The sequence below is a fragment of the Aplidium turbinatum genome, chromosome 6, assembly GCF_918807975.1.
Source record: "Aplidium turbinatum chromosome 6, kaAplTurb1.1, whole genome shotgun sequence".
Classification (NCBI taxonomy): domain Eukaryota; kingdom Metazoa; phylum Chordata; class Ascidiacea; order Aplousobranchia; family Polyclinidae; genus Aplidium; species Aplidium turbinatum.
The window spans coordinates 952,589-1,240,946 of record NC_137477.1 but is presented as its reverse complement, the minus strand read 5'-3'; the positions used below and the strand labels follow the sequence as shown (position 1 = coordinate 1,240,946).

Genomic DNA, 288,358 nt, shown 5'->3' with positions numbered 1-288,358 from the left:
GATAAAAAAACGCATTTCATTTTCACATGCTTTTTCTTGAAGGGCGGCAAAATCTGAATCCACCCCGGACGACACATTCCCTAGCTACGCCACTGCTTCAGACGCTAAAAGGTTAGATTTAAAAGGCCAAAAGCGTTAAGGTCAAAGCTATAATCTATAAAATTTAATTTACAATTACATGAATACAGCACGACAACCTGTGCCATATCATCCACAGTGAAATGAAACGTTTCAGCATCTAGGGTTAGGCCTACATTCAACTCAGAAAAAAAAGAAGCTAAAATGCATTAACTTTTACAAGAACTGAAAATAAGGAGACATGTTGATCGATGCTACAGGAAGGCCTACCATCTGCGCCGTATAAGAAATAACACTAAACAAAAAATGCCATAACACCCAGGTAATACCTTGTGCCAAAATCTCACAAAAGCTACAAAGAAATAACATTATAAACGAACACCTCAACTCAAACAAAATACTGTGATGTGCACTCTGCTTCTATTCTAAGCACAACAGCCAGAAGTCGCCAAAGACTTTAAATCTTTGTGTATTGTTGAAAAAAAATTCTTTTGCAGATTTCATCTACACTTAGTTCATCCAAATACACTTAATGGGCATGGCACATGGCAATGAAATTGAGTCTTGAAGCAGTCATTGTGCTTCGGAGCCATGTTTTTAAGCGGCGTAGCGAACTAAACGATCTTTCAGCTTCTGCAGAAGAATCGCCATTGACCAATAGCAATTTTACAAGTTTTTCCACACTGGCATAAAAATCTTTACAAGAATAGGCCTAAGTCCTATTAACTTGTTACGAACATCGCACACATACTTGACCGGCCCAAATTTCTGGTGGAAGTGGCTTAAATCTTGGTCCAAAATTTTCAAGTCGAAGCCATATCGTTCCAACGCTGTAACAGCACTGTCTTTGACTGTGCCAGATACTAAAACTTCAAGCATTTGGTGAGTTTTAATTTCTTCACCATTGAAGCGGTGGGTGAGGCCGTGCACTATGCTCTCAATAGATGCATAGAACTGCCTTCTGTAATGAGAAGCGAGGTCATGGGAAGCACTTTGCTCAAAGCGCTTTCTTGAAATTTGGAATTTAGCTAAGCCTAAGCTATCTACTTGCTGCTGAAATTCCTTGTATAACTGCATAAATTGTTCTTCATTTCTAAGACTCTGGAAATTAACTTTTAAGTTTTCAGCCAGCTCCATCATGTCGCTGATCGTATAAGACTTGATCTGCAACAGGCCAGTTATCTTTTCAAGTGGTTTGAATAAAACTTGGCAAAACTGCAATGCAAAGTATGTTTTGCCTTGCAATAATTGGGAATAAAGGCCTAATGATTTCGCATTGTTGAAATTTTGAAGTGTGTTTAGCAAGGCTTCGTAGTTGGACAACACTGAAGAAATGGCCGGTACACGTGTCAGCTACCTTGTTTGGCACAAAGTGTGCAAGCCATGGTGGGATTCCTCCTACAGGGAGATTTTGAACTTGCCAGACTGATTTTGCAAACTACTTCTCCTGAACAATTCCCATAGCATTATGCAGGTCTCTATTGCATATTTGCGTTGTCTTGCGAGTCGGAGTTTCCAAGCTAACAACTAAAAAATTGTGCAACAAAATAAAAAATGAAAATAAAACACAAAAGTAGAAAAAATATTAGAAATTAAATTTTTATCTCTACATTAGTGGGGGGTAATTTTGCATTAGTTACCCCCCACTCCAATTGGTGGGGAGGTAATCAGTAATCACCCCCGCGGCCCTCCCCTCTAACGGAGCCCATGCTGTCTATGATAACTTGTCCTCTTTTACAGCGATTGTTTGGTCGTTTTACTACAGGAAGAACATCAGATGCACTTGATTCGTCTGAATCTCTGCCATAAACGATCTATTTCCCATCTCCCGTGCTTGTTTCACACAATGTCGTCACAATGACATCGTGACGTCATTCCAGGCCACATACGAGCTTTATAGCATTTACCTGAAAGTATTTGAATAAATTAATTTCTTTAGAAGCTTGTAGATTTTGCAATGATACAAAATATTTTACAATTTGGGCAGAGAGGTAACTTTTTTAAACCATAAACAGACGTAAACATTTTTTTTTGTTTTTATAATGTTAAAAGTTACATACGAATATTTTCTCCGCAAATATTATTAGGATAAAAAGCCCACAATGCTTTCTATTGCCTTCCCACCAGGGACGTGCATTCAGGGGAGGCACTGCCTCACCTGCCAACATCTGGCAAAGCAAAAGTTATATCAATAAGATGGTTATCACAGAATAAACATTATTTGCTAAAAGGTAGTAAAAATTGTACGTTTTTAGGTGCTTTAATTTGTGTGAATTGCTGTAGTCGTGCCTCCTCTCCCCAAGTTTCACATTTCTATGCCCGAACTGTGCTTTAACTTTTCCTATTTCTGTGGCACTTAAACCAAGTCCTTCTGCGTTCTTAAGTAGTTGTTGTGCGGCAGGCACAAAGGGGCGTCTTGATTTCAGCCGCTGCTTTATAGGTGGTGGTCTCTTGAATGTTGCATGGAGGAGATGGTCGGGGTCCATAGCGCGGCGAGTGAGAGAAATCGTGGCTCCCTTACGGCGTAGCTCAGCGGGTTGGATGCCTGCTAGGATGGGTAGGCAGTCCGTTGGAGTGGGACGCAGGCATCCAGTCACAGTACGCAGTGCGTCGTTGATGGCGGTATCAATCTGGTGGGTGTGAGAACTACGACACCAGACCGGCGCGCAGTACTCAGCGGTGGAATGAACAAGGGCTAGGGTAGCTGTACGAAGAGTTTTAGCACCAGCTTCCCAGCCGGAACCTGACAATCGCCTCAAAAGTGCGACGCGTGTAGATAGTTTTTTGCGAAATGACTTCAAGTGCCGGCGGTACGTGAGTGACCTGTCCAGGGTTTTGCTGAGGTATGTAGGTTCGGCACAGTAGGGCAGGCGTTCCCCATCAATGTTGATGTTTATCTCACGCTGTGCCTCCCGATTGTTAAGGTGGAAGGCCGCCGACACTGTCTTTGACTTGCTGAGCTGTAGCTTCCATTTCTGGAGGTATGCTGATAGTGTTTGCATGTCTTGGCTGAGGTTCCTCTCCACTGACTGCCAGTTTCCTGCTGAGTGCAGGAGTGCCAGGTCGTCTGCGTAAACATATTTCATGGAGATGGTGGGGGGTAAGTCGTATGTGCATATGTTGAACAGGAGAGGAGCCAAGACTGAGCCCTGTGGGACGCCGTTTTTAAGTCGGCGTAGTCTGCTTTGAAGGAAAGTTGTTGAAGACGCACAAATCAAATTTTAGGTAAAACGTCTTTTATGCTAGAAAATTAAATGCATTTTGTACGCAGTATCTAGCGCTACGCGTTGTATTTACCTTAGAATATTTATCTTGGGCCGAGGTACAATGTTTGCTGGGACAGCAATGAAAATATCGAGCAATGCTGCCAGACCAAGCTTCTGTAACAACATTCTTGACTTTCTACATTTCTTGACTTTTTATATAACTCTTGACTTTTTTAACAATGCCTCATAGCCGCAAGTAATGAAATAATCGAACAACGCTGTTGCCAGGCCAAGCTTCTTTTACAATACTTTTAACTTTTACAAGTACTCACAGAAACTTTAATTCTTCTTATCTCCTGATCGGCTGCTTTGAAAAAGTAATCAATTCATGATTTTATGATGCAATAAAGTAACAACTCTAAAGTGAACAGGACATGTAGCAAGAATGACGGGCAACAGATGAGCCAAGAAACAAAGATTGGACATCAAGAAATGCAAAAATAAGAAGAGAGGAAGCAAGAAGATGGCGAGTTGATGTTGAAGAAAAATTTGCATCACTTAGATGAGATCAGCAAAAGATAGAATAATGTGGAAACACATATAGAAGTAGTGGGAGAGATTCTAATTTCAACTTTAACGCTGGTTTTAGGATACAACAATACATTCTAAAACCTCTGGAAAAATTTGAAATTTTTGTCCAAAACCCCCTTACCCTGAAAATTAATTTTCGCATAAAATTGCCATGTATTGCATTGACATCTCTTGTTATTTATAACTTTTAAAGTTCAAATATTATTTGCTACTGCACCAAAACACGTTAATAATGTTGCAAGATTGGCGCAGACAGTTTTTCTGGTCTTAGTTCGTCGTAAAATACTTGAAAGTGATCACTTTGAATACTTTGAGCATACAGAAAATACTAACATTCTGTATTGAAGAAATAGAGAATAGGCTTCTACCTTAAATTGATCCAAGGGTATTGTACAGCTTTTGCCACACAAGTATGCCTTCTTAAGTAGCCTACACGTATCATTCTTACAAACGTAGAACTTTGAACCTTCTTTGATGATAGATATTAGTGATTCATTATGAAACAAGTCAAATGTGCATTTATGGATGTAGGGTCAAGGTAGTCAATATCAGTGGTGTACGTTGACGCTGAGGCTAGCACCGTCAGTTTATTTTTTAGTTGACGGAAGTGATAGCGCCGTCAACTATTTTGCCGATTTTAAGCGTCACACGCTATGCGTCATTTTTCGTTTTCATGGAAAATTTCGTTTCACAATGAGAGTTAAATTCTGTTTGACGTTTTGACTTTCAGACTGATAGCTATGAACAATCTTTTTCTGTGGCAGCTGTTCGTCTATCCAATTATGCAGTTTCAAGTTTGTTTTATCGTATCCTGGGTTAATCTGAGTCGAGAAAAGTTGAAATCGAGAAAAGACGAAATCGTAAATCGCTAAAACAGCTCTAGAAATTAGCGCTGACGCCGTCAATTTCTTTAAGAGCTGACGCAGTACTTTACGCCGTAAAATTTTTAGGCAATTAGTGCTGACGCTGACGCCTTCAATTTATTTCATTGACGCGTAGGGGAAGGTATGGACCCATGACCATACCTGACCCATGAGCCACCCCCTTCCAAATTCGAATAAAACCTTATAGTAGATTTTTTATCAACTAAATAAGTTGCATTTAGTTCAATAGTATTTCTTGGAAAGTTCTGGATTGAATCTTTTAAAATTTTGCAAGTTAGAGGGTGGGGTGTGATTTTGAGGTGCTTTAGTAAAATTTCTCATTTGCGTTTGGAGCTTTACAGAAACTTAAATACAGCTAGCATCGAGATATAAAATTCAGAAATTGTAATGGGCTATATAGTGCAGGATTTAGTACAGTTCATTTAGACTTTACTTCATTCTAATTAAGTAAAGCTAAGATGGAACTTTGTCACCAACAGTTCTGACCCATGATCCGCCAAAAGTGTTGTCCCTTGAACTATATAGTTCATGGGTTAGCACAATGCCTAAGTGAGGGACAATAAACAAGTTTCATTTATTTTTTATTTTAGAAATTATTGTGTATTGTAAGTGGAGTGTAAAGTATTATAAAATGACTAGCGAAGCTGGTGATGCCTTATCAATTGTTTTTGTCCTCCCCCCACCACTTGCAGGAACGACAAAACAAACAGTTGACATTAAAAAGTTTTGAACCACTTTTACGCAGTTTAATATTGCTCAATCTATTTCTGCAAACTGTTAGCAGTGTGCACATTTGACAGTGTATTCATTGTATCATAAAAGTTTGCTTTAAACATTTTTAAGGTCAAACTTATCAGAGTGGTTCAAGGGTCCATACCAGGTGGTTCAAGGGTCCAAACGCGTTTGCACCCTTGAACCACTCTGATCACCGTCAATGTTGTCAAATATTTTTATTGATCCTATAATTATATGTGGTTGAATTTTTTACACAATATACTGAAGTGATCACACTATGTTGTGTGGAAGTTTCGTCATCATAGAGTGATTAGTTAACCAATTATAGCTTTTAATGTGAAAAAGTGGCTCATCAGTCCATACCTTCCCCTACAACACTGGTTAATATCCATGATTGGCTGAGCTATAGCTTTAGGGTCAAGCTAGCTGGGCTTCCTTGGTGTACAGATTAACCAAAAATCGTGGTGCTACATCTTACCATATTTGGCTTGTGGGTCAAAAAACGATCAAAGTAACACGCAAGGTTTGAAGAAAAATACAAATGATTTATTATTATAATGTTGCTTTTTCTTGCCTGGAGTGCGATGCCGTGAATTATAAGGGAAAGAACCCTTTGAAAGTTTACGTCAGAACATTAGCGTAATGTGTAGTGTCCTTTTGATAGAGCTTTTCCAACAGCCACCTTGCGTCGACAACCATCCATTACAACAACTGCTGTCGAGAAGCATCTTGAGCAGCAGTTGTCAGCCTGAAGTTCTCAATTGGTTGTTGCATAGGGCTACCATGTCCTCCTTTAGGAGAATTTGTCCTCTTTTTTCATAAAAAATGAATTGTTGAAAATGCTCAAATGTCCTCTTTTTTGCAGTGTTTTACGACGAAAGCAGAGCAGAAAAATGCTTGCGGAAATCTTGCAACATCTTTTATGTGTTTTAGTACAGTAGCAAACAATTTTTGAACTGTAAATACCATAAACAAAAAGTGACGTCCATGCAATATCGGCAATTAATCACCAAAAGCAATTTTTAGGGTAAGAAAGGGGGTGGAGTTTAAGCGGAAATTTATAAAAAAAAAACAGAAGTCTTAGAATGTCCTGTTGTATTCTAAAACCAGGAATAAAGTTGGATTTGAAAAAAAAGCCGATTCACCCTCCCCCTACATATACAAGCCATCTGCCAGCAGTGGCATCACTGAATGATTCGTTTATAGCTTGTGACGCCAGTGTCGGAGCCAGATAAGAGCATTGTTTGTGATGATTTTTAGATCATTGTCATCACAGGAAGGACTAAGGGGGGAAGTTGGTGCTATAAGGAGTGGAGGTGATTGACAGCTAACATCAATTCATCCAAAACCCTTCGCGCTCGCTTCAGTCGTCCGGTGCACCATCACATTTTCAGAGGTTGGCAGGTGCGCCCTGAGATAAAACAAGTTAAAAACACTACTTAGATATTCATTCATTCATTCATAGCTTGTGACGTCAGTATCGGAGCCAGATAAGAGCATTGTTTGTGATGATTTTTTTAGATCATTGTCATCACAGGAAGGACTAAAGAGGCGGATAGTAAAGATGCGCTTCATTGTCTCATTGTCTAAGCCACAATCACACATCCGTTCGTGAGTCATCTTTTACTTCTCTCAAATCTCCCAAAAGCTCTATTTAAGCAACACCACTCTCCTCTCAAGAGTGCAAACTTGTTTAAGGCTTTTGGAAGGTGCTGGATGAAATGTTACCTGTACATTATTTGGAGGTCCAACTACAAGCAAGGAGTTACTGAAAATGAAGCACACAAGCTAGAATAGAATAAAGCATCCGACTGGGAACTGTACAGTGTACACCTCTAAAATACAAAATACTGTTATGATTTTATTTATAGTCGCTGGACAACTGCTAATGTCTTTGAGCGACAGGGCTCATTTTTAATTTCATATCAGGCTTACGATGTCATTACATTATTACCCGACTTATGTTCACTGAGTTATGTAAAAAAAAAAGAATTTAATTTGTACCTTTCTTAAAGTCTTCGGTTTGACCCGACCTGGAATCGGTCTTAGATCTATACTAGCACCAGAGTCGAAGACGAAACCACTCGGCCATTGAGCTGGTCTACATCTCTACAACTGATCGGGTTTGTAACGTACTGATTAGGTCAACGCAAAATTAACACAGGCACAATGCAAGAGCGAGTGAAGCAAACACAACAATCAAGGAATACAAAATGAACACAGGCAAGCTTAAGGCAATCCAAACAGTCATCTCTGCTCAATGAAAAACTGAATCACCGTAACTGGCAGGAGAGACCCGCTCGGTGGCCGAGTGGTTTTCGCCTTCAGCTCTGGAGCTGGTAGTCTACATCTAAGATCGATTTCAGTTCGGGTCAAACTAAAGACTTAGAAAAAAAAACGGTACCGATTGTATTCTTTCTTGCATATCGCAATGAGAATAAGTCGGATAATAATGTGATGACATCGTAAAACCAGATTTAAAATTAAAAATTCTTGTTGTATAGTGACAATAAATACAATCATAACATTATTATTATGATTAACTGGCAGGAGAGACCCCACGAGTAGATCTATAGTCAGGGCTGTTGATTAGATTATTTGGGCATCAATGCAGTCAAGGCACTTCTAAGAAAAAAACTACATCCAAAAGATACGAGCTGTTTTTTTTGAGTTTTCAGACCCCTTGAAAAGTTTCCAGACCTCCTTGAAAAGTTTCCAGACCCCCTTGAAAAGGTTCCAGGCTTCCTTGAAAAGTTTCCAGGCTCTTAAAATCATCCTGGGACCAAATCTAAAAGTACATCTTGGACACCCCTTGGACACCCCTGTCAATGCAGCTGCCTACAGTAGCTGACCTGCGTAAGGCTGGTTCGATATTCTCTTCGGAAGAAGTAAAACGATATTGTAATATTCTCTCCGCCAAACGATGGTAAGAGACGCGGAATCGAATCAATTTTGTTGAGCTGTTCCGAATTCGAAATTTCTGTTGTGAATTTCCGGTCAGGTGATACGGCTTTTGGTTTGCTGGAAGCAAATCCCCGCTTCAGCAGATAATTTTTACGCTTCCAGATGTAAACCATTTAGCGTTGTCGGAATGAACATAGTTGAGTGCACCACAACGCGCAAATAAATTATTTAAACTACTAATAACAATTGAAGGGTTTTGTATACAAGCCACGGACTTACGAAGGGCTATAAATCTCTAATAGAAGCAAATAATCATTAAATTTTAAAAGCCATAAACATAAAGTGACGTCAATAGAATATGAGGTAAGTTTTACACGATTTTGATATATTCCCTCTAAAAACAATTTTTAGAGAAGATGGTTGATTTTAATTTAAAGAAAGTATCACAAGTTATACAATATTTTACTGTATCCCAAAATCAGGGATAAAGTTGAAATTAAATTAATCCCTGTCTTTTTACTGTGTGTGATTTATGAACAATCATAATATAGCAATCCAATATCATGCCAAACACGTTTTCCTTCCTAACAAGTGAACCATTTTTACCCATACGTCATTACCTAAAGATTTTGTATTTTTCCATCTGAGCTGCTCCAAATTGGAAAAAGGTAACAAAAAATAAAACTGTCCACACAGCGACACGGCACGAAAGAGAATAAAAATTAGAACGTACACAATTTATATGACTGTTAAAATGTGATAATTCGTAATCTCTTATTGTTTCGTTATTCTGTGATGTTTAAATTCATTTTGTTGTAGACCTACAATATTGTATGAACAGTTGAACACATTCTGTTAACTAAAAATTATAATTCGAGTAATAATTGTGTGGAAATAGTTTAATGGAGTAAAATAGTCAAATTAGTTATTCATTAGACAGGCAATTGATGTTTGCAGTCTCAATGAAACCATCCTTTTACATAAAATAAATATTATCACACTGGTGACCCCGCTCGTAAGAAAGTTTTACAAAAAAAAATGTCAGAACCTTGATAAGTACTTGTTTTCCATGTTTCTGTCTTACTTTGCCGCAATATATCTTGTTATGTTTCTCGTAACTTAATTATACTTTTTAGCCCAGCAAGGCAGTGGCGCATCCTAGTTGATTTTCTTAGGCATAAAATTGGAGGGAAGGTCATAGCCAATGTAGTGAGGTCTGGAGGCATGCTCCTTCACGAAAATACTGTGATTAGGTTTTAAAGTGCAATGGCACAGATTGCAGGCTTCATCAAGTCCCAGTGGGTGCTTTTTGTAACCATGGAAACTTTTTTCCCACTTAGTGTAATATTTTGCTTACTGTCGTGCTGGCTTCTTTGAAGATGCCATGTTAAACATTCAAAACCAGTTAGGCTGAAGCTTCTCTAATGCAATACAACGAATACAAGTTTAAAGTTTAAACCTGACCAGCTGAAATAGGATTAGATTACCGACCATCCAACCGAAAGATCCATGGTGCTCTGTAACATCGCCAATGCCGAAATCTGACTTTACTTTGATACAGTACAGAGTTGCAGTAGCTACAGTAGAAAGCCACAAGGACTTAAACTGTGGTATTTTTAGACATTCACAATAAAATAAACAATAATAATAATAGTAGTAGCCAACCAAGTGAGTAAACCACTTACCTCCTGTACTTACTGACTTATGTGCACAAAAACAACTCAATATATTGTAAGAAAGAAACGTAAAACAATCAACTGAGGAACGTGGTACAGAACGCTTAATTGATTACACGCGTTGTGCGGTGGTAATCAATTCCAGCGTCTGTACCAGAAAACGCTGAATGTAATTATGTAGTGAGGCAGGTCACACGTTACATAATATCAACGTAAATAAAATGACGACTATAACACCTCCCCGATAATTTTTATACACAAACATAAAAATGAACAAGACACCGAATTAAATAATAAAACTCAATGTCGGAAACGAGACGAAGGTCTGCGGCGAAGGCCGTTGTGTGGCCCGAATTCCGGTACTATAGGTGTCTCGTCCGAATCCGGTCGAGCTGAGGAGGAGACAGCGGAAGATTCAACCGTTGGTATAGGAGTTTCTCCCGGCTCCTGGTCCTCCGATGATGTATAGCAAGGTTGAAGTTGATCCATATGGCGCCTCCACGTCGGATCGTGTGGTAGTAGACGTACCAGGAAGATTCGGCTGCCCTGTCGCTTGATTACCTCGGCTGGAACCCAACGAGAGTCCTGGCTCCGTCGTGGAGCGAAGGATAGCGCGTAGCAGGAGTCTCCTGGTTTAAAATGTCGTTTCGTACCTTCGGAGGCGTCCATGTTGAGTATGTTTTGTCTTGGTACCACTTGAGACGATGTGGGGAGAAGCGTGTCGATCTTGGTTCGAACCTGACGATTGTTGAGTAATTAGCTTGGAGAGTAGCCACTCGGAGTGGGTGTGCGTCAATACTGCTGTAGGAACTCCAAGACGGCTTGTTTCGGGGGCAGGGAAGATTTGCGAAGTGCTTGCTTGAACGTACGTACGAGGCGCTTCGCCGCTCCATTGGTTTCCGGATGGTAAGGGGCACCCGTGATGTGTACCATACCCTTCTCCTTACAGAAAGTTTGAAATTCTGTGGATTTAAAAGTAGTAGCATTATCGGTAACTATAGTATGGGGATAGCCGAAATGAGCAAAATCTTCTTCTAGCAGGTTGATAGTAGTTGTTGACGATAAGAAAGTAGTAGCATGAATACATGGGTATTTAGAAACAGCATTAATGCTGAGTAACCAATGGTAACCCATGAATTCTACCGCATGATCTATGTGTAGGCGACTTCACGGTGCTTCTGGAACCGTCCACGATTGGACCTGGGTTTTAGATTGCGGTTGGTGATCGCCACAGGTATTACACTTGTGTCAAAGTCCCGCTATGTCTCGATCGATGTTTGGCCATTAGACGTACGTTCTTGCCAACTGCTTCATTCTCTCAATGCCGAAATGTCCTTCATGAAGCAACTGAAGGACGGAAGGACGAAGTTTGGACGGGATGACCACTCTGGTACCGTAAAGTAGATATCCAAAACAAGTAGAAAGACAGTCTGCGTACTTACGAAACGGTTCGACCGGGTCTTGTGGAGAAGACTTGGCCGGCCATCCTTCATGAATGAAGCGCATTACCCGGTCGAAATGATCGGTGAAATGATCATTTCCATTACCGTGGAAATGATCGGATCTTTAAAAGATTCTTTACGTGGTGAGGCAGCATTTGGGGTCTGGACCTGCCAATCCAAAACATCGATAGCCCAGATGCTGTCAATATCATCCGCACTTTCCTCTTCATTGAAGACATTGTTCCCTCCTGCTGGTAAGCGACTCAAAGCGTCAGCGTTTTGATGATCCTTCGTCTTCCTGTACTCAATAGTGTATGTAAATTTCGACAAAAAGAGTGCCCAACGAGCCAAACGATTTGCTGCCAAAAAAGGTGTCGATTTGGTCGGGCCAAAAAGACTAAGCAATGGTTTATGATCTGTGACCAAAATGAATGATCTACCAAAAAGATATTGATAGAATTTCTTTAGCGCAAAAATTATCGACAAAGCCTCGTTTTGAATTTGACTATAGTTTCTCTGAGAGACTGTTAATATCTTTGAAACGTTTGCTATAGGCCGTTCTGTGCTACCTGGGTAACGGTGAAACAAAGTAGCACCGATGCCCACACTAAAAGCATCACATGCGATACCTACCGGAAGTGACGCATTGAAATGTGTAAGAACCTCATCAGTAGAAAGACAATGCTTAAGCTTAACAAAAGCGCTTTCCTCTTGTTTTCCCCATCTCCAAGGAATGTCCTTCTTCGTGAGATGGTATAGTGCAGTGGTTCTCAAACTGTAGTACGCGTACCACTAGTGGTACGCGGGAGCTTTCCAAGTGGTACTTTGCTATGCCACACTTTTGTTGAAAATGCTCTCAGAAGGCACCAAATTCAAAGTAATTTTTCAAAATTTTCTGGGGGAGGTCCCCCAGACCCCCCGCCGCTGTGTGTTGCCTTCGGAAAAGCCAAACCTCTCCTTTCAAAATTCCTGGCTATGCTACTGGGTGGTACGCAGCGCTAGTGAAAGTTGCTAAGTGGTACGAAATCACTAAAAGTTTGAGAACCACTGGTATAGTGGTTCTGCTACCGTGGAAGCGTTCAACGGTAGAAACTTCGAATAAAATTGTAAGGAACCTAAAAACGAACGAAGAGAAGATACGTCAGTGGGGGCAGACATCTCCAGTATGGCGTTTACCTTATGACCTTTGGAGATGCCCTGCCTGGGCAAAATGTGTCCGAGGTACTCTACCTGAGGTTGTGTAAACTTACACGTCTTTTCTACACCTCAGGCTTTTTGAGTGAAGTCGATCGAGGAGCCGTCTAAGATTCTGGAGATGCTCCTCAGCAGTAGTGCCACTGACAAGAATGTCGTCTAGGTAGACTGCGATCCCTGGAAGGTCGTCCATGATCTTCTGAAAATAACCTGGAGCGGTAGATATGCCAAAAGGTAAAACATTTTGTAAAAGTACGCCACGGTGAGTGATTAATGCGAGTCGTTTTCAACTGTCAGGACCAAATCGAATCTGATTGTAGGCATCAGCCAAGTCTACCTTGCTGAAACCATACCCACCATCCAACTTTTGCATTAAGTCTTCTGGTAAGGATAACGGGTGACGATGGGTCTCCAGGGAAGGGTTCACTGTGACTGAATAATCGCCACATATGCGAAACTTGGCCTTCGCTTCTGAAGAGTTTGAAGGCTTACGGACTGGAACAACCGGTGTTCCCCAATCGCAAAACTGAACTTGTGTCCATACACCACGTGCAATGCCCAAGTCATAGGCTTGTGCTAAGTCCTCCGTTAGCGCGAAAGGACAGGCCTAGGTTTGAGAAGAACAGGTTTAGCATCAGACTTAAAATCTATGTCTAGTTCATAAGCTCGTAAGAACCAGAGTTCAGTCTTAACCCTATCTTGATACAAGCTGTTTTCGCACGCGGAAAGCACGTCACGGGCTATCTTAGCCCCGTGCTAATGAATCGCTAATAGCGGGAGCTATAAAAATCACAGAACCAAAATATTTTGCAAGCTAATAGCCATGTGCATTGTGCGTATCGAAATTAAATTTTTACCTAACAAATTTATTGAAATAAAGTGTTTGAGATGAAAAGACGTCAGAAAGTCGGTTTTTATTCTAATTTCCCGAAAATAGCTTCAAAATTGAAATTTTTGAATTATAACTAAACTAAACAAAAAATTACTTTTGCTCATTAATATAAGGGATTTTTGAACGTTTCTACATTTCAAAGTAATTGCACTACCATTTATATTGCACTAACATTAACTTTTATATAACTACCATTGCACGAAAATGTCTAGTCACCTGAGACGAAATGCTTATTGTGAAGGGCAGGAAGGTAGAAAAATGACCAGTTTAGGTTTAGAAAATTCGCAAATAATAAAAACTAAAAGTCAAAAAATTTCACATTTCTAGCATATTTCCTTCTGAGAAATATTTCACTAATAGAGTGGGGCGTCCTCATATAACCCCGTGTCGTATTAAGATAGGGTTAAAAACATCTTTGAACTCGTCCCATAAGAGGGAGCAAGCCTTCACCAGACTCTTATTAGGCTTGTCGAATGACTGGATACTCTGTAAAGTAGAATAGTTAGACAGAAGGAACTTATCGATAGAAATTCCTAAAGACGAAATTGGATCACGACCTAGCAAGTTTAGTCCTTTGACTGTCGTGACTACAAAAGGAATATTATCTGACCTTCCCGTGGAAGGACAAGTTACTTGGGTCGTGAACGAACCCGTGATTGGTACTAGATGCTTGGTAGCAGATTGGAACTGCGACGCTGGTGCTTGCAGTTGAGGTGCGCCTACCCGAGTCCAGGCATCGCTGGAAAGGAAATTTCCATTTGTAGCAGTGTCCAGTTCTAAGTGTGTGGTTACCGAATTAATGGAGATCGGTACTTCCAACTTTGAATTTCGAGGTTTTCTGCAAGAAGTAGAGAGCATGTTAATTTCCTCGATACAAGTTATCTTAGGTTTGAACTGTCTAGCTTTCTTTCGGCAAACACTCTGTAAGTGTCCCGTAATATTGCAGAAATGGCAGGTTGCTTTCTTAAACCTATAGTCATTGGCGTTGCGGTTTGAATTACCACAACGATAGCATTCTTTATTTTTAGAAGTAAAGAAAGTACCTGTAAGTTGCCTAGTTTTTGGAGGTTTGCTGATGGTCCTTACTTTCGCAACTGGTGCTGGTGGAGTGCCGTAAACAGTTTCTTTGGCCACCTTGGCTGCCTCTTCGGTTTCCGATGCAACCTCCACCGCACGTTTGAAAGTAAGTTCATCAGCTCTGATTTTGAATAACGCCTTAAGCACCGCCTCGTTACCTATTGAACAAATAAAACGAGTACGTAAAGCTTCGTCCAATGGATTTGAAATGGACGAGAAGTCACAGGTGGCAGCTGCCTGTCGTATGCGGACGGCTAGTTCTTGAGCTGTTTCACCGGGCTTGCGCTTCATTTCGCTCCAGAAACGAAATCGCTCTATCACGATGAAGCGTTTTGGGTCGAATTGTTGAGCCACGTAATCTGTAATTTCCGTCATGGTGAGATCGTTGACTTCCTTGGGGTTTGTTTCCTGCGCAGCCAAATTTGTTAACATTTTGTAGATTCTGATATAATTTGCTAATCTTTAAATTTTCATTCACAAGTTTCCTCGCTTTTCTTGACACGTCCTTGCCATATTCTTTTCTGATAATACTGAAAATTGAATGAGGCTGTTCACCAGGCAGGTGAACAGCTTCATTCAATTTTCATTTTGTAGATTGTAGGTGATTGATTGATGAGAAAAACCTGCCGCATTTTGTCTTGTGCGACTGAATGTGCCGCTACAAACGTGTTAAACCTCTTCCAATAGTCTGCCCACAATTCAGTTGTGGCATCGAACGTTACGAACTTAGGTAAAGATACCTGCTGTTGTATTGTTGTTGGTTGCGGTCTTGAAGTTTGGGCTCGCATCTCTCGTAGTTGTTTTTGGTGGCGCTTTTCTCGTTCTTGTTGATGTTGTTCTTGTTTGGCAAGTTGTTGGTTGGCAATTTGAATTTGATTTTGATGACGTTGTTCTTGGTTGGCAATTTGTTGTTGCAGGACTTCTATCAGTTTCTCCATGTTTCTAAAATCCTGTAAAAAGTCTGTAAAGATCCTGCCGACGACGCCAGTTAAATGTCTGTTGTATTTTTAGACATTCACAATAAAATAAACAATAATAACAGTAGTAGCCAACCAAGTGAGTAAACCATTTACCTCTTGTACTAACTGACTTATGTGCACAAAAACAACTCAATATATTGTAAGAAAGAAACGCAAAACAATCAACTGAGGAACGTGGTACAGAACGCTTAATTGATTACACGCGCAGTGCGGCGGTAATCAATTCCAGCGTCTGTACCAGCTGAATGTAATTATGTAATGAGGCAGGTCACAAGTTACATAATATCAACGGAAATAAAATGATGACTATAACATAAACTATGAAGAACAAAAGAAAAAAGACCAAACAAATGCCAATCGGCAAACTAAAAATGGCCTAGCGGCCAAACAAAAATTGTCCGGCCAAACAATTTTTTAAAAGGCCAAATTTCTTAAATTTGGTCGTAAGAAGGCCAATCTGGCAACCCTGTTTCCAGATAGTGATTTTTGTTTTGCATGCAATTTCAAATCAGCATACCTTGGTGGTAGGCACTTTAACAAGCAGATTTCTAATAATCCACGAACCAATCAGAAGCTACGCTGTTCATGACGTCATCAAGGTTGCGTTTAGGAAGAATAAAGGAAAAACGCAAATTCTAGCTAAATTAAATCATCGTTTTGCCATCGGTTGATTTGGCGCATTGGGTTAGGGCGGTGGTAGTCATTACATTGACGTGGGTTTGATTCCCACCTCTACTATAGCTCTTTTTTCTTCTGTAATTACCAAACAAAGTTCAAAGTAATAATTAATTCTCTGGCTGAATGCTGGAATAGTCACAATTGGACAGATAACGTAGCATCTCATTGGTTCGTGGTTGGATTGGATACGTTCGTGGATTATTAGAAATCTGCTTGTTATAGTGCCTACCTACCTTGGTCGCATTTGCGCCACAGAGTGGTAAAAGAGCGGTGAATAGCCAAATCGTCTTATCAACCCATGCTGAGCAACTCTCTTAAGCATGCAAGGTTGTCAGGGTCAGCAAAGTTGCCAAAATTTGAAAACGAACAGTTGTTTCGAATATTGAAATTAAGAGAGCGAGGAGGTATTGCTATTAACATTTTCTATTTCTACGCCTAAATTCGTTGTTCCTGAAAGATTTTTGATTTCATCAGAATTGTAAGGCATGCATAGAGAATAGCCACTGCTACAAGGTCTATATTATGGCTCCAAGAAAATCTCGACTTGAAAGCAATTTCAAATCAAAATTTACATAATGATTATCAGAATAAAATGTGTCTTTAAACTTCAAATATGACAATTGGAGCTTGATTGTTACAAACGTGAGGTCACAATTTGTATTTGTGATGCATGAATGCCTTTTCACGAGGTGTTTTTGGAAATAAATTGAGATTATATTAAAGTGCTCAAAAAGAAATATAAAGGACTTGTATATACTTGCGAAAATTTTCTTTTGTAAGCATTTAAACTAATTTTTTTGTTTTAACCATTTTAAAATATAAAAAATTTAAGTTTTGTAAAAAAAATATTCAATAGCCTATAAACACAACCGTTACTATTGCAGTACATATTTTTATACATATAGTCTGGTAAATCTGTAAACTCAACATTGTTTTGGAAAACTATACACGAGATAATTTCGTCATGACTTTGTGCAAGCTACAATGCATTTAGTGAGGTGCTTGGTCAAGTCACGTCAACTTGTGTTTATTCGTTAGAGCGATTATGATCAGAATAACCATGTTTGAATTATTAACTAGTTGTTTGGTGTTTGTTAACTTGATGGTAACCACTGGTGGGTTTGAATGCCTCACTGGAAAAATCATTCCAGACAACTTTAAATGTTCAGGAACTTACGAGTGTGATGATGGACGTGATGAATTCTTGTGCCGTCCTCACAATGGAAGTCAGTTCAACAATTCATGTCATGATCATTTCTTTTCCTATTTCACAGAAGAACAGAGATGTGATGGTTTCCGAAACTGCTTCAACTGCTTCGATGAAAACAATTGCACTGACCCGGTGAGGCGCAACTATTTTCGCTGCGATGACGGTTCCTATTGCTGGCCTTTGATTTATTTATGTGATGGAAATGCTGATTGTGATGAAGGATCAGATGAAAAACAAATCGGATTTGGTTTCAAGTGCAATGGTGTTCCTACCGTCGTAGGATATCGATATCAATATTCTACAGCTGTTTCGTATCGATGCATTGTTCCACAACAATTTATTCTGCCAACGTCAAGCAAATTTGATAAAAGACTCTCCGTCTGTTTCAACAATGAAGACGATTGTTATACGTTCAATGAAGATGGAAAGCCAATCTTAAACATTTCCAAATGCTGGCTTTGTCTTGATGGAACAATTATACAACGTCAGCAAGTGTGCGATACTGTGTTTGATTGCGCTGACTTATCGGACGAATGTTTATGCGAGAGACAATTTACCAGCGAAATTTGTGATTCTTTGCTTCGTGATAACAATTGCTCTCAAAATGAAGTCCCATGTGCGTTAGGTACCAAATGCATTAATGTTCATCAAATATGTGATGGCTCTAACGACTGTCCTAATGGAACTGATGAAATGCGATGCAAAGATACTTCTGATTGTCCAACTGCCACAATGGAATGTGAAGGGTAAAAACGCAATTTCAAGCTTTTGTTGTTACATTTGATTAAGTACAAGAATGAAATTATCAAATGCACATTGACATAGAAGTTACTTTTACAGATTCTTTTGTATTAATCACGTAGAAATGCATTTTCTTATCATTGGATTTCAAGTTGCCTAGAACGACCAGACGATCGAGTCACTTGACACAGACAGGAAATAAGCCGATAGCGACTCCGCAAAAGCAGCAATGGAGACAGTGCCGAATTTACCACTAGCCTGGAAAGGCTGAAGCCTAGTGCCTCGAAATTTAAGACGTATCACGTACATTTAAAAACGTTTAATCATTAAATATTATTAATACTACAAAAAATGCTCAATACCAAGCAAAAAGCCAAGCAGAGCAAATTACATCAATATAGCTTTATTTTCTAAAACCTTTACAGCCTGTTTCACCCTAAAAGCGAGATCATCGGAAGGTGCTTATTCAAACAGAGTCGAAAAACGTTTATATTTGTAGAAACTTTTAATACCGTTACATTTTCTGGGAACCAGTTCTAATAAAGTAGATATTGATAAACAGGTCGTGATGAAAATTATGTTTCAGATGCGTTTATTTTTATGGAAAGGAAATATAACAGAGCTTGAAGATGACGTATTATTTTATTAATTTGCAAATGGCTTTAATTTCTAACAAACTGTTATTTTTTGCACACCTCTAGTCTCCTATTAGTTTTGAAAAAATTCGCACGCTGTAGCCTACATGAGACGAAATTGTAGGACGACAAAAGAGTACGTTTTGTCTCATAGACTACGGATCTTTATCAAATTATGTGCAAGCCAAACAATTCTAATGGCCTTCCTAAATGTAGAATCAACCATTCGGCTATTTCTTAGCTTAATGGTTATCAACTGGTCAGGAAAGAGGCTCTTTTCAAGACTTCAAAGAATATAAAATGAATTAGAAATCACCTTCATTTCTTCATTTAAACGTTTTGTTTCCTTTGCCACTCCAAGTATCAATGGGCTCTGTCTTTTATCACCCTTGAGCGGTGGCGGCGACGCGGTCTTGATGTTTGGGAAGGTGTCGAGCAGCCATTGTTTCGTCATCCAGTTCACGGAGACCACGCACACCATTTGGCGCATGATAGATAAGACAGTTGCAGAAGGTGTGGTATGCGGTATCTTTCTTCTTGTTGCACTCACAGACCGTGGATAGTACCATGCTTCGTTTATGCATAGCCTATTGAAGCGAAACAAATTGACGCCAGTGTGCAGGCGATTGAGCTGCGCCCAGGCTTTTCTTGGCCAAAGCATTTCTGTTTAGCAAGGGCCAGTGTAGAAGATGAAGCTTTGAAGTTTTGTGGAGTCCACAGTGTCTCAAGGTTAAGATGCACCAAGTATTCTCTGTATTGACAAACTGATGAATGATTTTCTACGAGGAAAGTTAGAGAAAAAGTTTTAGTCAGTCTAAGTATTTTTGATGACAATAATTTATTTCTTATTTTGTTTAAACCAATAAGAAAATATATGGCAGGTTCTGTGCATAGATGGTCACTGCTGTTCTCAAGTAGCTTAGTAACTTACATGTAGGCTATAATGCAGTTGTAATTAAGATAACTTGTTATTACCATGTCTCATACAAATGTTCAATACTTTTTTAAAGAACACAACATTAGCAATAAAGTGCAATTATTTTGTTTGACTAACATTACAATTTTATTGTTGGCAACAGTAATATTTCACAAAATATTTACAATTAAATATTGCAAACTTTGGTAACCTTCAAATGGTTAATTTCAACACTTGCGTGTATATTTCTCTATCACCAATACTTCACTATGGTTATCAGTGGCTGTATGAAATACTCGTTTCTGTGGCGGTTAGGATGGAGGTTGGAGGCCGCAAAAGGGGAATAGCCTAGAGCCGCTCTTTCTCTAAATCCGGCTCTGAGTCTATGTATTGTGTTTGAATGGCTGCTTGTATGTTCATGATGGCGTGTTCTAATTTGCGTTTGGCAGTTCACGCTTTTGATAGGAACAAATCAGGTTTGTGATCATGGGTGTGAGTCTGTTGGCGAGGATTTCGCTGAGTATTATAATCTGAGTTGAGGAAGGAAATCCGTCGCCAGCTTTTTTCACTCATTTTTGAAAGTTAATTTTACTTTTGTTTCTCTCATTGATAAAGTCATTTTCTTTATCAGGTAGCAGTTGGCGAACAATTTCAAGATGACGTATTTCAGGAAGTTTTAGCATTTGGTAAAACAATGTGCAAAGACCGTCTGATTTGTGTGCAAAGTTTTTGTTTAGGGAGTCAGTGACTTTTCATTTCTTTTAAGTTTATGAGTTGGTCCTAATTTTTATCTGTAGGTTATATTCATCGATTGCAGCATCTTTCAGGATGTTTAAATAAATGATTTGGTCTTGTAGGTTGATGTCATCTTCCACATCCCATTGGAAATGACAGAAGGTACTTTGTTTGTTTCCATGAGAATGGTATTCTTGATGGCATGTTCAATTTTTATATCAGTAATGAAGCTACTGCTATCGTTCTTTTGCTTTAAAGACTTTTTGTCAGTTACTCATCGTGTATTGAAATAGTTTTTGATCTGATTTGAGATCCAAAGAGTTAGTAGTTATAAAATCGGTCAACTTTCTCCACAAAATCTGGTCAACGTTCCTCCAGGATGTGGAGCATGTTTGTTGCCTGACTGTACTCATCTCTTCGCTTACGTGCGATATCTTGCAAAATTTCAATGAGTCAATTTTCGATCATTTCGCTTGTGAGCTTGCGACGTATTTTACGACGTCACAAAATCCTTACTCGATTTGTTGCCACTGCTTTACAAAAGAACACAATCTGTATCGATTTTAACTCCACTGATATGACTCTACCTGGAATTGAACCCAAACCTACCAGCGCTACAGACCATGATAGATTCCTTCGCTGAGGTGTTGGCAGCTTATAGGTGATGTTCAAGCAGTGGCATAGCCAAGGGGGGGTTGGGGGTTTTCAACCCCCCCTCTTTGGCACGCGTTTGACGTCATGATATTGAGAATGATACTTTCAGTCTCTTTATGTCTCTGAAACAAAGTTTGCCTAATTTTAAACGAAACTGCATTAAAAGAGCGAGTTTTGCTCTCTACTTATTTTCTTTCCAACATTGTTACCTCACAGTGAAAATTCTAAAACACGCTTCCAGTTTTCTATCTATAATAAGACAGTTTCCGTGACAGCATTTTCAATTCATGGCTATTAGGCTACATAAATTTTACCATCCTTGTCTGTAACCATGTTGTGGCTGAATTCTTTTCGTCGTTTGATTCGTTACCTCTTTTAATTTCAGTTGGTATGGTGGTCACATCAACGCCACAAAATGCGATAAACGTTTCGAATGCGAGTTTGGTGAGGATGAATGTGGAACTGGCTGCCCTGGTGAGTTGCAGACATTGACAATTTCAATAGAAGATCAAACATTTATTTATCATATTCTTACTTCTTCTTCTCTCGTGTTGTCGCTATATGTCAGGCCATCCGTTGGTTAGCCACTGCCTGGTGTTGTCATCGATGGAAATTAGGCCTTCCATACCATGGGGTGGTCTGTATAGCCGGCAATCCTTGATAATGTGGGCTGCCGTCTGCATTTCGCCACACTCACAAGCAGCACTCTCTGCCAAGCCCCAGCGCAACATGTCTGCACCATAGCGTCCAACACCAGTGAGCAAACGGTTACGCCTTGATCGTAAAATCATAGAAAAATTTCCCAAATCTCAGCACAGACCCTCTATAATCTTTCCTGCATCCATTGTGCAACCGCCACCAACCAACCCAGTCAGACGCTGGAACTTTAGGAAGGCTAGATGGAAGCAATTATCTGAAATCACGAGTAAACTAGTTCATACCCTACCCCCACCCAATAATGCAGATGTCAATACCTCCTACACAGCCTTCACAGATCTGCTTCGTCATGCAGCTAAACAGGCAATTCCCCGTGGCCAACGCAAGGAATACATACCATGCTGGGACAAAATGTGTCAAAGTATGTACAAAGACCTGAATGACTCCGAAACACCTGAAGACTTCCAAGAAACGTCTGAAAGCCTGATGCAGCACCTCAACACCAAACGTCAGGAGCGATGGATTGAGACAGTCGAAGGTATAGACTTTACCCACTCCAGCCGTAAGGCATGGAACACGGTCAATCGCCTGACTGGAAGAAGTTCCAGAACTTGTTCGAAATGTCCTGTAACACCTAATGCCATTGCATCGCAGGTTGTGGAAAATGGACGACACCAACAAATAGACCGCAAATTTCAACGCAGACTCTCAAGCCTCACATCAGAAATGTGGAAGGATGACACGCGCAACAATGAACTAACTGAAGACTTTTCGACTGAAGAAATGAATGAAGCCATAAAGTTACTGAAAGCAGGGAAGGCCCCAGGACCAGACCTGATTTACCCCGAATTCATACAAAACTTAGGAAAGGAAATGATTAATTGGCTACGAAATTTTTATTCTCATTGCATGCGAACCCTAAAGATCCCTAAACTCTGGCGGAAAGCATTGATTGTTGCAGTCCCAAAACCAAACAAACCGGTAACTGACCCAAAGAGCTATCGCCCCATCTCCCTATTGTGCGTGCCATTCAAACTACTGGAGCGCGTCTTACACCGACGAATGGAACCCGTTATTGACCCCAAACTCCCACAAGAACAGGCGGGGTTTAGGAGAGGAAGATCAACAGTCGACCAAGTAACCTTGCTGACACAAAACATCGAAGATGGGTTTGAGGCCAACTTGAAGTCGGGAGCGGTCTTCCTTGACCTTACTGCGGCATATGATACTGTTTGGCACAGAGGTCTTACTTACAAACTGCTGCAGATAATCCCAGATATTCTTACTGAAAGACGATGTTACCATTCAAATGAATATGTTTTATGTATAATACATGAAATCATTCACTTGGCAAACGTTGTTCTATGTACAGTATGGGATGTGTGATATGTAGGTTATGCTTTTCCTTGTTGATTTTTTGTAATATTCTGTTATCACATTTGAGCACTATATCTTGTTGCATACAATAAATCTCAAACAGGTTAATCTTCGTGACGTTTTTAAGGCACATTTCACATTATAGCCTATTTCCATTAACACTATAATTAATCAAATTACTTGTTAATTAATTAGACTATTTGGGTGAGCAGTGTTTACTTCAGAATATTACATTATTTTGCTAGTATTTGTGGAACAAAAAAAAAACTTTTTAATCCACTTATGAAACTGTGCATGCTCAACGTCGCTAGGTAGGGAAATAAAATGACAACGTGTAAAGCTTTCCACCGGTGATGAGGGAAGTTTCCGACGGTTTTGTCTATTGAGACGCTTTTCCTTTTGTTTGGTGATACGTGCTTTCTCATAGTTGGAGACGATCTCATGCACAGTGAGCCTCTACGCATCTCTACCTTCTGCAAGGTTAATCCAATGTCGAGTGTCTAAGTTGCATAATTTCAGGGATTTTTTTTAAGTGTCTTTGAAGCGCTTCCTGGATCGTCTCAAATCAGATTTTGGCATTACAGGAACGGCACTTAACTGGTTCTCTTCTTATCTTTATGACCGAACTCAGTCTGTAGCAATTGAAAACTCAACGTCTTCTGCAACATTATTTTCTTCTGGAGTTGCTCAGGGTTCTGTTCACGGCCCTATCTTGTTTTGCCTCTATAGGCTACATAAAATCTTTGTTTGACATCATAAAGCAACATGGGCTTTCATATCACTCATATGCTGATAATATACAATTGTACTTGCATGCTACTGATGAAGATTCATTGTGTTGTACTAAATTACAATTCCAAAAATGTATGGTTGATATCTCAAATTGGATGTACTATAATATGTTGAAACTGAATCAAGAAAAATGTGAGTCTATTGTATTTTCTTCAAAACGGTGTATTTCAAGGCTTAACGACATGACCCTTATCCTGAGTAATATAAGTCTTCCTTCTTCTAATTCAATTAAATTGCTTGGTGTAACATTAAATCAACATTTGTGTTTGGAAAACTTTGTCAGTGACATTGTTAAATCTTGCTTTTTTCATCTTAGAAATATTGGTTCTATCAGACAGTTCATAAATGTTGATACTTGTAAAACTTTAACTCATACACTTCAACATCCAGGTTTGATTATTCAAATTCATTGTTAAATAACATTCCACATTGTACTATTTTGCGTCTTCAAAGAGTTCAGAATGCTGCTGCTCAGCTAATTACTTTGAGCATATCACTCCTATACTAAAATCCCTGCATTGGCTTCCAGTATTGTATCGTATTCGCTTCAAAATATGTCTATTAATTTATAAAGTTTTCCATGGTTTTGCTCCGAACTATCTGGACAGTTTGCTTGTTCATTATAAACCTGCCAAGAACTTTGCGTTCTCAACATCAATTGCTCTTGTGCAACCCTTCATATAAGACACAATATGGAAATCGCACCTTCCCAGTTGCTGGAATTGTTTGCCTATTTGTGTAAAAAAAAGCTGAAAATTTAAATAAATTCAAAACTCGCTTGAAAACGTTTTATACCACTAAACATTATGACTGAAAGTACCGTATTAATTATTATCACCATTGTCATGTACAGCGCACAGGAGCATAGTTTGCACTGTGGATGCGGCGCTATATAAATGTTGTTATTATTATAATTATTATTATTAAAATACATCTTTAAGGTTATCTGGAGAAAAAACCTTAGTTTACTTTTTTATCATTGATTTTAAAATACAGCAAATTAACTTCACTGTATGTTTCTATTTCAGAGGAATCTCTTTACTGCAGTTGGTTCGATTGCATTTGGAATGATGGCCCAGCAGACCCACAACTACAAGACCGATGTGGTGATGAGGAGGGTTTGATTGATTGGTGCGGGCCGCACCCCTCGGTTACTTGTGATAAAAATGTAGACTGCTATGAAGAAGAAAGTGAAATGTTTTGTCCTTTTATGAATCATTGTGATGAAAACGATCCTTTATCACCAGTTTATTATGATCATTGTGCAAGAGACAAGTGAGTGGAATATTAATTGTATGGTTGTGTAAAAACTTGGGTTCCGTACAAATAATATAAATAATAGCACTTGTTGCGCCACATACACGGTAATATGACTAACAATCAGGGCCGTGTTAACTGCCCCCGTGCTCCATGTCGGGGAAGGCACGGCTGTTTAGGGGCCCAATTATTTTGGTGTGTTTAATTTGTTTTTACTTTAAAACCTCATGGCTGAAGCCCACCTTTAACTCCTGATTGGAGACCACCTTTAACCACTGGCTGGGGCCCACCTTTAACCCCTAGCTGGGGCCCACCTTTAATTTTTGGCAGGAGCCAACATTTAACCTCTGGCTGGGGCCCACCTTTAACTCCGGCTTGAGCCCACCTTCAATCGCTGGCTGGAGTCTACCTTCAATCGCACCTTTTACCCTATCTGTAGCGACGCGGGGTTTTATGAGGACGCCCCACCCCACTTTAGTGGTAAATAATTCACAGAAGGAAATATGCTAGAAATGTGAAATTTCTTGACTTTTAGTTTTTATTCTTTGCAAATTTTCTAAACCTAAACTGGTCATTTTTCTACCTTCCTGCCCTTCACAATAAGCATTCCGTCTCAGGTGGCTAGACATTTTCGTGCAATGCTAGTTAATGTTAATATATGTTATATGTTAATGTTAGTGTAATATAGATGATAGTGCAATTACACTAGCGCAAAATTTTTTACTTTAAAATGTAAAAATGCCTATAAATGGCATATATTTATGAGCAAAAGTAATTTTTTGTTTAGTTTAACATTACTTTATGTCAGGGGTCACCAACTGGCTGCCCGCTGGCCGCATGCGGCCGGCCACGCTGATTATGTGCGGCCGGCGGAAGGTATCAGCGCACAAGTATAACCAAAAATACTTTTCTTGAGGAGTTAAACACCATGAAGGCAAAAATTACCTTCGGGAAAGCATATTTTCGCTTTGCATACGATTCCACCGACCGACCAATCAAATTGTAGTTCTAGGTAGGGGTCGTTTAAAGTTATTCCAATGCGATGTCCAGCCACACTGTTCCAGTGGTTGCTTTAAACGTCTGTTTTCGAATTTCGAAAATGTCTGTGAGCATAGGGTTGCTTATTTTAAGTTTGTAAACGTCCTGTAAACACTAGTGTGCGTTTCACTGTTATTGTGTTTCACGAGCAGTGTTCCCTATAGGGAAGTTTTTGTTGGCAAAATAGGTCGGTGTGCCAACTTAATTTATAATAAATTGGAAAAATATTATATATAAATTTAAAGACTTTTCTGGTATTGTGAAAATATTTAGCTTAGAACTGCAAAATGTTGTTAATCAACAATTCTTGCCATGCTGATAAGCACAGCAAGTGACATTTGTTTAATAATCAAGAAAAGACGGTTTTATAGACTCTCACAAAAAGGATGAAAAACCAACTCATCGCTTTTTTTAGAGGGAAGACTGTTCATGAGTTACGATAGAAACGTTTTTTCGGTGATTTCCACAAGCGTTTGTTTCATGGTGCTTGGTTTCTTTCTCCCTGTTATTGGAGCCTACTTTTTACTGATATGTTTGCAGGTCACTATTGTTGCCTGTATTGCAATGTGTCAAACATTTCTATGTTTACTGAAACTGTTAATTGCAAGATATCTTTTGTGAAGCGAAGTGACAACACCACTCTTGCTTGGCGATGAATATTCTGATGAAACCGCTCTCTTGGCTATTAGTGCGCAAAACAAGTGACCTCGTTTATTAGGCAATGTTAAAGAAGTCAAAAGTGTTGTTAAAGGAGCTTGGCCTGACAGTAGCGTTGTTCGACTAATTGTGTTGCTGCGGTATTCTAAGATAAATATTAACAATATGTAACGCTAGATACTGGGTACGAAATGCGTTCTTTTCTAGCATAAGAGTCAACCTACCTAAAATTTTATGAGTGCGGCCCGCCACAGCTCTCCTAAGTGCCAAAGTGGCCCGCATGCAAAAAAATTTGGTGACCCCTGCTTTATGTTATAATTCAAAATTTTCAATTTTAAAGCTATATTCGGAAAATTAGAATAAAAACCGACTTTCTGGCGTTTTTTTATCTCAAACAATTTATTTCAATAAATTTGTTTGGGTAAAAATTTAATTTCTATACGCACATACACATGGCTATAATCTTGTAAAATATTTTAGCTCTGTGATTTTCATAGCCAGGAGCGCACCCAAGAAAAAAGTTAAGGGGGGGGGCTAATTCAGCAATGTCGACCGAGTGATTTGCGACAATAGTGACAGGGACAATAGGCCAACGCCCATCCCTTTGATTAATATTTAAAGGCACTCATAACCCACTGGTTGCTGATACATCAGGATTCGTTCTCTCAATCAGATTAGAAGTTGGCCTAGTGAACCTACCATCAGCATCCTCATCCAGTGGCGTAGCCAGGAATTTTGAAAGTCTTTTTTCCGGGCAAAGCTCGACGGCGTGTTCACCTAAGACGACACCCAGCGGCGGGGGTCTGGAGGGCCTCCTCCAGAAAATTTTGAAAAATTACTTTAAATTTGGTGCATTCGGAGAGCATGTTCAACAACAATGTGGGTATGAATATTCCTGTAAAATGATGCTGTTCGGTGGCATAGCAAAACGATAAGATCATGTTTTCTTCGGCATTTTTCGGAAATAAAGCTAAGAGTCTGTATGTTTTCTTGTTGCTAATTCCTGGCTGAGATACCTGTATTTGAATGTTTGGTATTTGCAAAACTCGCTTTTTTGAGGCAGTTTCGTTTAAAATTAGGAAAACTTTGTTTTAGAGACATAAAGAGTCTGAAAAATCATTCTCAATATGGTGACGTTACACGCGTGCCAAAGGGGGGGGGGGGGGTTGAAATTCCCCCCCCCCCCCCCTTGGCTACGCCACTGTCCTCATCCCTACGTCCACTCTTGCAATCTTCTATAGATTTCAACTTTTTCGTCATGTATGACAAAATAGAACTAGTTTTTCGTTTGTCAACACAAATAAGTGCGAAAACAACAACTAGCACGAAAACAGTTTGAAACAAAGCACTGATTTTGTAAGCAATAAATGTGATGTGGACGTTTTTCCTACTTACAAAACATTCAAATTTAGTTCGTATTTTCAACTGAAGCCCCAGACGCCTTCGTCTCTCTGCTCAAATGTCGTAGGCCTATAGGCCTGCAGTTTTACATGTCCGTGTAGGTGTGATTCGGCATTGACGTACGTCGGTATGTCCACCAGACATTTGACCACGAGAGTAGGCTACAGGAGCATCTGAACTTTAGGGAGTTAAAAAAAAGTGCCATCAAAGAATATCGTGGAATGTTCTTTTTGCTCTGACCGAAAATTCTCTGCCGATACATTTAAAATTTTGCGCAAAGGCAAATCTCAATTTGACACCAAAATTTAGAAAGCGCTTTTAATCAAACGCTACAACCCAAATTTAAACAAACAATTATTTGCTGGAGGCTCGTCCCCGTCCATGCTCTTCAACATTTACTGCAATTTTTTTAGTTATTTATGTAGTTGCCTTTTTCACATGTAGTTTTACCTTCAAGAAGTTGAAATTTATTGCATTTTTATAAATATTTTCAGATTTCTGATGAGGGCTTAAGTTAAACCGAAAACGTTAAAACTATTTGTAAATAAGTAGGCTAAAATATATTGTTATAATGCTATAATGCTCAGTCTTTGCTCGCTCAACCACATTTTATTCATCTAATCAGCGATTTTGTGCTTGTATAGTTTCAGAAATATTAAACTTTTATTATTGGATTTTTAGAAAAATATTGAACTGTGCATATAAGAAAGAACACTGCACTCTAAAAGAAAAACTATTGCTGCAATATCGATACTACCGTGTTTCAAAACTAACAGAATTTCCTGTATGAAAATAAAGCTTAGCAAATACACTACAGGTGTGCATTACTACAATGCACACACAAAACAACGTTTTAATCTACAATGCAGGCCATTAACTAAGTACATGTTTTTTAACTAGTTCAAAAACTTTTGTATTGGCATTTCTAAAAGCAATATTACAGAAACATTTGCCTCACAGCTGATCGTCGTTCGATGTGAGACAACCAAACCACTGCCATAATCAATCAAGCTTAATTTTTTGGCATAGCTCCACATTCATTTCAATTTACAATAGCAGATAATATAACATATTAGGCTACTTTTGTTCATATGAAAGTTACACCATGGAGGCATCGAAAATCAATGCGGGTACCGTATCTACGTCAAGGAGCCCCACATCGGAAATTTTTCTTTGTACAATAGCTAATTGAATTAGTAGTATGAGCAAAACAAATTAAAAAAAAGGAAAGAAAAACAATACTAATTAAAAATAGCGCTTCAAAGTATCAGTTAGTAAGACCGAGCGTAGCCTACTGGTTTAATTGTTTAATTCTTATACTATATTTTATTATCGGTTAACTATCCTATAGTGACCTCTGATTGCGAAATCTTTATTATGTAACGTATTTCTAGAAGGTTCTACGTAAAAGTCTGGAAGCTTCTCCAGCTTGCTTCTCACAATTTAACAGGTGTAGGGTTTTATGACGTCGCAAACATGTTTAAGTGTAGTAACTTGACCAGAACAATGAGTTCTTATGATGTACCATTATCGTACCTTCTCAAAGTTACTAGACCAAGCAAACCTGCTATAAATAGTGGTGTAATTAGCGTGAGTTATGGTAGTTAGTAATATAGATGTAAATATTATAGTGAGATTATTGTTGATTGAGAGTTGAAGTTATTGAATACGAGTAGATGAGATTTGGCGCTATTATTGTGATCGAGATTAGGGTTATATGAGAAGCTTTGAGTGAATTACAAAAGCAGAGATGTACGTATACGCCGCAAATTCTACGCCGCAGACTTGCGGCGTAGACTTTTTGTTTACGCTAACGCTTGCGGCCACATTTTTTTGGATAGTTTGCGCTTGAGGCTACGCCGTAAATTTTTCGAGGTTTTTTAGCGCATAGCGTCAACGCATACTTTTTAATGTATTTTTTTCGCTACAACACGCCAATACCTTCCAGCGCTGCAGTTGAAAGAATGTTTTCAATGGGCAAAGACATATTGGAACCAAAACACAGCAAAATTTCAGATAAACGCTTTCAGATGCTTGTGTTTCTTCGTGGAAATTCAAAATAAAACTTGTTTGTTTCGAGTGGTTTATACCGTGTGAATGTTTGGCACCTAGCAAACAAAATTAGTTTGCGCTAGTGTATGCGCTGACGCTGACGCCGCCAACTTTTTTTAAAAGTTACGTTGACACATACGGCGTATGGTTTTTCGAACTTTTGCGTTTACGCTGACGTTGCGCGTACATCACTGTACAAAAGTCGATAAGAGTTACCAGCGTTAGAATCTATTGCTGTTCACTGTTCCTTTGACTATTTGTTGGAAGTGTTGAGCCGTTCGTTAAAGTCCTTCAAGAATTTTTATTTATCATCTCAATAATAGAACTATTCGACCATTTAATTGACTGCTTTTTGTTCATACCCTATTAACCACGTTATTAACCCTTTCCAGGTCTCTTTTCTGGTAAGACATAAAAAACTTGGTTAGCGTGATTTGATGCAATTTTTTTCAATTACTCCATACCACCTTATGCTTACAGATGCAACTTAGTAGCTGATTGTGACAATTTGATTGATGAGTTAAATTGTTCATCTTTGAGCCATTTTTATTGCGACGACAACAAAACATTTCTTCCAACTCATAAAGTATTGGATGGGGTTTTTGATTGTGACGACTACGCAGACGAATGCCTTGTCACAAGCTCAAGTATTTCATCACAAACCGAACTTATTGGAAACGAATTCTTTTATGCTGCTTTGTGGATTATCATGATATCAGCTGTGGTGGGAAACTTGATTGTAATCATCAAAACATCTGTAGACATTAGCGAAGCCAATCGAAACGCAAACGCTTCTTTAAGTACATCTGGACTCTGTTTCAACATCATGCTCCTCAACTTAGCAGTGTCAGATTTTGTGATGGGTTTCTATCTTTTATTTATTGCCATAAAGTCAGTTGAATTCTCCGGAAGGTATTGTGAGCAAAAACGAGATTGGTTACTCAGCAATCAATGTGTGTTCGCTGGTGTCCTTGCTGTAGTTTCAAGTCAAATGTCGGTTTGCATGTTGATTGTGATGTCATCTTATCGATTGTATATAGTTTGGAAACCTTTCAAAGCAAAGTTCATGAGTTGGAGGCGTCTCAGCTCCATTATCGCATGCTTGTGGTTTTTGTCAATACTTCTTGCTGTTATTCCAACTTACCCATCAATCTCCAACAACCTGGCAACTGAAATTGTCATAGATCAACCATACATACCACAGTCCGTCAGTACAAAGCAACTAATGGATTTGATTGAAACTGCAAACAAGCTTCCTGGTGAAAGACAAACCATTCCAGAAGTCACATCTCTGTCCATTTCAAGCTTTTGCAATATATTCAACAAATCTTCAGTTGTTCCATATTATTGTAAGGAGTCTTTCCAAACCACATTTGGATCATTTGGATATTACAGCACAGATGCAGTTTGCTTGCCAAGGTAAGTGGCGAACTTTAAACACCCTTCCTGAGTAGCTGAAGATGTTTAAAACAAAAATAACCGACCTTGAATGTTTATTTGGATCTTTCAAATGTCCGTAGATTTGAGTGATTATGTTTCAAATTGTGTTTCTTGATGCAAAATGTTGTCTTCTTTGGTCTATAACCTACATCCAAGTACTTTTTTTCTTGGATGTAGGCTAGTACTTTTGCTTTTGGATGTACTTTTGCTCTTGGATGTTGCGTGTGTTTGCTGGAAACAAATGAAACGAACAACAATCTCAAATGGAACAAATGAAAGGACATGATCTAGCACCGTCCATGGCCAGTAGTGCAATAATCAGGTAGCTAGTGGGATTGGTTGGCGTTTTCAAGATAACCCACAATCAATCCATTTCCATGTTTGTCACTGTCGCACTAAAACTTCATAACCGATTCATATTGTTAAGTTTCTATAATTATCACAAATTTATTTCCCTCACACAAATGAAGAGCTCATTTCCAAAACCACTTACATCCACTTTCGGTGATTTCGAGAAAACCACGAAAAACGTTTATGACAGTTTCGCTTGGTAAATGTAATGCGCTTTTGATTTCTGACGATGTATAACCATAGATATCTTACATATAGATATGCAACTCAGCAATCGTGGAATTATCGTCACGCTCGACTGACTTTATGGACACAATAATAATAATAATTTATTTGCATCAGACAAAGCTGTCCATATCCAAAACAAAACAACAAAATAATACACAAACTGCAAATGCACAAATAACGAACAACAACAACGAAATAACATCAAAAAATAACAAAATAATACACAAACTGCAAATGCACAAAATCTCAATAAATAGGCTAGGCCTATCTACTGTTACAAGTTTACAGACAATGGTACGGTAGCGTTACAAGTTAGAAGAACTGAAAGTATTGAGAACGATAAAAACAATCAGATGACATGGCAGCCATCAAAACTAGATAATAGCATACATAGATATAATAGCATACAATCAACAATCAAGGTTGCCAGCTTGGCTAGTGTACCTATGGTAGGCTATTATTGTACGGTTTGGGCTTGGCGAGGTCTTTGTAGGCTAATGCTCGTTTTGCCGCATCTTCCCTTTTCCGTTCTCGTGTTACGCTGCTTGAGTTAAAGTGAAAATTATCTTTTGCTTATGACTTGAATGTAGCCAAATTGTGGACTTAAATTAATTTTTGTTATTTATTGTATAACCAGCATGTCGTACTCGATAACGGGAATAACACAAGCAACAACAAATATGAAACAAGTGTTAGTGCAAACTTAAGTAACAAACGAAATTTATTGCGACAACAAATTGATCGTAGTTTCCCGTCTTACTATGATGACTGGGTAGATGCAAGGCTACAGTTACGTCATGGTAGCTACAACATCGCCAGTTTATGGGTCAACATGTGTACACTATGGTATTCAAAACATGTGTTGTGCGGAAACTGACTCCACAACTTTAACCTGTAAGCTGTGTCAACCTCCCTACTGTACACTTAGTTAATTACAAGCACTTTTGCAACTTTATGAGAATTCTGTAACTTTATGAGATGTTTTTCTTATTTTTGTATCACTCTGCGTTCCAACCTTCTAAAAACAAACATGTTTTGACAACTACAATGCATATCTGAATCATATTTTAAGTTATTCTTTCGCCCACGCATAACCAAGCGCTGTACAACGCATCGTCTACAGCATATGCTGCGCAAGGCTAGTTCTCGTCTAGAAGGACCCAGTTGTACCGCCACTAGTGGTTTCGTGGTATCCTGTCGCACAACCCCATTGAGACATGACGTTTGTCCAGATCTAAGAAATATTGGAGGACTTAGAATCGCCTTTTTATAAAATTATAAATGTGGATATAAGTGGTTTTGGAAATAAACTGGAGAATAAAAATTGCCAGAATGAAAGAAACCAATTTTTGAAACCAATTTTTGAAACCATTTTTCCAAGCTGACCACCACTAATTCATCACCACAATCCAAATCCATTTTAAACAAAGCAAAAACACAGCTATGAAGCTCAAGTAGGCTACTAAGCATCGTTAGTAACTGCAACCAGTGCTTCCACTTTCACAAAGCTAGATTACCACTTGTATTACCACATTTGTCCTCAGATTACCACATTTTTTACTTTGATTTTCTTTCCGATTGTAACCGTATTTCGACTTACTTTTACATTAACAAAGTGGCTATTTTTACCCTTGTTGCCATGGTTGCCATGGTTACAATCAGGTGTTGCCAGAGTTAGGATTAAAGTTAGGAAGGGTTAAGGTAATGGTTAGACTTAGGAATAGGGTTAGGGTTTTGATCTTTACCCAGAACTAAAAAAAAATTCCAAAATGAAAGTTTTTGTTTTCAACAGCTTTAAACTTTTCTCAAAATAGGAGAAAATTCTTTATCTGGCAACGCTATTATTTGGCTATATTTACACTAGGTATATAGTGTAAAATACAGTAAAGTCTAAAACAACTACTCAGTTTATTAACAGTAGCTAGGGACAGTGGCATAACGGGACAACTCGCTTTATTGATTTTTCTTGCGATATGGACAGCTGGAGGGTCACTGCAAAATTTAAAAATTGGCAGAACTGCAAAAAGTTTTGTTTGCTTTTACGCAAATTCATTTTTAACAAATGAAATGCTATATTTTACGCGAGGTTTAGGATGCTAGAACATCGACAGAACTTTGCTACAGCAGTGTGAGGTTAACTACTGTTACCACTGTAGCGTGAAATCTATTGCTGCATTATTATGACTAGTATAGCATAACATAAGCATGATATCACATATTTTCATACATTTATTTTGGCAATACACACTTTGTACACTCGTAGACAGGTCAAACACGCTGCACCTGGGTATGCGACATATGGCAATAGACCTCAAGCTGCAGTTGCACCAAATTTTGTCATAACACTATGACCCTCCAGTTGTCCACCTTCTTTTTGAGTGAGCAATCCCCTACTTCTACGATCCCTAACAGTAGCTTACCGGTTGTTAACAGTTATTAAAACGTCCGAAATAAGTAAGCAAAGTACTGTACTTGACACCGCAGCTAGAATCTGAAAGACATCTTGACTATGAATATGGTCACCCTATACGTTCAAAGTCAAAAGTCAGGATGCATTCCAAAATCAAACCGAAAACAGCAGAACATGCTATTATAAGTAGTTTTTTGCATATCTGTTCGATTTCGGACGACAACAGTTTAAATGCTCTTACTTATTGATAGTAGGCTATTTTATGCCAAATTTTCAAAATTTATAATTTCCACATTTTGGCAACATTTCCACACAAAATTTCCATATTACCACAAAATTACCACAAATTTTTCATTACCACATTTTTACCACAAGCATGATGAAAATTCCACAATTGTGATAATTGCCACAAAAGTGGAAGCGCTGACTGCAACAGTAGGCTGCAAGCTTACAACACTGCTTATCAGTGTTGCCAAATAGTGGTTGCTTCAAACTGCCAAACACATTCCAAATTTTGCCAAATTGACTGCCAACTCACCAAAAACATTTGCCAAAATTCTGTCAACTCAAAATTTTACTGCCAAACAACGTAAAATTTTGCCAAATTTCTCAAATTTGGCAGTGAAATTTGCCAAATGGTAACACTGCTGCTTATCACGAAATGATGACAAAAACGGTTTAACAATCAGCGATATGTCACGTGACAGTGACACAATGGCTTAATATGATTGGTTTAATGTGGATACAAATGGTTTTGGAAGCAAAGTGTGATGTCGCGTACCGTAGGCCTAAGTGGTTTTGGAAACAAACGCAACTTTTAGTGTCGAATTTGAAGCAGATAGAAAAGATTTTGGAAATAAAAAATTTGATAGTAGGTACCTATGGTAATACTCTACCTAATGACACTCTAAACTCAATTTTGGAAAAAGTGGCGCCCAAGTGGATTTGGAATTAGGCTCTTCAAATACAATCTCATCTTCTAACTTCGCTTTCATCTTGGTCCGTAGTTACAGATAGGCCTACTTATAATTGACAACTCGATACGTGTGAATGAAGAACCTGTTTCGATTTAAGGGTCACGTGACAAAGTTTCTACCCCTACTAACCCAGTGTGGGGTTATAAACTTTTACACTTTCCCTCCGAGATCTTCTTTTCTGAACTTACTGTTGCATTTTACGTAAAATTATATCTAATTAGGCCTATTGTTTATACTTCCAATATGTTTTTTTGAATCTGTTCTTGTATTTCCATATTTATCAGATATTTCGGCGCTTCAAACGAACCGGCATTTATCTACTCGTTTGCGATCTTATTGATGGATTTTACAGCATTCTTCTACATGTTCATTGTTTATGCGCTACTTTACTACGCTGCAAGTTACCAAAAGGACCAAGGTAATGTGTTTGCGCCAGGGGCGGATCTACCGGGTGGGCCTGCTTGGTACAGGCCCACCCAGATTGACAGTGGGCCCACCCAAAATCAGATTCATGAAAAAAAACGTATTAATAAGTAGGCCTATAAAGACTTAGCTAAACGTGAGCTGTGCGGTTCCTTCACGGAGGTGTCATCACAGAGCGGGCAGTGGGCTTTGTTGCAACCGCAGACTTGTCCGCAAAAGGAATACCGGTATCAGAAAAATTCTGGAGGTGCTTCAACCAATAGAATTGGGTCCTGCTTTCTTTGTCGGGTTCTGTTTCAATGGAGCATCGCTCATGTCGGGGTACACGGGAGGGGTTCAGGTTATTTTAAAAGAAACATTTCCAAAAGCCATCTATGTACACTGCAACTCGCATTGGCTTAACTTAGTGGTTTGCACCGCTGCTAAAGCGTCCGGACATGTGAGCACATCTTAATCAAATACACAGCTTTTTTACCCGGCCCACCGGCCCACCGGCACTCTCGCTTGATGGAGATAGAAAAGGTAATGCATCCCAACCGGCAGACTATGGAGCTGGAGCGCTCATGTGACACCAGGTGGAGTTCAAAATCAGGGTCAGTGCATAAGATATTGCAGTTGCTTGATGTATTACTGGAGGCTCTGGTTGGCTTTTCCGAAACCAGTGGACAAACGAAAATAGAAGCAGAGCAGCTCCTGCAGCAGATGCAAACGAAAAAGTTCGTTTTCATGCTTGTGACTTTTTGCAAACTGTTTGAAAACAACGATTTTGCCACCAAGGGCCTGCAGAGCTCAACACTTTGTGTGACAGACTGTATATCACTGATTGAAACACTGAAAGCTACATATGCAACTTTCCGCGAGGATTCGAAGGATGACTTTGGTGACGTGCTCAAACTGACAGAAGAACTGATGGTAAAACATGAGATAACTAACTGGGACGTGGTTACTTTTCGTGAACGCAAGCTGCCTTCGAAGTTTCACAAGTCTGTTGTCACTACAACGCTGGAAAAATGTCGGTTGTCAAGAGCAATGAGGATTTAAGGGCGCTGTGGAACTGTATTCTTGACAGGCAGATAACGGAGTTAAACTGCCGTTTTATGGACGACACGTATGGATTAATGAGAGCAGCGGCCTCTTTCGCACGTGGATCTGCCACCAAAAAACATTCTAAATGATCCGTGTGCACTGTATGGCATTGAGATAGCAGATGCTGAACATGAACAGTGTTAGGACCATCATAACACTGTCTTCCACGTCTTGCAGCGTTGAGGGACTTTTCTCCGCAACAAACAGGATCCAAACGCGCTTGAAATCATCCATGCTGACTGAACGCCTAACAACTTGACACTTTTGTCCTTTGAAAGACAACTTATTGACAGTTCGGATTATGATGACATAATCAACTTTTTTAACTCGAAACCTAGGAGACTCCGCCTTGTATGCTGGCCCGCCGTGGCATTATTTATGAAGGCCCACCAAGATATTTTCTAGGCCCACCCATAAATTACGTTCTGAATCCGCCACTGGTTTGCGCTGAAGATAATGTTTACTTATTGTCGCTGGGTTTTCATAACTATACAGGGCAGGGTTGCCATATTGGCGTTTTTCCTGCCAAATTCCACAAATTTGGCGTTTTTTGAAAGCGTTTGGCAGGAGAAAATTACGTTTGGCAGTTTGGCATTTTTTTGGCATTTTTTATTTTTGTGTCTGGCATTTTTTTGTAATTATTACGGTACTGGTACAACTCACCTCTACAGTTTTTTCAAAAACTTTTATTAATGAAAGTCCATCAAAAAACTTTAATTTATGGACTGGAAACTCCGAATTCCTGATTTATTGAAATGGAAGCTCCAGACCAGAGGCCACTGGCCAGTCTTACCAGTCACCAACCAAAGTTGGAGTTGGACTGGGCAGCTGGAGGGATGCGGTTTTGACATTTATTTTCTTGCCAATAGTAAGTGTTAACAGGGTATGGTTAATGATGCGCAATCGCACCGTTTGAGTTGAAAGCATAGCTTAGGCCAGAGATCTTGTAGAAATTTGAACCGGATCGTATTTGGCCTACCGGTATGCTGTACTGTGTATGAATGGCTGGCTGGGCAGAAGACGTTGACATACAGGTAGGCTATAAACCTATAGCCTACGGGAGGCTACTGTCTCGAAGAACACACGGTCACTGTGCAGCCTACCAGGAATTTCGTTGACTTGAGCTGCTGAATTGGTACCGGAAGTTCCTCACCAGTAGGCTACCGTAGCCTACATGCAGTCAATTATATATGGCATGTAAAAAAGCATGTGAAAATGACATGCGTTTTTTTATCAGATTATAATCAAAATCTAAAATTGTAGTCTGCAAGTGCCGCCCCCAGACGTGCCGCCTGGGGTGGTCCCCCTTCCTTATATACGCCACTGTAGATCACCTTCAGTTAAGCTTATTCAAACAGAATATTTGCAATGCAAAAGTTTTAGACAGCTGTTTGATATTATAACTGCATGTGAAAACCCATCGGATGCCAGAATAGCTCCACATCCACTTGTAAAAACATGCACTACAAGGCCAATTGGTTTTTATCACCTTCGTCTGGTTGCGCTTGGTTGATGCTTGATAGCTCCAACTATGTGGCTGCATACAACCTTTGAAAGTTTGTTTTAATTTAGCTTGATACATGCAGTTTGTGTATTATTATTCATACTAAGTGGTCTATCAAGTTAAATTAAGACAATATACCATCAGACAGAGCTATATGTAGCACCAAATAGTATGGTGTATGACCTTTCTGATTAACAGGACAAGTAACTACTAACACTAACAGTTTGGCAGTTTTTTTGGCAGTTTTTTTTGAAGCCCTGAAAAAATTGGCAGTTTTTTGGCGGTTTTTATAAAACATTTGGCAGGCAAAGCTACTTCGGATCTGGCAACCCTGATACAGGGTTTCATACATGGGTATTTCATACACTTTTGAAATATTTGAATTCGGTTTCTATGCCTCAAAACTAAATTTTTGTCTAATCAAAGTGTACACTAGTATTTAAAACGTTTCCACTGAATCCTTTTACAGTCCTCATCATACAACAAGTTTCCATGCATCAATAACAGTAATAACTTCAATCGCTTGTGGATTATTGTTAGTTACAAAACCTCACAATTGTCACAGTCACAGATATCCAAACTCGCTGAAAAGGTGTAAAAACGTGTCAGCAATATTGCATTTATGTTATCCGGTTAACCGAAAAAATTATATCGGAATAACCAGTGGCAGCTCGTGGTATTTATAACAGGGGTGCTGCAACCGGAGGTATACGTGAAAGAGCAAAAGCTAAGGGCGCGATGCCAAGCTAGGGGGTCTGGGGGCATTCCCCTTAATTTTACCTTATTTTAGCGGTATTTCGTGCATTCTGAGGCTATTTGAGCACTTAGATTCCTGATGTTCAGCAAATAGGCTGTTTTAGAATGAGGTAACACCGAAAACACGGCTTTTCTGATGAAAACACAAACGGGGTGGTCATCAATAGCATGAATGAGTTTATTTCGCTTTTGATGAGCAAACATGTGCAGAAAGCAAAGCGTATTAGTCCAACCATGTAGCAGCATTCGCAGCCGCCTAATATTGTGCTTGAAAACGATGAAGTATACTTGCAACAGTAGCTAGCCTGACCAGCAACTGCAGAATTTGCAGCTTGCATTTGTGGGATTTTAAACTTAAAGCAACCTCAGCCAAAATATGACGTCACAATTCTTCTTTGTTTTTTTCTAAAATCGCAACTGCAGAGCTTGCAGTTTAGGGCTTCTAAATATAAAACTCATAACACGTTTTAAAATGCAGAAATTATGAAACTTCTAGTCCAGCGGTTCTCAACCAGTGGGCCATGGCTCACTGGTGGGCCGTAGAGGCATTTTGAGGTGGGCTACAGACTTATTCAAAAAACTGAGAGATTTATTGAAACATCATGTTTCATTTTTGACAGTATAGTTAATTTTACACTTGTGTATTTGTTTAGTAACAATCAATGATGCTGCTGTTTTCAACTATAAAGTGGCAATCATCATTTTTTTATTGCAACAAAGTTTTACATCAATTCAGTTTTTACAACACTTTTTAAGGTAATAAACTAGTTACAAGGATAAAGATGTGTGATAATGATAAAGACCAAAAAAAGATAGTGTGAAGCGTCAGCGCTTGGATTCAACAGGGAGATTCCAACAACATTCCAGCTTGAAGTGGAAGGTGATATGCGTTGTGCGCTATCTTCAACCCCGGCTTCAACCTTTCCAAAAATTGACATGTTGGCTAATAATGTTCAGGAGCAAGCATCTCACTACTGGTCGGTTGAATAAATAATCTTTTTAGAAGTAGCCTATGTTCTGCTGCTTTTTGTTTATAAACCTATTTTTTATAGTTTTTACTTAGATAAAAACTTAATGGGCCATAGAATTTTATGCAGAGAAAAATGGGCCACGAAAGAAAAAAGGTTGAGAACCACTGTTCTAGTCGGTAGGATCGAAAGAGAAAATGAGAAAAAACATAAAATTAATCAAATAATAAAATGTTGAAATGTGCAAGAGGTGCTGCAGTTCTGCACTTTCTACGGACAAGCCCCCACTGCGAATAACAGACGGCAAAAATGTTGCCGGTTAAGCGGTTATCCGGTTAATTTCTATCCGGATAGTTGAACCTTAAATGTAAGACAATGACCGACTTGTGACCCACTAGTAGCCTATAATAATATTGATCATAATTTAGTTATTTATCATTGCTTTAGTTTGACAAGCAATTTCCCTATCAATAAAGGCTGTGCTGTGTGTCGTTGTTTTACTTGGCTTTATTTACTTGTTGTTTAATCTACACTAATGCACGAAGTAAAATATTCAACCTTCTCTTATTGTTAGCTAAAACCTCAATTGCTAAGGTGACAGGGATCAGTAGTCAGTTGATGTAACAGAAAATATATTTCGCCTATTCTCTTATTGTTATTACAGCCGCAGCTGGACAAGGCAATATTAACAACGTCAGACAAGCACAAGCCAAAAGAAGCAAAGATTTATCGGGAACAATCATGTGCATTATGATCACCGACTTCTTGTGTTGGATTCCTATTTGCATTATGTCCTTTCTGTCCTTTGGTGGAGTTGAAATACCAGGCATGGCTTACCCGATAACTGCCATCTTTCTCATCCCGATCAACAGCGCAGTGAATCCGTGGATATACTCGTCCTTTCTAGCAAGAAAGATAAAAGAGATTCCGTCATTGATTCGCATCCAAATGCAGCAAAGGTTATGAGCAAAAAATCACATTAACATGTTGATCACCTCCGGTTAAAGTTTAAAGTTTTCTTCATGATCAGTGGAAACACATAAGTGAATAACAACGTCTTCTGACGCTATACTGATGGTTTGCATGCACATCTAAAAAAAACTTTGGGATTACTTATGTGATCAGCAAATCACATGAACATGTTAATCATGAGTCATCAAAATTAAGGATTTTGTTCACTCTTTTGACAAAATATACGTGATACCTAACATTTTACGACGCAGTATTGATGCTTTGTACGCATGTTTTAATATTGTTTCAAAATTGCGTGTTCTGTGTTAATTCGCTTTTCATTGTTGTGATATATATACAATTTATACATCGAGGATTATTTATCACCAAAACCTTCCTTGAAGTAAATAAGTAACGCATTGTCTTTGCCTTTATTTGTTTATGTAAGCATAAACAACAGTTCTGCCACGAGCAGTGAGTTTCCAATGCAGCGAAACTTGGCTCATATTGAACGCAATTATGTTTCAATGAGATTCCTGATGTAATTCATTTTTACTTTGGTTTGAATATTTTTGCTCATCTTACGTTGCACAAGAATTGAAGAAACATTTTTATCAACGTCACCAGGAATCGAACCTGCGCGGACAAAGTTTTATCGATTGCGTATTTATAATATGCAGTTTGCTTCAGTAGATGAGGTTTATTGACCAATCAAAAAGTAAGATTTAATATACAGTAGTTGTGAAAAACTTTGCGGAAAAATGTTTAAAATAAGTTTTGCATACAAATAGTGGAATGTTAACCTTCCAGGTAGGCTACTTGTCAAATTTATCAAAGTGTGTTGCTGGCATGCTTACGGAAATATTGACATCATAGGAAAATGGTGCGGGTTGTGAGAAACCTGAGTTACTACAATTTTTTGGCAAAATTTCTTTCATCTGAGTTACACCCTGCCTTCTGATTGGTCAAAACATCCTATGCATTGCAGCAACTCAAATATTAAATAAACGCTTACGGTAAACCATCACACATCACCATAGAATTACCAAGGAAGAAAGAGAAGCACGAGCTGTGAGGGAAAGTGTGGATTTCGAAAGCGAGTAATTTAAATTTCTTTTTTGTTAATTCTGGGGTCACGTGTAATGGTTTAGCCAGATTAACAGGGTGGAGTGTTTCCGCCTGTTGAGGTGTTGTTGTTTGTGAATTATTGTATCCACTAGGTGCCATTAAAGAGGTGCTTCTACACTAGAAAGTATTCTTGCTAAAGCTGGTTTTAAGCTCGTTTCGTCTACACTTGCAACCTCGAAAAAAATCCACTGTAGATCAGGTCACACTGTTGACCCAAGACATCGAGGACTGCTTTGAGGCAAAAAAGAAGGCCGGCGCTGTCTTTCTAGATCTCACAGCTGCCTACGATACCGTATGGCATCGCGGCCTTACTTACAAGCTGCTTCGCCTGCTTCCTGACCGACATATGGTCCATATGATTATGGAACTTGTCAGGAATCGAAGCTTCACCCTCACCACCGGCAACCCACGGCGAAGCAGACTGAGACGCCTGAAAAACGGCGTCCCACAGGGATCGGTCCTGGCTCCACTTCTTTTCAACATCTACACCCACGACCTGCCAACCACGGTCTCCGCAAAATACGCTTATGCGGACGATCTGGCAATTCTCCACTCCACAAAGTCGTGGGAAAATCTAGAAGACACCTTGAGCCAGGACATGCAAACCATCTCAGCTTATCTCCAGAACTGGCGACTGAAACTCAGCGAACCCAAAACTGTGGCGGCAGCTTTCCACCTACACAATCGGGAAGCTGATCGTGAGCTACATGTCCACAACAACGGAAAACCTCTGTCCTTCTGCCCCGAGCCAAGGTACCTTGGGGTGACACTAGACAGATCGCTCACATACCGCCACCATTTGGTGTCACTGCGCAAGAAACTGACATCCCGCGCTGCATTACTGAAGCGCCTGGCAGGCTCTAGCTGGGGGGCGAGGGCTGACACTTTGCGAATAGCAGCCTTAGCCCTTGTCTACTCTTCAGCAGAGAACTGTGCACCTGTCTGGTGCCGCAGTGCTCACTGCCACAACATCGACACTGCCATAAACAGCGCCCTGCGCACAGTGACCGGATGCCTGCGTCCCACACCATTGAACAATCTCCCCATTCTCGCTGGCATCCAACCTGCTGAGCTTCGTCGCGAAGAAGCCACTCTGTCCCTCGGTCGACGGGCACTGCAGCCTAATCATCTTCTCCACCACAAGATCTCTGCCTTCCCAAACGGGCACCCCCGCCGACTGAAATCAAGACACCCATTCGTGCCAGCCGCTCGGCTTCTGATCAACGAAGCTGATGAACAAGACATCTCTGCGGCTACTTGGGCGGACCATAAATGGAATTCTGAATGGAGGTCAAGCACCACTAGACTCCATTCATTCATCCCCGACGCCGACACACGCCCAATCGGCCTGACACTACAGAGACAGGCATGGGTGCGCCTCAACCGTCTCCGTACGGGCGTCGGCCTTTTCCGCTCAACCATGCACCAATGGGGAATGGCTTCTTCCTCCTCTTGTGAATGTGGTGCCGAGGAACAGACCGCAGACCACATCATCAATGACTGCTCCATCTTCAAGCCACCTAACGGAGTGGAAGGTCTGCGCGTCATGGATGATGAAACTAAAGACTGGCTGCTCTCTAGCAGCCTTCCAGTGTAGTCCGGGAACATCGTGAATCTGGGGTGGTAAAAGGATAGACCCTCGGCCCCAGAAGCTCAGACGACGACGACGACGACCTCGAAAAAGATTTCACTCGCTTGAATCGCGGTCCCGTGGGTATCTCAACCGTATGAAGTCACGTTTCAAAAAGTTTGTGCCATGGCAAGAAGTAGACCAACTAACTAGTCGGAGTGAGCTGGCACTTTAAAGTGTTGCAGTCAAATGTTAACGGGTATTATTTTCGTTGTGATGGTCATGGTCAGAAATAAAAACAACTGAACTGAAAAAATGCAGCAAAAAGCTAAGGTTGGGGTGGCAATCCCAATTTTTGGTGCTGTTTGACGTCAGGGATTTATAGAATTACGAGGTGCGAACTTGTAAACTGCAGATAGGTAGACACAGTAGGAGAAAATTTGAGCAAAATTTTTTTTTAAAGAGCAAAATTTTCTTTAAGAAACTTCTCTCGATTTAGTGGCAAATTTACTGGAGCTAATCTATTTAAGTGAGGGTTGCATAATACGCCGATATGTGTCTGCGGAGCGGTAGAACAAACAATGCAACACATACTCCACGAATGTTCCATCTTACGGCCCCCAAGTGGAATCATTGGTATTCGCAAACTGGACCCAACTACCGTATCATGGCTGCACGATGAGGCATTGCCAATCTAAGCTACTACAAGTCAAACGAGAGAAGAAGTGGCAAAACCAGGGATATCTTGACATTACGGAATTCGAAATCTGCACATCCAACTAAAGGGCTAATTATGCTGTTTACATTGTATTGCATAATGCCGTGTTACTGCATGAGAATGTTTTTTTGCACTGGCTATTTTCACTTGATCGTTTCATTAAAGTGGTATTTGTTATGTTTTTGACAAAAGTATTAATATTTCATGAGTTTAGTGCTTATTACATAATAAAGTTACACGGAGAACGGAAAAAATAAGAAAAACAACGGCTATTGCCGTATTGTGCATTATCTTGGCGAGCATGTACACAAAACAAAGATAATGCGCATCAATATCATTGGACAATTAGATATTATAACTACAAACTGTAACCACAATCAACTGATGACATAAATTCTAATATTCACAGGCTTGTGTGGATCGTAAGCTTGCGAACTGTTCGAGTTATCTTCGCCGGTTCGTCGCGCCTGGTAGCGTTCAAACGTTTATTTCATGAAAATGTTCACCTTACCAAACCCATGCTCTGCGTTTGTTCGAGCTGTTAAAAATGCCGCAGAGACGTCATTTGGCTTGCAGGCTGATGAAGCTTGTCCCATAGGCCACTATAACTTTGAATTGATTGTCAAAACTTTGCTTAATTGTTTCGCCAAAAGTGAACTAAAACGTTTAAACGCTACCAGGTGCGAGGAACTTGCGAAGATGGCTCGAACAGTTCGCAAGCTTACGAGTGGTGGTTCACGCAAGATTGCGAATATTTGAATTTATGTCATCACTTGATTGTAGTTAGTTTGTAGTTATATACCTAATATATAATTGTCCAATGATTTTGATGTGCATTATCTTTGTTTTGTGTATGGGAGACTGGGGATAGCTAGGACAATTTTTCGAAAACAGCCCATACTTTTTTTAAATTACACAGCAAGTTCGTAAATGTTATTTTGTTGTAAACGATAAAGCTTTGCCGAAAAAGGGTAGGAGTATCGTTTGTTTCAGCTGTCCGTTTGTTTCAGCTCAAATGTCCGAAGTCACCCCGGTGCCGGGGCAATTTCGGACATGCCTGGGGTCACCTAGGACAGCATTTTTAAGCAGACGTTTTGAGTTTATTTGACAGTTATTACCGAATGAAAACCCAACAAATTTATCAACAGAATCAGTTAACATTAGAATATTAGCGCATGTTATAGCATGAAACGTTGATAGGAAATCTTTGGGCGGCCATTTGACGTTTACATCCTCCGATTCGCACAGGGTTTGGCAACACCATGACAACCCTTGCGCTTTCCACAGCGTGGATATCTTCGACTTGTGGTTCAACAAATGAATTGCGACTTTTGGAGTTCTTTCTATTAAACTTAATGTCAAGTTCTTGTTTCTCTTCGTCATTGTTAGATTCTTCGAAATCGACCACTTCACCAACATAAAAAAAACTGTTTATTCCCCTTTGAATCATATTTGATCCACTTCTGGTTCCTTCTTTTGAAATAGGTGGTAGACACTCTTCTTCTCTAGACATGTCATCACTTAAATGCATTATTTCAGAGGTCAACGATTCATCACTAGAAGAACTCTCAATCAAAAGTTTTCCTTTTGGCTGCCTTTATTTTTTGGGGGGGGGTCGGTAATTTTTTTGTTTGTTTTTGTTTTTCCTGCTCTTCCAATTTATTTTTCTCAGGAGTGTCGGTAGCAATAAAAGATCGGCCTCTTTTTCTTCCCTTTCTTGAAGTTTACTTTCGTGCCCCAGATTTAGGATATGGTTTTATGTATTCAGGCGAAACTTGAATTGAACAAGAGGTATTGGACGGTTGTGGGAGATCCTCACTACTCGATGGTTGTGGAAGATCTTTGTTGCTTGGGTTTATATCAAACTCCTGTTCTTCTTGACTGGGCCCGGTGAAAGCCTCTATTTGAACTGCAACAGGTTCATCAAGCATCAAATTGCCAGCTGCTTCTGAAGGTCGATTTTCAGATTCAGGTTCAGGAAGGTCGGAGACAAAAGAACACAAAAAGTCGTCGTTTGAAAATATGTTCTGGTCAGAAGGACAAATTCCGGTAGATAGAAAGCCAGATTTAATATTCACTGGTGTCGCGCCTCCATCCATGATTGCAAGGCTATTTTTGGAAGATCATATGTTGAAAGGACTTGACCTGGGTAGGCAATAGTCATCAATCCCTTGACTGACAAAGGATTTAAACGGTCCAAATATTGTTTTTTCCAGTGGTTGTAGTTTGTTGGATGTGTGGGGTGGCAGTGTTAGTAAAACAATCCCATTATGTTTAGCATATTCAACTCCTTTGAAGCTTAAATGCGACTTATGGTTGTCCATGATGAGCAATACCTTGTCTTCTTTGGAGCACTTGGTAAATTTACAAAAGCTCCAGGACGTGAATAAAATTTTCGGATGTCATCCAGCCCGATTTATAAACTTAAGCCATAGGTCCACTTAAAAGTCCACAAAAGCATCCGTTCTAGGTTTTGCCTTACTCTTGGAAATACCCAAATTGGCGGCAGTGCTACTCCGCTGGCACCGATGATGCCAACTTGGGTCACGAGCTCTCCTCTTTCTCTAGATGTTACTTGGCCAACTTGGCTTGCTCAACGTTGACCAGCAATTTAGAAAGCATTGTTACAGTGGTAATTCCAGTCTAAACAAATGGGGTTTGTTTAATTGCATATTATTGCAGGCAACTACATTTTACATAAAACAATCAACAATTACCTCGTCTAGATTGTAAATTTCCGATGACTTAGAGTGATATCTCCAAAACGATTGTTAATAACATAGCATAACTACAGGCATGCCTGTAGTCTACACCTCATGTGATCTGTTTCCCACCGCATAATTTACTCGCAATCATTCTCGTATCATTTGTTCAGTTTGTGCTTTCAGTCCAGAGTGTCGTTACAGTTGTAGTGCACTGATGAGGACACACGTACGTGTCGAAAACGTTTGAGTTTATTTTATTTAATTATGTTATATTTTGTGTGAAATAAAGTATGCTAAACCCGCTAAAGTTACTATGTTTTATTTCTCAATGTTACATATATTTTTGTCCAAAAGGATAGGCTCATGGATTTTATTTTAAAATTAATGTGAAAGCATGCTGCTAATTTTTTCAAAAAAAAAACATTATTCTAAACTTGACTTCAAAAAATTAGTGCTTCACCATCTAGGAACCTCGCCGCAAGTCACTGCTACCTACAGATGACCGAAGAGTTCATTATAGAAATCTTGTTTGATTTACTTGATGCAAAATTCTGACTTGTTATTCACTCAAGCCATGAAACATGTCGCCTTCTTTGAAAGCCTCATTTTAAGGCAATAACTTTTCAGTCGTTTTTGTTGAGATGTTTCAGGTTTCGGAGTTGTGTTGAAAAACAGAAAGAATGTAACAATTCAAAACTTGTTTGAAGAGATCTTCATTGTTTACTGCTGGTAAACATTAATGATGCTACGTTCATGATGATGATTGCCAACCTGGAGTGATGAAGTAGGCTAATAGACTCTCCGCACAAACGTCCAAACGACAACGATCAAGCATTTTTAGGATTTATTTTTTCATTATCAATATCTAGTGCAATGTACATGATAAACAGTAGAAGCACGTTTCAATTTTTGCAATAGCGGTTTAGAACAGTGTTGTTTTAAAAAACAAATTTATTTGACGAGATCTTGCTTTGGTAAAAAGAGATTTAAAAAACATTATTGAACGGTTAACCAGTAGGAATTATGTTCAACATATACAACTAAAGCAATGCAGAATTGTAGCAGAACTTCATCAAATCAATTGACTTATCAAATCGAATGGAGTTGCTCGACAGGTGCAGACAGTTTTGAGTCATACCCTTCACCACTTCGTGGCCTATGTGATAGATCGAAACAAACTTCTAAATATTTAATACTTTTTATTTATTAATTAATAATATATTTAAGCACAGCAGTGAGTTGCGACTGAAGTTGCTGCTGTGTTTTTTTGTATCCTAGTAGACAGACTAATCGTTTTATTTTGTATGTTCGCTCAACATGTAATTGCAAGTAACACGGTTATAATAACGCAAGGACAGATGAAATAAGCTACAAGAGCATAGTCAATTCAAAAGGTGGGACGTAGCATTGATGGCATGAATTATTTCAAATATTATCCAGAAGTTCAATCGCGTAGAGACATACAAGGTTGACGGAAATAACGGATGGAGTTTTAGTGTCGTTTGTGTGTCGTGATTAAATGCATCGCTTGGAGCATTCCAACCACACTGTTTGTTTTTTAAACCAATGCGTCTAGTGTTGAATTTCATTATTATGATTTTTTCAGCCATTGAATCTTGGCATCTTTCAGTCAGTTCACCACGATTTGTTTGCAGTTATTGTAACAGTTTAGTTGAGGTGTCAGTTAAATTTATGTTACGATTACGATCATGGGCGCCGATCCCTATAGGACAGCGGGGACATGTCCCCACCATCTTTTTACATGTCCCCGCCATCTTTTTACATTATTTTTATAACGTACCATAAAAAGGAAAATATTAACAAAATGTCACAATTTTAATAGTCAGATGTTTAAAATCTATTGAAAGGAGGGGACAACATTTTTATTTTATGCGAAGAAACCCCGACCGTAATAGAAATGTTTTATTATGTGGGGAAAGTTCCCCACATAGTCGTTTCCCACCTCAACTTCAAACACCAGAGACGAAATATCGGTCAGAGTATTTTGCAGTTATTGACAGCGCGCAGCGAAATCTTACTGGCTATTTCAGGTCGACCGACCATGAGCACTACAAAATTCTGGAAGAATTACTCTTTAGTGGAAAGCTGCAATGACATGTGGTAGACGATTATCCTGAGTTCTCTGACACGAGTCTCTTGTACAAGAACTATGCTTCTTTCGAAAGCAGGACAACGGAAAGTTGGTGGAAAATCTTCGAATGATATTCAAGAAGATGCCATCTCATATCACCAGCCAGCTCGTGTTCAGCTGAACGGTCATTTTCAATTTTGCGACATTTTAAAACTTGGTTACGATCTATAGGCCTACCATGAGTCCATGCCACAGAAACGGCTAAATCATGGTATGGCCTGCCATGTGCGCACCAATGTTTGGAATTCGATCAACTTCCATGACCTCTCCAAGGACTTCATTTTTAATTCGCCCGAGACTCGTTGCCGAGTGTTTGGACGTCTGCTGTCCAATGCTGACACTGACAATTAAAATATAGGCTATATACATCGCATTAGACTTGTAGGCTATACTGTAGGGTGTAGGCTATTAGTTTGTTTGTTAGAACAGACCCCCGATCTTTCGAGCTCGCTTTGCTCGTCGCCCCTTCCTATTTTTCTAGTAAATGTCCCCACCAATTTTAGAGAGCGATCGGCGCCCATGATTACGATTACTTTTAAGTTAATGCGCCGGATGGTTTGAAGATTTGTTTTCTGCAATAGACACATACATGTAGATATCCAGACATCATTCTCGGATTATCCCCACTACTGATGTGCTCGGGATGTTGCTGCAATAATTTACAGCTAGGTATGAGGCTTTGGATTACTCGACGTCCGCTACACATACCAAAAGCAAGTCAATCTGCGTGATTAAACTGAAACCAGCAGATAAAATAGACAAGTAGATGGACAGGAATTGAGCGAAAAATCTCAAAATGAGGGCTCGAATCGAAAACAAAAAGTAAAATTTTGCAGACAGAAGCCAAAGATATTTTATAAATTTAATTAGTTATAATATGAAACCAAGGAACTTTTAGAAATAATTAATTAAACTACCATTCAACGTTTTATAGGCATAGAAAACTTTTTCTTGAACCGTAGAAAATTTCATTGTCAGATCACCGCTTCAATGCTTCAAATCTATTTCCATCACGCATTGAAGCGGTGATCTGACAATGAAATTTTCTACGGTTCGAGAAAAAGTTTTCTCTGCCTATAAAACGTTGAATGGTAGTTTAATTAATTATTAATTAGTTATCATAACAAAACAAGCTAAAAGCGTCTTTATTTTTTGAAAATTAGTTTTTGGAAATAGTTTTTGTTCAATTTACAGTTTCTCAAATACAACCAGCTTCATACAAGCTGTTTCCATTAATGTGACGTTGTTGCGCATGCGCGTAGTCATGCCCGCAAATGGAAATGACCACTTTCCTGCGTTTTACGATGAAAGCAAGACCTGAAAAATGTTTGCGGCAGCCTTGCAACATATTGACGTCCATGCATGGACGTCCACCATTGACGTCCATGCAATATTAGGCAATTAAACGCCTTTTCAGGGTAAGGAGGGGGGCTTTAAACGGAGATTTAAAAAAACAGAAGTCTTAGAATTTCCTGTTGTCTACTAAAACCAGGAATACAGTTGGATTTGAAAAAAAGCCGATTAATCCTCCCACTACATATACAGGATATCTGCAAGCAGTGGCATCACTGAATTATTCGTTATAGCTTGTGACGTCAATGTCGGAGCCAGATAAGAGCATTGTTTGTGACGATCTTTAGATCGTTGTTGTCACAGGAAGGGCTACGGGGGCAGTTGGTAAAGATGTGCTTCATTGTTTGATTGTCTAAGCAACAACCACACATTGGATCGTGAGTCATACTTTTACTTCTCTCAAATCTCCCAATAGCTCTGTTTAAGCAACATCACTCTCTTCTCTCAAGAGTGCGAACTTGTTTGGCTTTTGGAAGGTGCCGAGTAAAATGTTACCTTTACATTATTTGGAGCTCCAACTACAAGCAAGGAGTTATTGAAAATAAAGCATTCAAGTGAAAATAGAATACGGTAAAGCATCCGACTGGAAACTGTACTCCTCTACAAAATAATGTTATGGTTTTATTTATTGTCGCTCTACAACATCTACGGTATTTTACCGGCTCATTTTTAATTTTTTATCAGGTTTAAGATGTCATCACATTATTACCCGACTTATTTTTATTGCGTTATGCAAAAAAGGACATAATCGAAATTTATTTTAAAGTGTTCGGTTTAACCCGACCTGAAACCGATCTAAGATCTATCAGCACCAGAGTCGAAAGCGAAACGACTCGGCCACTGAGCTGGTCTCTCTACAACTGATCGGGTTTGTAACGTACCGGTACTGATTAGGTCAACGCAAAAAGACACAAGTACAATGCAAGAGCGAGCGAAACCAACATAACAATCAACGAATATAAAATGAACACAGGCAAGCTCAAGGCAATCCAACATTCACCTCTGCTCAATTAGAAACTGAATCACCGTAACTGGCAGGAAAGACCAGCTCAGTAGCCGAGTGATTTCGTCTTCAGCTTTGGAGCTGGTAGGTCTGAGGTCGATCTCAGTTCGGGTCAAACCAAAGAATTAGACAAAAAACGGCATAAAACGGTACCGCTTGTGTTCTTTCTTGTATATCGCAGTGAGTATAAGTCGGATAATAATGTGATGACATCGTAAAACCAGATATAAAATTAAAAATTCTTGTAGAGTGACAATAAATAAAACCATAACATTATTATTATTATTAACTGGCAGGAGAGACCCCACGAGTAAGATCTACAGTCAGGGCCGTTGATAAGAAAGTTTGGACCCGGTACCACTGAGATCTTCAAGCCCCAAATCAAGGCACTTCAATAAAAAAGAGCTACATCCAAAGGATACGAGCTGGTTTCTTTAAGTTTCCAGACCCCTTGGAAAGCGTCCGGCCCCTAAAATCATCCCGGGCCCGGGTCATAAAGTACCCCTTTGGACACCCCTGTCAATGCTACTGTCTACAGTGGTTGACCTGCGTAAGGCTGGTTCGATGTTTTCTTCGGCAGAAGTACTGCGAGCGGGATTATCGCTTGCAACGTCGTCATGGTGCCGCACGAGTTGTTGAGTTTCTCCTCCTAACGATGGTAAGAGACGCGGAATCGAATCGATTTTGTTAAGCTGTTCCGAATTCGAAATTTCTGTTGTGAATTTCCGGTCAGGTGACACGGCGGTCGTTTGCTGGAAGCAAATCCCCGCTTCAACAGATAATTTTTACGCTTGCAGATGTAAAGCATTTAAAGCTTGTCGGAATGAACATATTTGGATATACCACAATGCGCAAATAAATTATTTAAACTACTAACAACAATAGAAGAGTTTTAGTATTCATAAACAAATTAAAGGCAAAGACAATGCGTTATTTATTTACTTCAATGAAGGTTTTGGTGATAAATAATCCCCGATATATATATATATATATCACAACAATGAAAAGTGAATTAATACAGAACACGCAATTACGAAGCAATATTTAAAAATGCGTACAAAGCATCAATATTGCGTCATAAAATGTTAGGTATCACCAGGGGCGTTGACAGGGGGGCTAGGTGGTACTTTTGGACCCGAGCCCAGATTTAAAAGATTCACCGCGACTTCAAACATCAAGATCTTAATATAAAACAGCCACTTCAGCCGTCAGATGGTCAAGTACTGGGCCCAGTGGCCCACTTCAGCTCTCTGGTGGTAAAATAGTCACTTCAGACACCAAACAGTAAAGTAAAAATTTAGTTGAGTCTAGTATAGTGATTTCCCTAACCACAAATATTTAGTGAAATATAACGCGAAACACAAATTTCAAAATAAACAAGCTTATGTTTGTTTGAACTCAAAAACTAAAATGGCACAGGTAAGAAGATTGCTATCTCTATTTCTGGACTAAAAATTAGACCAAAACCGCTTTTCAGATTTCATCAAATGTTTAACCTAGGGCCAAAAACCTTTCTCAAATCAAATGGAAAACTTTCTGACCGTCTGCACTAACTTTGCTGTAAATTCTCTTCTGGTGAGCCTAGAATGACCAGTAAAGCATCAATGGAATTGGGAAGTAATACTCTAGCGCCATGTGACCAATAAAAGTTCAAAAAAGTAACTACTAGATAGAGATAGTAAGTTTTGCGGTTCGGGAAATTTTAAGATTGCACAAGATTTGTTAAACAACCATGCTTTTGGCATATCGGATTTGATCTATTCCTCTTAATTTTCTACTTTGAACGGCATGTGTCATCCTCAGTTTAACAGCAACCTTTATATTCATAACATTTTCGATGAAAGGGGCCTGAAAATAAGTTGGTAACGGGCCCGAGAAATTCTGTCAACGGCCCTGGGTATCACCGTATATGTTGTCAATAAGAGTGAACAAAATCCTTAGCTTTGATGACTCATGATTAACATGTTCATGATGTGATTTTCTGATCACATAAATCACAAGTAATTCCAAAGTTTTTTTTAGATGTGCATGCAAAACATCAGTATAGCGTCAGAAGACGTTGTTATTCACGCTTGTTTTCCAATATTGATGAAGAAAACTTTAAACTTTGACTGGAGGTGATCAACATGTTCGAATGTGATTTGTTGGTCATAACCTTTGCTGCAATTGGATGCGAATCAATGACGGAATCTCCTTTATCTTTCTTGCTAGAAACGACGAGTATATCCACGGATTCACTGCGCTATTGATCGGGATGAGAAAGATGGCGGTTATCGGGTAAGCCATGCCTGGTATTTCAAATCCACCAAACGACAAGAAGGACATAATGCAAATAGGAATCCAGCACAAGAAGTCGGTGATCATAATGAGCATGATTGTTCCCGATAAGTCTTTGCTTCTTTTGGCTTTTGCTTGTCTGACGTTGTCAATATTGCCTTGTATAGTTGCAGCTATAATTACAACAATAGGAGGAGACTGAATATTTTACTTTGTGCATGAGTGTAGATTAAACAACAAGCAAACAAAGCCAAGTAAAACAATTACACACAACATAGCCTTTATTAATAGGAAAATTGCGTGTAAAACTAAAGCAATGATGATTGATGAATAACTAAATTATGATCAATAACAATACTAGTGGGTCAGGGTTCGATTCCATGTCGGCTGCCAATATTATTGTGCACTTTCTTAACAGAAGCAATGCAACCAAGTCGTTAACATTGTCTTACATTTAGGGTTGAACTATCCGAATATAAACCGGATAACCGCTTAACCGGCAACATTTTTGGAGTCTGTTATTCGCAGTAGCGGCATGTCCATAGAAAGTGCAGAACTGTAGCACCTCTTTGCACATTTCAGCATTTTATTTTTTTATTAATTTCAAGTTCTTTTCTCATTTTCTCTATAGATCCTACCGACTGGAAGTTTCATAATTTCTGGATTTTAAAAAGTATTATGATTTTTCAAGTTTTATGTTTGGAAGCCCTAATCTGCAAGCTCTGCAGTTGCGATCTTATAAAAGAACAAAAAGGAATTTTGACGTCATATTTTGGCTGAGGTTGCTTTAAAGTCCCACAAATGCGAAGTGCCAATTCTGCAGATGCTGGTCAGGCTAGCTACTGTTGCAAGTACAGTTACAAGTACAGTACAGTACAAGATCGTGATCTTGATCTTGATAGATCACCTATTCTTGGTGATCTTGATCTTCAAGATCACCAATACTGGTGATCTTGCCCATCTCTGACTGTTGCAAGCATACTTCATCGTTTTCAAGCACGATATTAGGTGGCTGCTAATGCTGTTACATGGTTAGACTAATGCGCTTTGCTTGTTTGCTCATCAAAAATGAAATACTCTCATTCATGCTATTGATGACCACCCCGTTTGTGCTTTCATCAAAAAAGCTGTGTTTGCGGTGTTTTCACATGCTAACAATTTAAGTGCTCAAATAGCCACAGACTGCACAACATAAGCCTACCACTAAAAAACGGTAAAATTAAAGGGCATGCCCCCAGACCTCCCTAGCTTGACATCGTGCCCTTGGCTCTCGCTCTTTCACGTATACCTCCGGTTGCAGCACCCCTGTTATAAATACCACGACCCGCCACTGGTTATTCCGATATAACTTTTTCGGTCAACCGGATAACATAAAAGTAATAATGTTAACACGTTTTTACAACTTTTTAGCGAGGTTGGATATCTGTGACTGTGACAATTGTGAGTTTTTGTAACTAACAATGAACCGCAAACGACTGAAGTTATTACAATTATTGATGCATGGAAACTTGTTGTATGATGAGGACTGTAAAAGGATTCAGTCGAAACGTTTTGAATACAAGTGTACACTTTGATTTGACAACAATTTAGTTTAGAGACATAGAAACGGAATTCAAATATTTTAAAAGTGAAAACCATGTATGAAACCCTGTATAGTTATGAAAACATAGCGACAATAACTAAACAACACCTTAAGCGCAAACACATTACCTTGGTCCTTTTGGTAACTTGCAAAATAGTAAAGTAGCGCATAAACAATGAACATGTAGAAGAATGCTGCAAAATCCATCAATAAGATCACAAACGAGTAGATGAATGCCGGTTCGTTTGAAGCGCCGAAATATCTGATAAATATGGAAATAAAAGAACAAATTCAAAAAAACATCGGAAGTATACATAGGCCTATGTCACAATCAATGTGCAAAGCCTCGCGTCGGGCTGCTTTGCGTCTTGACAGAATGTGCTGTTTTCATTATGGAATTCTGGTGCGGTGTGTTATTATCGGTTATGACCTGAAGTAACCTCTGATTGAGAAATTTGTATTATGTAACGTATTTCTAGAATCATCTGTAAGCATGCAAATCTAGAAGGTTCTGTTGTTTTTCATGATTTCTGAGCGTCGTTTGTCATGACGTCATAAGGTTGTTTATCTGTAAATGTCCGATTGCGAAATCGTTATTATGTAAGAATCTTCTTGCGAACGTGACATTCTTTAGACTTCTATAAGCTTCTGCTTGTTGACATTTAAATGCTACGTGACCGAACGATGGTTCTTTATGATGTAACCTTCTCGAAGTTACTGGACTGAACAGCCAACTATAAATAGTGGTGTAGTTTGTGTAATGTTTATTCTGAGATTATTATTATGGTGATTATTATGATGATTATTATTGAGTTGGTTATGAGAGTTGTGCTATGAGTTGTGGATTGGTAGTTGATGCAGAAATTAGAGTTATTTGAGAAGCCGTTCGTTAAAGTTCTTCAAGAAGTCAGATTATCATTTCGCTAGTAGAATTATTCGACATTTAATTGACTGCTTTTCGGTTGACCCATCAAACTACGTCATTGAATCTTTCCAAGTCTTTTTCCTGGTAAGAGATAGAAAGAAATCGTGACATTCTGGGGGCTCGTCCGGGATAAACCGAAAAAGAATATAACCGAAGAATACCGAAGATTTATTGAAAGAATAATAAATTATTGTCAAGATGGCGGATACTGTCAAACATGAGATGATTGAAGACTTAGGGAGCATGGCTGAACGAATGGGGCTGACTGGTAATGAGAAGTCTCAGTTTGTGATGGAAGAGTATCACAAGATAATGGACCAAAAAGCTCAGCGAGAAGCTGACGAAAGAGAAGATAGAAGAGCTGCTCGTGAAATAAGGAAAGCAGAACTTGAAGCTGAAGAAAAACGAGCACAGCGTGAGGCTGAAGCTGCACAACTTGAAGCTGAGGAAAAGCGAGCACAACTTGAAGCTGAAGCAGAGGAGAAGCGGGCGCAGCGCGAAGCTGAAGAAAAACAAGCTCAACGAGAAGCTGAAGAGAAACAAGCGCAGCGCGAAGCTGAAGAAAAACAAGCTCAACGAGAAGCTGAAGAGAAACAAGCGCAGCGCGAAGCAGAAGCTGAAGAAAGAAGAGCGCAATATGAATTGGAAAAGTTAAAACTTGAATTAGAAAGACAAAAGCTGGACATTGGTGAGCGATCTAATTCTACTAATGATAATGCTCGAGATGTTATTGTGGCGCAAGTTAGACGTCCAGATTTGCCATCATTTGTTGAAGAAAAAGATGAGTTGGATAGTTATTTGTTAAGATTTGAAAGATGTGCTACAATAGCCAAATTGGAGAAGTCGACGTGGGCTACCCAGCTAAGCATGTTATTATCGGGACAAGCTCTTGATGTATATTCAAGACTTTCGCAAGAAGAAGCCATGAACTACGATAGATTGAAGTTAGCTCTGTTAAAGCGATACAATTTTACCGAGCATGGATACCGTCAAAGATTCCGTGAGGCAAAGCCTGAAAAACACGAAAGCCCAGGTCAATTTATTGAACGTTTAAGAAACCTTTTGTTAAAATGGTTTGAACTTTCGGGGGCCGAACAATCATTGGACGGATTGGCAAACCTTATAGTTAAAGAACAATTCACAGATTCATGTTCAAAAGATCTGTCTGTTTATTTAATGGAGAGAAGTCCAAAGAATCTAGAAGAAATAGCCAGTGTGGCAGAACAGTACTTAGTTGCTCATGATGAGAAGTTGTCGACTGAAGAAACGTTGTCATGCGATAATGACGAGGAGCAAACAAATAATTTTAAAGGAGGTGCGGTTCCAAGAGAAGTACGTTGTTTTAATTGTAATGGCTTAGGTCATAAGTCTGTTAACTGCCGGAAGAAGACTAACAGAAATCATCAGGAATCGAGGAAGTGGTGCAATCGTTGCAATAGGCAAGGACACGAAGCGAAGGAATGCAAGGACAAGTCGTTTTCCTTACCTAATCAGTCTGGAAAAGATAAAGACAAGGACGTTTATCGATGCGGTTGTGCGTTAATGATTCCTGAACCCACGCTTGACAAGGAGAATCCGGATGAAGATATTTGCGGAAAAATAATACCTGAAGATCACCTGCCAGTAGTGGATGGAAAAGTTGGAGAAAAAAAGGTAAAAGTTTTACGTGATTCTGGTTCTACTGGTATAATAGTGAGGAGAGATTTAGTAAATGACAATCAGTTAACGGGAAAAACTGGCCATGTGACAAAGATAGATACCACTTCAATCCAAGGACCGTTAGCGATGATATATATCGAAACTCCGTATTGTAGTGGGACTGTGAAAGCGTTATGTTTACAAAACTCTTTAGTTGATCTTATAATCGGAAATGTTATTGAGAGAAATTCTGAAGTTACTTGTTATTCTTGTGGCAAGAATGGTCACTTTGCTCGAGATTGTTCTGCAGATAATCAGCAACGATCTCACGATGACGGATATTACGAGCGCGAAGAACCGAGGAGAAGAGGCAGGCGACGACCATTTGGAGTTTGCTATAGATGCGGTAGACGTGGACACTTCGCCAGGGAGTGCGTTGCTGACGGCGGACATTCGGAAAATAGACGTTGCCGTGACAACCACTGCTACCGATGTGGGGAGATTGGACACATAGCCAGGAGCTGCCCTTTTGATGAAAAGGCTTGCTATAATTGTCATAAAGAAGGTCATCTCGCCAAGGACTGTCCGGAGAGGAGATGTTTCCGATGTAGGAAGATGGGTCATCTCGCTCGCCGATGCACTGAAGATGTTGAGGACGTTGGAGACTTTCGCAGAAAACGTGACTATTGTTTTGAGAAAAGCTATCGTTGGTAGATCATGCAACGATAGACTTATGAGAACTGATTATTGAGTAATTAATTGTTTTGTAATGTGTTTTGTATTGATTGTGTTGTTATATTGTTTGCAACAATATTCTAAGGGGGGGCGTATGTCACAATCAATGTGCAAAGCCTCGCGTCGGGCTGCTTTGCGTCTTGACAGAATGTGCTGTTTTCATTATGGAATTCTGGTGCGGTGTGTTATTATCGGTTATGACCTGAAGTAACCTCTGATTGAGAAATTTGTATTATGTAACGTATTTCTAGAATCATCTGTAAGCATGCAAATCTAGAAGGTTCTGTTGTTTTTCATGATTTCTGAGCGTCGTTTGTCATGACGTCATAAGGTTGTTTATCTGTAAATGTCCGATTGCGAAATCGTTATTATGTAAGAATCTTCTTGCGAACGTGACATTCTTTAGACTTCTATAAGCTTCTGCTTGTTGACATTTAAATGCTACGTGACCGAACGATGGTTCTTTATGATGTAACCTTCTCGAAGTTACTGGACTGAACAGCCAACTATAAATAGTGGTGTAGTTTGTGTAATGTTTATTCTGAGATTATTATTATGGTGATTATTATGATGATTATAATTGAGTTGGTTATGAGAGTTGTGCTATGAGTTGTGGATTGGTAGTTGATGCAGAAATTAGAGTTATTTGAGAAGCCGTTCGTTAAAGTTCTTCAAGAAGTCAGATTATCATTTCGCTAGTAGAATTATTCGACATTTAATTGACTGCTTTTCGGTTGACCCATCAAACTACGTCATTGAATCTTTCCAAGTCTTTTTCCTGGTAAGAGATAGAAAGAAATCGTGATTAGATATAGATATATTAGATATAATTTTACGTAAAATGCAACAGTTAGTTTCAGAAAAGATGGCAAAGGGAAAGTCTAAAAGTTTATAACCCTACACTGGGTCCGTAGAGGATGAAACTTTGTCACGTGGCCTTTAAATCGAAACAGGTTCTTCATTCACACGCATCGAGTTGTCAATTATAAATATCTGTAACTATGGACGAAGATGAAAACGAAGTTGAACATGAAGATGATGGAGATGAGATTGTATTTGTGTGAGTTTGTAACAATTACTGAAACGTAATCGGTTATGAAGTTCTGGTGCGATAATGGCAAACATAGAAACGGATTGATTGTTGGTTATCTTGAAAACACCAACTAATCCCACTATAGTTACCTGATTACTGCACTACTGGTTATGGTGCTAGATCAGGGGCGGGCAACATACGGCCCGCGGGTCGGACCCGGCCAGCGACGGGATTTTGAGCGACCCGTAGACAGTTTCCAGTCTTTACATGATAATGTGACCCGCGGCCACACTCTGCCGCAATCCCCCACTACTTGCTTACTTCGTCAAATAATAGTGACTGTTAGTTATTCTTTAGTTCTTTGTGTTCTTTGTTTCTTTGTTTTCGGTTTTTAGCCAAGTGACAAGCAGTTTATGTTCCGTCATAAACGGGACCTTCCATCCTTATTTTTTGTCTCTTGTAAGCATCTCCTTCAGTCTCAAGGGAAGGGCACTTTTGCTCACGAAATGTACTCAACAGTGAAGGCATTCAAGGTGAAGCTAAAACTGTTTTCTCACCAGCTCAATCAGAATATCACAACACACTTTTCACACTCGAAACTATGGCACCTCAGATGATGACAATGGACAAGTACACCAATATGATATCTGCACTAGACAATGAATTTAGTCGGCGATTTGCGGACTTCCAGAAACTTTCTGCTGAGTTTGACATCTTGTCATCACCCTTTACAACTGACTTTGAAAAGGTGCCGGATGCTTTAAAGCGGGAATTGATTGATTTGCAACGTGACTCTACCCTGAAAGAGATATTCCTATCTAAAGGCATTGACAAATTTTATGCGTCACTGAAGGAGTCCAAGTTTGCCAACATGAAAAAGATAGCCATGAAATTAGTTGTTCTGTTCAGGTCTGCATACATTTGCGAGCAAACATTTTCGAACATGAACATTAACAAGACAAAGCTGTGATCCAATCTCACTGATGTTCACGTGCAGTCTTTACGGAGGGTTTCTACGTCTGACATGCAGCCAGAGTTCAAAGAACTGGTTGACAACTTTGATTGACCACAGATGTCTCAGTGACTTTAGCAGCTATTGAAGTACATTATGTTAAATAAATTCATTAAATACTGTTTTTGGTCTCTATGCTTTAAACTTAAAGTTTACATTACATTAAATACGATTTATTCCTTGTCAAGGTAGATGAATACGCGATTAATGTAGCGATTCATGAATCCGGCGCCAAGTACTTCATTTTCCCATATCAGGCCCGCCGACTGGAGAAGTTGCCCGCCCTGTGCTAGATCATGTTCTTTCATTTATTCCATTTGAGATTGTTATTCGTTTCATTTGTTTCCAGCAAACACACGCCAAGAACAAAAGTACTTGGATGTATAAACCAAAGATAACAGTTTGTAGCAAGAAACACAATTTGAAACATAATCAATCAAATCTACGGACATTTGAAAGATCCAAATAAACATTCCAGGTCAGTTGTTTTTGTTTTAAACATTTTCAGCTGCTCAGAAAGAGTGTTTAAAGTTTGCCACTTACCTTGGCAAGCAAACTCCATCTGTGCTGTAATATCCAAATGATCCAAATGTGGTTTGGGAAGACTTCTCGCAATAATATGGAACAACTAAAGACTTGTTGAATATATTGCAAAAGCTTGAAATGGACAGAGATGTGACTTCTGGAATAGTTTGTCTTTCACCAGGAAGCTTGTTTGCAGTTTCAATCAAATTCTTTAGTTGCTTTGTGCTAACGGACTGTGGTATGTAAGGTTGATCAATGACAATTTCAGTTGCCAGGTTGTTGGAGATTGATGGGAAAGTTGGAATGACAGCAAGAAGTATTGACAAGACCCACAAGCATGCGATTATGGAACTGAGACGCCTCCAACACATGAACTTTGCTTTGAAAGGTTTCCTAACTACATACAATCGATAAGATGACATCACAATCAACATGCAAACCGACATTTGACTTGAAACTACAGCAAGGACACCAGCGAACACACATTGATTGCTGAGTAACCAATTTCGTTTTTGCTCACAATATCTTCCAGAGAATTCAACTGACTTTGAGGCAATAAACAAAAGATAAAAACCCATCAGGAAATCTGACACTGCCAAGTTGAGAAGCATGATGTTGAAACAGAGCCCACCTGTACTGGAAGAAGCGTTTGCGTTTCCATTGGCTTCACCAATGTCCACAGATGTTTTGATGATTACAATCAAGTTTCCTAAAACCGCTGATATCATTATGATCCACAAAGCAACATAAAAGAATTTGTTTCCAATAAGTTCGGTTTGTGATGAAATACTAGAGCTTGTGACAAGACATTCATCAGTGTAATCGTCACAATCAAAAGCTCCATCGAACACTTTATGAGTTGGAAGAAATCTTTTGTTGTTGTCGCAATAAAAATGGGTCAAAGACGAACAGTTCAACTCATCAATCAAATTGTCGCAATCCTTCACGAAGTTGCATCTGTAAGCATAAGGTGGTATGGAGTGATTGAAAAAGATTGTATGAAGCCACGCTAACCAAGTTTTACTCTACATAAGAAACAAATTGGGCTTATCAAAGGTTACATAGGTTTTTGTAATTCTGCTCATGCTCAGAGGGGCAAGAATGTTTGGTAAATCTAATCGACGTTATGTTTTTTGGTTGAAAAATTCTTAAACGTTTTTGATTTAGTGGAGAATGTAGGCTATAAATTCAATTCATTATCCACAAAAGATTTATCACACGCGGTGTATGGTCACTTGGTCAGTCTTTCCCGTGAAGTACAAATATAATTTTCCTGAAAGTTACGTTAAGATTGGGTCATAATAGACCAAGTTGTTGTAGTGAATTACTTTTATTTTACACTAGAAAAAAAGTAGGCCAGTAGTTATAGGCTAAAAAATTTTACAAATTCTGCAAATATCTATCAGTCTTACACCCATGTTGATGCAGCTCTTTGAAGATACGTGTTGTATTAACTAACATTATGAAATAATTGTGTAATTATGGCTTTAGCATCGGTAATGTGAGTCAGATATTTATATCCCTGATCGTGTCATTCCATCATCACAGCGCCAAAACAACTTACGTCATAATATAACTTGCATATATCCCTGATCGTATGCCTATACTATCAAACAATGATATTCAAGTATTCATTCGAATAATTTCTTTCTGAAAAGAAGTGGTACGCGGTGAATGTATGTGAAACTCCCAAGTATTACGCAATCAGAAAAAGGTTGAGAAGCACTGCTGTAGATCATGCTTTACTGTTAAAGAATATTAAAAACTGTTATGGTATCAGGGGGATTCCTCTAAGCTTATTAAATAGTTATCTAAACCACCGTTTGCAATGTGCATGCATCAACAATACTATATCTGACTCTGAACATATATTATGTGGAGTCCCACAAGGCTCAATACTTGGACCATCATTGTTTTTATTGTATGTCAACGATATGTCATTGGTTTCTTCCTTTCAAACCACTCTTTTTGCTGATGACACTATGTCAGACTTGGACAACTAGATAATTCTAGTTGTCGAACTTGATAGACTAAATTAGAGCAAAATGGCGGTAATTCTAATCTAATTCGGTAAAAACTTGTTTGCTCTAATTGTACTTCTTATCCAATCTCCAGTTTTGCTAAAAAAATTAGTTTATCCAACAATATTTTTTTTTAAATAGAAGGATACTGCGCTCTTATTAACGTTATACAAAGAAAATGCAATAAAACGATCAAGATCAAAATGTCATTTCATCCCTTGAGCAGCAGAGTCATGAAAAATTCGATTAATTCATCAATTCACTAACGTTAGAATGTAATTTATATTATGACGTAAGTGGTTTTGGCGCTGTGATGGTGGAATGACACTTTGATCCCGAGTTGCCACATTGGCGTTTTTATACAACCAAAAAAGATATGTGACAACTGCGTCCAACTAGTTCTAATCTAGTTTAAATTCTATTCTTTATTGTGACAACTTGAGTAGCTCTAATTGTAATCCTAGTCTAATTTATAAAATCTTAAATTACTCTAATTATAATTCTAATCAAATTTCGAAAGACTACAAAAATTCTGGTTGTCCAAGTCTTCACACTGTTATCTATGTTCGCAAATATATCAAGTGATCTTCAAATTAATGTTAACAAAGAACTACTACAAGTTGATAATTGGCTTCGATACCGCTATAGAAATTTTAGCTTCCTCTAATTTGTTGTAAAACTATGTATGTGCTAATTAAGAAAAGAGAGAATAATAGAAATGAACAGTTTACAATATCAATGGAACCAAATTTGATCGCGCTCATTATGTAAAGTACTTGGGTGTTATAATTGATGACAAAATGAAATGAACATATCACATAGAAAAACTGACAAAACAATTTCGAAAATCTATTAGTCTTATGAACAAGATTGAACATTATGCAGATGAAATAAACACTAATGATGTTGTTCTATGTTCTTATATGCAGTCATCTCCAACATGGTACCACAAGCTGGGGCACTGCTGACTCTTCCAAGCTTAAAATTTTGAACAACATGCAAAACAATGCACTGAGATGTATGGCTAACTGTGAATACAAAACAAAACTTTCTACAAATATAAACTGCTTGACATACTTACGATAGAGGATATTCATAGACTAGAACTAGGAAAAGTAATGTGTAAAGTAATGAATTTTAATTCATCATAATATATTACCAAAACATTTTGAAAACACATTAAAAAAATCTAAAGACATTCACAAATACTCAACCAGAAGTGCTAAGAATGAGTTTATAAAGTTTTATGCTGTATCTGTACGTACAGTTAAAATTTGGAGATTGTATAAACGATATAATTGGCAAAGTTACAAGACTGTACAATGATGTCAACTTTTTGAAACAATTGTATATATTTTTTGTGCCACAAGAAAGTTTCAATTCGATGGCTTATTCAAATGGGACACAGACATGTCTATGAATGCAGATTAAAGTTAACTCACCCTCGTTTTGCTGTTTTATGTATTGTTGTCTGTGTTTTCGCACACGACCAAGTTGATGCCTATGGAGTTATTAAACTACACTAGCCTACTTCAGAAATTGTGAGTAATGTTGCGTTTCTGAAAACATCCTTGTTTCCCCAAAATGTTTTGCTCTCCTACAGCCAGGGATGGAGGAACCACGAATTTTGTATACAAGCCACGGACATATAAAGGTCTATAAATTCTAATAGAAGCAAATAATCATTAAATTTTAAATGCCATAAACATAAAGTGACGTTAATAGAATATGAGGTAAGTTTTACAAGATTTTGATGTATTCCTTCTAAAAACAATTTTTAAGAGAGGAGGGTTGATTGTATTGTAAAGAAATTACCAGAGGTTATGCAATATCTTATTGTATCCCAAAATCAGGGATAAAAATGAAAATAAATTACCCCTCCCCCTATTTTTACAGTGGGTGATTTATGTTATGAACAATTATAAACATGACTAATATTTTGTTGTATGCGGTTTTTAGAAAAGTGTTTCAATTCAAAATTTACATATTGATCATTACAATAAAATGCGTCATTGAACTTCAAATATGACAGTGGAGCTTGATTGTTACAAAAGTGAGGTCACAATTTATCATTGTGATGCACGAATGCCTTTTCACGAGGTGTTTTTGCAAATAACTTGAGATTTTATCATAATGCTCATAAAGAAATATAAATGACTTCTATGAACTTAGAAAACTTCTCTTTTGTAAGCAACCAAGTTTTTGTTTTAACCATTTTAAAATTTAAAATGTTTAAGTTATGTAAAAAAAATATTCAATAGCCGATCAACACAACGGTTAATTATTGCAGTACGTATTTTTATACATATGGTCTGATAAATCTGTAAACTCAACATTGTTTTGGGAAACTACACACGAGATAATTTAGTCATGACGTTGTGCAAGCTACAATGTATTTAGTGAGGTGCTTGGTCAGGTGAGGTCAACTTGTGTTTATTCGTTAGAGCGATTATGGTTAGAATAACCATGTTTCAGTTATTGACTGGTTGTTTGGTGTTTGTTAACTTGATGGTAACTACTGGTGGGTTTGACTGCTTCACTGGACAAGTCATTGCGGACAACTTGAAATGTTCAGGAACTTACGAGTGTGATGATGGACGTGATGAGTACTGGTGCGATCCTTCCCATGGAAGTCAGTTCAACAATTCATGTCATTATTTCGATTACCATTTCACAGAAGAACAGAGATGTGATGGTTTCCAAAACTGCATCAACTCTTTCGATGAACATAATTGCACTGACCCAGTGAGGCGCAACTATTTTCCATGTGATGACGGATCCACTTACTGGCCTTTGATTTATTTATGTGATGGAACTGCTGAGTGTGATGATGGATCAGATGAAACACAAATCGGATTTGGTTTCAAGTGCAATGGTATTCCTACCGACATGAGGTACCAAAATCAAAATTCTACAGCTGTTTCGTATAGATGCATTGTTCCACAACAATCTATGCTGCCAAGGCCCAGCAACTTTGATAAAAGTGTTCCAGTCTGTTTCAACAATGAAGACGATTGTTATACGTTCAATGGAGATGGGAAACCAATCTTAAACATTTCCAAATGCTGGCCCTGCCTTGATGGAACAATTATACAACGTCAGCAAGTGTGCGATACTGTGTTTGATTGCGCTGACTTATCGGACGAATGTTTATGCGAGAGACAATTTACCAGCAAGATTTGTGATTCTTTGCTTCGTGATAACAATTGCTCTCAAAATGAAGTCCCATGTGCGTTAGGTACCAAATGCATCGATGTTCATCAAATATGTGATGGCTTTAACGACTGTCCTAATGGAACTGATGAAATACAATGCAAAGATACTTCTGATTGTCCAACTGCAACAATTGAATGTGAAAGGTAAGAACGTGATTTTAAACCTTTATTGTTATATTTGATTAACCGTATCTGTTACTGCTTCCTTTTGGCGGCAAGAGTTACTGGCCGAGACCACCAGGTCTACGTCTCTCTTATTGCTAATTACTCCGTCGGCTTATATCAAATAACAACAGGAAAAAGTATGCCGTTGGTCAAAAGCCTTATCTATCACTTCAATCAATTTATTTCTCAAAATATATTCGTGATTGTGTATTTTAGGTAGAAAAGGTGATAAAGACTCGGTTTTTGACCTATTTTCGCCATTTCTTAGTCAAATTTCTCAGCTCACATTTTATTTTGAAAGTTTGCTTGCGTTGAACAAAGAATTTCATCAATTTTTTTTCCCGTTACTGTGCAAACAGTATTCCATGCACTTTTTGCACTACAAAGCAATTTGCGCAAATAACAAATTACCTTCTTAATTATTGTCTGCCAGCAAAGAATGACTCATATCGCGTCAGATTGCGACTCCCTACCCAGACAGCAAAATCGACATTGAATCAATGCAAAAATATGACGGATTTTGCTGCCTGGGTACAAAATGGAATTTTAGCGCCGCCGACAAACACAAAATGAAACCGCACGCTAATAGTAAACTGTCAATCAAGCTATTGAATATCAGCAAATTTCTTGCATTTCATAACTGGATGTGACAAAAGGTTTATTGTGAACTCATGGCCACCTGGAGATCCGGCCTGATTTGTCACATTTTGCAGATTTTGATTACGGCTACTGCTTGTGCTTGACTGATATTTTTTGAGATGTTTTTACTTTTTGCGGTTTCCTAATGACATAAAACTTTTTTGTTGCCTTGGGGAAGCAGTAGCAAATGAAAAAAAGTGAGTTGAAAAACGCTAAATCAGACTGTTATTGAAAAATTAACAGTCTGACAAAAATCTTCGAAATCAAATTTTCTGTGTTTTTCAACATGTGAGGATGTTAAAACCTATTGTGTCATCTGGGAAAAAGAGAAAAGAAAGCGTAAAAATCTAATTTTTAGAAAATTTTATTTAAACGTTCGCCCAAAGTTAGAAAAACCGGGAAATTTCTGCAAAATGTAACAAATCAGGCCGTATCTTTAGGTGGCCATGGTGAACTTTATAATTATCCGATACCAACATAATCAGGATTAAAGTTGGGGCAAGAAAAAAAAGTAAAAGTCAAGAAATCTCAGGTTTCTAGCGCCAATGCTTCTATGTGAAATTGCTGAATTAGCAGAGGGCAAGACCATAGGGTCTACGCCGGTAACAGGTACGGTTAAAGTGCCCCTGACAGGTTGGATCCAAGTATAATAACTTTTCTAAGCATTTCCTAGCGCAGAATTATGCTTAGCGAACTTTTTAATCTTAACCTCAAAGCTCGACTGGTTAGGGCGAAATTTATACAAAATGACTGCTCCGCAACGCCACCACAGGCGAAACACCATATTTCACTGCTCTGGGACGACTTTGGTGGTGTTACGTCATCCTGGGTGGGCGTCGTTAGCGACGGATGAAACAAATGCTTCGTAGATGTAATTGGTGGATCACAGTTTGGTCGGAGTTGGTGAAAGCGGTTACTTTTTTCAAAGATTTATTGTTTTTTGCAGTTTAATAAAACTGCACTGGATACGTTCCTACAAAACCTAAAATGTACTTGAGTGAAAAATGAAGAAATCGTACGAATCATCATTCATATTCACTATTCATAAATAAATAAAAGTTCTCCCTCTCTCTCATAATGTGCCTTCAGTTGGCCATTGAAATCTGGTGTAACGGCCATTTGGACTTGGAAAATTGTTTCGGATTCGCCAAACAATGCATGACGGCAGCACAATCCGATTGTTGCTCCGAGAGCATCACCTTGTAGTATCCACTCCAATACATGCCTGCAGCCTGTAGGCGACTAATTACGATACTGCCTGCAAGGAAATAAAATCACTTCTTTTAGTGTGCATTCTTTAGCGCTTAGGGTATTTTTAGCCTACTGTAGCATCCTTACTCTTTTGAAAGGTCTCCGTTTTTCCCTTTTGATTCATTGCTTTTTTTCCAGTTCTTTCTGCTCCTCATGAAAAAAGTTCTCAGAACTGCAGGATGTAACTTAACCCTCTGTCTACCGTGGGGTCCAATGGACCCCAAAACAAATTTCGCTCTGCGATTTCTCAGGACATATAGCAGATGCGATATTGATATGCCTTGACTTTTCTCAGCTTTGCTTGATCTTTAAGACAATATAATAATTATTGATCTCAAACAAAATTTGGTATCATAGAAAAAAATAATAGCATCTTGTACCGTGGGGTCCAATGGACCCCAAGCCTGTTGCATTAGCAGTAACCTTGTATCACAACAGCACTAAAGGAGTAGTCGACACTATTGACAGAATTTTTAGGAAATACACTTCCGAACGAATAACGAGAAGATGGCCGATAGCTTTATTTTACAATATGATTGATGATACTGCTGTCAATCTTTTGTGATATGGCATCAATTGCTCGCACTTGTGGCAAACGCACCACCTAGAGTTCCCAGCACGCCACTCATTGCTGGGAAAATCCAAATCGGGTTGGTGGTGTTAACAAAGTCATCTCCAGTGAAGTGAACACATACGACTAGTTTTGTATGGCCCATCCCACTTTCGAACACTTGAAGAAAACTTTGACCATTTCTTCTGGGAAAGCGTGAAAAGATAGAACACGGTCTTTGTCACTGACACATAAACAGCAATTTGCAGGCATTACCTCAACCATAAATTAAGGGTACTGTTTGTGAGATACTGTTGTTACACTACAAATGGCTATAGCCAGATTAGGACAAATAAAAAAATTATCAAAGTTGTAGCCTTACAGGAGTTTAGAAAAACTGCAATTTCAATTGAATTGAAATGCTGTTTGATAAAAATAAACTCAACCTATTTGATCTAAACCATATAGTAATAATAAGTTGACGTTTTTATTTCGGTAATTCTCATTTTGCACATGCTTTAGACCAACAGAGCCCCACACATTCACGTTTTGCAGTAGTCGTACCACAGCCTACCTTACCAAGTCATCACAGAGAAAAAATGTATCCTTCCCACCCATGGTGACGTCACAGCGGAGTTGCCGTTTTTATTTTCGCAATTGAATGAGTGCCAGATTCGCCGAAAGTGAGCGAAAGTTTGCAAGCGTGTAACTTAGTAGCCTGTTGATATTTTTTACGATGTGCTGGTCAGGGAAGTGTGTTAGTGTCATCTCTTTGGTATCTTAGCAAATTTATTTTCCTGCCAGAGGCACTTTAAGTACAAGAATGAAATTATCAAATGCACATTGACATAGAAGTTACTTTTGAAGATTCTTTCGTATTAATTACGTAAAAATGTATTTTCATATTATTGGATTTCAAACTGCCCAGAACGACTAGACGATCGAGTCACTTGACACAAACTGGAAATAAGCCGATAGCGACTCCACAAAAGCAGCAATGAAGACAGTGCCGAATTTACCACTAGCCTGGAAAAGCTGAAGCTTAACGCCTCGAAATTTAAGACGTATCACGTACATTTAAAAACGTTTAAACATTAAATATAATTAATACTGCAAAAGTGCTCAATGCCTAGAAAAAAAGCTAAGCAGAGCAAATTACATCAAATATAGCTTTATTTTGAAAAACCTTTACAGCCTGTTTCACCCTAAAAGCGAGATTATCGGAGGTGCTTATTGAAATAGAATCTAAAAACGTTTATATTTGTAGAAACTGTCACCTGGTAATAACGGTAAATTTTCTAGGAACCAGTTCTATTAAAGTAAATATTGATAAACAGGTCGTGATGCAAATTACGTTTCAGATGCGTTTATTTTTTATGGAAAGGAAATATAGCACAACTTGAAGGTGACGTATTAATCTATTAATTTGAAAATGGCTTTCATTTTTAACAAACCTTTATTTTTTTGCACACCTTTAGTCCCCTATCAGTTTTGGACAAATTCTCAAGCTGTAGCCTACATGAAACGAAGCTGTAAGACGACAAAAGAGTACGTTTTGTCTCATGCATAGACTACGGACCTTAATCAAAATGAGTGAAGCAAAACAATTCTAATGGCCTTCCTAAATGTACAATCAACCATTTGGCTATTTATTAGCTTGATAGCAGCTCTCGCTTCGGCCTCAGCTCTCGCGGCAGCCTCAGCTCTCGCGATGGCCTCAGCAGCTCTTGCTTCGGCCTCAGCTTGTATCTGGAGCTCCTCTCTTCTTAGCTGCAGGTTAATTTGTGCAACTATCCGTGACGAGCTCCTAGACATGCTAGTGCTTACATTTGAGGCGCTATCCTCAGAATGTATGTCAGGATCCAACATATCTGAGTACTCACATTCTTTTTGTTCAAAGTTATTTTTTAACAAGTTAAATTCAGGATCTACCCTATCACGAAGTTCTGCCAAATTTTCAGAGTTAAAAATTTTACCCAAAAGTGCATGGAAATGCAGTAAATCCTCTTCCAAAGTAGAGAACTTAGATCTAAAAATTAACAATTCCCGCTTATCACCCAAAGAACCTAGCGCTACAGAAAGTTCTCCAATTTGAGTCAAAATATCCCTTCTAAGTTACAGGGCCTCCTTAACTAACTTAGCCTCATCGTTACTGGGTCCCTCCCCAGAACGGCCTGCCCGACCGCAAAGAACATCATCGGGTTTAAACCCAATCGAGTCGACGGCGGTCGAGTCCTTGTCGACACCGAGTGTAGACATATTAAATACTGGGCTTAACAATTAAAATTAAATTACACACACACAAACAATTACAGTAGTTATAAAAACTTAACTGCAATGACCGTAAAAAATAGAAAAAATAATTTAAATGCACAGTACCGTAGTTGTAAGGGTATATCAAGTCCAACCCCTTCTGGAGTTTTCCAATCTCGGCTATTGAAAGTTCCACACAACTTGTTTGGATTCGTCCAGTTGAATCTTCAAGCACAGATCGATAGTCTTTAATTTCTTTCTTGTCAAGAACCAACAAAGAGACGTCTTTAATTTTTAACTTGAAGTTCTTCGGTACCAACTGACAAGAACACGTCTTTGATTTTCTTTCTTGATGTGCTTCTGTCCCAACTGACAACAAAACGTTTTTTACTTTTTCTTCTTGTGCTTCCGCACAAACACTAGCTAAAAGACCGTCTTTTATTTTTCTTCTTGTGCTTCCATACAAACACTAGCCGGAGGACCGTCTTTTATTTTTTATGGTCACAGCGGTAAACCATAATATTTTCGTGGAAAAGTTGTAACATAAAATTCCCGGATCCTTTCGTCTGTATGCAATGACACCGAAAAAATACTTTTCTGGAAACGTCTTTCACGAATTGTATTTCAGCAAAAAATAGCCAACAGGCTGTCGAAAATGTGGCACAACACGGTACGCCACTAAAACTTGTCACCACAATACAAATTACTACGATAAAAGACGGAAATTTCGTCTAGTTGGTAAGCACAAGCAAAACAGTTTTAATATTCGACCAACTTTTTCAACAATGATTCTAAAATGACGAAATTGACTTGAGATATTTCAAATGCACGTAACCAGCTTCTGTAACGTAATAGTCCATATGAATTGTTATGCAATTTCACAGGTGTTGAAACGGTTTGTGCAATGTTTTGCAGGTCTTTACGAAGTGTGTTGCAATCTCTGCTCATTTTTTAAAATATTCCATGACGTAAGTTATGTGACGTTTGATTTGGGAAACGATTGTCCGTAACACCATTTGACGCATGATAGATAAGACAGTTGCAGAAGGTGTGGTCTGCGGTGTCTTTCTTCTTGTCGCATTCACAGATTGCGGATAGTGCCATCCTTCGTTTATGCATAGCCTATGAAAACGAAACAACTTGACACCTGTGTGCAGGCTCTTCTTGGCCAAAGCATTCCGGTTTAGCAAGGGCCAGTGTCGAAGATGAAGCTTTGAAGTCTTGTGGAGTCCACAATGTCTCAAGGTTAAGATGCACCAAGTATTCTCTGTATTAAAAAAGTAAACTGATGCAAATAAATTGTATGAGATTTTGAATGATTTTGCTACGAGGAAGGTAAGAGAAAAAGTTTTAGTCAGTCTAAGTATTTTTGATGACAATAATTTATTTCTTATGTTGTTTAAACCAATAAGAAAATATATGGCAGGTTCTATATGCATAGATGGTCACTGCTGTTCTCAAGTAGCTTAGTAACTTACATGTAGGCTATAATGTAGTTGTTATTACGATACCTTGTTATTACTATTTCTCATACACAATGTTCAATATTTCTGTAAAGAACACAACATTAGCAATAAAGTACCATTATTTTGTTTGACTAACATTTCCAATTTTATTGTAGGCAACTGTTAATATTTCACAAAATGTTTCAATTAAATTCCAAACTTTGATTATCTTCAAATGGTTAATTTCAACACTCGCATGCATATTTCTCCATCACTAATAATTCACTATAGAATAGTGGTTGTTCGAAATACTTGTCCCTATAGATGCTAGGATGGAGGTTGGAGGCCGCAAAAGGGAATAGCCTAGAACCGCTCGTTCTCTAAACCCGGATCTGAGTCCATGTGTTGTGTTTAAATAGCTTCCAGAGCTGCTTGTATGTTCATGATGGCGTGTGCTAATTTACAGGTTTGTGATCAAAAGTGTGAGTCTGCTGCCGAGAATTTTGTTGAGTATCTTGTAGTTGACATTAAGAAGAGAGATCTATCTCCAGTTTTTCTACTTTTCAAAGATCAGTTTTACTTTTCCTTCACTCATGGAGGGAGTCATTTTTTTTTTCAGGTAAACGTGTGACTCTGTTGGCGAAAAATGTTGCAAAGATGCCTCTCATTGGTAATACTAAAAACATGGTGCTGTATCATCATGCTTCTTATGCTCTTACATGTGCAGGAAATTAATTTAAAAAGAAAAGCCTTATTAAATATTTTATCTTGGTAATGAGCTTCCATATTGTGCATTTATTCCACAATCTATAGGCTACTTAATATCGTTACTGCGACCACTTTATTTCTGTATAAAATCTGTAAACAGTCCTTGTTTTGATAGTCCGTTACCTATCTTCATAGTTCTCATTGCTCCGACAATTGACGCTCCAGTTGTGTCAGGAACGAGAAGACCACTGATTCTTAACTTATTCATTTACTTGTTTAAAGTATCGAGTTTGGTGGCCGTATTTAACTATAGCCTATTTATCGATGCATATACTGTAGAATTAGATCTTTTTATGCACGTCTTAAACCATTATGGTTTTGCCATCTTTTCATTTTGTTGGTTTGTATTTTTTACTCTATTTTTTCACAATATCATTTCTTCTGCATTCTGATAAAGAAAAATAAATTGAATTGAATTGAATTGAACAGTGACTTTTTATCTCTTGTAAGTTTATGAGCTGGTCCAAATTTTTATCTGTAGGTTGTATATTCAGTGATTGCAGCGTCTCTCCGGGATGTTTAAATAAATGCTTTGGTCTTGTAGGTTGATGTCATCTTCCACATCCCATGGGAAGTGACAGAAGGTACTTTGTTTGCTTCCATGAGAATTGTATTGTTGGTGGCGTACATATCAGTAGCTACATACTTTTGTTCAGTTACTCATCGTGTATTGAAATAATGTTGGATCTGAGTTGAGATCCAAATGGTTAGTAGTTATAAAATCGATCAACTTTCTCGACAAAATCTGGTCGACGCTCCTCCAGGATGTGGTTCGGATGAGCGTCGAGGATGTGGAGCATGTTTGTTGCCTGATTGTACTCATCTCTTCGCTTACGTGCGATATCCTGCAAAATTTCAATACGTCAATTTTCGATCTTTTCGCTTGTGACGTATTTGACGACGTCACGACTTGTTCTCCCTGCTTCAAAAAAAAGCACAATCGGTTTCGTTTTTAACTTCATTGATATGACTCTACCTAGAATTGAACCCAAACCTACCAGTGCTACAACAGACCATGACACATTCTGTCGCTGAGGTGTAACTTATAAGTGATGTTCAAGTAGGCTACAAAGCAAAAGATTGAGAAGTAAAATTTAAGAAAAAACTCTCTACTTATTTTTTTCAACATTGTTTGGGCCTACCTTACAGTAAAAATTCTAAAACACGTTTCCAGTTTCCTACAGTATCTAAAATATAAGGCAGTTTCCGTGACAGCATTTTAGTTTTATAGCCGTTACATGAATTTAACCATCCTTGTCTGAAACCATATTGTGGTTCAATTCTTTTGATCGTTTGATTCGTGTTCCGGCGGGTCAATTGCCCTCTTGTTTAGAATTGAAATGGTGATGAAATCTTGTTTAGAATTGAAATTGTGATGAAAACTTGTTTAGAATTGAAATTGTGATGAAAATTTGTTGACATTGAATTTGCGTTGTTTCTGTGTTCTGCGTGACGTGGCTTGCCTGGTGGCAAAGAGATTTCACAACTGATTATCGCCTTTTGCTGCGTGCCGGGAGCCGTTGTTTCTGGACACAATTTTGCCTGCCTTTGTGTTGAGTTTCATTTCATTATCGAAAAAAGCAAGCTAGAGAAATGAATGTGTACCACGGATTTAAGTTGTCGTGTTAAAGCCAATGTAAGTTTATACAAAATCAAGTTTTTATCCCAACTCACTAACTCAATAAATAAATCAAGAAACAATTGCAATTATGATTGAGGCAGACCGAGGAGGGATTGTAGGTAGGCAGTGAGCACCTACTCTTGTAACCAAAAATAAAAACTTGATTATTGGACAACTGAAGTAAAGAACTATAAAGTATCTAAATAACGAAATAAAAGAATTAAAAGAACTAACAAAATTGGCAGAATTGAAAGAACAAGAACTAAAGGACTAACTTAAGAATAACAAATTTAAATTTCAACCAAGGAAGACTTGCAACGAAAGGCTCAGTGCAACGAAGACTCCCTGCATAGACCGAGAGCCTACGACAGAAGATTTCACCCCATAAGGTACAAAAGGTTTGACCCCTTGAAGTTACTGGGGTCAACCATGTCACTCACAGAAAGTATGGAAGATTGACCGCACCGGGTGGATCTGGACCCTAGAGCCCCCTAAAAAGCCCAAAAAGGGGGTTAATTTCACCCCATAAGGTACATGGACCAAACTTGGTGAAAACGAAGTTCTATGTCAGGACATCACAAAAATATCAAATCTAACAATATTTTCGGGTGGAAAGGTGATGTAAGACCCCCCCAAAGTGGCCCCCCAGGGAGTTAATTTCACCCCATAAAGTACATGGACCAAAGTTGGTCAAAACGAAGTCTTATGTCAGGACATCACAAAAATATCAAATCTAACAATATTTTCGGGTGGAAAGGTGATGTAAGATGCCTTCAAAGTGACTTCCCTTAATGTGACCCCCTCGGAAGGTTTATTCCACCCCATTAAGTACATGGACCAAACTTGGTCAAAATGAAGTCTTATGTCAGGACATCACAAAAATATCAAATCTAACAATATTTTCGAGTGGAAAGGTGGTGTAAGATGACTTCAAAGTGACTTCCCTTAATGTGACCCCCTCGGAAGGTGTATTTCACGCCATAAAGTACATGAACCAAAGTTGGTCAAAATGAAGTCTTATGTCAGGACATCACAAAAATATCAAATCTAACAATATTTTCGGGTGGAAAGGTGATGTAAGATGTCATCAAAGTGACCCCCAGAGGGTTTATTTCACCATAGAGTACATGGACCAAACGTGGTCAAAACGAAGTCTTCTAGGGCATCACAAAATATCAAATCTAACAATACTCTCAGTTGGAAAGGTGATAAAAGACCTACCCAAAAGTGAATCTCCTCCTATAGTTTAATTTACTTCATCCCTTTCTCGAACCAACCTTGGTGTAACGGAAGTGCTATGCCAGGACAGTACGAATGGATTAAATTTAAAAATATTTTTATATAGGTTTTGGTGAAATACATTCACAAGCTGTCCCATGATGCATGAAATGGAATTATAGCCTACTTTACAAAATTTTTTTGTATAAATCATATTCAGTCAATCGAAAAAAGGCAACAGGACATGACAATACATGGCTTTGTAACACCAAAAACAGAAAGTACATAAGAAGCATATAGGCTACAGTAGCCAGAAAATTGATCCAAGATCTTAATACGACCACTAAATGTGGACTTAAACGAACAACTGACTATCCAAATCAAAACGTTTCGAAATGAATCATTTGGAACGTTAATTCAGGCAGTAATGAACATTTTCCAGCTGCTACAATAAATAACCCAATAAACCCAATGTAGTAAATTTTTGTTTAATGCCATTTGCTTCATGTCCCCAATCAGTTATTGTAACTGTTCATTCATAAACAGAGATTGTTTGTGTAAATGTAAACGGTCGTTTCTTTATTCTTCATTGTCACTGCTGTCGCTTTCACTTTCTTCATCTTATTCTTCAAGTTCATACATTTCTCCTGTTCTATACAGAGAAATAAAGACTGTACGAAACATTTGCTATTATGCACTACAGATATGCGTAACATACAATAGTAATTTTATTATCTTTTACAGACGTCTATTTTTCTTCGAATAATGCAACATTGCAACTTACTATTAACTGGAAAAAGTTCAACATTTATTTGTTATTTAGTGCACCCAGGCATTTTTCTCAAGATTGCAGAAACTATTGGTTATAGGTTCCTAAAACAAAACTTTACAGCCAGTTATTGGCTAATGTTTACAGTAAGAAAGTAAATGACGGATAGACCAGGAGAAAGTTTTATATTTATAAAGGGTAACCCAAGCGACTTCCAATGCTGTTTACCTTCTTCTTGACTTTCCTGGATGAGATCAGATTCCACGCAGAGACATCTAAAGATGCTTTATACTTTTACCTTCAAAGTTCAAACCACACCACTTTATAACAACCTCCTTCTTCTTTCCAGCCATACTCTAGCAGCGACGTTGCTGCTTGTTCACTTCTAGTTGAAGATAACCACCATCTTGTGATGAGATGTGTGCGCCTTGTCTTCTGGAGAAGTACTCGTAAACAAAGTGGTAGAGTACTACTATCTACAGTAGCTTCTGGTATGCATGATATCCTTTCATTTTTTTTTTTGTGTTTGTAGACGTCTAAAAACATTTGTAAACGGACTTCGTTGACATAATTAATTTTCTTGTTTTTGTACATGTTACACACAAAGTTCTCTATTGCGATGATAGTGTCTTCACTAATTTCTTTGTCTTGTCCGAGTTGACTAAAAGCTGCCTGCGCTTCGTGGTTTCCTTGGAGTAATTTCAGCGGCCGCACTTTCCCATTCCTGCTAAATGACGAGGTGTAATCAGAATCTGTAAAGGCATGATATGCAGGTAAACACTTGCAAATCGCCACTCCAAGTGCGGTATGCAGCTGGTTGATGTTGATGTACCACTGCGTGTTATTGTTTTGCAAGCCAGCTTCTATCCATATCTTTAATGAAGGATCAAAAGTTCCATAGCAACCTAGGCCAATTACAAGACAGTCAGTGTCAGACGTGCGGATAACCACATTGCTTGGAGCTGGTACATCGCAGACAGCTTGCTTTATCTCTGTATATAACAGGAGAATTGTATGAATCTGAAGAATAAGATGAAGAAAGTGAAAGCGACAGCAGTGACAATGAAGAATAAAGAAACGACCGTTTACATTTACACAAACAATCTCTGTTTATGAATGAACAGTTACAATAACTGATTGGGGACATGAAGCAAATGGCATTAAACAAAAATTAATACATTGGGTTTATTGGGTTATTTATTGTAGCAGCTGGAAAATGTTTATTACTGCCTGAATTAACGTTCCAAATGATTTATTTCGAAACGTTTTGATTTGGATAGTCAGTTGTTCGATTAAGTCCACATTTAGTGGTCGTATCAAGATCTTGGATCAATTTTCTGGTTACTGTAGCCATGGCCACCTGAAGATGCGGCCTGATTTGTCACATTTTGCAGATTTTGATTACAGCTACTGCTAGTGTTTGACTGACATTTTTTTAGATGTTTTTACTCTTTGCGGTTTCCTAATAACAAAAATCTTTTTTGTTGCCTTGGGGAAGCAGTAGCAAATGAGAAAAAGTAAGTTGAAAAACGCAAAATCAGACTGTTATTTAAAATTAACAGTCTGACTAAAATTTACAAAATCAAATTTTCTTTGTTTTTCAACATGTGAGGATGTTAAAACCTATTGTGTCACCTGGGGAAAAAAATAAAGAAAGCGTAAAAGTCTAATTTTTAGAAAATTTTATTTAAACGTTCGCCCAAAGTTAGAAAAACCTGAAAATTTCTGCAAAATGTGACAAATCAGGTCGTATCTTTAGGTGGCCATGCTGTAGCCTATATGCTTCTTATGTACTTTCTGTTTTTGGTGTTACAAAGCCATGTATTGTCATGTCCTGTTGCCTTTTTTCGATTGACTGAATATGATTTATACAAAAAAATTTTGTAAAGTAGGCTATAATTCCATTTCATGCATCATGGGACAGCTTGTGAATGTATTTCACCAAAACCTATATAAAAATATTTTTAAATTTAATCCATTCGTACTGTCCTGGCATAGCACTTCCGTTACACCAAGGTTGGTTCGAGAAAGGGATGAAGTAAATTAAACTATAGGAGGAGATTCACTTTTGGGTAGGTTTGTATCACCTTCCCAATTGAGAGTATTATTAGATTTGATACTTTGTGATGTCCTAGAAGACTTCGTTTTGACCACGTTTAGTCCATGTACTCTATGGTGAAATAAACCCTTTGGGGGTTACTTTGATGACATCTTACATCACCTTTCCACCCGAAAATATTGTTAGATTTGATATTTTTATTATGCCGTGAAATAAGACTTCGATTTAATCTACTTTAGTCCATGTAGCCTACCTCATGGGGTGCCATTAATCCTCTGGGGTCACTTTGGGGGAGTCTTACATCATCTTTCCAGCCAAAACTATTGTTAGATTTGATATTTTTGTGATGTCCTGACATAAGACTTCATTTTGACCAACTTTGGTCCATGTACTTTATGGGGTGAAATACACCTTCCGAGGGGGTCACATTAAGGGAAGTCACTTTGAAGGCATCTTACATCACCTTTCCACCCGAAAATATTGTTAGATTTGATATTTTTGTGATGTCCTGACATAAGACTTCGTTTTGACCAACTTTGGTTCATGTACTTTATGGGGTGAAATTAACCCCCTGGGGGGCCACTTTGGGGGGGTCTTACATCACCTTTCCACCCGAAAATATTGTTAGATTTGATATTTTTGTGATGTCCTGACATAGAACTTCGTTTTCACCAAGTTTGGTCCATGTACCTTATGGGGTGAAATTAACCCCCTTTTTGGGCTTTTTAGGGGGCTCTAGGGTCCAGATCCACCCGGTGCGGTCAATCTTCCATACTTTTTGTGAGTGACATGGTTGACCCCAGTAACTTCAAGGGGTCAAACCTTTTGTACCTTATGGGGTGAAATCTTCTGTCGTAGGCTCCCAGACTAGCAACGAAAGGACTTTAATATACTTTAATTGTGTTGTAAACTGGAACTCTACTGTAGCCTAATTGTGTACAATAACTGTTTTTTAAATACTGTATTGTTTGTCAAGAGGCTTGCGTCACCGTAACTCAGCGAGCGGTAAGTCCCTAATTAATGTTGGTTACGCTGTCCATTACGTTACGTGTGTCGCTTTTAGTGTGTGTAGGCTATAGTATACAGTAGTGTAATTTTTTTTTAAATTGATAAATGGAAGGTGACGGTGGCCATCCGGTGTCTCGTGCGTTTCCCGTTGGCAGTGGGACAGGGGGCGCTGCGTCTGGGGGTGGTGCGGCGGAACACCCGGGCGTTGGGCAGGTGTATCCTCAGGGGGTTCATGGCAGCCTTACCCATGCTGATTTCACTGCAGAAGCTGTGCTCAGGGACGTCAGACATAAAAAAAGAGAGGTGCTGCAGGGGGTTGGAGAATTAAGGAGAGGGTTCCCCATGGTACATGATGAAGCGTCGCTAGAGCGGGCCTTGGTTGATATGGCGGAGTTAGAGGGCAACTTTGGAGAACTGTTAGAACTTGCGAATAAACTAAAGGATAGCACTATGATATCTGAAGCTACAGAACAGGTCAGGTCAGAGATTGAGGAATTGAGACGTACTATAAAACAGAAGCAAATCTCCAAGGTAGATACAAAATTAGGTACAATAAAAGGAAATTCAACCACCAGTGCCTCGAGTAGTCGCTCGCGCCGTTCAAAAGAAGAAGAGATTGAAATCCGGCTCGAAATGGAGAAGTTGCGGTGGGAAAAACAGATGCGGGTGACCAAAGCCAAAGCAGAGGAAGCCAGAGCCAAAGCAGATGAAGCCAGAGCCAAAGCCAAAGCAGATGAAGCCAGAGCCGAAGCCAAAGCAGAGGAAGCCAGAGCCGAAGCAGAGGAAGCCGAAGCCAGAGCCGAAATTGAAATGCAGATCAAGGCAGCCGAACTGAGAGCAAGGCAAAGTAAGCTTGACTTGTTTTCACAATGTGGATCGGACCAAGGGTCGGAGCGCGGGCAACGACGGCCTACGGCCAGTAGTCTCGGAGTCACCGACTACATCCCTACAGCGATAGAAAAGGTCCAGAGGTGGGACGCTGACATTATCAATCCGCCTGGGAGATCCCATGACATTCATGGGGCCGCTAGCATAGATGCCCAACCTAAACAGAGCCAGGCTAAACAGGAGAATTTAATGGAACCGCCACATAGAGAAACTCCCCTAAGAAAGCTCTTTCCAGGAAACGCCCTCACAAACAAGTATAGAACGTGGACTAAAGATAATTTTTTGGCAAAACCGCCCGGGGGGACCCATGGGGCCGCGGAAAGAGAACCTCATTATGATTATCAACGTGATTTTCATAGAAAGAAGGTTGTGAAACCGTCACAAACATGCCCCTTAACTGTAAGGAAAGATCTTAAAGATGAGAGATGTAATTTACCACTAGTTAAAGATGATGGCCGTGAAACTCGACATGCCATGACACCCCCGCCAGGGCTTAATGCAAACAGAGGCACTGAGGATCAACAAAACTGGTTCTATAAATATCATAATTGTCGCACTTTCTATGACAGGGCCGCATTAATCAACTATGACGGCAACAACATGCCATTTATATTTTTTAAAAACCGTATCGAATCACTAATGGAGAGTTGCCCATTTGAGGGAAATCGGCTGACTTTGCTACAGGCAGCCTGCGTACGTAGCGCCGCGCAAACCATTTCAAACTTAGCATCGGATACTTCTGGTTGGAGCGAAAAGGAAAGGATCGATATGTCGTTGGATCGCTTGTCGCAGCGCTTTGGCGTTAGAGGTGGATTTCTCGCGGAACCGGAGATTCGGCGGATACGGCATGGCAATAAATTATCTGGGATGTCATCATCCTCAATAAAGGAATTCAAAGACGAGCTGGCTCAGTGTACCCTCTTCGCTAGGGCGTATAACCAGCGTCATCAGCTAGAAGGACGTTTTGTACTAGACTTGGCAGGTCGATTACCTGGATTTGCGAAGAAAGACTTTTTGTACTATCTGAAAGAGCAATATGATAGCACCGAGGAACCAAGCTTCCAAAGCCTAATGGATTTCGTAAATTGCGAAGAGACGTGTCGCTCTACGGACTTCGCCATACGCTTAATGGAGGAAGTCGTTGCTAGAAAAGATACAAAACGGTCGGCGAGTGATAATCACATTATGCGTATTCGTCAAACCTCAGCACAGCCTGTCAGAAATGTCACCCAAGGTAGCAGTCGCGGGTCTGGCTCTAGTTCTGGGAGCCGAGAAGAAACGTTTGGTAGCCGCTCTTTTGAGGGTACGAGGAAGGACATACTTTGTATCTATTGTGAGAGTAGGAATAAGCAAGAGCGTCACAGACTACCCAATTGTCCCGAGTTCCTAAACTTGACGCCGTCGCGACGCCGGGATGTCATCGCCACGACTGGTCGTTGTCTAAACTGCCTACGTCTAGGACACCAAGCAAAAAACTGCACCCAATCATGTAATTGTAGGCGCTGCGGCGAAGATTTCCGATTTAAGCACTATTATCTACATGCACGACGCTTATGTGAGTCCTCAAGGAACATCGGGCAATGGCAATGGTCTTAGAACGGCACCTGCCGTCACTAATCGTAGTGTAAGCATCGCTCATAAGAGGGCAGTGTTTAATCGTGTCACGGCTGTGCGAGTCATAAACCCATCTAATGGAGAGACCACTCTGGTTTACTGTCAACACGACCCAGGCTCGCAGCTCACACTTGTTTCAAGCCGATTGGCTAAAGAATTGTATCTAAAAGCCACGGATAATGTATCCTTCCGCATGGACACTCTAGCAGGCAAACAAGAAATACACTCTGATCTGGTTAAATTTAATATCCAATCCTTAGTTACTGACGAACTGTATGGTGATGTGGAAGCAGTGGTAAATGCACCTTGGAGTGACCATGTCGAAACATTGCCGCAGCATCAAGACTTAAATAGGTTTTCACATTTCGATAATGTTGAATTGATTTCGTTACCTAACAAAATGTCGGTCGATATTCTAATCGGGAATGACCATGCTTACTTGATGCGAGTATTAGAAGAACGTGTTGGCATGACTCGGGAAGAGCCCCATGCTATTTTAACCCCACTGGGCTGGCTGGCTAGTGGAGGTCGAGGTTCTATGATCTCTGGTAATTCTAAAGTACGTCGTGTTGCCATTAATGGTAACGTCGCTGAGGAGTCACTTAGTCTTCTATGATCTCTGGTAATTCTAAAGTACGTCGTGTTGCCATTAATGGTAACGTCGCTGAGGAGTCACTTAGTCTTGACAGTTTTGATGCGCAGGAGATTGAAATCAGTCGCTTAAAACATGTAATAAAGGATTTAACCCTAACAGATGAAACGATAGAACTGTCCCGCAATGATGTCATAGCACAAAAATTTGTTGAGACGCAAATGAAAGTTGAAGATGGGAGATTTGAAATGCCCGTACCGTTAAAAACCGACTTTGAATTACCGGATAACCACTCTTTGGCTCTTGACCGTGTTCTGAGCTTACGACGAAAGGCTTTAAAGCAATCTGATGTTCGATTATTCTTAGTAGACACGATGACTGAAATGCAGTCCAGTGAGTACATCGAGCCAGTAAAAGACGACGACTCATCGGCATGTGTGTGGTACTTACCATATTTTGTGACATTTCAAGCAAAAAAGCGAGTGGTATATGACGGCAAATCTGAGTTTAAGGGTAGGTGTGTTAATGATGTGATTTTGTCGGGCCCAGACATATTAAACCCTTTAACACAAGTTCTGGCTCGCTTTAGATTGGGAAAGTTTGGCCTAATGGCAGACCTAACCAAGTGCTTCTTCCAGATTCAATTACCAATGGAACAACGCGACTTGTTCCGTTTGCTATGGTTTGAGAATAATGATATCGAAAAGGGCAAAGTAATTCCGTTTAGATTCTGTGTACACCCTTGGGGAATTAAAAGCAGTCCATACATCGCCTGCTTAGCTATTCAAAAAATGATTGAACAAAACCCCACTGGAGCCAGTGACCTGACCTTGAGTACCATTCGAAAAAATATGTATATGGACGATCTGATATTCTCTGGAAATAGCCTTGATGAGGTCAGTGAGATTGCAAAAGAAGCCATTGACTTGTTCGATAGCCGAGGCTTTGGTTTGGTGAAATGGAGTGCCAACAAAGGGGCGTTGGATGTTTTGTCCAACTTCAAAAAGGAGATGTTAGCTTCTTCCTTTCGCGATGTCGACCTGGAAAAAGACGATACAGACTTACCAGTAGCAAAAACTCTAGGTTGCGTGTGGCAAACTGAGTCAGATTCATTATACATTAAGTGCTCTCTCCGACCTTTGGAGAAGTACACACGTCGCTCAATGTTAAGCCAACTTGGCCAAAATTTCGATCCATTAGGGTTCGGCGCGCCATTCTTCCTGAAAGCTAGGTTAATTCTGCAGCGTTTAACTATTGAAGGTCTTGATTGGGACACCGAAGTGCCACCCGACTACATGAAAGAATGGAAGTCGTGGCTTCATTCTTTAGATTTGCTGAAAGAATTTTCTATACCTAGATGGTATTTTGTAAACACCGAGCCGTGTTGTGCAGACGTTGATGTCGTATATCAGTTACATGGATTCAGTGATGCCTCCAATCACTCCTTTTCCTCCGTCGTGTATATACGTAGGCTGTGGCGCCTCCATGAGATCATCCCCCAAATTAGGAAAGGAAAACCGATTGTCCGGCGCGTCAGGGTGGCAGTCTCAGTGGTGGATGAGGCATCGGGTGAGGTCAAAGTGGATCTGGTCCTAAGGGATATATCGTGCGTTGCTCCTGTGGAGAGTGCTTGACTGCGTTCTGGACCCGGCCCCGCCCTGGTCGGTTGTTAGCGGGTGTCGTGGAGACATCTGTACCACCCTTGCCTTTCATTTAAATTTGTAGTGTATTGTAGATATGTACTGCGCAAATCTGTTTTTAACCTGCGTATCTCTATGTGTCATCCGCAGGGCCCCAATATGCGTAACTCAACAACATGTCCTAGTAATGTATGCTCTACAGCGATCTCAGTGATCGGCCTCATTATAAGTAGCTAGTTAGTTACTGTGTAATGCATTTGATTTGTTTGCTATTGTGTGTTTCATGAAAATGATGTAAATAGTAATCGTGTAAGTATTCGCCAGCGATCTCAGTGATTTGCGTCATCATAAGTAGCTAGTTAGTTACTGTGTAGTGCCTTTGATTTGTTTGCTACTGTGTGTGTCTCATGAAACTAACGTAGATATTAATCGTTAATCGTGTAAGTATTCGCCAGGCCATTGTGGCCAGGGTATCCCAGTGCCTTGCACTGCTATAAAAGGATAGTCACCGTTTCTGTGTAGCTTTGATGTACGTACTTTTTGTGTATTGCATTTCGGGAATCGACCCTTCTACTTCAACTTTGTTTGTAATTATGTGCCATAATTAGGGGCCGCAATGTTCCGGCGGGTCAATTGCCCTCTTGTTTAGAATTGAAATTGTGATGAAATCTTGTTTAGAATTGAAATTGTGATGAAAACTTGTTTAGAATTGAAATTGTGATGAAAATTTGTTGACATTGAATTTGCGTTGTTTCTGTGTTCTGCGTGACGTGGCTTGCCTGGTGGCAAAGAGATTTCACAACTGATTATCGCCTTTTGCTGCGTGCCGGGAGCCGTTGTTTCTGGACACAATTTTGCCTGCCTTTGTGTTGAGTTTCATTTCATTATCGAAAAAAGCAAGCTAGAGAAATGAATGTGTACCACGGATTTAAGTTGTCGTGTTAAAGCCAATGTAAGTTTATACAAAATCAAGTTTTTATCCCAACTCACTAACTCAATAAATAAATCAAGAAACAATTGCAATTATGATTGAGGCAGACCGAGGAGGGATTGTAGGTAGGCAGTGAGCACCTACTCTTGTAACCAATTCGTTTCCTCTCTTAATTTTAGTTGGAGAGCTGATGGTAGTCATATCAAGGCCACAACATGCGATCAGCGTTTCGAATGCCTGTATGGTGAAGATGAATGTGGAGCGGACTGCCCTGGTAAGTTGCAGATATTGACAATTTTAATAGAAGATCAAACTCCCATTTATTTATTACATTCTTACTGAAAGAAGACGCTATCCTTCAAATAAAGATGTTTCAAGTCAACATGAAATCATTCACCAGACAAACGTTGTTCTATAGAAAAACGTTGTTCTATGCTTTTCCTTGTTGATATTTGGTAATATTCTGTTATCAATTTTGAGCACTATATTTTGTTGCATGCAATAAATCTCAAACAGGTTGGTTTTCGTCGCGTTTTAAGGGACATTTCACTTTACAGCCTATTTTCACTAACACTAAAATTAATCAAATTAATTGTTAATTAACTAGGCTATTTGGGTGAGCAGTGTTTACTTCAGAATATTACATTATTTTGCCAGTATTTGTGGGACAAAAAAATTTTTTAATCCACTTTAAAACTGTGAATGCTCAAGGTCGCTAGTTAGGTGAAAAAAATGTGATTGAATGAGCAAAGCAAGCAAAAACAATTGCGAAAATGTACAAGCAATTACGTATTAAATACTTGTAAAGCTACAAGCTGAAAAACGCTGCACAAACTAATAATGCGTGGGCCTCCAGCAGGGGGTTGGGAAGCAATAGGCCTAAATGCAATCTTAGTTGGGAAGCAATAAATGCAATCTTGCATGATTTAAGCTATTGATTACTGAGCTTTTGTAGGGGCTTGTTTTAAAACAGTTAAAAAACAGTACACAGACTAAAATGAGTGGGCCCTTAAACATTAGCGTCTCTCCCCTCACGGCTGTAAGGCACAGAAGGCGGTTAACTCGGCCCTGGCTATGAACTTTGTATTCATATTGACTTTGTACATAGATTGTCGTCTTTACAGTTTTTCGTTTGATCTTGGTTTCTGTTTAAGTAGAAAACTTTTATGATAACATGAGCTGTATTGCATCGCAGTCCCTAAGGATGGCGTTTTCTTATTGTGACGTAAGACATTGCCCAGCAATGTCTTGAAACTTTCTAGTTGGTTGGGTGCAAGTCCAACAGAATTACTACCGAAGTCCAACAGAATAGAAGCTACCGTCCGCGGGCTTACGACTGAACACCTCTGTTGGAATTTCTATTTCGCAGACATCATTGCTTCGGTCATAATTGAAGAACGAATGCATTTAACTGTAGTTCATTATATTAATTAATTATCATGGTAGTTGAAATGTAACTTTTACTAAACAATTTCATGAAATTACGATATTTGAGTGAACGTCTTTTAAAAAAATTTCAGTTGAATGCTATTTTATAATGTTGACAATGTGAAACATCGGTTATTCTGTTTACAATAAACTTTAGAGTAATCTGCAGAGAAAACTTTAGTTTGTTTTTGATCATTTATTTTAAAATATAGCGAATTCACTTCACTGTGTGTTGTTATTTCAGTGGAATCGCCTTACTGCGGTTGGTTTGATTGCTTTTGGAATGATGGTCCAGCAAACCCACAACTAGAAGGTCTATGTAGTAGTTCGGACTCTTTTGATGATAGGTGCGGGCCACACCCCGTGGAGACATGCGACGAAAGTGTAAATTGCTTTAAAGACGAAAGTGATGAAATGTTTTGTCCTTTTCTGAATCATTGTGATGAAAACGATCCTTTATCACCAATTTATTATGATCATTGTGCAAGAGACAAGTGAGTGGAATATTAATTATATGGTTGTGTAAAAACTTGGGTTCCGTACAAATAATATAAATAATAGCACTTGTTGCGCCACATACACGGTAATATGACTAACAATCAGTTGTTTACCCTTTGCTGAAAGGATAAATGTGAATGTGTTCCTTACGTTGAAAGAGTTTGCGTCTATAACCTGACGCTTTCTTGTCCTATTTTTAAGAGCTATTACTAAACATAGGGGCCCACTAGTGGATTTCTGGGGGGGGGGGGCAAGATCATGCTCACACGGAACTGGTAACAATCACGCTCCTAAGTGATGTACAAATCAATTATATGTGGAAAACAAAAGCCATGAGAGCTAGTTACAATGGCAAGTGGAATAATAGGCTTTTCATGTGAACTTTTGGTTCATATAATTTTTCTATTTTTATGATAGATATAAGCGAGCAATTTCAGCAGCTGAGAAACAAAAATCAAAATTGTCAAATTTTTAAACCTGTTCAAAATTTTTCAAATCTTGTAACTTCTCGCATTGGTGCCCATGGTTTTGACCATAAGAAATCCGAAAAAGACCATTTTGCTCTCAGATGGTAGAATCTGTCAAATTGTTGTATTCACGTCTAGGCATAATTTCTTGTATTCACTTCTCGCTTATTCTTTGCTTGCCTCTTTACTTGTAGGAAAGGCGCCTTCCTAAAGGAAAATCTCTTTAGTTTTCTTTCAGTTCAGTGGTATGTTGTCCGGTTATGTTGTCCGGATGGCTGCGATTTGATATCAGTTTAATAATTTGGTGTTCTATGTAAAACTCTAATTTTAATCTTAGTCTGGTGTCAAAAATAGAAATGAACAGAGATATATAAGCTTCCATAAGCTATATATAGTTTATACAAGGCACCAGAGATGTACGTATACGCCGCAAATTCTATGCCGTAGACTTGCGGCGTAGACTCTTTTTTTACGTTAACGCTTAAGGCCACATTTTTTTGGATAGTTGTCGCTTGAGGGTACGCAGTAAAGTCTTCGCGGTTTTTCAGCGTATAGCGTCAACGTATACTTTTTAATGTATTTTTTTTCCTGCAACACGCCAATACCTTCCAGCGCTGTAGTTGAAAGAACGTTTTCAATGGGCAAAGACATATTGAAACCAAAACGCAGTAAAATGTCAGATGAACACTTTCAGGTGCTTGTGTTTCTTTGTGGAAATTCAAAATAAAACTTGTTTGTTTCGAGTGGTTTATTTCGTGTGAATGTTTGGCACCTAGCAAACAAAATTAGTTTACGCTAGTGTATGCGCTGACGCTGACGCCGCCAACTTTTTTTACAAGTTACGTTGACGCATACAGCGTATGGTTTTTCGAACGTTTGCGTTTACGCTGACGGCGTCAATATGTTTTGTAGGGGGAGGGTGGGGCTAGTTTGAACACTTTTCACGTTATTTAGTCTCACAGTCATGTTTGTTTATGAAATAAAGTTGTTTTAACTTTGTTGCATACCTATAACATTTGTAGATACCTCGCAAAAAAAAATTGAAAACTTTTGTACAGTGTAGATTTTATACTGAAATAAAAATATTTTTCAAGTGTTTAAACTTACCCCGTGTGCGGGGTAAGTTTAAATGCGCAAGGGGTAAGTTTAAAAATCATAAGAATAGCCATTACCAACTGGATAACTTCGTGTTATAATGCAGTTTTGCAGTTTAGATCAGAACAAACAGAAAAAAGAACAAGGTGTATCGAAAAAACAACACAAATATTAACAGAAAATCTAGAAAGTTCGGCCACAAGTCGAATTACAGTCTCATATCAATCAAGTGTCTCATCGCATGTTTTCACTCAGAATCTGAGCCACAGTTATGGCATACGTAGTCTGGGAGGTCTTCTGTGCAGTCTTGGTGTGCCCATTGACGACATCCATTATTACACCTTACACACTCTTCACCAGGACGCCTGTTCGTATACGGCTCGCTGTACACCAGGCAGAACCACATCTTTTTACGTTTGGTTGTTTCCTTTGTTAGATGTCTCAGCCTTCTTTTCGAGGGTTTTGTTGGTTTTCTTTGTCTTCCTTTTAGCTCTTCTTCAAGTTTTTTTTCCGGGGAATCTGTCAAGATTGCTGCTCTTCTTTTTCCTGCATTTTGCCTTGTTGGAGCTTTTGGCATAGGCTTTATCCTTAAGGGAGAAAAATCATCAGTCTCCAGAGAACTCTCGGCCACACAAACACTAGTGGATATGCCCCTATCTGTCTTTCTCTTATAGGTTCTCATAATTATTTCAACTAAAACAACCTGAATGAAAATTTAAGTTAAGAAAAACAATTCAATAAACAATTAATAACACAAAAACTGTTTAGCAAATTTGATGGGGCAAGTTTAAACACCACGCTTAAACTTTCCCCCACAGTATCCTGTGGACATTTATTTAAATTTCACTACCAAGCTAACTAGCTATCAGTTCAAGTGACACGCCATCTGAAATTCAGTGAGTAGGTATTTTAAAACTGCAAAGAAACTTTTATTAACGTTACTGCAGACTGCGTTACAACACTACAAGCAAAAAATAAAAAGTTTACTTTTACCTCCCCAAAACAGTCTTTACTTTCTGGAAAGTTGCATGATCAATCTATTTCGACTAAAATCGTTGCTGGTACTCGGTAACTATGCAAGCATAGATGGCACAACAGAGCTTCGATATATTTACTTTCGGAGAGGAGCTATTAGCAGCGTTTAAACTTGCCCCTGTTCAAACTAGCCCAACTCTCGCCTATACCCGTGCATCACTGAAAATGAATAATAAACAAGTTGGTGATGGTTTAAAGTCTGCCAGACAGGATAGGGACACTTATTTGATAAGCTCCCTGAACTCAGCAAGCGCCTTTCAACGACCTTGAGGGACGCTCCACCATTCCTCAAGAGCCCTATATATTTCTTGTCTATTTGTTTTTACCAAAATCAACCATGCTTGAACTGTTAAGCCATGATCATGACCATTGAACTCTTTATTTTAACAAAAAACACTTTTAATCAATGTCTTTCTGATACCTTACAAGTGAAAATCAATTTCTGGTTGTTTAGCATAATTTTGGAAAGTGTGGTGAGACTAAGATGATTAAAAAACAGCACCATTGGTGAAAAAGCATTTTGCTTATTTTGAGATACATGTTTTTGGAAATTTCTCACTGAGTCTAGTCTGGCTAAACGATACCTTAGATTTAGATCTGTCGATGATGTCAAGATAACGTCATATACGTCTTATATCATATACGTATTGGTGTCCAATTGCAAGAGTGACAGAAGTTAAACTGCACAAACAAGAAAAAACACTACACTCTGAAAAAAAAAAACTATTGCTGCAATATCGGCACTGCTGTTTTCGAAAACTAACTGTTACGGCCAATCTCTGTACAAATCAAACGTCATATAAAACCGTTCAAGTCTACTGAATATTACGTCATGGAAGTTGCTAGAAAATGTGCCAAAATTGCACCATCGTTCATAGACTTGTGTCAAACTTGTTTGGACTTGTTTGGGCCTGTTTAAACAGGAAATATTACATCAGCTTGAACACCTGTTGGAATGACTTCATAATTGTCTTTCATTTATTGCGTCACAGTTACTTTCTACGTGAATTTGAGATATTGATATCTATTCTGGTCATTCGTAAAATGATTGTTTGAAAGTTGGCCGCACATTTAACTGTTGGCTTAGTGCTTGCTAGCTGGACAAAGGTTCCGTCTTTTATCCAAGTAATCTGTTGTGTAGTGACAGTTTAAGTGGTGTACGCGTTGCACCCCCTCGTTTTTGGTAGCCGTGGGCTAATTTTTACAGAAATACACTGTTTGAAAAGAAGTTCAAGTGTGTGTTTCTTCGGTCATTATATGCAGACGAAAGGATCCGGGAACTTTAAGTTACAATTTTCCCACGAAGAAATTATGGTTTACCGCTGTGACCATAAAAAATAAAAGACGGATTCTTGTTAGTTGGAAGGCACAGAAGCACTTAGAAGCATAAAAAAATAAAAGACGATTCTCTGTCTAGTGTTTGGCACAGAAGCACTTAGAAGCAAAAAAAAATAAAAGACGATTCTCTGTCTAGTGTTTGGCACAGAAGCACTTAGAAGCAAAAAAATAATAAAAGAAGATCTTATTGGTTGGTAGTCTAAAGAAGTAAAGAAAAGTAAAGACATTTCTTCTCGGTTTGGTACAGAAGAAAAATAACTTTGACATTCATTGGCAAGAAAGAAGATTAAAGGCAATCCATCTGTGCTTGAAGATTCAAGTGGAAGAATCCAAGCAAGTTTTGTGGACGTTTGGACTTCACATACTCGTACAGCTACGGTATCGTGCATTTAAATTCTTTTTTGTATTTTTACGGTCTTTGCAGTTAAGTTTTTTATAACTACTGTAATTTTGTGTGTTTGTGTAACTTAATTTTTTTAATTGTTAAATTTAGCCCTAACATTTAATATGTCTACACTCGGTGGCGACAGGGACTCGACCGCCGTCGACTCGACTGAGTTTAAGCCTGATGATGTTCTTTGCGGTCGGGCAGGCCATTCTGGGGAGGGACCCATTAACGATGAGGCTAAGTCAGTTCGAGAGGCCCGGCATCTTAGACGGGATATTTTGACTCAAATTGGGAAACTTTCTGTAGCCCTAGGTTCTTTGAGTGATAAGCAGGAACTGTTAATTTTTAGATCTAAGTTATCTACTTTAGAAGAGGAATTACGGCATTTCCATGCTCTTTTGAGTAAAATTGTTAACTCTGCAATCTTGGCAGAACTTCGTGATAGGGTAGATCCCGAATTTAACTCGTTAAAAAATAACTTCGAACAAAAAGAAAGTGAGTTGTCAGATAGGTTGGATGCTGACATACATCCTGAGGATAGCGCCTCAAATGTAAGCACTAGGATGTCTGAGAGCTCGTCACGGATAGTTGCACAAATTAACCTACAGTTAAGACGAGAGGAGCTCCAGATCCAAGCTGAGGCCGAAGCAAGAGCTGCTGAGGCCATCGCAAGAGCTGAAGCCACACGAGCAGAGGCTGCTGCAAGAGCTGAGGCCATACGAGCAGAGGCTGCCGCGAGAGCTGAGGCCGAACGAGCAGAGGCTGCCGCGAGAGCTGCTGAGGCCGCCGCGAAAGCTGAAGCTAGAGCTGCTGAGTTCGCACTCAAAGACGCTCAGTTGAGGGCCGAACAACGTAAAGAGGTAGTTTTAGCTGAATATCGTTCTGAGTTGGGCTCCCGGCGTAGCTCTAGGAAGGGCTCTTCTAGGCATTCCAGAAGTGAACATCAATCGCAGTTTAATTTACCTAACCTTTTCCAGACGCCTGTTCAATCTGTAAGTGGACCTGTACAATCCACATGTTTTCCAGCTGTTTCAGGAGGTCTCGGGGCCGCGGCTAAGGGTCTTCCGAAGGCTGTAGAGCCAAGGTCTGCAAATTACAACCGAACTCCTCCCCCAGAGCGTACAGGTCACGGGGCCGCCATTAGCAGTAATGCTTTGCCCCCTTCAAAGTTTTCTGCGCCGCTAGTTGCTGATCGCCCAGCTACACGTAATTTGGGTGGTTGTGAGAGGCGTATCGTGTCTCCTGATTTTAACGTGTTTGAGGATCGTGATCGGGCTGTGCATGTGACTGAGCCCACTCAGCCCCTTAAGGGATATAGCTTGTCTTCTCCCGCTAAATCGAGTTCTCAACAGCAGGATTGCTTTTTTGAATACCAAAATAGTAGGACGTTCTTCGATAAGGCGGCCTTGATTGGTTACGATGGTAATAATATGCCATTTGTCTTCTTTAAAAATCGTGTTATGGCCTTGATGGCAGCTTCGCCCTTTAAGGGAACTCGTTTGACTTTGTTGCAAGCAGCTTGTGTTAGAACAGCTGCACAAACGATTGCTAATTTGGTTTCTGACACTCCTGGCTTGTCAGAGGAAGACAGGATAGAAATGTCGTTAGCTCGCTTGTCCCAACGTTTTGGGGTTCGTGGAGGTCTTTTCGCAGAACCAGAAATTAGAAAGTATCGCTATGGTAGCAAATTGACTTCTATCTCTTCCAGTGATTTGAAAGAGTTTAAAGATGAATTGTCGCAGTGTTTGCTTTACGCGAAAGCTTATGGTCAGCGTGATAAATTAGAAGGACGTTTTGTTTTGGATTTGGCTAAGCGACTCCCGTTTGACGCTAAGCAGCGTTATCTTGACTTTTTAGGTGATCAGTATGGTAGCACTGAGGAACCTACTTTTCAGAGTTTGTTTGATTTTGTAGTACGGGAGGAAACGCGCAAGTCGACTGATTTTAGCATTATGCTAATGGGCGATTCTGGTGAGTCGCAGCATTTTAAAAAGTTTGGCAAAGGAAAATTGCCTTCATGTCCGGTTAGGCAGACGTCGGTAAAACCCCATGATAATGTGATTTCAGGGAGTTCGCAGTACTCGACTGCTGTTGGCGCACCGCGCGGCGGTGTGGCCAGACGTAGTGACATACCGGCGTGTTTTTGTTGTTCGTCACGTGGTCAAGTTGAATATCATTTTTTGTCTAATTGTAAAGAATTTTTGCGCTTGACACCTAAAGATCGGAGAGATGTCATTGTGAAAGCTGGCAAATGCTTGAATTGTTTGCGCCAGCATATGGTTAGAGACTGTAATCATGCAAATAACTGTCGTAAGTGTGGACCTACCAACGATAGGAAACACTATTTTCTTCTGCATGATTTTTATGTGACGTCACGTGATTCTCTGGATTCGGTCGGTAAAGATGATGCTGGTGCCAGAGTTCCTGTGCGTAATGTTAAGATTGGAAATGTTAAAGCAGCCTTTAACCGCGTTACTGCTGCTCGTGTTTTGAATCCAATGACCGGCAAATCGAAGTTGGTGTATTGTCAGCATGATCCTGGTTCGCAGTTGACCTTTGTTTCGAGTGACTTGGTGTGCGAACTTGGTCTTAAACCGTATGATAAAGCGTCGTTTAAAATGGATACTCTGGCTGGTCAGAAACCTACTTGTGCTGACCTTGTTAAACTCAACATCCAGTCGTTAGAGACTGATGAACTGTTTTGTGATATAACCTCGGTGGTTAACCCAGCTTGGGCTGACGATGTTAAAACTTTACCCCATAAACAAGATTTAAGTGGTTTCCGTCATTTTCATGACGTGAATATGTTTCATTTGAATGATTGTAGTACTGTAGATGTACTGATTGGCAACGACAACGCTTATTTGATGTGTGCAAAAGAAGAGCGTGTTGGTGACAATCGTAGTGAACCGCATGCTTTGCTCACTCCTCTCGGTTGGTTGGCTTGTGGTGGTAAGTCACCCTTAGTTGAAAGCGTTGCTAAAGTGTGCAGAGTGCAGACGTCTTCAGAGTCGGATGTCATCTCTGGCTTTCAGCGTAAAATTGAGTCTCGCGATATGGAAATAGCAGACCTGAATAAAATCATTCAGGATTTGACTTTGCAAAATGAAACCTGTGAATTGTCTCGCAATGATATTTTGGCTAGAGAACTTGTCGAACCGAATATTGAGTTGAAAGATGGTCGATTTGAGATACCTGTTCCGTTGAAGGAAGTTATTGATTTACCTAACAATTTTGTGTTGGCGTCAGATAGAGCTGCTGATTTAAAGAAGAAGGCTTTAAAACAATCTGAATTCCGAGGAACTTGTGTAAATGATGTAATGTCTTCTTGTCCTGAATTGTCTGACTTGTTAAACCCTCTGGCAGATGTCTTGGCTAGATTTCGGCTTGAAAGATTTGGTTTCATGGCTGATGTGACCAAATACTTTTTTCACATTTTGGACTCTTCAATTCGTAAGCCCAATTTTATTGAACTGCTTATGTACACCAGCAGTGCCGTTCGGATCGTGAACGAACGCCCTTTGGTTCCCTTGAGTGACGACCCTAGGGATTTTACTGTCATCACCCCTGCCTCACTTTTGACCCCATACTTAGACCCATACTGTGCTGATGGGCAACCACATGATCGTGACCAACTAAGAAGGGATTATCGGTTCAATTTGTCACTTTCTCAGCAGTTTTGGAGTAAATGGATCGATTTTTACTTGCCAGGTCTTCAGGGCCGGAAAAAATGGCTAAAAATGGCCGAGAATTTGGAGCCTGGTCAACTTGTAGTGGTAGGTTCTCTCCAAGACATTGGTAAACGTGGGAAGTATCAATTTGGGAGGGTGCATGAGGTAGTTCCACAAATTAGGAAAGGGAAGCCTGTGGTTCGTAGAGCCAAAGTTGCCGTCTGCAACTATGATGAGAGTACGGGGAAAGTGAAAGTAGACTACGTGTTGAGGGATATTTCGTGCCTCGCCCCCGTAAAGAACACCTAAGTGTTAGGGTTTGAGCCTGGTTTTGTCTGCGGTGGCCGACCCTTGTCTGAGCCCGGAACAGTCGGTTATTATCGCAACTATTGTATATAGCGTCATTTTAGCGTGTACCTATGGTACCAATTTCATGTATCGTCGTGTTTATTCTTATTGCTGTTCATTCTTTGCATGCCCTTTGTATTTGCGTATTAACTTAAACGTGAGTGATTCAAAAAATTTGTGTATCGTGTGTTTTATTCATTGGCTCACGATTGTCCTTCAATTCTTTTTTAGTTATGCCATGTTAGACTGTCATAACTAGGGGCCGCTATGTTACGGCCAATCTCTGTACAAATCAAACGTCATATAAAACCGTTCAAGTCTACTGAATATTACGTCATGGAAGTTGCTAGAAAATGTGCCAAAATTGCACCATCGTTCATAGACTTGTGTCAAACTTGTTTGGACTTGTTTGGGCCTGTTTAAACAGGAAATATTACATCAGCTTGAACACCTGTTGGAATGACTTCATAATTGTCTTTCATTTATTGCGTCACAGTTACTTTCTACGTGAATTTGAGATATTGATATCTATTCTGGTCATTCGTAAAATGATTGTTTGAAAGTTGGCCGCACATTTAACTGTTGGCTTAGTGCTTGCTAGCTGGACAAAGGTTCCGTCTTTTATCCAAGTAATCTGTTGTGTAGTGACAGTTTAAGTGGTGTACGCGTTGCACCCCCTCGTTTTTGGTAGCCGTGGGCTAATTTTTACAGAAATACACTGTTTGAAAAGAAGTTCAAGTGTGTGTTTCTTCGGTCATTATATGCAGACGAAAGGATCCGGGAACTTTAAGTTACAATTTTCCCACGAAGAAATTATGGTTTACCGCTGTGACCACTAACAAACTTTCCTGTATGAAAATAAAGCTTAGCAAATACACTACAGGTGTGCATTACTACAATGCACACACAAAACAACGTTCTAGAACCGTAGTTTTCTACCTTTTTGTCTTGGCGGACCACTTTTGATGCTCTCGAAGTGCTCACGGACACCAAAAAAAAATTATCTGCAATTTTAGTATGTTGCATCCTCTGACGAAAGCAAACGTTTCCTAAGTTTCGAAGCGACACATTTGGAAGAATTTGCTGTACTCGCGACGCACTTATGACAATTGATGACATTTACAAAGTTATGTTATGAGCTATATATAGCCTATGTTAGCACACAAGATCAAAAGTCAGTAATCTATGTACTGCTTTAATGTTATTGTAAAAAAATTTATGGAAAATTATTACAGTTTTGTGACCTTTATAAACAATTTCTCTTTTTTTTCATTTGTAATCACCATGTGCTGTAGGCAGGGATGGAGGAACCATTTTAAAAGTGGGTGGGCCCAGAGGCGCAGCAGTTAAAGTCAAACCAACTTCTGGGGGGCGAAGACCCCCAGACCCCCTTTAGCATTGCTGCATTCCAAATACTTTATATCATTTATACATTGAGTTTTCATGATTGCCTTTCGTACCAACAAGCAAAAAGTTTCTATTTTTGGGCCCAATTTGGCCAAAACATTTACAAAATTGTTAAATTGCTTTATAGTGATAAAGCTTTGGTAGAGAGTTTGCTTTGCTGAACCATAGAGAAATAAAACATAGTGACCTTAGCATGTTTAACATACTTTACTACACACAAAAAACATAGCATAATTAAAATAAACTCAAACGTTTTCGACACGTACGTGTGTCCTCATCACAAAACAACCAGACATTTTTTGACAAGGGCCGGGGAGCACTTAAACCCAAACCTAACAACTAAAAGTGCAATTAAAAAGCACATCGCCTCTTGTGAAACGTGCACTGACAATGTCTCAATCGGCCAATTTAAAATCATCTCTCGAGGCAGATCTGATTTTCAGACTGAGATCATGGAAGCCTTAAGAATCATACGTAACAATCCATCTCGCAACTGGCAGTTATTCACCTGTGATTATTCGTTCCTTTTGTGTGTGCTCTAATTGTTTGTCCAATGCCTGTAATGTACACCTCATGTGATCTGTTTCCCACCGCATAATTTACTCGTAATCATTCTCGTATTATTTGTTCAGTTTGTGCTTTTCAGTCCAGAGTGTCGTTACAGTTACAGTGCAAAGTCAAATTTATCTTCCGATTTTTCATTTTATGTATAGGTATTGCAGATTTAATTCCTGATGAGAACAGGGATGGAGGAATCATTTTAACAGTAGGTGGGCCCAAATGCGCAGCAGTCAAAGTCAATCCAACTTCTGGGGGGCTTCGCCCCCCAGACCCCCCTTAGCATTACTGCATTCCAAATACTTTATATCATTTATACATTTTAAAGAACACACCTACGTGTAGAATACGTTTGGGTTCATTATATTTTTTGTGTGTAATAAAGTATGTTAAGGTTACTACCGCTAAGGTTACTACGTTTTATTTCTCTATGCTTTATAGTGCTGTACAAAATATGGCGATGAACACACAAATAAAAAAGAAACAATGCACACACAGTTATAATACAACCTGGGATAAATAATCTGCAGCATTATAGGCCTACAGTAAGGCTGTGCGCATATGCAACAGCCGCAGCACCAATATGGAAATATAATACTGGCATCAACAATGCACAGCTAATTACCACAAAGTTTCAATACCAGGAGTACCGGTACTGGTATATACTCATATTTAACAGTTAGCAAAGTTATCAGGGAGTAACAGCCTGCAGTATTATGTGCATACACAACAGCTGCACCACCAATATACAAATATAATAGGCCTACTAGTATCAAACAACAACAAGGTTCCTTCAACTGTCACTATATAGGTGACTGCTACTGTATTACACTTGAAATTTTTTCCTAAAAAAATTAATAATACGATCATTGAAAGCAATAAATTCTTGGAAAATTGAGGTGAGATTAACCTGATCGATCAAGTTTTTGTTAATGTGTTCAACTGTTCATCCTATGGTTCAAGTGCTTTTCGGTTAATTTGCTTTTTAAGTAATTTTTCACCAGTCTATGGACTGTGGTATGAAAAAGACCTTTTTACAGTAGCATTAAACATATGGACTTCCAGATAAAGCTGTGTCAGTTTTGATAGATTTATGTAAATGTTTTATCTATTTTAACAGCTTGAGTTCATTTTCGAGAGAATTAACATCAGTATCCCCATCTCTCTTGGTTTAAGTGCCTTCTTTTAGAGACAAAGTTGCAGCTAAAATTACTTTCTCTATAGGCCTATCACAATAAAAGTGCAGGTTATCTTGGTCAAATCTTTCGCTACTTTTTTAAAAATATTTGGCTTTCAAAAGTGAGTGGGCCAGGCCCACCCTGAAGATAAAGTAGGTGGGCCCAGGCCCACGAGGCCCACGTGGTTCCTCCATCCCTGGATGAGAACACACGTAGCCGACGTGTCGAAAACGTTTGATTTTTATTTTAGTTATGTTATATTTTTTGTGTGTAATAAAGTATGTTAAACCCGCTAAGGTTACTATGTTTTATTTCGCTATGCTTTATAGTGCTGTACAAAACATGGCGATGAACAGTACACAAATAAAAAAGAAACAATACACACACAGTTATAATACAACCTGGGATAAATAATCTGCAGCATTATACAGTAGGCTGTGCTCATATATGACAGTAACAGCCGCAGCACCAATATGCAAATATAATACTGGCATCAACAATGCACAGCTAATTACCACAAAGTTTCAATACCAGGAGTACCGGTACTGGTATACACATATTTAACAGTTACCAAAGTTATCCGGGAGTAACAGCCTGCAGTATTATGTGCATACACAACAGCTGCACCAACAATATACAAATATAATAGGCCTACTGCCTACTGGTATCAAACAACAACAAGGTTCCTTCAACTGTCACTACTGTAGTGTATATAGGTGACTGCTACTGTATTACACTTGAATTTTTTTTCCCAAAAAAGTTAATAATACGATCATTGAAAACAATAAATTCTTGGCAAATTGAGGTGAGATCAACCTGATCGATCAAGTTTTTGTGACTGTGTTCAACTGTTCATCCTATGGTTCTAGTGCTCTTGGGTTAATCTGCTTTTTAATTAATTTTTCACTAGTCTGTGGCACGAAAAATACCTTTTTGCAGTAGCATTAAACATAGGGATTTCCAGAGAAAACTGTATCAGTTTTGATAGATTTATGTAGCCTAAATGTTTTATCTATTTTAACAGCTTGAGTTCGTTTTCGAGAGAATTAACATTAATATCCCCATCTTGCCTGGTTTAAGTGCCTTCGTTTAGAGACAAAGTTGCTGCATCCTCTACCCTTGCGCAGCTAAAATTACTTTCTCTATATCGTAAAAAACTGCAGGTTATCTTGGTCAAATATTTCGTTACCTTTTCAAAAATATTTGGCTTTCAAAAGTGGTTGGGCCAGGCCCACCCAGAAAATAAAGTAGGTGAGTCCAGGCCCACGAGGCCCACGTGGTTCCTCCATCCCTGGCTCTAGGAGAGCAAAACATTTTGGGAAACAAGGATGTTTTCAGAAACGCAACATTACTCACAATTTCTGAAGTAGGCTAGTGTAGTTTAATAACTCCATAGGCATCAACTTGGTCGTGTGCGAAAACACAGACAACAATACATAAAACAGCAAAACGAGGGTGAGTTAACTTTAATCTGCATTCATAGACATGTCTGTGTCCCATTTGAATAAGCCATCGAATTGAAACTTTCTTGTGGCACAAAAAATATATACAATTGTTTCAAAAAGTTGACATCATTGTACAGTCTTGTAACTTTGCCAATTATATCGTTTATACAATCTCCAAATTTTAACTGTACGTACAGATACAGCATAAAACTTTATAAACTCATTCTTAGCACTTCTGGTTGAGTATTTGTGAATGTCTTTAGATTTTTTTAATGTGTTTTCAAAATGTTTTGGTAATATATTATGATGAATTAAAATTCATTACTTTACACATTACTTTTCCTAGTTCTAGTCTATGAATATCCTCTATCGTAAGTATGTCAAGCAGTTTATATTTGTAGAAAGTTTTGTTTTGTATTTACAGTTAGCCATACATCTCAGTGCATTGTTTTGCATGTTGTTCAAAATTTTAAGCTTGGAAGAGTCAGCAGTGCCCCAGCTTGTGGTACCATGTTGGAGATGACTGCATATAAGAACATAGAACAACATCATTAGTGTTTATTTCATCTGCATAATGTTCAATCTTGTTCATAAGACTAATAGATTTTCGAAATTGTTTTGTCAGTTTTTCTATGTGATATGTTCATTTCATTTTGTCATCAATTATAACACCCAAGTACTTTACATAATGAGCGCGATCAAATTTGGTTCCATTGATATTGTAAACTGTTCATTTCTATTATTCTCTCTTTTCTTAATTAGCACATACATAGTTTTACAACAAATTAGAGGAAGCTAAAATTTCTATAGCGGTATCGAAGCCAATTATCAACTTGTAGTAGTTCTTTGTTAACATTAATTTGAAGATCACTTGATGTATTTGCGAACATAGATAACAGTGTGAAGACTTGGACAACCAGAATTTTTGTAGTCTTTCGAAATTTGATTAGAATTATAATTAGAGTAATTTAAGATTTTATAAATTAGACTAGGATTACAATTAGAGCTACTCAAGTTGTCACAATAAAGAATAGAATTTAAACTAGATTAGAACTAGTTGGACGCAGTTGTCACATATCTTTTTTGGTTGTATAAAAACGCCAATGTGGCAACTCGGGATCAAAGTGTCATTCCACCATCACAGCGCCAAAACCACTTACGTCATAATATAAATTACATTCTAACGTTAGTGAATTGATGAATTAATCGAATTTTTCATGACTCTGCTGCTCAAGGGATGAAATGACATTTTGATCTTGATCGTTTTATTGCATTTTCTTTGTATAACGTTAATAAGAGCGCAGTATCCTTCTATTTAAAAAAAAATATTGTTGGATAAACTAATTTTTTTAGCAAAACTGGAGATTGGATAAGAAGTACAATTAGAGCAAACAAGTTTTTACCGAATTAGATTAGAATTACCGCCATTTTGCTCTAATTTAGTCTATCAAGTTCGACAACTAGAATTATCTAGTTGTCCAAGTCTGACATAGTGTCATCAGCAAAAAGAGTGGTTTGAAAGGAAGAAACCAATGACATATCGTTGACATACAATAAAAACAATGATGGTCCAAGTATTGAGCCTTGTGGGACTCCACATAATATATGTTCAGAGTCAGATATAGTATTGTTGATGCATGCACATTGCAAACGGTGGTTTAGATAACTATTTAATAAGCTTAGAGGAATCCCCCTGATACCATAACAGTTTTTAATATTCTTTAACAGTAAAGCATGATCTACAGCAGTGCTTCTCAACCTTTTTCTGATTGCGTAATACTTGGGAGTTTCACATACAATCACCGCGTACCACTTCTTTTCAGAAAGAAATTATTCGAATGAATACTTGAATATCATTGTTTGATAGTATAGGCATACGATCAGGGATATATGCAAGTTATATTATGACGTAAGTTGTTTTGGCGCTGTGATGATGGAATGACACGATCAGGGATATAAATATCTGACTCACATTACCGATGCTAAAGCCATAATTACACAATTATTTCATAATGTTAGTTAATACAACACGTATCTTCAAAGAGCTGCATCAACATGGGTGTAAGACTGATAGATATTTGCAGAATTTGTAAAATTTTTTAGCCTATAACTACTGGCCTACTTTTTTTCTAGTGTAAAATAAAAGTAATTCACTACAACAACTTGGTCTATTATGACCCAATCTTAACGTAACTTTCAGGAAAATTATATTTGTACTTCACGGGAAAGACTGACCAAGTGACCATACACCGCGTGTGATAAATCTTTTGTGGATAATGAATTGAATTTATAGCCTACATTCTCCACTAAATCAAAAACGTTTAAGAATTTTTCAACCAAAAAACATAACGTCGATTACATTCTTGCCCCTCTGAGCATGAGCAGAATTACAAAAACCTATGTAACCTTTGATAAGCCCAATTTGTTTCTTATGTAGAGTAAAACTTGGTTAGCGTGGCTTCATACAATCTTTTTCAATCACTCCATACCACCTTATGCTTACAGATGCAACTTCGTGAAGGATTGCGACAATTTGATTGATGAGTTGAACTGTTCGTCTTTGACCCATTTTTATTGCGACAACAACAAAAGATTTCTTCCAACTCATAAAGTGTTCGATGGAGCTTTTGATTGTGACGATTACACTGATGAATGTCTTGTCACAAGCTCTAGTATTTCATCACAAACCGAACTTATTGGAAACAAATTCTTTTATGTTGCTTTGTGGATCATAATGATATCAGCGGTTTTAGGAAACTTGATTGTAATCATCAAAACATCTGTGGACATTGGTGAAGCCAATGGAAACGCAAACGCTTCTTCCAGTACAGGTGGGCTCTGTTTCAACATCATGCTTCTCAACTTGGCAGTGTCAGATTTCCTGATGGGTTTTTATCTTTTGTTTATTGCATCAAAGTCAGTTGAATTCTCTGGAAGATATTGTGAGCAAAAACGAAATTGGTTACTCAGCAATCAATGTGTGTTCGCTGGTGTCCTTGCTGTAGTTTCAAGTCAAATGTCGGTTTGCATGTTGATTGTGATGTCATCTTATCGATTGTATGTAGTTAGGAAACCTTTCAAAGCAAAGTTCATGTGTTGGAGGCGTCTCAGTTCCATAATCGCATGCTTGTGGGTCTTGTCAATACTTCTTGCTGTCATTCCAACTTTCCCATCAATCTCCAACAACCTGGCAACTGAAATTGTCATTGATCAACCTTACATACCACAGTCCGTTAGCACAAAGCAACTAAAGAATTTGATTGAAACTGCAAACAAGCTTCCTGGTGAAAGACAAACTATTCCAGAAGTCACATCTCTGTCCATTTCAAGCTTTTGCAATATATTCAACAAGTCTTTAGTTGTTCCATATTATTGCGAGAAGTCTTCCCAAACCACATTTGGATCATTTGGATATTACAGCACAGATGGAGTTTGCTTGCCAAGGTAAGTGGCAAACTTTAAACACTCTTTCTGAGCAGCTGAAAATGTTTAAAACAAAAACAACTGACCTGGAATGTTTATTTGGATCTTTCAAATGTCCGTAGATTTGATTGATTATGTTTCAAATTGTGTTTCTTGCTACAAACTGTTATCTTTGGTTTATACATCAAAGTACTTTTGTTCTTGGCGTGTGTTTGCTGGAAACAAATGAAACGAATAACAATCTCAAATGGAATAAATGAAAGAACATGATCTAGCACAGGGCGGGCAACTTCTCCAGTCGGCGGGCCTGATATGGGAAAATGAAGTACTTGGCGCCGGATTCATGAATCGCTACATTAATCGCGTATTCATCTACCTTGACAAGGAATAAATCGTATTTAATGTAATGTAAACTTTAAGTTTAAAGCATAGAGACCAAAAACAGTATTTAATGAATTTATTTAACGTAATGTACTTCAATAGCTGCTAAAGTCACTGAGACATCTGTGGTCAATCAAAGTTGTCAATCAGTTCTTTGAACTCTGGCTGCATGTCAGACGTAGAAACCCTCCGTAAAGACTGCACGTGAACATCAGTGAGATTGGATCGCAGCTTTGTCTTGTTAATGTTCATGTTCGAAAATGTTTGCTCGCAAATGTATGCAGACCTGAACAGAACAACTAATTTCATGGCTATCTTTTTCATGTTGGCAAACTTGGACTCCTTCAGTGACGCATAAAATTTGTCAATGCCTTTAGATAGGAATATCTCTTTCAGGGTAGAGTCACGTTGCAAATCAATCAATTCCCGCTTTAAAGCATCCGGCACCTTTTCAAAGTCAGTTGTAAAGGGTGATGACAAGATGTCAAACTCAGCAGAAAGTTTCTGGAAGTCCGCAAATCGCCGACTAAATTCATTGTCTAGTGCAGATATCATATTGGTGTACTTGTCCATTGTCATCATCTGAGGTGCCATAGTTTCGAGTGTGAAAAGTGTGTTGTGATATTCTGATTGAGCTGGTGAGAAAACAGTTTTAGCTTCACCTTGAATGCCTTCACTGTTGAGTACATTTCGTGAGCAAAAGTGCCCTTCCCTTGAGACTGAAGGAGATGCTTACAAGAGACAAAAAATAAGGATGGAAGGTCCCGTTTATGACGGAACATAACCTGCTTGTCACTTGGCTAAAAACCGAAAACAAAGAAACAAAGAACACAAAGAACTAAAGAATAACTAACAGTCACTATTATTTGACGAAGTAAGCAAGTAGTGGGGGATTGCGGCAGAGTGTGGCCGCGGGTCACATTATCATGTAAAGACTGGAAACTGTCTACGGGTCGCTCAAAATCCCGTCGCTGGCCGGGTCCGGCCCGCGGGCCGTATGTTGCCCGCCCCTGATCTAGCACCATAACCAGTAGTGCAGTAATCAGGTAACTATAGTGGGATTGGTTGGTGTTTTCAAGATAACCAACAATCGATCCGTTTCTATGTTTGCCATTATCGCACCAGAACTTCATAACCGATTACGTTTCAGTAATTGTTACAAACTCACACAAATACAATCTCATCTCCATCATCTTCATGTTCAACTTCGCTTTCATCTTCGTCTATAGTTACAGATATTTATAATTGACAACTCGATGCGTGTGAATGAAGAACCTGTTTCGATTTAAAGGCCACGTGACAAAGTTTCATCCTCTACGGACCCAGTGTAGGGTTATAAACTTTTAGACTTTCCCTTTGCCATCTTTTCTGAAACTAACTGTTGCATTTTACGTAAAATTATATCTAATTAGGCCTATTTATACTTCCGATGTTTTTTTGAATTTGTTCTTTTATTTCCATATTTATCAGATATTTCGGCGCTTCAAACGAACCGGCATTCATCTACTCGTTTGTGATCTTATTGATGGATTTTGCAGCATTCTTCTACATGTTCATTGTTTATGCGCTACTTTACTATTTTGCAAGTTACCAAAAGGACCAAGGTAATGTGTTTGCGCTTAATGTGTTGTTTAGTTATTGTCGCTATGGTTTCATAACTATACAGGGTTTCATACATTGTTTTCACTTTTAAAATATTTGAATTCCGTTTCGATGTCTCTAAACTAAATTGTTGTCAAATCAAAGTGTACACTTGTATTCAAAACGTTTCTACTGAATGCTTTTACAGTCCTCATCATACAACAAGTTTCCATGCATCAATAATTGTAATAACTTCAGTCGTTTGCGGTTCATTGTTAGTTACAAAAACTCACAATTGTCACAGTCACAGATATCCAACCTCGCTAAAAAGTTGTAAAAACGTGTTAACATTATTACTTTTATGTTATCCGGTTGACCGAAAAAGTTATATCGGAATAACCAGTGGCGGGTCGTGGTATTTATAACAGGGGTGCTGCAACCGGAGGTATACGTGAAAGAGCGAGAGCGAAGGGCACGATGTCAAGCTAGGGAGGTCTGGGGGCATGCCCCTTTAATTTTACCGTTTTTTAGTGGTAGGCTTATGTTGTGCAGTCTGTGGCTATTTGAGCACTTAAATTGTTAGCATGTGAAAACACCGCAAACACAGCTTTTTTGATGAAAGCACAAACGGGGTGGTCATCAATAGCATGAATGAGAGTATTTCATTTTTGATGAGCAAACAAGCAAAGCGCATTAGTCTAACCATGTAACAGCATTAGCAGCCACCTAATATCGTGCTTGAAAACGATGAAGTATGCTTGCAACAGTCAGAGATGGGCAAGATCACCAGTATTGGTGATCTTGAAGATCAAGATCACCAAGAATAGGTGATCTATCAAGATCAAGATCACGATCTTGTACTGTACTGTACTTGTAACTGTACTTGCAACAGTAGCTAGCCTGACCAGCATCTGCAGAATTGGCACTTCGCATTTGTGGGACTTTAAAGCAACCTCAGCCAAAATATGACGTCAAAATTCCTTTTTGTTCTTTTATAAGATCGCAACTGCAGAGCTTGCAGATTAGGGCTTCCAAACATAAAACTTGAAAAATCATAATACTTTTTAAAATCCAGAAATTATGAAACTTCCAGTCGGTAGGATCTATAGAGAAAATGAGAAAAGAACTTGAAATTAATAAAAAAATAAAATGCTGAAATGTGCAAAGAGGTGCTACAGTTCTGCACTTTCTATGGACATGCCGCTACTGCGAATAACAGACTCCAAAAATGTTGCCGGTTAAGCGGTTATCCGGTTTATATTCGGATAGTTCAACCCTAAATGTAAGACAATGTTAACGACTTGGTTGCATTGCTTCTGTTAAGAAAGTGCACAATAATATTGGCAGCCGACATGGAATCGAACCCTGACCCACTAGTATTGTTATTGATCATAATTTAGTTATTCATCAATCATCATTGCTTTAGTTTTACACGCAATTTTCCTATTAATAAAAGCTATGTTGTGTGTAATTGTTTTACTTGGCTTTGTTTGCTTGTTGTTTAATCTACACTCATGCACGAAGTAAAATATTCAGTCTCCTCCTATTGTTGTAATTATAGCTGCAACTATACAAGGCAATATTGACAACGTCAGACAAGCACAAGCCAAAAGAAGCAAAGACTTATCGGGAACAATCATGCTCATTATGATCACCGACTTCTTGTGCTGGATTCCTATTTGCATTATGTCCTTCTTGTCGTTTGGTGGATTTGAAATACCAGGCATGGCTTACCCGATAACCGCCATCTTTCTCATCCCGATCAATAGCGCAGTGAATCCGTGGATATACTCGTCGTTTCTAGCAAGAAAGATAAAGGAGATTCCGTCATTGATTCGCATCCAATTGCAGCAAAGGTTATGACCAACAAATCACATTCGAACATGTTGATCACCTCCAGTCAAAGTTTAAAGTTTTCTTCATCAATATTGGAAAACAAGCGTGAATAACAACGTCTTCTGACGCTATACTGATGTTTTGCATGCACATCTAAAAAAAACTTTGGAATTACTTGTGATTTATGTGATCAGCAAATCACGTCATGAACATGTTAATCATGAGTCATCAAAGCTAAGGATTTTGTTCACTCTTATTGACAACATATACGGTGATACCCAGGGCCGTTGACAGAATTTCTCGGGCCCGTTACCAACTTATTTTCAGGCCCCTTTCATCGAAAATGTTATGAATATAAAGGTTGCTGTTAAACTGAGGATGACACATGCCGTTCAAAGTAGAAAATTAAGAGGAATAGATCAAATCCGATATGCCAAAAGCATGGTTGTTTAACAAATCTTGTGCAATCTTAAAATTTCCCGAACCGCAAAACTTACTATCTCTATCTAGTAGTTACTTTTTTGAACTTTTATTGGTCACATGGCGCTAGAGTATTACTTCCCAATTCCATTGATGCTTTACTGGTCATTCTAGGCTCACCAGAAGAGAATTTACAGCAAAGTTAGTGCAGACGGTCAGAAAGTTTTCCATTTGATTTGAGAAAGGTTTTTGGGCCTAGGTCAAACATTTGATGAAATCTGAAAAGCGGTTTTGGTCTAATTTTTAGTCCAGAAATAGAGATAGCAATCTTCTTACCTGTGCCATTTTAGTTTTTGAGTTCAAACAAACATAAGCTTGTTTATTTTGAAATTTGTGTTTCGCGTTATATTTCACTAAATATTTGTGGTTAGGGAAATCACTATACTAGACTCAACTAAATTTTTACTTTACTGTTTGGTGTCTGAAGTGACTATTTTACCACCAGAGAGCTGAAGTGGGCCACTGGGCCCAGTACTTGACCATCTGACGGCTGAAGTGGCTGTTTTATATTAAGATCTTGATGTTTGAAGTCGCGGTGAATCTTTTAAATCTGGGCTCGGGTCCAAAAGTACCACCTAGCCCCCCTGTCAACGCCCCTGGTGATACCTAACATTTTATGACGCAATATTGATGCTTTGTACGCATTTTTAAATATTGCTTCGTAATTGCGTGTTCTGTATTAATTCACTTTTCATTGTTGTGATATATATATATATCGAGGATTATTTATCACCAAAACCTTCATTGAAGTAAATAAATAACGCATTGTCTTTGCCTTTAATTTGTTTATGAATACTAAAACTCTTCTATTGTTGTTAGTAGTTTAAATAATTTATTTGCGCATTGTGGTATATCCAAATATGTTCATTCCGACAAGCTTTGTATAATTGTTCCATCAAGACAAGGCCAGCATTTGGAAATGTTTAAGATTGGCTTCCCATCTTCATTGAACGTATAACAATCGTCTTCATGGTTGAAACAGACTGGAACACTTTTATCAAATTTGCTTGGCCTTGGCAGCATAGATTGTTGTGGAACAATGCATCGATACGAAATAGCTGTAAAATTTTGATTTTGGTGCCTTACGCCGTAAGGAATACCAGTGCACTTGAAACCAAATCCGATTCGCTTTTCATCGGATCTATCAACACAATCAGCATTTCCATCACATAAGTAAGTTAACGGCCAGCAATAGAATTCGTCATCACATCGAAAATAGTTGCGCCTCACTGGGTCAGTGCAATTAAGTTCATCGAAACAGTTGAAGCAGTTTCGGAAACCATCACATCTCTGTTCTTCTGTGAAATAGTAATCGCCAATATGATGACATGAATTATTGAACTGACTTCCATTAGAAGGTTTGCATTGGAACTCATCTTCCCCATCATCACACTCGTAAGTTCCTGAACACTTAAAGTTGTCTGGGATGATTTTTCCAGTGAGGCATTCAAACCCACCAGTAGTTACCATCAAGATAACAAACACCAAACAACCAGTCAATAACTGAAACATGGTTATTCTAACCATAATCGCTCTAACGAATAAACACAAGTTGACCTCACCTGACCAAGCACCTCACTAAATACATTGTAGTTTGCACAACGTCATGACTAAATTATCTCGTGTGTAGTTTCCCAAAACAATGTTGAGTTTACAGGTTTATCAGACTATATGCATAAAAATATGTATTGCACTGGTAACGATTGTGTTTACATTGTAGGCTATTGAATGTTTTTTTACTGAACTTAAAATTTTTAAACTGGTTAAAACAAAAACATTGGTTTAAATGCTTACAAAATTTTTTTTTCAAAGTTCAAAGAAGTCATCTGCATTTCTTTGTGAGCATTTTAATAAAATCTCAATTTATTTGCCAAAATACCTCGTGAAAAGGCATTCATGCATCACAATTACAAGTTGTGACTTCACTTTTGTAACAATCAAGCTCCAACTGTCATATTTGAAGTTCAATGACGCATTTTATTGTTAAGATCATTTTATAAGTTTTGAATTGAAACACTTTTATAAAAACCGCATACAACAAAATATTTATGATGTTTATAATTGTTCATAAAATGAATCACCCACTGTAAAAATAGGGGGAGGGGTAATTTATTTTTAGTTTTATCCCTGATTTTGGGATACAATAAGATATTGTATAACCTCTGGTAATTTCTTTAAATTACAAACAACCCTCCTACCTTAAAAATTGTTTTTAGAAGGAATACATCAAAATCGTGTAAAACTTATCTCATATTCTATTGACGTCACTTTATGTTTATGGCATTTAAAATTTAATGATTATTTGCTTCTATTAGAATTTATAGACCTTCATAAGTCCGTGGCTATTATACTAAAACTCTTCTATTGTTGTTAGTAGTTTAAATAATTTATTTACGCATTGTGGTATATCCAAATATGTTCATTCCGACAAGCTTTAAATGCTTTACATCTGCAAGCGTAAAAATTATCTGTTGAAGCGGGGATTTGCTTCCAGCAAACGACCGCCGTGTCACCTGACCGGAAATTCACAACAGAAATTTCGAATTCGGAACAGCTTAACAAAATCGATTCGATTCCGCGTCTCTTACCATCGTTAGGAGGAGAAACTCAACAACTCGTGCGGCACCATGACGACGTTGCAAGCGATAATCCCGCTCGCAGTACTTCTGCCGAAGAAAACATCGAACCAGCCTTACGCAGGTCAACCACTGTAGACAGTAGCATTGACAGGGGTGTCCAAAGGGGTACTTTATGACCCGGGCCCGGGATGATTTTAGGGACCGGACGCTTTCCAAGGGGTCTGGAAACTTAAAGAAACCAGCTCGTATCCTTTGGATATAGCTCTTTTTTATTGAAGTGCCTTGATTTGGGGCTTGAAGATCTCAGTGGTACCGGGTCCAAACTTTCTTATCAACGGCCCTGACTGTAGATCTTACTCGTGGGGTCTCTCCTGGCCAGTTAATAATAATAATAATGTTATGGTTTTATTTATTGTCACTCTACAAGAATTTTTAATTTTATATCTGGCTTTACAATGTCATCACATTATTATCCGACTTATACTCATTGCGATATACAAGAAAGAATACAAGCGGTATCGTTTTATGCCGTTTTTTGTCTAATTCTTTGGTTTGACCCGAACTGAGATCGACCTCAGACCTACCAGCTTCAGAGCTGAAGACGAAAACCACTCGCCCACCGAGCTGGTCTCTCCTGCCAGTTACGGTGATTCAGTTTCTCATTGAGCAGAGGTGAATGTTTGGATTGCCTTGAGCTTGTCTGTGTTCATTTTATATTCGTTGATTGTTATGTTTGTTTCACTCGCTCTTGCATTGTACTTGTGTCTTTTTGCGTTGACCTAATCAGTACCGGCACGTTACAAACCCGATCAGTTGTAGAGAGACCAGCTCAGTGGCCGAGTCGTTTCGCTTTCGACTCTGGTGCTGATACAGTAGATCTTAGATCGGTTTCAGGTCGGGTTAAACCGAACACTTTAAAATAAATTTCGATTATGTCCTGTTTTGCATAACGCAATAAAAATAAGTCGGGTAATAATGTGATGACATCTTAAACCTGATAAAAAATTAAAAATGAGCCGGTAAAATACCGTAGATGTTCTAGAGCGACAATAAATAAAACCATAACGTTATTTTGTAGAGGTGTACAGTTTCCAGTCGGATGCTTTACCGTATTCTATTTTCACTTGAATGCTTTATTTTCAATAACTCCTTGCTTGTAGTTGGAGCTCCAAATAATGTAAAGGTAACATTTTACTCAGAACCTTCCAAAAGCCAAACAAGTTCGCACTCTTGAGAGAAGAGAGTGATGTTGCTTAAATAGAGCTATTGGGAGATTTGAGAGAAGTAAAAGTATGACTCACGATCCAATGTGTGGTTGCTGCTTAGACAATCAAACAATGAAGCACATCTTTACCAACTGCCCCCGTAGCCCTTCCTGTGACAACAACGATCTAAAAATCGTCACAAACAATGCTCTTATCTGGCTCCGACACTGACGTCACAAGCTATAACGAATCATTCAGTGATGCCACTGCTTGCAGATATCCTGTATATGTAGGGGGAGGATTAATCGGCTTTTTTTCAAATCCAACTGTATTCCTGGTTTTAGTAGACAACAGGAAATTCTAAGACTTCTGTTTTTTTAAATCTCCGTTTAAAGCCCCCCTCCTTACCCTGAAAAGACGTTTAATTGCCTAATATTGCATGGACGTCAATGGTGGACGTCCATGCATGGACGTCAATATGTTGCAAGGCTGCCGCAAACATTTTTCAGGTCTTGCTTTCATCATAAAACACAAAAAGTGGTCATTTCCATTTGTGGGCATGACTACGCGCATGCGCAACAACGTGACATTGATGCAAACAGCTTGTATGAAGCTGGTTGTATAAGAAACTGTAAATTGAACAAAAACTACTTCCAAAAACTAATTTTTAAAAAATAAAGACGCTTTTAGCTTGTTTTGTTATGATAACTAATTAAATTTATAAAATATCTTTGGCTTCTGTCTGCAAAATTTTACTTTTCGTTTTCGATTCAAGCCCTCATTTTGAGATTTTTCGCTCAATTCCTGTCCATCTACTTGTCTATTTTATCTGCTGGTTTCAGTTTAATCACGCAGATTGACTTGCTTTTGGTATGTGTAGCGGACGTCGAGTAATCCAAAGCCTCATACCTAGCTGTAAATTATTGCAGCAACATCCCGAGCACATCGGTGGAGGGGATGATCCGGGAATGATGTCTGGATGTCTACATGTATGTGTCTGTTGCAGAAAACAAATCTTCAAACCATCTGGGCGCATTAACTCAAAAGTAATCGTAATCGTACCGGTAACATAAATTTAGCTGACACCTCAACTGAACTGTTACCATAACTGCAAACAAATCGTGGTGAACTGACTGAAAGATGCCAAGATTCAATGGCTGAAAAGATCATAATAATGAAATTCAACACTAGACGCATTGGTTTAAAAAACAAACAGTGTGGTTGGAATGTTCCAAGCGATGCACTTAATCACGACACACAAACGACACTAAAACTCCATCCGTTATTTCCGTCAACCTTGTATGTCTCTACGCGATTGAACTTCTGCATAATATTTGAAATAATTTATGCCATCAATGCTACGTCCCACCTTTTGAATTGACTATGCTCTTGTAGCTTATTTCATCTGTCCTTGCGTTATTATAACCGTGTTACTTGCAATTACATGATGAGCGAACATACAAAATAAAACGATTGGTCTGTCTACTAGGATACAAAAAAAAACACAGCAGCAACTTCAGTCGCAACTCACTGCTGTGTTTAAATATATTATTAATTAATAAATAAAAAGTATTAAATATTTAAAAGTTTGTTTCGATCTATCACATAGGCCACGAAGTGGTGAAGGGCAATGACTCAAAACTGTCTGCACCTGTCGAGCAACTCCATTCGATTTGATAAGTCAATTGCTTTGATGAAGTTCTACTACATTCTGCATTGCTTTAATTGTATATGTTGAACCTTATTCCTACTGGTTAACCGTTCAATAATGTTTTTTAATAAATAAAATAATGCGTTTTAACTCTCTTTTTACCGAAGCAAGATCTCGTCAAATAAATTTGTTTTGTAAAACAACACTGTTCTAAACCGCCATTGCAAAGATGGAAACGTGCTTCTACTGTTTACCATGTACATTGCACCAGATATTGATAATACCAAGAAAAAATAAATCCTAAAAATGCTTGATCGTTGTCGTTTGGACGTTTGTGCGGAGAGTCTATTACTTCATCACTCCAGGTTGGCAATCATCATCATGAACATAGCATCATTAATGTTTACCTGGAGTAAACAATGAAGATCTCTTCAAACAATGGACAGAGTTTTGAGTTGCTACATTCTTCCTGTTTTTCAATACAACTCCGAAACCTGGAACATCTCAACAAAAACGACTGAAAAGTTATTGCCTTAAAATGAGGCTTTCAAAGAAGGCGACATGTTTCATGGCTTGAGTGAATAACAAGTAAGAATTTTGCATCAAGTAAATCAAACCAGATTTCTATAATGAACTCTTCAGTCATCTGTAGGAAGCAGTGACTTGCGGTGAGGTTCCTAGATGGTGAAGCACTAATTTTTTGAAGTCACGTTTAGAATAATTTTTTTTTTTTACAACAACAAAAACACGGTATCGTGCTTATTAAATAAAATTAGCAGCATGCTTTCACATTAAGTTTAAAATAAAATCCATGAGCCTATCCTTTTGGACAAAAATATATGTAACATTGTTGTAGAAATCCCTTCTTTAGTCTAAACATTATCACTGGATGTTGAAAACAAGAGACAGGGAAAGCAAAAAAGGCGATTTTTTAAAGCACAGCTACTCCTTTTTTTGAGTACCAATCTCTTTGAAAGTTGCAAGTTATTTTTTTTTGTCGAGTCGTCTGATGCAAACCTTTTAAATCTGGAACAGGTTTTCCTTCATTTATTACGTTAACTTTAGATTGAAAGTTTAGTTTTGAAAAATCTCTCAGCTTAGATACTGAATCTTCTTCTATTTTAGTAAAATTTTTATAAAAAACAATCCGTTACACTGCAAGAAGTCACATACACGTGCTATGCGGAATGTGGCATTCCAGCATGACGAAGAAAGGTTTTTATAACTATGACGTCACAAACAGTTAAATTTGCAGCATGCCTCAAATCATAGCTAAATCGTTAATCGTGTTTTCTGGGCGACTTTGCAAAAGAAAAAGGCACGCATAATACAGTGTATGGAAGTTTTGTGATCTGAAGAGAGGCACAGCTTGGCGCTGCTTCTCTTTGCGTATTTCAACGACTTTGACCACGTGAACGCTTGATATGAATATCGCCAAAGAAATAGAAAAAGTTAAAGCACAGTTCGGGCATAGAAACGTGAAATTTGGAGAGAGGAGGCACGACTACAGCAATTCACACAAATTAAAGCACCTAAAAACGTGCAATTTTTACTACTTTTTAGCAAATAATATTTATTCTGTGATAACCATCTCTTTGATATAACTTTTGCTTTGCCAGATGTTGGCAGGTGGGAGGCAGTGCCGCACCTGCCTTGCCTGAATGCACGTCTCTGGTGGGAAGGCAATAGAAAGCATTGTGAGCTTTAAGGATGGATTTTCATCCTAATAATATTTGCGGAGAAAATATTTTGTATGTAATTTTAACATTATAAATACAACAAACATTAATGTCTGTTTATAGTTTAAAAAAGTTACCTCTTCGCCTAAATTGTAAAATATTTTGTGTCATTGCAAAATTTACAAGCTTCTCAAGAAATTAATTTATTCAAATACTTTCAGGCAAACGCCATAAAACTCTTATGCGGCTTGGAATGACGTCACGATGTCATTGTGACGACATTGTGTGAAACAAACTCTGGTAGATGGGAATACATTGTTTATGGCCGTTGATCCAGGAGGCCACTTGGTCACGTGTCTCTCTAAAGAAATCGGCCCCTTTGAAATTTTTCTTTCTCACTTTTTTACAAGTTATTAACTAAGTCGGTCGACGACACAGGGTACGCAGAGGTTCACACCTGCATTTAGGGCTACAAATTCTTTACGTGCCCCACAAAACTTAGAAACGAGCACTGGAAAATCATCCAGTGCTCGAAGTAAACACATAGCTTACTGAGCTAGTTAACAATTAAATTGACCTATTTTGGTGTGTGATGTGTAAGGTAAAATGTGCATTAGACACTACGGAGGAAAGTGAGTCCACCTAGACAGATGTTCTCAGACTGCAGAGCACCATACAAACCTTCAAGAAATAAGTTAATACAATCCTTCGAGGTTAAGAATGAACAAATATATAAAACTTAACCGAATGCATTATTGATCATAAAATTGCACGAAAAGTCACCAAAACAAGGTTTAATTTGTTCGATTCGCTTCCTTTATCAACTCCATACACACGCACGCATTGATTGTTTCGTTTATTCTCTGAAGCTTTTTTTTTCGATCAACCACCGTTGGGGAGAGAAGACAATCACCTGTTACGAACAATGTTACGAGCTATGTTATTAACAATCGTTTTAGAGATACAGTATCACTTTAAGTCATCGGAAATTTACAATCATGACGAGGTAATTATTGATTGTTTTATGTAAAATGTAGTTGCTTGCAATAATATGCGATTGAACAAACCCCATTTGTTTAGACTGGAATTACCACTGTAACAATGCTTCCCAAAGTTGCTGGTCAACGTGGAGCAAGCCAAGTTGGCCAAGTAACATCTAGAAAAAGAGGAGAGCTCGTGACCCAAGTTGGCATCATCGGTGCCAGCGGAGTAGTACTGCCGCCAATTTGGGTATTTCCAAGAGTAAGGCAAAACCTAGAACGGATGCTTTTGTGGACTTTTAAGTGGACCTATGGCTTAGGTTCATAAATCAGGCTGGATAACATCCGAAAATTTTATTCACGTCCTGGAGTTTTTGTCAAATTTACCAGGTGTTCCAAAGAAGACAAGGTATTGCTCATCATGGACAACCATGAGTCGCATTTAAGCTTCAAAGGAGTTGAATATGCTAAAAGTAATGGGATTGTCCTACTAACACTGCCATCCCACACATCCAACAAACTTCAACCACTGGACAAAACAATATTTGGTCCGGTAAATCTTTTGTCAGCCAAGGGGTTGAGGACTGGATGATTGCCCACCCAGGTCAAGTCATTTCAACATAATTATGATGTTCCAAAAATAGCCTTGCAATCATGGGATCGAGCCGCGACACCAGTGAATATTAAATCTGGCTTTCTATCCACCGGAATTTGTCCTTCTGACCAGAACATATTTTCAAACGACGACTTTTTGTGTTCTTTTGTCTCCGACCTTCCTGAACCTGAATCTGAAAATCGACCTTCAGAAGCAGCTGGCAATTTGACGCTTGATAAACCTATTGCTAAACCCTTTGAGGACCATAAACTTTTGAGACATGTTTTATTGAAATATTGATGATTTTTACTACAAGTTTATCACTTTAAAGAGGTATTTGAAAAAAAATTTAATTTTTTTTATTTCAAATAGAAGTTACGCTGATAGAAGTTACGAAGTTATTTCAAATAGAAGTTGCGCTTCTTAAATAGATAATCTATTTATAAATTTAAAAAAATTGGAAATTGTATTTTGTTTTAGCTTTGCTTTAACTGTTTTTGTTTGGTGAATTGGTCAGGGTTTGAAGCGGTAAACTTTGAAAGATCAACAAGACAAATAAAAAATGTAAAAAAAAATATAATTTTTATTCTAGATCAATGTTTAGTGATTAATCTGACTTATCCCATCAGTAAAACCATAAAAAATTAAAAAAACATGTTGCTAGACAATGCTAAACTTTTGTGGTACACATATGTACCAAAGGTCCTGAAGGGTAAATTCTATTAGTCTAATGGAGGGATATAGTGATGTGGGAAAAACATAAAAATTAAGACTGTTGTTGTGAAATTTTAATATAAATAACACGTAATATTTTAGGAATGTATTTTAGATCTACATGCAAAGGTAAATTTAACTGATAACATTACTTCCGGTTGAAAAATTTCTATAATTTGGGGCAAATTATGTCAATAGGCCTACTGTACAAGCAATTATGATTTGCGTCGTCGTCGCCGTGTGAGCCTCTGAAAACAGCCCCACCTAACCGAATAACTTTACAGACTTTTTGAAGCTAGTTTTCATTTCGCAGAGTAGCGATGAGCCATGAATGTAGAAGTGTTAGCTGTAGAGGTAGGGTCAGGGATGGGAGTCGATAGTGAAAAAGTAAAGAATATTCCGATATTCGATAGTGCCAAAAAAAGTAAAGAATTAACCGATTTCGATACTAGAAAATAAAGTAAAGAATAAAGAATGTAGCTTAGTAATCGATATTGTGAAAAAAAAAAACAATTATTCCACCACTTTTTCTGAATGCTCAAGGCAGTAACAAATTGAAAAAATTCAAAGAAGTAAATAATACTTCCCACTCAAAGGACTAGGAGTAACAAAACATAATTTTAGATGCAGTCATGCAATAATAATCCTTCTGAGAAGAGTCACAAACACAGTTTAAATCGACCAACCAGCGATCAACCAGGGTTTCCCCGCAAAAAAAAATTTGCTTCTCCTTTTAATAGAATTTCAAACTCTGCCTTAATAAAATTGTGGAATTCGGTTAATATTTTACGTTGTTTATTTGTAAACTTTACAGAAAACTACCGAATATCGAATATCGGATTCAACACACAAAAAAGTAAAGAATAGCAGCTAATCCATACTTATTTGAAAAAGAAAAGAAAACACGGATTCGATAGTGACAAAGTAAAGAATAACGCTATCGAATATCGATTCGTAATCGATAGTCCCAACCCTGGGTAGGGTATTCACTATTCAACATCAACAGGTTATAGGAAGTGCTAGTCCAGCCTAGGGCATCTCAAAATCACTTGAACCTTGCATGCAACGGCTAGGCTAGTCAAGACTAAGCTCAATACTAGTAAAGTTTGTCTCCAAAGCAACACTATTAGGTTTTTTAAAATACAGCTTAGGAATATCAACTTTTCAACAAACTTTGAATGCATTTTTTCAAAATTTGGGGTAAAAACATGCTCAGAACGCACCAAATTTAATGTGATTTTTCAAATTTTTTGGGAGGAGACCCCTCAGACCCTCCGCGAAGTCGTTCGCCTTCGGCGAACTCAGCGGCAGGCTTCGCCCCCCCAACTATTCATTGCAACCCCACTGCTCACAAACAGCACCAGCCGCCACTGTGTAAAACCATACCAGCAATGATACTAAACTCATTACCCTTAAGGACCAATGGTACACATATGTACCACAGCGTAACTTCTATTTGAAATAAAAAAAAATTAAATTTTTTTTCAAATACCTCTTTAAAGTGATAAACTTGTAGTAAAAATCATCAATATTTCAATAAAACATGTCTCAAAAGTTTATGGTCCTCAAAGGGTTTAGCAATAGGTTTACCAAGCGTCAAATTGCCAGCTGCTTCTGAAGGTCGATTTTCAGATTCAGGTTCAGGAAGGTCGGAGACAAAAGAACACAAGAAGTCGTCGTTTGAAAATATGTTCTGGTCAGAAGGACAAATTCCGGTGGATAGAAAGCCAGATTTAATATTCACTGGTGTCGCGGCTCGATCCCATGATTGCAAGGCTATTTTTGGAACATCATAATTATGTTGAAATGACTTGACCTGGGTGGGCAATCATCCAGTCCTCAACCCCTTGGCTGACAAAAGATTTACCGGACCAAATATTGTTTTGTCCAGTGGTTGAAGTTTGTTGGATGTGTGGGATGGCAGTGTTAGTAGGACAATCCCATTACTTTTAGCATATTCAACTCCTTTGAAGCTTAAATGCGACTCATGGTTGTCCATGATGAGCAATACCTTGTCTTCTTTGGAACACCTGGTAAATTTGACAAAAACTCCAGGACGTGAATAAAATTTTCGGATGTTATCCAGCCTGATTTATGAACCTAAGCCATAGGTCCACTTAAAAGTCCACAAAAGCATCCGTTCTAGGTTTTGCCTTACTCTTGGAAATACCCAAATTGGCAGCAGTACTACTCCGCTGGCACCGATGATGCCAACTTGGGTCACGAGCTCTCCTCTTTTTCTAGATGTTACTTGGCCAACTTGGCTTGCTCCACGTTGACCAGCAACTTTGGGAAGCATTGTTACAGTGGTAATTCCAGTCTAAACAAATGGGGTTTGTTCAATCGCATATTATTGCAAGCAACTACATTTTACATAAAACAATCAATAATTACCTCGTCATGATTGTAAATTTCCGATGACTTAAAGTGATACTGTATCTCTAAAACGATTGTTAATAACATAGCTCGTAACATTGTTCGTAACAGGTGATTGTCTTCTCTCCCCAACGGTGGTTGATCGAAAAAAAAAGCTTCAGAGAATAAACGAAACAATCAATGCGTGCGTGTGTATGGAGTTGATAAAGGAAGCGAATCGAACAAATTAAACCTTGTTTTGGTGACTTTTCGTGCAATTTTATGATCAATAATGCATTCGGTTAAGTTTTATATATTTGTTCATTCTTAACCTCGAAGGATTGTATTAACTTATTTCTTGAAGGTTTGTATGGTGCTCTGCAGTCTGAGAACATCTGTCTAGGTGGACTCACTTTCCTCCGTAGTGTCTAATGCACATTTTACCTTACACATCACACACCAAAATAGGTCAATTTAATTGTTAACTAGCTCAGTAAGCTATGTGTTTACTTCGAGCACTGGATGATTTTCCAGTGCTCGTTTCTAAGTTTTGTGGGGCACGTAAAGAATTTGTAGCCCTAAATGCAGGTGTGAACCTCTGCGTACCCTGTGTCGTCGACCGACTTAGTTAATAACTTGTAAAAAAGTGAGAAAGAAAAATTTCAAAGGGGCCGATTTCTTTAGAGAGACACGTGACCAAGTGGCCTCCTGGATCAACGGCCATAAACAATGTATTCCCATCTACCAGAGTTTGTTTCACACAATGTCGTCACAATGACATCGTGACGTCATTCCAAGCCGCATAAGAGTTTTATAGCGTTTGCCTGAAAGTATTTGAATAAATTAATTTCTTGAGAAGCTTGTAAATTTTGCAATGACACAAAATATGTTACAATTTAGGCGAAGAGGTAACTTTTTTAAACTATAAACAGACATTAATGTTTGTTGTATTTATAATGTTAAAATTACATACAAAATATTTTCTCCGCAAATATTATTAGGATGAAAATCCATCCTTAAAGCTCACAATGCTTTCTATTGCCTTCCCACCAGAGACGTGCATTCAGGCAAGGCAGGTGCGGCACTGCCTCCCACCTGCCAACATCTGGCAAAGCAAAAGTTATATCAAAGAGATGGTTATCACAGAATAAATATTATTTGCTAAAAAGTAGTAAAAATTGCACGTTTTTAGGTGCTTTAATTTGTGTGAATTGCTGTAGTCGTGCCTCCTCTCTCCAAATTTCACGTTTCTATGCCCGAACTGTGCTTTAACTTTTTCTATTTCTTTGGCGATATTCATATCAAGCGTTCACGTGGTCAAAGTCGTTGAAATACGCAAAGAGAAGCAGCGCCAAGCTGTGCCTCTCTTCAGATCACAAAACTTCCATACACTGTATTATGCGTGCCTTTTTCTTTTGCAAAGTCGCCCAGAAAACACGATTAACGATTTAGCTATGATTTGAGGCATGCTGCAAATTTAACTGTTTGTGACGTCATAGTTATAAAAACCTTTCTTCGTCATGCTGGAATGCCACATTCCGCATAGCACGTGTATGTGACTTCTTGCAGTGTAACGGATTGTTTTTTATAAAAATTTTACTAAAATAGAAGAAGATTCAGTATCTAAGCTGAGAGATTTTTCAAAACTAAACTTTCAATCTAAAGTTAACGTAATAAATGAAGGAAAACCTGTTCCAGATTTAAAAGGTTTGCATCAGACGACTCGACAAAAAAAAATAACTTGCAACTTTCAAAGAGATTGGTACTCAAAAAAAGGAGTAGCTGTGCTTTAAAAAATCGCCTTTTTTGCTTTCCCTGTCTCTTGTTTTCAACATCCAGTGATAATGTTTAGACTAAAGAAGGGATTTCTACAACAATGTTACATATATTTTTGTCCAAAAGGATAGGCTCATGGATTTTATTTTAAACTTAATGTGAAAGCATGCTGCTAATTTTATTTAATAAGCACGATACCGTGTTTTTGTTGTTGTAAAAAAAAAAAATTATTCTAAACGTGACTTCAAAAAATTAGTGCTTCACCATCTAGGAACCTCACCGCAAGTCACTGCTTCCTACAGATGACTGAAGAGTTCATTATAGAAATCTGGTTTGATTTACTTGATGCAAAATTCTTACTTGTTATTCACTCAAGCCATGAAACATGTCGCCTTCTTTGAAAGCCTCATTTTAAGGCAATAACTTTTCAGTCGTTTTTGTTGAGATGTTCCAGGTTTCGGAGTTGTATTGAAAAACAGGAAGAATGTAGCAACTCAAAACTCTGTCCATTGTTTGAAGAGATCTTCATTGTTTACTCCAGGTAAACATTAATGATGCTATGTTCATGATGATGATTGCCAACCTGGAGTGATGAAGTAATAGACTCTCCGCACAAACGTCCAAACGACAACGATCAAGCATTTTTAGGATTTATTTTTTCTTGGTATTATCAATATCTGGTGCAATGTACATGATAAACAGTAGAAGCACGTTTCCATTTTTGCAATAGCGGTTTAGAACAGTGTTGTTTTACAAAACAAATTTATTTGACGAGATCTTGCTTCGGTAAAAAGAGAGTTAAAACGCATTATTTTATTTATTAAAAAACATTATTGAACGGTTAACCAGTAGGAATAAGGTTCAACATATACAATTAAAGCAATGCAGAATGTAATAGAACTTCATCAAAGCAATTGACTTATCAAATCGAATGGAGTTGCTCGACAGGTGCAGACAGTTTTGAGTCATTGCCCTTCACCACTTCGTGGCCTATGTGATAGATCGAAACAAACTTTTAAATATTTAATACTTTTTATTTATTAATTAATAATATATTTAAACACAGCAGTGAGTTGCGACTGAAGTTGCTGCTGTGTTTTTTTTTGTATCCTAGTAGACAGACCAATCGTTTTATTTTGTATGTTCGCTCATCATGTAATTGCAAGTAACACGGTTATAATAACGCAAGGACAGATGAAATAAGCTACAAGAGCATAGTCAATTCAAAAGGTGGGACGTAGCATTGATGGCATAAATTATTTCAAATATTATGCAGAAGTTCAATCGCGTAGAGACATACAAGGTTGACGGAAATAACGGATGGAGTTTTAGTGTCGTTTGTGTGTCGTGATTAAGTGCATCGCTTGGAACATTCCAACCACACTGTTTGTTTTTTAAACCAATGCGTCTAGTGTTGAATTTCATTATTATGATCTTTTCAGCCATTGAATCTTGGCATCTTTCAGTCAGTTCACCACGATTTGTTTGCAGTTATGGTAACAGTTCAGTTGAGGTGTCAGCTAAATTTATGTTACCGGTACGATTACGATTACTTTTGAGTTAATGCGCCCAGATGGTTTGAAGATTTGTTTTCTGCAACAGACACATACATGTAGACATCCAGACATCATTCCCGGATCATCCCCTCCACCGATGTGCTCGGGATGTTGCTGCAATAATTTACAGCTAGGTATGAGGCTTTGGATTACTCGACGTCCGCTACACATACCAAAAGCAAGTCAATCTGCGTGATTAAACTGAAACCAGCAGATAAAATAGACAAGTAGATGGACAGGAATTGAGCGAAAAATCTCAAAATGAGGGCTTGAATCGAAAACGAAAAGTAAAATTTTGCAGACAGAAGCCAAAGATATTTTATAAATTTAATTAGTTATCATAACAAAACAAGCTAAAAGCGTCTTTATTTTTTAAAAATTAGTTTTTGGAAGTAGTTTTTGTTCAATTTACAGTTTCTTATACAACCAGCTTCATACAAGCTGTTTGCATCAATGTCACGTTGTTGCGCATGCGCGTAGTCATGCCCACAAATGGAAATGACCACTTTTTGTGTTTTATGATGAAAGCAAGACCTGAAAAATGTTTGCGGCAGCCTTGCAACATATTGACGTCCATGCATGGACGTCCACCATTGACGTCCATGCAATATTAGGCAATTAAACGTCTTTTCAGGGTAAGGAGGGGGGCTTTAAACGGAGATTTAAAAAAACAGAAGTCTTAGAATTTCCTGTTGTCTACTAAAACCAGGAATACAGTTGGATTTGAAAAAAAGCCGATTAATCCTCCCCCTACATATACAGGATATCTGCAAGCAGTGGCATCACTGAATGATTCGTTATAGCTTGTGACGTCAGTGTCGGAGCCAGATAAGAGCATTGTTTGTGACGATTTTTAGATCGTTGTTGTCACAGGAAGGGCTACGGGGGCAGTTGGTAAAGATGTGCTTCATTGTTTGATTGTCTAAGCAGCAACCACACATTGGATCGTGAGTCATACTTTTACTTCTCTCAAATCTCCCAATAGCTCTATTTAAGCAACATCACTCTCTTCTCTCAAGAGTGCGAACTTGTTTGGCTTTTGGAAGGTTCTGAGTAAAATGTTACCTTTACATTATTTGGAGCTCCAACTACAAGCAAGGAGTTATTGAAAATAAAGCATTCAAGTGAAAATAGAATACGGTAAAGCATCCGACTGGAAACTGTACACCTCTACAAAATAACGTTATGGTTTTATTTATTGTCGCTCTAGAACATCTACGGTATTTTACCGGCTCATTTTTAATTTTTTATCAGGTTTAAGATGTCATCACATTATTACCCGACTTATTTTTATTGCGTTATGCAAAACAGGACATAATCGAAATTTATTTTAAAGTGTTCGGTTTAACCCGACCTGAAACCGATCTAAGATCTACTGTATCAGCACCAGAGTCGAAAGCGAAACGACTCGGCCACTGAGCTGGTCTCTCTACAACTGATCGGGTTTGTAACGTGCCGGTACTGATTAGGTCAACGCAAAAAGACACAAGTACAATGCAAGAGCGAGTGAAACAAACATAACAATCAACGAATATAAAATGAACACAGACAAGCTCAAGGCAATCCAAACATTCACCTCTGCTCAATGAGAAACTGAATCACCGTAACTGGCAGGAGAGACCAGCTCGGTGGGCGAGTGGTTTTCGTCTTCAGCTCTGAAGCTGGTAGGTCTGAGGTCGATCTCAGTTCGGGTCAAACCAAAGAATTAGACAAAAAACGGCATAAAACGATACCGCTTGTATTCTTTCTTGTATATCGCAATGAGTATAAGTCGGATAATAATGTGATGACATTGTAAAGCCAGATATAAAATTAAAAATTCTTGTAGAGTGACAATAAATAAAACCATAACATTATTATTATTATTAACTGGCAGGAGAGACCCCACGAGTAAGATCTACAGTCAGGGCCGTTGATAAGAAAGTTTGGACCCGGTACCACTGAGATCTTCAAGCCCCAAATCAAGGCACTTCAATAAAAAAGAGCTATATCCAAAGGATACGAGCTGGTTTCTTTAAGTTTCCAGACCCCTTGGAAAGCGTCCGGTCCCTAAAATCATCCCGGGCCCGGGTCATAAAGTACCCCTTTGGACACCCCTGTCAATGCTACTGTCTACAGTGGTTGACCTGCGTAAGGCTGGTTCGATGTTTTCTTCGGCAGAAGTACTGCGAGCGGGATTATCGCTTGCAACGTCGTCATGGTGCCGCACGAGTTGTTGAGTTTCTCCTCCTAACGATGGTAAGAGACGCGGAATCGAATCGATTTTGTTAAGCTGTTCCGAATTCGAAATTTCTGTTGTGAATTTCCGGTCAGGTGACACGGCGGTCGTTTGCTGGAAGCAAATCTCCGCTTCAACAGATAATTTTTACGCTTGCAGATGTAAAGCATTTAAAGCTTGTCGAAATGAACATATTTGGATATACCACAATGCGTAAATAAATTATTTAAACTACTAACAACAATAGAAGAGTTTTAGTATAATAGCCACGGACTTATGAAGGTCTATAAATTCTAATAGAAGCAAATAATCATTAAATTTTAAATGCCATAAACATAAAGTGACGTCAATAGAATATGAGATAAGTTTTACACGATTTTGATGTATTCCTTCTAAAAACAATTTTTAAGGTAGGAGGGTTGTTTGTAATTTAAAGAAATTACCAGAGGTTATACAATATCTTATTGTATCCCAAAATCAGGGATAAAACTAAAAATAAATTACCCCTCCCCCTATTTTTACAGTGGGTGATTCATTTTATGAACAATTATAAACATCATAAATATTTTGTTGTATGCGGTTTTTATAAAAGTGTTTCAATTCAAAACTTATAAAATGATCTTAACAATAAAATGCGTCATTGAACTTCAAATATGACAGTTGGAGCTTGATTGTTACAAAAGTGAAGTCACAACTTGTAATTGTGATGCATGAATGCCTTTTCACGAGGTATTTTGGCAAATAAATTGAGATTTTATTAAAATGCTCACAAAGAAATGCAGATGACTTCTTTGAACTTTGAAAAAAAATTTTGTAAGCATTTAAACCAATGTTTTTGTTTTAACCCTTAGGCGGTTGGGCTCTCTGGAGTCTTGCTCAGTTTGGGGGGGCTGTCGATTCTTCTTATGCTTTAGGAGTGATATCTCTGTTATTTTTTAAAGCACGGTTCCAAAACTTAGGATTCACTTTGTAAAAATATTCACGTTGAGCATATCCGAAAATTAAAACTATGTGAGTTTTAGAACTGCTCATATACGTTGAGATGTTGAGGTGACTTATGACGTTTGGGTTATTTGGTATTTTTTGGTAGAGTAATGAAAAACATGCATTGCAATGTTGTGATTAAATTTTTTTTACATAATCTCAATTTGAATCATTTGATTAACGAACCATTTGTTTAACGAGGCCAAATTAATTACTTTCATCTAGCTGGTGGGAAAATTTTGTTCAATAGAATATGAAATATTTCAGAGGATGTGTTGAGAAATGCCTTATATCTCTCAATTTATAACCTTTATTCGCTCAAAATTTCAGCTCAATAGAGGTGAATAAAAGTTAGGAAAAGTCAAGAAGTCTCATAGTCGCAGCCTCAGTGGTTTTAGAGATACAAATGTTGATACAAAAAAGTTGAATTGACAGCCCCCCCCCCCAACCTTCAAAGGGTTAACCAGTTTAAAAATTTTAAGTTCAGTAAAAAAACATTCAATAGCCTACAATGTAAACACAATCGTTACCAGTGCAATACATATTTTTATGCATATAGTCTGATAAACCTGTAAACTCAACATTGTTTTGGGAAACTACACACGAGATAATTTAGTCATGACGTTGTGCAAACTACAATGTATTTAGTGAGGTGCTTGGTCAGGTGAGGTCAACTTGTGTTTATTCGTTAGAGCGATTATGGTTAGAATAACCATGTTTCAGTTATTGACTGGTTGTTTGGTGTTTGTTATCTTGATGGTAACTACTGGTGGGTTTGAATGCCTCACTGGAAAAATCATCCCAGACAGCTTTAAGTGTTCAGGAACTTACGAGTGTGATGATGGGGAAGATGAGTTCCAATGTAAACCTTCCAATGGAAGTCAGTTCAATAATTCATGTCATCATATTGGCGATTACTATTTCACAGAAGAACAGAGATGTGATGGTTTCCGAAACTGCTTCAACTGTTTCGATGAACTTAATTGCACTGACCCAGTGAGGCGCAACTATTTTCGATGTGATGACGAATTCTATTGCTGGCCGTTAACTTACTTATGTGATGGAAATGCTGATTGTGTTGATAGATCCGATGAAAAGCGAATCGGATTTGGTTTCAAGTGCACTGGTATTCCTTACGGCGTAAGGCACCAAAATCAAAATTTTACAGCTATTTCGTATCGATGCATTGTTCCACAACAATCTATGCTGCCAAGGCCAAGCAAATTTGATAAAAGTGTTCCAGTCTGTTTCAACCATGAAGACGATTGTTATACGTTCAATGAAGATGGGAAGCCAATCTTAAACATTTCCAAATGCTGGCCTTGTCTTGATGGAACAATTATACAACGTCAGCAAGTGTGCGATACTGTGTTTGATTGCGCTGACTTATCGGACGAATGTTTATGCGAGAGACAATTTACCAGCAAGATTTGTGATTCTTTGCTTCGTGATAACAATTGCTCTCAAAATGAAGTCCCATGTGCGTTAGGTACGAATTGCATCGATGTTCATCAAATATGTGATGGCTCTAACGACTGTTCAGATGGAACTGATGAAATGCGATGCAAAGATACTTTTGATTGTCCAACTGCAACGATTGAATGTGAAAGGTAAGAACGTGATTTCAAACCTTTATGTTAAATTTTTTTAAGTAGGCCTACTTGACTTGACTAGGCCTACTCACTTGACGCAGGCTGGAAATAAGCCGATGGCAACTCTGCAAGGGTAGCAATGGAAACAATGCCAAATTTACCACTAGCCTGGAAAAGCTGAAGCCTAGCGCCTCGAAATTTAAGATGTATCACGTACATTTAAAAACGTTTAAACATTAAATATAATTAATACTGCAAAAGTGCTCAATGCCTAGAAAAAAAGCTAAGCAGAGCAAATTACATCAAATATAGCTTTATTTTCAGAAAACCTTTACATCCTGTTTCACCTTAAACGCGAGATCATCGGAAGGTGCTTATTCAAACAGAATCGAAAAACGTTTATATTTGTAGAAATGTCACGTGGTAATAACGTTAAATTTTCTGGGAACCAGTTCTAATAAAGTAGATATTGATAAACAGGTCGTGATGCAAATTACGTTTCAGATGCGTATATTTTTTACGGAAAGGAAGTAAACACAGTTTGAAGGTGACGTAGCCTATTAATCTATTAATTTGCAAATGGCTTTAATTTTTAATAAAGTGTTATTGTTTGCACACCCCTAGTCCCCTATTAGTTTTGGACAAATTCTCACGCTGTAGCCTACATGAGGCGAAACTGTAGGTCCAGAGAAGGACACGTTTTGTCTCATAGACCACAAACCTTTATCAAATTATGTGCAAGCCAAACAATTCTAATGGCCTTCCTTAAAGTAGAATCAACCATTCGGCTATTTCTTAGCTTAATGGTTTCCAGCTAGTCAGGAAAGAGGCTCTTTTCAAGACTTGAAAGATAATAAAATGAATTAGGAATCACCTTCTTCGTTTGGAAGTTTTGTTTTCTTTGCCACTTCGTGTCAATGGGTGTTGTAAAACTCTTGATTCTCTCTTCTGATGGGTTGTGTTTGTTTGATCTTGCGTGCCCTGCGCACAGTCGACGTGTTGGCTTCTGGCGTGATTCGGGAAGCTCTTGCTCACATTTCTCTTTGTCCACTTTTCAGTTGTGTTGTGAGGGTCGTATACAGTTTAGGTGCTTACTTTATGTTTATGTTTAGCTATGTTTTATAAAGCCTTTGTTATGGCAACCTTATTAAGTAAATAAAATATGTCAATTTATAAAACATAGCTTTTTGAAAAGATAAATAGAAAAAATGGATAAAGTGTTGAGACCAGAGAAATTGGATATTATTGATCCAAGCGAGCAGGAGACAAAATGGGCATGGCAGCATTGGATAAGGATGTTTGAGACTTTCTTAGCGATTTTGCCCCAAGAAAATTTAAACAAGTTGAGTGTTTTATTCAATTATGTGTCTCCACGAGTGTATCGCTTTATTAGCAATGCCACTTCGTACAAGGAAGCTAAGCTTCAACTTGAACAAATTTTCGTTCAGCCAAAAAAACGAAATGTATGCTCGCCATGTACTGGCAACACAGTTCCGAAACCATTGTTCCGAAACGAAATCAACACAGTTCCGAAACCATTGCCGCATACTTGTGTGCATTAACAGAGTTGTGTAAAGACTGCAATGTTCGTCAAGTCTCAGGAAAAGAATACGAAAACGAATATATTAGAGATGCATTCATAAGAGGAATACATTCTTCGTGGATCCGTCAGAGGCTCCTAGAAAATAAAACGCTTACTTTAAGTGAGATGACGGATCAAGCAAAATCCTTAGAAGCAGCTATAAAGGATTCGCAATCTTATGCAACTCAGAACGCTATTAATGTCACCTATCCCAAAGAATCAGTCGTGGAAGATGTTTTGAAAAAGACTCTGTCGGCCTCTATCAATAATAAGGAACAGTGTATGTTTTGTTGGAGAGCAAGACATTGCAGACCTGTTTGTCCAGTTAAAGAAGCACATTGTTTTAATTGCCAGAAATTAGGACATTTTGCTAATGTTTGTCGTGCAAAGAAAAGTGCTAATGTTATGAAAACTAAACCAATTAAAATATCTGCTTTCATTTCTTATTCTACAATCGGAGCAAGTTTCAAGCAGTATCTTCCACCAAGACATACAGTTAGATCTGCAAAAGGTTGTGTTCCTAGTTCTTTTTTAAAGGCGGCGGCCCCTGTTGTAATGGGCGACAAAACTGTTTCTGCGTTATTTGACAGCGGAAGTTCTGAGAGTTTCATTCACTCTTGCATCGTAAAGTCCCTCAATCTCAATTTGGTCTCACAAAGGAACACTAGGCCTATAGCTTTGGCGTCTTCGAAATGTTCCGATGAACTTTTGGATTATGTGACAGTAGACGTCTCCTACCAGAACCACGTATACCCAGGTATGAAGCTCGGTGTTCTTGACGCCTTATGCGCGGATGTGATAATTGGATTAGATTTTCAATCTCAACATGAAAGTGTGACATTTCATTATGGAGGGCAGAAGCCCAGTGTTTCTGTGCCTGAGTACAGTTTTACCTTTTTGAAGATTAATCCCCCAGAACCATTTAAATATCTAACCTCAGACTGCCACCCCATCGCTACGAAATCACGAAAATGTTCTCTAGATTATCGGGCATTCATTCGCAGAGAAACCACTCGCTTGTTACAAGAATCAATCATTGAAGAAAGTCAGTCACCTTGGAGAGCTCAAGTCGTCGTTGTCAAAGGACAAAACACCAAAAAAGGTTAGCAATCGACTACTCACAAAGTATAAATAAATTTACATTAATAGATGCGTTTCCGTTGCCTCACATGGGAGAATTAGTAAATGAAATTGCTCAATAACGAGTTTACAGTACGGTCAATCTAACCAGTGCGTACCATCAAGTCCTTCTCTGAATAGAAGATCGAAAATTTACGGCGTTTGAAGCAGATGGCGGGTTATACCAACTTACAAGGCTGCCGTTCGGAGTCACTAACGGAGTAGCTTGTTTTCAACGAGTAATCACTGAAATCATCAAAGAAGAACACTTAGAAGGGGTCTACCCATATGTAGACAACATAACTATCTGTGGACACAATCAAAACGATCACGACAAGAACCTCAGGAAGTTCATGGAAGTTTCCAGGAGAAAAGGAATCGTCCTCAATGAAGCGAAAAGCATTTGGACCACAAGGAAGTTACCAATACTTGTCTACGACTTTCTGAAGGTGAGTTCAAACCGGACCCGGGCAGACTGGAACCCTTATGTCAAATGCCTGTGCCAACTAATGCAAAAGAGTTAAGTCGTTGTTTGGGATTTTTTTTTATTCCAGGTGGATACCCCGTTTTTCTCATCGTATACAAACACTCACCAAATGTAAATAGTTTCCTTTAGATGAAACAGCCGAACGAACATTTGAAGATCTTAAACGAACTATTGCCGAAGCTGTGGTAATAGCTGTAAACGAAAAAGCAACTTTTGAAATTGAGACAGATGCTTCAGAGAACGCTCTGGCTGCCACCTTGAATCAAGAAGGAAGACCTGTTGCTTTCTTTTCACGGACACTTGGAGGCTCAGAACTAAAGCATCCTGCTGTGGAAAAGGAAGCTCAGGCAATTGTAGAAGCTGTTTGCCATTGACGCCATTACCTGGCTTGTCATCATTTTGTTGTAAAAACTGATCAAAAAAGTGTTACTTTCATGTTTGATCAATGACACAAAGGTAAAATCAAAAATGAGAAAATTATGCGATGGAGACTTGAACTGGCTGGATACCATTTCGACATCATGCATAAACCAGGAAAGGACAATGTAGCTCCAGATGCTCTCAAGGATGTCGTGTGCTCTTCCTTCAAGTGAAACCTTGCACGAAATACATGATAGCTTGAATCATCCTGCAGTTACAAGACTGGCTCACTTCGTGAAGGTGCGTAATCTTCCTTATTTAATTGACAATGTAAAACAAACTGTAGCTGATTGCAGAATATGTAGTGAACTGAAACCTCGTTTTCACCGCCCAGACGAACGACACCTGGTGAAGGCAACGCAACCATTCGAACGTTTGAGCATAGATTTTAAAAGACCTCTCCCATGTCGTAATCGCAACAAATATTTCTTGTTCGTCATCGACGAATGCAATGGCGTTATTTGGAAAGGTATTCAACTAGCCTTAAAGTCGAAACGCTTACCTTCTGAGTGCTGGCAGGAGGTACTGTCTGATGTCCTACATTCGATGAGATCCCTCTTATGCACAGCTACTAACGTCACGCCACATGAAAGACTTTTTAACTTTGTTCGCAGATCTACAAGTGGATATTCAATTCCTACATGATTGTTGACTCCTGGCACGGCGCTTCTTAAACGCTATGTACGAAAGTTTAATAACGACCCGTTAGTTGATGAAGTGCAACTCATTGAAGCTAATTCACATTACGCTCGTGTAGAATATCCAGATGGACAAACCTCAACAGTAGCTACAAAGCATTTAGCACCGTACGGAGGATCTTCCGAAAAACTGGTGATTATACCCAAGTGTGATAAAGTGTGTGCTCCAGATGATGAAGATGTCCACGAAGAAAATACTACCAGTAGTAGTAAAGTCGCCGAACAAACTGACTCTACCGAAACTCCTTCAGGAGCATCGGCATTGAATAATACCCCGATTTTGTCTGAAGAAGCTGTCGCTGCAATTACTGTGATACACGGCCTGAGACGATTACGGACGATCTAACTAAAGGGCAAAGTGTTGTCGCATCAGAAACATTACGTCGATCTACTCGTGAACGACGTCCCGTTGATCGTTTAATGTATTATTAGTTATGGTCAAGTTTTTGTTAGTATGTATTGCTTTCATCTTAAAGTCTGGGAGAATGTTGTAAAACTCTTGATTCTCTCTTCTGATTGGTTGTGTTTGTTTGATCTTGCGTGCTCTGCGCACAGTCGACGTGTTAGCTTCTGGCGTGATTCGGGAAGAAGCTCGGGAAGAAGCAGGCGATTAAGCTGCACCCAGGCTCTTCTTGGCCAAAGCATTCCGATTTAGCAAAGGCCAGTGTCGAAGATGAAGCTTTGAAGTCTTGTGGAGTCCACAATGTCTCAAGGTTAAGATGCACCAAGTATTCTCTGTATTAAAAAAAAACTGATGCAATAAATTGTATGAGATTTTGAATGATTTTGCCACGAGGGAGGTTAGAGAAAAAGTTTTAGTCAATCTAAGTATTTTTGATGACAATAATTTATTTCTTATGTTATTTAAACCAATCAGAAAATATATGGCAGGTTATATGCATAGATGGTCACTGCTGTTCTCAAGTAGCTTAGTAACTTACATGTAGGCCATAATGTAGTTGTTATTACGATACCTTGTTATTACTATTTCTCATACACAATGTTCAATATTTCTGTAAAGAACATAACATTAGCAATAAAATAGAATTACTTCGTTTGACCAATATTTCCTATTTTATTGTTGGCAACAGTGTTATTTCGCAAAATGTTTACAATTAAATTGCAAACTTTGGTAATCTTCAAATGGTTCTTCTTCTTCGTCGTATGAGCTGTTCTTCCGGACTATATGTTTGGGCATGATGTTTTAAGCCACTCGACGGTCTCGTCATCCAGGGCCTTCAGTCCAAGCGTTCCATGTTTGATTTCAACATGGAACGCATGGAAATTCAAATGGAAATTGGAAATTCAACATGAAAAATTGGAAATTGAAAACTCAAACAACATGGAAATTCAAATAGTTGATTTCAACACTCGCATACATATTTCTCCACCACCAATATTTCACTATGGTTATCAGTGGCTGTATGAAATGCTCGTTTCTGTGGCGGTTAAGATGGAGGTTGGAGGCCGCAAAAGGGGAATAGCCTAGAGCCGCTCTTTCTTTAAATCCGGCTCTGAGTCTATGTATTGTGTTTGAGAGGCTTCCAGGCCTGCTTGTATGTTCCTTATAACATGTTCTATTTTGCGTTTGGCAGTCCACATTTTTGATCTGGAGAAATCAGGTTTGTGATCAAAAGTGTGAGTCTGTTGGCGAGGATTGTGCTGAGTATCACAATCTGAGTTGAGGAAGGAGATTTGTTGCCAGTTTTTTTCACTCATTTTTGAAAGTTAATCTTACTTTTGTTTCTCTCATTGATAAAGTCATTTTCTTTATCAGGTACCAGTTGGCGAACTATTTCAAGATGTCGTATTTCAGGAAGGTTCAACATTTGGCGTAAAACAATGTGCAAAGACCGTCTGATTTGTGTGCGAAGTTTTTTTTTAGGAAGTCAGTGACTTTTTATTTCTTTTAAGTTTATGAGTTGGTCCTAATTTTTATCTGTAGGTTGTATATTCATCGATCGCAGCATCTTTCAGGATGTTTAGATAAATGATTTGGTCTTGTAGGTTGATGTCATCTTCCACATCCCATTGGAAGTGACAGAAGGTACCTTGTTTGCTTTTATGAGAATTGTATTGTCGGTGGCGTACATATTAGTAATGGAGCTACTTCTATCGTTCTTTTGCTTTAAAGACTTTTTTGTCGGTTACTCATCGTGTATTGAAATATTTTTTGATCTGATTGAGATCCAAAAAGTTATTAGTTGTAAAATCGGTTAACTTTCTCCACAAAATCTGGTTAACGTTTCTCCAGGATGTGGAGCATGTTTGTTGCCTGACTGTAATCTCTTTGCTTATGTGCGATATCTTGCAAAATTTCAATGAGTCAATTTTCAATCGTTTTGTTTCTGAGCTTGCGACGTATTTTACGACGTCACAAAATCCTTACTCGATTTGTTGCCACTGCTTTACAAAAGAACACAATCTGTACCGATTTTAACTTCATTGATATGACTCTACCTGGAATTGAACCCAAACCTACCAGCGCTACAACAGACCATGACACATTCTGTCTCTGAGGTGTACCTTATTGGTGATGTTCAAGTACAAAGCAAATGATTGAGAAACAAAAATTCAAAAACACTCTCTACTTATTTTCTTTCCAACATTGTTACCTCACAGTGAAAATTGTAAAACACGCTTCCAGTTTCCTATCTATAATGAGACAGCTTCCGTGACAGCATTTTCAATTCATGGCTGTTACATAAATTTGAACACCCTTATCTGAAACCATGTTGTGGTTCAATTCTTTTGATCGTGTGATTCGTTACCTCTCTTAATTTCAGTTGGAAAAGTGGTCGCATGTACGCCACAAAATGCGATGGGCGTTTCGAATGCCAGCTTGGTGAGGATGAATGTGGAATTGGCTGCCCTGGTGAGTTGCAGACATTGACAATTTCAATAGAAGATCAAACATTTATTTATTATATTCCTACTGAAAGAAGATGCAATCCTTCAAATGAATATGTTTCAAGTCAACATGAAATCATTCACCTGGCAAACGTTGTTCAGTGTAAAGTATGGGATGCGTATTGCGTAATGTGTAGGTTATGCTTTTTCTTGTTGATTTTTGGTAATATTCTGTTATCAATTTTGAGCAGTATGTCTTGTTGCATACAATAAATCTCAAACAGGTTAATTTTCGTGACGGTTTTATGGCACATTTCACTTTATAACCTATTTCCATTAACACTAATGGTAATCAAATTACTTGGTAATTAAACAGACTATTTGGGTAAGCAGTATTTACTTCAGAATATTACATAATTTTGCCAGTATTTGTGGGACAAAAAAAAATTAATCCACTTTTAAAACTGTGCATGCTCAAGGTCGCTAATTAGGTGAATAAAATTTGATTGAATGAGCAAAGCGAGCAAAATGATTTGCGAAAATGTACAAGCAATTACGTATTAAATACATGTAAAGTTACAAGCCGAAAAACGCCGCACAAACTAAAAATGTGTGGGCCTCCAATTGGGGGTTAGGAAGCAGTAAATGCGATCTTGCATGATTTAAGCTATAGATTATTATCGAGCTTTCGAGCAGATTATTTTAAAACAGACAAAAAACACTAAGCAGACCAAAATGAGTGGCCCCTAAAAAGTCCCGTCTTCCACCCCCTCCCCGGCTAGAGAGCACGGTAGGCGGTTTAACACTGTCTTGGGCTTTGTTTTTATATTGTGATCTTTGTAGGCCTACATAGATTGTCTTTACAGTTTCACGTTTGTGGCCTTGGTTTCTTTTTAGTTAAATTTTGTCATGAGTTTTGTATAGTCTCTTGTTTACTAAGTCAGTGGCGGATCATTCATAAGGACTGCAGGTGCCACAGCCCTCTAATTGGTTTCAAAGAAAAAAGCATTTTAAGTATTATTTTACATAAATTAATTAAATGGCTTACTTTAACTACGTTTTCCATTTTTTACTAATCAAAAATGTGATGTTTTTATGAAAACATGAGGTGTATCGCAGTCCCTAAGAATGGCTTTTGCTTGTTGTGACGTAAGCAATTGAAACTTTCTAGTTGGTTTGGCTGCTAGTTCAACAGAATCACTTGTGAAGCGTAACGAAAAATGCAATCGCATTGTTTGTGATTGAACAATAGATAAGTAACTAGAGGCTAAGTTAGTAATGAAATCACATAGACTCACACTCACATTCTACAGACTCACACAGCATAGCCTACAGTCCGACATTGTATTTAATGATAGAGGTTCAACACCATTCGTCATAGCACATGACTATAGGGAAATGTGTTCCGAAAGCTCGTGCAATTCGCTACCACCACAGCAAACTCGTAGTTGAACTCGCAGCATCAGGCTAAAACAGGTCGTTAATATCTACATAGTGAAGTAAGTCAAAACCAATTAACTAACCACATTTAGATAATACTGTATTGCCTTTACTGTACTACCCGATCTATGATGAAAGCAATAGAGATGTTCAAAGCACTTCTTGTGTTGCTAAACTTCATTTGACATTGTTTCGATATCGCAAAACATTACAACGACATGAAATAACTATTCCAAAAATAGTTTTAAGGCAAACGTTCAGTAAGCATACAGAAGAAAGCGCGAGGAGAAAACATCGTTTTAACATCGCCAAACGTAGAAACAATATAAAATGAAGTAAGAAATATTGAATACTGAAAAGTTTGGGTGTTCATCAGGACAATTATCGTTTCTCGCACTAGTTGCAACGTTCATCTGATGAAATTGAAAGTAAAAGCAACAACAAACAAGATGGTTTATTGCTTCACTGACGTTTCGCGCACCATGACAATGCGCATCCTCAGAGCGAATAACATACAAAATAAAATTTCACAAGGTTATATACTGCAGTGCGATTGAAGGCAAGTAGTATATAACCTTGTGAAATTTTATTTTGTATGTTATTCGCTCTGAGGATGCGCATTGTCATGGTGCGCGAAACGTCAGTGAAGCAATAAACCATCTTGTTTGTTGTTAATTTTACTTTCAATTTCATCAGATGAACGTTGCAACTAGTGCGAGAAATGGTAAGAAATATTTATAAAAAAAAAGCGGGAAAAAATTGCTTTAGAGAAAAAAAAATGTTTTAAATCGATCTTTTTTCAATTTTATATCCATCCACCAGTAATTTACAAATTTATATATGGTTTGGAGTAGCATACGTGAAGTAATGTAATTGATTTGATAAGTAAATCGGTTGTTATTTTTATGTTCATTTTTTGTGTAAATTTACAAATATTGAGTTCTTTTTGGACGCTTTTTATAATGAAAATGTTGAGATACTTTTGCTAGCCCAATGGTTTTTGTGGCAATTGTGCTGGAAATTTCGAAATAATCTGGCAAGATGGATATACAGTATATATGATAGTACTTTGGGACGAAGATAGCAGTTTAAAAATGACGTCATTTGCAAGACCTCTTATTGCTAAAAAGTCCAATGCGTGTCTGGTAGGCGCGACCGCAACGATAACATGTAAAGCCTGCTACCGGTGATGATGGAACATTCCGATGGTTTCGTTTATTGCGACGCTTTTCCTCTTGGTTGGGGATACGCGTTTCTTCGAACTTGGAGACGGTGTCATGCACAGTGAGCTTCCACGCATCTTTATCTTCAGCAAGGTTAATCCAATATCAAGTGTCTAAGTTGAATAATTTCAATGATTTTTTAGGGTGTCTTTCAAGCGCTTCCTAGGGAACCAACACTGGGATGGTCTGTGGAAAGCTCTCCAAATAAGGTGGTTTTGGGGAGTCTGTGATTGTCCATCCTGGAAACAAGGCCGACCCAACGTTTTGTCCTTTTACCATTCATGCTATGATTCAATGCTAGAGATAGATGCCTGTTGAAGGACTTCATTGTCTGGGACATGTTTGCTCCAGTGAATGTTCAGAATAAATCTGAGTCGACTCTGGTGAAAACGTTACTTTTACGCTTCACTGCTTTTAGCTACCGTATAACTGTTAAGCAGTTTGAAGTCTCAATTTCGATTTATTAAATCTGATCACATACATTTTTTTACCGCAAGAAAGTTGGGCACAATTGGGGCACAAACAGGACTACATGAATATAAATTGAAGTTTATGCGGCCTTGCTTTGATAATAATTTATACGTTTTGTTGTTTGTGTATTCATTTTATACATACACTGCCAAATTGATGGTGGTGGAGTTATTAGACTGCAGTGCACTGCTTGAAAGTTGCAAAAATGTAATCATGTAGCATTTTAAAAAACATATTTGTAAAATCAAAAGTTGGGCGAATTCTGTTTGCACCTCCAAAATGTTTTACTCTCCTGTGGCTACTTCATTCTTAATATTGAAAATGTGAAGCATTGGTTATTCAACTTAAAATTCTTCTAAATCGTCTCAAATCAGATTCAGGCGTTACAGGAATGGTACTTGACTGGTTCTCTTCTTATCTTTATGACCGAACTCAGTCTGTGGCAATTGAAAACTCAATGTCTTCTGCAACATTTCTTTCTTCTGGAGTTGCTCAGGGTTCTGCTCTCGCCCTGTCCTGTTTTGCCTCTACATAAAACCTTTGTTTGACATCATAAAGCAACATGGGCTTTCATACGACTCATATGCTGATGATATGTAATTGTATTTGCATGTTACTGATGAAGATTCATTGTGTTGTATTAAATCACCATTCCAAAAATGTATGGTTGATATTTCAAATTGGAAGTACTACAAAATGTTGAAACTGAATCAAGAAAAATGTGAATCTATTGTGTTTTCTTCAAAACGGTGTATTTCAAAGCTTAACGACATGACCCTTACCCTGAATAATATCCCAGCCAGCAAAATCAGTCATTTTTACATTGATTCAACGTCTGCAGACGTTGAATCAATGTAAAAATGACGGATTTTGCTGGTTGGAATTAGTCTTTCTTCTTCTAACTCAATTAAATCGCTTTGTGCAACATTAAATCAACATTTGTGTTTAGAAAACTTTGTCAGTGACACTGTTAAATCTTGCTTTTTATCTGGTCCAGGTAAATCAGACAGTTCATAAATGTTGATGCTTGTAAAAGTTTAACTTATACACTTCAACATCTAGGTTTGATTATTCAAATTCATTGTTAAATAACATTCCGCATTGTACTATTTTGCGTCTTCAAAGAGTTCAGAATGCTGCCGCTCGGCTAATTACTTTAACACGTAAACAATGAGCATATCACTCCTATACTAAAATCCCTGCATTGGCTTTCAGTATTGTATCGCATTCGCTTCAAAATATGTCTATTAATTTATAAAGTTTTCATGGTTTTGCTCCGAACCATCTGATCACTTCGCTTGTTCATTACAAACCTGCCAGAAATTTGCGTTCTCAATTTGCTCTTGTGCAACCCTTCATGTAAGATACAATATGGAAATCGCACCTTCCCAGTTGCTGGAATTGTTTGCCTATTTGTGTAAAAGAAGCTGAAAATTTAAATAAATTCAAAACTCGCTTGAAAACATTCTATTTCACTGAACATTATGACTGAAAGTACCGTATTATTTATCACCATTGTCATGTACAGCGCCCAGGAGCATAGTTTGCACTGTGGATGTGGCGCTATATAAATGTTGTCATTATTATTATTATTATTAAAATATATTTCTAAGGTTACCTGGAAAAAAAACTTTAGTTTATTTTTTTTACATTGATTTTAAAATACAGCAAATTAACTTCACTGTATGTTTCTATTTCAGAGGAATCTCCTTACTGCAGTTATTTCGATTGCATTTTTAATGATGGTCTACCAAACCCAGAACTACAAGAGCGATGTGGTGATGAGGAGCATTTGAGTAATTGGTGTGGGCCGCACCCCTCAGATGCATGTGATGAAAAATTTCACTGCTATAAAGACGGCATTGAAATGTTTTGTCCTTTTCTGAAGCGCTGTGATGAAAACGATCCTTTATCACCAATTTATTTTGATCATTGCGCAAGAGACAGGTGAGTGGAATATTAATTACAGTATATGGTTGTGTAAAAACTTGGCTTTCATATAAATAATAGCACTTGTTGCGCCATATCCACGGTAATATGCCTAACAATCAGGGCCGTGTTAACTGCACCCGTGCTCCACGGCGGTCTGTTGAACTATGCAATTATTTTGGTGTGTTTAATTTTTTTTACTTTAAAACCACATGGCTGAGGCCCACCTTTAACCCCTGGCTGGAGCCCACCTTTAACCTCTGGTTGGAGTCCACTTTTAACCCATGGCTGGGGCCTACTTTTAACCCCTGGCTGGGGCCCACCTTTAACCCCTGATTGGATACCACCTTTAACTTCTGGCTGGAGCCCACCCTTCATTTCTGGCTGGTGCCTACCTTTAACCCCTGGCTGGAGTCCACTCACCTTTAACCTCTGGCTAGAGCAAACCTTTTACCCTTGACTGGAGCCCACCTTTAACCCCTGGCTGGGGCCCACTAGCATTTAATATATAGCCTCATTGTTTTCGATTTTTGAAAATCTTTTTCGCTTGCTTTGCTCGCTCAACCACATTTTATTCATCTAATCAGAGACCTTGTGATTGTATAGTTTCAGAAAAATTGAACTTTTATTATTGAATTTTCAGAAAAAATGTTGAACTGTGCATATAAGAATAAAAACACTGCACTCCGAAAGAAAAACTATTGCTGCAATACCGACACTATCTTTTTCCAAAACTAACAGAATTTCCTGTATGAAAATAAAGCTTAGCAAATACACTACAGGTGTGCATTACTACAATGCACACACAAAACAACGGTCTAATCTAGAATGCACGCCATTAACTAAGTACATGTTTTTCAACTAGTTCAAAAATAAATGTATTGGCATTTCTAAAAGCAATATTACAGCCAATGGAAACATTTGCATCACAGCTGATCGCCGTTCGATGTCAGACAAGGGGGACAAGATGGAAGACAAGTGGAATGCCACAGTTTCTTTCTATCTCTTACCAGAAAAGAGACTTGGAAAGGTTCAATGACGTAGTTCAATGAGTTATAACCGAAAAGCAGTCAATTAAATGTCGAACAATTCTACTAATGAAATGATAATGAAAATTCTTGAAGGACTTTAACGAATGGTTCAGCACTTCCAGCAACTAATCAAAGTAATAGTAACAGTGAACAGCAATAGATTCCAACGCTTACAACTATTGATCGAGTTTAACGTAATCCGCTCACAGCTTCTCATACGATTCTAATTTCAATCAGAAATTATATTAGCATCAACTTTGCTTTACTCGTATTCAATACTTCAACTCTCGATCCACAATAATCTTTGCTTCTACTACCAACTGCCACTACTACAATAATATTTCTCATAATAATAAAAACGCAAATTACACCACTATTTATAGCAGGTTGTTTGGTCTAGTAACTTCGAGAAAGTTACGTAAAGTTACAGAACTCATTGTTCTGTCACGTTGCATTACACGTAAACATATTTGTAACGTCATAAACTATGCACCTGGCAAAACATAAAAAGCAATCAGCAGAAGCTTCGAGATTCGCACGTAGGGTAGTATGTTCTAGAAACACGTCACGTAATAAAGATTTCGCAATCATAGATCCATTGATAAACATCCTTATGACGTCATGACAAACGACATTTGGCAATTGTGAAAAACAAAAGAACATTCCAGGTTTGCAAGTTACAGAATGCTTTGGAAACACGTTACATAACAAAGATTTCGCATAAGAATTTTACAATCAAAAGTGCACGTTCGGTCAAGATACAAAGCAGCCCGTCGCGAGGCTTTACACATTGATTGTGCCATGGAAGATGGAAGACAAGTGGCTTCTCGTGCCCCATCCTGTGAGTAACATCTGCACCCAAGCAGATGCCAAACGAAACTTGTCAACCAAGAGCCTCCACCCGGACGGCACAGCTGCAAGGGTCAATGGACAAGTTCAGACACCCCACCATTCTGCAGCTCAACATAGAAGACTACACAACAAGCAAGATCAAAGTTGTGGAGCAGCATGCCCATACCAAACGGCACTCGTCATCCTCCTCCAAGAGACCCACTGCACCTCTGCTTATGGGCTAGCTATTCCCAACTACACGCAAGCCGGGTCTACCTTAAGCAGGAAGCACGGCATTGCCACGTTTGTGCATGAGAGCCTGAAGTGGACCTTTGTCGACCAATCTCCAACTGATTCCGAGATTGAGTGGATGTGCATTTGTATCTCAGACTACAACATCGTCAACATCTACAAGCCCCCACCCTCGTGAATGTTGCCACCATTCCTTCCAACGTTCCTCTCTCCCGGTCTCTACGCTGGCGATTTTAACTGCTAGCATATCGACTGGGGCTACAGCAACACGAGCAGCGACGGAGAATTGCTGGCTGTCTGGACCTCAACAAACTATCTTGCCCTCCTATTCAACCCAAAAGAACCAGCTAGTTTCCACCCCGGTCTCTGGGGAACAGGGACAAACCCTGACTTGGCCTTCGCGAGTGGCAAAAGCTTTCTTCTAGTCAGACGTGTGCTTGAGAAGTTCCCGCGGTCCCAACACCAGCCGTTCTTCATCATCGCCCCAAAACTTGTGGCTCTTGTCCCGAGTTCACCGGTGAAGCGATGGAACTTTAAAAAAGCCGAATGGAATCAATACAGCCTCCTTACCAATTCTGCTGCAAAGTTACCATCGACTGAAACATGCAACGCAGACGAGGCATACCAGGAATTCTGCAATGCCATAATAACTGCGGCAAAGGCCACAATACCACGTGGCCATCGAACCAGCTATACACCATGCTGAGACTCTGAGTGTGAAGCTCTCTATTGCTCATACCTAGGCGCCACAAGTGGTGCTGCTTCTAACACCACCGCCACCAGACTACGTAAGCGGCTGGACACAAAGAAGTTTGAGCGATGGAACGAAGTCGTCCAAACCATCGACTTCTCACACTCAAGCCGCAAAGCATGGAGCATCATCAACCTCACTGGGTGCTCAGCAAACTCCCCTCGTCAGTGCCCCGTTTCTGGCTATCGCTTCCCAGCTAGTGCAGAACGGGGTCAAAGGCATCCCACCTTGTTGCCAAGGAAGTATCTGCCCTGTGGCGAGTGGAAATATCACAAAAAGAAACAATCTCTGGAGACTTCACTTCAGAGGAATTCGCCACAGCCCTCCGCCTAGTAAAACCACACAAGTCTCCAGGGCCGGATAAGATCTGCCTTGAGCTTGTGCTCCATGCTGGCCATGCCCTAAAGTCCTGGATACATAGATTCCTCTCTTCCTGCCTGCACCACCTCACAATCCTAAAAATCTGGAGAAGAGCTTTAGTAGTTGCGATCCCTAAGCCTATCAAGCCACCAGAGAACCCAAGGAGTTATCGTCCGATATCCTTCCTCTGTGTTCCTTTCAAGATCATCGAAAGACTGATCTATGCCCGCGTTAACCCAATCATCGACCCGCTCCTTCCAAAAAAGCAAGCTGGGTTTCGCCGCGGAAAATCCACCGTAGATCAGGTCACACTCTTAACCCAAAACATCGATGATTGCTGTGAGGCAAAAAAAAAGGCCGGCGCTGTCTTTCTAGATCTCACAGCTGCCTATGGCACCCTATGGCATAGCGGTCTTACTTGCAAGCTGCTTCGCCTGCTTCCTGACCGACATATTGTTCATATACTTCTGGAACTTGTCAGGAATCGAAGCTTCACCCTCACCACCGGTAGCTCATAGCGAAGCAGACTGGGACGCCTAAAAAACGGCGTCCCACAGGGATCAGTCCTGGTTCCACTCCTTTTCAACATCTACACCCGCGACCTGCCAACTACGGTCTCCGCAAAATACGCTTATGCGGACGATCTGGCAATTCTCCACTCCACAACGTCGTGGAATAATCTAAAAGACACCTTGAGCCAGGATATGAAAACTCCCTCAGCTTATCTCCAGAACTGGCGACTGAAACTCAGCAAAACCAAAACTGTGGCAGCAGCTTTCCACCTCCACAATCGGGAAGCTGATTGTGAGCTACACGTCCAGAACAACGGAAAACCTCTGTCCTTCTGCCCCGAACCAAGATATCTTGGGGTGACACTGGACAGATCGGTCACATACCGCCACCATTTGGTGTCACTGCGCAAGAAACTCACATCCCGCGCTGCGCTACTGAAGCGCCTGGCAGGCTCTAGCTGGGGGGCGAAAGCTGACACTTCGTGTATAGCAGCCTTAGCCATTGTCTACTCTTCAGCAGAGTACTGAGCACCTGTTTGGTGTCGCAGTGCTCACTGCCATAACATCGACACTGCCATATACAGCGCCTTGCACGCAGTGACCGGAGGTGTCCGACGTTTTCTTCGTGAACAGTTCTTTGTAAAACAATTGTTCGTAAACAATTCTCCGTAAATAATTCTTCGTAAAATTTGATTCTTTGTAAAACAATTCTTCCCAAAGCATTTCTTCGTGCATGCAATTGAGATTTGATGTATACAAAGAAATGCTTTACGAAGAATTATTTTACAGATTTCATTTCACCAACAACTGTTTACGAACAATATTATTTTACGAACAAATGTTTACGAAGAATTGTTGTACGAACAACTGTTTACGAAGAATTTGCCTATAACCGTGACCGGATGCCTGCTTCCCACACCATTGGACAGTCTCTCCATTCTCGCTGGCATCCAACCCGCTGAGCTTCGTCGCGAAGAAGCCACTCTGTCCCTCGGTCAAAGAGCACTGGAGCCTAACCACCTTCTCCACCACAAGATCTCTGCTCTCCCAAACGAGCACACCCGTCGACTGAAATCAAGACACCCATTCGTGCCAGCCGCTCAAATTACGAAGCTGATGTACAAGACATCTCTGCGGCCAGGGTATGGGATGGAATGGAATGGAAGACGCTTTTTTCCATCTTCCATCCTGAGATTTTCTTCCATTCCATCTTCCGTTCCATCTTCCGTTCCATCTTCCGTTCCATCTTCCGTTCCATCTTCCGTTCCATCTTCCGTTCCATCTTCCGTTCCATCTTCCGTTCCATCTTCCGTTCCATCTTCCGTTCCATCTTCCGTTCCATCTTCCGTTCCATCTTCCGTTCCATCTTCCGTTCCATCTTCCGTTCCATCTTCCGTTCCATCTTCCGTTCCATCTTCCGTTCCATCTTCCGTTCCATCTTCCGTTCCATCTTCCGTTCCATCTTCCGTTCCATCTTCCGTTCCATCTTCCGTTCCATCTTCCATTCCATCTTCCGTTCCATCTTCCGTTCCATCTTCCGTTCCATCTTCCGTTCCATCTTCCGTTCCATCTTCCTTTCCATCTTCCGTTCCATCTCCCATTCCATCTTCCGTTCCATCTTCCGTTCCATCTTCCGTTCCATCTTCCGTTCCATCTTCCGTTCCATCTTCCGTTCCATCTTCCGTTCCATCTTCCGTTCCATCTTCCGTTCCATCTTCCGTTCCATCTTCCATTCCATCTTCCATTCCATCTTCCATTCCATCTTCCATTCCATCTTCCATTCCATCTTCCATTCCATCTTCCATTCCATCTTCCATTCCATCTTCCATTCCATCTTCCATTCCATCTTCCATTCCATCTTCCATGCCATCTTCCATTCCATCTTCCATTCCATCTTCCATTCCATCTTCCATTCCATCTTCCATTCCATCTTCCATTCCATCTTCCATTCCATCTTCCATTCCATCTTCCATTCCATCTTCCATTCCATCTTCCATTCCATCTTCCATTCCATCTTCCATTCCATCTTCCATTCCATCTTCCATTCCATCTTCCATTCCATCTTCCATTCCATCTTCCATTCCATCTTCCATTCCATCTTCCATTCCATCTTCCATTCCATCTTCCATTCCATCTTCCATTCCATCTTCCATTCCATCTTCCATTCCATCTTCCATTCCATCTTCCATTCCATCTTCCATTCCATCTTCCATTCCATCTTCCATTCCATCTTCCATTCCATCTTCCATTCCATCTTCCATTCCATCTCCCATTCCATCTCCCATTCCATCTCCCATTCCATCTCCCATTCCATCTCCCATTCCATCTCCCATTCCATCTCCCATTCCATCTCCCATTCCATCTCCCATTCCATCTCCCATTCCATCTCCCATTCCATCTCCCATTCCATCTCCCATTCCATCTCCCATTCCATCATCGAGATCTTCCAATCCTTTCCATCCTTGACATGTTCCATCTTCCATCCCAAAATCTCTTTTTCATTCCATTCCATCTTCCATTCCATTCCATCCAACTCCCTGTCTGTGGCTACATGGGCGGATCATAAATGGAGTTCTGAATGGAAGTCAACTGCCACCAGACTCTATTCGTTTATCCCCGACGCCGACACATGCCCCATCGGCCTGACACTATAGGCATAGCTACGTTCATTTCAATGTACAATAGAAGATAATTTAACATATTAGGCTACTTTTGTTCATATGGAAGTTACACCATGGAAACACAGAAAAACAATGCGGGTACCATATCTAAGTCAAAGTGCGCCACATGGGAAATTTTTTTTTGTACAAAAGCTAATTGAATTAGTAGTATGAGCAAAAAAAATTTAAAAAAAAGGAAAAAAAAAACAATAATAATTAAAAATAGCGCTTCAAAATACCAGTTAATAACAGTCTATAGTTCAGAAAGTAAGCAATGCCATATCAGGTTTAATAGTTTGATATGAGTTGCTTTCTATATTCTTTTTTGAATGATTGAAACGACAACAATTTTGTAGGCTTTGGGATGTTATTCCGCAAGGTTGCTCTGGAATATTTGAAAAATTGGAAATTATTTGTTGAATATAATAGACTGATTCTTAGCACTTCTAGTTGAGTATTGGTGACTGTCTTTAGATTTTTTGAATATGTTTTCAAAATGATGTGATAAGATACTATGATGAATTTTATGCATTACTTTTCTTAGTTCTAGTCTATGAATATCTTCTATCTTAAGTATGTCAAGCATTTTATATTTGAGAGAAAGTGTAGTTTTGTATTCACAGTAGCAAAGAGAGTGGTTTGAAAGGAAGAAACCAATGGCATATCGTTGACGTAAAATAGAAACAATAACGGTCCAAGTATTGAGCCTTGTGGGACTCCACAAAATATATGCTCAGAGTTAAATGTAATATTGTTTATGCATGCATATTGTGAACGGTGGTTTAGATAACTACTTAATAAACATAGAGGAACCCCTCTGATACCATAACAGTTTTCAATCTTCTTTAACAGTAAAACATGATATACGGAAGTGCTTCTCAACTTTTTTCTGATTGCGTAGTACTTGGGAGTTTCATGCAATCACCGCGGTGCGTAGCACCTCATTTCAGAAAAAAATATTCGAATACACTAAAAGGTTAGATTGTTGTGATGAATGCAAAATAGTAAATAAGTAAATACCTGAATATCATTATTTTATAGTATAGGCATACGATCAGGGATATAAATATATTCGTGCCTACGATGAAACAATAACAAAGAACAAAACTGCCAGGGTAAAACATATTGACTTCAACTCACTTTTTGACACAATGGTCATTAAGGCTGAGAACTTCCCCTTGCATTCGTAAAAGTAAACATCAGTACCTGGAGAATGGAGTGTTCAAATAAGCGGCGAGTAGAAGAAAGCGATGAATTAACTCAGAAGTTTATGAAACAACTTTTGAGTATTTTTTATTGTTGTCTGGCTAGCCTGGGTACATAAACTTTTTATAGGGCAACGTTGAAACTTACACCCCAGTCCCAAGGACAACGTTGAATGAACTAATTATATTGATGCATAGAGCAAGATGCCGTTTCACATTTGGAAAAAAATCAACTCATAAAAATAGTCCATTATGTCCCATTAGCAGCAAAACACGATGGACCACCTTCTGCAAAATGTGTCATTGTGTTCTCAAGATTTGTCTAGAGTTTCAACTTCCCCAGCACTAAATCTTCACGGTCTTTAAACAGCGGTATAACATCCAAAGCCACATTCACACATTTTAACTCTGATACAGCAGACTACAGTGTTGTCCTTGAAATGATCGACTGAGTAGTTGAGGTTACAAAAAGGCAATCTGGTAACCAAATTTTTTCCCGTTGGATGGTTTTACGATTTGCAGTTCTTCTCTCTATAAATTCAAGAAACTTATCTTTCACTTAAAACGTTCCTAAGTTTATTTGTCCAGACCAGAAGTTCCCAACCCGTGGTACGCGTACCACTAAGTTATGCGTACCACTAGTACGCGAAGGTTTTTCAGGTGGTACACGGGTAGCTTCCGTTTTTATTTTCAGAGAGAGAGAGAGAGATGTTTGTTAATTTTGCCTTTCTAATGCGAGTCGAGAAAAAGAAACACAATTAGCCTACATACAAATCAAAATATAGCAATAGAAAAGTCTGGCAGCACCGAACAACCTTGCGGTTAACCAGTCAAGGTGCTGCCTGACATCAGCCATCATACATTGCAGCGTCAGACATTACAAATTTTACATCAGCTGAATCAATAAACAGCATGATTGAACAGTAGCTTCGAAATCGAAATGAAACATTTGAGGTTTTGTAGGAAATTGCATCAAGACCAGCTAGGAAAACATGAGCATATAATGAATCATATCGGGTTAGAACACAAATACGAGGTTACATGTAGATAAAATAATTAATTTAACTGAACAATTTAGCTATTTAACTATTTAATAAGAATTTAACAATGTAATTTTATAAAGTTTTTTAAACAAAGCAAGGTGTTTGCTTTTTATACACACATCCAATTCATTCCACAATTTAGTACCCCGATGTGCCAAAAGATTGTGTGCCACGGATTTGTTTATTTGTGGAAAAAATACTTCATTTTATTTAGTTGTTGAGTGTTGTGCGAGTGAATATTATCAAGTTTTATAAAACGATCTTGCAATTTAGGTGGTAGATTGTTATTGGAAACTTTATGCATAAATTTGGCAATTTCGAGTTTGTAAATATCTTCACGTTGTAAAATATTCAAAGATTTGTATAAGTTAGTGACGTGACTGAATTTTGTACTTCTAATGATTGCGCAAATAATATTATTGTGTCTGAAGTCTACTTCCTTGATTAACGTTTTACTTGCAGTACCCCATATAGTAATACCGTATTGAACACAACTATATACTAAACTATAATATAACATGAGCAACGTTTCCTCTAATACATAGTTACAAAGACGATAAAAAATTCCAGAATATTGAGCCAACTGCAGCGACAAATGTTTAATGTGTGACGACCAGGTTAGATTTTCATCGACATGGATTCCCAGATACTTAACTGTTTTCACTCTTTCAATCACTGTTTGGTTTATACACAACCTGAAATTAGTTTCAACAGTACGCTTTGGCACTTTGTTTATTAAAATGTAGCTTGTTTTAGAGTAGTTTAAGGAGAGTTCATTTCTTCGTAGCCAAGCAACAATTTTATGTAGTTCAGAATTGGCCTTTTAGTAAACAAAAGTGCCCTTTTTTCGTAATCTTGCCCCCCTCCCCCAGTCAAAAATCGTTTCGGCGCCTCTGATCAAATGGAAGTCCTCCGCGTACCATTTGTGGTACACGCACCACAGGCTGAGAACCACTGATCTACGGTATCGAAGGCTTTTGACAAACCCAAGAATATAGTAGCCTGCATGTGTGAAGTATTTTATCCTCATTGGATTATATATTACTACAGACATCAGACACAGCAAGAGATGTAGAGAGGCTATTTCGAAAACTGTATTGGCACTGTGATAATAAGTTATTTTTCTCTACCAATTCATAGATACGCAATGAAATAATTTTTTCAACGATCTCTCATAGAAAATCGAGGTTGAAATGAGATGGAATGGTAACTGCTACAATCAGTTTTTGAACCTTGTTTATAAATTGGTAACTTGTTTAGGGTTTATGATTTGGCTTAATATGGGGATATTATACAATTTGCCAATTTGAGAAATTTTATTGGAGTATCTTCTCTTTTCACATACAAAAGTGCCTATTGCCCTATTTACTTCAAACACATCAAGTTTATAGCGCTTTGGTCATGTTTCAGCAAAAGATATTAAACTTTGTTTTTAACAAAAACTGCGCCAATGGCGATGCTGGCTCACATTACTGATGCTAAAACCATAGTTGTTTAAAAAAGTATTCATAATGTTGGTTAATATGACACGTATCGTCAAAAAGCTGTATCAGCAAGGGTGTAAGAATGATAGATATTTGGAGAATTTGTAGAAGTTGTTAGCCTATCACAACTAACCTACTTTTTTTCTAGCGTCAAATAAAATTAATTTACTACAACAACTTGGTCTATTATGACGCAATCTTGACGTAACTTTCTGAAAAGTTATATTTGTACTTCACAGGAAAGACTGACCAAACACCGCGTGAGATAAATCATTTGTGGATAGTGAATTGAATTTATAGCCCACAATACATAGCCTACATTCTCTACAAAATCAAAAAAGTTTAAGAATTTTTCAACCAAAAAACGTAACGTCGATTAGGTTTACCAAACATTCTCACCCCTCTGATCGTGAGCAGAATTACAGAAACCTACATTCTGTAAACTTTGATAAGCCCAGTCTCACAATCATTATGCGAAGCCTCACGACAGGCTACATTATGTCTTGACCGAACGTAGCCTACTGTTTTAATTTATTAATTCTTATACGATATGTTATTATCGGTTACTGTGTTATAGTGACCTCTGATTGCAAATTCTTTATTATGTGACGTATTTCTAGAAGGTTCTACAGTGAGTGAAAGTCTGGAAGCTTCTCCAGCCAGGGGATGGGATGGGATGAAATGGAATGGAAGATGGAAAATGTCAAGGATGGAAAGGAATGGAAGATCTTGATGATGGGATGGAAGACAATCTTCCATCATTCCATCCCAATTCCATCATTAACTTTCTAACGCTTTATCAAGACATGCAAAATATTGCGTTGCTTGCTGAAATACTTCGAACGGTATGTTCAAACAATAATTCAAACGGTACGTAATCCTTAGGAAAATACTGCTGTTAAATTTTCAGCTTAAATTTAGCCTATGGTTTTTAAGTTTATTTGTGGCATATTCAAAGCGGATATCACAAAATGTGAAGATGGAAGAGATTTCTGAGATGGAATGGAAGATGGAATGGAAGATGGAATGGAAGATGGAATGGAAGATGGAATGGAAGAAAATCTCAAGATGGAAGATAGAAAAAAAGTCTTCCATTCCATCCCATACCCTGTGTCACGATTTCTTTCTATCTCTTACCAGAAAAGAGACTTGGAAAGGTTCAATGATGTATTTTAATGGGTTATAACCGAAAAGCAGTCAATTAAATTCACGGATAGTTCTACTAGTGAAATGATATATGAACACGCTTGAAGGACTCCAACGAATGGTTCACCACTTCCAGCAATTAATCAAAGTAACAGTAAACAGCAATAGATTCCAACGCTAGCGACTTTTGATCGAGTGTAACGTGATCCACTCACAGCTTCTCATACGATTCTAATTTCAATCAGAAATTATATTAGCATCAACTTTGCTTTACTCGTATTCAATACTTCAACTCTCGATCAACAATAATCCTTGCGTCTATTAACAGCTGCTACTACTACAACAATGATCTCTCATCACCAACTCATAATAATCATCATAATGCAAATTACACCACTATTTATAAAAGATTCGTTCGGTCCAGCAACTTCGAGAAGATTACGTAATGTCACATTGTTCTGTCAAGTTGCAATAAATGTCAACAAGCAGAAGTTTAAAGAAGTCTAAAGAATGTCACGTAGGGTAAAAGATTCTTACATAATAAATATTTCGCAATCGGACATTTACTGATAAACATCCTTATGACGTCATGACAAACAACGCTCAGAAATTATGAAAAACAACAGAACATTCCAGATTTGCATGCTTACAGACGATTCTGGAAATACGTTACATAATACAGATTTCTCATTCAAAGGTTACTTCAGGTCAATACCCGATAATAACACATCGCTCAAAATTCCATAATGAAAACAGCACTTTCTGTCAAGATGCAAAGCAACCCGACGCGAGGCCTTGCACATTGATTGTGACACCCTGTCTCCAGCTTGCTTCTCACAATTTGCCAGGTGTAGCGTTTTATGACGTCACAAAGATATTTACGTGTAGTAAAACTTGACCAAAACAATGAGTTCTTATGATGTCACATTATCGTACCTTCCCGAAGTTACTCTAGACCAGGGGTTTTTTAACTTTTTTTAACTCGGACCCCTTAAAAAAATTTTTGGTTTGCGTGGACTCCCTTTGTGGCCTAGTCCGAGAAACTTTTTTGATCAGCATAAATTAGACATACGGTAATTAATGCAATAAAATTAAAATGAATTGGTAACAAAATTTATGTTTTATTAAATTTAAGAAATAGCGGATGCAGATTGTTTTTCAATATTTTCGATTCAATTTCATTAATGAAAAGGATGCTGCTGTTTGTCTTCAACAAGAACATGAAATTGTGGCTTCGTCTTTGATAGGGCAATTTTGCGATGTTCAAATTGCGGCAAAAACAACAATGTGGAAAGTGGCTGCGATAAAAACTCCAAACTAGACATCATCAGCGTTGTTTGAACAAATTCTTTTGAAAAATGTATTCCATTTTTGAAATTATACGCTAACATTTCCAATGGGCCTTCACGGACCCCCTAAAACTAGTCCGCATACCCCTTGGGGGTCCACGGACCCCCAGTTTAAGAACCCCTGCTCTAGGCCAAGCAAACCTGCCATAAATAGTGGTGTAATTTGCGTGAATTATGGTAGTTAGTAATATAGATGTAGAGATTATAGTGAGATTATTGTTGATTGAGAGTTGAAGTTATTGAATACGAGTAGATGAGATCTGGTGCCATTATAAACTGTGATCGAGATTAGGGTTATATGAGAAGCTTTGAGTGAAATACGTTAAAGTGGATTATAAGAGTTACAAGCATTGGAATCTATTGCTGTTCACTGTTACTTTGACTATTTGTTGGAAGTGTTGAGCAGTTTGTTAAAGTTATTCAAGAAATTTCATTTATCATCTCATTAGTAGAACTGTTCGACCATTCATTTGACTGCATTTTGTTGATATCCTACTGAACTACTTCATTAATCCTTTCCAAGTCTCTTTCCTGGTAAGAGATAGAAAGAATCGCGACACCCAATTTGTTTCTGGTGTAGAGTACAACTTGGTTAGCGTGGCTTCATGCAATCTTTTTCAACCACTCCATACCACCTTATGCTTACAGATGCAACTTTGTGGTTGATTGTGACAATTTGGTCGATGAGTTGAATTGTTCATCTTTGACGCATTTTTATTGCGACAACAACAAAAGATTTCTTTCAACTCATAAAGTGTTTGATGGAGCTTTTGATTGTGACGATTACACTGACGAATGCCTTGTCACAAGCTCAAGTATTTCATCACAAACCGAACTTATTGGAAACGAATTCTTTTATGTTGCTTTGTGGATCATAATGATATCAGCGGTGGTGGGAAACTTGATTGTAATCATCAAAACATCTGTGGACATTGGTGAAGCCAATGGAAACGCAAACGCTTCTTCAAGTACATCTGGACTCTGTTTCAACATCATGCTCCTCAACTTAGCAGTGTCAGATTTTGTGATGGGTTTCTATCTTTTATTTATTGCCATCAAGTCAGTTGAATTCTCTGGAAGGTATTGTGAGCAAAAACGAAATTGGTTACTCAGCAATCAATGTGTGTTCGCTGGTGTCCTTGCTGTAGTTTCAAGTCAAATGTCGGTTTTCATGTTGGTTGTGATGTCATCTTATCGATTGTATGTAGTTAGGAAACCTTTCAAAGCCAACGACATGAGTTGGAGGCGTCTCAGCTCCATAATCGCATGCTTGTGGGTCTTGTCAATACTTCTTGCTGTCATTCCAACATTCCCATCAATCTCCAACAACCTGGCAACTGAAATTGTCATAGATCAACCATACATACCACAGTCCGTCAGTACAAAGCAACTAATGGATTTGATTGAAACTGCAAACAAGCTTCCTGGTGAAAGACAAACCATTCCGGAAGTCACATCTCTGTCCATTTCAAGCTTTTGCAATATATTCAACAAATCTTCAGTTGTTCCTTATTATTGTGAGGAGTCCTCCCAAACCACATTCGGATCATTTGGATTTTACAGCACAGATGGAGTTTGCTTGCCAAGGTGAGTAATGATATCAAACCTTTCTGAGTAGCTGAAGATGTTTGAAGCAAAAACAACCGGCCTTGAATGTTTATTTAGAATTTTCTTTCTTTATTCAAAAGTCCGTAGTTTTGAGTGATTATGTTTCACATTTTGTTTCTTGATGCAAACTGTTGTCTTCTTTGGTCTATAGCCTACATCCAAGTACTTTTGTTCTTGGATGTAGGCTAGTACTTTTGCTCTTGGATGTACTTTTGCTCTTGGATGTAGCGTGTGTTTGCTGGAAACAAATAAAACGAATAACAATCTCAAATGGAACAAATGAAAGGACATGATCTAGCACCGTCCATGACCAGCAGGGCCCGATTAACCATGAGGCACACGAGGCACAGGCCTCAGGCCCCCTGGTTTTGGGGGCCCCCAATTTTTTTTACATTAGTACCGTAGGCGTCTATACTTTTATAGGTTTCAAGCAGTGCCGTGTCAAGGGGGGCCCGGATCCCAGGCCCACCATCTCAAGGGGCCCACAAATAATACATTTTTGCATTTCAGAAAAGTGTTTTTGAGTTGCTAAAGTTCACTGCATGTACTTGTCCATTAAGAAGATGATTTAGGCCTTTATTATACTAAAACACCTCAAATTTGGGGCATACAAATTTGGGCTCTAACTACACTGAAACATCTTTAAAAACACCATTACTATCTAAAAACAAAGTTAAAATGCGATAACGTTAGTAACATGATCTGCAGAAATGTATTTAACATATAACAGGTTGAATGCAATTGAATATATGAATTCAAAAAGGGCCCAATTGGCACAAAGTGTTTTTGGCACAACTGTTTTAATTATTTTGGTCATTTACTTTTGTGGTGAACTTCGGTAATGATTATATGCTTAAACATACTGGTAAGCATCATACCTACAAAGTTCACTCAGTGAGGATTCTGTGGAGAAACTATAGAGAAGTTGAAGTGCAATTGCTGTAGTTGGGCCCATTTCAAAATCAATGGAAAAATTGATAGGGTATTTTTTATGTGTTTACCGATATGTTTGAAAAATCTGGCTGTTTTTTTTAAGTATCATTTAGAAGACATAGAAAGAAATTGGAAAGCACAAATAGTGAAATAAACAAAAAAACAACTGGAGGGCCCTTTTTGAATTCACATATTCAATTTCTTTTCATTGAAAGAAATCGGAAAGCACAAAAAGTAAAATAAAAAAATGGGGTTGGGCCCTTTGTGAATTTACATATTCAATTTATTTTCATCAATAAAAGTGTTTTGTTTTAAAAAATTGTTAGCTGTAAGCAAAATAGCATTTCAGAATTTTATTATTTATTAAATTATTATTATTTAATTTAATTATCATTTCAATTTTAACATTTACAATACTATAATTATAAATATCCTTGACTAGTGATGTTGCGAGCAGGAAAAACCTGTCCTGTACTTTTCAAACGTTCTTTTGTATTTACTTTTTCTGAATATATACACATGAAATTGCTCTTATCTTCAAATACCTTATAAGCCTGGCATATCACAAGTTGTACGGTACAAAACAAAAATCATTCTAAACACAAGGGACCTGTTTATTCATTCCACTAACCTAGGCTACCATACCCTAAAAACTTTAATTAACTTGAATACCTACATAAAATTATGAAAGCTTTGCCTTGGAATGAAATAATGTTGAATAAAAATAATTGAACACCTGATCCTCAAAACGCTTCACACTGCTTTTGTTTACAAATTCCGTGCAATCGCAATGTTTTCACCTTGGTTCTGGTTGACAGAACAAGTAATGTTGCCAGATAAAACATAAAAATAGTGAAAAACAATAATGTTACCAGATGGCCAAATCTGAATGGAAATTAATAATTTCTACAGTTTTGGTTTTATCCTCAGATTTTATCTGCGCGGTACCGGGCGGCAAAGCAGGGCAAAGTTAAAACAGTCAAAATTTTGTGTGGTACGATGGTATGACCGCGTCGTGACCGATAATGTTCCATTGCCAGTATTGGAGTGGGTATACAAGTCCCCCTCCACCCACCTTGGCAACTCATGACAAAGACAGGACTCAACCAAACATATAGGGTGAAACTACTTTACCTTTGCCTTTGCTTTACTGTCCACACACTTCAATCCACATGTTTTGGTCAATTCCTCTTTATCATGAGTTGCCATGACTTGTATACCAGCTCCCTAGTATTTTTTTTATTACAAATTGTTAACACTTTTGGCTTTTATTCCGAGCAAAGATGTATCTAAAAAATGATAGACCTGTGTTTGCGGTTACTTACACTTGTGTTGTTTTCTAAACTGGTCTATTGAAATGAACCACATTTCCATGTCGATGCAGTGAAAATATACACAATATTATAGGTCTGCTGCTTGACGATAGAGGGCCCAAAATTATTCTGGCCCCGGGGCCCACAAAAGGTTTAACACAGCACTAGTTTCAAGGAACCATTAATAAAATCTGCTAGTTCAAATCTAGCCTATATTTTGCTAGTGTTTCCTGTATGAAATTGAAATGAGCTCAATTGCCAATCTGTTAGAGAGATTTTTCATCCAATAATTTTTGTAATAAGTAGCCTATAAAAGTGTTCATACTGTTAGAAAGTTGTAGGTAAATTGGCTAAATTAATATTTATGAAGTTATAGTTTTGCTTGAACTATATTTTAGCCCATATTTCATCATTCGCAGAGACTACATGGCATTGCTTTGAAAGCGATTACCAACAGGGGCCCCTAAACTTAGCTGTGCCTCGGGCCCCCGTGAGCCTTAATCAGGCCCTGATGACGAGTAGTGCTTTAATCAGGTAACTAGTGAGTAGTGAGATTTGATGATCTGATGATCCATGATCCATTTGATGATCCATGATCCCAACACCTTGCAATCCTTCCAAGAAGCTATTGATAAAAACCTGCATGATTTAAACCTTCTAGATAACGCCACAGTTGAAGACCAATGGACTACACTCCGAGACGCGATGTCCGCTGCAGCTAAAGCAACAATTGGTTACAAACACAAGAAAAAGCAGGACTGGTTTGATGAAAACGACGAAGAAATCACCAACCTTATTGAAAGTAAACGATGTACACGACTCACTTTTAAAAATAATCCTTCTCCAACCAACAAACTAAAACATCGACAAGCTGCCACAGCATGCCAAAAAGGAATTCGTAAGGCGCAAAACAAGTGGTGGCAACAGAAAGCTGAAGATCTGCAAAAATATGCCGACCAACGAGATATGCGCAGCTTTTACGCTGCGACGAAAGAAATCTTTGGACCAACTAAGTCATCAGTAGGGGGTTTAAAAGACGCAGCTGGCTCAAACATTATCACTGACACCGAAGGAATCATTGATCGTTGGAAGTCGCATTTTGAAACATTGCTAAATAACCACTCATCTCCTCACAGTGACCTTCTCCGCAATACTCCACAATATCCCACCCGCGATTGGATGTCCACACCACCTACACTAAACGAACTCAATAAGGCTATCAAACACATGAAGAAAAACAAAGCTCCGGGACCAGACAACATTCCGCTAGAGCTTCTTCTTTACGGAGGACCCCAGGTAAAGGACCGCCTAATGCAGCTGATTCTTATGATATGGGAAACAAAAACACTTCCAAGCGACTTTAGAGATGCGAATATAGTTACAGTGTTTAAGAAAGGAGATAGAGAAGATTGTAACAACTACCGTGGTATCTCACTCCTCAGCATCACTAGCAAGATCTTTGCCCGCATTCTCCTTGATCGTCTTATCACGCTAGCAGAGGACGTACTCCCAGAGTCCCAATGTGGCTTTAGACCTTCTCGCGGCACTGTAGATATGATCTTTTGTGCTCGACAACTCCAAGAAAAGTGTCAAGAACAACAACAACCTCTTTCATTTATCTTTTGGGACCTGAAGAAGGCATTTGATAAAGTTCCTCGACCTGCTATGTGGTCTGTTCTTGCTCGGTTTGGATGCCCTGACGACTTTATTACCCTGATCCGTGCTCTCCATGATGGCATGCTTGGCAGAGTCTGTTACCAAAACACCCTCTCCGACCCATTCCCCGTTACAGGTGGACTCAAACAAGGATGCGTTCTTGCACCTACATGTTTTTCACTCTATGTGGCTGCAATGCTTAACGAGGTCCCACAAACCTCCCCTGGTATCAACATGCGCTTTCGCATGGACGGAGGGCTCTTCAATTTTGCTCGCTTCCGTGCTAAGTCGAAAACCTCTGCTCATACAATTCATGAGTTACAGTTTGCCGATGACAATGCCACACCTGCTTTTACTCCTGATGATCTCCAAACGATAGCCACCCTCTACAACAATTCTTATGAGCATTTTGGAATGGAAGTTAACACTGATAAAACTAGGATACTCAACCAAACACCACCTGACCACACCTCCCCAGAGATCAATATCAACGCAACACCTTTAGGTGAAGTAGACTACTTCTCTTACCTTGGTAGCATACTTTCAACAGCACCAACATGTGCAAAGGATATTGAGCAACGTATAAAAGCAGCTCACTGTGCCTATGGAAGACTTAACCATCGTGTCTTCAACAACCATGCTATATCCATCCGCACAAAAATTATGGTCTTCCGGGCAGTCGTTCTATCTACCCTTCTCTATGCTTGTGAAACCTGGACATTATACCGCCGTGACATCAAACGTCTTGAGAATTTCCAGCAGAGGAAGCTGAGGCAAATGCTAGGTACTCGTTGGGAAGATTATCTTACCAACGATGCAATCCTTGATCGCGCTAGGTTGCCCAGTTTAAAAGCCACCATATTGAAACACCGCCTTCGCTGGACAGGGCATGTCATACGAATGGACCCAATGAGGCTTCCACGAATAATGCTTTATGGTGAACTAGAGACAGGAAAGAGACCCCCCGGAAGACCAAAAATGAGATACAAAGATCAGCTGAAAGTGTCCCTCAACCATGCAAATATTGATCTGGATTCATGGGAACTACTTGCTAGCGACAGATCACTTTGGAGAAAAAGAACTAGGGAAAGCACGGAAATTTTTGAAAAAAACAGGATACAAAAAGCCCAAGAAAAACGAAACACTAGAAAAGAAAAGCTAAAACTACCACGTCCCCCACCCTCCATACAATGTGACTTTTGCCCACGTCTTTTCCATCATAGACTGGGCCTCCAAAGCCACATACGACATCACCATCCAAAACCAAATTCAATTTGAAGACAAAACCAATGCTCGGATACGAGCTGGAGCCGACGATACGACGATACGACGAGTGAGTAGTGAGATTGGTTGGCGTTTTCAAGATAACCCACAATCAATCCATTTCCATGTTTGCCACTGTCGCACTAGAACTTCATAACTGATTCATATTGTTACGTTTCAGTAATTGTTACAAATTTATTTTCTTCATACAAATACAATCTCATCTTCTAACTTCGCTTTCATCTTCGTCCATGGTTACGGATAATTTGAACTGACAACTCGATGCGTGTGAATGAAGAATCTGTCTCGATTTAAAGGTCACGTGATAAACTTTCATCCCATACGGACTCAGTGTGGAGTTGAAATTTTGAGAAACTTTTACACTTTCCCTTCGACATCTTCTTTTCTGAAACTAACTATTGCATTTTACGTAAAATTATATCTAATTAGGCCTATTGTTTATACTTCCAATATGTTTTTTTGAATCTGTTCTTGTATTTCCATATTTATCAGATATTTCGGCGCTTCAAACGAACCGGCATTCATCTACTCGTTTGCGATCTTATTGATAGATTTTGCAGCATTCTTCTACATGTTCATTGTTTATGCGCTACTTTACTATTTTGCAAGTTACCAAAAGGACCAAGGTAATGTGTTTGCGCTGAAGATATTGTTTACTTATTGTCGCTATGGTTTCATAACTATACAGGGTTTCATACACGGTTTTCACTTTTAAAATATTTGAATTCCGTTTCTATTTCTCTAAACTAAATTTTTGTCAAATCAAAGTGTACACTTGCATTCAAAACGTTTCTACTGAATGCTTTTACAGTCCTCATCATACAACAAGTTTCCATGCATCAATAATAGTAATTAACTTCAATCGTTTGTGATTTATTGTTAGTTACAAAACCTCACAATTGTTACAGTCACAGATATCCAAACTCGCTAAAAAGTTGTAAAAACGTGTCAGCAACATTACTTTTATGTTATCCGGTTAACCGAAAAAGTTATATCTGAATAACCAGTGGCGGCTCGTGGTATTTATAACAGGGGTGCTTCAACCGGAGGTATACGTGAATGAGCGAACTCCAAGGGCGCGATGCCAAGCTAGGTGGATCTGGGGGCATGCCCCTTAATTTTACCTTATTTCAGTGGTATTTTGTGCATTCTGAGGCTATTTGAGCACTTAATATCCTGATGTTCAACTAATAGGCTGTTTTAGCCTGTAAAAACACCGCAAACACGGCTTTTTTGATGAAAACACAAACGGGGTGGTCATCAATAACATGAATGCGTTTATTTTGCTTTTGATGAGCAAACATGTGCAGAAAGCAAAGCGCATTAGTCAAACCATGTAACAGCATCAGCAGCCACCTAATATCGTGCTTGAAAACGATGAAGTATGCTTGCAACAGTAACTAGTCTGACTAGCAACTGCAGAATTTGCAGTTCGCATTTGAGGGATTTTAAAGCAACCTCAGCCTAAATATGACGGCATAATTTCTGTTTGTTCTTCATGTATAAGATCGTAACTGCAGAACTTGCAATTTAGGGCTTTCAGATATAAAACTTGAAAAATCATAATTCATAATTGGTCTACGTTTTAATCCAAAAATTATGAAACTTCTAGTCGGTAGGATCTATAGAAAAAATAGGAAATAAACGTGAAATTAATAAATCAATAAAATGCTGAAATGTGTAAGAGGTGCGGCAGTTCTAAAGTTTCTATGGACGAGCTCCTACTGCGAACAATAGACTGCAAAAATTTTGCCGGTTAAACGGTTATCCGGTTAACTTCTATCCTGATAGTTCAACCTTAAATGTAAGACAATGTTACCAACTTGTTTGCATTGCTTCTGTAAAGAAAGTGCACAATTGGCAGCCGACATGGAATCGAACCCTGACCCACTAGTATTATTATTGATCATAATTTAGTTATTCATCATTGCTTTAGTTTTACACGCAATTTTCCTATCAATAAAGGCTGTGTTGTGTGTAATTGTTTTACTTGGCTTTGTTTGCTTGTTGTTTAATCTACACACATGCACGAAGTAAAATATTCTAACTCATCTAATTATTATTATAGCCGCAGCTGGACAAGGAAATATTAACAACGTCAGACAAGCACAAGACAAAAGAAGCAAAGACTTATCGGGAACAATCATGCGCATTATGATCACCGACTTCTTGTGTTGGATTCCTATTTGCATTATGTCCTTCCTGTCGTTTGGTGGAGTTGAAATACCAGGCATGGCTTACCCGATAACTGCCATCTTTCTCATCCCGATCAACAGCGCAGTGAACCCGTGGATATACTCGTCGTTTCTAGCAAGAAAGATAAAAGAGATTCCGTCAGTGATTCGCATCCAAATGCAGCAAAGGTTATGAGCAACAAATCACATGAACATGTTGATCACCTCCAATCAAAGTTTAATGTTTTTTTTATGATTATAAGGCTTCCATGATCTTAGCCTGAAAATCAGATCTGCCTCGAGAGATTATTTTAAATTGGTCGATCGAGACATTGTCAGTGCACGTTTCACATGTGAAACAACTGCTCTGACGATCAATGGTTTCAGAAAGAAATCAAGAAATTGAAAAACATATTTCATTTATACGGATATCCTTCTCACTTTTTCAATAAAGTCTTAAACACCTTCATTGCTGATGAACCAAAAGACACACCCGAAGAGGTAGATTTCAGTTATTTTATTCTTATACTCTTTCTAAGAAAAGATTCAACAAGTTTTGCAAAAAACTAGCTAAACTTATAAAAAAGAAATTTTCATGTGACATTCATCCTGTATATAAAACGTTTAAAGTGCACCAATATTTTCAAGTGAAGTCGCCTACCCTGTTTGCTCTTTCTTCGAATGTTGTGTAAATTTAGTTGCTTGTGGGACGCAAACCAGACATACATTGATATGTCAACCAGACATCTGTTAACAAGGGCCGGGGAGCATTTAAACTCAAACCTAATAAACCAAAAGTGCAATTAAAGAAACTTGTGAAACGTGCACTGACAATGTCTCGATCGACCAATTTAAAATCATCTCTCGAGGCAGATCTGATTTTCAGACTAAGATCATGGAAGCCTTAAGAATCAAACGTGACAATCCATCTCACAACAGGCAGTTATTCGCCTGTGGCTCATCGTTCCTTTTGTGTGTGTTCTAATTGTTTGTCCAATGCCTGCAGTTTCCACCTCATGTGATCTGTTTCCCACCGCATAATTTACTCTTAATCATTCTCTTAGCATTTGTTCAGTTTGTGCTTTTCAGTCCAGAGTGTCGTTACAGTTATAGTGCAAAGTCAAATTTATGTTACGATTTTTCATTTTATGTATATTGCAGATTTAATTCCCGATGAGGACACACGTAGCCTACCTGTCGACAACCTTTGAGTTATTATGTTATATATTTTGCTTTGTATGTAATACATTATGTTAAACCCGCTACGGTTACTTTGTTTTGCTTGTCTATGGTTCAAAGTGCAAACTCTCTACCAAAGCATTATCTTCATGATTATTAGAAAACAAGCGTGAATTACAACGTCTTCTGACGCTACACTGATGGTATGCATGCACATGTAAGAAAAACTTTGGAATTACTTGTCATTTATGTGATCAGCAAATCACATAAACATGTTAATCATGAGTCATCAAAATTCAAAACTAAGGATTTTGTTCAATCTTTTGACAAAATATACGTGATACCTAACATTTTACGACGCAGTATTGATGCTTTGTACCTACGCATGTTTAAATATTGCTTCGAAATTGCGAGTTCTGTATTAATTCGCTTTTCATCGTTAGGATATATTATATATATACATCAGTGATTATTTATCACCAAAACCTTCATTGAAGTAAATAAGTAACGCATTGTCTTTGCCTTTAATTTGTTTATGTAAGCACAAACAACAGTTCTGCCACGAGCAGTGAGTTTCCAATGCAGCGAAACTTGGCTGATATTGAACGCAATTGTGTTTCAATGAGATTCCTGATGTAATTCATTTTTACTTTGGTTTGAATATTTTTGCTCATCTTACGTTGCACAAGAATTGAAGAAACATTTTTGTCAACGTCACCAGGAATTGAACCTGCGCGGACAAACTTTTGTCGATTGCGTATTTATAATCTGCAGTTTGCTTTAGTAGATGAGGTTTATTGACCAATCAAACGGTAAGATTTAATATACAGTAGTTGTGAAAAACTTTGCGGAAATAGGTTTAATAAGTTTTGCATGCAAATAGTGGAATGTCAATAATATAGGTAATAAATGTTAATAAAATAAATGTTAATATGTTAATAAATATTGGAATGTTACTATAATAATAAGTTTTTGGCAAAATTTCTTTCATCTGAGTTACACCCTGCCTTCTGATTGGTCAAAACATCCTATGCATTGCAGCAACTCAAATATTAAACAAACGCTTACGGTAAACCATCACACATCACCATAGAATTACCAAGGAAGAAAGAGAAGCACGAGCTGTGAGGGAAAGTGTGGATTTCGAAGGCGAGAAATTAACATTTCTTTCTTGTTAATTCTGGGGTCACGTGTAATGGTTTAGCGAGATTAACAGGGTGGAGTGTTTCCGCCTGTTGAAGTGTTGTTGTTTGTGAATTATTCTATCCACTAGGTGCCATTAAAGAGGTGCTTCTACACTAGAAAGTATTCTTGCTAAAGCTGGTTTTAAGCTCGCTTCGTCTACACTTGCAACCTCGAAAAAAATGTTGCTTGCTTTAACTCGACCTGGTATCAGAGGTGGCCAAATGGCCACGCCCTCCACTAGTTTTAAAATTTTATATAGAAGGAATTTTCCTAAAACGCTGATATTTCTTGACTTTTACTTTTTATTACTTGCTCATCGTTTAACCTTAATTTGGCTATTTTTGGAAGATTATGTGGTTTACAATAAGCATTTTGTCACAGTTTGTTCAGAAATTTTGTGTAAATTCCTATATTTCAGCAATCGGCTTCGAAATGACTCATATAACTATTGGTATTGTGCACAATAGTGGCCCAGGCAACCGCGAGTCAAGTCATTAATCACACATTTTAAACGCAGTGGAACTCTAAGTACAACTTTTCGTTTCAGTCCAACCCATATAGGCAGTTTTCATCAGGGTTCCCAGGTTGGCTTTTTTCAAGCCAAATTTCTCAAATCTGGCTCTTTTTTAAGGCCTTTGGCTGGAAGATTTACGGTTTGCCTTTTTTTTGGCTTTTTTTTAAGTTTGGCTTTTTAACCAGTTAAGTTATAGATTTTTTTAACTTTTTAAGTACTGAACATATAGGCTACGGTACATCTGCAATTTTTCTCGTTGGTAATTCCGTAAAATCCTGACTAAGTGTGAACATCCCAGACAGCAAAATCCGCCATATTTATGTTGACTTAACATCTGCAGACGTTAAATTGATGTAAAAATGAAGGATTTTGCTGTTTGGGATGTACCCTAGGGTGACTACTGACCAGCCTTGTTTAACTCTCGATTGTCTGAAAAGTAAAAAGCAAATGACGGCAAACATGTTAGATGAAACAGCAGAATGTCCATCAAGGAGATAAAGCGTCAAAGTAGATGCGTTTCTTGGCAATAATAAAGGTCTAGAACAGTTTTGCAACTCTAAATTCAAAACGGCTTTTTCAGCTGTTGGGTGTAGATGAAGCAATACTTTCGAAGGATCCTGCTCATTGGACTGAATATGGTGCATTTATTCAAGCTTTACACATAGCAAAGGGACTTTCAGCAGTCAATGACAGAGCAGAGAGAGGAGTTGCTGTAATCTAGGATTTTAACAAACTCAAACTAAAGATGAGGTCCAACTTCAGTTTCTTTGGCAAGTTGTTACTGAATACAGGAAACTGTTTTCCAAATTGCAACAAGAACAATATTGTCGATAATATTATCGCTTCTCGCAGTAGGCTACAGACCAGAATTGCATTTTGAAATGAATATTGTCACCAGTTTCAGTTTTTTTTCAGTTTTTTTCAGTTTTTTTTTTTATTTTTTTATTTCTGACCATCATATCAAAACAATACACATCAACATAGCAAAGGTCAAGAAAAAGGTAGAAGCGACAAAACGCGAACGTTAAAACGTGCTTGTGATCGAAGTAAGTTATTGAGTTGAAAAAAATTTGGCACGGTCGCAACACCTTCAGAAAAATTTAAGATATAAAAGGAAAATAAAAAAATAAACAATGTTACAAAACAAATAAACATATATAGGCTATAACTTTATTAGCCTACATAACTTTAGCTGATATATTGAATATTTGTATGGACAGTTGCTATGAAGATCGGCCATGGTGCGTTATCAAGAGTGCTGATGGTCGTAAGGGGAACACGTCTTGATGCGTTTAGCTCATAGCAAAGAGCAAGGCAGGCAAAGAAAACCCCACAAAGAAATCCTACCACGGGCAAAGCCATTTCAAGCGCAACGCACCAGGCCTTGCACGACTCACAAAATAGATAGGCTATAACTTGACGACATGAAACAATGACAAAAAACAAATAAAACAAACTAGCAAAAAACAACATCATCATCTTGCGGAAATTCAATTATACCCAGGGAAGTTATGTCTGAAAGATATCAAGCGTGCTTTGATAAAAGTTGCGTTGATAAAGCGATAATTTTAGACCCCTGTCAGCTAAACTCGCCACACCACACCAGTGTTCCCTAAGGTTCCAATATTGAGAAAATGAACGAAATTCTGTAGACTGTTTCGTGGTCACAAAAAAGGTTGTGAAATCAAAATTTGGACAGATTTCACGAGTCCTAATTTCTTAAAGGGAACACTGATCGTCACATTTTTTTATAGAGCTAATGCTATCATACCTTTTGTGTTAAAATGTGTTTTTTCTAAATATATAACTGCTTTTCTACTTAAGATATATGCATTTAGGCCTAATGTTCAAAAAGCAGATAGGAAACTATGTTTTCTGCATCTTTTGACACAAAGCCGTAGCCTACAGTATCTCTAGCTCAAGTGGTTTTTGAGATACGCAGATTTGGTATTTTGAGGGAGAGCACAGTAGCCTACTTTAGGGGGGAAGGCCACTGCCACCCCTAAATCAACTTCAAATTTAAAAAAAGTTTGCAGGATTTATTTTTTAGAATAAATAGGCTTGCACAAGGATAGGTGATTGCAAAGATCGTTTAGATTTTAGTTACTTTGATTAAATTTTCTGTAATTCGTTATTTTTAGAGGGTGGTTGTCTTTTTAGAAAATGTCGGTTTCAAAGTAACCTATCACCGACTCATGGTGTAGGAACCTACCTTTTCCACATTAATAGGCTAAATGTTATGAGACATATTTGGGTCACAAAATATCGTTTAGGCATTACAAAACTTACAAAAATGTTACTTTGCTTCAATTGTTGGCAGTGGCGTACACAGCATTTTCTCAACGGGCGAACCATTCAATTTTTTCTTTTATAACGAAAACGAATTGATAAAACGCCCATTTTCTAATAGTAACCACTATTAGGCTAAGTCGTATTGTGTAAGACAGGGGTCACCAAACTACGGCCCGCCACGTGCTGCGGCGATAACAGCTGCACTACAACTGGGAAAGTAATGTTTTTTCAAGAGCATGATGCCCTGTAGTGTATCACACCAGGGGATAACTTTTCCAGTAACCTTTCGATTTTCATCACAACTTTGCTATTCCACCGCTGATTTTTATTTATTGTGCTCAATTCAAGTCAATGGAGATTCTAAATAATTGTATATCTTCGCAATTTGCATCCGGCCCGCAGCTGTTAATCTCGCAGCAATCCGGCCCTCAGAGAAAAAAGTTTGGTGACTCCTGGTGTAAGATCAGCCTACAACAGTCAGCTTGCATTGACGATAATTTTTTAATTTGCACTAGCTAACTCATTTAGATAGACTTTGTATCGAATACAAAAAAATGTGATATAGCCTATAATACTCTTGACGTCACATATAATGTTTTACGAAGACAACGTAGTGAGCTTTTTCAGCCCAATGAACTACGCGCATTGAGGGTACGTTCAATGGCGAACGCGGATTTTCTTACTACAGGAGGGGAGCTTTCGGTGTAATTTGACTTTTTTTTTATCAAGAGTAGCCTAATGTTACTTAATAGTCTGACCAGCTTAAGGTAGCCGAGTCTATCTGTTGGTGAAAGATAAACTCTCACGGTCTTTGCGTATGTCGCTGTACTTTCGGATTGGATTATTAGATAGGATAGGCCTATGTGAATATGAAAAGCATGCTAGCAAGCCTAAACCGATAAGCAAAACTGTAATAGTTCAAGTAACGGTTCCAGATTAAAGCATGAATCGAACCACTCTGTAAAAGTTTAAATATCAAATGCAATTTATTACGGTACGGTACTGAACAACAATATCGATGTCTGAACATACATTGTAAAAAAGAAGGCTTAGCCTACAGGGACGTGTGAACATCGTCTTCCTCTCATTCCGCGAAATTCACTTTTGGGCCTCTACTTTCTAGTAAAGGTGCCTCAAATGTTTTTCAAACCATAATTTGTAAATTCGAATCAAAAACATCAGATTGACTCCACAATCTGTTGGAACTCCATCTTTGACTGATGATGATGTTCGCCCTTCGTTTCCGAAGATGGCCAATGAGACTGAGATCAAGCTTCTTTTTTCTTTTTTTTAGTGTTGACTTTGGTCAGTGTAGGCTACATGAGTGCGGAGATGGCTAATGAGGCCTATCTGTGCGGTAAAACTTCTGCTGCAGGATGGACATTGGAAGGATGGTTGGCTACGGCCAGGGTTGTTTGAGGCTCGGGCCTTGCGATGTTCTCGTTTTCTGACAGCAGATAGCGTACGGTGTTTCTCAGCTGATTCTGCGCCTTTATAAATAAGACTGCGCCATGTTGGTCGTTCTGCGGCTAAGTCTTCCCACGAATCTACGTCGATGGCGAATTCTTTCATGGAAGCTTTTAAAGTGTCATTAAAGCGTTTTCTTTGACCACCTACATGACGTTTGCCGTTAGTCAGTTCTCCGTAGAGCAGTTGTTTAGGAATGCGATGGTTCAGCATCCGGTGGACATGGCCAGCTAATCTTATTTGTGCCTTTTTTACGAGGGTAAGAGTGCTGGGCATGTTTGCTTTACTGAGAACTTCGGTGTCTGGGACTTTGTCCTGCCATCGAATCTTGAAGAGCTTTCGGAGGCAGGAGAGGTGGAAGTGGTTCACCTGCCTTTCGTGTCTCCTATAAAGAGGCGAGGCCTCACATGCATACAGAAGGGTCGTCAGAATAACTGCTTTGTAAACTTTTAGCTTTTAGTTTAGCTTTGCATCTTTGACTACATAACAATGCAAAGGGCTATGGAGTTTAATTAAAAAACTTTCATCATTTTCAGCCTGTGGTAGCCCACTGCTGAGTAAAGACCTTCCCCTTCTCCTGCCAATCTAGTCCATTGTGTGTTTCTTTATAGCCTACCAGTTTGTTGTTCCACATTTTACAAAAACTAACAATTAGAGAGAAGAATGACGCAGTGTTTGTTAAAGAAAAATAAGACGCAAAAAATAAGACAAAATAGCATAGATTTACTAGTTTCTCTGATGTGAAACAGGCCTTCCTAATGATGATCAACAATACAAAAACTTTGATGCATGCAGCCTCAGCTATAAAATGTCTAGTTTTGTAGCAATATTGTCACATCTTTTATTTAAAATTACCGAAAAACGTTGCACCAACTAAATAAGTTACGAATATGGCTGGGCCCCTAAACAGAGTTGCAGGCCCACTAACCAGGGTTGTGAAAACGGTAAATAGGGCCTTGCGTGATTTAAGCGACTGAATATCGAGCTTCTATAACAATATTTGCAACATGTTTTCATTTCAAATAACTTAACCAAAAAACATTAAACAAACTGAAATGAGTGGCCCCCTAAACAGCTGTTCCTCCACCCCACGGAGTAGTACAAAGGGCATTTAATACGGCCCTGCTACCCAAGAACACTCTTCAGCAATAACGCACTACACTATCACAACCATAGACACCTTAAATAGAAGGACTAGTATCTGCTATGCTCGGTATTTGGAACTTGGGTCCCAAATCTAAACTTGGGTCCATCTAAAATGTGGTATAAAATATTCATAAAACTTTGCTTTTGATGTCTGTTACAGGGTTTTGGGGGGCAAGGATTCCATTTTTCACACTTGTTTTGTTCTAAAATATCAATGAAAGGTCTTTTGAAGCTTATTAGTCGCAAAAATATTACAATTTTGGCAAAAATGGGTGTTTTTTTACTTAAGTCAATGGAACAAGAATTTGAATTAACATTCAGTATAAGTTTAAAACGTATAAGATTTAAAACTGCAAACTGGTTCGAGGTACATCAATGACATCAGCCTAGGCCAGTGTTTTCAACCTAATTGGTGGAACGGAACCCAATAAAACATTCCACAAGCTCGAGGAACCCCTGTTCCATAATTTAATTGCCTTATGCAAAAAACATCGTTTAATTAATAAAATAAAAATACTCATGTTCAGATTTATTTATGTACAATAAAAATACAAACCATAAAAAATTCAATGAGAAACTTGAGCCTGGTGTTTCTTGCACAAGTCTTTAATATTAGGTCGTGTGTTTAACAGACACACACGAAGTTCATCTTCTACAGACAGCAATTGTGCTCGCCTCTTGTGCTTGATGGTTGTCAGAGCTGAAAATCCAAACTCACACAAGTAGGAGGTTGAAAACGGCATAAGAAGTCGCAGCGCTTTCTGAGCAATTGTAGGATATTCTTTTTCAACCAACAAGCAGAATGCATCCATATAATAATAAAATAGACTCTCGGATTTGAATGTAAACTTGCGGAACCCTTAGACTTACTGGCGGAACGTTAGGGTTTCGCGGAACCCTGGTTGAAAACCACCGGCCTAGGCTATATCAGAGCAGATGAGTAGCCTATATTCAATACAGTTATACGTCAGCTGTGAGCTAATTCAATGCCATATTTGTTTTAAAAACAGTGTAACTGCATATTACTGGCCTACTTAAGTAGAAAGTTTTTCTCTCCTGCACAAGCAAGTCGCTTTTGTCCAGAACAAATCCTTTCAAAAGAATATTGGACATACGTCATGCAAGCTGCTTTAATTCTAGCCATTGGGCTATTGATATGTGCTAAAATTTGGCTTACGTGAATTCGACTGCAGTGAAAGTTCTACTTCTCAAACATGTGATGTACGGTACTGAATAAAACAAAATGAACTGTTGAAAGTATGTGTATCATCAGTCCACCCGGTTCAAATTCTGAAGAAGTGGTGAATCAATTGCATCATCGTAGAAATTTTCATTTTCAATTTCCGACAAATAAGATCGAATTTTGTGTTCTAAATATCCAACCAGAAAAACAATTTGTGTTTGGTAGAGCCATTATAAGCAATGAGCTCTTCAGTGTCAGCAATATCCAGAAAAATCATTGTCAATATGAATGTTAGAATCGCATTTAACATCACCCAGACAGTTGTGGGGTAGAATCATTCAAAAGAGCAAGAAGATTCTTGGTTTTAGCAGCTGCCTTGATGTCTACAGTATTAATATAGAAATTACCGCCACTACGTTATCTGGCTTGGCCAAAGAACTTTTCAAGCCCTTCATCAGCAAACACACCAGGTAGGACATGACTGGAATTGTACTCCCTCAGCTATAACTGTGCAGCCTGAATGTTGGTTCTTGTTGACACAAAAAATGTATCTGCAGTTGTTTTCGTGTCTTTTCATTCGATCATGACCACCTGTCCAGGCTCAAGGGGACACCACGTCAAAATTTTTACAAAGCTTCTTGAAACTAGTGTAGTCCTTTATTCACGGCTGACGACACTCATCCTACAGGTTCATAGCAGAATAGCTATACTTCACATTTATCATGTAGAACCAGTCAGTGATGAGCTTCACAAAAATGATAGTGCCATCACTACAAAATCGAGTAGCTTTTTCAAAGTGAAAAGGGAAGCCACAGTCTTTTCGTGAAAAATCTGTCAAACAAAAGGAACACTTTATTCCGCAAAGGCTTGGGGTAGGCCTACACTGCTGCGTATGTGACCTTTGTTAAACGGATGCTGATTTACGATCTTCATTGTAGAGTGCTTCAATATCACGCCAGCGTGCAACATGCATTTTCGCCTCTTTTATACCATCGCTCATCACCCCTGAAAACCCATTCAACCCAGTCCCAAGCAAACCTGTGAAGAGGTGGAATTTTCGCAAGGCAAACTGGACCAAGCCTCTTTCATGAAAGAGAGTTCTTTATTGTGCTCAGTTTATCAACTAAAAAATCAGCTCTGCTACAATTAGAATTCACATTTCTTTGTCATGCTTTCGACGGTTTCAAACTTCGTTACGCTGCTGACCAACTTCTTAATTCAACTGTTTCATCACAAACCATTTATTTCTGCTGCAATTCATTGGCAAACATTGCTTGCTCGTTAACTGCAATTGTTGTGGATATTTTCAATAGATTTAGCAACAGTTAGCCATAGTAGCCTACAGTCAGTCATAGTCATGTATGTGTAATTTGCGTAAATTACGCATAATAGTCTTAAGATTTTGGGACCCAAGTTTAAAAACCCGAGATTACGAGTTACGAGTCCTTCTATTTAAGGTGTCTATGATCACAACGGTAAACAAATCAACATTTTTTGAAAGTTGGGGGGAGGGCGAAAGCCCAATGTCCTCCGTGCATACGTCACTGATTGTTGATATTTTCAGTTCCGTCTAATTGCATTTTTCCTCAAACTTTTTTGACGTGTCTTTGTAACTAAACTGGTTTATGAGCTTTACCAGCCATCTTCTAAATTAATGTAGGAGGGGATCAATATGTGGGTAACCGATTAACCGGATGTCAGTAGCAAGCAACAAAGCAATGCTGATCAGACTGCCAGCACGCCAATATGAAGAAGAAATATCGTCGCTCCATTAGCTCAGTGGTTACGTGCATGACTCAAGATTAGGCTGTGCTGGTTCGGGTTCGGCCCTCGGTTTGTGCGCTTGACCAACGCATTTCAGGGCTACTCTCCAATCACTGACTACTAGTGGATAGAATAATTCTCTGATTTCAACAACACTTCAACAACTATCGGAAACTCTAAGTTAGGCTAGCCTACTATATCAATCTCGGTGACTGGGTCTGCGTCAGTGGTTCAAAGCCTCTACATAAGTAGCCTATGCGAAACTACCAGGAATAACTTGCGAAAGGCTTTACCAGTCCAAGGAAAAAGATTCAAAACCAACCAACCAAGTGGAGACCGACGAAAGTGGAGACCCTATATAATATTGGTGTACCAAAGACCTGCCGTCAAATTGTCGTTTTTTTAGACCTGGGCTATGTGAAAAATGATGCATTAAGACAAATCTCCAGAACACGTTCAATATAGGGAATTGTCCAATCAATGCTGCCTGAAAGAGTGTGATCTTGGAAGAGCTTATCTCAGGCGATAGCCTATTGTGGCCATGTCGATAGGTAAGCTTACAGAGACAAAGATATTGATCGCATTAAAGGAAATTTGCACTTCATTGAAATTTATTTTGTAGTCGTCAATATTATCACAAAACTATTTTGAATTTTTAACGGCGAAATCAGTCAGCCCAACCAAAGGGTTGAAAACATTGGCCAAGTGTTTTGCCAAACAGCCTAATAAGCAGCAGAACCGCCAAACGAAATGATTAGTCGAAGAGGCACTTCCGATTAGTCTAAATTGTGTATTTTGGTAAAACGTGAAATTTTGGAACAATGCTATCGGAACAAGTCAAAAAATCGATTTCACTTTTGATCTCCAAGTGAATTTATTGAGATTAAGTCCCGTTGCCGAAAAAGGGTTCTTTTTAAAAATTGAGTAACTTTTGGAATGGAATAATAAAGTGTTAACTTTTTGAGTGCTGGTTGTTGATATTTACGCAGTAGCCTATGCAACAATCAAACCAGAGCCACTGGCCAAACTGTCAGGCAGTGGCAATCAATCTCTTAGACCACGGTTGGATGATTTGCGTGATCACAGAGTTTCTAAAACCGAGCTGCAGATGATGTAAAATCAACTTTTGCAAATTTGTTTGGTTTGGTTTTGAATGTTTATCCTCGGACTGACAAAACCTTGATTGGTTATTCCTGGTAGTTTCGCATACTTGTAGAGGCTCGACACAGGGCCGGTTACCGGTACCGAGATTGGCAGAGTAAAGTTTTTCCGATTGTTGAAGTGTTGTTGCCGGGGAATCATTCCATTCACTAGGTGCCGCTGAATGGAGAGCAGTCCTGAAATGCGTTGCTCAAGCGCACACCCCGAGAGTCGAACTTGCGAGCATGATCTTGAGCCTGGCGCGGCGCGTAATCACTGAGCTAACGCGGCAGACAACTGAGCTAACGGGTTAACGAAGTTCTTGATGAAAATGTTAATTACTTTTTTGTAAATGAACGAAATCTGTTTTCCGAACATCTTAGTTATTTTATGTGTGCGTAATATACCTGTATGCTCTGGCTCTTTTTTGGGCTGCTTGCAAAAAATAGTGGTTTTAGGCTAGAAACTGTTTCTGGCAACACTAGTGAAAACTTTTCGCAAAATCGTTTATCGGAAATTGGAATTCTCAATTCAATGGTTTCTGGTTTCTATCAGGGTTGCCAGATAGCCTTTTTTAGGCCAAATTCCAGAAAACTGGCCTTTTTAAATTGCAGTTGGCCTAAAAAAATTGATGCAAATAAGGCCAGAAAATCTGGCCTTATTTGGCCCTTTTATGGCTGCAAATTTTGACCGGTTTAGAAAGTATTATTTTAAGGAAATTCAATTTCAATTGTAATATAAAAGTATCACTTATCATCACTTGGAGCCTGACCTATATTCGTTTTAATTTTAATTAGTGAGTAGAGAATGTGTTAGCGGTGGACAGGGCGGTTCTATTAAGTTGCACCTGCCGTAAACCGTAAAAGTATACACTTGCCTTGTTTGTTAATGTGATGTGTTTGCATTCCATTTGTGCAATCTTTTGCTGCTAAATAATTTCAAAACCGAGTATTAGTTTTAGTTCTTATGACATCTTAAACGTAATGATTTCGTACTGGGTTGGTCTGTGAATAAGTTTATTATAACGACAACACATTTCACTGATTGTTGAACACTCCACGTTTACTTCTGATCCGGTTTGCAATACGCAAAATGCTACAGAACGACAGGGAATCTTTGCATTTGGTTATTTTTGATTTTTTAGATTCGTGGTTTTAAACTTCTATACAGCAAATAAGTTTTGATGTGAGTGTAGGCTATATTTTATATTGTTATTGCGAAATTGAATTTTATACATTCTTTAGTTGATACAAACAGTGTTTTATTTTAATAATTCTTCTGTTGTCATGTATAGCACTGAAAAGAGTTTCCAATCCTGTAGTTGTAGACATCCCTGGTAAATATACTCAATAAGACAAATTCATGCTGATTGCTTAGTTAGATGTTCCGAATAGCACTGTTCATGAATTGAAGTAATAATGGTTTCTAGTTTATCTGCTACTACAGTAATTTTTCATTAATCAAATTATGCAAACAAACCGATCATTATGCTCTGACAGTGCTAAATTATTATCTGTCATATTTGATTGTAAAATGGCATTTTCAAAAATTTATTTCAACTAAGTTGTTAGCGTTTATTTAGCCTTGGAAGTAAATAAAAAATTTGGCCTTTTTTTGGCCTTACTATAGCTTGAGTATCTGGCAACCCTGGTTTCTATTATTCCTTCCATTGCTTCAAGACCAGCGAAAGTTCACGCCAGTCGCCAGACCTTATTCAGGAAATTGATTGAGCTTTGATGAGTAATTGGGGTAAGTTGCTCTTTGTACTTGGAACCTTGACTATGAACTTTGGTCGAAGTTGTCTTGGTTTGGCTCTGTTGTCTTCATCCTATTCTATCATGAAGGTTTAAAAATTGCCAAAGAACTGTTTTGTTACGTTATCATCAAGAACAATGCAGGAAATATATTTAGGGTGAACGTTAGGTCAGGAAATTATTAGGCAGACTCAATAACTTAATATTTTATTATTTATATACCGTAGTGACAGATTCTGACATAGCACTTGAGTTTGACACAGCTTTTATCATAATTTTCTTTATACTTGCAAAGTGAAAAGTTATGGAAACTTGTCACTATTATTTGTAGTGAGAAGTAGTGTGCCTGCCTCTACACACCTAGGTGTATATGAATGTGTTAGTTAGATTTATTGCTATGAGGTTGATTGATTGATTGAATCTTTATCCTCGGACTGAGAAAGCTTCTTGCAGAACTTAATCCTGGCTGTTTCGCATATACTTGTAGAGGCTTTGCAGGCCTCGAAATTCGTTTTTGTTGACCGCGGACAAACGTGTCCGGTCTGAGCAGCTATCTCGGCGGACAAATCAAGTCTCACGGCGGACAGACCAGTTTTAGCGTCGATCGTCATGCTTAATCACTGTATCTTGATAATTCTTCACCATTTGAGAACTATTAGAAGGCTTTTTAAAATTTCAGCAAAGTCACTCTGGAAAGGCTTTTATCAGATCAACGACGTGCGCTTGAAGAGTCAAAGCGCCGTGTAGCTGCTATACGCCGCATAACTGATTAACTTCCACCGAACGAGGTCGTGTGGCTTCTTGCGTCACAATGCTCTAGGCACGAGTCGGAAAACTTTTACACTAACGCTACTATTTTCTGCTGTGCAAAGTGTCGCTAGGCTATTTTCTTTAGATTTATTTTTCGTGTTGTATTTTTGCGTGTTTTCCCTGGGCCTTTTCTTTTTCAACTGTAATACCAAAACTTAACAAATTTTATAACCAACCTTGGCTTATGATATTACTCGGAGATCATTGCCAGACACTGTGACGTAAGACTTGAACTACGTTGCGCGTGATTAGTGTAAAAGTATCGGTACTCCCATCGATTCTTGGCGAAGAATTCACCTTTGTTACGCTGTTTCAATGTCATCAATCGTTAAAGCAACGTAAAAATCGAAAGTTTTCCTGCTTGAATGGAAGCTAAGGGATGCAGTATTTACATTTTCTAGATGCGCGGGAAATTATATTCTCGCAACAACTGTTCGTGCTATGCAGTGACGATCTGTATCGCTAGTTCCTGTGTTATTTCTCGGCGGACAAATATGACCGATTTAGAGGGTACTTCCCGCGGACATCACATGCTGTGACGGCGGACATGTCCGCGGTGTCCGCCGTGAATTTCGAGGCCTGCTTTGAATCACTGACGCAGGCCCGGTCACCGAGATTGACAGAGTGAAGTTTTCGATTGTTAAAGTCTTGTTGCCGAGGAGATTATTCCATTCACTAGATGCCGCTGAATGGAGAGCAGTCCTTAATGTGCGTTGCTCAATTGCATACCCTGAGAGTTGAATCAGCGCCGCTTGATCTTGAAGCTTCTTCGTTCCAGAAGTGGCGCGTTAACCAATTGAGCTATCGGGCGGACTAGGTGAATGCTTATGGTCTTTCGCTACTATCCTGATTGCGCCATAATTTAACCAACAGCTGCAACTTACAATGCATTTTACTTTTCATTTACTTTACAGTACTTGTTTGTTTGTATGTGGCGCTATTGCAACAAAATAACTTGACTTTGCAGCATTGTCAAACCAATGAAGTTTCAAGCTTCACCCAAGTGCTCTCACTACTTGGCAGTAGATCTTAGAATGTCTGTGTTTATGAGCATGAAATGTCATAACTTTGTGGTTTTAAGTTGGCAAAGTGTTCTTTTCTAAGCTGAAACTGAGCTGTCATTTAAAGTTTTGGCTTGTGTTGTTGTTGTTTTGTGTTTGTGTGTAACTTCAGGTAGAAGTTTCTGACTCATTTTGAGTATTCGCTTCTGTTTGGTTGATGAAACATGGTAGTCATGGGGGTGCAACCTAGTTCATACCCTGAACAGTTCGTACCCTGAAAAGATCGAGAGAAAAAATTAAAAAAGCCGAAGTCGCTGATTGCAGTTTCCGCAAACATTTTAATATTTTCCCCCTGAAAAGATCGAGAGAAAAAATAGCACAAAGCCGAAGTCGTTGATCGGAGTTTCCATTTTTCCGCAAATATTTTAAAATTTTCGGTAATGATCCTAAGAGTTTGCCGAAGTTGCTGATCGCAGTTTCAGCAAACATTTTTAAAGAGTTGGGTTAGGAAAAGATTGAAAAGAAAAATTTAAAAATAGCCGAAGTCGCTGATCGGAGTTTCTGCAAACAAACAAACTGAAAAGACCGAGAGAAAAAATAGAACCGTTTTTCCGCAGTTTCTGCAAACAATTTAAAATTTCTAGTAATGATCCTAAAAGTTTGCCGAAGTCGCTGATCGCAGTTTCTGCAAACATGCTAAAAGGTTAGGGTTGATTGGAGTTTCCACAAACAATTTAAAATTTCCGGTAATGTTCCTAAGAGTTCAGTTCAGTTTATTGTTTTGCTGGCGATAAACAAACAAAAAGTACATACAAATTGAGTGTCTATCAGCACAACAGGATGGCAACGAAAGACCTGTAAGGTTATCTATGTCAGCTGCCACCCTAGCCTGTTGCAGGTTACACAATAATAAAAAAAAAAACAACAAAAAACAAATAATCACACTAAAAAAACGGACATATAAACACCAGTTTTTGTTTGTTTGTTTGCAGAAACTGCGATCAGCGACTTCGGGTTTTTTTAATTATTTTTCTCGATCTTTTCAGGGTACGAACTAGGTTGCATCCTAGTCATGGTACAATTGGTACATGAGGTGGAGGTACTGACTTTACTGCTATTGTTATGATGTATATATAGAAGGTTCTATTTGAATAAGACCTTCTGATGATCCGTTAGGTGAAACAATTTGTAAAGGCTTCAGATAGTAATAACTATATTTGATTTAATTTGCTCTGCTTTGTTTTTTTGCTTAGCATTGAGCACTTTTTTGTAGTATTGATAGTTTTCATTGTTTTATAGAAGGTTCTATGTGTTGCACTTTCGAAGTGACAAAGGGATTGGACATCTTGTTTAGATGCATCAACCTTCAAGGCTTGACAGTTGACATTGGCAGTACCGTAGGTTAATCCAGAAACATTGTTTGGTTTTTTCAAAACTTACCTACATTGTTATGTGTCAAATCAAGAAAAGGCTCTGATTCTATATTATATTACTTATTTTGATCAACATAATTTACGTTATATCATATAAATTTTGTTTTTCCAGGATAAATTTCTGTTCATACGTTTTTGCTCAAAAAATGAGTTAAGGTTTATGAAGTGCAAGTTATTTTAGACGACGTTATGGCCCAAGGAAACATTGGCAGTCCCCATTCCTTGGGTTCACAAACACTTCCCCCTGGTCGAATTTCAGGTAAGTGCCCATTAAGCGAATATTTTGATTCTTGCAGACCCATTAAGGTACTGTAGTATATCATGGATGTTTAATCCTATAAAGTGTTTCCATGACATAATTTTGTTTTTTTTGTTTAACATCCATCATAACTGAATTGAGCAGAATTTTGCTGTTGCTGGCTTCTATTGTGTTTTAATTTGTTCTGTTGTTTGTGTTTACTTTGTGATTAAATTGTTAGCAAGGTCTAGGCTACTGCCTTTGTTAAACTTTTTAAGGCCGTTTTGATTCTGATTAGTCATAAAAAGAACTACTCCTTTCTGGTAATAAGAAGAAAGGAATTTCAGGACAAGAATTTTGTTGTATGTTGTATTTCTTAGCATGGTCACTTTGCTTGTTTTGACTCTTAAAATATAAACAACTATAAGACAAACTCTTGTCTAAGGCATTTGAGACAGTAGTGATAACTCTAAGGTGTTACTCAGTTCTTTCTTCTGGGGTCCAAATTCTTGCGCCGGCTGCCAAAATATAAGTTTTGTTAAAAACCGTATTTTTAAAAAATTGTGTTCTTAAAAATCCGCTAATTAATATCGTGTTTTTACATTCATTCAGGTAAGAATAACACTAACAAGGCCCTAAAACACATGTACTTTAAATGCACTGTTTCCCAAGTAAGTGCAGAACTAGTCTTTGAGTTTTTGTAGGTCAACGCTCAGACTTTTTGCAAACTTTTATCAGCAATATTTCTCGTTGGCATGTGAGAAACTTTGCCTTGTGGAAAAGGTTGCAAATGTGACTAAGAGAAAAAGTTAAAGTACAAACGCGGTGGAAAAAAGTTTAAAATACAAGCACAAGTGGAGAAATGTTTTTGTGAAAGCCGGTGACCAAACATGGCCTACCGACGCAGTAGTTTTGGAATCCATTTGACAACTTCTTACAGCTTAGAGGCCTGCATGGTTTTAGAGGCTGAGGGCTGACGTAGGTCAATATGCTATGATGCTACTGATCATCTTGGTGTATAATATTTAATCATAACATACAAATCAGGTCTATTTATTACAACGGATGTTCTATTAGAACATCAGTTATAATAGAACATCTGTGTGTCATACTCATACATAGTGTCTGTCATCGTAAAACATTCAATTTCTAATTGTCTATCAACCAAGTGTATTTCAACATAGCTCCACATTCATTTGAATTTATATTATATATTAATAGCAGAAAATTTCCATCGAATCTACACCATGGAGACACCGATAAAGCCACGCAGTGACCTAAGTCAAGGTGTCCCATCCAAGTGCCTGCTTTGAAGTTTAATTGTCACTGAAAAGTTCCTAAAACACAGAGATCATTTAAATCAAACAATTAGAAGAATGATGAGACACTAACCTACGGCTACCATATGTCCTCTTTTAAGAGGATTTGTCCTCTTTTTTGAAAAAAAATAAATTGTCCTCCGAGGACACCCAAAAATGCTCAAATGTCCTCTTTTTTTACATTTTCAGTTTTCTTGCTCATATTTTCAACAGGATTTCATTCTTATGTGACTTTTTCGCAATTTCCAACCATTTCTGTATCAATGCAAGATTCTGATTTTTAAATTTTCAAAAAAACATTGATGTGCTATTTAATCTGCTGTTCTAAACAATTTTAAACGTCCATTGAAACATACCACATTGCTTTGCGATTGTCTTAAAAGCCAAATAATGGTCAGCGATGAGTGGAAGTGGAACTGCAAATCCACTTGTGGGGAACTTTCCTTATTTGAGGAGATCTGATCAACCAATTTACGAAAATGAAAAATTGGGACAAACTAAAAAAAAAAAGATATATATTATAATTAAAAAATAGAGTAAATCACAAAGAAATGAAACATTAAAGAACGCAAAAACTTGCAAAAGAGTTTGATATATTTACATTTTAAGGTTCTCACACTTTTACAATAAATTATTATTTTACCTAGATCTATCGATTACCAACTTAATAGTTTGGCTAATTTGTCAAGTGAAGCAAATCGAAAAATAATCCAAAGTGTACTATGTAGCCTATGACATGCAGCCTATTTCAAAATAAATCGTGGCATGGATACTTACAACTTATGTGAGTGCAAATGCAGAATGACTTTAATCTATGATGCAGCCACAATGGTACAAGGAAAGAAACAGCCTTTTAGTTGAGTCTGTCCTTAGCATCTCATTAATAACTGTATACAACTTCAATTGTATTTCGTGTAAGTAATTTTATGATTTCGTTGAAGCTGATCCTTTTTTCTGAAAAAAGTTAAGGCATGGCTAACTGCAGATACTGCCTGATTTGTCACATTTTTATGACATTATCACATTTTCATTTTTTCACACAAATCTAACAAATCGGCTTTCGATAAACAAACAACCTTGTTTGTTGTTTTGTTATAACTTCTGCTGCATACGTCTATAATTATCCAAAATTATGTAAAAAATTCTTCATACGTAACATTCTACTTTTATTTTACTCGCTGTCGAAACGTGTCCTCTTTTTAGGCGATGAAAACATGGTAGGCCTACACAGTACACTAACCGTCAGTTGAAGCTGGTGGTTAAATCCAAATTCTGACAATCTTTTGTATGAAACCGTTCCAGCTCCAGGCTCCGAAAAGTGCTTTCATTAAAATAATGACGACATATCATATTAATTTCAAAAGCTTAAAATTGCCTGCAGTCAACTGTTGCTGAAAAATGGCACAACTTTATGAAATTAAAGGTACTGTCATCAAAATGTCCTGCGGAACTGCGTTTCAGAACATATTCGTTAATTCGACGTCTGATTACACAAATAATTTCTTAATTTTGTAAAGATTTGCTGTTAAATTATGTGAATTCAGCCAATAGTAGTAGCATCTTATGAAATACATCGGAGCCGGAGCTCTTTTTCAAACAACTGGCTCCTGCTCCACTTGAATTTCACATAGAGCTCCAGCTCCGTTGGAAATGCACGGCTCCGGCTCCAAAGCCCTGGTTGTAAGATAAATGCTTTGCCAGTGTTTTCAAACCATCAACCAGCTGTTCGTTTAACAACCGTTCATGTATAAATGAGGCATTGATCTGTCATAAATAACATACTGGCGCCACCAGGTGGTCTGAACTTTCATTGCATACCTCCACTAGGGGCACAGCAGAGCAGCCGTGCTGTTGCAATATGAAAACATTTCAGATTTGATTCAAATTGTGTTCTTTCTTACACTAAGCAGTGAGGACAGTCAATAGTGCTTGAACATCACAGAAGTGGGAATAGCAAAGGTTTTATGTCTAACTGCAGGCCTTAAAACTCGTATTTTTTCCCGGCAGCCATCGTGGCCTACCGAAAGCTCCTTCTCGGCGGCCAAATCTGAGTGCTTGGAGGCCAAAATACAACTAACGATAGCACAAGTAAATAGAATTAAACTTGCAACAATGCCAAAATGATCACTTAGTGTTGTTGAAGTCTGGGCAACGTACTGCTATAGAATCGTTGTACCTCGCAATAACTGCTTTATCGGGATTGTAATCCGGTATTGCGGGACCTTCTAACGACATTAAATTGTTTCAACTGCTCGCTGCTCAGTAAATTGTTTCAACTGCATACCGCCTTTCATAAAACCTGACCAATGACCATTTATACCGTTATGATGTCACCATTGAGGGTGTGGAGTCACTAACCTACAGCGGAAACATTTCTCAACTCTGAAGACGCGTGTTTTCCCCTCGGATATCAACTAACCTACCCAGACAACAAAATTTGTCATTTTTACATTGATTCTACGTTTGCAGTCGTTAAATCAGGGTAAAAATGACGAATTTTGTTGCTGGGTAGTTCTCCGTTTTAACGACGATTCAATGTCCGACAACATCGAATCCACATAAAAACGACAATATTGCCAGCCGACGTGGCACTTCGGATTAACACTTTGTTAAAATAAACGTCGGGATTTACAAACAAGACGTATAGCTGGTGATCGCAGCTGGGTATATTCCATACAATAGCAAATGTTTCCGCACAATACAACAGTGGTGATTATGACGCGTTGACCTAATTTTGCGTCACTCTTTGATACTAGATATTTTCGACAATTAATCCACGATCATTCTATTGCGAAATTAAATAATTGGCTAGAAGAAACAGGCGGCCGAATTGGCCGACTGAGGAGGTAGCACCGGCGGTCATTCAAGCACTACTTAGCGGCCATGGCCGCCGGCTGCTTTAAGGCTTGAACTCTACCTCAGGCTGATGCCTATCCATCAAGAGTTAAAGCTGCTGAAGCGGAAAACCCACGCACTTCGAAAACCCGTCTTGCCCGGTAGTTCAGTCGGTTAGCGCGTGACTTCTAGAACGAAGAAGATTATGCGGCGCTGGTTCAATTTTCGGGGTGTGCGCTTGAGCAACGCACGATAAAGACTGCTCTCCATCAGATGTCTGGTATGTCCACGCGGCATTTGGCCACGAAAGTGAGGGAGCATTTAGATTGAACTGCTCTCAACAGAAAAAATGCCATTAAAGATCATATACTCGATTGCCAAACTTGTTCAAACAACAAACCATTCCTGGAGTCTTTTAGAATTGTATGTAAATGCTTCACTGAATGCGATACTAAAATCCATGAGAATTTGCTCATAAAATCTTGCAATCCTCGCCTCAATAGGCAGCTGTTTGCCGCAGGCGCCTCCTACCTGCTAAATGTCTTCACGTATTTTGCGTCATTGATGTGTTATTGTTTTCCTTGCGCAATTAACCGTCACGTGATTTTGCCTCTCCTCTGCCTTGCCGTTTCATTCTTATGCGTGTCTGTTTTCGATTTCTGTGTATAGATCAGTTTCTGTAATTTCATTTTATGTGGAACAATAGAACATCAGTCAGTTGGTTACTTGATAAAGGCTAACATGAGTATGGCCGAAAACGTCTGTAATTTTTAGTTTATTTTCATGTTATTATGTTAAATGCCGTCTGGTTGTTAGGTTTTATTTGTCCATGTTTCACTTAAAGTTTCCTAACGATCTCACCGGTCTGGAGCGACTCGTCAATCGAGCGATGACGTATGAGTGACGTATTGACGCATCACTAATCTAGAATTGCGCCCAGTTAAACGACAAACCCCACTGGTTTTGTTTGCTGGTGCACTATCACAATCGGAAACACTACAACATAATTTGCTCCAGAACGAGGGATATGTTCCCAGTGTTATCAGCACAAGCACCTCAACGCAATATGCTAGTGCTTCTGTTTCTGTGGTTATGGAATGTTAGAATTTAAAATTTTACACAAAAGTTATGAAATTTAGTCAAACCACTTCCAAGCGACTTTGAAATTTATTTGTAATAATAACAGAGATAACATTAAAAGCATAGATTGGCACCACAAGAACGGAGAATCACGCAGAGCTTTCTCCAATCTCGAAGTTGTACTGTATAATAATAACGCTGCTTCTACCTAAAATTCTAAATATTCGAAGCTATGTCTGTCAACATAAAACCAACGTAATATTGCGTCAATTAACTTGGCCCTTGTCCAACCGTCCATCCGGTTTCTGGCAGTATGACGTCATAGTGCATGTCGTGATGTGTTGGTCGTTTGTTGTGTTGTCACGATCATCTGGTGGCAAAATGTGCAACAGTGACCAGACAATTTGTGCGAATTGACTTTCTATAGTCCCATGCAAACTGTGCATGGTTTCACGACATAGCCAATTTGTTGGCCTCGGTTTTCGTTGGTTTCGCCGACAACCCAGCACCATCTCTTTCAAGGCGCTTGCTGTGTTATGACGTCACACACACCCACGCGTTGTTGTGCTGTGACGTCACTCATGAGAATAGGAGGGAGGGACCCTCTAGAATGGGTCTGAACAGGTGGAAGATTTAGGCTTGATACAAGCGAGTGTAGAAAATGCAGTGAATGAAGAACGAACGCTTTCTGATGTCATGTTTGGTACATTTGCATGCAAACATATTGTCAGTTTTCTTAACAGTTAAAATTATTTTGAAAAAAAAATGAACAAATTTTGAACATTGTTCTTAGCTTGATATTTATGTTGGTTTACCGTTTTTTCTTATCCTTTGTGGAGTGTCTGAGATGTTAGAGAGAGGCCGTCTTTTGTCATAAGTCTGTCGTTTCTAAAACAAAGATGCTGATTTTATTGGCTTGTTATTCAACTTGATTCCTCCATGCCACGTTATAAACTGCTTACGTCATGTGTAACTTATTAGCTTGGATGCAGCCTAGCTCGTCACAACCTGCTGAGTAAACGTTTGCTTTGTGGCTTCGTCGGTTTAGTCAAACAGTGAAGCCTTCGCCAGTGCAGTACCGAGACGGAACTGGTCACCACGACCCAGTAAGCAGACAAGGCCTTTTTATGATTGATTTAACGTTTGCAGACGTTGAATCAATGTGAAAAGTTCATTTGCTGGCTGAGAATTTGCTTTTCACGGTTTCAGCGAAATTCGGTGTCAATTGTTGTGCAATTGCCTCAAAGAGAAAGGTTGAGCAGTTTATCTTCAATGTGAAGTCTGTTAATTAAATTGTCGGTAACTCCATCTCCGTTGTAGTCTTGAAGGGCCGAGAGAATATTAGTCAGGAACTTAATCGTAAAGCAATGATCCACCAGTAGGTTTGTCGCAGTGGTGCTAGAGTTACTATAAGATAACTGTTGAAGAATTGATTAAATTATATTGATCATGCAACTCTGGCTGTTTTTGAAGGTAACTTGTCACCTGTGTACAGGCTCTTTGATCTGCTTAGGAGACTAAGCTGTGTTTGCGAACAGTAGTTAATGCAACAGCCACTTGTCATGACGGAAGCTGGCCCCCAAGGCAACTATGGGGCGTACATCGGTGCAAGCCTCCCTTATTTGGACATGACAAGCAGCGTGGATGGTGAGTTGATTGTAATGAGCCACTGACACACTTCTAGAGGCTTCACTTGAAGTTGTACGTGATAGCTATGATGAGGAACGTTGTGTTCAAATCTCATTGGCATGTTTGATGATGCGGTTTCATCGGGTGGCATGTTTGATGATGCGGTTTCATGGGGTGGCATGTTTGATGATGCGGTTTCATGGGGTGGCATGTTTGATGATGAGGTTTCATGGGGTGGCATGTTTGATGATGAGGTTTCATGGGGTGGCATGTTTGATGATGAGGTTTCATGGGGTGGCATGTTTGATGATGAGGTTTCATGGGGTGGCATGTTTGATGATGAGGTTTCATGGGATTCGTTGTGGACCCAGTGGTATAAGGTTAAGCTTTTACCAGGAATCTTTTGGGTTTCAGTAATACATGGAGCACTCACGCATTGCTATCCACATTGCGTCGATGCTAATCTGAAGGCTTGCAATCACACAATATGCGGTAGATTAGTAAAATTGCTTTTCATCGCTTGTTCACGAATTACTGCGTATGAGTTGCTTCGTTATCTAAGCACTGGTTAGAACTTGCTATTGTTGCTTGACATGTAATGATTGAAAGGCTTCAATAACTTCACAGTCAACATTTTTTAGTATCTGCTGCTCAGGGCACAAATGTTATTAGACGTCTTAGCTCGGTCTTGGTGTATTTGAAGTTCAATCGAAAGGTTGTTGAACTTTTCTTTTCAGATTCCACCGATTTTAATCGCTGCGTTGTTATTTATTGAACTACTTTTATGGTGAGCTGGCACAAGCTTGGAACGCAAGTCGCTCAAATTTCAAAAGTTTCAGTGATGCTGGGTTGACTCTGTTGCTGCTCCATACTGTTGACAATGACATGGATGTTGGTATCAACGTTGCATGTAACTGATATTGACATAAATGTTGTTGTTGTTATTGACAAGAATGTATTGTATCTGTTTTGAGTTGTTTGTCGCTGGCAGTCAGGGCTGGGAATAGACGAAAGTCCGGCTGTCTAAACTTCTCAGAGAATATTAAGAACTTACTTTGAATTATGCAAGTAGCTACCGGTCCGATTGATTTCTTGTATAACCAATCGCCAAACTTGACTGCTAAAGTTTTAAAAATTGCACCATATTGAAAGTTAGATATGCTCCCATCCGATCGTCACACAGCAGCCTTCGCCGCTTCCAATCTAGCGCTATTGTTCTTGTGACGTCATAAATATATCCACTGTCACCTGAAGACTGTTGGGGTGTGGAATGGCCCGTTTCTGTGAGTCTGATTCGGTGAGTCCGATCCCTATTCGGTGATTATTTTTTTTTTAAATTATTGGGTACCGTAGTCTAATTATCATTGCCGTTTTAGGGTTAGAGGTTAGGAACTCACCGAATCGGACTCATCGAATAGTAACAGACCCGTTGGGGTGTCCCCATGGAAGAAAGCATGTTCGCAACAAGCGGCAAAAGAAGGTTCTAGATGTGTTGTCGCTTTCAAGTTCTAATCACCACAATCTTGAAACGTTGCACCTGGTTCTCGCGCTTCATTTGTCGTTTAAGTGGTTTCTGTAGTGGGGAGTCCCCTCCACAGAGATAATACCAGGTTCAAAGTTCAATTTGTGTGTGCCCGCCTGCCCGGGAGGCATCGCTTGTGCTAGACATGACAGGTCTTATTGTTCAGGGCAACAGAGTTTGTACCTGATTGTTCGTGCGATCTTCGCTAATTTAATGATCCCCTGATTAGTGATTCTCTGATTATCGAATTCTGTTAGCAATGTTATGGTATATACTAAACAACTTCTTCAGAAGAGTGTAAAATATTTAGCGAAGATAATCGCAAAAATGTAAGATTAGCGCAACTTATGCAAATAGAATTTATGCAAAAATTGTACAAGTTTCCAGCTGGCAATCACTTGCTGCGTCTTCTAGTCCGGCCCACGATATGAAGCCAATTCTGAAGGGTTCGTTATTCTGGAGTCGACATTTGGTTTCACCCCTGAACGATTCCACGAGGTATCGTTGGGACACAAACACAATGAAGTTGAACAATGGTTCCTCTGCAGTGCAGCTAGTTTTGGTTAATCGACTGAGAGGAATCATATTTGTTGTGACACTAAGGTTTTGCACATCACGGCGATATACATCCTCATGAATGGTTGTCTGCATCAGTGCGAGGTGATTATTATTGCTTTTCATCTTTCACGTCACAAAACCACATTATAAGCACTGAAGATGAAGACAGTGTGGTTATTAAAACGTTTGTTGAACATGGGTTTAGTGTTATTTTTTGGGTCTAGTGTTATTTTTTGGGCTCTGTAGTTTTTTATTGTAACCACACCCCCAATGAAGTATTGCGGTTTAGTCTACATTACGACTTAATATTTTATTTATCTAGTTGGCATTGCATCACATTTTTTCATAAATCATTGTGACGTTTCGGTTTTGTTGCGTAATAATTGAAACGATCGAGTTCTGCTGCGGATGTAGGTGACACCAGAGTGGTGATTTAGTTTATTTGTTTGTTGATCGTGCAACCTTCACTAAACAGAACTTTTGAAAAACATCAAAATCTAAGTTTTAAACTTTCCTTGTTCTGTATTTAAATGTTATTGCGTCTTCTAACTTCAGTGTTTACGTTTTGCCCAGCAGCATTGATGACCGTTGTTGGGCCGTTTGAAATTACAGAGTTGATGTGGTGAGAACGTCAGGATAAGCGAAGAAGGGCCGAAAGCCCGAAATCAAACAAACTTTGAAGCTGATTAAAATTATTGCGTTTTGCTGGTTGATTTACCCATCTATGACTACGACAACGTTTCAGGGGGAAGTTTTTCTTGCATCTGTGCTCCAACACCTTTTGTGCCATGAGGGTTATACAGAGCAGCAAATGTGAACTTAAAGAAAATTAACTTCTTTGCTCTCCAGCTTAATAAACAGACTTCGCCAACAATTTACCCAGTTTTGCTTTCCATCTACTGATTTCAGCGCGCCCGGCAGCGCTTCAGTGATAGTCATGCAATGGAAACCAACCAGTGGTCGTTCTCCAACGTGTGGAAACTTTAATCTTTGGTGGCTTTCATGACGCGATTTTCGCAGAAACCCGACAAGCATTACACAAAAGAATCGGTCAAATTCACGCGGCGTTGCATGAGCCGTCAGTGACGTGCGCAAGCGAGCAAGTTTGTTTAGTGGAACCATCGGCCGTGCAGAGTCAGCAACACAGCCTGCTTGTTCAGTTAATGATTTTCATATCCAACTATTTGAGCATGGCTTGGTTGAAGCAATGTTAGGTAATGTTGCATCGATGAGTTATGTTCAATCCAGCTCACTGCGTTTGCACACAAAGAGTCTTTCTGGGCGATTGGACATTCCTATAAATTATGATTACTTTACGAAATTTCACTGTTCATTCAAACCTCAGTTGTTTATCAGTGATTAGTTCGTTTTCTGATTGGGCTAGTCACAGGATGTTGCTGGGACATGTTGCGAAACTATCTGGACCTGCCTAGTGGTCACCATCAGTGGGGTTGTACATGGGCAACCGTCCCAGGGTGGTCGACGCTTTCATGTTGGGCTTACCAGATTGATGGCATTTTTCGTTTTTAGCAATTCACTCATGATTGAATTAATTTGATGAAAGTTGGTGGTTTACAGTCGAAAAATATCTAAGTGGCATAACTGTTCGTTCGTTTCCAAGCGAAACGTTCGCTAATTGATTTCCACTTTCGAACGATATTTCAAAACCCGGCTTTCGGATATCTGGAAAACTAAAACCCGGGGAACCCGGTTTTTGAATAAACTATGATTGGTATCATCATGCACGTTATAACGTCCGAGTTTTGTCGCTTCTACCTTTTTCTAGACCTCTACTATGTTTGGCATATATTGTTTTTCGTTGTGATGGTCAAAAACAAACTGAGCTGAACTAGCAACTCAAGTTATCGTCTCAACGTTGTTTCAATGTCGCCTTATGTCGTGGTTCCTTATGATTCACTGTTGCCAGCGGTTACCAAACCAGAGTTTTAGCTTGAAGTGGCTTGTGTTGTTGTGAATTGTGATGCAAAAGAGGTGTCGCCACTGCGATAAATCCTTTTACCTCGTGCGCTCCCCCAAACAGTGGACCCTATGATCAATTTTTTTTGTTTCCGTCTTAAGCAAATATGAGATGCAACCCCTCTACGATTGTGATGTCATCATGTCGTCACATGGTAACGATGTGGATACATCTGATTATCTTGAAATAACGTTAGCAACGAGATTCATTGGTTAGCCGCCGGTACAAAGGTTAATGCAGTGGCGCACTGCCATTGATGACGTCACAGTTAGTGTCGACGAAAGGGAATCGGAATGATTCGGCGAAGTGGAAATTGTTAATCTTGAAAATTAAAATAATTCCAATGTTTAGGTTCTCCGTCGCCTTCCAGTGGAGAGATCACAATGACTCCTTCAAACTACGGCTACGATGTATCTTTGAGTCCACCTAGTGTTGTAAGCAACGGTAGATCCCCTGTTCACTCAATGTCGCCAGAAAGGATCCACGTCCAGCATCCGATGACGAGCGCCAATGACGTTGACATGATGTCACAAAGCGTTGCTATGGAGAGCGGAGACGGTGATCGTGCGTGTAAGTAGAGTGTGTCCATTGTTTCAGGACAATCGTGTGTGGGATGGCCAGTAGCGCCACCTGGTGACAACCATCTCCGCCCCTGTTTACGACGCGAGTCAAGTGAGCAGATGCGTGTACACTGTACAATGCTTCCGTCGGTTAGCTCGAACCGCGTAACAATTAGAGACCGCCCACACGGATTGTTCATCGACACTTTCCGACCTTTCGTTTTTCGTGTATATTGAGTTTGTTACGTGTGCATCCATTGATAGTCGCACTACCAGCCTGTTGCGCCAACCCACTATTTGCAGTTGACTTGCTTCTGGTGCGGTCATGCGCACTTGACGCGATAAGAATTGCTGTGTCACAATGCCAGGACTCTTTACTTAACGCGAACAATGCACCACCGCGATGTGGGGCGGTCGTTGGTTTGTTGATTCAATTCGATCGCGCTTGGAACGGCGACTGTCAACAATTGCAGCGCTGGTATGAATCGAGACGTACCGAGTAATGACGTGAACGGACAGATGTGGAAATGTTTATTTTCTTTAATGTTTCTCTTCAGACAATGTTTGTGAGCCCCGTTTAGGCTCAAATAATAATATGGCCCTCCCTCAAATGGCCTACACGCCTGCTGCAGTTTATAAATTGAGACTTTCTTTTTCAGTTTGCGCGATTTGTGGCGACAAAGCCACCGGGAAGCATTACGGAGCGAGCAGTTGTGACGGATGCAAAGGATTTTTCCGCCGGAGTGTACGGAAGAACCATCAGTATCAGTGCAGGTTTGATCCGCTTTTAGATGTGATTCTGTTGTTGCTGTCCACCTACATAATCAATCGATGCAAGTTTCCAATTGAAGGGTTTTGCTGAGACGCGTTTGTCCATGATCGCATTGTTGATGTTAAATAACGTTGTTTCATCGTTAGAAGTTTCCAAATTGGACCAGCGGACAGTGATGTACAGTAACTTGAAGAAGGAATAAACTTTATTTTGTCCCCCCCCCTCTGTTACTTAGGTTCCATCGGAACTGTGTGGTGGACAAGGATAAACGGAATCAATGCCGGTACTGCCGTCTCAAGAAATGCTTCCGTGCGGGAATGAAGAAGGAAGGTAATTTCATCATTGAACATTCAAAGTAAAAACAAACCCGTTGCTCTTTCGTTCGAGTTGTTGTATGTGTTCATTGTCAAGGATGATTTTATTTGATCCGTGGGAATTCTGGCGGCACGTTGATTTCTGCTGGGAGCAAAGTGGGTGACGTCATCCGCGTGTCATCAAATTTCAATAGAGTTGCGCACTCATGCGTGACAATCGTTGCTCAATCTTTTTCCAAAAGTTGATTTCACATCTTCTTCATCCTTCCCGAGAAACACTGTTTGATATATGTGAAAGCTTTCCAATAACTAATCCTTCACCTCCCAGCGCAACGCTGATATCGGTCGCATCTGCCCGGAAGTGGACTTTGTTCGCCATCAGCGTTCATCGTAGTGCAGCGTGCAATCACTGCAACGATTTGTCGCGAATTGTGCCAGTCAGTACAATTGTTGATGCGTCATCTGAGGATGCACATTGACGTAATGTGCGAAACGTCAGAAACGATTTATTCAGAATAGAAGCGTGTGTATAAGCTCATTATGACGTGTTGACAATGAAGAGTACTTGCCTCCATATGATTGGACAACTTTATGGTTGCACTTACGTTGAAGTAACGTTTGCTGATGTTGTATTTTACAGCCGTTCAAAACGAGCGTGATAAGATCAGCACCAGGAGGACTGGAGGAGATGAGGATCCGACATCCTCTTCCTTGTCTGTGACCACACTTCTTAACGCGGATACAATGTCTAGACAGGTGGGTCTCATGACGATTTCAATGCAATTAGGGACCTTCTGTTACACGTCCTGCTTGTCTCTCTGTGCCGAGATGTTGTAGGTTGGGTCCGGCAATAGATACTTTATGTAGAGAACCTCTTTTGGAGCGCAATCCTGGCGCTTTTAGGAGCCTAAGTTGCTGTGGCCTACCTATCAAATTGCCGGTGCACCCCCACTCAGAGGCTACCTCCAATCGCGCTGCTTCAAGTAGCTTCAGTTGTCTTGCGACCGTGCTATTCTGATGTCTAATTGTAACCGTGCTATTCTAAATGAGCGGTCGCTGCAGCGCACCCGCTGAATGACCATTGTTGATTGACAGCCATCGTCCGGACCCATCGACTTGATGTCCGTCCAGACAAAGAAGATCGCGTCAGTGAATGACGTATGCGACTCCATGCGCCAGCAACTTATTGTTCTCGTCGATTGGGCGAGGTACATCCCGACCTTCTCCGAGCTACCATTGGACGACCAGGTAGGATGTCACGGTTGAATAGGTCTTGTTTTCCGCATCAGTAACCATTGACGAAGCCTGACCGAAAATTATGCCAGAAAACAGATTTCGAACCCAATGAACATGAAATTGCTTTCCCTGTGGTATCGTTGGTTGAGAATGAACATTTAGTTAAACAACATGATGCGTTCTACTGGTGTAAATTAAGCTGAACCATCATAAGTTGTATACAGTGACAATGTGCTTTTATTCCGACGTTTCGTCAATCAGACACGACTGACTTCATCAGGGGGCTAGACCAGGTAGTGATTATCTGTGTTTTGCAATGCTGGACAGATAGTCACTACCTGGTTTAGCCCCCTGATGAAGTCAGTCATGTCTGATTGGCGAAACGTCAGAATAAAAGCAGATTGTTACTTTATACATCTTGTGATAGTTTAGCTTAATTTGCACCAGTAGAATGCATCATCTTATTTAACTAAATGTCTGGTGAACAGCCTCATTAAATTTTCAATGGACATTTTGCTTGATATGACCGTTATATGTTTGACTAGGTGGCGTTGTTGCGGGCCCACGCTGGCGAGAACCTGCTAATGGGTGCGGCCAAGAGGTCCCTCCCTTTGAAGGATATTCTTCTACTGGGAAACGACTTCATCATTCCAAGGTGGGTGAGTACCAGGTTGCGCTGTGTAGTTACAAGCGCACACAGCGCCGTTTGTGCAACCGAACGATGTCCGGCCATGGATGGCGCTGTGTAAATTAGCAACAGCCTGGAAAGAAATGGAGTGCTTGCAATGCAACAACTCAATTACATCGTCGATGGCTACAGCAGCCTCACCCCAACTGACCATGGTTGGATAGTTGAATATTTTGGTATTGTTGTTAGCGCTTTTGATGGAAAGGGAGTTGAAACGCCCGCTGCGATCGTCATCCCCCCTCCTACCAGAAGAGCTGACTTATTCTTCCTTTCAGACATTGTGTGGAGGTGGAGATCAACAGGGTGGCGGTTCGAGTCCTAGACGAGTTGATCCGGCCTCTAATCGAGCTGGCACTAGACGACAACGAGTTTGCTTGTCTGAAGGCGATCGTCTTCTTTGACCCAGGTGAGAGAGAAGCGTTTCAGTCAGTAAAGACGTGTCCGCGGTAACTATTCGACGCGCATTGTCTTCACTTAAGGCAGATGATACATTGTTTCGGTACCCACTTGCTCACACAAAAAGATCAATGTTTAACTAATTGTGGATGACATCGGTCATCATGTCGTCCGCGCTGGAGGGCATGTAAATTTCAGTCTCGTCAGTACAGTCATCCAGACTTACAGACCTTGATGTTGTATGCGATCTACTCCTCGGCACCAAGTTTGCAGGAAGAAGATGCCATTCCCCATCTGCGCATGGTCGAGCGCACGCCGAAACGAAGACGGTTGGACCACACAGGAACAGGCCGATGTCCTCCTTATATTTCTTAACGTTTCTCGCTGATAAAAGCAAATCAGTGTCGAGTGGTGAGAGCCTTAGTTTGACATTCGAAAGGGCGCCGGTTCGACACCGCTTATGAGCATGCGGCTATGTCTTTGGCAGGACACGTAAAGACATGCCTGAAGGTGGACACGAAGATTGGCTTTCTTGTCTTCCGTTCATTTTATCCAAATCTTAAGATTGGGTGTAAGTCCGGATACGACAAAAAAAAACAAATCGTACGAAACGAAACATTAGATTGAGGGTGTGGATCATTGCTCCCGAGCACTTCTGTTGGCAAGGTTCAATCTCCATGGGCACTTCACCAGTCTAAGCTCCATCATCGTCATCTTGGAAATGTTTGGGAGTTTAGTTTGAGCTGACCATCTCTGGCGCTCTGTGCGCTAGTGTTTGTCCGTCATCCGTTTGTAATAATCGTCATTGTGACGCAGATGCCCGCGGTCTGAGTGACCCATCCAGGATCAAGTCGATGAGGTCCGAGGTGATGAGGAATCTTGAGGACTACATCAGCGATCGCCAGTTCGATTCCAGGGGGAGGTGAGAGATTCTTTTCCATCTATATTGTTGTTACTTTGTTAAATGACGTCGTTTAGAATAAGTTTGAGTTGGATGTTTGGATGATGTGATGTTGGGTTTGCGAAGATTCTTCAACGATTTTTGCATCATCTTTCATAGATTCGGAGAAATCCTTCTTCTTCTTCCCACCCTCCAGAGCATCACGTGGCAAATGATCGAGCAGATCCAGTTTGTAAGGATCTTTGGAGGAGCGAGAGTAGACACCCTTCTCCAGGAGATGCTGCTCGGAAGTGAGTCTCACCATTGTCACGTCACTGGCGACTGACTGTTGTCGACGTCATTGTCGCCGACTATGACGGCAATATTGCTAGGAATGACCTTGTGGCGTCACAATCACTCTCATGCTGTGCAATGTGCATGGACGTGTCTTCCTCATCACTCTCCATTGTTTTAACACGTTTGATTGTTGCAGGCGCGAACGACAGCGGAGTCGGGTTGGTGTCCGCATCCGTCCCCGTTACCATCGATCCTACCTCCCTCCCCCTTGCAGAGGGGGTTGTGCCGCCCCCTCACCACCTGGACCCCAACATGTTCCATAACAACATTAAAGAAGATGTGAAACCTTGCTTCACTGGAGAACTCCAATACTCCCCCCTTGTGCACGGAGGGGAGCACAGGCCACCCCCCAGCATGGAGGTGGATCCTGTGTTGCTCGGGGTCCCAATCAAGTAAAGACGAGGAAGAAAGCCGGTGCCTTGTGACGTCATTGAGCTTATTCTTGGTTGATTAAACATTGCGCACACTAAAAATGTTCGTAGAGCTTTCTAGGTAATTATCGTTATGTAACCCATGACAACGTATCGGTGCCAAGTTAGGCCGCTTTGCCAAAGTTCCACAAACCAACATATGGTTTGCTCCTGTGGCTTATAGGGGTGAGAACCCGACCACCGCCCCCCTTTTCTACCGGTCCTGGCAAGTAACAGATGATCCAGCACAAGCCCAACCGCTCAGCTGGCGCCCGTCGCTTCAGCTATGACGTCACAACCGCCTTTTCGCTCCTCTCATCGGGACCGCCAGACCTCCAGCTTCTTCATGGCATTGTACAGGATCAAAGCTCACCACCGCCCACTTCCAGTTCATCTGTTGTCAAATCGTGTCAACTTTTTCATGTGACGTCACTGTCTTCTCTATTTCGTCATAGCAGTGCGCCACCATAATTATTTCGTTCCATTAGAAGTGATCTGTGCATTGACTATTTTCTACCTTTCCTCAATTCCTTGTAATTTCGTTTGTGCCTATATTTTCGTGTAAATATTTTGTGAACTAATGCGCTTTATGATGTTTGCAAACGTTGGAATAAGGTTGTTTGATCATTGCAATCGCAGACTGGCTGTTTGTGTTAAGAAGCATGTGACGCCACCGTGCGGCATTGAAATGCAGAAAACATCGAGCGACGTTTAGTGTTGAGGTATTTGTTGGGCAATCCGCGCTTCTCATCTGCACTAGTGCCCCTCTATGACGTCATCATGGGAAAAGTTCATCACTGATTTGAGTGAGAAATACTTTTCAGTGACGCGTACCGCATCGTGCGACGTGTGGTTTTAATGCAACGTCATCATACTCGTCGCCTGCCAAGTTTGCTGCCAATCCTTGATCCGCGCCAACAAGTCAATGTGCTGTGGCTCGTCACGCATCATTGCAGTTGCTCGGTGAAAAATATCATCATCCAAATTCGGTTTAGTTCCCACTAGTGGCCGATTCTTTCCTTGCAGCGATTGGCTTCACTCTTATTCTCCAACTCGTTCTGTCCATCGCATCATCTAATTGGCGTATGGTCGTTTCGTTGTCTGCCTGTCAGTATGGGAACTTGTGTCACTTATGCAATGTATGAACAACTTGCATATTTCGAACATGTAGGCCTACTCTTCCTGGCTAATAAACCATTAGTTGATCTTCCTTTAATGTTTCATTTTTCACCTGTTCTTTTTGGACATCCCCGTTTCTTATCTACCTTAACGTTGATAATAAAATTGATGCAGTCTTTCTAAAGCTATAAAATGTTCTTTGTCACCAGCGGCGATGTCTCTTGAACAATGAACAGCTAAGCTAACGTGGTGGATGAAGATAATTCTATTGAACTTTTGTCACAAATCTTTGGTGAGCATTTATTGCATCACAAACGTACAAAACCAAGTGAAAAGAATCTCGATCGCTTTCGTCGCAGCACCTGACGAGTGCTGCGATAAAATGGTGCATCCCCAAAACTTAATTCAACAGCATCTAAAGAAAATCTACTTTTGCTTAACTTTGACCAGTGGCGTAGCCAAGGGGGGGGGGGGGGGTTGAGGGTTACAACCCCCCTTTGGCAGGCGTGTGACGTCACGATATTGAGAATTATTTTTTCAGTCTCTTTATGCTTGAGAATGATGCTTTCAGTCTAAAAAAAATTGCCTAATTTTAAACAAAACTGCATTAAATGAGCGAGTTATTTGTTTGTTTGGTTTATCTTTATCCTGCATTGCGGGAAAGCGGATTTGAGCGCTATGCATCGGTGTACGCCTTCCGACGTACACCTGACCCACGCTGCAGCCGACGGCAATGTCTGATTGTCTGTTTCCGGTTGTCTACTCTACTTAGGCTATGACTTAAATTTGGTACTACCCATTGCTCGAAATCGATCACTGGGTAGAGGCAATTATCGTAAAGTTTCTTGCCCAGAAAAACAACAGCAAGTGCTGGTGGCTGGAGTCAAACATGCAGGCTCTCGACTGCGAGCCCAACGCGCTAACCACTCGGCCGCGACTGCTCGGCCAGTTTTGCCAATACCAAACATCTCAGCCAGGAATTAACAACAAGAAAACATAGAGACTTAACTTTATTTCTGAAAAATGCCGAAGAAAACAAAAAACGGTTCAAAGTTGTGCAGCTCATTGAGGAACAGGCCACATGAGATGTGATGACAACAAGTAGGGACAGTACATTACGGGACGCGCAACTCCGCTGTTCCGGAAACATTAACTTTGAAAGTCAATTGGGTATATTTTTTACGCTTTGCTACTGGCTTGCTTTCAACTAAAAACCCATTTCATTCCTCTTACATAATCCACAAAAAGTAGGCCTACATTATTTTGTAAATCAGAAACAAAAACGTAACCCTTCTAGCGTTGCAGATAGGCTAAGCCAAAAGCGGATGTAGTTTCGCATCTCTATGATCTACAATCCCTAGCTGCAAGGCGTCAAAGAATTGCATAACGATCATTGCGTAGCTACCAACGTCAGCAGTTGCCTGTTAAAGGAAGATTTTTTCAATGTGAAAACAAATTAAAACATCCCTTTGAACATACATCTGCTGGGGACTCGTCTTAAAAGTTATTCAGTGCTGTCATTAAATAAAATGTCTCAGTGAAGTTCGTTTGCGTAGCGTCGCTAACTTTAAAGTTGTTCAAAATTGTTTTCAAACTGTATCAACGTTAGAATTTAGCTATCACACGATGCACTTGACGTGAAATATTGCAGCTGGGTCCTGCATTACACTTGATGAGTTTCGTTCAATAAATAATATAACTTGCTCGAGGACAGAGGCTCATAAACAGAAATATAAATTACAGTATTAATATTTAATGCAAACAGCTTTAAACAACTAACTTTGATAATGCAAGTAATTCACTGCCGGTTGAAGGTTGCTACTGCCCCTAGCGAGAATACAATTAGAACACATACAAGACGTCTCAACGTGCCCCGTTGGAAACTCGTATATAGTGTGTTGGCTGACTGTGTTTGTTGAACGGTGTGCGGCTGCCCTGAAAGAAGACGGGCTACTGTACTCCTCTTTGATCAGTGCGATGGCATCCTTCTTTTTTGCTTGGTGGCTTTCTGCTCTCTCTTTCACCGTTTGTGAAAAGCGAACTGATTTTCTTTTTTGAGAAAGTCCCGTATCTGGGGATGCCCCTTGTCGGCGACCAATCGATTCGAAAGAGCTCGTTTGTGATGACGTCATAACTGGTGTGGTTGCTTCGTAAGAGGGGAAGAAGCTGGGATTCCTCTCATGCCATGGCTGAAGATTCATCACTGTGACGTCATGAGATGGCTGAAAAAGGTGATCACCATTGAAAGGTTCAGTTTGAGCCGCATATGGGTTACGTGGTGGAGGGTAGATAGCTTGGGGGAGATAAAACCATCCTTTAGATTGTATCAAATCCTCATCGTAAACACTGGAAGAGGCATATCCGTAACAATATGGATCCTCGTTTCCGTATTCTTCTACGTATCCGTAGGTGGGATACTGACTCATGCCACTAGCAACATCATTTGGGTAGAAACTAGGGTGAGGGCCATAACTACACTGACTTGAAGAGGGATGGTGAGGCTGTGGATAATAATTGATTGGAGATACATGGGATTGGATATGATAATCCCCACTTCCACTGGAATAACCACTACTTTTGCTCCTCAGCCTTGGTTGTAAGGGCTGTATACTTTTATGAGGAAAAAAATTATCCGTCTCAAAATTTGCAGGAAACTCTTGCGGAGGATGAACGGAAAAGCTTCCGTTTTTATTTTTCCTGTAATCATCAGAGCTTGAATTTATTCCGCTATCCGAACTTTTGCGACTTCTTTTTCGAACTCTTTCATTTTGAGAACTCCGATGAAGTTTCTTATTACCAACTTTCCATTCAACAGATTCCGTCTGAAGTATTATCTGGACTTGAGAACTTCGCTGAAAGAAATAAAAAATATGTTTTCTAAAGATCAAACTAGAGCAGAAAAAAGGAGCTTCCAAAATTAAAGTTATTTTATTGCAGCCAAGCCAAAAGTTGTTAAGAAACCCTTTAAATGATTTTGGTAATTTGTGCCGCAAGGGAGAAACAAAAACTTAGAAAAAAAAGAATCGAATGAATAACGATAAAAAAAATTAACAATTGGCGGATCTTTAGTGCGAAAAGGGAAGTGTCATAATCACCTGTTGACTTTGAGGAGTCATCTGCTTTGGTGAATTCAACCTTTCTGTTTGTGAGGAAACAATGGAGGCTCTATCCAGCTTCTTGCTAAGCCGATCAAGCGTGTCCATGCACGTGATCAGCTTCTCACTGACGTCAGAGGGCCGAGTGGCGTTTCGAGATCGCGCTTGGCACGTTTGGAAATTTATGGAAGAACCGGTTCTGGCCGAAACCTTGTCATCAACAGAACTGAAACCGCTACAGACATTTGAGTCAGAATTAATTTTTTTCAAATTTGAGTCGGGGCGAGTACCTCGTTGAATCTGAACTGCGACCGGCGGTGAGCACAGGTCATCTTTTGGATCTTCCTCACTGGAATAGTCGCTATACAACTCGAAGTGACGAGAACGGAAGGGTGATTGTGACGTCACACTTCTTCGCGTAAAGTTGTCATTTCGAGTAGATTTACCGAAAGAGTTACCACTGCCACTAGACGGTGTTGGTAACCCTCTCCTGTCAGTTTGTCGGATGTCTGTGGGATGTTCAGAAGTGGCGGATTCTCTTCGTTTTATTCCTTCTTCAAACAGTGGTTCAAATCCTGGTCTGAGTGAGTGGTTTTCTCTTCTTTGCTTCGTTGACAGGGACATGGCTGATTCACTCAACCATGACTTGTCACGTGCTAACTTTTGACTTGACGAAAGAGGAAAAGTTCTAGAATATTTGTGAGAGGTCAGATCTTCCAGCATCTTTTGTGACGTGTCAATCGAAGATTTGCTCTTCTTTCCTCCAAAGAAAGAACGCATTGCGTTCCTTATAACCTTTGGCGGCTTCATTAATATCGCCACTCCCACAGGTTGACAACAAAAGAATTTAAAAATATTTTATTAATATGAACTGCCAAAAAAAATATTAAACAATTAGTTATTATGAGGTTTCCCTATGTTACAAAAACCCAATAGAGTGTTAGAATATATGGAATCTCGATAAGCAGGATAATCGTTTGAAATTAATTTTCCAGCCTTGTTAACTCACACTAAGCGGTTGGTTCATGGAGTGAAGTTGGAACAGAAAATCAGAAGCATTGCTCTGAAGGATCCAATGTCATATCAGTGATGTAGCAAGAAAGATAATTTTAAGAGAGAGCAAGACAATTATAGAGGGGACACTCGTTTAAATTAAAAAGTTTGTTTAAAAATATTAATCAATGCAGCCAAACATGTACAAAGCGTCTTTCAACATGTAATAGGCTACAATGTCAGTAAAACGTTGTAACAGTATTAAAAACATTTTTTTTGGGGGGGAGTCAAAATAAACTTTTGGGGTGATTGTTCCCCCAACCTCTCCCCAGTGCGGCTACGTCTCTATGTATGATTGTAGCCTAGGCCATAGACTGAAGAAGCAAAACGCTTTGTTCTTGTCAAGTGATTCAATTGATGACGAATTCATTCTTACGAGCGGCCAACAACATTTCTGAACCAAGTTGGAATCGGATTAAAAAGATAAAATCTTTTTGCTGTAAAGTCAAGATTTTTCACTGGATAATTTTCGACCTGAATGATTTTTTCAACTGCCCACGATATTCAGATTTGAAAAAATAAGACGTTGAAAAAACGTTTCCCTGAAAACGCTTTGCTGGTTTTCCTGCCACCACAAATGTGTTGGCTTCCTGTGTTATTGTTTGTGAACCTTTGAATTCTGATTCTTGATCAATGGAGACCTAAGTCAAATGTTGTTGCAGTTTTAGTTTTGCTTTTGCTGGAAAGTAGTGACTTTGGTTGAAAGCAAGTTGATTTATTAAAACAAACTTACAGGTAATTTTTTCGGTTTAAAACCTAATTTGGAGCAAAAGCTTGAAGCCCAGTTTTGTTTACTACAGTTACATTTGAAAATACAAAGCGATTTTAAAACGTTGAACCAACCAAAATGAATGTAACTAAGCTCATGAACGTGAAGCCCTTTACGATTTTGTTTCATCTTCAGTACAGTATCGCGGTCGGTTCGCGGCTTATAAGCCTCTGCACCGCCAACTGAAGAATTCGCCCGAAGCGGCTCAAAGCTCACAACTTCGCTAAAGTTTGAGAGGCCTGGCATGAGTTTTATAACAAACATTGCTGCAGGTATGTAGCAAACATGCTCGAGAAGTTTTTGAAGCGATGTGTTAATAGTTATATTCTATTTCTATCGCGCCCGAAAAGATAGTTCACATTTAAAAATCCGTCTTCAATCTAATCAACCGGAAAGGTTGGCCAACTTTAAAAATTTTAATTCATGCACAAATGGTGGTCTGGGAAACACATCTGTAGCTGAGAATATTTAAAATTCCACAATCTTGGAAACCCCTAAAAAGCCAAAACACTCTCAACATTTTATGTTTCGGCAACTCTTGAGATTGGCGGGGCCTAAGTAAGCATGCGGGCGACATCTGGCGCCATGCAAACTATACATAATTATTGTCCTCCCTGCTTAACCATGAAACAGGACATCTGTTACCATTTTCAAAGTCTTTAATGCTAACCTAATCTGAAATCGAACCGGATCTACCAAGATCTGTGACCTTATTACGCAACAATGAAGCTTCTGATCCTCCAAATCTTATCATCGTCAGATGAATCAGACAACTGCTGGCGCGAATTCTCGCATATTATTATGTAACAATCGCCATCCACCAACTTGGGGACCTGATATCAACTTGTTTCGTTCATTATTCTCTGAAGTCCATCATCCTACCACGACTATCCGCTTTGTTCATCTCGACTGGGTGACGAATCATTCGTTCTTTTCTGTTCGACAAAACTGCTTCAAGCTACAACGTCATTGCGTCTTCTTCCAGCCTCGGGCGGGCCGCGAAGCCATCCTACGCAATAAACGTCGCTACAGAGCGTGCTGTGCGCAATGAGACAATAGAGAATTGTTTACGATTTGGGGAGATGCTGACTATAGCAACACTATGGTTGAGGATATGACGATTGTGTTTGCATAATCATGGCCACTGTTCCAAGGATTGTTTGCAGACAATACAAATAATTGATGTTATTGGTAATAAATTTTATTGTCATGAAACACAATGACTGACCTGCCTCTAATTTCACAAGTGAATTGGTTGTCCAACATTCAAGGTAAGAGAGCGAGCAAAATGATGTTATTTGCAAATCGTTTCTTTTTTTTTTTTATCTACACTGCGACTAGATAGCCTTGCTTCACATCTTTCTATGGTTTTCGCACAGATGATGGCAACTGGTTCGTTTCAGTCGAGTGCTGCAAGAATTGACAGCGATAGATACGTGTTTCGCCCATGCGGCTGGGCTCACCCGTTATTGAAATTAAGATTTTTGATATCTAGACTTCAATAAAATCCAACTCTAGGCTATCCCGGGAAATTGCATTACCTTTCAGGACGTAGTGCTACGTCGTAGTAACATCTAAGTTTAACTACACACCTCATCAAACTAGCAAACAGTTTAGGCTCACAGAAAAGTATTGTGTGATTATGGGACAACATTTTCTGCTAACAAGAGGTACGCACCGAGAGAACATTTTATTCTGGGTCTCAGTCATCTCTTTTGTGACCAGATCAAAAATTTTATTCAAAAATAACTGTCTTTGTCTCATTGCTCTGATTCTGAAGCAATCATCGATTCTGAATCTCTTTGTGACGCTGTGATATGGTTTGTGACGTCATAGAATGAGATTGCCATTCAAAGTAGAATGTCATTAGTGGAATATATATTCGGACATTCTAGAATAGATAATCTAGCCAAAGGAGAATCGTTGCTTCTTCATTGTGATGGCCTCGGGTGCCAAGTAATTTCGCCAGTTGTCTATTTCAGGCCGAGCTGAGCCCTTCGTGTTTGATCGAGCAAACCACTGATTGACTTAACGTGCGCGGTTTCTTGATGTTCTTTCGTAAATTTCCATCAAAAATTAAAGTTCAACAGTAAATTTGAAAAATACTTTATTTGAAAACAAATCCCCAACAATGGTCAAGAACAACTGTGTTCCGCTGAAAGAGTTCGCGCGTCAAAAATTATTTTGTTAGGCTACTGCAAAAGCTGAAGTTCATTGTACAGTATTTTATTATTACACTTGGTGTTCAGTTCATCAAAGCCTAGCTTGCGAAGTCAATCCTATAAAACCTCAAATTGGTTTGGATGCAATTCCACTGTATTTGTTCTACTAACATTTGTTCCACCATCGTTTGTTCCACCATCGTTTGTTCCACCATCGTTTGTTCCACCATTGTTTGTTCCACAAATCCACCAACATTGTTTTGTTTAGCCACAAATTACGTTGCCAAGGCTAGGATGGGTTGCCATGCAAGTGATGCGGATATAGTCTTAAGCCGGACATTATGCAAAGTTTTGTACAGAAGCAGTTGCAAAAGAAAGGGTCAAACCTGATCATCAGCCGGACAGGTATGTACTTAAATACGTGGAAGACACGCATCACTGCTCAGTGATCACGTGCTTATTAATAATAAAGTGACATCATCACAATTACAATGGCTAACTTAAGCATTGTAGCAAGGATGGCTAAGTTATACTTTGTGCCGGGGGTGGCTAGGCTGTGCCGGGGGTGGCTAGGCTGTGCCGGGGGTGGCTAGGCTAAGTTTCTAACCAAGATGATGGGTAGACGTGGAATTAACAGGGTGACAATGGTGCGATACTAAATTTACGCAAACAGGTTCTGAAACCCATTACTAGACATCTTGGACGACGTCATCCGTCAGCTTGAAGCTGAAGATAAACATCCATCAACGTTTTATTAACGTCTTACATTTATTTTGTTGCCAATAATTTCTTCGCATGTTTTTTCAATTTAATTAGTTTCATTGCAATCAACATTCCAGTATTTATGCTTTGTCTGATTCCCGGTAGATGTCCATTTGTGACGCAGCCTATATAGGCCAATCTTGAGATCAACTTAACATTTAAATCAGCGATGTCCACCACGAGGGCCCATGCGGTTTTAGCTACAGAAAAGAAATGCATGGTCTTGCTTGTTAATTAATTGTACCGAGTAACTTATTAGTTCAATGCAGTTAAGGTAATAATTTTTATTTTGTCAATAGATATTTTTTTCTTTGATTAGTTGAAAGCGTGGCCTACGAAAATGCATGACCCACAGTCAGAGACGACCAGTATTGGTGATCTTGAAGATCAAGATCAAGATCACCAAGAATAGGTGATCTTGAAGATCAAGATCACCAAACTATGTGATCTTGAAGATCAAGATCAAGATCGTGATCTTGAATATCAAGATCACTTTCAAGATCACTTTTTGTGTACTTGAAAAATAATGAAGTTTTTGATCAATGATGTTGCAAAATATAATTACTATAAGCAACCTGGGTAAAGGTATATAGTTGGTATTGCTAACTTTTACTTTTAACTACTCAATCGCTGGCCTAAGAATTGTAATAAGTTAGTGACTGTTGCTATTAGACCTATCAATAATAATTGTTGACGTAGTTTGCCTAAAATCGCAACGTCACACCCAAGGCCGAGGTTAATTATAGTAGTTCTGAAAAAGTCGCAAAATTTGCAATTAGTTTTATACTTTTTATTTATAATAAATAAATAAAAATAAACTTTGAACTGCATCATTTTTTACCAAATTTTAGTTTGGTTCATGTGGGAGTTTTTATTCGTGTTACTAAGTAGTTTTAACTTTTACTGTATTATGTCAATGTTTATTGCACCATTTACCCATCTGGCAACCTTGATACTGTTGTCTGCTATCAAAAAAGTTCAGAGGTTTGCGGTCAGACAAACCGCTGCATACTCAGACCGTAAACAAGTCTTGGTCTGGTTAATTTGCTGCAATAAACCACTTTACATGACCAAAGTCGGCTAGAGTCCAGATTTTTTAACACCGCCATTCTAGACTTTTGAAATATCTAAAATTGGGTCAACGAAAGAAAACATTTCTTTAAAATTCACACATGGAAATTGTGAACAAAGTTAAATCATTTTTTATTATACGTCAACATAAAGTACACGGAAGTTGACTTCTTTATTATGAGCAACACAGAAAACTTTTTCAATTTTGAAATGGCAACACTGACCAGATTAGATGGAGACTTTAAATCGTCTTTTGTTGGACACATATCATATTAACAGTGACTTAATGTTAGTAGTTGCCACTAACTACTTTGTACAGTACGAGTTTTAAAAAAATGACTCTATCTAGTAAGTAAACTTCAATTTTAAAGTGATCTTGATCTTATTGTTCTTCAAGATCAAGATCACTCAAAAAAAAGTGATCTTAGATCAAGATCAAGATCACTTGTGATCTTCAAGATCAAGATCACGCCCATCTCTGCCCACAGTAGACTCTAGACACCATGCACATTGCACAAGCCCTCAGAACAGACCGCTGACTGTCTCGTTTGTGATGAAGAGAAACATCATTCCCAGTGGAGTTGTTCTTTGCGATTGTTGAATCACATTCCACAGTTTCTAAAATTTGTTTTTACGTCGTTTCAAGATCACCAGACGTTGAAACGATCTTTGCTAGGCTAGCTTGGGCGGATTAGTGCAGTCAAATGAATCTGATAGCTGAATTCACTCATATTAACTGAAGTACAGAGATACATGTAGGCTACACTACAGCTACAAAGTAATAATAATAATAGCAAGATTTATATAGCGTTCAGTGGTAATTAGAGCCGTGTGAGCACTGAGCACCATCTCAGGTCCCTCTCGAAATCCACTAGTGGGCCTTATGTTTAGTGATTGCTTTTAGAAATAGGTCCAGAAAGCATTTAGGGCGGCAAACTCTTAATGTGGGGAAAAAAATACGTTCATCATTTTAGCAAAGAGTAGGCTAAACAACTTTTAAGATTTTGTAGAAAAAATAGTTAATAGGCCATGCCGACAATGTAGAAGGAAATCTAGAAAAAAGTTGAAAAAGGACCAGAATTTTAACAAAGTAACGTTTATAACATAAATGAACCATAAATGAACCAGAGTGGTTCATAAATGAACCACTCTGGCTCATCTTTAGGGGTGTACGCTTGAGCAACACATTTCAAGACTTGGTTAGTTTGGTAGGCACTTTGACCCTTTTCCTTGCGAATCAGCTGAATTCAGTCATGCGACTCAGCACGTGATATTCTGACCGATCTACTCGAAATATTTTTGATGCAAAGAAAATTAAGTGAATGTATCGCCACAAGCAGCGTGGCCTAATGGGTTAAGGTTAGGGCAAAGGAATAGTCATTTCGATTGCGTGGGTTCGAATCCCACCCTCTGCTAATGTTCTTTTTTCTTCTGCAACTGAACTGAGTGCAAGAAGGATCTAAATGACTGTAATCAATTGAGTTTATAAGGAAAATTGTCCTACCTTTCTTAACCAATGCGCCGCGGCGCAATGGTGGTAGCTGGTTCGCACGGAAAACTGTCTTATGTTAAAGTGCCTACCTCCAGAAAGAGCCAATTGCATTGCCACTTTCGGCGCTAGTTGTTTTGTAGTTTTGTTGAAAATCACATGCCGAAAAAATCAGTCATCCGTTAAGACAACAACGATGACGTAGGGATTGGTCTCGTGATGCGCTCAAGGAAACGGGAAGCGAGTTTCGATCTGAAATTGTATGGGATTCAATAAGATGATGCTCTCTTCTACTAGGAACTAAGCTATCATAAAATGTTCCAGGTGATAATTCGCATTTATTCTGACGTTTCATCAATCAAACTGTCAAAAGAGCGTAGTATGTTAGTGAATTAAAAACACATAAAAGTACAGTATCTAATGAAGTTTTTCCTAAGCCATGACAAAATTTCATATGCAACAAGTTTTTCAAAAGTCAAGCAGGCAGGTTGGTTGGTTTTGAATCTTTATCCTCTACCGTAACTGACAAAGCCTCTGATAGGTTATTGCTGGCAGCTTCGCATAGACTACTTGTGGAGGCTTTGAACCACTAACGCAGGGCCAGTTATCAGAGTGAAGTTTGCAATAGTTATTGCTGGAAAATTCTTCCATTCCACCAAGTGCTGCTGAATAGAGAGCAGTCCTGAAATGCATTGCTTAAGCATACACACCGAGAACTGAATCATTGTCCCTTTGATCTTGAGAAGTGCATAACTACTGAGGTAACAGGGCTATAAAAAGCCAGGTTAGGTTTATTTTGAACATTTTTATTTTGAACACCGTTTCTGACAAATGAACTATTGATTGATAATGGCATTGTAAATGTCTGCTGTTTTAATGAGCTACTTCGGTAAAAGATTAGTTCAAACAAAGGTTTGTGAGCAGTTTTTATTCATGTTGTTTTTATTTCGTACCATTATAGCGAAAAACAACACATGCCAGCGATTCAGAAAAATGTAGAAGCAACCAGACACGTATGTGATAATGTGCTTAAGGCAGAAATAGGACAAGTTTACAATTTTGCATAATTGCAGCATCTTGAATTTGTGGTTGCCAGTTTGGAAGGCATGTGCGTTCAACTGCCAAAGTTAGAGGAGTGGTACTTTTCCACATTGTAAAAATTAAAAAAATACGACATTCACCTTTTTAACACTATCATATGATATAATAAATTAAAAATTGTATAAATGTGCAATACTGCTTTCTTATCATACAATATACACTACAGTCTTATTCAATTCAATAGAACTAGTTAACCAACTGCAAAGACGGTGCCAATAAATTTCCAAGCTAGCAACATTTTAAAGATTTGCTTATGATAGAGCTATTCAAAACAAAAACATTTCATTTCAATACCAATTTTTTTTTTCTTTGACTTAAGTTTCTCTTTGATGGCTGTGGCCGCCGGGAGCTTGAAGCATTCTCAGCAGCCCTAATTGCTATTTTATAACGTTTGCTTTCATGTTGTTTATTGATACTGGTGCAGGTGATATTTTATTCAAAATAAAAGACACATTGTAAAGATGGCCTTGTGCACTGCTTATGTAATTAGGCTATCTATTTGAGCATTTGTATCTTAGATTTTCCATGAAATAATTCAAGCATATTTGTCTTAGGCCATCTGCAACATATAAATTTGTGGGTATTATATAATTCTTCTTTTGTCTAGTCATTGATTCACAACAGCCTGTGATTTCTTGAGTTGTGGGGATTTACATACCTAAAATATTATCAGGGAACATTTATTTTAACATCAAATGTAGCAACAATCATGTGAACAATGCTGAAAAGTGTTGAAACCAAACTTGCTTCATATTGTCTGTTATAAGTAACTTTTGCAAAGAACAGCATTGTAGATTGCAATCATCTCATCTACATTGTCATGACACTTTAGTTGCACTCTTTAGTTGGCGAGAGAAGCCACACAAATCTATATATTATACTGTATAATAATGCATCTGTAATGAAGTTGTCATTGTGACTCATTAGTTCTTTCCCAGCTTATGTAACTTTCCTGATTCAGTGTCATGTGATCTAGCTATTTTTTGCATGTGGCATGGTAGAGTTTGTACTAGTATGCTTCTAGAAACATCTATGCCTTCTTATAGCTTGTTTCTGCCATCGTGTTATGATGTATTAGTGCATTACTGGTACTAAAATCTAACTGTAAGCTAAACCTTTACTTTGTAGTTTTTTAATCAATGAAAAAAATAATTACAAAGGTTTGCTCTGTTGGTTCTTATTTCTACTGATCTTTGGAAATTTGATGCTGAGTGGTTGTGTCCGACCCTCAACCTTCTCATTCGTTTTGCGCATTTTAAAATAAGTCAGGTGAAGCATGTCTCGCCAACAAAATCAGGCCCCTCCCCCATACCAGGGTGCTTCGAGAGGTTTCTACCAGCAAGGCAACTACCAACAACAGAGTGAGCAAAATTATGTTGTTTTTATACTGACTATTCACAAATAGACTTCTGAATTTGTTTATAAACTTTCAATAAACTGGAAATTATTTAGATATGTCCTGACTAAAAGCAGTAAAATTATTGCAGTTATATCATACACTGTGTGCTACAGTCATACACTGTAGGACTATTTGAAATTGCATCTTTAGTATTTTTGATCATATTTTTTAATACCGTTTGTTTCCTTTGGCCAACTAATATTGAAAATATAGTAAATTGTTGCAATTTTGTCCACAGACCAGGCTCCACCACCCGCATATGCTCCTGTGATGAACCAGGCACCATACGGAGGTTTGTCGTTTTGTTGACGCTTGTTCAGATTGTTTTTATGCAAAAAGAAGTCATTCTTGTAAATAAGTATTTTTTATTTCTGTGTTGTTGTTCTATTAAATTTTGTGGCATTGTTCCATTAAATAGGTGCTTTTCAATGTCAAAATTACCTGAGTGGCTTTTTTTGGTTAAGTATCATTGCTTACATAATATATTCGAAGAGTTGATTGGTGGTGCAAAGCTTGAAAATTACGAGTAGAATGTTGCGCATAGCTCGAAGCTGCAGGTTTTCGTCTGACTCTCTTTAGGAGCTTTCGTCAGATTAGACTCTGTTTGGTCCAGGACCAAATTGAAACAAAGGCCATTTGCTTGTTGGTTAAGGTGGTCATGGCTGCACAAGAGCTATGCACATCTTGACCCGCTCCATATCCACTACAGTCCAACAAGGTAGGTTTTTTATTCTGAGGATAGCTCCTGAAGAAAGTCAGACGAAAACCTGCATCTTTGAACTACCATGAGCAACATTTTACTAATATACAGATATATACTAATATAATATACAGGCACGTTTTAAACCTTTCAAGGTTTTGCCATCTTTTCCCGTTCGTTAACGTGCTGGTAGGTTTATATCGATTTTTGTAGTTAGTATCTTTTTCGTCCCGGACGCGTTAATGACGAAAAATAAAATGATTGATTGATTGATATTAGGACTCTGAATGTTAAAATAACTCATATTTGTGTGGCTAGGTCCCAAACAGCCATTACTTCAACCATCTCAGGCGTACGGCACGGGTGGGGGAACATTCACCACCATCATCCAACAGCATCCTGTACCGGTAGTTGTGGTAGGGGGGTGCCCAGCGTGCAGGTGAGTGGCCTGATGCAAATAAAACCAGGTGATTGTTCACTTCTCTCCAAGCTTTAACACTAGATATTATTAATGCGGTAGTACAAAAAGTGCTCAATGCCAAGCAAAAATACAAATACAAGCAGATCAATTTACGTTAAATATAGTTATTATAATACTGTCTAAAACTTCTACAGCATGTTTCACCCTAAAAGGGAGATCGTCAAAAGGTCCTTATTCAAATAGAATCATATATATTTGAATTTAATGACTGTATTTAGTGTAACTATCCAAGCTTATGCGTTTAACCGATATATGCAGTTTTGTTTTGGGATTTCGGAATCTCCGGAGTTGAAACATTTCATGCGATTAACTGGCGTGTTTTTAATCGATTTACTCTATAATTTTGTGTGGACTACGGTACTGGAAGTTTGTGTTTGGACGTGTAAAATTTATACATTTAGCTTCAAATACAATATAGCAAGGCAAAAAATATAATATAGCAAGAAATAGTGAAATGGGCAAAGTAATTGGAGTCGGCTTGAAATATTGCAGAAAGACAAAGCAAGATTAATTCAAAATTAACAGAATTCAGTCATCCAGTTTCAAATGCCGGGTGGTGTTGAATTACAAGTTGTGCGCAGATATTCCCGTGTTTTGTTCTCGTTTATTTTGACAAACACTAAAAAGCATCACTCGTGGTGCAGATATTTCCCAACGATTGTGCCGTGTTGCTCAACCCCCTTGTTGTAAGCGTAGTTGTTTGGCTGTGTTGTTACAAATGTAACAATGTTTTACTGAATGTGTGAAAGCCTCAACTTACCCGGAAGCAGCTGATTAATTTGATGAATATTCAACCATTGCAGGACAAGAGACAATTTGTTTTTAAATCCGGAAATTTCTGTTAAGCCATTGAAATTTTGTGTAACTTTTAAATCAGCAAAGATTTTCCTCAATCTTAGGCTTAAATCATTGACTCCCGTTTTCGAATGGCCGGGCTTCGAGAGAGCTTTACATGACAGGTGCACGCGGCGCTGGTTGTGTGGTTGGCAGAATCTGGCATTATGACCTCACATTGGCTGAGCGTATGACCTATGAACAACAAATGTCATGCAAGCTCTGTTGTGGTTCAATCCACCGAAGTTGGTTTTTATAATTGTTCTGTGAGTGTTTAAAAGTAAATATGTTAAATCTGGCTGCTCGGTTATGTGTGTGATTCAACTCAAACGCGCAAAACTTGGTTTTCTTCCGTGAAGTTGCGCGATTTCATCAGTCCGTGCATTATACGGATTTACATGATCTCATTCTCAAGAGCGTCGGTTTCTCGATAAAATTTATTCAAGCTTGATAGAGAACAAAATAAAATGGAAAGAAAATGAATAAAAGAATTTAGACTCAAATTATAAAATGGCAAAAAGGATTTTTGTAGTCAAGTATTAGATAAAATTTTTGTTATTTTGGAAATCGGATATGTTCACTCCACTGCTCGGTTTGTAACCCGAAGCCATAATTCCATGACTGAGGTGGATATTAAAGCGGCTGCATCCGTGGTTACTGACGAGGTGTTGTTTGCAGAGTCGGTGTTCTGGAAGACGACTACACCTGCCTCGGCGTGTGTTGTGCCATATTTTGCTTCCCGATTGGAATTCTATGTTGTCTCGCGATGAAGCAGCGGCGGTGCCCGAACTGTGGTTCTATATTTGGTTGATTATTTATTTTTCTGATTATTTTCGCGATGTGGAACTTCCGCCAAGTGATGCTTCATCATGATAGCTCAATAGGGACACTCACCGGATTACTATGGTTTATTTTATATCCTTTTGGTGGCGCCTTTGATGCAATCATTTTGTTGTTTCAACATCTGTCGTAAAACTTTGCAATATTCCCGCAGAGTTTCCTCGTCCAAGTATTTACTGTATTCTTCGTGCTTCGATGCAGTGTTTCATGATCGCATTATTGTTGTTTGTTATCGTTCCTTCTATCGCGCCCCGCCGCGATGTTTATGACGTCATTTGTAACCTCTTCCCGGACTAACCTCATGGGATTGCATGGATTTATTTTTGTTTACAATCCACAAACTTACTGAATGTGAACCATGCTCCCAGAGGGGGGGCAAGGATCGCGGTAAAAACATTAATAATTTGAAGATATGAAATTGTCTTCCACTAGTAGGTGTCAAAAACGAATGATATTAAATTTCCGCCCCTGGTTCTTGGTGGATGATTAAACTCTCATGAATCGATGTGAGCATAACCCTGCTTGCGGACCGAGACGAGCGCTTATACTGCGATACTATCGCTGCTATTGACAGAGATGACAAATCAATCCCTAGGAAGTTACGAGATAATATGAATTGCGTGAAGCTATTTTCTTCATCATTTGCAAAGTCGCCATACAGGATCTGCCTTGGTGGTCGACCAGCAAATAACTATCCAGCGATAATCGTGTTTGATGTTCTACTTCGCGTGTTTCGTTAATAAACAATGACTAAGCGAAGATGCGCGTGTCACATCGCGGTATTGTCACAACCAACAGTATCTGTAGCAGGGCCTATCGCACCAAATTTTCAAACTGTTAAAATTGTTTTATAACATTTCACTCCTGCACCTGAAGAAAGGTTCGATTCCAAGCCACCAACTTCAAAACCGGTTTAGGCTGAACGGTTGCCACTTGTTGCGTGCGGAGACCTGCTGGTTCGACTCTCGGCCTCGGGACGTGCGTTTGAACAACGCATTTCAGGTCTGCTCTCCATTCAGCGGCACCAAGTGGATGGAGTAATTTCCTGGCAACAACATTTTAACAATCGGAAACTGCACTCTGTCAATCTCGGTAACCGGCCCTGTGTAGAGGTACTATCCGATACGTTGCTCCCTGGACACCTCAGAGCTTCGGTTCCACGTTATGGAGACAACATGTTCATTTAATGAATCCAGGGCGAGGTTAAAGAAAAATGGGAAGGGGTTGTCACTGATCACGACAACCCGGTAGATATGACACGCACAGAACTGCAAAGGAAGAAGCTTTATTGTGCCTGAACGATACAAGGTGAATAATGTGAACAACATTGGGACGAGTACGTAGCGATGAACACTATGACGCACCAGTACGGATAAACAACGCGACGTAGAAAAGTACACGACGTGATAAAATATTGCTCCGCACTATTGAGAAGGTGACGACCAATTGCATGCTAGCATTGCTGGATTGGGAAGTTCAAAGAACGCAACTCATTGGTCACATTGTTCATGACGCGAGATGTTCGGTTCTCATGATGACGTCTGCATCTCGTCATAACCCTGAAAGAAATCAGATTACAAATTTTGGATGTTGTCGTTCCTGTTTCTTTTGCGCAGTTTCCTCAGTCATTGGGGTAATCAACCGGTGGGCACTTAACATTAAAATTTTGATAAGCCGATAAGCTTGGACCAATCAGAAATTACAGGAACAGCGTTTTAACCAATCAGAAAGTTACAGATAAAACGGAGAAAACCGAAAACATTTCACTGAAACAAATGTTGATTGGTTGGCGGTGTCTCACGGGGAATTGTCATGTTTAAATGGTAGCCACTTTAACAAGTAGAAATTCTGCCACTAAAATTGATTAGAATAAAACCGCCAACCAATCAGAACATGTTATAAGAGGCTACCGTCCAATTGTGACATTTCTAGCACTCAGCCAGAGAGTTAATGCTTGTTTTGAACTTTATTTGGTAATTACAGAAGAAAAAAGAGCAATAGCAGTGGTGGAAATCGAACCTGCGTCAATGAAATAACTACTTTCTATCCCTAAGCCAACTAGCTGAGAGAAAATCCATTACTTGATTTGCTTTGTATCATCTTCTTTTCGCTCTTTTTCACGTCATAGAAAACGTAGCTTATGATTGGTTGGCGGTGCTTTTTCCTTGTTAAAGTGGCTACCTGTTTAAATGGCTACCTGATCAACCGGATAGGAGAGCTGTGCATTCTCTACTGCCAGGCTTGTAAGCCACAATCTGGAAGGTGATTTTACTTCTGAGTCGTTCCACAAAGGGTTGCAATAACCAGACACTTTGCAACAGTGAAAGACCTAAAAACCACTTTTGTAGAGGTTTCGGACCAATACCACAGTCTCAGTCACCGAGGTTGACCGAGTCCAGCAAGTAAACCATCATCAACGATTGACCTGCGGCGCTGATAATAATCCACTCACCTTGTGGGCGGCTTTCCTCAATTCATCCTCCTGTTCCCCGGTGGCCCCCACCATGCTGGTGAATACCCCATTGGAGTTCTGTAGGAGAACATGGGGATGATCGCATTCCAACACCTCCCCATTTTCTAACACCTGTGGGGGGAATTTGTGTTTCATTCAATCGAACCTCGACAGTGATTGGTTGAGCAAAAACGAGACAAATTTAACTCGATCGAAATGGAAATCCGAGAAAATTAGTTTTGTAAAACTGACCAAGAGAAACCAACAACGTCACCAGTTGGGTGGATAATTGGCGATATTTATCCAATTCTTATTGTTCTGCGCTGTGCTCTGTAAGGGATTGAACTATTTATTCCCATGAAAGTTTGTGTTGGTCTTCCTTGGTTTCGTTTGCATTTGATCAGTTTTGACGACAATTCACTTGTTGCAGTGTCAAAATTATACAATTATATCAGAATTGTGACAAACCATGACGTAATTACACAGTTGTGGATCATCTATTCGAACATTCAATGCAAAAGCGGCTGTATCATTATCCAATATAATTAAAAGCCACACGGTCCCTTCCAGGACCGCACCAAATCAAAATCACTTTCGTACAAGTATCCTGTCCGATGATATGATGGTGTTGAGGCGGTGGGCGACAGTGACCACTGTGCAAGCGGAGAATCTTGACCGGATGGTTTCCTGGATCAACTGGTCAGTTCTGTGCGAATCAACAAGAATTACACATCGGATCTGGCAACACTGCGATCATGCCGTGATTGAAGCGAAAGCAGCAAGTGGTTATTGCGCAGATCACGAGTTGAATAAACGTGCGGTGAACCATGCAAAGGGACCGACTAGTGGCAGTATTGTTTTAATCCCAACCAAAATGTTTGCTAGATGTGACCTGTGGCCCACGGGTGAAGCATTGCCAATCCATAGTTTTATGCTGAAACTTACATCATCAGCTGCATAGCCGAGTGGTGAGAGACCTGGATCGCCAGGGCGCCGGTTCGACACCGCTTAAGAGCATGTGGTTGTGTCTTTGGCAAGATAATATAAGGCACGCGGGCAATTGCGGAGTGGCGCCACTTCGACTAGCCTATAATAGGGGGGGAGGGACTTAGAAGGGTTTTTGGCAAAAACCCATGCTCTAATAAGTTGGAAATATGGGCAAGTCCAAATTTATTCCTCTGTGCCGTCATTTACCCCTTTGACCCCTTAAAGGTGATCACTTAGTGATTACAGATATTTTCATGCAGTGTTGCCATATGAAATAACATCATCACATTGAAACATTTGCTGTCTTACAAAATTAATTAATTCATAGATAACTTATTAAGAGTTTTCTTCAATTAATCAGAACATAAAATTATGTTTGAGTTGTTGAATGACCGATGCTTGAGTGTTATTGAATTTAGCTTAAAATATTTAATAAATTTTCGAATGACAATAATGTTCTGCTTGGAAAATGGAATTTAGGCATATCAATACCGTTACTACAGACAAATTGTAGCCTAAGGTCTCTGCAGCTAATTAGGCCCGGCCAGTAATAAGGCCCACCCCGGGATCTCCGTTGTTACAACTCTTTTAAACAAAAGTGGAAGCTCTGATTGCTGCCATGGTGAATTGAGACTGACTGGTGAAGTTGCACAGCCTAAAGTTCAGAACTTTTTGAGTTACCGTACGGAAAGTTGAAGTTTGGGAGGACTGAAATTGAGTGGTTTTCTTAAGTTTCACATATTTTAGACTGCTCTGCAGTTAACAAACTGCTTTGACTTCCGTTTTTTTTGCACTTTATGTGAAAGATATGTGCATGCTAATGCAGTAAAACCAATAAATTTGAACTTTTTTTCTAATTAAATAATGAGAGACTGAAAATGATTATCAGATTAGGCTAATATTATTGGTAATAAGGCTCATGGGGTAGGAATATTGTACCGTTGTGCACCCCTGGTTTAGAAAGTGAGGGTTATAAAGACTTGAGTGACCCAAAAAATTGTTGTTACATCATTAATCCAATTTTTTATTGCAATGGAAATAGCATAATGTCAGTATAAAAGTACTTTAGCATCCCTACCATATCTAAAAACACCATGCCGTTTGAAAAAAAAAAAAAAATGGAGCATAGGGGGAGGGAATAGGCTATCTGTCTCTGTATATATTAATTCTCTGCCTGTGTTGTCGATTAGAAGTTGTTTTGTGGTGTTTTTATTGTGAAAATACACTTTTTTTATCACTTTTAGGGCAAATTCAAACCGGGCCTTATTCACAACGCATGCATCTAATAAGGCCCGCTTGAGATTTTTTTTAATATTTCACAACTCCTTTTCCTGAGAAACTTGTTTCACAGATATGTTGTTTAGATAGACCCAAAGTATACTCATTCCAAGCTTCGTTCAAAATTATGAAGTATTTAGAAAAATATTGAGGTTTGAAAATTAGCGAGAGCAAAACTTATATTTTTACCTATAGCCCTCTGATTTCTCTCATTATTATGAACAGTACGCTGCTTCAGCGAGAAATGCCAACGGCCAGCTTATGACTATGGCCAGCTGAACTGAGAAGCCCCACCCTTCTTAGTTATAGCCCACATCGATCAAGGGAGGGAAGTATCAAAAGTGGTGACGTGAGGCAAAATTAAAGTCAAATTATTTTCAATCCTTGATTTTTCTTCGAATCAACTTCATGATTGATGACGTCACTGACCTCAAATCGACATTGGCGGTCGCTTCATCGATGATCAAAATGTTGTTGTTCCTTAGAATCGCTCTAGCGAGACAAACCAGCTGCCGCTGGCCAACGCTGAGATTCGAACCCGCTTCCTTCAGTTCTGACTCGAGTTTCATTGGAAGATTTTCAACGAAAGGTTTCAGCTGGACCTGGGAGGGACTGGAATTAAATTTCCAAGAAAACAACTGATCCCTTCAACTGGTTAGTTTGAATACCCTCGGACTGACAAAGCCTCTGGTGGTTATTCCTGGCAGCTTCCGATTGTTGAAGTGTTGTTGCCTGGGAATTATTCCATCCATTAAGTGCAGCTGAATGGAGAGCAGTCCTTGAAATGCGTTGCTCAAGCGCACACCCCGAGAGTCGAACTTGCGCCGCGTGATCTTGAGCCGGGCGCTTAACCATTGAGCTGACGGGGTCAATTGCACAGCATGCCTATCACCACAACCCGTTAGCCAACATTGTCAAAGTAACAGACAAAAGCTTTTCTTGTGAACTACGTCCGCCCAGATAGCGCTGTTGAATATGAGCCTGACTTCATAAACGAACCAACTTCAAAAACAAGCGGTGCTGGTTCGACTCTCGGGATGTGCGCTTGCGCAACGTATTTCAAGGAGGACTGCTCTCCATTTAGCGAAACATATTAGCTCAAAGACGTCTTCAACAATCGGAAACTTCACTTAGCCAATCTGGGTGACCGGCCCTGCGTGAGTGCTCTGAAGTCTTTACAAGTATGCGAAACTACGGTACCAGGAATAACTTATCAGAGGCGTTGTCAGTCTGAGTGTAAAGATTTTCACAATCTGTCAACTAAGTGCCAAACTAGAATCAATCAATTCCACGATAAAAGGTTACAACTCTCAGTTTATGAGCTGAGCTTCCCGGGTGGATGGACGACCAATCGATGACGCGCTATGATTATGACGTCACACATCTCACCTGTTCGAGAGCGGACCAGATCTGTTCATCGGTGTAGGTGGAGAATGCATCCAGGTTTCTCCTCATCGTTCCTCCAAACAACACAGGATCCTTAAATCAATTTTGGGTTGGATTTTAAGAGTAAACAGTTTCAAATAACTTATTTAAACTTTGATTTATTCTACATTACTGTAATATGCTATGTTAATTGGTTAACCAGTAATCGTATAATTTCCTCAACTTATTCATATCTAATCCTTCTACCCACCTGTGGTATGATAGCCAGAGAGCTCCTCAAGTCATGCAGGTCTACCTGTGATGTATCAATCCCGTCTATTGTTATGCTTCCGGTCACGTGATCGGACATACGGAAGACAGAGGCGATCATGGAGCTCTTGCCCGCACCCGTGCGACCAACTACTCCAAGCTGAAAACCACGTTTCTGCCGTGAAGCTGAGCTTATGATACAGCTAGAGTTGCCAGATACAGCCAGAGTTGTCAGATACGGCTTGAATTGCCAGATACGGCCTAAGTTACCATATTTTACCAAACGTTGCTAAGTCAGCCAGAAATTGTCTAGTTTATCATTCTTCAATGCCTTCCGAGGTAACACAATAGATCACACTAGCACAAAGAATAAAAGATGATATGAGACTTGTCGACACTTTTAGTCAGACTGTTAGGAACAACCCGTAAAATATTTCAAGCGAGGCCGCATCTTCAAGTGGTCATGGCTTGGTTTAAGCTTCACAATTTGTTCATCATCCAGCCTGCGGTAGCCCACTGCTGAACGAAGGAAACTTTCCCTTTTCCTTGAAATATGTTGTGAAGGCGATACATTGCAAGATGTGCTGCTGTCTTATCATCCACAACGGAGTTGGATCAATTACAATAACTCTGACTTTATTGTTGTGTAATTGTAATTTCAAAACATTTTGGTCCAAATTACAATTGATGATTGGTTGAGTTTCACTTTTAGCGGCATGATCGTTGCTTACTTCACAATGTAAATATTAACGACCTGTTTAGCCTGATGTTGCGGGCTGCTGCGCAGTGGTAATAGCGAATTGCAGTAGTTTTCGGAACACAATTCCCTTGTCATGTGCTATGACGAAGGAACTATGACGACTGGTGTTGAAGTCAGTGAGTCGTTGTTCAATGCGGTTCTTTTGTTTGGTTTGATGCTGCTGTCTGAGTTTCTGTGCTGTTAGGCGTTATTGCTGTGAAATTTTGTTGAATCAGTTGATTAGATGACGTAGTTCTTCCCTTTCGGCACGGTTGTTGATTTTTGGACACTGTCTGTATTTTTGGTTAAATATTACCAGCAAGAGTTTTGTTTTTCTTGCAAATTCTCTCGTTTCTTCTAATCATTTCCTCTTCCATTTTAATTTCGAAATGTGAATCTTCTTTCTACCCTTAATTCATCTCCTGAGGTAGGTACCTACCATCTTATCACATCTAGGAAAATTAATCGTAAAAATGGAAGCAAGTACTCATTCTGAGAACAGAGAGGGCAATGCGTAAAATACGAAGAGGGAGAAGAAGACTGAAAAACTGATGAATATGTTAGAGATGAGGGAAACTATTGAACAACTTGCCGGGGCAAATGGAGTAAGATGGTATAGGCATGTAGTGAGGAGGGGGAGGAAGTTTTCTTCGAAAGTACATGGAGACATCCGAAAATAACAGGTGAAGAATGAGGCAGACAAAGTCGTACTGAAGAAAATGCGCTAGACCGAGAATATAACTCTATAAGACTAAGAGCTTTTTTTATCTTAGAAACTCTATCGTTCTTCTAATCATTTCTACAGAGGTGTGGGTTTCTTGCAGGAGTAATGTAGTCACGTTATGCTTTTGTGTGAGATGTTCCAACATGTCGCATTTGGCTTTGGTAAGGCCTTCAACGTTTAGCTGCAAGATTGTGACTCCGACAGGAGGATGAATTTCTCTCATTGGACATCGGGGCCGAGGGTTTATCCTTTTACCACCCCAGGTGCCCTGTGAGTCAGGGTTACCAGATGTAAATTTGGCAAGGGGCCAACTGCACGTTCAAAAAGGGCCAAAAAAGAGCCAACTTCTAAAACAAGGGGCCAAAAATAGATCCAACTCAATTTTCAAGTACTAAGAAGCAATTTCACTGAATTAGCAACACATTCTTAGCAATATAGCCACATATTTTACCTGTAAACAAAATAATTAAAGTAATACCTTAGTAAATAGTTACTGTGTACACAAAAATAAGGAAAATCGATAAACATTATTGTTTGAAATAGGAATCAATCAGCCAGTTTAACGTTATTTCCAGAAGTAGCACAGACATTGCAGCACTGAAACATAACATACCATACAACATGTAAGATCATGCTTCTGGAGAGACACAACTATAACAAATAAACAATTTACAAAAAGGCATGCAGAGAATGTGATCCCAATAAATTCCACCGAGCAAGTTATCTAACAGTTAAATAAATATTTCCTCATTCAATTCACCATCATCCTCCCATTCGAGTTCACAGCATACACAATGTCTGTGGTAAGTTTTTCTCCAATTACCGTACTATTGTATTTCCTACCGCTCTCATATCCTGCTTTCTACTTCTTTGGCATCCTAGTCTTCCTGGATCAAGTCCAACAAACACAATAATAATCACATTTTGAAAACGGCCAAACAAGGTCCAAAAAAAGCTAAGGGGCTGAACTGAAAGGAACCAACTGGTTTTCAAAAAGGGCCAATAAGCCAACCCAAAATTGGAGAGCTAACTGGCTTTCAAAAGGCCAAATTTCTGAGATTGGCCCCAAAAAGGCCAACCTGGCAATCCTTCAACTCACTAGAAAAAGGTCATGCTGATGTCAGACTCGGTCAGAGCCGCGTATGAAAAGAAAACAGGATGAAAAATCAGAAAGTCAAGAGTTGCCAAAACAATAAGTTTTGATTTCCATATTGCTGAAACTTTACAAAAAAATCTAGGTAAAAGTTCTCAACCTGCTCAAAAAGAGCCAACGGGCCAACCAAAAATTTGGGGGCCAAACAGCTTCAAAAAGAGCCAGATTTCTGAAAGTTGGCCCCAAACAGGCCAACCTGCTGTGAGTTGCGGTCTCTGATTGTTGCCATTCGCTTCATCAATTTAAATTACCAGGACTCACTTGAGGAGGAGAAAGTTTCCTTAGAAACTTTCTCCTCGTGGATTTTAAGACATCCAATAAAGTTAGACTAAAGGAAAATCTGTTAAATTAATTATAAAAGTAAAAGCAACTACTCAGAACGAGTTTCCCTCCTCCTGGCCAACTAAAGTCGGCTAAGAACACTCATCAAGGACTGAACCTTCATGGAGGAAGATCCAGCCAAGCTTCATGCTCAGAGGGAAACCCTTCGTCTCGTCATCGTAGCTGAGATTTTGTCAACTTTGAGTGACGTTGTCAAGATGCACACTATAGAAATGATCCCTAAAAGTATGATCTTGATTTGCATGGTCTTGAAAACTTTTCTATACTGGCAAATAATTCTAAGGTTTGTGGTAACATAACTTAGGGAATTGCATGCAAAATTTGTGTCAAAGTTGCCAGATCGAAGTTTATGTAACGCCAATACTAGCATGCAATGCATCCATAGCCATCTTCAGTTAGAGGCCATGCACACGTGCGTCATTTTTTTGTGGAAATCAGTTTTTGTCTGGAATCGTTTTAAGAGTTCAAGTTGGCTGCTCAGCCTGCTGCTGTATTACTGTACTTTCTTCCTGGCATGGTTGAACTACTTGTTATTATGACATAATAGTCAGAGTTTAAATATTGATCAGTGGCGTATCCTGGTTGGTTGAGCAAAGGAAGCAATAAAACTCGTGGGAGAATAGAGCGTGCCGAAGGCACGTGTTTTCTAGGGGGGTTCGGGGCATGCCCCCCCGGAACATGTTTGCAAAATTACACTCAAATAATGGATTATAGTGCTTTCTGGAAACACTTTTAGGGTAATATTTGTATGAAATTTATTAGCAGAAAAACATCTATTAACTTATTAAAGGTAGCTCTTACACACAAACGGGCAAAAAATGCGGCTAAAATTAGAGAACACCAAAAACTCAGCTACACAGTCAAGTCTAGCTTAGACCTCACATATCCTGTCTTATGCCAAAGTCTATCCACCCAAGATAACAGTGTAAAACCAACATCTGGCTCAAACTTTTGCTTACAAAGCCGATATTATAACCATAACAGTGCCCTAAATTTTCTCATTACATAGCCCACTGGCACAATATCCAACTGAGCAGAGTTGCCAGACTATGAAAAGGTCTTAAAGCCAAAATAATACAAAAAAGGGCCAAAACAAGGAAAATATTAGACAAAAAAGCCAAATGGATATATTTACCTGTTTCTATTAAAAATAATAAAATGTACATATATTTTATGACTTGTAGCGGATTTTCATAAATTGTAGCAAAAATAATTCTAAAAGTAGCCCAAAAGATAGCAAGTAGCCTATAAAAGGACCGTAGCGGATGAGTTTTAATGTTAGCTATATAGCTGGATGAGTTTTCACATTACGAGCATTAAACAAGTATAAAACATGTATTGAACAATGGTGAATATGGTTTCATCTGGTAAGGTTACGGTATTAGCAGGGTTGCCACTTTAAAAAGTTACATTTTAATATGAATTTATGACAAAATGGAGTGAAAATTTATGCCTATTTTTTATGATTTTATCCCAAATTTTATGCTAACCGCCAAAAATTGATGCTTCAGTTAGGAGATCTTTCAGAGCATTTGCACACTGCTTTCATACCTTACAGTTTTCTTGATAAATGAAAATTTTTCTGTTTTAGAAGGAAGTTTAAGAAATTCTGCTTTAGGTTGGTATATTGTTCTAATATACGCACTGCAACATATTTCATCGATAACCATCTAGTTTCAGTGTGATGAGTGACATAGTGTGCTGCAATATCGATTACATCTGCCATTCAACTATAGTCCTCACGTATTGCACTGGACAACTTCAAAAAGAATGCAGGCTGTGAAAAAAGGTATCAATATCAAACTAACAACTCCTTTTCGAAAATCTGTGTGAACTGGATGGAGTGCGCAGATCCCAACGTTAAGCATGGTAGTTTGCAACGTTTCTTCCAAATACAACTTTAGTTTTCTTTCAAAACTTAAAATTACATTTGGCCCATCCATTCCAATGCCCAAAATCAATTGTGGGTTTAAAGAAAGGCTTTGCATAATCTGTCCTAAGATTTCCAGAAGAAGGTCACGGTTGCAATGGCCCAGAAACAATGAACCATAATAATAAGCATTAACAATTTCATTTTGTTTGTTACTCCAATACTGCGCATAATCGCCGTATTTCTTTTTGACTTGAGGCTGTTGTTTCATCAAATTTGAAAGAGAATGGTGTGTTGCGCACATCATAAATCAATTCTTCTTTAAGAAAAGGAGCAATGTCGAACTGAATGTTATATTTAACTTTTGTTTTAGCTTGTCCATAGTTTTGTGCAATTATTGAATCCGGAAATATTAGTTGAAACCTCTCAGGCTCTCACCATCAGGATTAGCACTCAAAAACGAGTAATTATACTGAACAAAATGCAATGCCTGAAGAATCTCGGCACTAACCACTTCGTCTTCCACAACAAGAATTTCTGGCTTTGCTGCAGAAAGCTCTACTGTGCTATTGCCAGCCAAAACAAAAGTGCGTTGCAATGATGCGGAATGTGAGATTTAACTTTTGCGTGAGATTTAACTTTTGCAACACCACTGCCATCAATCCTAACCGTTTTTAACATTGCTTACAAAATGCTTGGTAGGCCTATACATCATTCTTCACATGATCAATCCATGGTAAGTACATACACTCCCAGGAAAATTGAAACTTAGGTTTACTCATTATCCTACTCTAAATAATTTCTGAGACAAAAATGCTCAAAAATAAATCATTTCGCCCCATCCAATTAGCACAGGAACCGAAATACTAGGAAATTGATATTGTGCACTGTGCAGTTGTGTGAGTTACGGTAAGAAGGGGTTCAGGAAAATTTAAATTTCTGGTGCTCCTGTGCTGATCGGATAAACATGGTTAGTCTTGAATACATAGTGATAAAACTATCCTTCCACAATCAAGTTAGTTAAATAGTTATCAACTGCCGAACAACAAATCAGACCAAGTCTGCAGACAGCCCGACATATTATAGTACTGTATATCCATAACCAATTGGTTCAACCATGCAGTTAGCTGCAGTAATCACTTTTGTTGTCGTTGCAGATAAACAAACATGCAAAGAATGATGCTTTTTTAATGTGTTTATAACAGATTGGCAATTGAAACAACAATCAAACAAAAGTTTAAAAAATATTTAGCGTCATATAATTATTGGAATACCATGATTTTTCAAAAAATTTATGACTTTTTATGATGAAGTATGATTTTTTATGAGTTTTTTATGCTACACAGTGTTTTTGGAAGAATTTTATGATTTTTTATGATTTTATGCCGTGTGGCAACCCTGTATTAGAGAAATATTGATTATTATGTATTTTGAAGAGTTAATTTAAAAAAAGCATAATTCGCGGAATTTGGCCAATCTGGCAACTCTGCGGCTGTGGAAGCAATTTTTAAATCGCTTCCACGATTAGTTAAATGAAACGTAAATTGCGCAAACTTTGCGCTGCTTTTTTTCCTTTCTTTCAAACTTGTTTCTTCTTATTGCAAAAACGAGAGCAAGGGATGCAATACGAATCTTTGCTTCCGTAAGCTTCCAACTTTTTAAAAATTAAAACCGAGCTGAAATTATACGGGGACATGAGTTAAAAACTGTTCTAAATCGTATTCAGGTAAAGAAATTACGAAATCGTTTTACTGAAAAATATCAGCTTCTCTTTTTTCAATTTTGACAGGGGAAGCAATGCTTTCCTTGCTTTCATTGAGGATACGCCCCTGATATTGATTATAATTTTTGTTAGCAATGGGACATTGCACTCTTGCTTGGACTGCTTAAAATTAGCTGATTTGTTGTGAAAATGCTGTTAAGTCGTTAAAGTCATGTCGTTGATTGTAACAGCTATACCTCAGAAAAATTAAGCAATGGCTTTGTTGTGAAGAAGGGAGCGTTCTTCCCGACTATCAACACAAGGCTGAGCACTTACTAGTACAGCGATCAGTTGCGATTCGCTAACCATAGCGGTGTAGCTTCCACGCTGGCCATTTAGACCATCCAATCAACAATATGTTCTCGGCAGCCGATTGTAGCAAGAATTGACAGCGATAGACACCGTGTTTCGCCCATGACGCTGAGCTCAGCCTCATTCGGATGTAATTGTAAGTTGAAAATGTCAGAATAATGTGATTGTGACGTAATTGAATTGAAAACTGCGATGATCTAACCCTGGTCCACACAGAGCAGACTGGTCTTCCCGAAATTGATTGAATCTTTGGGCAATTAACCAAAGTAATCGATCTCGGGAGGTGAAGCTTGCACGAAATATGAGCGGAGCACCGGCTACATATTGATGCTTTTAAAATCTTAACTTTTGTAACTGAAATTCTTTTTTTTCTATGCAAGGAAATGTATTTTCCTTTTCAAACTCTACAAAGCAACAAATCATTACTAGCCACATGCGGCGCTCTCACCTTCTCTCTGGGTTTGATATCCAAGCTAATGCTTTTCAACACTAGAGGTCCTCCACTGAAGTGAGCATACGAAACATTATTGAAGGAAATTGATCCCTTTTCCGGCCAATCCGCAGGAAGCTTTTCCGTTTTTCTTCCGTCTTCAGATTCAGGAGATATCTTGTGATATTCTCGAATGCGTTCCACTGACGTCATCTGAACAATCGAGAAGCTTTAAACACGATATCGACAAACACGGAATCAAACGATATTTTTCCAAGAATAACACGCATTAAGGTTTTCACCGCAGTCAGGTGACGTGTCGTCACATCCATTGCGGATCGGTAACTTCTCTTGAGGCCTCGTTTGCGCGTTGCCGGTTGTAATCGAACCAGGGTCCCTCCGCATTAATGTAGCTAACAAACCAATCACAACATGTCACTCACCAAGTTTTCAACCTCCGCCGACTGTCGGACTGACCACTGGAAGGCGCCAAGGAGGGTGATTGAGTAGGTCAAGGTCAGTCCCAGGTTGGCCGCGTTGATGGTCGAGTTGTTGGGCAGGAGTGACGTCAGTATGACGCCAAAGAAGGCGCAGAAAGCGACAAATATGGCCGTCATCATGTCGAGCCGGTACCCGAACCAGCGAGAACCGTGAAGATAACTTGCCCATGCCACTATGAGGACAACATACTGTTACAATCCGTCCGCACGTGGGCGCAAGTGAACAGTGCTGTTCCAACAAAGCTCACCTCCATGGATATCTTGAAGTTGGTTGTATTTCTTGATGAAGCAATCTTGGGCTTTGAAAGTCCGTATCATAACCAGCCCCTGTAGGGTGGAGGATAACTGGCCGAACACCGGACTACGATCTGCAACAGAAGGCATCCGTGATCGGGGACTCTACAGTCTACACCTTTGCTGGCAACGCTGCGTACGGTTATGACGCAAGAAGATGAACAGATAAGTTCGACAACAAAGTAATTGAGGTGAATCATATTGTTCAAAATGCAGCAAAATCAAAACATGTTCACGCGTTTTCGGCTCAGCACTCAGCCCTCGTCAGGAAAATAATGTCACGGCACATCTGAAGAAAACATAGTAACAAGGATTTTTTTATCAATTGTTTCATTTCGATGAGTGCGCAAACACTTGCAAGTGCCGGAACAAACACTCGAACTTGTTGTGTTTTATTTCATGGATATATCTATTCACTTCGCTCCACCTAGTTGGCGGATGGACTTATGACGTTCCAGACATTGGCAGAAATTGATGTCAACATCATTACGTCACTCATTCTAAATAATGTTAGCCAACCAAATATCTCATGCATATCGGTTGCCATTGTGATGCTCACTTGATCCTTCGATTCTTTTGATCTCCCGCGACGTCGTGACGTAATAGCGACGCACCCAGACGAAGAAGATCGCCATCGGGATGACGATGATAATGACGAAATAATTGACGATGATGATGTAGAGGAGAATGGCGAGCATGGATCCGCAAAGCTGGAAACAAACTGACGATGACTGACTGATGATGAACACTGTGCAATGAACAGAAAAAGCTGTAAAGCCGTAAACAACCAGGTTCATACCCGGGTGGGAAAGTTTCTTCTGCCGCTTAATTCCTCACACAAGTTTGGACCGTTGGTCCAGAGAAAGTTTCAACTGAATAAATCGTCTTAGAACGTTGGTTACTGAGTAACTTCTGATCGCTCGATCACAGCTTTGAGGTTTTCAACAAATTCACATTTTCAACAATTCGGGTTTGTCCGTTTTGTCTATTTTTGTTATTGCAGGTTTTTTGTTTCGCAACTCGACAATGGAAGGTAGTTTATGAAAAGTCGGTCATCTGCATTATTGCATCATAAACAAACAAACAACGCCCCACACGATACATCCATACTCACGAATAGGACGTCGATGAAGGCTGTGGGGAGCATCTCGTCCACCTGGTTCATGTCCTTCGAAAAGCGGTTGAGCACGCCACCTGGTGGTCAAAATACATTCTATAACAAGCATTCGTGTTGTGAGCTTTCGTCTCTGGTGGGTGGTTGGTTTTAAATCTTTACCCTCGGACTGACAAAGCTTTGATGGGTTATTCCTGGTAGTTTCGCATAGATGTAGAGGCTCTTGACGCAGGGCCGGTTACCGAGATTGGCAGAGTGAAGTTTTCCGATTGTTGAAGTGTTGTTGCAGGGAATTATTCCATTCACTAGATGCCGCTGAATGGAGGGCAGTCCTGAAATGCTTTGCTCAAGCGCACACCCCGAGAGTCGAACCAGGATCATGTGGTAGGAGATCAACCGCCAATACAACTCTGCCATTAGGAAAACTCGTCAACAGCTAAGAAATGTAGTAAACACAGAGAAAAAAATAAAAAAATGCGTCATCAATGCAAAATGATGTCATTCAGTTTAATGACGTGATCGACTCACCTACCGGGTTGGTGTCAAAGAACCTTATCTTGGCCCTCAAGATGGCGGCCAGCATGCCCGCGTGTAGCTGGATACTTGACCGGATGCACAAGTAGAAGTTCATGGCTGTTCTCGTGTACATGGACGCCAGGAACCCGAACGTGAACACTGTGTGCGACATGCATACAGATGAGGTAAATTAAAACATGATGGACACTACCACAAGCCAAGCGATTGGAGTGCACGAAGTATTGTGCCATTACCATAAAACACACAAAAATTCTACAGCAACACTTGCATGAATAGAGAAGGATATAGAAGTTTTGGTCAAATGATGGTGGATTGGTGGCTAGGGTGGCCAGGTTTGTTGATGCTGTGCTGACATTGTAGAGAATATTCTGCTGAGTCACCGTCTGATTGAGAAGTGAAGTTTGCTGAGTCATCGTCTGGTTGGAGAGGATTCTTTGCTGAGTCATGAAAGCTGACAGATCTCTGCGATAATTCTGCGAGTCGAGCGCCCTGGAAGAAATAAAGCCTAAGTTACCGCCACACGTCATTATCAACCAGCAATAGCAATGACGTCACACCACATCCATCCTTGAACATCCGTAGAGAACTGTCGAGGATATACTTCTTGGTTTTCAAAAGCGATGACGTAAATAATGGCAGCCGATCGCCGAGAAGCTTCACACAGATCACTGCAAGAGTAGGGCGCCACCTAGCCGTGAATACCACACATTGCACAATGCAAAACACAAACCACCAATCAAACGACGCCACGTCACTCACCAGTGCGCCAACCACCAATCAGCGAGCATCAACAAGACGTGGTTTCCAAGCATGATGACGATGAGTACCACAAGGTACCACATACCGACTCCCGCTCGGAAGTATTGGTAGTACCCGGCAGCCCCTATTGCCTCCCGGCTTGCCACTTTGCCTGGCCGGTCCATGTCGGGGCTTGATGAGCGCGAGCCTGAAAACTTCACTTCAAGGTCCTGGAAGGAAGTTCAGACCGTAAGCGCAGATGATGATGCTGTTAATCATGTTTATGGAGCAGCATTTCATTGTGTGAGACAGATGACTTAATACATCGAAGATGAAGTTTGCGGAAAACATTCTAAGAGGATCGGCAGGCCAGCTGCATTAATATTAATCGTTGAAGGTGGAAGGAAAAGATATAAAGGAAGACCAAAAAGAACTTGGATGAGATGATGCAGATCAATGAACTGACTCGTGTGCTGTTGGACAAGCCAAGAAAGCGGAATATAGAGATTCGTGGAAACCATCGAAAGCCAGCTTTCGAATGGGAGATGGCGGATAATAATGAAAATTACTTCTCGGTATAACAATAAAAGTGACAAATAATAGCCATCCATGTACAATGTACAATTGTACATTGTACAACAACTATCGTAGCTGTCAATCAAGTTTCATTTTTTAAATTATTCATTGTTCAAAATTTCGATTGACGTAACAGTCGGTCGTTTGTTCATCACAGATGCCACGAGAAACGTCACAAGTTAGTTGGATGCCGAGTGGAGCCAATGAAATGACAAACTACTCAAGATTGAAATCAATTAAGACATAAACTTACGTCTTCTTGCAGCAAAGCTGTTTCGGCGTCATTATCGGGTGGAGCATCCTGTGTTCAATAAAATGCAGGTTTGAAGGTTCGGTCCAGCAGACCAAAGCCCTAAGAATGGCAGTAGGCGTTTTCTCTCTAGAGCGCCGTACTGTTCATACATGAAAGAAATCAAGGGCTAATGTTGAAGGGGTGCCACTCCGCAATTGACGGCGCGCCTTTGAGTGTCTTGCCAAAGAAACAACCACGTGCTCTAAAGCGGTGTCGAACCGGCGGCCTTACGAACGTTGAACCAGGGTTCTCATCACTCAGCTATGCAGCACCACTCGGTTTGCAGGCACATGGGTTATATGACAAGCAAGCCATAAGCTTAGTCTGCGAAGAAGCTCCCACCACAAAATTATAAGTTTCTGATCGAAAATCAACTATTGTATTAGGGGAACCACCGCTGTACGGAACAATTTAACCTTCTGCGAATTTTATCAAAAGAGTTTTTATTGTGAAACTAGCGCTCGAACAATTGTTCAACTCAAATTGTGTGGCACTGTTTAACCAAGATGCTTTACCTCATTGGTGACTTTGTCTTCTGATGACACGCCTGGCACGACTGTGACATCATCACTGGCGTAACTACCTGATTGATGAAACAAACAGTTAGCATTGCGACGTCATTATACATCACGTCAGACGCGGATGACATCAGACCAGATTGAAGTTTCACGGAAATCTTGGAAATGAAACCAATTCGTCCACATCGTCGGTGGTGCCGGGTTTGTTGCGTCACGATGATCGGTGCGACAAGGCCGACATCGCGCGACGGAAACGGGAAAATGAAAAGTTAGAACGAACCTATTGAGGTCAAATGCTCCCGGGAGACACAACACGCTACTGACGTATTCGACGTCGCGCTGATGACATCACAGTCTTTTGTTTCATCATCGGTCTTGACGAGTGATGTGAAATCAGTTCCTTTCGCTTGAAGTTCGTCGAATGTTCCACAATCAACCACAGCGCCCTGGAATGAAAAAGTTGTAAGAAAAGCAGAGAAACAATTTGCCAGGGATTCGAACAGATACCTTCGTGTCGATGAGCAAAGTTAAGCAAATAACCATAAAAGGTTGCTACAACTTAAGAAATGGATGCAGCGACAGAGCGTACTAGCCACTGGTTCAACGTAGCAATACCTCTTTCAAGACGAGAATCTGATCCGCTTTGTCAAGGAATTGTAGCTGATGAGTGACCAAGACCCTCACCTGCAATGCATGTGACGTCACACTTGTGTTAACCCCCACATGCCCAGACGGAGTGTCGAACCAGCTACACGAGAATCATGTCAGTGCAAAGGGTTGGTTGACATCATTGCACTGCGACCGCTCATCGTCTCAACCTGTACCCACTTCCTGGAGAAATCGGAAGTCATGCTCGACTGAGCGCATGTCACTTGACCAATGATGTCATCACAAAACACGCAGGCAAACGATAACAAGCCTGATTATTGGCGACACTTGGAACTGCGATTTCGTGCAGGAATCTTTCCACGCCGGCATTCAAAATTGGTGTGGCACAGATAGTTTTAAAACTGATGGGTCGCAAATCGTAATTTTATGGTTGCCAAACAAATTAAAAGTGGGCCTACAGTGGGAAGTTTACACTATAGACTGGCTACGAATGAGTCGCATAGAATATTGTTTTTGGAAAATAAGGTCGCACAATTAATAAGTTTGAGAAATCATTGAGCCAAACGAGCAACAAACAGATCCCGACCTTGTCCTTGGCGATCCCACAGATGCATTCATCGAACAAGTGGTTGGCCACTGATGGATCCACAGCACTCAGAGGGTCATCGAACAATGCTATGTCTGTGTTTGAACAATAAACCGACCTCGCTAGACCCACCCTCGCTTTCTGGCCCCCACTCAGGGTCACCCCCCGCTCACCCACCAGTGTGGCGTCACCATGTGGCAGAATATCAAAATCCTGAAACAGAGGAAAAGTGGCAAAGTTGGCAAATTGTCCACACCGACCACCTAGAGCTAGTAATGGAACAACCTCCAGTTCCATCCCGGAGCTGGATCTATGTGAGGCTGTGGTCAAGTTTATGTCCTCAAGTGGATAAATCTAGGTTTATTTATCATTGTGGTTAAGTAGTGATGCAACAATACACATGTTGCTTGTAACATTGCGCTTAAATGTAATCTAAGAAATAATGGGTTCAAGGAAGTCAATCAAAATCCTCAATACCTTAAAAACAATGCTGCGTCGGGTGGATAGAAAACATTGTCAAACTTGAAACCCTAACCCCAAAGTTTACTAAATAGAATCTTTTGAAGAAACCTAAGCATTGCCACAAAGCAGTTCCTTAAATCGCGCTTGTTAACGCTCCACCACGAGTGCTGAACCAACAACCGCTCGATTGGAGCATTGAACAAAATAAATATCACCAAAGGAGTTTCCAGCTGGAGTTGCAATTTTCTAGCGAAAACTTTAGACTTCCGACCAAAATTTCGCATCCGGAGCACCACTCACTGGGGCACCACTCACTGGAGCTTGGACTGAGGATATCAAACTCTGGACAGGACAAGACTACTAGAATGAATGAAAACCAAACATAGGCACACCACCATGGACGTGGGCTAACGACAAAAAACTGGACAGGACTTGACTACAAAACCACACTTGAAATATCTCACAACAGACAAATTAGTCGCTTTATTGCTTCCAGCCCTCGATGAGAAGAAGGAACCTGATGATTTGAACAACACAAGAAACTCACACAAGAAACTGACCTTTTCCAGAGCACAAGCTTTGACAACCTTCCGGTAACGCACCGGATCGTAGGATTCGTTGAAGAGGATGTTATCACGGATCGATTCCGGGAGCAACCAGGCCACTTGGCTGGAGTAAGCTATCTTCCCATGAACTTTGACCTTTCCACTTTGCGCTGGAAGCTCGTTCAAGATCGCGCTGAGTAATGATGACTAAAGAAAAAATAACAATCGTTAAGCTATACTTTCAAAAATATACGTCACAATGAAGCCTTCAGAGAAAGTTAATATCTTCAAAAGTATTCGATATTTCTTCCAGGGTTGGAAAAAGTCATGATTTTTTTTAAAAAATCAGATTTTTTTGATTTAAATCAGATTTTTTTGTTTTTTTTTAGATAAAAAAGCGTCGAGTCTACTTGGGGGAAGAGATCATTTTAGTAAGATAGCAGAATTATTTTTAACCCCTTGATTGATTAAAAGGCTTTGCTTTGCAAGTGTTTAATCATTTTTATCATCATATTGTAGGCTAGCCAATAGCTGTGGAATGGTAACAGGTTTTTGAAAAAAGAAACACATTTTGCATTTTTGCAAAAAAGTACCAAACTCCTAAAACGGTTTTTAACCTGGACAGGCATTTTAAAGAAGGAATAATAAAAAATTAATCTGCGCCGTGTCTTTTAGCTCAAACTCTCAAATTTGAAAACCCTGAGCCTCAATGCAGAATAGTGCAGCTTACCCTTTTCTGTATTTACCTAAAAAGCTCTAGCCTAGTATACTATGTTTAGTGAACAACACTGTTTGTGAACTGCCAAGTAAACTAAGTTGCCTTTCAAAACATGCATAGCCTATAGCTTTAATTATTTAAATACAACTTTTGTATTACAGAGAAGCAGTGAAACGTTTGTTGATGTATTTATTTTTATTTTAGCAAATAAAAAAATTATTTGATTTTTTTAATTAATTTTTTTGATTTTTATTGTTTGATTAATTTTTTAACTTGTATTTTCAATTGTATTGATTTTTCAACCAACCCTGATTTTTTCAAATCAAAGTATGTTTGGGGCTGTATGTGACACGACCGTTCCATTATACTTCCACAAACATCATAAATTCTTTAACGGACTGCCTGGAGTCTGTGGACCCCCACGAATATTCCATAAGCCGGGAACATGAACAACTCATCATCATAAACAGCCGATAAATCTACGACGATGGCGACATTGGAATCTCTACCGACTACGACAAACCTTTCCTGACCCAACAGATCCAATCACAACCAGCAGTTTGCCTTTTTCCACTTCGAATGAAACGTTTTTTAACGTTGCTTCCCCGTCCTAAAGTCAAAAACATCACGATTACTTTGTCACAGCAACGCTAGCTAACAATATGAAATGTGCTATGAAACAGTAGATATCATGAAATGTGTACAGAAATATTTATGAAATGTGTGCAGCCATCGCACAGCACCAAAGTTTGGCAACCTCTCCACCACCGTTGGCGACTTTGTCATAACTCGCCAATCTCCTACACAAGTTCACAACCCAGCATTGCTCCTCTTCACACCGTACAGCTGTTTTGTTAACTTTACCTCTAAAGTAACCCCACCCCGGATGATACCCCTAACCTGACGAAGCATACCTTGCTCCAGGACGCAGTGACGTCATCGAAGCGAACAGAACACGACATGGTCTTGTCGCTGTCGTCATCAGTGGATGGGGCAACCTCAGGAAGAAGGAGAAAGTCCTGCAACAATCAGATGTTACCCGTTCAATATCACGTCACACACGCGTCATTGTTGACGTCACAAACAACATTACCAACGCAACAAGCAGCGATGTTGTTCGACTAGTGGCAACCAACCTCAGTGCGTTGTAGAGCTATCCGGGCTTCTGAGAACTTCTCGACGCTGAGAGGAAAGAAGACTCCGACGCCGATTCTCATGATGGTGAAGAGACCCACGGCGACCAGGACCTGCAAGGTAGGATCCGGCCATAGCGATCTAATACACGCCTTGCGAACGTGCGAACAAGTAGTAATGACTGTAGGCCAATGTAATTTTGACTAAATTTACTTATATTGCTTTGAAACGATAGTTTTGAGAATTCAATTGCCATTGAAGTGCGATCGCTGAAGCTCAAACCACCGCAAACTCTTCACGTTAAACAAACGACAAATCTTCCATTACGACCAGTGTTGCCAGATGCCATACGGATTTGTGTTTTTGATCAATTTGTGCTAACACCGAGGTCAATGTCATCATCTAGTGACAAGCAGCAAGTAGGGGTGTTCAATTTCGATTTTCGATTCGATTTCGATTAAGGTGATATTCGAAATTCGTTTTTCGTATCGGACATATTCGAAATTATAGCCGCCCTTTCGGCTGAACGCGGTTGAAAGTAACGCGAGTGGCGCGAAATCTGTCTTGTCGCATTTTGCAAGCGAAAAAAGACTTCGACGCATGCGCATCGTCGATGACGTGACTATCACACGCTCTCGCGGGTCCAACGGCCAGGGATGCCAGGTTGGCATTTTTAATGCCAAATTTCACAAATTTCTCAAGAATGAAGATAGCTAGGTTGTGCAGTAGCAAAAAGTGTAGGGTGAGCTTTGTCGCAGTTTTATCTATTTTTTACCGAATCCATAGGCGCCTAAGCCGTGGGGGCAGGGCCGTAGCTAGACCGCAGAGCAAGGGGGGGGCAACTTTTTTTAGAGGGGCCCGAAAAAATTTAAATGGGCAAAATCATTATAATTGTAGCTGTTGCTCGAGAATGTTGAGATTTTGCCAAGGGGGGGCGAAATTTTTTCCAGGGGGGGCGAAGCCCCCCCTGGCCCCCGGATGGCTGCGGGCCTGCGTTGGGGCAACTTTTTATGCTGTATTGATACATAAAACAATAGATGAACTAGCGATCGGCAGCAGGAAAACACTTTTTGAATGCAAACCGCAACAGCTTCGCGATAAATAATCACTAGAACGAGTTGCGATGCTACAATCCAACACCAGACAACAAAATCTGTCATTTTTACAATGATTTAATGTCTGCAGACTTTCAATCAATCTAAAAATGACTGATTTGCTGCCTGGGACATAGCAAAAATCTACCATTTTGTGTCGATTCAATGTCATCAGATGTTGAATGCACCCAAAAACAACATAATTTGCTACGTAGACGGAGCGTGCGTTTAGCTTTATGCGCTTGCAAACATACTCGATGTCGCTTTCGGGTCGAAACCTCTGCAGTCTGCACTCTGCAGTGAAATGTCGCGGCAGTGAATCGCTCGCTGTGAAAATGAACTTGAAGTGTTTGGGATCCCAGCGACCTCGGCTCCAGCGGAGCGATCGTTTTCAAAAGCTGGCCTGACCGTCACGAAACTGAGATCCCGACTGACGGGTGACCATGTCAATCAGCTTGTGTTCATAAACACCAACATGAGCCTGGAGCTGTAGACGTTATTTTGTGTTCTTTTTTCGCAAATTTTCATGGCTTTTTTTTGCGTTTTCTAGCGAATTTTCATGTCGTTTCTTTCAATAAATCACATTTTGCAGTTTGGTGAATAGTTGTGATATTCGAAATCGAAATTCGAAAATCGAAAATAAATTGAATTTCGAAAATTCAAATAATCGAAATTGAACACCCCTAGCAGCAAGTCATCATACACGGGCAACACTCAGCATAGTAAGAATCGGTTTGGCATTACCGACTGCAGGGTGATGTCCCCCTGCATGGCTGTGAAGACCATGAAGGTGGCGTAGGCGAGGATCTGGCAAGTGGAGTGGGTGGCAGTGTAGTTGAAGGAACGGAGCAAGGAAGCGATGAATATCTTGCGCATCTCTCCACTGCAAGGCAACCATAAGTCTCAATGCACACGAGTACACTAACCTAGTGGGTAGAGTGATAAACTATATGTCGATAGATTAGGGTTCAACACCCTGACTGACCATGCAATAAACAAGTTACTGGAGTTGATTGAAAGGAAATTGAGGTCTGAGGTGACCACGTGGCCCAATAACTTCTTCCTGGTTTCCTTGGTTACCAATTAACAATTGACCAATGACCAAACAACCAGCAATCATGTGCTGGGGTCTTCGTCCAGCGCCCATGCGATAATTATTTCATCAGTTAAGATATGGCATCAAGTACTTGGTGATTATTTTTACAAACTTCAGTTGAAATCGACATAAATGCGACCAGGCTTGTGCAAAGGTAAGCACGATAGGGAAGGTATGAAATGCTGACACTTTATTGCTTACAGTTAAACTTCTTGTTTTATATGCAAAGGATACTTCGGCTTCGAGTTGTGAGTATTATGAAAAGAAAAATTTCATTCCAAGACACGATGGCACCATGATGGCACTCCTTACGATATTAACGACATGCTTTCCAATTACTCACTTCCTGAGCTTGGTGACGATTTGTTTGAAGGATTCCTCCCACGAATACATTTTAATAATTCTCATCCCCGAAATGATTTCGCTCATTACGTCCACTCTCTGATCGGTTAATACGGCGGCTTTAATTCTGAGAAATGAACATACAAACATCACCTCACAACAACCACGCCACGTCAGGACAAACGTTGCAAAACAAATTTATAAATTTACTTCAAAATTTACAAAGAATTGCAAAAAGCAGCAACAAAAGCGTTTCGCTATGTTCGTGCAAGACAAAGCTGATCGTCTTGAGGGATTACGAATTGCCACGTTAAAGATTTCGTGAACTCCACGGTGTTGAAATGTAGCGATTTGAAGCATGTGTGGCAAACCCTACACATGTACTGACGAGGTTGCTCTGACAATAGCGCCACCATACACATTTGTTGGGTACGCTCATATCTGGTGGTTGATGAAATGGACTTTAAGCACGACGACAATCGTGTGCCCTCGCTGGGTGTTGAACCGACGTCCATCGAACGTCAGCTACGTAGCCGGCCGCACACTAACACAATTGACGTCACATAAACGTCTAGTCCTAGTGTACTGCCGCATGTACGTCACCCAGTGTCGAGGTGATGGAGATCTCACCTGAGCTTCCCGAACAGCTTGCTGAAGCCGGCCTGGACGGCCATGATAAGGAACAAGAGCGACATCCCCACGACAGCGGCCGGGCCCAATCGACCCCACAGGATGTAGGTGACAATGATGCACTCCAGAGGGGCCAGCCAAAGGTAGTGAGTAAAGTAGAACGCCTGGCAACATGCACAAGTTATACTCGGTCGGGAAACTAAGTTCTGTGAAAGGAAAACTAGAAGCAGCCACCGGCCGAAAAGTCAAAGATACTGAGACGCTAAGGAAACTAGTTTCAACTTTTGAGGTTTATCCGACAATCATTGCAACAAAGCTAAGTATAAACGAGCTTGTACCATATAAGTATTTAGTTGTTCATGTTGGTAAGAAGAAATGTTTGCAGGAAAAGTTCCACTAGCATTATAACACAAACAACCAGGCGCGAATCTAAGAGTTTTTTTCGGGGGGGGGCAGAAAATTTGAAAATCAATTAAAAAGAAAGAAAAAGCTAAACAGATATAAACAACAATGATACTACGACATATACGATACGCTATAAAACAGACATTAAAACGACCATTTTCATCAATTGTGATGCCGAGGGACTAATATCAGCTGTTTAGAAGCATATCAAACCATTTGATGCGGAAACATACAATTTCTACAATTTTTCACAAAATTTCGGGGGGGCGGGCCCCCTGGGCCCCCCCATAAATCCGCGCCTGCAAACAACATTATTTAATGTAAATCCCAAAGTGCAATGCATTAAATATTGTTGTTCAACGTAAAAAAAATGACATTTGCTGACCCTCTTGATTGAAATTGATCATAAAACCAACTAGTTTTGGGTAACCAACCTTGAATTACGATTTAATTACTAATCCTCTTTGAATACGCAACAAGAATATTGTATGATAAAATTACGACATCTCCAGAACATAGACAGAAAATTGATAACAACTTAATAACATTGAATTGCATAATTCAAAATTAATACAGAAATAAAATAGATACATAATTTCAAACATATTCGGCAAAACTTTCTGCCCTCTTCAGGAAAATATCTTAATTCATCAAAACAAAACAATTATTCCAGAAATGTTGATAATAAATGACTGAAATTCAGTAAAAATGCACTGACCTGCGTACAAGCAACAACTGACGAAACAAACACAAAAGGTGGTAGCAATCTGTCATAATTATGCGGGAGTGTGGTCACGAGAAAAGATAGTGAGCGGGCAACATAACATAAAATAAACGTAAGCTAATAAAAATTCTACAAAAAAGATGCCCCTCCAGCGAATAATTGTTTGTTGAGCCTGGGGTTGTGCTGCTTTATTTGGAGTGCCTCATGAATTTTAGTTTCAAACTCTGATTGACAGTTGCGAATTATCTTGAATGAATCTAATGTAAATTTGATGTTGGAACAGATACTGCAGTCATAAATGTGGTCTTTGATTGCACTGTCACTGTCTCCCTGTCGGTATGGGAACTTGTGTAACTTTTGTACTGTGTATATTGCATATTTCAAACATGTACCTATGTTCCTGTTACTGACAAATAAAACATTGATTGATTGATTGATTGATTGACTGTGTTTATTGATGTCTGTTAAATTTAGGTGTTCCGTTGCTCTTGTTACCAAGTGTCTTGTGGACATACCCAGTGCTGTATTCGAGGGTATGCGGCGGTATACGCAGTATACTCTCTGCTTTTTCGAGCAACTATTAGTATACCCTCTGGTTTTCCAAAGAGAGTGCGTATGCTATCCTTAATTCTTGACAACTACTAACTAACTACTTAACCCTTTGAGGACCATTAATAATGTGAGCTGTTTGATGTTTATTAATTGCAATGGACTACCTGCGGCTATCAATTTACCGCTAAAAAATATGTAAGATCCTGGTTGCTAAACCACCAATCAGCTAAAGATATATAGCCTAGCTGACTGCATAGCCGGCTGCATTGCCGAGTGGTAAGATCCCGGGAACGGCACTCGAAAGGCACCGGTTCGACACCGCTTTAGAGCATGCGGCTGTGTCTTTGGCAGGACACTTAAAGGCATGCCTGAAGGTGGACATGAAGATTGGCTTCCTTGCCTTCCCGTCCACTTTATCTAAATCTTCAACCACCAGGTCTAAGCCTGGATGCGACAACACGCTAAGAATACTAGATCCCAAATTTGTAAAGAGGTTAACGATGTAGACTGTTTGGAAAGTATTTATAGAAAAATAAACAATTTTGTACCTCTCGTCTAATTTTGATGTTTATATTATTCATGTTATTCATGATATTTTATGGTAAAAATAGAATAAAGATTAGTATTTGCAAGTTGTGTATTATTTCTCATTTTGGAAAATCTGACAGTATACCCTGTGCTTTTTTTACGAATACAGCGCTGGGTACCTAGTCATGTCATGTTCGTGTCGCACGCACAAGTGAATTTGTAGATAATGTTGGAACGAAGAGACTGCGGAACGGGAGATTTCAGCGAAAAATATCTACTGATTTTAAAGGTTTTGTACAGAGGAACAATGTCGATATCAAATTTACACTTAAAGAGTTTAGATAGTTTTTTAGCGTATACGAGAGATTTCTTTCCTAGGAAAGGTATGGATATAGAGTTCTGGAAGTTTATGACGTCAGTATTCGGTGAAGATACTAAATTGAAACGTTGTAAAACCTTATCAAAAAACTGCCAGGAATATCCATTAGCACATAACATAGATTTAATTTGGGCGATTTTATTCATGTAGTGGTATTTGTCTGAGCAGATAGAACGAGCATGATTAAGCAAACCTAACACCAACACAAATTTCCACTTCATAGGACACACTGCGTTGAAATTTAATAATAATCCAGTGTTACTAGGTTTTCGCCAAACCCATGTGTCAAAAGTACTTTCGTTAATCTTTAGTTCAACATCCAAGAATGGTATGGTTTCTCTAGCTTTTTCCACTGTGAATTTTATGTTTTTATGTTGGGAATTTAGCACATTTAGAAAAGTTGAGCACGAATCTTCATCATCAAAAACAGCAAAAATATCATCTACATACCTAAGATAAAGTTTCGGATGGAAATCTTTAGACTCTTCAAGAATTTTTGTTTCAATATGTGCTAGAAAAAAATTAGCAATGGTAGGGCCATGGCCACCTGTAGATGCGGCCTGATTTGTCACATTTTGCAGATTTTGATTACAGCTACTGCTAGTGCTTGACTGACATTTTTTGAGATGATTTCACTTTTGGGTGTTTCCTAATGACATAAAACTTTTTTGTTGTCTTGGGGAAGCAGTAGCAAATGAGAAAAAGTAAATTGAAAAACGCAAAATCAGACTGTTATTGAAAAATTAACAGTCTGACTAAAATCTTCGAAATCAAATTTTCTTTGTTTTTCAGCATGCGAGGATGTTAAAATCTATTGTGTCATCTGGGGAAAAGAGTAAAGCAAGCGTAGAAATCTAATTTTTAGAAACATTTATCTAAACGTTCGCCCAAAGTTAGAAAAACCTGGAAATTTCTGCAAAATGTGACAAATCAGGCCGTATTTTTAGGTGGCCATGGTAGGGCCTAATGGAGACCCCCATTGCTACGCCATCGATTTGTTTGTATAAATTATTGTACAAAAACATGCCTTGTGTGGCTAACGTGAGTACTTCTTCTACAAAAAATATTTTATATCTTAACTGATGTAATTATTATGATAGCCGAGTACAGAGTCACCCCAGCCAGGGAAAACAGGAAAATCGTAGCAAATTGGAAAACCTGGAATCCAGTTGAACACTTACAAAATCGTATCGGATTGCGTCGGTGGATGAGAGGTTGACGATCTTCCCGGTGGTCGTCTGCGAGAGGCCCTCATTGCTCAGTCTCAGGGTCTACACGTTGCAACAAAAATATCAGTCTTTTGTTACTCCTGGGGAGTTTTGCCATAAGCAAACTACGTCATATCTATGAGACAAGCTACGAAAATGGAGTTTATGACAAAAACAAATCGATAGTGTGAAAGCATTCCATCGCAAAGCGATAGGGATGCCAACATATGGTCTGACTTGTATGCCCGCACAAAAGGAGGAACAAAGCTGATGGAATCAATAAATGAATTTCAGCAAAGACACACAACAAGTGGTCGCAAATGAAATGAGACGTTGCAGTTTCAAGATCCCAGAACTGGCGTGGTTTCATTTTGTCATTGTTAAGCACACGTGACAGCTGCTGGGATAATGCCGAATTCAAAACCGCAACAGGAAATCAACTACTGACTTCCTGCGTGTGTCGTGATAAATTCAAAGCAGATTCCAAGAAGTCCTGTATCTTAATGTATAAATTGGTACAGGATTCATTCACATAGTACAGATGCTTAACTTCAAATAAGACAGGTGACACACTGTTTGCAGCTTAAAACTGTATAATGGCAAAACTGTCTGGTGAAACACGCCAGACATTATCACAAGCAATATTATTCACAGAACTACTTAGATTTTTCGATAACAAATGATGCAACACAGCATAAAACACAACTTTATCAAAAAAGCTTTCAACATGTAATTGATGACACAACTTGACCACCTTCTTGTACATCAAGCCAACCACAGCTGTCCTGGCGTTCCACCCGAGAACAAACAATTTCAAGCTGAATATTTGGCTGGTTGTGGTTGATAGGACGGATGAAACCGCGATCCCCGCGGCGCAAGTGTACGCATACCACACTGGTACTGCGTCAGGGTTCGAAAAATAGACAGATAGCTCTCCAATCAACAATGGACCGAGGCAACGAAATATCTCCTAAAGGTAACAAAATTATGTTGAAACAAAGAGCTTTAGTTTACTTGAACACAGAACATGTTCTCGAGAGATTCTGGTCTCATTGGAACCATTACTTTCTCAACCCCTTGCTGTGACCAGTTCCAGGTGAAAGTGACAACATGGTCATAGATTTACAAAACGGTGTGGTGTCATCTTCAGAAGCTGAAAAAAATAAGCTGTTTCCAATGTATTAGAGCAGTATTACAATTGAGAATACTGTATGAAAGTCAGTCCTTTATCAGGGCTCTTCGCCCTCTGGTAAGTGGTAACTATGCTCATTGCTCATACAATGCTTTTTAAGGACCACCCTAATGCTCATATAGGCTGTGGCATCATCATCAAGTTGGTTATCAACAGTCCAGCTTAGTTGCTTGTTTCTTTGTTTAGTTTCCTTCTTGTAGCAATCATAAGCCATAATAAACTTTTTGGCCAATTTAAAAAACTTCTACAACATGATAAAATAACCTTATAATTTCATAATACAAACATTATGGCTAAACCTAATCATACCCATAACACTTGAACGAATCCATAAAAAATAAAGCGCCACATATAGCAGCGGATGAAAGCTTTGGAAAAGCTTGGCTTCTTGTGTTGTCTTCGAGCTTGTTCTTGTTCATTTTCCCAATGTCTATGTTCAATAAACGGTGACAAGATTACTAATGAGTGGGAGGTACTGTACTGCTGTTAAATAGCAGATTACTGTGCAGTGTGCACTCCTAAACAAAGTGCTAAGTTTTAATGTATTTGGGAGGTATATACAATGACAATTACTGTATACTCTCAAACAAAGTGCTGCAAAGTTTATGGAGATATTTTTCAGAGCAATAAAAGTGTAGAAACAATGGTACACTTAGCTTGTGATATCACACTCAAAACTATACAGATTCTATGTTGCTGCTATGCAAAAAAGTAGATGCGTTTAAGACATTAAATGTAGTTGTAAATGTTTGCTTGAAGTAAAAAGTTAGTTTTAACTGTTTAGCCTCTTTGCTGCTAAGTTTATTGAAACATTTAGTTCATTTTTTTTATTTACTAAATGCCCAAGAGTATGATGAAAACACAAGCTACATTATGTGATATACCGTAGTTCAGTTCAGTATATTGTTTTGCTGGCGATAAACAAACAAAAATTACATACAAATTGAGTGTCTATCAGCACAACAGGATGGCAACGAAAGACCTGTAAGGTCATCTATGTCAGCTGCCACCCTAGCCTGTTGACAATAGGCTACTGATAAATAAAAGAAAAGTAAAAAAATCTTGCATTGTGCAGTTATTATGGAACCACGGTACATCTCTTTAGCTAGTTGACCGCAGAAACCAAAAGTTTTACTACCTGGTACCAGACCTCTGAACAGTAAGTTTAAACTGAACTTACTTTTCTAATTGATTGGTCAAGTAACCAGCCTTGTCATAGTCAGCAATTGGGCACAAATCTTCAGAGGACAACTTCTGTTTGTATCATTTTTTGAAGAGCGAGTTCATCCACCTGAAGCAAACCAATGCAGTGGATAATTTAAACATGTTCCAGCCTTCTAGTTACAAGCAGGCCTACGTTTTGTGAAACTCAGTATCTCCACTTACTTGATGAGAAGCCATTCTTCAGGTCAGCTGCGATTGATCCTGTCACAAACCACTTAAGCTTCTTTGAGCTTAATCCTGGCAGTTTCTCATACTTGTAAAGGTTTTAAATCATCGAAGCAGGCCAATTTTATGAGTTTGACATTTATAAAGTTTCTATTGTTGTTACTGTCTGTAAATTATTCCATCTACTAGGTGCTACTGAATGGAGAGCAGTCCTTGAAAATACGTTGCTTAAGTGCACACACCAAGAGCTAAACCATCGCCGCTTGAGTTTCTTAGTTTGCAAATTCAGCCACTTAACCAACTGAGCTATCAGAGCAGACCACAACAATTTATGAAGTAAACCACTAAAACCATACTCACCAGATTGATACTTGTGAGAGAAGATTTGCCTTGGCATAAAGACAGGAGTTCGAATCAAGGTCTACTTTACTTTTAGCCATTGAAGCTACAAATCAACCATGTAGACAAACATATCTATTTAAACAAAAAAATATTTCAGACCGCGACAAAAGAACCATTAAGGAATTGATCCCAAAACAAATGCAAAAAAAATTAAATGGTCAAATGTGCACTCAAACATATGTTCGTGCATTAACATATTAAGATTTGTTCAGTTTAGCTTGATGTTAATTCTGGCTATAACAACAGCTGCAAGACTTTGTTGACCTAACCATGGCTACCTGGATATGCAACCTGATTTGTCACATTTTGATTCCCGCTACTGCTACTGTCTAACTGAAATTTTGTAAGATTTTTTTTTACTTTTTGCTGACTCAACCATATGAAAGCATTTTGTTACCTTGAGAAAGCAGCAGAAAAAGATAAACAGAAAGTTCAAAAATATCCAATCAACCTGTTAAGTGTTAACAATGTTACAAAAAGTCGGTAACATCTGAAAAATTCTGCACAATGTGACAATTCAGGCCATATCAAGGTAGAATGGCCTAACCTAGGCTTGCTATAGAAAATAAACAAGTTGGCCTGATACAAGTCTTTTTTTTATCTTAAATAACCAAATTGTTTAGTGCTAGTCTGGATTTTCTAACCTTTGACCCAACCAATACTATTTGCAACAAGTCCATAGGCTACTGCACTGATGACTAAGGTCACTGTCATCTACTTGGTAACCTAATGACCTCTTTAAAGATATGAGACCAAGGCTATTGTTGAAATGCGAAGTGGTTATCAACAACTTTCTTGATTTCAATCACAAAAAAATTTGGCATCTATATATAGCCTACTATGTTCCTTGTTTGCATCATATTTTTTCTGGTATTTGCAGTGTTTTGTGTCTTTGTTGTATTGGTGGTTTGTATCTTGTGGGCTCAGTTCATTACAGCAGTTGTTACTTGTTTTTGAATTGTCTACAAAAGTACTTCATTCGGTCTGCAAGTTTGCATTTCTCAAGACGACCAGCGTGCATGGTAACCAGGACATGCACGCTCGTGGCAATAGACACGCCTGATGTGGTTAGATTGCATGACGTCATCGCGTCAAAGCATGTTTTAAAGATGCGATCAATCAATTAAGGGAACGTTCAAATATTACGTAACGCCTTCGAGGGGGTGGGGGGTTTATGCAAAGCGTTACGTTAGCGTCACATCGGGGGGGAGGGGTTCAAACAAAACGTTACGTAACGCTTTCGATTACGGAATGGTAGTTTTTTGTGCTGAATTCGTACTGAAAAAGCGTTACATGGGGGAGGGGGGATTGAAAAAAGCGTTACGTTGGCGTTACATGGGGGAGGGGGGGTCAAAAATTCGGAAAAAAAGCGTTACGTAATATTTGAACGTTCCCTAATTTGTTTTTATTTCTGACCATCAATCGAAAAACAATATGTGCCAAACATAGCAGAGGTATAAATAAAGGTAGAAGCGACAAAACGCGACGTTTTCACGTGCAGGATACCAAAGCAGGACAATCAGTTTTATGGCACCGTCGCAACATCTTGGCAATGGAGCTTACATCAGCTTTGCTTTTTGCCAGGCATCGCCTAGTCATTGGCATTTGGCACTTAATGTTTGTTGTTCAATGGAACGAGGTTTGTCTGAGAACTCCCATCTGTTTGCTTTGAGTTATAACTTACAACAAGCAACTGAATTGAGTTGAAAGATCTTTAAACAAAAATAACCTACACATTGCAGAGTTTCCAAATAAATTGTTGGTTAACTTCCCGCAATGAAGCATCACTTTTTAATATTTATAAATTACAACAACGATAGAATTGCCCTGTGCTGGGCTAACCTAAAATCCTTTTCTGATTTTTTTCACTTCGTCTACAATGAGACAGAAAAGGCGCATTCCATTTCATTAGCAATGCTCGTTTTTAAAACTTTGTTTTTTATGAAACACCAAGTGCTGCTGGCTCCCACTTTTCTTGTTTCAAATCAATAGTTTCGCTCAACTACTTTTGTCAAAAAGCTGATTATGAAAATGAACAACGGGGATTATAAACTTTGCAATTCTGCCCCGAGGCTAACCAACTTTCCCGGTTGCGTAGTTCCACATTTTAACATGAAACATTTTTACGAACTGCCTAGTCCAGGGGTCACCAACCTTTTTTACATGCGGGCCACTTTGGCACTAAGAAGAGCTGTGGCGGGCCGCACTAATAAAATGTTAGGTAGGTTGACTCTTATGCTAGAAAAGAACGCATTTCGTACCCAGTATCCAGCATTACATGTTGTTCATATTTATGTTAGAATACCGCAGCAACAAAATTAATCAAACAACGCTACTGCCGGGCCAAGCTCCTTTTACAACACTTTTGACTTTTTTAACAATGCCTAATGAACGAGGCCACTTGTTTTGCGCACTAATAGCCAAGAGAGCGGTTTCATCAGAATATTCATCGCCAAGCAAGAGTGGTGTTGTCACTTCGCTTCACAAAAGATATCTTGCAATAAACAGTTTCAGTAAACAAGGAAATGTTTGACACATTGCAATACAGGCAGCAATAGTGACCGGCAAACATATCAGCGAAAAATAGGAATTCCAATAACAGGGAAAAAGAAACCAGGCACCATGAAACAAACGCTTGTGGAAATCACCGAAAAATCGTAATTCTATCGTAGCCTAATTCATGAATAGTCTTCTCTCTAAAAAAGCAATGAGTTGGTTTTTCATCCTTTTTGTGAGAGTCTATAAAACCGTCTTTCTTTTATTATACACAACTGTCACTTGCGGTGCTTATCAGCGTGGCAAGAATTTGTTGATTAACAACATTTTGCAGTAGGCTACTTGCTTCGGCAGTACATACACTAAAATTGGAACGATACGGAGAAAATTAGCATGACCCCTGCGCAAGGATTTTTTTTTTTTAATTTATATATAATATTTTGCCAATTTATTATAAATTGAGTTGGCACACCGTCCTATTTTGCCAACACAAACTTGCATAAAGGAACACTGCTCGTGAAATCCAATAACGGTGAAACGCACACTAGTGTTTACATGACATTTGCAAACTTAAAATAAGTAACCCTATGCTCACAGACAATTTCGAAATTCGAAAACAGACGTTTTAATCAACCACTGGGACAGTGTGGCTGGACATCGCATTGGAATAACTTTAAGCGACCCTGTCACAATCAAGGTGCAAATGCCTCGCGATGGCTTGCTTTGTATCTTCAACGAATGTGCTATTTTCATTATGGAATTCTGGTGCGTTGTGTTATTATCGGTTATGACCTGAAGTAACCTCTGATTGAGAAATTTGTATTATGTAACGTATTTCTAGAATCATCTGTAAGCATGCAAATCTAGAAGGTTCTGTTGTTTTTCATGATTTCTGAGCGTCGTTTGTCATGACGTCATAAGGTTGTTTATCAGTAAATGTCCGATTGCGAAATCGTTATTATGTAAGAATCTTCTTGCGAACGTGACCTTCTAGACACTTCTGTTGTTTACCTTTTTAAATGCTACGTGACCGAACGATGGTTCTTTATGATGTAACCTTTTCGAAGTTACTGGACTGAACAGCCAACTATAAATAGTGGTGTAGTTTGTATTCTGATTATTCTGATGATGATTCTGAGATTATTATGGTGTTTATTATAAGTTGATTATGAGAGTTGTGCTATGAGTTGTGGATGGGTAGTTGATGCAGAAATTAGAGTTATTTGAGAAGCCGTTCGTTAAAGTTCTTCAAGAAGTCAGATTATCATTTCACTAATAGAATTATTCGACATTTAATTGACTTCTTTTCGGTTGACCCATTAAACTACGTCATTGAACCTTTCCAAGTCTTTTTCCTGGTAAGAGATAGAAAGGAATCGTGACATTCTGGGGGCTCGTCCGGGAATAAACCGAAAAGGAATATAACCGAAAAACCGAAGAATATCGAAGATTTATTGAAAGAATAATAAATTAATGTCAAGATGGCGGATACTGTCAAACATGAGATGATTGAAGACTTAGGGAGCATGGCTGAACGAATGGGGCTGACTGGTAATGAGAAGTCTCAGTTTGTGATGGAAGAGTATCACAAGATAATGGACCAAAAAGTTCAGCGAGAAGCTGACGAAAGAGAAGATAGAAGAGCTGCTCGTGAAATAAGGAAAGCAGAACTTGAAGCTGAAGAAAAACGAGCACAGCGTGAGGCTGAAGCTGCACAACTTGAAGCTGAAGAAAAACGAGCCCAGCGTGAGGCTGAAGCTGCACAACTTGAAGCAGAAGAGAAGCGGGCGCAGCGTGAAGCTGAAGCCGAAGAGAAGCGGGCACAGCGCGAAGCAGAAGCCGAAGAGAATCGGGCGCAACGCGAAGCAGAAGCTGAAGAAAGAAGAGCGCAATATGAATTGGAAAAGTTAAAACTTGAATTAGAAAGACAAAAGCTGGACATTAGTGAGCGATCTAATTCTACTAATGATAATGCTCGAGATGTTATTGTGGCGCAAGTTAGACGTCCAGATTTGCCATCATTTGTTGAAGAAAAAGATGAGTTGGATAGTTATTTGTTAAGATTTGAAAGACATGCTACAATAGCCAAATTGGAGAAGTCGACGTGGGCTACCCAGCTAAGCATGTTATTATCGGGACAAGCTCTTGATGTATATTCAAGACTTTCGCAAGAAGAGGCCATGAATTACGACAGATTGAAGTTAGCTCTGTTAAAACGATACAATTTTACCGAGCATGGATACCGTCAAAGATTCCGTGAGGCAAACCCTGAACGGCACGAAAGCCCAGGTCAATTTATTGAACGTTTGAGAAATCTTTTGTTACAATGGTTTGAACTTTCGGGGGCCGAACAATCGTTGGACGGATTGGCAAACCTTATAGTTAAGGAACAATTCACAGATTCATGTTCAAAAGATCTGTCTGTTTATTTAATGGAGAGAAGTCCAAAGAATCTAGAAGAAATAGCCAGTGTGGCAGAACAGTAGGCTACTTAGTTGCTCATGATGAGAAGTTGTCGACTGATGAAACGTTGTCATGCGATAATGACGAGGAGCAAACAAATAATTTTAAAGGAGGTGCTGTTCCAAGAGAAGTACGTTGTTTTAATTGTAATGGCTTAGGTCATAAATCTGTTAACTGCCGGAGGAAGACTAACAGAAATCATCAGGAATCGAGGAAGTGGTGCAATCGTTGCAATAGGCAGGGACACGAAGCGAAGGAATGCAAGGACAAGTCGTTTTCCTTACCTAATCAGTCTGGAAAAGATAAAGACACGGACGTTTATCGATGCGGTTGTGCGTTAATGATTCCTGAACCCACGCTTGACGAGGAGAATCCGGATGAAGATGTTTGCGGAAAAATAATACCTGAAAATCACCTGCCAGTAGTGGATGGAAAAGTTGGAGACAAAAAGGTAAAAGTTTTACGTGATTCTGGTTCTACTGGTATAATAGTGAGGAGAGATTTGGTTAAAGACAGTCAATTAACGGGAAAAACTGGTCATGTGACAAAAATAGATACCACTTCAATCCAAGGACCTTTAGCGATGATATCTATCGAAACTCCGTATTGTAGTGGGACTGTGAAAGCGTTATGTTTACAAAACTCTTTAGTTGATCTTATAATCGGAAATGTTATTGAGAAAGATTCTGAAGTTACCTGTTATTCTTGTGGCAAGAATGGTCACTTTGCTCGAGATTGTTCTGCAGATAATCAGCAACGATCTCACGATGACGGATATTACGAGCGCGATGAACCGAGAAGAAGAGGCAGGCGACGACCATTTGGAGTTTGCTATAGATGCGGTAGACGCGGACACTTTGCCAGGGAGTGCGTTGCTGACGGCGGACATTCAGAAAACAGACGTTGCCGTGACAACCACTGCTACCGATGTGGAGAGATTGGACACATAGCCAGGAGCTGCCCTTTTGATGAAAAGGCTTGCTACAATTGTCATAAAGAAGGATCATCTCGCCAAGGACTGTCCGGAGAGGAGGTGTTTCCGATGTAGGAAGATGGGTCATCTCGCTCGCCGATGCACTGAAGATGTTGAGGACGTTGGAGACTTTCGCAGAAAACGTGACTATTGTTTTGAGAAAAGCTATCGTTGGTAGATCATGCAACGATAGACTTATGAGAACTGATTATTGAGTAATTAGATGATTCTGAGATTATTATGGTGTTTATTATAAGTTGATTATGAGAGTTGTGCTATGAGTTGTGGATGGGTAGTTGATGCAGAAATTAGAGTTATTTGAGAAGCCGTTCGTTAAAGTTCTTCAAGAAGTCAGATTATCATTTCACTAATAGAATTATTCGACATTTAATTGACTTCTTTTGAACCTTTCCAAGTCTTTTTCCTGGTAAGAGATAGAAAGGAATCGTGACAGACCCCCACCTAGAACTATAATCTGATTGGTCGGTGGGTGGAATCGTATGCAAAGCGAAAATATGCTTCCCGGAAAGTATTTTTTGCCTTGGTGCTCTTTAACTCCTCAAGAAAAGTATATTTTAGTTATACTTGTAAGCTGATACCTTCCGCGGGCCGCCATTTGGTGACCCCTGGCCTAGGCTATCAATATCTAAAACCAAACCAGATGAACCACTTGTTGCAAAAGCTCGCTTGCTCATCGGCTAAGTGATCAGTGCATTTGGATCTGGGTTCGTTTCCAAGACAAGTAGCCTAATAAGTCAGTGACAAAGTCAGGAAGAAAATTTTACCGGGCAAACCAATTATTGGAGAGGGCAAATGTTGAAATGTTTGTTTGAAAATATAGATAGGCCTACTAAAACGCTGCCAAACATTTATGAAGCGTCATTCAACATGTAACAACTTTATTAAAAGCGCTGCATCAGGTAGCCTAGTAGCCTATTAAAATATATTTCTGAAAGGCTGAATGTTTAAACGATTTGGAAGTAGCTTTGTGGCCTGTGGCTGACATGGATGGTTTTTATTCCATTTGTTAGATTGACAAAACCACCGAGTTTAATTTGGCTACATACGCTAGGGTTAAAGGTTTTTTCAATGCTACTTTGTAGCCTAATATTTTCAGAGCTAGTAGGCTATTTCATGCCTGTAGTTTACACTTAGCCTACTCCGCCCCGATAGCTCAATTGGTTAGCGCGTGACTTCTGGAACAAAGAAGCTTCAAGATCAAGCGGCGCTGGTTCGATCAAGCTGCGCTGGTCTACTTCTCGGAGTGTGCGCTTGAGCAACACATGTTAAGGACTGCTCTCCATTCAGCGGCATCTAATGGATGGAATAATTCCCCGGCAACAAGACTTCAACAATCGGAAACTTCACTCTGTCAATCTCGGTGACCGGCCCTGTGTCAGTGATTCAAAGCCTCTACAAGTAGGCTATGCGAAACTGCTAGGATTAAGCTCTGCAAGAAGCTTTCCCCGTCCGAGGATAAAGATTCAATCAATCACTTCATGTGAACTGTTAACCCGCCGTATAATTTAATCGCAATCATTCTTGTATCACTTGTTTGGTTTGTGTCGTTACAAAGTGCAGAGGCATCAAGACGTGTTCCCATCACCACTCTTGATAACGCACAATGGCCGATCTTCATAGCAACTGTCCATTCAAATCTTAAATATATCAGCTAAAGCTATTTGGGCTAATAAAGCTATAGCCTAAATATATGTTGTTTATTTTTTTTGTAACATTTTCTTTTTTTATTTATGTCTTACATTTTTCTGAAGGTGTTGCGACCGTGCCAATTTTTTTTCAACTCAATAACTTTACGTCGGTCACCAGCACGTTTTAACATTCGCGTTTTGTCGCTTCTACCTTTTTCTTGACCTTTGTTATGTTGACGTGTAGGCTATTGTTTTTGATATGATGGTCAGAAATAAAAAACAACTGAACTAAAGAGCCAAATTTATCTTACAATTTTCATTTTATGTAGGCTATATTGCAGATTTAAGTAGGCTAAGTTAGTTCCTGATGAGGACACACGTAGGCCCATACGTGTCGAAAACGTTTGAGTTGATTTTTTTTAATTAGCCTGTTATATTTCTTTTTAGTAAAACATGTTAAACCCGCTAAAGGTAGGCCTACTTTGTTTTGTTTGTCTATTTTGATAGAAAAAAGTAACTTAGTTAATGGATAGGCCTACAGTAGCCTACTTCAATTACTGTATTAGTCAATAGTTTAATTATTCAAACAGCGAACATGCGGAGTGGACCGATGTTGGCGAGTAGCCTCAGTGGCGTAGCCAGGAATTTTGAAAAGGGGGGGGGGGGTTGACGGCCGGCGGGCGAAGCCCGACGGCGTCTTCGCCACAGAAAATTTTGAAAAATTACTTTGAATTTGGTGCATTCTGAGAGCATTTTCAACAAAAATGTGGGTACCGTATAAATATTCCTTTAAAATGGTGCTGTGCGGTGGCATAGCAAAAGGATAAAATCATGTTTTCTCGAGCATTTTTCGGTAATAAAGATAAGTCTGTGTGTTTTCTTGTTGCTAATTCCTGGCTGAGATATTTGAATGTTTGGTATAGGCAAAACTCGCTATTTTAATGCAGTTTCGTTTAAAATTAAGCAAACTTTGTTTTAGAGACATAGAGACTAAAAGCACCATTATTGTCAATATCATGTTACACGCGTGCCAAAAGGGGAAGGGGTTGTAAGCCCCAACCCCCCCCCCCATGGCTAAGCCACTGAGTAGCCTACTTAGAGTCACTTTGCCTCTATAAGCTCACAAGCATAGCCTAAGCTTTAACGATAAAGTAGCCTATGATGAAGTCGACGTCATAACGGTATCGGAGCAGAAAATTATACGTTCATCGTCAGCAAGTAAGCCTGTCTTGTTCACTACCATTTACCAACAATCATCTTCTCTCAGTAGCATCTGCTTATTTCCATCCTGTGTTTCTTACATCTCGAAAGTGACTCTATAATTCAAGTAAAGTGGCCAAATGATTCTAAACTATTTTCAAAATGTCTCTAAGAAAGATTATATTGATAAATTTAACTTCAAAAAGGCAACAGCACAAAACGAGTAGTTTATGGAAATTATCTATTGACAGATTCGGTAAAAAAACATTAAAAATTGCACCATTTAGCATAATTAACATTCTAGCGCATAAATGACGTTACTAATACATGCCGCCTATGGTACTGTAGGTTCATGGGCTGAACAGTGCCCATCACAAAAAAGTACAGTAGTTCGTCCCGCTTATTAAGCCGACCTCGGGACCGTACAAGTTTGGGCTTACTTAGCGGGTGAGCCTATTTGTCATGTTATCATGCTTTTACGTCGTAATTGCGAGAGGTAGCCATGGCACAATTAAAAACAAAACCATGACGTGGACAGCGATGATGTCATCAACAACCAGCTTCACATCTGATCCTTTCTCATTTCAAAACGTTCATTTAGCCATCAAGTGGCGCTAGTTGATTGTTCATCTCTCCAATTGAAACTTTCTGAATGAGCCTGCAGATACACACGCGCCTGTCATTGTGACGTCATCAATACCACCACCGGCAGTCCGGCTTTGTTAATTTGTGGTCAAGATGTTAAAACTACAAAGTTAAGCACCGTCAATGCTGTTGGAAGGCAAACACCACATCAACATTGCGTCTCCATTCACAGTATCAGCAAATTTCAGGCAAGGTTGTTGTTGACCCAGGGGGAAAATTGTCTACCCCACAAGTTTGAAATACTAATAGTTGCCACGAGGTTCAAACTGTTGTTCTATGACTTCCACACCAGACGGGATACCGATAAGCCATCTAGACTGATCTCTTTGGGAAGGTTCCAAATTATGAAGCAACTCACAGACAACTCGCCTTAGTCGTTTCATGGATTCAATCCGTCTCTTGATCCACTCACCTTGTAGGCGGCTTTCCTCAATTCATCCTCCTGTTCCCCGGTGGCCCCCACCATGCCGGTGAATACCCCGTCGGGGTTCTGTAGGAGAACATGGGGATGATCGCATTCCAACACCTCCCCATCTTCCAACACCTGTGGGGGGAATTTGTGTTTAATCACCAGTTTCAAGTCAATCACTAGTCCTCTGATGCTCCCAACTGGAACTTGTCCTCGCCAAACGAACCGCCAGCCGCTCAAAGGCTGGCACTGCCCAACACAAAACGACAACAAACACTCACAAGTATCCTGTCCGACGATATGATGGTGTTGAGGCGGTGGGCGACAGTGACCACTGTGCAAGTGGAAAATCTTGAACGGATGGTTTCCTGGATCAACTGGTCAGTTCTGCGCGAATCATTTAACGGATGGTGTTAGATCCACCAATTACATTAAACAGACTTGCTGACATTACAATGATTGACTGTAACATAAAGAGCGCCACAGCATCGTGATACCAACTCGTCACTGACCTCAAATCGACATTGGCGGTCGCTTCATCGATGATCAAAATCTTGTTGTTCCTTAGAATTGCTCTAGCGAGACAAACCAGCTGCCGCTGGCCAACGCTGAGATTCGAACCCGCTTCCTTCAGTTCTGACTCGAGTTTCAATGGAAGATTTTCAACGAAAGGTTTCAGCTGAACCTGGGAGGGACTGGAATTAAATTTCCAAGAAAACAACTGTTTTCTGCGACTCTGGGTTGGAAAGGGAAATTCATCATTAATGCGCATTTCTCAACTGTGCACTCTAAGCCCTGAATAAATTCAATCCACACTAGAAGTTTACAACTCTCAGTTTATTTGTTGAGTCATCCACTATCCAGTGTAGCTCCCGTATTGGAATGACCAAGTTACGCTATCGATGACGCGCTATGATTATGACGTCACACATCCCACCTGTTCGAGAGCGGACCAGATCTGTTCATCGGTGTAGGTGGAGAATGCATCCAGGTTTCTCCTCATCGTTCCTCCAAACAACACAGGATCCTTAAATCAATCTTGGATTGGATGTTAAGAGTAAACAGTTTCAAATAACATATTTAAACATTTAAACTTTGATTTTTTTTAGCATTACTGTGATGTATTGCAGTGGTTCCCAACCGGGGGGGAATTCCCCCACTAGGGGGGAATTTTGCAATTTTCAGGGGGGAATTTGGTTTTAGGATTGTAAACTTTTTTAAGCCTAGTAAGGTGGCATACACTAGAGCGTTAACGAGGAAATAATTATTAGATTAACTCCCGATTATTCAAGCAACTGTGCACTGATGGGATGCAGGCCATCACGTAGGCCTACTGTTTTTTCATTCAAATACTCGATGGGTTTTCAGGAGGAAACGTAACCAAGCGAGTGCTTGAGCTCAGAAACGAGCTTAACTTATTTTTTGATCTTTAAATAAAATTAGAATTTGCTGCATTGATGAATGATGACAGATGGATTAGATTCCTTGTTTATTAGTTTGATTTGTTTGGTCCATTGAATAAATTAAATCTGAAAAAGCAAGAGAAAAACACCAATATAGTACGGTATATATCCAATTGCCATCTCCGTTTAAAGCAGATTGCACATCAACATGGGTTATCTGTATCTATGAACCATTGACATATTGATACCATGTGAGTTTACAAGCTGTACTCCTTCCATGCTGGCTCAAGGCAGGTTAGAGGAGAGTGAATGATTAATGTCACTGTTATGAGGAGATTGTCTTAAGGTGCTAGAAGGCTCTGCTGTCCTGGTCGAGGGGCACTACGTTTTGTCTGGACTCTACCTTTCGATCAGCCTGGCTTGGGTGGTCCTTCAAGAAGCAGATGCCAGTACCACTCAGCATTTAAAGATACTTTGGAAACTTTCACCAGCAAGCTTGATAATTGAAAGAGAAAAGTTAGAATGAACAATTGAACATGTTCCCATGTTTAAAGAATTATCATCGGTGCTGCTTGTTGACATAAAAAGAACAAGTTCTTCCAGAGTTGGAAAAAGAATTAATTTTGCAACATCTCACAGCATTAGAACTAGAATTCATTCGATATTTCCTGAACTTTATGACGATGAGCTTGATTTAATACGAAATTCATTCACATTGTTGATGGAAAACCTTCCCGATAAATTGCAGGATGAATTTTTAGAACTCAAAACGAATTCTTGCGCAAGAGACTTATTCAAAGAAAAATCATTCGCTGGAGTTTGTCAATTAATGTGCAATTCCTATCCCAAAGTGGCAGAGAAAGCTATTCGAAGTATCCTCCATACTTTGCTTTGACTTATCTATGCGAATCAGGTTTTTCATCTCTTGGAAATGAAAACAAAACAGAGAAACAGATTAGACGTGGAGCATGATTTTCGTTGTGCTCTTTCCAATACTCTTCCACCACATTAATGAGTTGTCGAAACAAAAAATCACAAGCTTCACACAGACTGTTAAATGCATTGACTCTTATATTTTGATTGTATTCTTTGAATAAAATACGTTTCAGCACCCTTCTTCATTAATTAAATTATTTTAGTATGAAAAGGAATATTAGGCGTATAGACTAAAAAGCTTATTACTAGCAAAAGTTTAGTTTATTTTCAAAGACTTAGATTGAAATATTAATGTAAACGAGTTTTTAACAAACTAAATTTATAAGGGGGGAATTTAGATTTAAATATCGACTAAAGGGGTCCACCGGATAAAAAAGGTTGGGAACCACTGCCCTAATGTATTATGTTAATTGGTTAACTAGTAATCGTATAATTACCTCGACTTATATCTAATCCTTCTACCTACCTGTGGTATGATAGCCAGGGAGCTCCTTAAGTCGTGCAGATCTATCTGTGATGTATCAATCCCGTCTATTGTTATGCTTCCGGTCACGTGATCGGACATACGGAAGACAGAGGCGATCATGGAGCTCTTGCCCGCCCCCGTGCGACCAACAACTCCAAGCTGAAAATCACGTTTCTGTCGTGAGGCTGAGCTTATGATACGGCCTGAGTTACTAGATACGCGTGAGTTGCCAAATACGGCCAGAGTTGCCAGATACGACCAGAGTTGCCAGATACGGCATGAGTTGCCAGATACGACGTGAGTTGCCAGATACGGCATGAGTTGCCAGATAGAATTTCTATTGCACTTGGAATTTCTACAAAGGTAGGTGCGCACTGCGCAACCTTCTTGTCAAATTAATTATAAAAGTGAAGCAACTACTCAGAACGAGTTTCCCTCCTCCTGGCCAACAACACGGAAGATAGAGGCGATCATGGAGCTTTTGCCCGCACCCGTGCACTATTCCAAGCTGAAAGTCACGTTTCTTACGTCAGACCTAATGACGTCATGATGATGTCATCAAACATTGAAATCTTTTGATTTCTTTCTGACTTAACTTCCAACTGATTGTAGAATTGAAACATGAAACGAAACCAGGGACTCATAGAATTACGGGACGACCAACTAGGTTACGTTATGACAAGTGGAGGGTAAAATATTGCTAGACATTTTTTAATTTTTAGAAAAAAATATGTTTTTGACATTTTTAAAGGAGTGGTCACCCAAAGCTTTCTTGTTCATAGCTAACCCGAAGTTAAATATTTCTGTCCAACATTGCATGAACAATTTTACTAACGTAGAGAAAGTAAGGAGCACTTATCAAGGTTCCTATGCCAAGCAAACCTATCCACTTCCTGCGAACTCGAAATTATCAAACTAATGTTGGAACAACAAAAAACTTCCTCAAGTCACAAAGCAACACCAGCCACATGCGGCGCTCTCACCTTCTCTCTGGGTTTGACATCCAAGCTGACGTTTTTCAACACTAAAGGTCCTCCACTGAAATGAGAATACGAAACATTATTGAAGGAAATTGATCCCTTTTCCGGCCAATCCGCAGGAAGCTTTTCCGTTTTTCTTCCGTCTTCAGATTCAGGAGATATCTTGTGATATTCTCGAATGCGTCCTACTGACGTCATCTGAACAATCGAGAAGCTTTGGAGTTGTAAAAAAACAAAACAGAAATGTCACAACCAAAGATTATATGCACAGACAAAGATACTGATGCTATGAACAGTTGAATACTCTTGAACAAACCTATCTCCCCACACACCCCCCCTCATCCGTTTGTACTTACCAAGTTTTCGACCTCCGCCGTCTGTCGGACCGCCCACTGGAACACCATGAGCAAGCTGATTGATGACGTCAAAGTCAGTCCCAGATTGGCCGCGTTGGTGGTCGAGTTGTTGGGCAAAAGTGACGTCAGTATGACGTCAAAGAAAGCGCAGAAAGCGACAAATATGGCCGTCGTCATGTCGAGCCGGAACGCGAACCAGCGAGAACCGTGAAGATAACCAGACCAGGCCGCTGGAAGACAAAGACTTAAACTTTTCATCAAGTTTCATGAACAACACTTTGCCATGAATCGTGGCGCTCGGGATGAAAATTGTTGTTAGAGATTCTGTGTCCCAGGGTCTTCTTCCACTACTCCCATGTTGGCGACGCTCCTGGACTATACCGAAAGGTTGCTGGAGAGCAACGGATCTTCTCCCTCACAACCCAAGACTTTCCACTGAGTTAGGTGGCTTGAAGATGATAAATCGTTGATGAGATGGCTCCTCACCACCACACTTGCAGGAGGAGAAAGATGCCACTCCTCATTGGTGCACATTTGCGGAAATTGCATCCACCCAGATTATTGCAAGCGGTCAATATTTGCCCAAACTGCGTTGATATGCTGAGATGTTTTAGCGATACATAAGCTTCGATCGGGCAACCCTGACACAAATTTTGCATGAAATTCCCTAAGTTATGTTACCACAAACCTTAGAATTATTTGCCAGTATAGAAAATTTTTCAAGACCATGCAAATCAAGATCATACTTTTAGGGATCATTTCTATAGTGTGCATCTTGACAACGTCACTCAAAGTTGACAAAATCTCAGCTACGATGACGAGACGAAGGGTTCCCCTCTGAGCATGAAGCTTGGCTGAATCTTCCTCTGGGAAGGTTCAGTCCTTGATGAGTGTTCTTAGCTGACTTTGGTTGGCCAGGAGGAGGGAAATTCGTTCTGAGTAGTTGCTTTTACTTTTATAACTAATTTAACAAACAGATTTTCCTTTAGTATAACTTAAGACTATATTGGATATCTTAAAATCCACATTTGCCCTTGCAAGTTGTTCAATAGTCTTTTCCATCCTCGTATTTACCCCACAAATTGCCCTTTCCATTCTCAGAATGGCAAGCTCTCTTAGCGCCCATATCTCGCTGCCGTACAATGCTGCATGCCGCACACAATTATTTTCTATAATTGAAATGTATCAAACACAAACGAGAAATTTGCATTGAAAAAGATGTTTTCAAATCACTCACTTCTAAGTCGCTTTATAAGAATAGACCACTGAACAAGACAAGTGTTAACAACAAAAATGGACTGGTCAAGTAAGTAAGGCTATACCGACCGATAAGCGGTAGTGTCAGGTTTCAGGAAGACGCACAAAGACCACCAAAATATTGCACCGGCAAGAAAGGTTCATTGGATAGTGACGTGACATGCTCTTACCTCCATGGGAGTCCTGCAGCTGGTGGTGCCTCTCCGTGAAGAAGGGCTCGGCCTTGAAACTTCTTATCAAGAACAACCCCTGCAGCGTGGATGACAAATGACCGAACACTGGGCTTCGACCTGAAGTGAGAAAAGACCTTGAAATTAACCTGAACCAAGAGCTGTAATCCTACCACTAAAACTGATGGCATGTAGCACGAGGCAAGTCGCGAGGTTCTTAATGAGACTATTGTGGCGTCATTTACAAAAAAATTATAAGAGGTTCAGTTCAGTTGTTTTTTATTTCTGACCATCATATCAAAACAATACACGTTAACATAGCAAAGGTCGAGAAAAGGGTAGAAGCGACAAAACGCGAGCGTTAAAATGTGTTTGAGACCGAAGTAAGTTATTGAGTTGAAAGAAATTTGGCACGGTCGCAACACCTTCAGAAAAATTTAAGATATAAAGGGAAAAGAAAAAAAGAAAATGTTACAAAAAAAAACAAATATGTTGTTCGTTTTTTTTTGTAACATTTTATTTTTTATTTTCCTTTTATGTCTTAAATTTTTCTGAAGGTGTTGCGACCGAGCCACACCTTCAGAAAATTGTTCACATTTGCTTTTCAATAGTCCGTTGGACATTACAGTGAAAATCAAGTTCAACTTCGACAAGGAATTGAAAACTAATCACTTGATCCTTCGAGTTTTTTTATCTCTCGTGACGTCGTGACATAGTAGCGACGAATCCAAACGCAGTAGATCGCCATCGGGATGACGACAATGATGACGAGATAATTGATGATGATGACGTAAAGAAAGATGGTGAGAATGAAGCCACTCAGCTGAAAAATCAAACGTCATCAACAGGCGATGTCTTTCTTTACATTTATTTAAAATTCATACTTTACCAATATCCAACAATAAATACTCAACTCCAAGTTAAGGTTTATATTTTGTTGATTGTATTTCGGGTAAAAGTCATTTTATTAAAATTTATAGCTAGTTCTATTGGGCCGTGTTTTTCTTCCCCGGTACAAACTTCTTGCTGCGCCACCGGTCATCGGATGATCATCGAGTGGCCACAAGTTCAACGTAGCGGCAATGAAGCGAAAAAAACGGCAGGATACGTCCATCTTGTACAAACCACATTATGACGTTTGTTTGTTTCTATTTAACAATCTCGATTCTGTTTGAACGCAAACTCAATTCGATCCCAGCGTCTAATTCAGTGCGCCGACTCACAAGTAGTTATGACGTCACTCGGGCGCCCACTCACAAATAGCTATGACGTCACTGGGGCTTTAACTTACAAATATGACGTCCACGAACACGGAGGGAAGCATCTCATCCACTTGGTTCATGTCCTTCGAGAAACGGTTCAGCACCCCTCCTGGTGGTCAAAATACATCACATCAGATGAACATGAACCTGCTTAGCTTGATTTCATTTGTCATTTATAATCCTGATTCCTGAATGTAATCCTGCGAACACACGTATTTCAAGGACTACTCTCCATTCATCGGCTCCTAGTGAGTTGAATAATTCACTTCACTCTGTTAATCTCAGTGACTGGCCCTGCGTCAAAGCCTCTACAACAAAGGTCTCAAACACGCGGCCCTCGAGGACTTTTGGTGCGGCTCGCGATACATTTTTAAACTTTGAAATAATTCATAATTACAGTACATATTTTTCTATATATAGAATGCGCCATTTTTGCGTACGGGAAACTCGTATTGTTACATCGCAATCACATTGCTCATTCGCTCATTGTGTCATAATTGCAATTGTAACTTTGGCACTTGCTGAAGTCCATTCTTCAACAGTTTATTTTTTTCCGCGTTTTTGAAAGTTGATTGCAGGATTTTAGCTCTCCAAGTCCGTCGTTTCATTTACGTGTTTTCTGTTGTTCTTTTTCGTTGTTTTTGCGTTGGTACAGTGTTTTTCCATCTCTTTGTTCTTACTAATTTTTCTTGCAATCTAACGTTCTTGGTATGTTCTTACTAACTTTTTTATTGCGTTTTCTTATTAACTTTTTTTTGGTATGTTCTTACTACTGTACAGTATCTTTTTTATTGCGTTTTCACCATGTTATTTTGTTTATTGGTTTGTTTTGAATCTTTATCCTCGGACTAACAAAGCCTTGAGTGGTTATTCCTGGTAGTTTCGCTTCTTGTAGAGGCTCTTGATGCAGAGCCGGTTACCGAGATTGACAGAGTAAAGTTTTCCGACTGTTGAAGTGTTGTTGTCGGGAAATTATTCCATTCACTAGGTGCTGCTGAATGGAGAGCAGTCCTGAAATGTGTTGCTCAAGTGCACACCCCGAGAGCCGAACCAGCGCCGCTTGATCTTAAGTGGAGCGCGTAACCACTGAGCTAACGGAGAGACAATTGACTTCTTATTGTGTGGTGCGGCCCTCAAGTCGATTTACAAGTGTTCATTTGGCCCTCGGAGCAATTTGAGTTTGAGACCCTTGCTCTACAAGTACGCGAGGATGGCGGGGTCAGGGTTTCGAAGAAGCTTTATCCGTCCGAGGATTAAGATTCCAAGTATCATTTTACATTTAGTCAAGCAAGGTGGTGAACATTAACACGTAGTCTATTAAGAAAAAGAAACAATGGCGTCATCATTGCAAAATGACGTCATTCAACGTAATGACGTGATCGACTCACCTACCGGGTTGGTGTCAAAGAACCTTATCTTGGCCCTCAAGATGGCGGCCAGCATGTCCGCGTGCAGCTGGATACTTGATCGGATGCACAAGTAGAAGTTCATGGCTGTTCTCGTGTACATGGACACTAGGAACCCGAACGTGAACACTGTGTGCGACATGGATACAGATGAGGTCAAAGTGAATGGATCAATTGTTGATGATGTTTATGTTGAAACAAACACAATCGATCTCCACACGCCACACTGTGTCATTACCTGTGTACATTATGATGTAATACTGCTGGTTGAAAGGGGGGACACAGACAATGGAGTTTTCCGAGTTTGTTGGTAAGCTGTTTGTTGTCTTCTGGTGGATGGTGGAGGATATTGCTAACTCATTGCAAGAATCTTCGATTGTCGCGTTGCCAATGGAATTTAGCTGAGTCATGTATATGTCGACCTCCACACTGTGCGCCTCCGCTGTACTCGCCCTTAAACAATGAAGCAAGATAAAGACAAAGTGATCATTGTTATCGCGCATACTCTTGGCTTTAAAGGCAAAAGACCACATCGTTCAAGGTATTGGCTTTCAAATGAGTGTGGACCACTGGACTACTCACCAGTGTATAAGCCACCAATTGGTCAGCAACAGGAGGACGTGGTTTCCAAGCATGATGACGATGAGTACCACAAGGTACCACATTCCGACTCCCGCTCTGAAGTATTGGTAGTACCCAGCAGCCCCTATTGTCTCTCGGCTTGCCACTTTGCCTGGCCGGTCCAGGTCGGGGCGTGATGAGGGCGAGCCTGAGAACTTCACTGCGAGGTCCTGGAAGATTGTGCATATCTTCTCATAAAAATTAAACAGGCAACTTATACAATAAGCATCAAATTGTGCAGGTCTCAGCATTAGTGCAGAGGGGCAATTCCAAATGTCGCCATCGTGCCTCTACACTACAGGTTCGCGAAACTGCCGACATTAAACTTTTTCAGTCCGAGGATAAACGTTCCCACAGATTAACCGCTATTTTATGAAACTAACCAGCTCAAAATGAAATAGTTATCTTTGTCACAGCTGATGCGAGCTTTGGTAAACTAAATGCTGAGTTCGTAAGTATTGCCAGCGCTTCAAGTGTCGTGCAGTGTCCCGAAGTGAATTCGATAGAATTGAGTTAAATCATTCGTTACCATGCATCAACCCTGAGTGTGTAGTTCTCAAAATTTTTCCAAATTATGTTACAAATGAAAAGAAGAACCAAACTTACATCGGTCAGCAATGCAGAGGTCTCCATCCCATCATCACTTGGCGTCTAATCATGAAAATTTAACGATCAATAAAGTCAAACATAAGTTACTTCACTTCTTTAACATGCGGCAGCTTCACCCTGTCAATCTTGGTAACCGAACCTACGTCAGTGGTTCAAAGTCTCTGCAAGGATGTAGAGAGTGAAAACCACCACAAGTCAAACATTATTCTAATAACTATGAATGTGGGTTACCTTGGTATCTGTGGACCTTCGGGAAAGCAACGAAATTCTGGGAATATAACTTTCTAGTCTCATTTTCCTCTTTATGTGACGTAATAATACCACATTGCCAACCAAGTAACCGGTCTCACCTTGAAGTGTGTATCCTTGTTTGATGTCCTTCTAGTCGCACTGACGTCATTATCTTCGGTCACTGTGTCATTTAAGGATGATGCTTTCGCCTTGTCATCAAACACGTTCTCGCGTGAGGTGTCGTCATATGTTTCGACCAGTGACGTCAAATCCGCTCCATTGGCTTGAAGTTGATCGAACGTTCCGCGGTCGAGCACCTGACCCTGGATGACGCCACACAAGTCAATGAGGCGTCTCACTAGTTTGGTGGCCGCGGGATAGACCAGAACTCACTTTCTTCCTCCCTATGAAGGACACGAGGAAGCCATTGAAATGCACAAGGTCGATAGAGAAGATGACACCAACCAGGAGTCATGAATGGATGAATGAGTTGCGACGATGTCCATTATTGAAACTGACACAGTTGAAAACACGGAAGCAAAGTGAGACCTCAGTTCAGGGGCGTATCCTCAATGGAAGCAAGGGAAGCATTGCTTCCCCTGCCAAAATTGAAAAAAGAGAAGATGATATTTTTAAGTAAAACGATTTCGTAATTTCTTTACCTGAATACGAATTAGAACAGTTTCTAACTCACGTCCCCGTATGATTTCAGCTCGGTTTTAAATTTAAAAAAGTTGGAAGCTTACGGATGCAAAGATTGTATCGCTTCCCTTGCTCTCGCTTTTGCTATAAGTATAAGGAGAAACAAACGAGAGAGAAAGGAAAAAAAGCAGCGCAAAGTTTGCGAGATTTATGTTTTTTTTAACAAATCGATGGAAGCAATATTTAAATTGCTTCCAGAGTTGCCAGATTGGACGAATTCCTCGAATTAGGCTTTTTTTTAATTAACTCTTCAAAATGCATAATCAATATTTCTCAAATATCGTAACCTTACCAGATAAAACCATATTCACCATTGTTCAATGCATGTTCTATACTTGTTTATACTCGTAATGTGGCCGATTAAAACTCATCCGCTACAGTATTTTTATATTTGCTATTTTTTGGGATACTTTCAAAATTATTTTTGCTACAGTTTATTAAAATCCGCTACAAGTCATAAAATATATGTAGCCTACATTTTATAATTTTTAATAGAAACAGGTAAATAGGCCTATATCCATTTAGCCTTTTTGTCTAATATTTTCCTTGTTTTGGCCTTTTTTGTATTATTTTGGCTTTAAGGCCTTTTCATAGTCTGGCAATTCTGATCTGTTGGATATTGTGTCATTGGGCTAGGACGCTAGGTAATGAGAAAATCTAAGGCGCTGTTATGGTTATAATATCGGCCTAGTAAGCAAAAGTTTGAGCCAAATGTTGGCTTTACACTGTTATCTTGGCTGGGTAGACTTTGGCATAAGACATGATATGTGAGGTCTAGGCTAGAATTGACTTGACTGAAATGAATTCTGGTTTAAGCTACTTCAGCAGTAGGTAGCTGTAGCTGAGTTTTTGGTGTTCTCTAATTTTAGTAGCGTATTTTGCCCGTTTGTGTGTAAGAGCTACCTTTAATAAGTTAATAGCTGTTTATCTGCTAATAAATTTCATACACATATTACCCTAAAAGTGTTTCTAGAAAGCATTATAATCTATTATTTGAGCGTAATTTTGCAAAAAATTTCCTGGGGGGCATGCCCCCGGACCCCCCTAGGATACACGTGCTTTCGGCACGCTCTAACCCCCACGAGTTATATTGCTTCCCTTGCTCAACCAACCAGGATATGCCACTGCCTCAGTTAGACAACAAACTTCCACCTTTGTGGCGAATTTCACCACACGCAAACTGCGTACGTCATCAAAAGATACAAAAGTGACGCAATACAAAACAAGACTGGCTGTAGCAATCTCACCTCTTTGAGAAGGATGATCTCATCAGCTTTCTCCAGAAATTGAAGCTGGTGCGTCACTAAGACTCTCGCCTGAACAACAATTATGACGTCAACCTTTGCATAATGTAATTTCTTTTCATGAGTTGTGATGTCACAGAATACGTTTGAAGGGTGTGCAACAAATAGACAGCAATATAAACAGAAACACGAAAGAATGCAAAGCTTGTAGCAGTATCGCTCAAGAATGCATCAAGCGGCCGAAGATCATGGACAGTTGTAGAGTCATGGAATTTGTTGTGATGAAAATTGATCGATGACAACAGAGGACGTGCGGTGGAGGTTGTCTATGACAACAGAGGACATGGGGTGGAGGTTGCCAATGACAACAGAGGACATGCGGAGGAGGTTGCCAATGACGACAGACGACATATGGTTGAGATTGTCGAAGACAAAGTTGTTGGTTCGACACCGCTCAAGAGCGCAGCGAGTATACGGTAACACTCAATGACAAGCCTGGTGGTGAACATGAAGATCGACTTCATCGTCATTCCGTTCGCAATCTCAAATTCAACCACCGGACATGGTGCAAACAAACAAATCGGAAAAGAATTAAAGTTTCAAATGTTCTTAAAATAAATAACAAACACATCCCGACCTTGTCCTTGGCGATCCCACAGATGCATTCATCGAACAGGTGGTTGGCCACTGATGGATCCACAGCACTCAAAGGGTCATCGAACAATGCTATGTCCGTGTTTGAACAATAAACCGACCTCGCTAGACCCACCCTTGCTTTCTGGCCCCCACTCAGGGTCACTCCCCGCTCACCCACCAGTGTGGCGTCACCATGTGGCAGAATATCAAAATCCTGAAACAGAAGATAAGTGACAAAGTTGGCAAATTGTCCACAACGACCATTCACATTGTCCACATCGACCATTCACATTGTCCACACCGACCACTCACATTGTCCACACCCACCTTTCACATTGTCCACACCGACCATTCACATTGTCCACACCGACCATTCACATTGTCCATACTGACCATTCACATTGTCCACACCCACCACTCACATTGTCCACAACGACCATTCACATTGTCTACACCGACCATTCACATTGTCCACACCGACCATTCACATTGTCCACACCCACCATTCACATTGTCCACACCGACCATTCGCATTGTCCACACCGACCATTCACATTGTCCACACCGATCATTCACATTGTCCACACCGACCATTCACATTGTCCACACCGACCATTCACATTGTCCACACCGACCATTCACATTGTCCACACCGACCATTCACATTGTCCACACCGAACATTCACATTGTCCACACCGACCATTCACATTGTCCACACCGACCATTCACATTGTCCACACCGACCATTCACATTGTCCACACCGACCATTCACGGTGGCCGGTCGATTGGTCGAAAGACGTTTGGTCGACAGTCATTTGGTCGACAGACATTTGGTCGACAGGACGTTTGGTCGAAAGACAATTGGTCGACAGACATTTGGTCGACAGGACATTTGGTCGACAAGACATTTGGTCGACAAGACATTTGGTCGACAAGACATTTGGTCGACAGACATTTGGTCGACAGACATTTGGTCGACAAGACATTTGGTCGACAGGACATTTGGGTTACAGTTAGGGTTAGGGTAGGTTAGGGTTAGGTTAGAGTTAGGGCTAGGGTTAGGATTAGGGTTAGGGTTAGGGTTAGTTAACCCTAACCCTAAAATGAATCGTTCTATCGACCAAATGTCCTGTCGACGAAATATCTTGTCGACCAAATGTCTGTCGACCAATTGTCTGTCGACCAAACGTCCTGTCGACCAAATGTCTGTCGACCAAATGTCTGTCGACCAAACGTCCTGTCGACCAAATGTCCTGTCAACCAAATGTCTTGTCGACCAAATGTCTGTCGACCAAACGTCCTGTCGACCAAATGTCTGTCGACCAAATGACTGTCGACCAATTGTCTTTCGACCAATTGACCGGGTACCCCATTCACATTGTCCACACCGACCATTCACATTGTCCACACCGATCATTCACATTGTCCACACCGACCATTCACATTGTCCACACCGACCATTCACATTGTCCACACCGACCATTCACATTGTCCACACCGATCATTCACATTGTCCACACCGACCATTCACATTGTCCACACCGATCATTCACATTGTCCACACCGACCATTCACATTGTCCACACCCACCATTCACATTGTCCACACCAATCGTTCACATTGTCCACACCGACCACTCACATTGTCCACACCCACCATTCACATTGTCCACACCGATCATTCACATTGTCCACACCGACCATTCACATTGTCCACACCGACCATTCACATTGTCCACACCAACCATTCACATTGTCCACACCGACCATTCACATTGTCCACACCGACCATTCACCTTGTCCACGCCGATGGCTCACATTGTCCACACCGACCATTCACATCAATTGGCGAGTCGCTTTAGTGCTTCCAACCCTCGATGAGAGGAAGGAACCTGGTGATTTGAACAACTCAAGAAACTTACACAAGAAACTGACCTTTTCCAGAGCACAAGCTTTGACAACCTTCCGGTAACGCACCGGATCGTAGGATTCGTTGAAGAGGATGTTATCACGAATCGATTCAGGGAGCAACCAGGCCACTTGGCTGGAGTAAGCTATCTTCCCATGAACTTTGACCTTTCCACTTTGTGCCGGAAGCTCGTTCAAGATGGCGCTGAGTAATGATGACTAGGAATAAAATTGATCACTGTTAAAATCTCACCGAGTAGACGATACATCGTGAAACGCGTGGATGCTCGCCCTGGTGATTAGCGTTAAAAAATAATTAGAGAAGGAAACAATACAACAAGAAATCAACCATCGACTTTGCAAAACTGTAAGTGACAAAACATATCTAGTGACTCTGCACTAGGACAACACCTGCTGGATGATGAAGAATGTGCTTTGTACTTTAAACTAGAAATGTTTTCAATTCTTGCTAAAAGCCGTTTCCCGTTCCACCTCCCAGCACTGGAAGCAATCTTTATAAAAACTCTCAATCCAATCTTACGCCGCAAAAAGAATTCGTTTATATATGCCTTAAAACTTCGTTAATTTTGAATTATTCTGATCAGCCAAGTTTACATTTCGTTTTTCTTCTACAATAAATACTTCACCACTTTTATGTTTATTTTATTCTGACGATAGCTCCTGAAGAGAGTCAGACGAAAACCTGCAGCTTCGAGGTACCATGAGCAACAAAGAAAGTGATAACTTGTTAGTAGTCCAGTTTCAATCCGGTGATGCCCCGTTACCGAGGGTGGCCGGGTCCACCTCCACTCCTCCAGGTGCCGCAATCGCTTTCACAGGTTTTTATTCCGCTGAAAACACGAAAAGATCTCCTCACCTTTCCAGACCCAACTGGACCGATAATAACAACAAGTTTTCCTTTTTCGACTTGGAATGAAACGTTTTTTAATGTTGTTTCTCCGTCCTGAAAATATTAACGTCACAAATACTTTGTCACGTCATAGCAAGGTACGTACCTACATAGATGGCAACCAAGAGGTGCCACACACTTGGTAGACAACTTCCAGAAATCTGGTCAGTCACCGGCCCGGAAGAATTCCATAAAATTAAAAATCTCCATCACACAGCAGCTCTGTGACATACCTGACTCCAACTTCCAGTGAAATCCTCCATCTTGATGAATTTGTCTTTGTCCTCATCATCACTCCGGGATGCTTTCTTCTCTGGGAGAAGGAGGAATTCCTGGAAGCACAACAACCGCGTAACGTGTCTTAGTTTACGGTTTGTTTGTGACACAAGCTAGCATCCTGATTCGAAAGTATCGGTCGTTTGAAGTTTGAAGATGACACAACAACCAGAACATTTCGTTGCTTCAGTGGAATCATCTCAATTAGGTTGATAACGAACAAATTGACAAACTCTTCCGCAACCGAGTTGTACACTGAAAGGTCGCACTTGCTGCACTGGTTGGTAAGCTTTAGGGCATACAAGAAGATGGGTCAATGTTCAGTGCCAGTCAGCATGTAAGTGAAGTTATCAAGATACTTATGAAGAGAGAAAGTTGAGATTTACTAACTTAACCCCAATCAGTCTTCTTAAGTGAACCTCACCTCTGTGCGTTGCATGGAGACTCGAACGTGGGCAAAGTTTTCGATGCAGATAGGGAAGACGACGCCGACCCCCAACTCCATGACGCTGAAGAGACCAACCACCACCAGACCCTGAAACGTTGGAGACACGTCCTCATCTATTACGCTTCTAACAGCTACGTCTTAACTTACGCTAGTGGCTGGTTCTGTACAGCAGTCCAGCCAACACTCACAATTGAGACCATTGTTTAAGGTACAAGCGACTGTCTGTGTGACGTCACAGTCAACAAGTGGTTACCGAACGAAACAAACCTTTGCAACCATAACAGACCAGGAGAATGTTCGAGATCAATATATGAGTTTCAAGTTTGCTAGCAAGCTAGTTTCAAGTATACAACATCACGAGCATATAGTATGATATTCAGTGACATTACACATCTAATAAAACGCTGTAATGCTGCATTCCTGCATACCCGCCTCTGATGGGCTCACGTCTGCCACTGAGGACTCGTACAATTTAAAAGTTACTGTTGAACAACATGCTTGGTAACTTCGCCATTTGAGTTAACACAAACTTTGTTTGATTGCCACTGACGATGACTCACCGTTTGCAGTGTGAGCTCCCCACCTAGTGCCGAGTAAGTGAGAAAAGAAGTGAACACTGGGAGCAGACAAGCGCCATGCATCGCAGTGAAGTTGAAGGCGTGCAAAAGTGAAGAGAGAAATATCTTGTGGATCTCCTTCCTGGAGAAAATACATCACAATCAGCAACTCTGCGTGTATTGCAGAGAAATATCGAAGATTCCGCATCGTTGCTGCTTCTGTTCGTGGCAGTCCTGGTACGACGCTACCAAGGACGTCAGTTCGACACCGCTCAAGAGCAGATCATGATGATGATGGCGACGCTCAAAACGAATGTGGAAACGAAGATCGGCTTCTTCGCCTTCCCTTCCACTCAATCTAAATCTTCGATCACCGGGCTTAAGCCTGGATACGACAAACAAATCTACATCCACCAATCGATCATTGACCTCGGTATCATTAAAACTTCCCCTAACTTGAGAATTATGAAGTAGTGTATCGCTGTACATTTAAACTATTTATTCTTTAAGTTACAAAAAGTCTGCTCTCTATCGCGACCTACTAGAGGCAGGCACGATGGTCGCATAAGCGTCAACATCAGGGGTGGTCGGGGGTTGTCGATTATCAGGTTAGATAACTGGTGGGCAACTTTCAACACAATGATTCCACCCAACAAACTCTTTAATCGTAACAAGATTGAAAGCACATTTTGCCAAAGACAAAATTTACAAACATGACTTTAAGCTGCTGGAATGTTCTTCAAAACATGAAATTTACCACGTATGCGTCACGCACGTGACGTCGAACGTAGCCGCAGAGGTCGGCAAATACGAAGGTCACTGTTGTATTTCCAGGCGTTTAATATAAAATAAGCAATAATAACAGTAGTAGCCAACCAAGTGAGAAAACCATTTACCTCTTGTTACTTACTAATAATAATAATAATGTTATGGTTTTATTTTTTGTCGCTCTACAACAGCTATGGTCTTTTAGCGACAGGGCTCATGTTTAATTTTATATCAGGTTTACGATGTTATCACATTAATACCCGACTCATTCTCACTGCGTTATGCAGGATAGAACACAATTGGTACCGTTTTTAAAGTCTTCGGCTTGACCCGAACTGGAATCGATCTCAGATCTACCAGCACCAGAGCCGAAAGCGAAACCACTCGGCCACTGAGCTGGTTTTAGTAAGAAAAAAACGCAAAACAATCAACTGAGGAACGTGGTACAGAACGCTTAATTGATTACACGCGCAATGCGGTGGTAATCAATTCCAGTGTCTGTACCAGAAAACGCTGAATGTTATTATGTAGAGAGGCAGGTCACAAGTTACATAAAATCAACGTAAATAAAATGACGACTATAACAGTCACTCACTTCCTGAGTTTGGTGACGATTTGTTTGAAGGATTCCTCCCACGAATACATTTTAATAATCCTCATCCCGGAAATGATTTCGCTCATTACGTCCACTCTCTGATCGGTTAATACGGCGGCTTTGATTCTGAGAAAGAATTGAATGACATCAAAATGCTATTGATGTAAATGTTGTAGTTTTTTTTAAGTTCGAAAAAAATTACTTCAATAAATCTAAAACAATACATAACGGGTATAAATAGATGCACACAGAGATTTTAGATGAAACAATTCAAAAATCTATCCGCTTGTGACATCCGCCACACTGGAAGGGAAACTTTTCAAGTTATTGGAGAATTCAAGTTAGTTTTAAAGCAATGTAAAGTTTCTGGTTGTAATGAGGTATAAAAAAGTTGTCCATTTGAGGATCACATCATCAATCATATGGACCCTTCTAGCGTCACTGAAAAAGAGGAGATTTTCATCACGTAATGCAATACTCTAGCGCAGGGGTCACCAACCTTTTTTGCATGCGGGCCACTTTGGCACATAGGAGAGCTGTGGCGGGCCGCACTAATGAAATTTTAGGTAGGTTGACTCTTATGCTAGAAAAGAACGCATTTCGTACCCAGTATTCAGCGTTACATGTTGTTAATATTTATCTTAGAATACCGCAGCAACAAAATTAATCGAACAACGCTACTGCCAGGCCAAGCTCCTCTAACAACACTTTTGACTTCTTTAACATTGCCTAATAAACGAGACCACTTGTTTTGCGCACTTATAGCGAGGCGAGCGGTTTCATCAGAATATTCATCGCCAAGCAAGAATGGTGTCGTCACTTCGCTTCACAAAAGATATCTTGCCATTAACAGTTTCAGTAAACATGGAAATGTTTGATACATCGCAATAAAGGCAACAATAGTGACCTGCAAACATATCACCGAAAATAGGCTCCAATAACAGGAAGGAACCAGGCACCATGAAACAAACGCTTGTGGAAATCACCAAAAAAACGTTTCTATCGTAACTCATGAACAGTGCTCCCTCTAAAAAAGCAATGAGTTGGTTTTTCATCCTTTTTGTGAGAGTCTATAAAACCGTCTTTCCTTGATTTAGACAAATGTCACTTGCTGTGCTTATCAGCATGGCAAGAATTGTTGATTACAACATTTTGCAGTACTAAGCTAAATATTTTCTTAATACCAGAAAAAGTTTTGCCAACAAAAACTTGCACAAAGGAACACTGCTCATGAAACACAATAACGGTGAAACGCACACTAGAGTTTACAGGACATTTACAAACTTTAAGCAACCGTATCCTCACAGAGACTTTCAAAATTCGAAAACAGACGTTTCAATCAACCACTGGGACAGCGTGGCTGGACATCGCATTGGAATAACTTTAAGGGACCCCACCCAGGCCCGGATTTAGGGGGAGCAGAGGGTGCAGGTGCCCCGGGCCCCTCGACTTTTGAAGGCCCCTTATGTGGAAAAAATGTGATTTTGTGTTTTTTTTTTTTCTTTCAGTCTTTGAAGTTTCTGCAAAATGGTGTGCAGTGCTGGATTAATGGTACTGTAGACGTAGAGGTCGTTTTTCGCGCCGTAGGCGCCCCATTTTGCCTCCATCAGCTAAATCCGGCCCTGCCCCTACCTAGAGCTACAATCTAATTGGTCGGTCGGTGGAATCGTACGCAAAGCGAAAATATGCTTCCCGGAAATTATTTTTTGCCTTCATGCTGTTAAACTCCTCAAGAAAAGTATTTTTGGTTATACTTGTGCGCTGATAACTTCCGCGGCCGCACATAACAGCGTGGCGGGCCGCATGCGGCCCGCCAGTTGGTGACCCCTGCTCTAGCGCATTGCAATGTACATTACATACTTGTGAACAAAATAATTTCTTCACACAGCAGCAATTCACCTCAAAGACGAAAACGATCCGCCCATGGAAGCCTGCACGATCATGACGACAATCAAGACAGAGATCCCTGCCAGTGATGCCACCCCCAGCCTTCCCCACAACAGCAAAGTCACCACCAGACATTGGAGAGGGGACAACCATAAATAATTAATGAACCTGAAACCCTGGAAGCAAAATTCTCGCCGGAATGTGATCAACTACAACAGAGTTGTTTCAATTGGTTTTTATCCCCAAACATCACAAGTTAAACACAAAACACGTCCAGTCGTCCACTAAAGTCCCACGTTGTGGGAACGTGACCATGACATGCTGATCAGTGGCGACGCCAAAACGACGTCACACGATGACGTACCATGACATCATCGCATAGCAACGAGCACCACATCAATTTCTTACTGGGCTTGCAAGAAACCAGACCAAATGTTTCAATGGAAGCTTTTGGAAAATTTGATCTATTATGACGACGTCATCAGGCTGTGACGTCACCCTACCTCATCAAAACGCAAGGCATCGGTGGCAGAGAGGTTGACAATTTGTCCGGTGGTCGTCGAGGCTAACGCGTCGTGGTTGAGCTTGAGAGTCTACACAAAAAGCCTCGTAACAAAGATGGCAACGCTGGGCTCTGTTGAGTAACAATTCGCTCTTGCAGGTCCCTAGCATCTTACGGTTCAGTTTCAACAAGTTATATAGAACAAGGTAATAGTAGAGAGTCTGCGATGCAGGAACCAACGAAAACTACAGTGGTTTCTATCTCCAGTCTTACAAATCAAATGATGGAAATTTCACGCGCCACTAAAACTATGTAATTTCATTTGATGCTTTATCAGGGTTGCCAAATGTTCGCACTAAAACCCCACGATGGCGGATTGTGACAAAACTAAACTTTCTTGAATGTTTAAAGCTTACTTTCTTGTACATTAGTCCGATCACTGCTGTTCTCACGTTCCACCCGAACCTCTGCATGTTCAGTCCATCTAACTGGTTGAGTAGAATCACCATTGTTGACGTCATCGCAACACCAGCTGCGTAGGCATACGCAAATTTAAGAGAATAGTGTTTAGGGCTGGAAAAGTAGAGCGACAGTTCTCCAATCAAAAGTGGAGTGGCAGCCCTGGAAACTTCCTGAAAATTAAATGTTGTAAATGAAAAAATTCACTTTGCTAACAACGTGATTCGGATGAGTCTGTATGTTGGAAAAATGTTGAATTATTCAACACCGAGCGTACTTAACTACTTATGTGTTCCTCTCTGTTTATGAATTGTATGTTATTCTGAGCTTATTGTATACTATAATCTTATATAATCTGCATTATATAAGCTGATTATTTATTGATTATGTAATTATCTAAACTGTATTATATAATCTGCATTAAATAAGCTGATTATTTATTGATTAATCTGATTAATTATCTAAACTGTATTATATAATCTGCATTATATAAGCTGATTATTTATTGATTATGTAATTATCTAAACTGTATTATATAATCTGCATTAAATAAGCTGATTATTTATTGATTAATCTGATTAATTATCTAAACTGTATTATATAATCTGCATTATATAAGCTGATTATTTATTGATTAATCTGATTAATTACAGGCCTCGAAATTCACGGCGGACACGGCGGACATGTCCGCCGTCACAGCATGTGATGTCCGCGGGAAGTACCCTCTAGATCGGTCATATTTGTCCGCCGAGAAATATCGCAGAAACTAGCGATACAAATCGTCATTGCATAGCACGAACAACTGTTGCAAGAATATAATTTGCGCTGGGAATGCGAAATTATCGCATTCCCAGCGCGCATTTAGAAAAGTTAATACTGTATCTCTTAGCTTCCATTCAAGCAGAAAAACTTTTGAATTTTACGTTGCTTCAACGATTGATGACATTGAATCAGCGTAACAAAGATGAATTCTTCGCTAAGAATCGATGGGAGTACCGGTACTTCCACACTAATATTGAATTTTTACAAACTTTTGAATTTTACGTTGCTTCAACGATTGATGACATTGAATCAGCGTAACAAAGGTGAATTCTTCGCTAAGAATCGATGGGAGTACCGGTACTTCCACACTTCTCGGAGTAATATTGATAAGGCAAGGTTGTTTACAAAGTTAGATTATACGAGTAGGCTACTACAGCAAGATGCAGCAAAACTTAAGTTTTGGTATTACAGTAAGAAAGGAAAGGCCCAGGGAAAATTCTGAAAGTGAGAATAAGGGCGATGAACCTACTACTAGGAAATTTATGGTGATAGACGCATATATTAAAGGAACAACGAATGTAAGGATTAGCTTTGTCAAAGATCACAACACATCGTTTACCCCAAGCCATCGATTTCCGATCAAGGCCATCGACAATATGAGTGACAACAAAAAAAAATCAAAATTAAGAGGTTGTTTGAAATAGCATATTTCATCGCTAAAGAAGAGCTCGCATTTACGTTTTTCCCTCAACTAGCCGGTCTGGAGAAAAGACACGGAATAGATCTCGGTATCACGTATCTTAACGACAAGCAGTGATCTCGTGGAGATTGGCGCATGTTTTTGAAGATCGATGCTATTGAAGCTCATCATGCGCATATGTTTGGATGGCCTTGACTGCGCTGATTATAACTCCGAGCCTGCCGTGGTCTCGTGGAATACTGATACTATTTTGGAAAGGCGACCGTATCACGGAGAGGGGAAAAAATAATTGTGCTTTTTCTAATGTTTTGTTTATTCTTTTCGTCACTTTCGCTCACATGACACGCAAAAACAAACCTAAAGAAAAAAGCCTACATAGTGAAACTTTGCACATCAGAAAATAGTAGCGTTACGCGTTAGAGTTTTCCGATTCGTGTCCAGAGCATTGTGACGCAAGAAGCCACACGACCTCGTTCGGTGGAAGTTAATCAGTTATGCGGCGTATTATTTTTTTATTATTTATTTGCATCAGACACAAAAAGTCCATAGAATTTAAATTTTTAACAATCATCATCATCATATTTAGTAGCTACACGGCGTCAAGCGCACGTTGTTGGACGTTGGTCTGATGAAAGTCTTTCAGAGTGACTTCGCTGAAATTTTAAAAAGCCTAAACCGTAGCTATGGTTCTCAAGTGGCGAAGATTTATCAAGATAAAGGGATTAAGTATGACGATCGACGTTAAAAGTGGTGTGTCCGCCGTGAGACTTAATTTGTCCGCCGAGATAGCTGCTCAGACCGGACACGTTTGTCCACCGTCAACAAAAACGAATTTCGAGGCCTGAATTATCTAAACTGTATTATATAATCTGATTGGCGAATAAACATATTTCTCTGACTCTATCTTTTACAAGCCAAATCACTAGGATTGGCAGCAAAAAGCTTTTATTTAAAATGATTTTGCATCAACGGGCTCCGATATGAGCAGTTCATCAGATACTCTCTCAAACAGTGAACACATTCACGTCCTAACAGCACCCACCAACAACAATTGAACAATCCCACAATAAACGAACCGGAACCAATGCATTCGAACAAAAACTTTTGCAAAGCTTGCCTTCCTTCCACATTCTCTGGCTCTTTCGACTTCTTTATTCCAACTCCTATAAATTAAAGGATTTAAAGGTGAATGTGCCAAATTTTTTTCAACGTAATAACTTACTTCGGTCACAAGCACATTTTAACGTTCGAGTTTTGTCGCTTCTACCTTTTTCTCGACCTTTGCTATGTTGATGTTTAGTGTTTATGCTGTGATGGTCAGAAATAAAAACAACTGAAGTGAGGTGCATTGACAAATTATTTCCAGTTAAAAGCTATTTCTTAGGTGGAATATTCATTGACAATGCGATACATTTTAGTTACTTCGTTGGTTCACTGCAGTTTGGCATAGCTGCTTTGAACAATGTCTCACTTTTCAAGTTTGTTAGTCAGGTATTTGGACTCGTCATAGCTCGCCACTGGGTACAGGTCACACTGCAGGAGCTTCTTTTTACGTCCTTTCTTGAACAACGGATTCATCCAGCTGTAAATTATAATACACGAGACAGATAGAAAAGTGCGTTAAAGGATTTTTTTATGTCACTTGCAAATGACATGATTTTATACAGTATATAAATAAGAAGTTTTTAAATAACATACTTTGCATCTGAGAAAACATAGACAGACGAAAAGTTAGTAACTTTAGTTTTTTTCAGACCAATATATAAAACAAACCAACTCAACAAAACTGAAGTGCGAAATAGCAGTATGCTAATTAGTAACAAATAAAAGTTTTATTTTATTAAAGTGCCCTCTTTAAGACATGTATGGCTGGTTTCACAATCCACAGCCTTCAGACATTCCTGCGCGAATGAAGAGTGGCAATGTATCTTTCCTGCATACAACAGTTGTGAATCGTTGTCCTCAGAATGAGAAATTCGCTGATGGGTTATGGCAGATGTTTAATTCTGGCAGTTTCGCATCTCTGTAGAGGATTTGAACCACTGATTCAGGCCCAGTTACCGAGATTGACACAATGGAGTTTCCGATTGTTGAAGGTTTGTTATCTGTGTATTAGTCTATCCACTAAGTGCCACTGAACAGAGCTGTCCTTCAAAATGCGTAGTTGAAGAGTACAGCTGCACAGTGCACACCCCAAGAGTCGAACCAGGAGTGCTTGGTCTTGCAGTTTCTTTGGGTACGAAGTTGAGTGCTTGACCAACTGAGCTAAACAGGGTGGTTTTGTAATATTAACAAATCAAAGATTTACAGTTCTCGAGCTAGGCTCTAGTCTCCATTTGCTAGTCTCTTACAAATATTGAGGTTAACCCTGTTACTGTGGGTAGATAAAAGAATATGCTTTCAGCTACAAAGCTGGAAACCATACAAATGCAACAAGAAACAAAATGTTCAATGATTTATTGCTGATTATTGACAAACAATTATGTTATTGCTATCATTATTAAATTATTTAATACTCACTTAACAGATAAATAGGAAAACGCATTCACTGAGGAATACGGGCATTCATCAACGTTCTTTTTTGGTTTCTCCATTCCTAAGTTGATGTTGGGAATGCTGAACCTTTCTGTTACCTCACCAGAAATGAGGTGACATTGATATATTTGCTTAAGGTTAAACAATATGTAGGAACTAAACAAAGTCAAGAACAGAAAATTCAAAATGATATGTTTCTACCTAAAATAACCGAGGCTAGAGATGGCATTTTAAATTAAACTTGGTACTTGGCTCCAGTACGATAATTATGAAGAGCTGGTTTGTGTGTACAAGAACAATTTATTTTGCAGACAATGAACCAACACACGAGTTGAACACCTTTCAATGTTGAACCATAGACAAACAAAACAAAGTAACCTTAGCGGGTTTAACATGCTGTATAACACAGAGATATAATTATAACAATATTGCAGATCTAAGTAATTCCTGACGACACACGTAGACGTACACATGTCAAAAATGTTTGAGTTGATTTTTTTAATTATGTTATATCCTGTCCTGTGTAACACAACATATTAAACCAGCTAAGGTTGCTTTGTTTTGTATCTGTCTATGGTTCAACAAAGCAAACTCTCTACCAAAGCTTTATCTTTCAATGTAGAAACAAAAATCTAGCCTACATCCTGCAATGATGTCATTTCAACTTTAACCTGTTAAGTGCGTAATTAAATTTTCGAAACTCTCCTTACAGTGCGTATTTAATTTGATCTTTCCCAGTATTTTTCGTCGCATTATTGCTTTCTAGGATATTGGGGAACCCCCATGACACAGCATAATATGCTTTTGTTCAATTTCCTTTTGAGTCCATTGCTTTACCTTTTCATCGACTATTGCGGACAAGTCTCCGGCTGGACTATTGTTTTCTGGTGTAATCACATTACTCTCAATTAATTATACCTTTCACTATTGTGAAATTACTCAACTAGTTGTTTATTATAAAGAAAAAAATAAATCAGTTAACAGAACAGAATAATTTCTAAGCATTTATAGGACACTAAACAAAGTAGAGATGTACCGATACCAATATTTTGGCCGATACCGATCCTGATATCACTTTTTTAGGCCGATACCGATCCTGATATCACTTTTTTAGGCCGATACCGATACTGATACCGATATTTTGGCCGATACTTTGGTGCTACAAAAAGAAGCAATTTTGGTACTTGCAAGGAATTATATCAAATGCTAAGTTTTACCTTATTTGCATAAAACTATTAAAAAAAGCTTTCAATTGGCATAATTTATTAAAGATTCAAGAATCCAATCTCAACCGCATATTGTTGTGTCATAATAGTAGGTTTTAGTAATGAAAGGCCACCGTAATTGAGGATTGGGGTGTAAGGGAAGAAACATTACATCATAATTGGGGTTTCTAAAAAATTAATAAAGTGTTTGCGCAAACTCTCCAAATGTGCTATCATAATTGATAATAAGATGTAAAATGTAAACCAAGTGATTTGTGTAGTCGTACAAAAACTATTCGACAAGTAATGTGCAACCTAAGTCCTAAGGGCGTTTGTCGTTTGGTTAAAAAGCTTTTGCCAGGCCAAGACAACCCAGGTAGCAAAAATGCAAAATTCTGCATCGCTCTCACCCCGCCAAACGCTCAAAAAACTTGTGCAACTCGGCTCCACCAGACGGCGATTCAACTTCCGCCCTCAGCCGCAACAAACTCACCAAGCCCAAACAGGCTTGCCAGATTGGCCCTTTTGGGGCCAAATTTGTGAAATTTGGCCCTTTTTAGAGGTAGTTGGCCACCAAAAAAATTATTTGGCCCCTTGGCCCTTTGTTTTCAATATTTGGCTCTTTTTGGAAGCAGTTGGCACATACTACTGTATAAATGTCTTTCGGAAATTGAGACTGAAAAGTGTTATTACGATTTTTTAGACAGTGTTTATGTTTTGTTTTTTTATCTTTATCCTGCATTGCGGGAAAGTGGACTTGAGCGCTATGCATCGGTGTACGCCTTCCGACGTAGCCTACACCTGACCCACGCTGCAGCCGACTGCAATGTCTGTTTCCGGTTGTCTACTCCAGGGGTCCGCAAATAGTGGGTTGCGACCCAAATTTGGGTCGCGAGACCATCCACAGTGGGTCGCAAAACGGTTTAAACTTACCATAAATATAACTTGTATGGCAAAAATAAATACAATCATATAGTCTTTGATGTGCTGAGTTTCGTACAATTTGGTAGACTACAAGAAAATTTATACTTTTGATTGCAGTAGGCTAGGCTACAGTAGTTAATCCCACGGTTATATAGCCTGGAAGACACCTTGGGGCAGGGCATGAAAACTCTCTCAGCTTGTCTCCAGAACTGGCGACTGAAACTCAGCGAAACCAAAACATTGGCGGCAGCTTTCCACCAACACAATCGGGAAGCTGATCGTGAGCTACAATGGAAAACTTCTGTCCTTCTGCCCCGAACCAAAATATCTTGGGGTGGCACTAGACAGATCGTACACATACCGCCACCATTTGGTGTCACTGCGCAAGAAAATGACATCCGGCGCTGCACTACTCAAGCGCCTGGCAGGCTCCAGCTGGGGGGCGAGTGCTGACACTTTGCGTATAGCAGAATAGCCCTTGTCTACTCTTCAGCAGATTACTGTGCACCTGTTTGGTACTGCAGTGCTCACTGCCATAACATCGACACTGCCATAAACAGCGCCCTGCGCACAGTTACCGGATGCCTGCGTCCCACATCGTTGGACAATCTCCCATTCTCGCTGGCATCCAGTCTGCTGAGCTTTGTCGCGAAGAAGCCACTCTGTTTCTTGGCCGACGGGTAGCCTACTAGAGCCTAACCATCTTCTCCACCACAAGATCTCTGCTCCCCCAAACCAGCACCCCTCTAGAATGAAATCAAGACACCCATTCGTACCAGTCGCTCAATTTCTGATCAACAAAGCAGATGAACTTCATCTCTGCGGCTACTTGGGCGGACCATAAATAGAGTTCTGAATAAAAGTCAAGCGCCACCAGACTCTATTCGTTCATCCCCGACGCCGACACATGACCTAAAGACAAGCATGGGTGCGACACAACTGTCTTCGTACGGGCGTCGGGCATTTCCGCTCAACCATGCACCAATGGGGAATCGGCCTTTTCCTCCTCCTGTGATTGTGGCGCCGAGGAACAGACCGCAGACCACATCATCAATGATTGTACCATCTTCAAACCACCTAACGGAGTGGAAGGTCTGCGTGTCATGGATGATAAAACTAAAGACTGGCTGCTCTCTAGTAGCCTTCCAGTGTAGTCCAGGAACATCCTGAGTCTGGGGCGTTAAAAGGATAGAGTAGACCTTCGGCCCAAGAAGCTTGCACGACGAAGCACACGGTTAATAGGTCCACCCGCTTATTAAGCCCAATTTGGTCCATTCCGAAATTACTGAAAGTATAGGAGTGGTAGAAAATTGTCCCCCGCTTAATAAGCCAAAATCGTCCGGCCCCGATGTGGCCTTAATAAGCGGGAACGATTGTATTGTAATTGATATTCATTTGCAAAGTGTTTTGCGCAAAATTATGTACTTCCGAAACGTTTGAGTCGCGAAGATTTCGAACGATTGCTTTTTGGGTCGCACCAAAAAGTATTTGCGGACCTCTGGACTCTACTCTACTTATGACTTTATAATTTGGTACTACTCATTACTCGAAATCGATCACTGGGTAGAGGCAATTATCGTAAAGTTTCTTGCCCAGAGAAACAACAGCAAGTGCGGGTGGCTGGAGTTGAACATGCAGGCTCTCGACTGCGAGCCCAACGCTCTAACCACTCGGCCACTGCCGCCGACTCGGCCACTGCCGCCGACTCGGCCACTGCCGTCGACTGTTTATGCCAATGCCAAAGATTCGAGTAGAAACACTGTAGAAGATGAAGATTTGGAATTGTTCTTGTAGAATGTAGACTGTGCTGTTGTAATGTTGTACCGGTAACGTTATTGACGTTTTTAACGTTATTATGTTTTATTAGCAATGTTATTAACATTATTGAACAATTTGGCTCTTTTTTACCCAGTTTGGCCCTTTTTTTGACATTGTTTGGCTCTTTTTCTCAAAAGCTGTCTGACAACCCTGAGCCCAAACAATGTCACGGCAGAATAAGTAGGCCCAAAATGAAAGCAATGGGACCACGAATCCTCACTAAACCAATCAAAATGGTCCCGTTGCGCCCAAGATGACAACCTCATTGCGAAGAAAGGAGGGTCCCCCCGGCCACCAGCACAAGGCTAAGCACTCACCAGCACAGCGAGCTGCCGCGACCCGCCAACCACAACGGTGCAGCTTCCACACTAGCCATTTCAATTCTTGTCAATGTCAATTCTTGCTACAAAATGGCTGCCGAGAAACATAATAGTTGATTGAATGGTCTAAATGGCTAGCGTGGAAGCTACACCGTTATGGCCAGCGAATCGCAACAGCCCGTCGCACCAGTGAGCACCCAGCCCCATGCCGACAGCCGGGAAGGACACTTCCCCTCACAATGAGGCCGCCATCCCAGGCGAAACAAGACCACTTATTGATTAGTTCAGCGAGGATTCGCAGTCCCACCGCCCCCACCCCGAGCCCACCCACTCCGCCACGACATTGTTTAAGCCTGGTGAGTCCACCACAACGAAAGGCGGAAACCAAATCACAAACTGACAGAACCAGCCCACCAAAAACAACCAAGCCAAATGATAAATATTGGAGAAATTGAGTCTCCTTCACAACTTCAGAATCGAACAGCGCAAAACTGCTGAAACAAAACGTTTTGTTTGAGTGAAAGAATCACTGTAAGCAACCAATGTTAAAAGGTGCGTGCAAGAAGTCATGGGAGTGTGACTTATCAAAAATTTGAACAGGTTGTTGTTTTTCTACTTCAATGTAACGTTAGCTACTACTTTAAAAAATCTATATCTTTGCTTCTGCAGAAAATCCGCAGCAAACGCCTTTTATTTTACATGTTTAGTATCGGCCAAATTTTGCCGATACCGATGCCGATACCGATACTCAAAAAATGGCCGATATCACCGATACGGATATATCGGTACATCTCTAAAACAAAGTGCACATAAGTTTAGTTTGGAAATATTCAAACTGTATCATTTTCTGACGCTTGTTCTAACATTAGCAGCAACACAAAACCCTATTGTTTTGTTGACTATATGTTACAAAATATGTTTTCAAACACAACAAAATATTTCTGAAACTGCTTGCAACATTAGGCTACATCAAAATGACTTCACACTTAAAAAATTGTAGTGCACACACTTCTATTTAGTTCCTTTTTATATAAAAACATTTTCATGAAAGTTTATAAGAATTTGATAAAGGTTTAGAGGTGCCAGATTACAGGTGAAAATTTAATAAATTTAGCGATTTACGAAACCCACCCAAGATAACGTAACATTTGTAATTGTACTTTAAAAAGATATAACACATCATGGCAGAACGAACATTAATCATTAGAAAAATGATATATATGTAAGAATACTGTACTCTCATCCAACTCTGCAGTAGGAAACACTGATATAATTTTCTAGTACTGTGCTTTGTGCATCATTATAACTCCAAAGTATATTACCGGAAAACTAGAAGTTTCACTCGCAACAAGATTAACTAGTGCATTCTAAAGATAAATATACACATGATACAATTCAGTTTGTGGATTGATACACTTTATGAAGATTTGTTTGCTGCAAGTTGCAAGAGCATGCCAGTGCTGTTGAATGTAGAACAACTTGTAGAATGTATTGAATTTGCTCTTCATCTTTCGCTAATACATTGTTAAAACTTTGCATCAAAGCAACACCTCTTTCAGCAAAGTCATTGATTACATGGAGCCCACCAACAATAGCTTGCGCTTTCTTATAATTGTCATCAACATTCCATGATGTGATTTCCACCTTCAGAAAGTCACATGGTAAGTTGAGAATCTGGAAAAATCTCATGGTGTTTGATGTGACAAAGTGCGACAGATCTTTAGATAAAATATTATCTGGTACCCGAGAAAAACGCTTTGAAGGTGTACTGCTTTGATAAGTTAACGTGGAAACCATGGCTTTTTTGAGTAACAGAAACAGCACCATTTAAAAAAATGCCAGGCCCATAAGTTCACTTATATACCACAAATGCCTCGAAAATGTTTTGCGATAAACCTGCATCATGTTGCTCATACTCATTTACCCTTTTTAAGAGCTGCAGGTCATGTCGTGGTGCACAATGCACATTTAGCTGAAGGTGCTGTGAACCATGATTTTACATATACAGTATACACCTTCAAAACAAACAGAACAAATCGCTTTAAACCACGTTGCTCCTGACTTGACAAATCAAACTGCATTCGAAATGATGATGGCTATCCCTCGTCTTCGAGGATGATGGCCTTCGCAATAAAATAAAAGCTAACGGTGAGTTCTTAAATGGCTAATTAGTCCAATCTTGGCTTTAAAAGTTCGGTTACATTTGGTACATTTAAGATCGTTTGGGAGAGTTGGTTGTGGGTGTGATTGTCGTTCTTTTCTTTGCATTCTTTTTTCTTTTAACCTTTTAGATCTGCTCTTCTCAAACGTGGCGACACCTTTCTGAGTGGCAGATCTCCAGAGCAGCCTGTCCTCTGCGGTTTCCTCCCAGTTTGTATAATTGATGTTACACACTTTAAGATTACTCTTCAGTGAGTCTTTATACCGCTTCTTTTGTCCACCTACCGAACGCTTACCCTTAGCCAATTCCGAGTAGAACATTTGTTTAGGGAGACGCTGATCTGGCATTCGCACTACATGCCCGCACCATTTAAGTTGATTTCGAATAATGCGGGACTCAATGCTTGTTGTTTCAGCCTCTTCTAGCACGCTTAAATTTGTTCTTTTCTCTTCCCAGCGGATATTCAGAATTTTGCGCAGGCAGCGTTGTTGGAATCTTTCAAGAGTTTTAATATGGTTTCGGTAGGTGGCCCAGGTCTCGGAAGCATATAGTAGTGTTGTGATAACTACTGCATTGTAGACGGCGAGCTTTGTACTTTTTTGTATGTTATGGTTGTCAAATATTCGTGAGCGAAGCAAGCCTTAAAGCAGCCGGCGGCCATCGCGGCCATGGCCGCTAAGTAGTCCTTAAATGGCCGTCGGTGCTACCTCCTCAGTCGGCCAAGTTTGGCCACCGGTTTCTTCTAGCCAGTTATTTAATTTTGCGTTTTATTTATGTAATTTTTTCGAATAATCGTGGATTAACTGTCGAAATATATAGTAACAAAGAGTGACGCAGAATTAGGTCAGCGCGTCATAATCACCATTGTTGTATTATGCGGGAACATTTGCTATTGTATATAATGGAATATATCCACTATTCAGCTGCGATTACCAGCTACAAGTCTTGTTTGTAATTCCCGACGTTTATTTAACAAAGTGTTAATCCGAAATGCTAATTCACATCCGTGGCAATATTGTCGTTTTTATGTTGATTCAATGTTCTCTGACATTGAATCGTTAATGAAAAGGAGAACTAGGTTAGTTAACAGCCGAAAGGAAAACATGTGTCTTCATAGTTGAGGAATGTTCTCGCTGTGGGTTAGTGACTTCACACCTTCAACGGTGACATCACAACGGTAAAAATGGTCAGGTTTTATGAAAGGCGGTATGCAGTTGAAACAATTTACTGAGCAGCAAGCAGTTGAAATAATATCGTGTCGTCAGATGGTCCCGCAGTGATAAAGCAGTTATTGCGTGGTACAACAATTCTAGGACAGCAGGACGTTGCCCAGACTTCAACAATTCTAAGTGATCATTTTAGCATTGTAGCAAGTTTAATTCTGTTTATTTGTGCTGTCGTTATTTGTATTTTGGCCTCCAAGTGCGCAGATTTGGCCGCCGAGAAGGAGCTCCCGGTAGGCCACAATGGCCGCCAGAAAAAAATACGAGTTTTAAGGCCTGCGAAGTTTTCCAAAAGCAGTGCTAGCACAATTTAAACGATGTTGTATTTCATCCTGAAGGTCAGCGTTGTCTGAAATTTCACTTCCGAGGTAGCAGAAATGTTTCACATTTTTTAGAGGTGTACCATCGAGAATGCATTCGAAATAACCAGGTGTACCATTAGAGGTGCATTCGAAATAACCAGATCTTGAGTGCATATACATTATACAGTGTATATTAGGGTGGTCCAAAAAAAACTTTTTTTGTAAATGTTAATGTCTCACCCTAAAATATTGTTACCATTGATGAGAAAATGATATATGTGAATTTTCATAAAGACTGGTTGATATTTAGAGGTTGCTACCGGGGTTCAAAGTTTTGTCGTTTGCCCCCATTTTAACGTTTTGAGAGGATGTGATACAGATATGATATGATACGGTACAGTAAAAAATGTGG

The 288,358-nt window shown here is 39.4% G+C and overlaps 6 protein-coding genes and 3 non-coding genes across 12 annotated transcripts; 5 read left to right on the top strand and 4 right to left on the bottom strand.

Moving 5' to 3' along the window:
• Positions 1-58,734: 58,734 nt before the first annotated feature.
• LOC145772697 (uncharacterized) lies at positions 58,735-248,872 on the top strand. The gene is made up of 2 exons (XM_082584570.1): positions 58,735-59,447; positions 248,765-248,872. Exon 1 carries the CDS (start codon positions 58,752-58,754, stop codon positions 59,316-59,318), a length of 567 nt encoding a protein of 188 aa, XP_082440696.1. The 5' UTR covers positions 58,735-58,751; the 3' UTR covers positions 59,319-59,447; positions 248,765-248,872.
• LOC145772867 (hepatocyte nuclear factor 4-gamma-like) lies at positions 176,326-197,081 on the top strand. Of its 3 annotated transcripts, XM_082584750.1 has the most exons (12): positions 176,326-176,427; positions 179,789-179,935; positions 191,187-191,405; positions 192,055-192,169; positions 192,403-192,497; positions 193,122-193,237; positions 193,577-193,729; positions 194,263-194,372; positions 194,681-194,811; positions 195,618-195,723; positions 195,862-195,992; positions 196,175-197,081. In XM_082584750.1, the coding sequence occupies exons 2-12, from the start codon at positions 179,866-179,868 to the stop codon at positions 196,432-196,434; spliced, it is 1,506 nt and encodes a 501-aa protein (XP_082440876.1). In that variant the 5' UTR covers positions 176,326-176,427; positions 179,789-179,865; the 3' UTR covers positions 196,435-197,081. The 3 variants fall into 3 exon arrangements, with proteins under 3 accessions (XP_082440876.1, XP_082440877.1, XP_082440875.1); XM_082584751.1 differs by lacking the exon at positions 176,326-176,427 and having other exon boundaries at positions 179,673-179,935; XM_082584749.1 differs by lacking the exons at positions 176,326-176,427; positions 179,789-179,935 and adding an exon at positions 186,600-186,795.
• On the bottom strand, positions 198,029-201,528 carry LOC145772866 (uncharacterized). Its single transcript, XM_082584748.1, has 2 exons — positions 200,663-201,528; positions 198,029-200,419 (listed from the first exon to the last, which is right to left on the bottom strand). Exons 1-2 carry the CDS (start codon positions 201,470-201,472, stop codon positions 199,343-199,345), a joined length of 1,887 nt encoding a protein of 628 aa, XP_082440874.1. The 5' UTR covers positions 201,473-201,528; the 3' UTR covers positions 198,029-199,342.
• LOC145772673 (uncharacterized) lies at positions 210,178-214,082 on the top strand. The gene is made up of 4 exons (XM_082584542.1): positions 210,178-210,430; positions 210,707-210,760; positions 211,487-211,607; positions 213,162-214,082. The coding sequence occupies exons 1-4, from the start codon at positions 210,346-210,348 to the stop codon at positions 213,292-213,294; spliced, it is 393 nt and encodes a 130-aa protein (XP_082440668.1). The 5' UTR covers positions 210,178-210,345; the 3' UTR covers positions 213,295-214,082.
• LOC145771630 (ATP-binding cassette sub-family C member 4-like) lies at positions 214,599-245,656 on the bottom strand. 2 transcript variants are annotated; one of them, XM_082583350.1, is made up of 31 exons: positions 245,530-245,656; positions 244,961-245,071; positions 244,090-244,210; positions 243,343-243,558; positions 242,562-242,651; positions 238,793-238,956; positions 238,164-238,289; positions 237,469-237,607; positions 235,633-235,743; positions 235,411-235,515; positions 235,020-235,106; positions 233,794-233,985; positions 232,772-232,984; positions 232,192-232,260; positions 231,857-232,022; positions 231,574-231,641; positions 231,020-231,067; positions 230,212-230,420; positions 229,721-229,941; positions 229,444-229,590; positions 228,916-228,995; positions 228,361-228,511; positions 227,756-227,875; positions 227,451-227,680; positions 227,026-227,220; positions 219,677-219,835; positions 219,430-219,519; positions 218,470-218,642; positions 216,376-216,481; positions 215,776-215,907; positions 214,599-214,882 (listed from the first exon to the last, which is right to left on the bottom strand). In XM_082583350.1, exons 3-31 carry the CDS (start codon positions 244,129-244,131, stop codon positions 214,853-214,855), a joined length of 3,879 nt encoding a protein of 1,292 aa, XP_082439476.1. In that variant the 5' UTR covers positions 244,132-244,210; positions 244,961-245,071; positions 245,530-245,656; the 3' UTR covers positions 214,599-214,852. The 2 variants fall into 2 exon arrangements, with proteins under 2 accessions (XP_082439476.1, XP_082439477.1); XM_082583351.1 differs by lacking the exons at positions 214,599-214,882; positions 216,376-216,481 and having other exon boundaries at positions 215,775-215,907.
• On the bottom strand, positions 222,661-222,868 carry LOC145772921 (small nucleolar RNA U3). Its single transcript, XR_014289349.1, has one exon. It is a non-coding gene; the product is annotated as a small nucleolar RNA U3 (small nucleolar RNA).
• On the top strand, positions 248,406-248,510 carry LOC145773093 (U6 spliceosomal RNA). The gene has a single exon (XR_014289501.1). It is a non-coding gene; the product is annotated as a U6 spliceosomal RNA (small nuclear RNA).
• A 5,710-nt stretch (positions 248,873-254,582) lies between the features above and the next one.
• On the bottom strand, positions 254,583-280,141 carry LOC145772001 (ATP-binding cassette sub-family C member 4-like). Its single transcript, XM_082583802.1, has 30 exons — positions 279,979-280,141; positions 278,930-279,040; positions 278,501-278,621; positions 275,954-276,169; positions 275,539-275,628; positions 275,048-275,211; positions 273,149-273,274; positions 271,789-271,927; positions 271,205-271,315; positions 270,738-270,836; positions 270,472-270,558; positions 269,622-269,813; positions 267,687-267,899; positions 267,053-267,121; positions 265,223-265,426; positions 264,870-264,914; positions 264,225-264,433; positions 263,881-264,095; positions 263,625-263,771; positions 262,266-262,345; positions 261,647-261,797; positions 260,975-261,094; positions 259,548-259,777; positions 259,195-259,389; positions 258,212-258,370; positions 256,344-256,433; positions 255,919-256,091; positions 255,688-255,793; positions 255,410-255,541; positions 254,583-255,010 (listed from the first exon to the last, which is right to left on the bottom strand). Exons 1-30 carry the CDS (start codon positions 280,050-280,052, stop codon positions 254,957-254,959), a joined length of 4,122 nt encoding a protein of 1,373 aa, XP_082439928.1. The 5' UTR covers positions 280,053-280,141; the 3' UTR covers positions 254,583-254,956.
• LOC145772924 (small nucleolar RNA U3) lies at positions 260,284-260,491 on the top strand. The gene has a single exon (XR_014289352.1). It is a non-coding gene; the product is annotated as a small nucleolar RNA U3 (small nucleolar RNA).
• Positions 280,142-288,358: the final 8,217 nt, after the last annotated feature.

Excerpts from the sequence above, each read along its gene's own strand:
- LOC145772697 (XM_082584570.1), top strand. The coding sequence starts at position 58,752 with ATGATATATATCGAAACTCCGTATTGTAGTGGGACTGTGAAAGCGTTA.
- LOC145772867 (XM_082584749.1), top strand. The coding sequence starts at position 186,693 with ATGCAACAGCCACTTGTCATGACGGAAGCTGGCCCCCAAGGCAACTAT. Across the intron at positions 192,498-193,121 it reads TGCGGGAATGAAGAAGGAAG|CCGTTCAAAACGAGCGTGAT; the intron begins GTAATTTCATCA and ends TGTATTTTACAG. Across the intron at positions 194,373-194,680 it reads AACGACTTCATCATTCCAAG|ACATTGTGTGGAGGTGGAGA; the intron begins GTGGGTGAGTAC and ends TCTTCCTTTCAG.
- LOC145772866 (XM_082584748.1), bottom strand. The coding sequence starts at position 201,472 with ATGAAGCCGCCAAAGGTTATAAGGAACGCAATGCGTTCTTTCTTTGGA. Across the intron at positions 200,420-200,662 it reads TGACTCCTCAAAGTCAACAG|CGAAGTTCTCAAGTCCAGAT; the intron begins GTGATTATGACA and ends TATTTCTTTCAG.
- LOC145772673 (XM_082584542.1), top strand. The coding sequence starts at position 210,346 with ATGTCTCGCCAACAAAATCAGGCCCCTCCCCCATACCAGGGTGCTTCG. Across the intron at positions 210,431-210,706 it reads AGGCAACTACCAACAACAGA|ACCAGGCTCCACCACCCGCA; the intron begins GTGAGCAAAATT and ends TTTTGTCCACAG. Across the intron at positions 211,608-213,161 it reads GGGGGGTGCCCAGCGTGCAG|AGTCGGTGTTCTGGAAGACG; the intron begins GTGAGTGGCCTG and ends TGTTGTTTGCAG.
- LOC145771630 (XM_082583350.1), bottom strand. The coding sequence starts at position 244,131 with ATGTGGCGCTTTATTTTTTATGGATTCGTTCAAGTGTTATGG. Across the intron at positions 231,642-231,856 it reads GGAGCATTTGACCTCAATAG|GTAGTTACGCCAGTGATGAT; the intron begins GTTCGTTCTAAC and ends TTCATCAATCAG. Across the intron at positions 227,221-227,450 it reads CGGCGGAGGTTGAAAACTTG|ATGACGTCAGTGGAACGCAT; the intron begins GTGAGTGACATG and ends TCGATTGTTCAG.
- LOC145772001 (XM_082583802.1), bottom strand. The coding sequence starts at position 280,052 with ATGGAGAAACCAAAAAAGAACGTTGATGAATGCCCGTATTCCTCAGTG. Across the intron at positions 255,542-255,687 it reads TATCGTCGGACAGGATACTT|GTGTTGGAAGATGGGGAGGT; the intron begins GTGAGTGTTTGT and ends TTCCCCCCACAG. Across the intron at positions 255,011-255,409 it reads TGAGGAAAGCCGCCTACAAG|GCTCATTCAGAAAGTTTCAA; the intron begins GTGAGTGGATCA and ends GTGTATCTGCAG.